Genomic DNA, 288,358 nt, shown 5'->3' with positions numbered 1-288,358 from the left:
TAGCATTATCAAATTATGTGTATGAAAATACAAATTGGTTAAAATTTATTTTTAGATTAATATCGAATTGCGTCAGTTTCTTCCACAAAACGTATCTTTAGAGCCTAAGTGTCAATGGAATAAATGTTCCGCATCGAATTTCACTATGAGTCATCGACCAAAAGAAATATACAGTTACGATATTTAATAAGAAAATTTTCATTATCAAATTTTATATATGAAAGTACGATTTGTTTAAAACTAATTTATAGGTTAATTTCGATTTCTACCACTTTCTTTCCCAAAACGTAGCTTTAGAGTATAGTTGTCAATGGAAAAAATATTCTACACTAAATTTCGTTATGGGTCATTGACCAACAGAAATCGGTAGTTACGCTATTTGTTACACAAATAGCATTATCAAATTATATGTCTCAAAATACAATTGGGTTAAAATTTATTTTTAGATTAATACCGAATTGCGTCAGTTTCTTCCACAAAACGTATCTATAGAGCCTAAGTGTCAATGGAAAAAATGTTCCGCGTCGAATTCCACTATGAGTCATTGACCAAAAGAAATTGATAGCTACGATATTTGTCACACAAATAGCATTATCAAATTATATGTATCAAAATACAATTTGGTTAAAATTTATTTTTAGATTAATACCGAATTGCGTCAGTTTCTTCCCCAAAACGTAACTTTAGAGCCTAAATGTCAATGGAAAAAATGTTCCGCATCGAATTCCACTATGGGTCATCGACCAAAAGATATCGATAGCTACGATATCTAACAGGAAAAATTTCACTTCCAAATTGTATATATGAAAGTACTATTTGTTGAAAACTAATTTTTAGGTTAATTTCGATTTCTACCGCTTTCTTCCCCAAAACGTATCTTTAGAGCCTAGTTATCAATGGAAGAAATATTCTACACTGAATTTTGTTATGGGTCATTGACCAACAGAAATCGGTAACTACGATATTTGTCACACAAATAGCATTATCAAATTATATGTCTCAAAATACAATTGGGTTAAAATTTATTTTTAGATTAATACCGAATTGCGTCAGTTTCTTCCACAAAACGTATCTATAGAGCCTAACTGTCAATGGAAAAAATGTTCCGCATCGAATTTCACTATGGGTCATCGACCAAAAGAAATCGATAGCTACGGTATTTAACAGGAAAAATTTCACTACCAAATTTCATATATGAAAGTACTATTTGTTTAAAACTAATTTATAGGTTAATTTCGATTACTACCATTTTCTTTCCCAAAACGGAACTTTAGAGTCTAGTTATCAATGGAAGAAATATTCTACACTGAATTTCGTTATGGGTCATTGACCAACAGAAATCGATAGCTACGATATTTGTTAGACAAAATAGCATTATCAAATAATATGTATAAAAAAAATTGGTTAAAATTTATTTTTAGATTAATACCGAATTGCGTCAGTTTCTTCCACAAAACGTATCTATAGAGCCTAAGTGTCAATGGAAAAAATGTTCCGCATCGAATTTCACTATGAGTCATCGACCAAAAGAAATCTACAACTTCGACATTTAACAGGAAAAAATTCACTACCAAATTTTATATATGAAAGTACTATTTGTTTAAAACTAATTTATAGGTTATTTTAGATTTCTACCACTTTCTTTCCCAAAACGTAACTTTAGAGCCTAGTTATCAATAGAAAAAATATTCTACACTGAATTTCGTTAAGGGTCATTGACCAACAGAAATCGGTAGCTACGATATTTGTTAGACAAAATAGCATTATCAAATAATATGTATAAAAAAATTGGTTAAAATTTATTTTTAGATTAATTTCGAATTCTGCCAGTTTCTTCCCCAAAATCTAACTTTAGAGCCTAAGAGCCATTAGAAACTATGTTCCTCATCGAATTTCACTATGGGTCATCAGCCAACTGAAATCTCTAGCTATGATATTTAACATAAAAAATCCCAATATCAAATTATATGTACAACATAAGCATTTTGTTGAAACTAAATTTTAGGTTAAATTCGATTTGTACCAGTTTCAACCCCAAAATGTAACTATAGAGCCCAAGTGCCAATGGAAAATATGTTCCGCATCGAATTTCACTATGGGTCACCAACCAACCGAAATCTCTAGCTACCATATTTAACATAAAATGTGTCATTGTCAAATTATATGTACAATATAAGCATTTTGTTCAAACTAAATTTTAGGTTAGGTTCAATTTATACCAGTTTCATCCCCAAAATGTTACTATAGGGCCTAGCTCTCAATAGAAGAAATATTCTACATAAAATTCCACTATGGGTCACCGACTAACCCAAGTACATAGCTATAATAATTATAATGGAAAAAAATGTTTTCCAATTGCCCCCATTTTGGCTTCCAGTTTTACCTCTGGTGTTGTTTCGGGATTTGGTGTCGAAGATTGCTCTTGTTGTGGCTGCTGTTGCGTTTGCGTTTGACTACTGGAAGCAGCTGTTAGCATGGCTGGTGGTGCATTAAGTCTACGTCTATAATACTGCATTTTACGTAACGTTGTACCGAAACGTTTCGACGGCTTGTAGCCGGGCAATTTCTTTTCTCGCCTGCAATCAAACATGAATTAGATGCAAGGACATCTTGCAAACGCTTGCGAAATACTTACTCGGCAATTTCTTTTTCCTTCTCCTGCAGCTGAGACATACATTCACTCAATTCCAAATACAAACGATTGGTTTTCTCCAATTTATCCTCATAGACCATGCGTATATCTTGAGCATGTCGCCATTCGGCGGTTCGACGCCTTATCAAGTCCTGCTCGAATTTGTGTATGCTTGTACCATTTTGAGTCATCTCCTTCATGTGGGAGCGTACCTCTTCCTTCCACGAACGTTGAGTTTCGAAGTATTGTTTTTCCGTTTTGCGCAGCAATTCGGGACCGGCAATTTCCAAATGGGAAAGAATTTGCCGAAATGATGGACGGTTTCGGGGTTTTGTTTTCCAGCACAATTTCACGAGGAGTTTGAAACCTTCCGGACAACTGGAGGGTATGGGCAGCTTAAGGGAATTATTACCCACACCCCATATTATGGCTGAGGAATCGACATCTTTGTAGGGTATTTCACAGGTCAACATTTCCCAGAGAACAACGCCATAGGACCAAATGTCTACCTTTTCAGAGCAGGGTTCGTTGCGTATGACCTCGGGAGCCATCCAGGCCACAGTGCCAGCGAAACTCATTTTCGTGCTAATCTCGTTCCATTCACGGCTTGTGCCAAAATCACTGATCTTGACCAATTGTTCGGCACTTATAAGGATACTGGAAAGAAGAAGAAGAATGAAATTAGCAGTGGTATCCCTAGAAGAAGGTGTTCTGCTACTCACTTTGGACTCTTTAGATCTCTGTGTATGATCTTGTGGGAATGTAAATACTGCATGCCCAAGGCAATTTGTTTCGACCAGGAAACTAGGCGGGACGGTAACATGAACTCTGTTTCTTTGAGTATATTTTGTAGAGGGCCATAGGGGCAGAATTCCATGATGATACAATAAACCGGTGATTGGGTACAGACACCTCTGCAAGAGAAAAAATTAACAAAAGATTAAAAATTTCGCCATAACCTCAAAAATCCGTATCTCAGACAACTCACTTGAATTTAATGATATTCTCATGATCCAATTTTCGTAAATGCTTTATGTCCGTCTCCTTGACATCTTTCACCTTCTTCACGGCGACAATTTCATTTTTCAGTTTGCCACTGAAAACCGCACCTTGGGCGCCACTACCCAACCACTGGAGATCGGTTATCGACTCAAAGGGTATTTCCCAATCTTCGGTCTTTTGGTTTTTAATTTCAATTACACCCGCCTTGCCAATGAATGAGAGGACGGGTTTCATACAACCCAACAGGCCATACATCCAGCCAATGGGTTTGTCGCCATGGCCAAATGTCCCCCCATTGGGTGGCCATCGATGTTGGCAGGTGTTTTCGGCACTGCTGTCGCTTAAATCGACGACAACATTTTTGTGTGGCTGGTGTTGATGTTGATGTGTAATTTCGGGTTTGTAAGGCAAATCGGTAGGACCGCCTAGACCCAGGTGACCAAGGTCTTCCTGTAGGCAGGCAATGCTGGAAGGAGAGTAAAAAAAGATGAAGATAAGTAACATGAAGTAAAAATAATTAAGTAATAATTTACAGAATATTTAATATAACAGTTTGGAATCAAAAAAATTGCGTTACATGTTTTTTTCATGTTGTATAACAGTTATCGGAGATTGTTTTAAACAGGATTTCTACTGTATCACAGTGTATATGTGTTTGGAAAAGTGGAGCTCTTAAATTTTTCGAAATATTTTTTTGTATAACAGTTTTTTGTCGCAGTATAACAGTTGAAGAAAACTGTTATATGACTAGAAAATGTCTTAGATTTCCACTGTATATCAGATTATATGTTTTTTAAATGAAAAACTTAAATTTTTCTGCATATATTTTCTGGTATAACAGTTTTTTGCCACTGTATAACAGTTATGGAAAACTGGTAAGTGTTAATTCGGTAAGTGGGGATATTGTTTCTGCAATTTTTTGACAATTCTGGGATGAATAAACATCTGTATAACAGTTTAAATTTTTCCTATTTAATGCAGTATAACACTTTCATTGGTAATGTTGACATCGTGTAATATTGTAAATGTTATATAAGTTGTTAGTAATTAATTCAGTGTCTGTATAATTGTTAAAATTTTGAAATTTTAATGCAGTATAACACTTACGAGAGATTCTTTTGTCATTGTATAACAGTTTAATATTGTAACCGATTACGTGTGTTAACTTCAAAGATAACTGCTAATATCTTTTATGTATTTACAATATTAAACTGCTAAAATATGGCAAAAATTCATGCATGCATAACTGTTATACTATGAACTTTTTTGTTTTATATAACAGTTTTGCTCATAAAAACATCGGATAATGTATCTAAGCTTCAAAAAATAATATAAACTAAAATTTTTTCATGTATAACAGTTTGATTTGTGACGCGAAACTTTGTATAACAGTTTCAATTTTACTAAAATCATAACATTAGGCCATAATAAGGCAAGGGCATGCTATGTCAGATGTTAACAATCCATTTCGTCGTCGTATAACAGCTTGAATGCTTTATTTTATGTAGTATAACAGTTTAATTTTTATCTTTTTTGTAGATTTTAGTTGGTATCAAATTTATATTGTCTGTTAGGCCTCTTTAAATCAGTTATTTATATGACTTAGCTCCAAAAACTATAACTAACTACCAAAATTTCATGTATAACAGTTTGATTTATGTAGCAAAATTTTTGTATAACAGTTTAAATTTTACTATTTTCATAACACTGAGTTATAATAAGACAAGAACATGTTGTATTAAATGTAAGCAGCCCATTTTAGGTTTGTATAACAGTTTGGATTTTTTATTATATACTTCAAAATTTTATTATATATAACAGTTTTCCTCATAAAATCAACGGATAATATGTCCGAAATCCAAAAACTAATATTTACCACCAATTTTTTCATGTATAACAGTTTGATTCATGAAACGAAATTTTGTATAACAGTTTAAATTTTATTATTTGCACAGCACTAAGCAATGTTAAGACAAGAACATGATATTGGGGTTTGTATTACAGTTTTATTTATTTGGTGTGTGTATAACAGTTTAATTTATGAATTGAAAATTTTGTATAACAGTTCAAATCTTACTATTTTCATAACACTGAGTTATAATAAGTCAAGAACATATTGAATTAGATGCAGCCACCCATTTTAGGTTTGTATAACAGTTTGATTTTTTTATTTTATACTTAAAAGATTTATAATATATAACAGTTTTCCTCATAAAATCAACGGATAATGTGTTCGCGATGTAAAAAATAATATTAACCACCAAATTTTTCATGTATAACAGTTTGATTCATGAAACGAAATTTTGTATAACAGTTTAAATGTTATTATTTTCCGTAAGTACTAAGCAGTGTTAAGACAAGAACATGTTATTGGGGTTTGTATAACAGTTTGATTTATTTGATGTGTGTATAACAGTTTGATTTATGAAGTGAAAACTATGTATAACAGTTTAAATTTTACTATTTTCATAACACTGAGCTTTAATAAGGCAAGAACTGGTTATATTAGATGTAGGGAACCCATTTGAGGTTTGTATAACAGTTTGATCTTTTTATTATATACTTAAAAATGTTATTATATATAACAGTTTTCCTCATAAAATCCATTGATAAGATGTCTGAGCTCCAAATATAATATTAACCACCAAATTTTTCATGTATAACAGTTTGATTCATGAAACGAAATTTTGTATAACAGTTCAAATGTTATTATTTGCACAGCATAAAACAGTGTTAAGCCAGGAAAATGTTTTTGGGGTTTGTATAACAGTTTGATTTATTTGGTGCGTGTGTATAACAGTTTGATTTATGAAACCAAATTTTTGTATAACAGTTTAAATTTTACTATTTTCATAAAACAAAACTATAACAAGGCAAGAACATGCTATATTAATTGTTAGCGAGCCATTTGAGGTTAGTATAACAGTTTGATTTATGAAGCAAAATTTTGTATAACAGTTAAAATGTTAACTTTTTCGCAACCATAAGCTACGCTAATGCAAGTACATGTTGTATTAGATGTATGCAACCCATTTGGTGCTTGTATAACAGTTTGGTTACTTAAATTTTAAGGCAGTATAACAGTTTAATTTTTTCTCATATCATAATTTTGTAGGTTTCATTCAGTATTCCACTTAAATTATAAGTTAGATAATAGAATTTCTTGTTTTATTCCCCTCTAATGTGGCGTATAACAGTTTCAACTCAAAAACAATGAGTCTGGAAAACAGACTTTCTGAAACTTTTTTTTTCTAAATAGAAAACCGTTACATGATTAGAATGTCAAAAACAACTGCCTATATTGTTCGTCGTCGGCTTTCGTTGTTGGCAGTCGAGCCACCTAGACAAACACCTGTATAACAGAATGGAGATACCGCTGCTGCTGGCTGGCTATTTCAGCATCCATTGTGGCCTTTCACTAATGAACGCTTTTGAATTCTATTAAAAGCAGGAAACCAGATTTCAAAGTCAATCAAAAGAAAACACAAAAAAAAAAAAACACAAAACTATAAAACAATTAAAAACAAAGTTTATAACAACAACACCAACAAGCATAGCAGAACCAATGCTAGCTAGCCGTTAACAATTATCTCGAATTACGATATTATAAAACGACAGCAACAACAACGGCTAAACTCAACATCAATGACGTCAAACCAAAGAGTTTTTCCATCACAAAAACCAAAAAAAAAATCTAAAAAAAATATTCATTTCGGACACGTTGAAGTTTGCTATCTCCGGGCAGTGTTGGCAAGACAAAAAGGTTTGACGGTTGACGCCTGTATAACAGCTATCAGGCGATTATAACGCAAATAAAAATCTCAAAGTCCAGAAAGTAGTTGGCCGGATATTGGCTAATGTGATCAATGGGATTTGCTCGTTGGGCTAGTTGTTATATGAAGTTGAAAGAGCTCTCAGCACGTGTCGGATCAAGTGACTGGAGATTGTCACGGCATATCATGTGAAAATCGAGAAAAAATATTGAATTTTTTTGTCTCGATATTCGCCACAAAAACACGATTATTTTTATGGTAGTGCAACCATAAAATCCAGCAAATTATTTTAGAGCTTTTTCCGAACTGTTATATATTTTAATTTTTATTGGTATAACAGTTATTATATCAATCTGTTATACCTATAACAATGTAATCTTATTATTTTCACATGTGTAACATTTTTTTAATTGTATGTACATTTTTGGTATTTTTTACTTGTATAACAGTTATCTCTTAAAACTGTTATACACATAAAGAAGTTAGTATACCAGTGTAATCATATAATCAGGCATATGTTAACTGTTTTTAGTTAAAATTTTTCATTTTTTGTGCTTTACATAAGCTTTTATTTGTATAACAGTTAACTTTCGAAACTGTTATACGTATAACAGTTTTCATAATAGTGTAAATATTCATTAATTGCAACTTTCATAAGTTTTAATGTGTATAACAGTCAATTTTTAGGGCCTGTATACGTATAACTGTTGATAACGGTAACTGTTATACATACAACAGCTTTTATAACAGTTAAAATATGCATTAGTTTTACTTTTCATGCGTTTTTATGTGTATAACAGTTAACTTTTGGAACTGTTATACGTATAACAGTTTTATAACAGTGAATATTTTGTCTTAATTGTACTTTTCAATTGTTTTGTTTTGTAAAACAGTTTATTTCTTAAACTGTTATACGTATAACAGTTGAGAAGGAAAACTGTTACATGTATAACAGCTTTATGACAGTGCATACATTCAATAATTGCACTTTTCATGAGTTTTTATGTGTATAACAGTTAACTTTCGAAACTGTTATACGTATAACAGTTGAGAAGGGTAACTTTTATACGTACAAAAGTTTTACAGCGGTGAAAATATTCATTAATTGTACTTTTGATGAAAATTTTTTTGTCTAACAGTTAATTTTTGAAACTGTTATATGTATAACAGTTGAATATGTTAGCTGTTATGCGTGCAAAAGCTTTTTTGCCATTGAAATTATTCATTGAGTGTGCTTCTCATAACTTTATTTTTGTATAACAGTTAATTTTTGTAACTGTTATACGTAGAGCAGTTGAATATGCTAGCTGTTATACGTATAAAAGCTTTTCAGTCATTGAAATTACACATTAAGTGTGATTCACATACGTTTTTATTTGTATAACGGTTAAGTTTCCAGCTGTTATACGTATAACTGTTAATTTGGGTAACTGTTATACGTATAACAAGTTTATATCGGAGCAAAAATCCATTATTTGTATTTTTCATGTGTTTTAATTTGTATAACAGTTAATTTTTGAAACTGTTATGCGTATAACAGTTGAATATGGTAACTGTTATACGTATAACAGTTGAATGTGGTAACTTTTATACTTATAAAAGCTTTTCTGTCATTGAAATTACACATTAAGTGTGCTTCGCATACGTTTTTATTTGTATAACAGTTAATTTTTAAGGCTGTCATGCGTATAACTGTTGAGTAGGGTAACTGTAATATGTATAAACGCTCAATAGCAGTGCAATTATTCAAAAAATGTACTTTTCATTAGTTTTTATTTGTATAACAGTTAACTTTCGAAACTGTTATATGTATAACAGTTTTCATAATAGTGAAAATATTCATTAATTGCAATTTTTATAAGGTTTTTAAGTGTATAGCAGTTAATTTTTGTGGCTGTTATACGTATAACAGTTGATAAGGGTAACTGTTATATGTATAAGAGATTTACAATAGTGAAAATATTCATTAATTGTACTTTTGATGAGATTTTATTTGTATAACAGTTATTTTTTAAAACTGTTATACGTATAATAGTTAAATATGGTAACTGTAACAATGCGAATTATTAAATATATAATGTACGTTCATTTTTATTTGCATTAAAGTCAATTTTAGAAACTGTTATACGTATAACAGTTAATATTTATGTGTATTAAAAAAAGGTTTTCATTAAATTTCTTGTCAATTTTCTTCTTTTTCAATTTTTTTTCTAAAGAGACTCTGAAAATTTTGTCTGCTAATTTTTTTCCTGGGTAGGATAATGTATAACAGTTTTACTGCCTTCATAGGCAAAAATCAGAGCTTAGCAACAAAAAAAAAAGCAAAAAAAAAAACTGAAACCTGGAAAATAATGCACTGTTCTAATTCTATCATGAAATTATTTTTCTCCTAAACATAATGAAGCGAGAGGCAAGCGATAGTAAATAATTTCCTCTTCTACCACACTAAGCATTTTGCCTGTTTCTTTATTACATAGTCATCTCAAAAACAACAACGAAAAATTCCAAAAGAAAAATTGCGCAAAAAAATATAATTACAAAATTTCATTAGTTCAAGAATCATTCAACTCTAAACAACAACAACAAATATCCCACAGAAAAAACAAACGCAAAAACAATAATAATGACAAAAAACCTCATTTTCAAAATAAGAAAAAAATATCCTCACTCAGGTGATTTCCAGTTTTCACTTGGAATATTCGTACCTACCGAAATTAAAAAACAAATAAATAAACACCACACAAGACGACACATACATGCGTACATATCTATCACAACAAAAAGCAATAACAACAATCAATTTTGTTTGTTTTTATCTTATCAAGACGAGCACCACAACAATAACCTGGCAAACAATCGTACCTTACAAATTGCAAAAAAAAAGCAACGACGACGACGAATAACAACAAAAATAGGAGTGTGTTAACCATACCCCATAATGTACACATACGCACATTCACCCTGGTATATTGTATAATGTGAGTGAGAGAGGGAGGTAGGGGGATGTGTGAATAGAGCACATGGAGCCTTCTGTGCCAAATAAAGATTTGCTATCTCCCAAATATCAGTTATGTTTGTGAGAGTTAATAACAAAGAGATTGTTGTATGTGGGAGAGAGAGCGAGAGCTAACCCCACAGAGCAATGTAATGGATCAAATGTAAATAACTGTTTGCGGGGGTCTCATTGATTTCGATAAGAGAGTGTTGATATGTGATTGGGAGACCACTAATAGAGGGGCAATGAGCATTGAGTTCACATAAATGAGAGATAAGGGGAAATAGATTAGAGTGGGTGTTTTAATGGAAATACTGTAGTTTTTTTTTTCATTTTCAAAGGTAAATGCATTAAATATAGACGAGAGATAGAGAGGGAGAGCTGGTGTAATGTAAACTGCAATTTTAATGGGAACACTGTATTTCCTCTCTCTCCTCCATGAATTGAATCGTAAATTTAAGGAGCAAACAGACCCCCTTTAAAATTTAAAGTGCAAAGATTGTCATTTTTTCTAACCGAAAATAGGCATGTTATCAATTGATAAGGCGTTACTATACCTCCCGTTCTCCATCCCTCCCTCCCTCTCTCCCTCCCTCTCCTTATCGCTTATCAAATCAAAAGGGGGATTCACCTACATTTTTGCCTACATTAGAAACCGAGCAAAAAACAACAACGAAATTTAAAACAATGTCATGAAATTCGTTCACTGTCGCCTTTTATGGACCGAAATCAAATAAATATTTTTTCTTGAAAGGGAACGAAAAGAAAAATAAAAAAATATTTTCCCAACACTTCATAATTGCGGATAGATGGGAAGGTTACAAGTTGTTCCTTGCATTCATAACTGTAATTTTGCTTAATTTATCTGAACTTTAGACAAGACCATACAGCTACGTGACGATTTAAATAAACACGTTTCACCTGAGTTATATCCCTTCATTACGCTCATATATAAATGCGAACATACATGTGTACACATGTACGCACGTTAAAGGCATAAGGTTTTAGAACATTCACACACACACGCGAACATTAAAAATACAACAGATACAAAAACCTCATAGTCTAGATATCGTACCAGTCGCCTGATGGCACACACGCGCCGTTAAACTTTTTGATCGGTAAAATCAATTAAAAAACAACAACAATGACAACAAACAGCACACCCCTGAAGCATGTTTTGCGTTAAACTGCCTGGTTTTTGTTTAGCATTAGACGATGTAGATATTAACTATTCGAAATTGCATAAGAAGTATGCTAGAAGAGACCTCATAAGAGGTCTTCTATGAAATAGGAGACCTTATAGGAGGTATTCTATAGAATAGGAGAGCTCATAAGAAGTATTCTATAGGATAGGACACCTCCTAAGAGCTGTTTTATAGGTGTTCTATAGGATTGGACACCGCCTAAAAGGTGTTCTATAGGATAGGACACCTCCTAAAAGGTGTTCTATAGGATAGGACACCTCCTAAGAGGTATTCTATAGGATAGGACACGTCCGAAGAGGTGTTCTATAGGATAGGACACGTCCGAAGAGGTGTTCTATAGGATAGGACACGTCCGAAGAGGTGTTCTATAGGATAGAACACCTCCTAAGAGGTGTTCCATAGGATAGAACACCTCCTAAGAGGTGTTCCATAGGATAGGACACCTCCTAAGAGGTGTTCTATAGGATAGGACACCTCCTAAGAGGTGTTCTATTGGATAGTACACCTCCTAAGAGGTGTTCTATTGGATAGTACACCTCCTAAGAGGTGTTCTATAGGATAGAACCCCTTTTATGAGATCTCCTATTCCATATAAGACCCCTTATATGATGTCTCCTATTCCATAGAAAATCTCTTATGAGATCCCCTATTCTCTTAAAGACATCTTCTATTCCATAAAATATCTCTTACGATCTCTTTTTCCATAGAAAATGAGGTCTCCTTTGCTACAGAATACCTCCTATGAAGTCTCCTATACCACGGATGACCTCCTACAAGGTCTTTTATTTCATAGAAGACCTCCTGTGAAGACTTCTATACCACAAAAGACCTCCTTCGAGGTTTCCCAACCTACAGAAGAGCTTATACGAGGTCTTCTATCCCACAGAATAGTTCCTACGAAGTCTCCTATTTTATAGGAGACCTCCTATGAGGTGTCCTATTCTATGGAAAATATCCTATGAGGTCTCCTGTGCTACAGAAGAGCTCATACGGGGGCTTCGATCCCACAAAAGAGCTCCTGTGAGGTCTCCCATGCTATAGAAGACCTTCTATGAGGTCTCGTATGTTATAGAAGAGCTCCTATGAGGTTTTTTATCCCACAGAAGACCTCCTATGAGGTCTCCTATCTCACGGAGAACCTCTTGTAAAGTCTTCTATCTCACAGAAGACCTCTTATGAGGTCTCGTATTTTATAAAAGATCTCCTACGAGGTCTCCTTTTTTATAGAAGGCCTCCTATGAGGTCTCTTTTTTATAGAGACCTTCTACGAGGTTTCCTATGAGGTCTCATTAGCTATAGAAGACCTCCTATTTTATAGAAGACCTCCCATGAGATCTGCTATGTTATATAAGACCACCTATTAAGTTTACTATTCTTAAAAAAAACCTTCTATGAGCTCTCCTGTACTTCGTTTTATTATTAGCTTCCTTTTTGTTATCCTCCATATTTACCTTTTTTCTGCATTCAAAATTTTATCCGGCGGTTCTATGTTCTTGCCAAAGAACGAAATATAAAAGACCATGATACGGCTGAGGATGACGAAATTCTCGAACTATTCTCGTCTGCTATGGTGGTGGGGCGATGAAGATCTATAGTTGTCGTCGGCTCGCTATCAAATATCTGTGAATTGGATATCTTTGTTGTGATGTGTTATTGAATTGTTATCGAGTGTGGAACCGGTAATGGGACGGACCCTCAGAGAAATTAGGTTGAATACCAATGGCATCAAATAACATAGAACTGTGGAGAGTCGCCGTCACAGACAAGCCAAGTTTGCTGATGGGGAGAGGAGGTGGTGGTTTCGTTACGGCTGACTTTTGTTGGTATTGGTAAATTGTGTTTTTTTTTTCTTCTCTTCTTTCTGTTTGTTTTTCTTATTATCTTTTTTTTTTTGCTAAGTTTAGCACAAATTGGAATTTTTGCTGATAAGCGTTTTTTGTTAGCAAGGCAGGTGTTGTCGTTTCGGGGTCTGGAACTTCGGCAGTTGACAAATGTCGATGATGGTGCTGATGTTCTCAGCGCTTTGCTGGGTAGCCGACAAGAGTTCACGTATCGTCTGTAGATTTCAAGTTAAGTTTTCAACACTTTGCAGAATTTTGTTGTTGTTGTACCACTTTGCCTCTATTTTTTCTTGTTTTTCTTTTGTTTTTATTGGTTATTTTTAACTAGTTACTCATAATTGTTGTCTGATTTGGCTGCGGAAAAAATCATTTTTTTTAGTTTTTGACTGATTGGAATCGTTTCTTGCCAAAGTATCTGCCACCTCGGCCGGTGTTGTCTTTCATTATTTTTGACTTTAATGTTTATAGGCATTAGGATGGGGAAAAAAGCGGAAATGGCGAAAATGGCGCCCAACGTGAAATCAAACAAGTCTTCGTGGGGGAGGTAACAGAAGCAGTTCGCCGATATATCCCATCTTCACAGCAGATCTTGTGTTAGTAGAAATAATGGGATGTGCGGAATATGAAGAGAATCGGAATTTATAATGGTTTTGGTTATTCAAAATGTTGACCTTTGTGGGGAAGGTACCAGAAGGAGTAGATCGATGTATCTCATCTTCACACCAGATCTTGTGTAGATAAAAATATTGGGATGTGCGAAGTTTCGAAAGAATCAGGTACATATTTCTGATTTTAAGAGAGATATTATTATTCAAATTTTTGACCCTTTGTGGGGGAGGTACCAGAAGGTGTGGTCCGATCTCTACCATATTTATAACAGATCTTGTGTTGATAAAAATATTTGGATATGCGGAGTTTCGAATGAATCAGATGATTATTTTACATTTTAAGAGGGATATAATTATTCAAAATTTTGACCATTTGTAAGGAGGGCACCAGAAGGAGTGGACCGATATATTCCATCTTCACAGCAGATCTTGTGTTGGTAGAAATAATTGGATGTGTGAAATATGAAGAGAATCGGATGCTTATTTGTTATTTTATTTAATTTTTGGTTATTCGGAATTTTAATCCTTTGTGGCGGAGGTACCAGAAGGAATGGGCCGACATTTTCCATCTTCACACCAGACCTTGTGTTGATAAAAATATTGGAATGTGCGAAGTTTCGAAAGAATCAGATGCTTATTTCAGATTTTAATGGAGATATAATTATTCAAAATTTTGACCCTTTGTGGGGGAGGTACCAGCAGGTGTGGTCCGATATATTCCATCTTCACAGCATATCTTGTATTGCTGGAAATATTGAGATTTGTGAAATATGAAGAGAACCAGATGCTTATGTCGGAATTTATAACCGTTTTGGTCATTCAAAGCTTTGAACCCTTTGTTGGGGAGGTATCAGAAGGAGTAGATCGATATTTCTCATCTTCACACCAGATCTTGTTTTGATAAAAATATTGGGATGTGTGAAGTTTAGAAAGAATCCGATGCTTATATTACATTTTAAGAGAGATATAATTATTCAAAAATTTGACTCTTTTGTGGGGGAGGTACAAGCAGGTGTGGTCCGATCTCTACCATCTTTATAACAGATCTTGTGTTGATGGAAATATTGAGATGTGTGAAATATGAAGAGAACCAGATGCTTATTTCGGATTTTATGCTCGTTTAGGTTATTCAAAATTTTGACCCTTTGTGGGCGAGGTACCAGAAGGTGTGGTCCGATCTCTACCATCTTTATAACTGACCTTGTGTTGATAAAAATATTGGGATGTGTGAAGTTTAGAAAGAATCAGGTACTTATTTTACATTTTAAGAGAGATATAATTATTCAAAATTTTGACCTTTTGTGGGGGAGGTACCAGAAGGTGTGGTCCGATCTCTACCATCTTTATAACAGATCTTGTGTAGATGGAAATATTGAGATGAGCCAATTCTGAATGGAATCGGAATTTAATTTCGCGTTTTATGGGCTTCATGGATATTCAAAATTTTGATGCCTTCGTGGGAGAGGTGCCAGAAGCAGTGCGCCAATGCATCCCATTTTCACAGCAAATCTTGTGTTAGTATCAATAATGGGATGTGTGAAATATGAAGAGAATCGGATGCTTATTTCGGATTTTATGCTCGTTTTGGTTATTCAAAACTTTGAACCCTTTGTGGGGGAGGTACCAGCAGGTGTGGTCCGATCTCTACCATCTTTACAACAGATATTGTGTTGATGGAAATATTGAGCTGTGCCAAGTCTGAATGGAATCGGATTTTAATTTCGCGTTTTATGGGCTTCATTGATATTCAAAATTTTGATGCCTTCGTGGGGGAGGTACCAGAAGCAGTGCGCCGAAGTATCACATCTTCACAACAGATCTTGTGTTAGTAGAAATAATGCGATGTGCGAAATTTGAAAAGAATCAGATGCTTATTTCTGATTTTATGTTCGTTTTGGTTATTCAAAACTTTGAACCCTTTGTGGGGGAGGTACCAGAAGGAGTGGACCGATATATTCCATCTTCACACCAGACCTTGATATACTAAAAATATTGCGCTGTGCGTAATTTGAAGGCAATCGGACTCTTACATCATATTTTATGAGAGTTATAATTATTTAAAATTTTGACCCTTTGTGGAAGAGGTACTTGATGGAGTGGGCCGATATTGTCCATTTTCGCACCTGACCTAGAACTAATGAAAATATTAGGATTTGCAAAGTTAGGCAAAAATAGGATTATCCTTTCTCTTTCTGTGCAATAAAATATTTTCTTTGAAAATTTCGGGCTTTTGTGGGAGAGGTACCAAAAGGAGTGGGCCGATATTGTCAATCTCCGAACTCGATCTAAGTTTGCCAATAATATTACGATGTACCAAGTTTGGACCAAATCGGATACTCCCTTCGAGAGTTATCGTGCGCTCCAGCCAGGCAGACGGACGGACAACGCTAGATCGACTCCAAATGGCCTGAGACGGATTTAGTCCAAAGAGACCTAGGCTCTAAAACCATTATTTCGAGGAGGCTCTTTTTGGCTATATCAAATGATATATACCCTCTCTAGCCATATTACTGAGGGTATAAAAATCCAAAGGGGGCCTCTTATTCAATAGAATACTTCATAGGATGTCCCCATTTTTTCGCCTAAAACCAGACACTTTATGTGATGCCTTTTATCTCAGCAATTTCGCCCACTGTGCCTAGTTTTTCATAAAATCTCGTCATATTTGAGAAAAGACGATAACACAACATGATCATCATAACAGAGTTTGAAATAAAACCTCGCCTCCCATCAAAACAAGAATACACACACACACACACAAATTCCAACGCACACACACGCACATTTTATTCGAATGGAAAATTTTCAAATTAGACTTTGAAATTTTCCATTGATTAGAAGTAATTATTTTATGTTGAGCGCTACTTCTAAAACGGGGATTCCGGGGATGTTAGCCACAGACTTTCCTTAAAGAATATGGTAGGAGAGAATTGTTTTCTAAAACCCCAAGACGTTTTCATTTTAAAAATAAAATTAATTTTGAAACAGAAAACATTGTCGTCGTAAGGTCAGAAACCAATAAAACCGCACAGCAGCACTTCAGAAGAATGCCACCGCAACAACAGCAGCAGTTAGCTAATGGCTAGAGCAGGCCGGTTTTAGCTGGCACAAAAACAAATATTTGTTATATGGTTTTTTTCTTGTTTTTATAAAAAAAAAAAAACAAAAAACCTACACAATCCATGCCTTTAATTCGAAATTGGAAGAGATCTGAGAGGAGTGGTGGTTTTGGTATTCATAGAAATTATTAAAGATATTGGCCCAAAAGTATGTCAATAGGTAAGAGATGTTAAGAAAAAAAACACAGATTTTAAGTGGAAGATATGGAAGACTGTCTTGAAAAAAGATATTTACAATTTTTTTTTATTACAAAAAAATAGGAAAATTTTGAAATTCTAGTTTAATTCTATGCAGTTTAAATACATTTATGCCCTAAAAACTAGTATATATACTTATATTTCATCGTTTAACACAATGTAAATAATTTCTGCAATTTTTTGGGGCAGTATAACAGTTTGTATAACAGTTATAATAACTGTTATACTAACATAAAACCTCTTCAAAAGCTGTGGAAAGGTTATTAGAACAACATAAAATGGATTATGTTGCATTTCTCTATGTATAACAGTTATAATTAACTGTTATACCAAGTAAAATGCACAAGAGCACTCACTAAAATGGCTTGGTAAACATCACAAACTAATTTACGTTTCATTTCGTAACGTATAACAGTAATCGAAACTGTTATACAAACTGTTATACTCACAAAAATTGTCAGAAATAAGCATTAATATCAAAAGCATTTGATAGTATTAACTTAATTTCCCCTTTTTATGTATTGCGCTGTGTATAACAGTTTTCATAAACTAAAAAAAACTAAGCAAACTACACAAAACCCTTACTAAAATGGCTTGGGAAGCAACAGAAATTAATTTACGCTTCATTTAGGTGGGTATAACAGTTATAGAAACCGTTATACGTGCTAAAATTGTCAGAAAAAATAAACTAATTTCCAAAACAGCTGATTACATTCAATAAATTTCCTTTTTTATGCATTCCGCTGTGTATAACAGTTTTAATAAACTGTTATATCAAGTAAAATGCCGAGAATCCTTACTAAAATGGCTTAGGAAACACCGGGAGCTAATTTGCGCTTCATTTCGTAACATATAACAGTTATCAAAACTGTTATACAAACTGTTATACTCACAAAAATTGTCAGAAATAAATATTAATATCAAAAGCATTTAATTGTATTAACTAAATTTCCCCTTTTTATGAATTTCGCTGTGTATAACAGTTTTCGTAAACTATTACACCAAGTAAAATACACACAGAAAACGTACTCCTTAAAAATCAAGAAGAAATTAGGCCAAATTTCCTATTAAATAATATATTCTATATTAAATAATATCATCAAAATTCCCAGACATTTATCCACGCTCCATTTCCTATAAATCAAACTGGCGCTGCAAACAAAAAATAACCAAAACGCATAACCTTCAATGACTTAACTTTTCTTTTCATTGCACCCCGCTTTAAGCCTCTTTGAATTTACATCACCCCCTCAAAGGCAAAAACCACGCACATAACTTTCCTTCCTCCCAGTGACAGAGGTATGTCATTTTGTTAATGCTTGGAAACCGATTGAGCACTTGCGTGCCTCTCTTCTTAGCCCGCGTGGTAACATACGTATACGAGTGTGTGTGTGTATGTGATCAGTCGATCATGAACAACAAATTGTAATTGAATACCAAATACATGGTGAATTATTTTGACCAATTTGTTGGCCATACGTGAGTGGGCAAAAAAAAAGACGGCGACAAAAAAAACAATAACCACTATTCAATGCAAGAGTCAAAACAGTGTGGGACAGTAATATAGCACAATTACAGTATGTTATGAAATAACTTATTTTATGGAGGTTTTCCATTCTACGAAACCAATTTCCAAAAGGCTTGTGATGGGGACTCCAATTCAGTAGTTGTATTTGGTCTCCTATTAAAACCAATGGAGAACGTTTCCTATTCTATATCCATAGAGCCCAATTGAGTTTTAATTCTATTGAATTGGCAGTACGTACTTTTTTTGGACATTTTTTGAGAGTATAACAGTTTGTATAACAGTTTTATATAACTGTTATACACATATAAATTAAGCTCAAAATTGCTTCTGATGCAACCTGGAGAAATTTAATGTTTATTTGTTGCCTTAGATATATTATGACAGTTTTAAAAACTGTTATACAAACAGTTTCCTGGTCAATAGATGACTATTTATGAGTTTTCCTATTCTTTAAAAGATGTTTAATTCTAATGAATTGAAAATACGTACATTTTCTTGAATTGTTTTGAATTTTTTTTTGAGAGTATAAGAGTTTGTATAACAGTTTTTAAAACTGTTATACACTTCGAAATTAAGAAAATACAATTTCTGACGTTCTCTACAACAACTTGGGAAGTTTTTCCATTGTATTGCACAGAGTATGACAGTTTTTATAACTGTTATACAAGTAAAACTTAACAAATAAACAGTCTCTGAACACATTTAGAGCACTTTCAAATGTTTTATGGCATTTTTTGAGAGTATAATAGTTTGTATAACAGTTTTTTTATAACTGTTATACACTTCGAAATGAAGAAAATATAATTTCTCTAGAACAATTTCGGGGGTTTTCCCATTGTATTACACAGAGTATAACAGTTTTTATAACTGTTATACAAGTAAAACTTAACAAATAAACAATCTTTGAAGTTTTAAATCACATTTTGAGCAATCTTAAATGAATTAGGACATTTTTTGAGAGTATAACAGTTTTTTCATAAGTGTTATACACTTCGAAAAGATGAAAATAAAATTTCTGACGTTCTCTAGAATAATTTCGGGGGGTTTACCATTGTATTACACAAAGTATAACAGTATTTATAACTGTTATACAAGTAAAACTTAACAAATAAACAATCTCTGATCACATTTAGAACACTTTCAAATGTTTTAAGACATTTTTTGAGATTGTAACAGTTTGTATAACAGTTTTTTATAACTGTTATACGCTCTGAAATGAAGAAAATATAATTTCTGACGGTCTCTAGAACAATTTAGGGGGATTTCCATTGTATTACACAGAGTATAACAGTTTTTATAACTGTTATACAAGTAAAACTATCAATCTCTGATCATATTTAGAGCACTTTCAAATGTTTTATGACATTTTTTGCGAGAAAAACAGTTTTTTATAACTGTTACACACTTCGAAATGAAAAAAATAGAATTTCTGACGTTCTCTAGAACAATTTTGGGGCGTTTTCTCATTCTATTCCACAGAGTATAACAGTTTTTATAACTGTTATACAAGTAAAACTTAAGAAATAAACAATTTCTGATATTTTAAATCACATTTAGAGAACTTTTAAAAAAATAGGACATTTTTTTAGAGTATAACAGTTTGTATAACAGTTTTTTTATAACTGTTATACACTTCGAAATAAAGAAAATACAATTTCCGACGTTCCCTAGAACAATTTCGGGGGTTTTCCCATTGTATCACACAGAGTATAACAGTTTTATAACTGTTATACATATTGAAATTGTAAAAAAAAACTTTTCAGAGAGATCCTATTCGAAATGAGACCTCTTCTATTTTATTAGATATATTTTCCATTTATCTTTTACCCCAACTGTGTTGCCTTTTTAAGCTATTTTTAGTTCAAGCCACTAAAAAAAACTACTTAACGACAAGTTAAACAAACTTAACAACGGAAAAGAATGATGGAAGGAGAGGAGATCTAAAGAAACAATAACAACCACCAATTTTGTTTGGTGGCTTATTTTTTTGTTTTTTTGGTTTTAAATGTTAACATGACGTCAAGGTGAGGAAAAAAACAAGAAAGAAAAAAAAGAACAACAATAATGTGTGCTGGGGAAGAGTGGGAGAATTATATGGTGAGATTAATGATTTGATTGTTGTTGCTGCTGTCGTTTTGTGATTCTCACGCAATATTGTAAACAAGGAGATTGACATTTTTTATCACACACACGCGCGCGCTCGCTCGTAGGGAAAGATTAATTTAGTCAATGACACTGGCAGTTTGTAGTAATGAAGGAATAAAGGGAGAGAGAGAGTGAGCATGAACATGTGAGAGAGAGAGAGGACATTAGTAGAGTATGTTGTGGCAAGAGCTAATGTGTGTTGTTTTTCTTTGGGGGGAAACACCGTTGTAATGCTGTTCATATGAGTGAGGGGGAGAGAGAGAGAGAGCGAGCTTAGGTGAGCGTAAGAGAGAAAGTGGGAATGTGTTCTGTGTGTGAATTAAGGAAAAACAATGATGGGACCCAGTTTTGTATTGTATTGTAAAATTGCATGTGAAAAAAAAAAAAACAATGAAAGAAATTATCACAAGGCGGCAGAGTTGGGCAGGTAAGGCTGCTCTCATTTTCTGTTAGGCAGCTTAGAATTTTCGTTGATTTTAAGAAGATTTTTTTTTTTGTTTTTGTTTTTTTTTTTTTTTTTTTTTTTTTTTGGATCACTTTCCAGCCATCCATGAATGGTAGAGAATTTTCAAAAAATCACTTTATTCGATTTTTTTTTAATTTCATTTTCATATTTCCTTTGTCAAAAAAAGCTTTTAACTTTTGTTGCACTTTTTGTTGGATTTTCTTATCACTGGCTGGTTGGCTGACTGGCTTTGTGTTTGCTTTGACGTTGTTGGCATTTATTTTTTTTTTGCCAAAGATTGCAGAGACTAGAAAAATCAATATTTGTACCTTTTTGCCATTCTTTATTTTTAATTTTTTATACTTTTGTTTTTGTATCTATTTTCAAAAAAAAAAAAAAAAAACGTTAAGATTTTTAACTATGTTGCTTGTTGTTGTTTCTTATTATTTTTGTTTTTTAATATTTTGTGCCATTTTAACACAACAACATTCGAACACACACACACTCACACTCACGCATATAACTCAAGAAGCCAAGAAAAAATTAATATTTTTTTTATTATTTTTTGTTGTTGCTGCTCTTTGTGGTTATTAACAAAAACACACTCAAAAAAATGATAATGAAATTCGTAGTTGTTGTTGTTTTATTTTTAATATTGCACGTTTGTATTAATATTTGTCGCCAATATTCAAGTGTTGTTGTTGCTGTTATTTCTGCGTTTTAGTTAGCCGCACTTCGTTTTTTTTTGTTTATTGTCGATTTGCTGATTTCAACCCGCCAAGCATTTAAGCTAAGCGTGCGCTCACCGTAACCGTTTTGCCGAGAATTTGCACGTCTACTATTATGCTCAGGCGGAGATTTTTCATTTGGAGGTCTTGCCGCTTGCCAGCCAGCCAGCAGTAACCGACGATCGATCGTAAAAAAACAACAACAATAACAACGACGATTGTCTAGCTGTCTGGCCAGCCAGTCTGTTGCTTTGTGGGTTTTTTGTGCTCTGCTCTTTTGTTTTGGGTGAGTTAGGAGGCTCCCCACTTCATCTCAATGGCATCAATGCCAGGGATGGAAATTCGGAGTATGGTGGGTACTAAAAATAGTACGTTATTTCAAGAGAGTACACGTTTTATATTAAACCGGAAAACATTAACAAGACCCCATACTACCATTTGTCCTCATATGAAGCCATCCAGGTCCTTAAGCAGGGACTAATTTTAAAGGCCATGTAGAGCCTAAAATATTGAATTTTTATATCCAATATAAAAATATATTTTGAGAGTATTTCTAAAAAAAACCAATCAGATGCTTAAATGTGAATTTTCAAAAACCATTTTTAAGGCAGAATGCAGGACCTTAAATATCGGATTATTATTATTATTTTTTTTTTTGGAAAAATTTAATTTGGGATATAGTATTTATAAAAAACAAACAGAGGATGTGAATCCAGAAGTGGATCCATCCAGAGCCTAAAATATTGAATTTTTATACCCACCCAGCTCCTTTAAATGGGGTTTTTTGAGAGTATTTCTAAAAAAACCAATCAGAGGCTTAAATGTGAATTTTCAAAGACAATTTTTAAAGAAGAATGCAGGACCTTAAATGTTTTTATTTATTTTTTTTTTTTTGGAAAATTTTAAAAGTACCATCCAGAGCCCCATATAAGAATTTTTAAGAGAATATTTTCAAGGACCATTCAAAACCTCAAACCTGGATTTTTTTAACACTACTTTAAAAGACCATTCCGAGCCTTTTATTGGGATTTAGTATTAACAAAAAAACAAGCAGAGGCTGTGACTCCAGAAGTGAATCCATCGAGAGCCTAAAATATTCAATTTTTATACCCACCCAGATCCTTCAATGGCGGTTTTTCTAAAAACAACAATCAGAGGCTTAAATGTGAATTTTTAAAAAACATTTTTAAAGCAGAATGCAGGACCATAAATGTCGGTTTTTTTTGGAAAATTCTAAAAGAACCCTCCAGAGCCCTAACTAAGAATTTTTAAGAGAATATTTTCAAGGACCATCCAGATCCTTAAACTTGGATTTTTTAACACCACGTTAAAGGACCATTCCGAGCCTTTTATTGGAGTTTAATATTTAAAAAAAAAACAAGCAGAGGCTGTGAATCCAGAAGTGAATCCATCCAGAGCCTGAAATATTCCATTTTTATATCCACCCAGATCCTTTAATGAGGGTTTTAGAGAGTATTTCTAAAAAAATCCAATTAGAGACTTAAATTTGAATTTTCAAAAACCATTTTAAAGCAGAATGCAGGACCTTAAATGTCGGTTTTTTTTTTGGAAAATTTTAAAAGAATCATCCAGAGCCCCAAATAAGAATTTTTAAGAGAATATTTTCAAGGACCATCCAAAACCTCAAACTTGGATTTTTTAACACCACGTTAAAGGACCATTCCGAGCCTTTTGGGAGTAATAAAAAAAAAAACAATGTGAATTTTAAATGAACACTTTTAAAACAGAATTCAGGGCCTCAAATGTGGCTTATTTAGGAAAATTTTAAAAGAACCATCCAGAGACCCTAACAAGAATTTTTTTCAAATTAATTTAGAGGACCATTCAGAGCCTATAACTTGGATTTTTCAAGACTTTTTTAAAGGTTTACACAGAGAGATTTTTTTTTGTAGAATTTTTAAAAAAACTTGTCAGAGGCTTAAAAGTGAATTTTAAAATACCATTTTTTAATAGCCAAACCCAGGGCCTCAAAGGTCGATTTTTTGGGAAAATTAAAAAAAAAACACCCAGAGTCCGGATTTTAAATTAAGTTATTTTAAAGGAAACGAATGAAAACAAAAAATGTCGGAAGTAACATCAAATTTTAGAATAAGTTTAGATTTGTTCCAATTGGTCACATTTGGCACGAATTATGGCCTTAAAATGGCGAATGAAATTGTCTCACGCTACCCGTATGTTGCTCTGCGGTATTTTATCCCATTTCCGGCGAAGCGCTTGCTTTAGGTGAACGACACTTTGGTTTTTTTAGTGCCAACCTTGCTTTCCCTGCAAAATACTCCAGACACAATAGTCCAACGGATTGGTATCCGAAGATTTTGGTGGCCATTGTGCGCCAGAAATGAAGCGAGGAACCTCATTTCTCATTTCTCATTTTGTAACCTTTCTCATTTTGTAACCTTTCGCGATAATATTCGGCATTTATTCAAATGCTACGGTCGATTAATACGAGCGGAGAGAGCGGCCATTGGCTGTTATGGCGGCCCCACACCATCACCATGGCCGTTCGGCTGGACAACGAATGTTTTCTCATCGGAGAAAACCAAATTCGGCAGTTCACCACTTTCAGCCAAGCGAAGCAACTCTTTAGCTCTTTTGACTCTATTTTCTTTCTGTTGCGGTGTAAGTTCTTGCACTTTTTGGAATTTCAATGCTTTTACCCCGAGCTAATTTTTCAACTTTTGCCGAATGGAATATTGCGATATGTTCAGTTCACGAGCCCTTTTTTTTTGGCCACTGCGACGCGGGTTGCGATCAAATCGCTTCTTTACTTTTCGAACCATTTCTGCAAATGTTACTGTTTTTTTCCGTCCACTTCCTTTATGTCGGGCTACCCTACCAGACGAGAGGCACGAGGTACGAGACACAAAAGATTTATTCACATTTAAATGCTGGAGTGCTCTAACGATAGCCACTTGAGGTTCTCCAGCCAAATGTAAAGAAATCACACTATCACCCTTGAATTCCATCGCGAATAACTTTTTTTCTGGAAAATTCTCACGAAAATGCTTTTGTACGCTTGTAAACAATATAATGAGCTGTCACTGGAATAAGTTTAACAGCTGTCGGACAAGTGGCTTAGAAATGACAGCAGTCTGAAATTGGTTGCAGTTTTTTATATCGAGCGTTGCATTTACGTTTGTGTTTAAAGATATTTGTCAAAGCCTTTTTTATGCTCTTGAATTATTCTGGAAGTCCGGCCTCTGCTTGTCCCCATGGAAACTTATTCTTTTCTCTCTCACAAGCAAAAATCCGGTTTTGTACATTTTCTACAGAAAACGTACCATTTCTATGGCCCTTCCATCTCTGATATTTGTAAACAATACTCCGATAACAACAACGACCTTATACGTTATTTTCTCTCTGAATGTGTGCCGCTCTTTCTCTCACTCTCCCTCACTGCTGTTCTCTGTAAAATATGAATTCAGATGACATTCTCAAGAGAGTTAAAACCAAACATTTGAAGATGGTTGAATTCCAATTTTCACAACTTCGTAACGAAAAATCGAAGCCAAAAGGTTCAAAGTAAGGGAGAATTATAAAAAAAATCATAGAAAAAATTAAATCTGTCACTCTCTACGGCATCCCCCCACACATGGGTAACTGTGTGGCACTTGACGAATTTCCTAAAGGCCGTACTGCTGGTAACTATTGAGGCAGCCAGCCAAGCATTAAGTCGCATTGCATTCGAAATTTATTGCTATTGCCATACAACCAACCAGCCATCCAACCAGCCATCTCTCCAACCATCCGGCCACCATCTCCACATACCACCTTTGGCCATGTGAATATTTTTTTTTGAGAGCAGCTTTGACGACATCGTCTAAAAAAACAAAATAAGACAACTACGCAACTACTTTTCTGATGGCTCCAACTTTCCGTAGGTGTTGTGGGAACCAACGAATTGTTGGTAGGTTGGCTGGTCGACCAACATCGCAGCAACACCAACACCAACACAGGCATACACACATGGCCATATAAGCGGTTCGAAAAGAAAAAAAATAATAACAACATTCATACGTAATTATACCACGATTTGCAATTATTTTATTGATTGATATTTTTAGATGGCTTTTGCGGCAACTTGGTTTAGTTGAGGAAGAGAGAAAGAAAGAGAATAACAGCAGAGAGTGTTTACAAAGAGAGTCAATCACAGGAATTGTGGGTACATTTTGTGTGTAATAACCGACATACAAAGTACACGTGTTCGATCGTTGCTTGAATGAAAGAAAAAAAACTTGAAGGAAGGGAATTGGCCAAGACGAAGTGGAGTACATTGGACGGGTTCGATTCCCTAAGCCGGGAGGAGCACAAGTGGAATTTAAAAATTTTCCATTGGTGATTGCAGTTTCTGGAACAAGGCACTTAGGGGATTCAAAAAAATTTAGATTTTTGAAATAAAATCGATAACACATTTATCGATAGCAAAAATTTTCAATAATTATCGATAACCTTTTTTATTACCAAAAATATGTATTCCAAAACAAATTCGGTTGTATAAAAACCTATATTTCGATAACACATTTATCGATAACAAAAATTTTCTAATAGTTATCGATAGCTTATTTTTTGTTATAAACAGTGCATATTATTGAAATAAATGTCGGATTTCTAAAAAAACTATTCTTTGATAACACGTTTATCGATAACAAAAATTTTAACCTCAGTTTTTCTTTCTTTTTCGAAAATTTCTTTTTTCTAAAAAAATTTTTTTCGATAACACGTCTATCCAGAATGTAAATTTTTTACGATTTTTTTCTTTATGATATCGAAAAAAATTGCAAAACTAGTAGATTGCAGTTCCTGGAACAGAGCACTTAGAGGATTCAAATAAATGTGGATTTTTGAAAAAAGTTCGATAACACATTTATCGATAGCAAAAATTTTCAATAATTATCGATAACCTTTTTTGTTACCAAAAATATGTATTCTAGAAAAAAATCTGTTTTTTAAAAAGTTATTCTTCGATAACTCGTTTATCGATAACAAAAAATTTCCAATAGTTATCGATAGCTTATTTTTTGTTATAAACAGTGCATATTATTGAAAAAAGTGTCGAATTTCCGAAAAACTTTTCTTCGATAACAGGTTTATCGATAACAAAAATTTGTCGAAAGCTATTGATAACAAACATTTTTCGATAGTTATCGATAACCTCAGTTTTTCTTGCTTTTTCTAAAATTTATTATTTTTTATTTTATTTTACTCTAAGAAATATATTATCCACAACATATTTTCCATATTTATCGATAACTAGTTTGCTAAATACCCATCTTTCAATAGCAAAATGTATCAATAATTAGCGATAACATGTTTCTAACATGCGTATCGATATTTTTCCATAACACAATTTATCGATACGTATCGACTTTTGTCGTTTCCATATTAAATAGTAAAAAAATAAAAAAATAGGAAATTTTTTGGTATTTATCGATAACATAAATATCGACTTTTATCGATACCATATTTATTTCTCTTTGTTGAATAGTAAAAATACATAGTTTCACTATATTTTTCGATAACATGTTTCTAACATGTTTATCGATATTTTTCCATAACACAATTTATCGTTACGTATCGATAATATTTAATATTTTGAAATATTTTGGTATTTTTTAATAACACAATTTATCGATAGTTATCGATAACACAAATATCGAATTTTATCGGTACCATTTCAGCTTATCTTTGTTGAATAGTAAAATCAAAAATAATTTCTCCATATTTTTCGATAACATCATTTATCGATAACATAAAATATCGTCTTCTATGCATACCTTATTTGTTTTATCGTAAAAAAAACTATATTTCTCAATAACACAATTTATTAATAACATAAAATGTCGTATTCTATCCTGCGATAACGTATTCTATCCAAAACTATATTTATCAATATTTTTCGATAACACATTTTATCGATATCTATCGATAACATAAATATCGTATTCTATCCTTACCATATTTGTTTCTGTTTCTCAGCAAAAAAAAAAAAACATAATTTGTCGATATTTTTCGATAACATAAGTTTCCGATAGTTATCGATAACATAAAATATCGTCTTCTATCCATACCATATATTTGTTTTTCTTTGTTGAATATCAACAATACATAGGTTCCCTATATTTTTCGATAACACAATTTATCGATAACATAAAATATCGTCTTCTATTCATACCATATTTGTTTCTCTTTGTTAAATGGTAAAAAAGCTATATTTATCAATATTTTTCGATAACGCAATTTTTCGATAGTTATCGATAACATTAAATATCGATTTTTATCGATACCTTATTTGGTTTACTTTGTTTAATCGTAAAAAACTATATTATCAATATTTTTCGATTACACAATTTATCGAAAGTTATCGATAACATAAAATATCGCCTTCTATCCATACAATATTTGTTTCTCTAGTAAAAAAAACACAATTTCTCGATATTATTCGATAACACAATTTATCGGTAGTTATCGATAACATAATTTCTCAACATAATAATTTATCGATAACATAAAATATCATCTTCTATCCATACCATGTTTGTTTCTCTTTGTTTAATCGCAAAAAAAAAAACATTCGATAACACAATTTATCGTTTGTCGTCATCAATTTTTTTAAGTGTCCTTTCTACTCACCTCTTTTGTATGTTATCCGTCTGATCGCGATACAAATTCGGACTGCTGCCATGTCGCTGATGTTTGTACGATGCTAAAGCTATTTGTGAGGCTAATTTTGAAGCTGTAACCAAATCTTCACGACTTTTGCTTAGACTCTGCATATTCGACGTGGGTCGACGTGGTCGTTTAGCGGAATGAAATTAACGACGGCGACGACGAAAATCATCAAACCTAAGTTGTGTTGCCAAGTGTTGGTGCCCTTAGGTTGGACTTCGTCGCATCATGGGCAAGTTATCGAAAGGTTGTTTGTTATCGAATGACTTTTCGAACTCGACGATGATAACCTGTAAGAGAAAAAACGGAATTTGGATAAAAAAGTGTGTTATAGTTATCGATAACATATTTTTAAATATATAAAAATATGTATTTTTAAAAAAAAAATCATTTTTCTAAAGGACAATTTTTCGATAATATTTTTATCGATAAGTTTTTTCCTATTTAAAAAAATATACATTATTGAAATAAATTTCTGTTTCCTCAAGAAATATCATTCGCCAATGTTTTAATCGATAGCAAAAAATAAAATTGAATTTTAACAAGTTATCGATAATTATCGAATTTTTTCCAAAACTGCAAATTATTTCCAATTTTTTTGTTTTGAAAATTCTATGACATTTTTCAAAACAAAAAATTATTTTTTTCTATTTCTTGTTTTCCAAACATGTCGTAAGTATCGCATTCGATTGGGGAGTGAAGCTGCTCATAGTTTCTCTCTCTCCCTCTCTTTCTCTCTTTGAAGGGATTTTGAATTACCCTCAAAAGCCGCTCTAGCGACCAGGTTCTGCCGTTATCATTGGAAGGGAGTATTGACCATTTGTATACCCCTGGCCTTTAGTCCATTGATATTTTGTTTTCCCGGGAGAGCGGTAAGAAGAGAAAAAAACTCTCTCTCTCCCTCTCTTGAACTCTCATTTATTGTTGTCTAATTCCAGGAATTCCGCTGCATGTATTTGATCTTGATTTGTTGTTTCTATTGGATAACGGAATGTATTCCCCTGTATGTTACCTCACTGATGCCGATTTTTGCCCTGCCGGCTATGCAGATTTTGGTGAGAGAATAGGACTTTTCTCTCAGATTAACTTTTTTGTATTTTTCCCCTTTGACCCCCATGTTTCAGAGCTCCGAAAGAACCTGTCAAAATTACTTCAAAGACACCCTGGCCATGTTCTTGGGCAGCCTGATTGTGGCCTCGGCCATTGAATACTGTAATCTGCACAAGCGTTTGGCACTGAAAACAATACTCCTGGTGGGCTGTAGTCCTCGGAGGTTAGTAGCAACACTTTCTGGATCCAAAATCAAAATTTGATTTCGAAATTTTTCAGATTACACATTGGCCTGATTTGTGTGACCAGTTTCATATCGATGTGGATCTCAAATTCGGCCACAACGGCCATGATGTGTCCCATTGTCAAGGCAGTGCTGCAGGAACTGGAAACGGTAGGAGTATCGCGAGACATTTCTCAAAATGTTGAGCGGTTTTTTTCTCAATTTCAGAACCATGTCTTGGAGATTTGGATGCCTGAGGATGAAGAACCTGCCAGCGAGGGTAAACGCCATTCCTCCCGGGTAGCCCTGGCCTTCTACTTTGGCATAGCCTATGCCTCGACCATAGGTGGGTGTGGCACCCTCATAGGAACGGGCACGAACTTAACATTCAAGGGTCTATTTGAGGGGTAGGTTTAAGTAAAGGCAAATTTCTGATTCAGATTGAGCTTTCTGTTCCCCTTACCTCCCCCCAGACGTTTTCCCGAGGCCACGGATAAAATCGATTTTCCCCGCTTCATGGGCTGGTCCATGCCCATGGTGATCGGCGACACAGTGTTGTTATTCCTCAGTCTACAAATATCACACATGGGGCTGGGACGCCGCTCTAGCCAGGTGGCCAAAGAATTGTCAAGTGGCGCCCAAGCTGCCGACACCGTTAGGTCGGTGGTATTGGAAAAATATGAGGAATTAGGTCCAATGTCCTGGCATGAATGGCAGGTTCTGTTTTGGTTTTTGGCCATGATTGGGCTGCTCTTTACTCGCTCGCCTGGATTTATGCCAGGATGGGCTGACTTTTTGAATGCCGTGTAGGAAAATCCCTTTCATTAGACTCCCTCCAAGACTCACCCTCTCTTCTTTGTTTTCAGCTCCATCAAAACATCTGCTGCGGTGATGTTAACGGTCCTGGCCTTGTTTCTGTTTCCCATGACTTGTTACTACTGCCACCATTTGAGGTCCAAGGGTAAGTCCAGGCACTCCCTTTTGAGAAAACTTTAAAACCCACCTTTTCCAGGTCCCCATCCATCGCAACGTGAGAGGTCATTGCTAACCTGGGATTTTGTGCACAATCATGTTCCCTGGGGCCTGGTTTTTCTGCTGGGTAAGTGAAACGAGGTTTTCTGGAGAACTTTACAATTCCTGCCCCTTTAATTTTCAGGTGGTGGCTTTGCCCTTGCCGATGCCAGCCAGGAGAGTGGCATGGCCAAGCTATTGGGAGAGACCATGTCTGCATTGCAATCCTGGCCTGATTTTGCCATACAATTTTCGGCCATTTCCGCGGGGATATTCTTGACCAACTTCAGTGCCAATGTGCCGATTTGTAACATTCTCATACCCATACTCCAGGAGCTGGTAAGGAAAATTCTCCCTCTCTTTAAAAATGCCCTTCAAATCCTGAAGTAATTTTCCTAACCTCTAACCCCTATGGAATGGTTGTGTTTACCCTCCCCCCAGGCCGTTGCCATTAAAATGAACCCCATCATGTTGGTATTCCCGGCTGGCATTGCCACCAGCATGGCCTTCCATTTGCCCGTGGGTACTCCGCCAAATGCCATTGTGGCGGGATATGCCGGCATCAAAAGTAAATACATGGTAAGTTTGGGATCCATCTTCCCCTACAATTGAGTGATACGAACAAACATTCTCTCCCCCTATCTTTCCTAAAAAAATTATATATCCAGGTCGAGGCAGGTATTTTGCCCACAATCTTTACCCTGCTAATGCTGCTGGTCAATGTCCAAATAATGCATTATCTCATTTACCCCTCCAGAGAATTTCCAATTTGGGCTCAAACACCCAGGAATAATGAATTTTAGAAATTTTCTCTTAAAAAAAAAAAAATGGTTACTTGAAAGTTTCCAAACCGGTTATCGGTTACTGTTTTGAAATATGATTTTTTCAAAGAAATAATTAATCCAATAAATTACTTTGGTCTTGGAAAAATTTGGTCACAATAAAAAACCGCTTACTTGAAAAATTTTCAAACCGGTTATCGGTTACTTTTAGGGAAATATGATTTTTTAAAGAAATAATTATTCCAATACATTTTCTTTAGTTTTGGAGATATCTGGTGACAATAAAAATCCGGTGACTCGAAAAATTTTTGAATGGTTATCGGTTACTTTTAGGGTAATATGAATTTTAGTAAAGAAATAATTAATCCAATAAATTTTCTTAGATTTTGGAAAAGTCTGGTAAAGATTATAAACCGGTTACCCGAGTTTTGGAACCGGTTATCGGTTACTTTTGCCGGTTTAATAAAGCCAAATTAAAACAAATGTAGACAACTTGATGATAAATTTGGTAATAAAAAAATTTGGTAATAAAAAAAAATTGCTTCGGTTTTGGAAAAATCTGGTGCCAATTAAAAACCGGTTACCCCAGCTTTGAGTTATCGATCGGTTATCGGTTATTTTTCGGCGGCTTTATAAAGCAAAATTAAAATTAATCTAGAGAATTTGCTGATAAGCCTTAAAATTTTGGATAAATGTGACTCTTAAAAGCCGGTTACTTAAATTTTTGAACCGGTTATCGGTTACTTTTTGGAATTATAAAGCCCAATGAACGAAATAACACGATATAATAATACAATTCAGTATAATACAAAAAATTTCCTCAGGTTTTGGAAAAATCTGGTGAGAATTAAAAACCGGTTATCCTAGTTTTGAAACCGGTTGTCGAGTACTTTTGCCGGTTTTATAAAGCCAAATTAAAATAAATCTTGATAATTTGCTCATAAGCCTTATAATCTTGGATAAATATGACACTTAAAAGCCGGTTACTTAAATTTTTGAAGCCGGTTATCCGTTACTTTTTTCAATTATAAAGCCTAATGAACGAAATAATACAATACAATAATGCAATTCAGTATAATATAAAATTTCCTTAGGTTTTGGAAAAATCTGGAAATAATTAAATACCGGATACCCGAGTTTTGAAACCGGTTATGGTTAACTTTTGTTTGGTTTTTATAGTCAAATTAAAACAAATCTAGAGAATTTGCTGATAAGCCTTAAAATTTTGGATATATGTGGCTCTAAAAGACGGTTACCTAAATTTTTGAACCGGTTATCGGTTACTTTTTGGAATTATAAAGCCTATTGAACGAAATAATGAGTACCATACAATTCCCATTGGCTTTGGAAAAATATCGTAGCAATTAAAATCCGGTTACTCGCATTTATGAAGCGGTTATCGGTTACAATTCACTAATAATCCTCATAATTTAGAAAAATTATGGAAACCATTCACATAATTTTTTGAACCAGTTATCGGTTACCTGAAATCCGGTTATTCGATTTTTTAAAGCGGTTATCGCTCACTTTTGCGTTTATAAATCGGTTACTTTTGCACAGTTATGAAACTTAATGAACGAAATAATAAATATAAAGAAATCCCATTATTTATTAATATCATTTAATATCTAATGTAATTGAAAACCGGTTACTCGAGTTTTTCAAGCAGTTATTGACTACTTGTGCGGGTTTAAAAGGACAAATAAAAGTATAGTGAGAAAAATGCACTAATAACCGTTATAATTTTGGAACAATATGGTTATTTAACATTGGTTACTTAAGTTTTTGGACCGGTTATCGGTTACTTTTGGGAAACTATAAAACTTTAAAAACGAAATAATAAAAATATTAACAGTCCCACTGCCATTGCAAAACTATAGACCAATTACAAACCGGTTAGTCGAGTTTTTGAAGCGGTTATCGATTACTTTTATGTAGCCATTGTCAATAAAAAACAGTTCTCAGCTTTTTGAGACAATTTTTTCGGACGAATTATCGGTTACTTGTGTGTTCGCTGTAGTTAAGTAACCGATAACCGATACAACAACACGAGTACCCGTTTTCACGTAGTCAGAGTATATGGCGAAATAAAAGAAACAGCAATTTTATGCAAATAATTCGACATTGAAACCGGTTACTCGAGTTTTTCGAAACGGTTACCGGTTAAGTTACCTATAACCACTATAACAACACGAGTACCCGTTTTTATATAGCTATAGTATATGAGGAAATAAAATAATCAGCAATTTTAGGTACATATTTTGACATAGAAACCGATTACTCGAATTTTTCAAATAGGTTATCGGTTATTTTTTCGGAATAAAGCCGAAATAAGTGAGCATTTTTGAAACGGTTATTTGTTCCTTGTGTTATATTATGAAGTTCGACTACATCAATGGTTCAAAAAACACAGTTCTCAGTTTTCTAGGACAATTTTTTGGAACTCAAAATCGGTTACTCACGTTTTGGAGCGGTTATCGATTACTTCTGTGTTGCAATGGCAAATAAAAAACAGTTCTCAGCTTTTGAGACAATTTTTTCGGAAAAAATATCAGTGACTTGTGTGTTTGCTGTATTTAAGTAACCGATAACCACTGCAACAACACGAGTACCCGTTTTTTATGCAGCCACAGTACGTGGCGAAATGAAAGAAACAGCAATTTTAAGCAAATAATTTGACATTGAAACCGGTTACTCGAGTTTTTCGAAACGGTTACCGGGTAAGTTACCAATAACCACTGTAACAACACGAGTACCCGTATTTTATGTAGCCAGATTTTTCGAGAAAATAAAAGAAGCATCAATTTTCGGTAAATATTTTGACATTGAAACCGGTTACTCGAGTTTTTCGAAACGGTTATCGGTTAAGTAACCGATAACCACTCCAACAACACGAGTATCCGTTTTTATGTAGCCACAGCATATGAGGAAATGAAAGAAATAGCAATTTTAGGTATATATTTTGACATAGTAACCGGTTACTCGAGTTTTTCAAATCGGTTTCACATCGGTAACCACTACAACAACGAGAATACCCGTTTTTTATGTAGCCAAATTTTATGAGGAAATAAAAGAAACAGCAATGTAAGGTAAATATTTTGACATAGAAACCGGTTACTGGTTACTTTTGCTGAATAAGTCCGATTTAGGGGATTTTTGACTCGATTTGAGATACTACACTTTCTCGGAATTTTATAGTATGTCGAAGGACTTCACTCTCGTAATGTGAGGAGCTCTAAGAGTAACTGGCCTAAGGATTATCCTAATACTAGGCGATTTTCAATATTTTTAAATGAGTTTGAATCAGAAATTTCAGTATTTTGTGATACTCCTCCCGATTTGTAGTAGCCCATAATTTTCTTTAAATTTTCTATATTTAATTTTTAGTTCAATTTTTTTAGTATAAAATGTCAGCAAATATTTTTATGCCTTGAGTCATTTCAGGACTTCAGAAAAAATATATACATACATACACATTTATGTACGTATATTCCTTAAATTATGTTTGACTCATTCCTCCACATAAACAAAAATAGAAGTCCCTAAAAAAAGGCAAAAAAAAAAAAAAAACAACCGGCTAACGTCCCTGGAAACAACTCCCACCTATTTCTTGTCCTTTCTGTTTCACATTCATTTTCTCTTTCGAAAATGCTTTTTTCAATGGTCATGGGTCATGTTCTGTCTTCAAATTCTAGGAAATATAAAAATATATCCTCCAAGTTTACAGTTGGCAAACACAACACTAAAAATGTCCTTAAGATAGGGATATAAAAATTCGAAGAAAAGCAATGCCTCCCTACCCAGCGTTATTTGTGATGGTGAGAATGAGAGAGAGAGAGTCAGAGAGCCAGAGGTGGAGTCATGAGAAACGAATCAATGAATTTATTTCTTGTAGGAAGAAATTCAACACAAACTAACGTTATAAACAACGAGAGAGTGAGAGAAGGACTCTTCTCTCTCCGCTAATTTTATTCAATGAAATCAATGAATTTTTGTTTTGTAACGAAAAAAGAAATTCACCACAACTCAACATTCATTCCGGTACATAGATAGACTCAATGGCAACGCCTGTGAGAATAAAAGAGAGATACGAAACACTGAGACTGAGACCATAAAAAATTGAGAGAAAATTTATAAGAGAGCTCCATGGTCTCTACATCAATGTTTGGGAGATACAATTACGGTAGAGAGTTGTTGCTGTGGTGAATAACGGCTGCCTATTATCACAGCTGAGCATTAGAGAGGAAGAGAGACTAAATATATGTTTTCCAGAGAAACACATATCAATTGAGAGAATAAATTTAAAAAAAAACCTTTCCCATCATTACACATTTGTTTTTCCTGGCATGAGGGAAAATAAATACATATTTTTTCTTCACGACTTTCCTTTTTTTGTCCTTTCTACACAAAACGTGTGACGCCACTAATCCTAATTGGTATATAAGAAATGAAACGGGAAAAAAAGTTGGTAAGAAAGAAATAAAAAAAAAACCTCCCACACAAGTCTAATTTAAAAGTCAAACCCGAAAAGGACACCGTAGTGAATGAATTTCTTGGGTAGTGGGAGTTAACGAAACAAGGAAGTCCATATCAAGGATATTAAATTTCAAATGACCATCACCTCACTAACCCCTAGATTAGAAGAAGGAGATTTCTTGTTCGGGGATGAAGTTTTGAAAACTTGTTTTTCGTTAAACCAAAAAAAAAAAAGATTTGAAAACTTTGAATATCTTAGGTTAGGTCAAAGGAATTACTTTTTAAGGTTCAAAGTTTAATGAATTTTGGAAAATAAATGTTGGGGATAAAAGTCTTTAGGTTCCGGGGAAATATGAGTTGAAAAACAGAGGCCGGCAACAGCAGAGTAGATGGACCTGGAGGTCCTCTGGACCTCTACTGAAGAGTCTACTGTGGAGTAGAGATGGTCCGTCTACTGTAGAGAGTAGATGGTCCGTCTGCTGTAGATGGTCCGTCTACTGTGGAGTAGATGGTTCGTCTACGGAAAAGAGTAGATGGTCCCTCGTCTACTGTAGAGTAGAGATGTTCCGTCTAGTGTAGAGAGTAGATGGTCCGTCTACTGTAGAGAGTAAATGGTCAGTCTATTGTAGAGAGTAGATGGTCCGCCTACTGTAGAGTAGAGATGGTCCGCCTACTGTAGAGTAGAGATGGTCCGTCTACTGTAGAGAGTAGATGGTGCGTCTACTGTAGAGAGTAAGTGGTCCGTCTACCGTAGAGAGTAGATGGTCCGTCTCCCGTAGAGAGTAGATGGTCCGTCTACCGTAGATAGTAGATGGTCCGTCTACCGAAGAGAGTAGATGGTCCGTCTACTGCAGAGTAGATGGTTCGTCGTCTACTGTAAAGTAGAGAGTGTCCGTCGTCTACTATAGAGTAGAGATGATCCGTCGTCTACTGCAGAGTAGATGGTCCGTCGTCTGCTGTAGAGTAGATGGGCCGGAAAGTCCGTCTACGGTAGAGTAGACGGTAAATGGGAGGAAACCCCCCTGGCCGCTAGGGGGAATCCCCCGGACCCCCCACTGGGTAGGGTCCGGCTACTGTAGAGTAGAGATGGTCCGTCTACTGTAGAGTAGAGATAGAGAGTAGAGACTGTAGTGTAGATGAGCCGGAAAGTCCGTCTATGGTAGAGCAGACGGCAAATTGGAGGAGACCTCCCTGGCCGCTAGGGAGAATCCCCCTGACCCCTAGTGAGAAACCTCCTGGTCCCTAGTGGAAATGCACCTGGCCCCTATTAGAAATCCCTATTTAAACTCCCTGAACCTCCAGTTCATCTCTTTAGACTCCCTGGACCGCCAGCTCTTCTCTTACCCGGTGGCTCGTCTATTTACACTCCCCTGCCTGGTGGCTCGTCTATTTAGACTCTCTGTGCCGCCAGCTCTTCTCTTCAGGCTATCTTGCCCCCCCAGTTCGTTCATTTAGACGTCCTGGCCCCCAACTCGCCCTTCGTCTATTTAGACTCCCTGTCGCTCCAGATATCCTATTTAGACTCCCTGGCCCGCCAGCTCGTCCACTTAGACTCCCTGACCCTCCACCTCACCTTTTTAGACTCCCTCCCGCCAGCTTTTCTATTTACACTCCCTGGCCCGCCAGCTCGTCTATTTAGACTCCCTGGCCCTCCAGCTCGTCTATTTAGACTCCCTGGCCCTCCAGCTCGTCTATTTAGACTCCCTGGCCCTCCAGCTCGTCTATTTAGACTCCCTGGCCCTCCAGCTCGTCTATTTAGACTCCCTGGTCCGCCAGCAAGTCTATTCAGACTCCCTGGCGCGCCAGCTCGTCTATTCAGACTCCCTGATCCGCCAGCTCGTCTACTTAGACTCCCTGATCCGCCAGCTCGTCTACTTAGACTCCCTGGCCCGCCAGCTCGTCTATTTAGACTCCCTGGCCCTCCAGCTCGTCTATTTAGACTCCCTGGCCCTCCAGCTCGTCTATTTAGACTCCCTGGCCCTCCAGCTCGTCTATTTAGACTCCCAGTCGCTCCAGCTCGTCTATTTAGACTCTCTGGCCCTCCAGCTCGTCTATTTAGACTCTCTGGCCCTCCAGCTCGTCTATTGTGACTCCCTGGCCCTACTGCTCGTCTATTTAGACTCCCTGGCAATCCAGCTGGTTTATATAGACTCTTTGGTTCTCCAGACTCCTTTAGGTCGTCTATTGTGACTCCCTGGCCCTACAGCTGATCTATATAGACTCCTTGGCCCGCCAGGTCGTCTATACGGATGAATGAAAATTGTCAAGTTTTCAGAGGAATTTTTTAAATCCATTGAAGGTTTTTATTCTAAGGAGAACATTTTTATACCCTCAGCCATATGGCTAGAGAGGCTATTTATACGGCCAAAAGGAGCATCATCGAAATAACGATTTTAGACCCTAGGCCTCCTTAGACCAAATCCGATTCAGGACATTTGGAGTGGATCTAGCCATGTCCGTCCGCCTGTCTGTCTGCCTGGCTGGTGCCAACGATAACTTTCGAAGGGAGTATCCTATGTCATCTAAACTTGGTACATCGTAATATTATTATAAAACAAAGATCGAATTCGGAAATGGGCAATATCGCTCCACTCCTTCTGGTATCTCCCACACAAAATGTCAGAATTTTCAAAGAAAATATCTTACTGCACAGACGGAGAAAGAATCATCCGATTTTGCTCTAACTTTGCAAATCCTAATATTTGCATCAATGCTAGATCAGGTGTGAAAATGAACAATATCGCTTGACTCCATCAAGTACCTCCCCCATTAAGGGTGAAAATTTTGAATAATTGTAACTCCAATAAACTGATGTAAGAGTCCGATTGTCTTCAAATTACACACAGCACAATATTTTTATTGACCTTACGTCTGGTGTGAAGATGGAAGATATCGGTCCAATCCTTCTGGTACCTCTCCCACTAAGGGTTCAAAGTTTTGAATATTAACGAAGCTCTTAAAACGCGAAATTAACATCCGATTCCATTCAGACTTGACAAATCTCAATATTTCCATCAACATAAGATCTGTTATAAAGATGTTAGAGATCGAACCATTTCTTCTGGTACCTGCCCCACATAGGGTTCAAGATTTTGAAAAACAACGATGTCCGTCCGTCTTTGGAAATCACTTTAGCTTCCGAACGAAATGAAGTAGGTTGATTAAATTTTGCTCAAATATATATTATGTCTTCAGGACTTTTGGTATTGAAAATGGGCCATGTAGCTCCACGTTTTCGTATAGCTCCCATTTAATGGTACCTCCCGATAATCGGTATTTTCATGATTTTAGCGACATTATCCACCGGAATTGCTTCAAATTTAGTATTTGAAGTTCGTAATGGATACTACAGCCTGTGACAGAAAATTGTCTGTGCAGGTCCACGTTTTGGTATAGCTCCCCATATAATAGTACTTCCCGAAATTCAGAATTTTGTGATTTTTGCAACATTATTCATCGGAATTGTTACAAATTTAGTATTTGAAGTTCGTAATAGATACTACAGCCTGTGACAAAAAATTGTCGGTGCAGGTCTACATCTTCGTATACCCCCCATATAATGGTACCTCCCGATATTCGGTGTTTTGATGATTTTAGCGACATTATTCACCAGAATTGTTTCAAATTTGGTATTTGAAGTTCGTAATGGAGGCCTACAGCCTATGACAGAAAATTGTCTGTGCAGGTCTAGTTCTTCGTATAGCCCCCATATAATGGTACCTCCCGATTTTCTGTATTTTTATGGTTTTAGCGACGTTATTTAACCGGAATTGTTTCAAATTTGGTATTTGAAGTTCGCCTAAGACAGAAAATCGTCTGTGCAGGTCCACGTCTTCGTATAGCCCCCATATAATGGTACCTCCCTTATGACAAAAGTTACCTTAATTTTATTCCTTTTTAGTTGGCTGTGGTTGAGATAAAGGACTCCTTTGTGGGTATTCCTTTTGCATAAACACACACTTGATGTTAAAATATTTTAATTTTTTATTTTTTTTAATTTTAATATTTTTATTAATATCAAATTTTTATTAAAATATTTTTTTGTATTTTCCATTAACTTAAATTCACTTAATAATTTTTTTTTATTTTTTTTTCTATTATTTTTTAAATTTTCTTTTCCAATTTTTTTTTTAATTCCACAAACGATTGGGTATTTTTTTAGGTAAAAGTATTTTTTTTTTTTTAATTTTTAATCAATTATTTTTCATAAAAAAACACAATTTTCTTCTCGAATTCTCCTAATAGGTATTTTTTCCTCCATTTATTCTTCTTCTTCTTTGTTATACACCAATTTTCTTGTTATTTCCCATCAATTTTTTTCATGGATTTTCCTTTAGATTTGGTATTTGTTTTTATTTTTTCAACTGAAATTATATTTTTATTAATTTTTTATTATTATTTTTGTATTTTTTTCCTTCGTTTTTAATTCAAATAAAATTCTCTGGCAAAGGCAGAATTCTTGCCGTAACTTGTTCTTGATACTTTGTATTTCTTTTCCAATCACTTTGTATTTGTATTTGCATGTACAAGTATTTGTTGTTGCTTTATTGCAGATTTTTCCTTTATGCTTATGCTTCGTGTGTTCGAAGCTGGCAAAAAAGAAAAAAACGCAGAGTTAGCCCAAATGAGTGCAGAGAGTAGGGTAAACAAAATAGCGTTGAAAAATTCACCACGGTTTTAATTCACCACCAATACCATCATACCTATATATTTTTTACTGTTGGCCACTTGAAGGCTTTGACTTGGCTTTTACGTTACACAAACATAACACACGCGTTCTCTCAGCAAATGAGGTTCTCTCTCTCCCTCTCCCTCTCTTTCAAAATTTCTTGTTTGACAATTTTTGTTGGTGGCTTGGACTTAATCTTCTTCTATGTCTCCTTTGCCTTTTTTCACCATTTAATGCGCAACATAAAATCAATAAAAAGGATTCTTGGTTTCTCTTTTCTGGCTGGTTCTTCCACTTTTTTTTTCTCAAAAAAAAAATTTTTTCAAACCTCTTTTTTCCCATGAAAATTTAAAAACTTTTTCTTGGTATCAAAAATACATGTTTCCAAAGATCTTTAGCTTCTTTTTTGTTGTTGTTATTATTTAAATAAAAATATTAATTTTCTTTTTTTTTTGTACAATTTCCAATAGTTACACAAAACGTTACAACGCCACACACACACGCGCGCACACACACTCCCAGAGATTCACACATTGAGGAGAAAATATGAATGAGAAGAAGAAAAAAAATCGGAGATTCTTTGATTTTTCCCGTTTTGTTGGGTTGACGAAACCGAGCTCACGAAATGTTGGTTAACTACTGACGGCAAAGGTTTTTTTTGGCCAGTACCCATACATCTCTGCTCTGCTTCTTCTTCTAGGCAACAATGGTGATGATGGTGGTGGACACCCATAAGAATCAGTAGAATAAAAGGAGCCCATCAACCTCCAACATGCGCATAAATAACCTGTACTCTATTACTCTATTTTTCTCTCTCTGTCTCTCTCTCACCACCTGGCATCTCTCTTTTGCTTTGGGCCAAATCTAACTGGGCATCCATACCAACCATGATTGCATTTGCCACACTCACAACACACACACACTCACACACTGTTTTATGTTTGGTAAGATTTTTGTTGTAGCCCAACAAACATTTATGGTCGGTCATGTTCTTTTGGCATGGCTTTGCTTTGTTGCTCTCTCTCCCTCTCTCTCTGTGTGTGTGTGTGTGCCCATGTGTGTTTGATTTGTATATCTATTTTGTGGCCGTTAAAGGTTCGCTCAAATCCAGTTTTGTGCATTGAGAGAAATCCCCCACCCCCACCCCACAAACGCAAATGAAAAGCAAAACAACCACCAACAAAACCAACATCTTCGGCCATGTTAACAACTGTTCGTTTGTGTGTGTGAATGTGTGTGTGCAGCAGCATAAACAAACACATGGATGGAAGCATGGACAGGCTGGCTGGCTGGCTGTTGAATGAAAAATAAACACACACGCACACATCTGTATATGGTGGAGAAGAATTCTACTCTCGTTCACAGAGGCAAATGTATCTTAACGGGGTGGAGAAGTAAGTGGCACGCCACAAAGCTTTGAATGTCCATAACTTTGCAACGGATAGAGATATTTTCATGATTTTTTCGTTATTGGATAGGTAAGAGCTTAAACTTCTCTTCAGTGCTAATCTATGACAATTTTGTTGCTATGGTATTTGAAGTCAAATGTAAATGGAGCTAGTAAAAAAAGTGTCAGTGTCGGTTTTGCCGACAAATGTATACCCTGAGACAATGTTCGATTATTTAAATATATTTTGACTTCTCTTATGATTATTCAAATTGTTGACCCTTCTATGGAGTAGATTGTCTACTGTCTACTTTTTGCTAAGTAATTTGAAGTCAAAAGTAAATGGAACAAGTTAAAAAGGGTCAGTGTCGGTTTTGCCGATAGATGTTTACCCTCAGGGCAATGGTCGATTATTTAAATATATTTTTTTACCTCTCTAATGAATATTCAAATTGTTGACCCTCTATGGAGTAGGTATCGAAGGAATGGAAGAATATTGTGCGGACCTAAATAAATATGATATAAATATTGTGGCGTGCCAGGTTTGGAATATAAAGACTACTTCCTTCACTTTACATATGGGATATGTGTTAATTTTTAGAGTTACCCGATATAAGGTATGTTCCAGAACTGCAAGTATGTAAAAGTTTTTACTACGATAAATGATTTTCCCTTTATGATATTGACGACAATTGCAAAAAAATCCGCTGCATACTTTTCATAAATCCGCTGCATACTTTTCATAAATCCGCTGCATACTTTTCATAAATTCTAACCCAATCAAAAACACATGTAACTTTTTTCATTTTTATTTAATATTCACTACCTTTGCCCATATGAAATTCATATCCTTCATGGTTCTACAATTTTCCAAAAATATCCTCCTCGGTGAGACCATGCTCGCTTAATTTCTCTGCTGACCACTTATCTATTTTGGCCTGCAATGCTGGGGTCATTTCATCACGATAGGAGCCCACTATTCCTCGCCGCATAAATCTGGAATTATTGTTTGGAAATTACTAAGATACAATTTTCTGAAGGAATCTTGAACTCACTGGAAATTTTCCCGAACATTGGAAATTTTGCTCCTTATATTGGCTGTGGCGTTAGTTTGAGGGTTTTCTGAAAAATTTCAAGATATGTATTTGATCAAATGACAATGGCTAATAAGAGACTTAGTTTTTTCTTCCGTGATTTGTAAAAGACCTGAAGGTCTTCTGTAGGTTATAGAAGACATGTAGATCTTCTTGGTGTATAGCAGATATCGAGGTCTCATATGTCTTATAGAAAACCTATATGTCTTGTATGGCTTATAGAAGACCTTCACCTCTTGCATGGCTTTTAAAAAATATGAAGGTTTTAAGTGGGTATTAGAAGACCTGGAGGTCTTCTTATATGGCTTGTAAATGACTCATATGGCTTGTATGTCTTATATGGCTTTTATGTCTCATATGGCTTGTATGTGTTATATGGCGTATGACTGACCTAAAGTCTTTCAATGGCTTAAAGAAGACCTGGAGAGGTACCATGACTTATAGAAGTCCTAAGGGCCTTCCATGGCTTTTAGAGATCATGGAGGTCTTCTGTGTTCTAAAGAAGAACTGAGGTTTTCCTTGACTTATGGAGGACCTGGAGGTTTTCCATGACTTATAGAAGACCTGAAAATCTTCTTTGGTCCTAGAGGCATTGTATGATATATGAATGACATAAAGGTCAGTAATGGCTCATAAAAGGCTTGGAGATCTATTACGACTTATTTTAGACATGGCGCGCCTCAATAGCTTATTGAAAGCCTGAGGATCTCGAGTGGCTTAGGATAGCCATAAGTCATAGGGCTTGTAAATGACTCATATGGCTTGTATGTCTTATATGGCTTATGACAGTTTATGATGACTTACAGAAAATCTAAAGGTTTTCAAAAGCTTATGGAAGACCTGGAAGGCAACCCTGACATAAATAAGTTTTGGAGGTCTTCATTGGCTTATAAATGTCAAGGAGGTCTTCTGTGTTTTAAAGGAGAACTGAAGGTTTTTCATGACTTATAGAAGACCTAAAGATCATCTAAGTCCTGCAGGCATTGTACGACATATAAAAGACATGAATGTTTGTAATGGCTCATAAAAGGCTTGGAGATCTTTTAGGTCTTTTCATAAGACATGGCTTGCCTCAATAGTTTATAGAAAGCCATAGGATCTCGTGTGGTTTATGAAAGCCATAAGTCATAGATGACATGGATGACTTGTATGGCTTGTAAATGACTCACATGTCTTATATGGTCAGGATGTCAGGGAGGTCTTCTGTGGTCTATAGAAAAACTGGAGATTTCCCATGACTTATAGAAAACCTCGAGGTTTTTCATGACTTATAGAAGAACGGGAGTCTTCTGTGACCTATAGAAGAACTGGAGATCTCCCATGACTTTAAAAAAACCTGGAGATTTTCCATGACTTATAGAAGAACTGAATGTCTTCCCTGATTTATTGATGTCATGGAGGTCTTCTGTGACCTATAGAAGTCCTGGATGTTTTCCATGACTTTTAGAATACCTGAAGACGATTTTTGTCCTGGAGGTATATAAAAGACATGAAGTTCTGTAATGACTTATAAAAAATTGGAGATCTTTTATGACTCATTAAAGACATGGATATCCTCAAAAGCTTACAGAATGCCTGAAAGACTTGTGTGGCTTATAACAGGCCCGAAAAGTCTTCTAAGTCTTATAGAAAACCTGTAGGTCTTGTATGGATTATAGAATATCCAATGGTCGCTAATGGCTAATAGAGTGATCTGGAGTTTCTTTCTGGTTTATAGAAGCCCTGGGTACATAGTAGACCCTAAAAAATCTTCAGTTGGCTTAGGCCACTTTGTATTTTTAGTGTTTTTTTTTTGATTTTGATATCCAAAAAGTCTGAACATTTCCCTTACCCTTCATTTTGTCGAATGATAAATGTTCCAATAGTTTCTGCATTTCCTCATCTTTCAGTCTAGGCTTGTCCAAAAATTCACTCAACCTTTCGATGACTCCCTGCAAATCTCGCATCATTTCTTCGTAGGTTACAAAGAAAACATTCGGTTCATTGCGGATTTTCCAGAAATTTAGGACATGATCCCAATAGCTTGTATAAATGATTTCATTCTTTATAAAATGATTGACATAGTCCTCCAAATTCGAATCACTTAGATAACCGACACCTTTGATAAAATGATATGAGGAGACAATGACATCCTTGCAATTGCGGCCCACATAAATTATCTGAAATTAGGGGAAAATAAAAGACTTCACATTCAGGTGGTATCTCTGGTATCTTTACCTTTGTTTTCTTCTCCCATATCTGCTGTGGCAATAGATACGCCGGCAAATGAGATTTTATTAGCCTAGGACTGGACAAAGTGTTACACCTTTCAATTTCATTGCCTGAATTAGGCCTGGTACCTTGGGCCCTTAAATAAAAAAAATCATTATTTCCATACTTCTTGGACCACAATAATCCTATCACACTCTAAAAAAGGACTTCTCTGTGTAAGATGCAAACATCCGCCTTGCTCATAGTCCAAATCATTTAGCAGCATCCAAGCCATTTCCTGCATCCATGTGGTACCGGATTTCATGAAGGTCACCAGGAAGACATCATCAGATCTTACCTCCAGTTGTAAAATTTTATCAAGCACTGCACCAAATGTGGGTATCAAGGAACACCAACTACCTCGCCACATTTGGGAAAGTGGTATATTTCGACTGTTACTGGCTGTAAACTCCAGCAACTTGCCATCCATACCTTTCTTGGGTCTTGAAATGAACATTTTCCGAACTGCACTCCGATATTGTTGTATTCTCTTTGAAATGCACTTCGTGAATATAGAAAATATCACAACAAATGAAGTCGATTTCAAAATACCGCCACCAATTCAAGAACAAAGCAATCAAATTGGAAGTCATTGCCGTAATCTAACCTCTTTATAGTCCCATAAGAACAAAAGAAAACCCCAACGTTTAGTGACCCATTCTATATCTTGTTTATGCATGCTACATTATTTTACCGGCAAATAGTGATAAAAATTAGCGGATTTTTCCACAATAAGAATGGTAAATGGTCGATCGAAATAGATTCGCACCGGCGGGGTCTTTTTTATCAGCGAGGTTGTGGTATCAATTACGAACTTCAAATAGGACATTTAAAAAAAAATCCGGTGAATAATCTCGTTAAAAATATCGAAATCTTAAATTTTGGGAGGTACAGTTATATGGGGGCTATACGAAGACGTGGGTCTGCAATTTTCTGTCATAGGATGTAGTATCCATTACGAATGTCAATTACGAACTTTAAAAAAAATCCGTTGAAAAATGTGGTTAAAATCATGAAAATACCCAATTTAGGGAGTTATCAATATATGATGCCCATACGAAAGGGTGAGCCTGCATGTGTAATTTTCTGTCATAGGCTGTATCACCCATTCCGAACGTCAAATACGAAATTTGCAACTTTTGCGGTTAAAAAAAATTCGCTAAAATCAGCAAAATACCAAATTTTGGGAGGTACAGTTATATGGGAGGTATACGAAGACATGATTCTGTATAGACAATTTTCTGTCATAGGCTGTAGTATCCGTTACGAGCTTTAAATACCGAATTTGAAACAATTCCGCTAAAAAACTGTCTCTAAAATTATAAAAATACCGAATATTGAGAGGTACCGTTGTATGGAGGCTATGCGAGAAAGTGTGTCTGCATAAATAATTTTTTGTCATAGGCTGTAGTACCCATTACGAACTTTACATACCAAATTTAAAACATTTCCGGTTAAAAATTTCGGAAAAATCATCAAAATACCGAAAATAGGGAGGTACAGTTATATGGGGGGCTATACGAAGACGTGGGCCTGCATAGATAATTTTCTGTCATAGGCTGTAGTATCCGTTACGAGCTTTAAATACCGAATTTGAAACAATTCTGCTAAAAAGCGTCTCTTAAATGATAAAAATACCGAATATTGAGAGGTACCGTTGTATGGGAGCTATACGAAGACGTGGGTCTGCATAGACAATTTTCTGTTAGAGGCTGTAATACCCATTACGAACTTTACATACCAAATTTGAAACAATTCTGCTAAAAAACTGTCTCTAAAATTATAAAAATACCGAATATTGAGAGGTACCGTTGTATGGAGGCTATGCGAGAAAGTGTGTCTGCATAAATAATTTTTTCTCATAGGCTGTAGTACCCATTACGAATTTTACATACCCAGTTTAAAACATTTCCGGCAAAAATTTCGCTAAAATCATCAAAATACCGAAAATAGGGAGGTACAGTTGTGTGAGGGCTATACGAAGGCGTGGGCCTGCATAGACAATTTTCTGCCATAGGCTGTAGTACCCATTACGAACTTTACATACCAAATTTGAAACAATTCTGCTAAAAAACTGTCTCTAAAATTATAAAAATACCGAATATTGAGAGGTACCGTTGTATGGGGGCTATACGAAAAAATGTGTCTGCATAAATAATTTTTTGTCATAGGCTGTAGTACCCATTACGAACTTTAAATACCGAATTTGAAACAATTTCGGTTAAAAATTACGCAAAAATCATTAAAATACCGAATATTGGGAAGTACAGTTATATGGGGGGCTATACGAAGACATGGGCCTGGATAAGTATTTTTTTTTTTCACAGGTTGTAGTACCCATTACGAACTTTAAATACCGAATTTGAAAAAAAATCGGTTAAAATTTTCGCAACAACCATCAAAATACCGAAAATAGGGAGGTACAGTTATATGGGGGGCTATACGAAGACGTGGGCCTGGATAAGTAATTTTTTTTCACAGGTTGTAGTACCCATTACGAACTTTAAATACCGAATTTGAAAAAAATTCGGTTCAAATTTTCGCAACAACCATCAAAATACCGAATATTAAGAGGTACCGTTGCATGGGAGCCGTACGAAGACGTGGGCCTTCATAGACAATTTTCTGTCATAGGCTGTAGTGCCCATTATGAACTTTAAATACAGAATTTGAAACATTTTCGGTTAAAAACTTCGCTAAAATCATCAAAATATGGGGGGCTATACGAAGACATGGGCCTGCATAAGAATTTTTTTTCACAGGTTGTAGTACCCATTACGAACTTTAAATACCGAATTTGAAACAATTTCGGTTAAAAATTACGCAACAAGCATCAAAATACCGAATATTGTGAGGTAGGTTATATGAGGGTTATGTGAAAACGTTTTACTCTGATCAAGAATATATATACTTTGTTGGGTCTGACATGATTATTTTGAGGAGTTACCAATGGAATGACAACCCTCCACAATAGGGTGGAAGGTATAAAAAGATATGAGAGAAACCTTGAATCGACTAACATGTAGGCATGTAGGATTGATTTACCCTATTTATTATTTATTTTTAATTTTGTTTTTATTTTTTTTATATATTTTTTTATTTCATATAACAAGGCCCCCATAAGATTCATGGTTTGCCCATCTCTTCCCCTTTGCTTCCTTTGCTGTTCACACAACACCACAGCAATCTTGCGTGCTATGCACCATTACGATATTGCCCGAATATACATATCTACGTCATAACGACGATATTAACGCACGAAACGTTTGACTGTTCTGTTTAGTTTCCTTGTTAGGCTCCCGTCACACACAAAACAACATCAAAATAAAGCCATTCTCATAGAATACCCACTCTCCCAATACAAAAATCACATAACAACCATCGACATTTTACAAACACGAAGTAATACACACACACTAAATTCTACAACAACAAAATTACCCCCCAAATAATTACAACAACAACTACGGCAACGATTCACAACAGAAAGTAACAAAACAAAGTCACCTTTATTTCGGCTCATCTCGGGTTACATGAAGAGTACATAACATACCTCAACTCTCTCCTTCTCTCTCTCTCCTCACTCCCTTTCTTACACTCCCTAGCAGTTCAACACTGGACACTTGAGGATGAACCTTTTGCTTTTTTGCTGGTGTTGTTTCATGGTGAAGAGGAATAATAACATCTCTGTGAAATAGTTGTGTGTGTGTGTGTGTGTTCGTGTGCGTGTTTGGGGCATGACCGTACACAGGTGTGCCTCTGTGTGTGACGATGCAAACAAATTCAATTATCCAAACATAATAGTAAGCATAACAACAACAACTCGTGTCACACGAAAAATAGTCAAAATGTTAGACAATTTAACGTTGATGAGATAACTGGAGGTAATCTCTCTTTTTCAGAGATTCACACGGCACAGCAGAGAATTAGAAATGTAAACAAACGAAGGAATTAGGTACCACAGCCACCACCACCACAGAGATGCATTTGAAAATGGGCGCAAAATAATGGTGTTAATTGTTGTCGTTCATAATTTGTGTGGAAGAGAGGGAGGGGGAGGAGGTAGGTGAATGGTTACCAAGAAAAAGATGAAATTGTAACGAATTGTTGTGTGATTTTTAGGACAATTGAAATACTTAAAAAGAAAACATTTGAATTTGATTGAGATGTGAAGAGACTTTGGAGAGGTTTTAAAAAGGGGGAAAGAGAAGACTTAAAATGCCATAGAATGATGAGAATTTTTTAATATTTATATATGGGACATCACATAATTTGCCTTATATTAATGGCTTGGAATTTCAGAAATAAATCCTCCAATCAAAAATAATTTATCGCGATCAATTCTTTCACATGGCTTCCTCTCAAAGTCATACTAAGTTTTCCCTATTTTTGGCTCTAAAATCTACAATTTACACTCAAATTGCTTGATTTTTGGCAATTGACATTATTTTTCAAAGACAAATTTTCTTACCAAAAATTATCAATTTGAGACTACGCCTTCATATGGCTCCCTTGTAAATATATAAACAATTTCCCTACTTTTGCCTCTAAAATCTATAAAGAATGATTGATTTGTCCACAATTTGGGGATTTTAAGTCGTATATGATCGCAAATACTCAAATCAAAAATTTACCTAGGTCCATCCATTTATATGGCTGCCTTGTAAAGCCATAATCAATTTTCCCTACTTTTGACTATAAAATCAATAAATTCAATCCAAATTACTTGATTTTTGACAATTAGTATTATTTTTCAAAGGAAAATTGTCTTACCAAAAATTATTAACTTGGGCCTAAGCTTTCATATGGCTCCCTTGTAAATATATAAACAATTGTCCCTACTTTTGCCTCTAAAATCTGTAAAGATTGATCGATTTGTCCACAATTTGGGGATTTGAAGTCGTATATGATAATAAACACTGAGAGCAAAAATCATTCACCTAGGTCCATGCATTCCCATTGGCCCCTTGTAAAGCCATCTTCAAATGTCCCTATTTTTGGTTCTAAATTCCACAAACTTCATGCAATTTTCTTTATATTTGTTAATCTCTACGTTCTTTCATAAACATATGGCTCCCTTGAAAATATATAAACAATTTTCCCTACTTTTGCCTCTAAAGTCTATAAAGATTAATCGATTTGTCCACAATTTGGTATTTTGAAGTCTTATATGACAGCAAAAACAAAGAGCAAAAATAATTGACCTAGATGCATCCATTCATATAGCTCCTTTTTAAGGCCATCTTCAAATTTCCCTATTTTTGGTTCTAAAAATCCACAAACAACAAGCAATTTACTAAATATTTGGTAAGAAATATTATATTTCCTAAACAAATCATCTCGCCAAAAATAACTTACTTAAGCCCACCCATTCATATAGCTGCCTTTTAAGGTCATACACAAATTTCCCTACTTTTGATCTTAAAATCAACAAATTTTTCCCAAACTGTTTAATATTTGGCACTTGGCATTACTTTTCACAAATAAATCGATCAATGAAAAATCATTTACCTAGTTCCACGCATTCATATGGCTCCCTTGTAAAGCCATCTTCAAATTTCCCTACTTTTGATCTTAAAATCAACAAATTTTTCCCAAACTGTTTAATATTTGGCAGTTGGAATTATTTTTCATAAATAAAACCTTCAACCAAAAATCATTTGCCTGGTTCAACGCATTTATATGGCTCTCTTGTAAAGTTGTACCAAAATTTCCTTATTTTTGATTCTAATAACAACAAATTTAATCCAAATAGTTTTATTTTTGGCAAATTGTATTATTTTCCAAAAACAAAGTGTCCTACCAAAAATTATTAACGTAGGCCCGCGCATTCATAGGGCTCCCTTGTAAGCTCATACTCAAATTTCCCTACTTTTGACTCTAAAATTGACAAATTTTTCCCAAACTGTTTAATATTTGGCAATTGGCATTACTTTTCACAAATATATCGATCAACCAAAAATTATTTACCTAGTTCCAAGCATTCATATAGCTCCCTTGTATAGCCATAACCAAATTTCCCTACTTTTGATACTAAAATCAACAAATTTTTCCCAAATTGTTTAATTTTTTGCATTTGGTATTATTTTCCATAAACAAAATGTCCTACCAAAAATCATTTGCGTGGTTCAACGCACACATATGGCTCTCTTGTAAAGCTATACCCAAATTTTCCTACTTTTGACTCTAAAATCAACAAATTCAATCTAAATAGCTTCATTTTTGGCAGGTTGTATTATTTTCCATAAACAAAGTGTGCTACTAAAAATTATTAACCTAGGCTCACGCATTCATAGGGCTCTCTTGTAAGCTCATACCCAAATTTCCCTACTTTTGACTCTAAAATCAACAAATTAATTCCAAATTGTTTAATTTTTGGCAGTTGGAATTATTTTTCACAAATATATCGATCAACCAAAAATCATTAACCTAGTTCCCCTCATTCATATAGCTCCCTTGTAAAGCCATATCCAAATTTCCCTACTTTTGATCGTAAAACCAACAAATTTTTCCCGAATTCTTTGAATTTTGGCTGTTGGTATTATTTTCCATAAACAAAATGTTCTTCCAAAAATTATTGACGTAGGCCTACGCATTCATGGGGCTTCCTTGTAAATGCCGTGCCAAATTTCCCTACTTTCTGCTCCAGAATCTATAAATAGTGATAGAATTATTCGTTGTTTAGTATTTCGAAATTTTATGCAAGGTTTTATGGTCGCATCAAAAATGGTTAACCTAGGTCCATTCCTTCGTGTAGCTCCCTTGTAAAGTCATCCCCAAATTTCCCTATTTTCTGTCCTTAAATCCACAAACTTGAACCAATTTGCCAAATATTTAATAGCCAAGATTATATTTCATAAACAAATTCTATTACCAAAAATTACTTACCTAGATCCACGCACTTTTATGGCTCCCTTGTAAAGCCATGCCCAAATTCCCCTATTTTTGATTCTATTAAGCACTTTTTCTAAAAGCAAAATAATTTTAAGTACCTTTCCCCATAGGAAATATGCTTTTTAGTACCGTTCTTCAAATGAAAGTAACCTTTCCTCTAAGAAAAGTGTGCTTAATCTCTCGCATCTTGCTTTGATTAAGAGGTGAGAATTAACGGCAGCTAAGAAAACGTCATACTTCACACAATTCCATCCCATTATTAAAGCCAACACACTCACACATAGGACCACTACAAAACAAGTCCCCCTTTGATAATCATGTTTAATTTTGTTTGCTATTATGTATTAGGAACATATCCCCCAGAACACACTGAAACACCACACCCTCTCTGTTCCCTTCGAAAAAAAACGTTTTTTTTTTCTATTGTGGAGTTGGTGCTGTGAATAAAACCCAAGGAAGAGAGTGCTATACCTTATACAACATCATCAAAACAAATCAACATTCTTTGAGAGCGTGCCAGGAGAGTGGGGGAAACAGAGTAATGGCTCCCCCATTTTTATGCTCACACACACACAACAGAGTAACGTAGTGGGGAGTTGAAAGAAAAATGAGAGAGAGAGAGAGAGTATTTAACCATACCACAGAAATTATTGTGGCTAACAAAAACCTTTTCTCAACACACAGCCATCAAAACCTTCACTCACACACATAAACACACATACATACATGCATAATATACAATTATACATTGTATATCAATGGGAATGCCCACACAGGTGGTGAGAATTATGCATTTATTCAACTTCCATTGAAGGAATGGTATTTTAGTGGTACATGGTGTAAAAACGAAATATTTTAACAAAATCTGGTGAGTGTTGAAAGGAGGTGAAACTGAAATAAATATTGGAAATTTGTTATTACCAAATTTCGAAACATAAAAAAAGAAAGAATCAATAAATCTGATACATATTCATTACAGCATTTTGATTTTATAACCAAATAATGGGAATTTTGGGAAGAGCTTTACAAGGGAGCCATATGAATGCGTGGACCTAGGTAAATCATTTTTGGTAGAAGAGTTTCTTAATGGAAAATAATAGCAATTATTAAATATGGGGTCAATTGCTTGCATTTTCTGAACTTCGGAGCAAAAAATAGGGAATTTTGGAGATGGCTTTTCAAGGGAGTCATGTGAATGCATGAGCCCAAGTAAATTATTTTCATTAGAGTGATTGGGTAATGTAATATAATAACAATTGGCAAATATAGGGCAGATTTGTAAAAATTTGTGGATTTTAGAGAAGAAAATAGGGAAATTTGGGAATGGCTTTACAAGGGAGCTATGGGAATGCATGGACCTAGGTGAATTATTTTTGGTAGGATGATTTGTTGACGTAATATAATACCTCTTGCCAAAAATAAGGTAAAATGGTTAACATTTGTGAAATCCGGAGCAGAAAATAGGGAAATTTGGCTATGCATTTCCATGGGAGCTATGGGAATGCATGGACCCAGGTTAATTATTTTTGGTACGATGATTTGTTGATTTAAATCAATAACTATTAACAAGTATAAGGTAAATTGGTTAAAATTTGTGGATTTTTAAACCAAAAATAGGGAAATTTGGGGGTAACTTTACAAGGGAGCTATATGAATGCGTAGACCTAGGTCAAAAAATTTTTGTAGGACAATTTGTTCTTGAAAAATAGTACAAATTGCCAAATATAGGAAAAATTGTCTCAAGTTTGTGGGTTTAGTGGTCAAAAATAGGGAAATTCGGCATTGCATTTACAAGGGAGCCATATGAAAGCAACGACCCAGGTAAATAATTTTTGGTAGAATAATTTGTTGTTAAAAAATGACACCGACTGCCAAAAATTTAACAATTTGGTTTAATTTTATTGATTTCAGAGTCAAAAGTAGGGAAATTTGGAGGAAACCTTACAAGGTGGCTATGGTAATGCATGTGTCTAGGTCACTGATTTTTGCTATGAATGTTTGCTATTGTATAAGACTTCAAATCCCCAAATAGTGGACAAATCGATCATTCTTTATAGATATTAGAGCCAAAAGTAGGGAAAATTGGGTATATATTTGCAAGGAAGCCATATGAATGCGAAGACCAAAGTCAATAATTTTTGGTAGGAAAATGTTTTGTTTAAAAATACTACCGATTACCAGTAATTAAACAGTTTGGCTTAAATATATAGATTTTAGAGTAAAATGTAGGGAAATTTGGAGGTGACCTTACAAGGTGGCTATGAGAATCCATGGGCCTAAGTCAATTATTTTCTCTACGATTGTTTGCTATTGTTTAAGACTTCAAATCCCCAAATAGTGGACAAATCGATCATTCTTTATAGATATTAGAGCCAAAAGTAGGGAATATTGGGTATATATTTTCAAGAAAGCCATATGAATGCGAAGACCAAAGTCAATAATTTTTGGTAGGAAAATTTTTTGTTTAAGAATACTACCGATTACCAGTAATTAAACAATTTGGCTTAAATTTATGGATTTTAGAGTAAAATGTAGGGAAATTTGGGAATGGCTTAACAAGGAAGCTATATGAATGCATGGACCTAGGTCAATTGTTTTTGCTACGATTGTTTGCTATCGTCTAAAACTTCAAATCCCCAAATAGTGGTCAAATCAATCAATCGTTATAGATTTTAGAGCCAAAAGTAGGGAAATTTGGGTATATATTTACAAGGTAGCCATATGAAAGCAACTACCCAGGTAAATAATTTTTGGTAGGAAAATTTGTTGTTAAAAAATAACACCGATTATAAAAAATAAAACAATTTGGAGAAAATTTGTTTATATTAAAGCCAAATGTAGGGAAATTTGGTGTTAACTTTACAAGGTGGCTATGGGAATGCATGGGTTTTTGCTACAAATATTTGCTATTGTATAAGACTTCTAAACACCAAATAGTGGCCAGCTCAATCGCGGTTTATAAATTTTAGAGGCAAAAGTAGGGAAAAGTGCTTACATATTTACAGGGGAGCCATATGAATGCGTAGCTCTATGTAAATGGTTTTTGGTAAAACAGCTTGTTTTTCAAAAATAACGCCAATTGTAAAAATGTAAACAATTTGGGTAAAATTGGATGAGTTTATAGTTAAAAGTAGGGAAATTTGGGTATGCACTTACAAGGGAGCCATATGAATCCGTGGATCAAAGCAAATTATTTTTGGTATGCAGATTTGTTAATAAAATATAATACATATTGCCAGATATGAGTCGAATTGAATGAAGTTTGTGGATTTTAGAGCCAAAAGTAGGGAAATTGAGATATCCATTTACAGGAAAGCCATATGAATGCGTGGACCTATGTAAAATATTTTTGGTAGGACAATTTGTTACTGAAAAAATAATACAAATTGCAAAAATGTAAACAATTTGTATTAAATTTCTGCATTTTAGAGCCAAAAGTAGGGAAATTTGGGTATTCACTTACAAGGGAGCCATATGAATGCATGGACCTAGGCAACTTATTTTTGGTATGAAGATTTGTTAATAAAATATAATACATTTTACCAAATATGTGGTAAATTGAATGAATTTTGTGGGTTTTAGAGCGAAAAATAGGGAAATTTCAATGTGCACTTACAGGGGAGTAGAATTTCTCTAAATTTTTAAATCTAAAAATTAAAAATTCCTTTTGGAGATAATTATAGCTCTCACAATTTATGCTCTTCTTTCAATTCCAAAACCCTTTTTTGGTTTCTTTTGTTTTTCATTCTATTTTTAACCGTTTATTGTTGGTCTACCTACCTGTCCAATGATTTGGGCATCCATGTCTGTTCCTCTGTCGTTTTTTTTTAAACGTTTGCATGATCAAGTCCAGCACATAATTTATTGATGGCCACATTGTTGATTGGATGACTCATCGCAGACGAACATTGCAAGAAAGCCTACCGGGAACACTGGGAGTAAAATTGGGCTAACATTTTTTGGGGAAATATTATTTTAAAAAATTTAAAATTTTTTTTTAATTAAATTTTAAATTCATTTTGGAATTTTTACTAAATTAATCAACAATTGATGGTTAATTATTATTTTTCTCAAACATTTTCTCTCCGTGTATCTCTTTGCCAGCCAGCCAGTTTGTCTTGTCTACGCCGAAGGAATGTCAATGTTTTGTTTTCTGGCCTAAGTAAATGTTATACAACATAAGAGAACACCAACAACAACAAGAAAACATACATGACAACATATTTCTTGTACCTGCAGGCACCACACATAGAGGAGGGGTGGGGAACACAATTTACCCCCACCACAGGCGATCATTGGTATTAGAATCTTATGGTGCGCACTTGCATGCTTGCCAGTTTTTTTCGAATCACTGGATGAGTCATCTTTTGTTTATGCAGTGGACCTACAAACCCGCCAACAACAAGAAACTGACACATATTTATTTTCTCCAGAATGTCTGCCTATCCGTCCGTCCATCGATGCAAGTGACTCCATTACCTGTTAGGCAGCCGGGAAACAAATCAAAAAAGGAGGGTGAGTATTTGAGAACAAGGGATAGGATCATCAAAACAATAGTGATGATCATGATAATGGTGGTGGAAAGAGAGGGAGGGAGTTAGATCTTATCGCAGCGATGTGATTTTTCTTTTCCCGCTGATAAGCGGAGAAAGGTTGATGCAATGAATTGTTATTTTTAAATGACAGTCATTTCATTTCCATTTTTTGAGACATTTCATTAACAAACAGTTATTGTTTTTCTGACAATCTTTTGTTATGACCGATTCAAATAGGGGGTATTTTGTTTTTGGCTTTCTGTAAGGCAAATGAAAAAATGTGGGAAAAATTATTTTTTTCTTAAGAAATCACAATTACATAGTGACAAAAAAGGAAAATTTTCCAACAGAAACTCAAATTTATGCAGGTTGACATACTTGGATTTCCCAGTATTTGTCTTCCAATCCTACAATCGTTCACCAAATTGTCTCAAATGTTGAGATTGGAATCATTTTTCACAACGAAATGTTTTCCCCAAAATGTATTAACTTAGGTATAATGAGTTATGTGGCTCCCGTTTAAGGTTATGTTGAAATTTCCCTATTTTTGGCTCTAAAACTTTTTTCAAATTGTTTCAAATTTGGCAGTTGTTATTATATTTCATACACAAATCGTCCTGCCAAAAATAATTTATCACCATCGTTGCTTTCATATGGCTCCCTTGTAACGTTATAACCAAATTTCCCTATTTTTTGCCCTAAAATCTATATCTGGTTATCGAATTACCCAATATTTGGTGATTAGATATCTTATATGCCAGCTATCAATTCGACCAAAAATTATTAAATTTGGACCATTTTTTCATATGGCTCCCTTGTAATGTTATAACCAAATTTCCCTATTTTTCTATTTAACATCCACAAATTTCATTGAATTTTTCTTATATTTGCCACGCGGTATTAAATGCCAAAAACAAACACTCACACCAAAAACTGTTGACATAGGTACATGCATTTGGGTGGCTGCCTTGTAAAGTCTCACCCAAATTTCCCTACATTTGATTATAAAAGCCACAAATTTCAACGGATTTGCTTTATATTTGTGAATTGAACTTCTATTTGATAACCGAAATTCCACACCAAAAATTATTGATGTAGGTACACGCATTCCTTGGGCTGTCTTGTAAAGGCATATCCCAAATTCCCTATTTTTGGATACAAATCCCACAAATTACATTCAATATGTCTTGTATTTGGCAATTAGTTGTATTTTTCACAAACAACCACTTCTGCCAAAAATTATAGTCATAGCTATAGGCGTTCATGTGGCTCCCTTGTAAATCCATCAGCAAATTTCCCTACTTTTTGCTCTGAAATCTAAAAATCGCTATTAAATTTGTCAGTATTTTGTAATTAGTAACCATATATGCCAGCAATTTATTCCACAAAAAATTATTAACCTTGGTTCATGCATTCATGTTGCTCCCTTTTAAATACATAGTCAAAATTCCCTACTTTTAGCTCGAAAATCTATAAATGGTGATAGAATTGTCCAATTTTTTCAAATTACAAATCTTATAAGCCAGCAATTCATTCCACAAAATAATATTATCCTACGGTCATGCATTAATGTGGCACCCTTGTAAAGGTACCCATAAATTTCCCTACTTTTTGCTCTAAAATCTTTAAATTGCCATCAAATTGTCCAATATTTAGCAATTAGTAATGTTATACTATATAAAGCCTTTTTACCAAAATTTATAAACATAGGTCCAGACATTCATGTTGCTCCCTTGTATGTACATAGCAAAATTTCCCTACTTTTTGCTCTAAAATCTAAAAATGGTTACTAAATTATCCAGTATTTGGCAATTAGTGGTCTTATATGCCAACAATTCATTCCATCAAAAATCATTAACACAGGTCCAGACTTTTGTGTGATTTCCTTGTAAAGGTACACACAAATTTCCCTACATTTGATCATAAAAGCCACAAATTTCAACGGAATTGCTTTAAATTTGTGGAGTGATCTCCTATAAGATAACCGAAATTACACACCGAAAATTATTGATGTAGGTACACGCATTCCTTGGGCTGTCTTGTAAAGGCATATCTCAATTTCCCTATTTTTGCATACAAGTTCCCCAAATTACATTTAATTTGTCTTGTATTAGGAATTTGGTTGTATTTTTCACAAACAAACACTTCTGCCAACAATTATGGCCATAGCTCCAGGCGTTCATGTGGCTCCCTTGTAAATGTATCAGCAAATTTCCCTATTTTTTGCTCTAAAATATAAAAGTTGCTTTTAAATTAGCCAGTATTTTGTAATTAGTAACCATATATGCCAGCAATTTATTCCACAAAAAAATATCCTAGGTTCATGCATTCATGTTGCTCCCTTTTAAGTACATAGTCAAAATTCCCTACTTTTAGCTCGAAAATCTATAAATGGTGATAGAATTGTCCAATTTTTTCAAATTACAAATCTTATAAGCCAGCAATTCATTCCACAAAATAATATTATCCTACGGTCATGCATTAATGTGGCTCCCTTGTAAAGGTACCCACGAACTTCCCTACTTTTTGCTCTTAAATCTTTAAATTACCATCAAATTGTCCAATACTTAGTAATTAGTAATGTTATACTATATAAAGCCTTTTTACCAAAATTTGTAAACATAGGTCCATGCATTCATGTTGCTCCCTTGTATGTACATAGCAAAATTTCCCTACTTTTTGCTCTAAAATCTAAAAATGGTTACTAAATTATCCAGTATTTGGTAATTTGTGGTCTTATATGCCAACAATTCATTCCATCAAAAATGATTAACACAGGTCGACGCTTTAATGTGGCTCCCTTGTAAATGTGCCTACAAATTTCCCTACTTTGTGCTCTCAAATCTTTAAATTGCGATCAAATTATTCCAAATTCGGTAATTGCAAATCTTTTAGGCCAATTATTCATCTCACCAAAAATTAAAAGCATTCGTATGGTTGCCTTGTAAAGTTAGGCCAAAATTTCCCTATTTTTTGGCCTAAAATCTGTAAAATTGTTCTAAATTCGATAATTGAAAATCGTATAGGCTAATTATTCATCTCACCAAAAATTATTGACCTAGGTCCAATCATTCGTATGATTGCCTTGTAAAGTCTGCTCAAAATTTCCCTATTTTTTGACCTAAAATCTGTAAAAAGCTATCGAATTGTTTGAAGTTCGGTAATTGAAAATCATATTGACCAATTATTCATCTCACCAAAAATTATTAACCTAGGTCCAAGCATTCGTATGGTTGCCTTGTAAAGTCAGTCCAATATTTCCCTATTTTTGCTCTAAAATCTATTAATACCAATCGAATTGTTCCAAATTCTGTGATTGAAAATCGTATAGGCCAATTATTTATCTCACCTAAAATTATTAGCCTATGTCCAAACATTCGTATGGTTGCCTTGTTAAGTTAGACCAAAATTTCCCTATTTTTTGCTCTAAAATCTGTAAAGTTCAATCGAATTGTTTCAAATTCCGCAATTGAAAATTTTATAAGCCAATTATTCATCTCGCCAAAAATTATTAATCTAGGTCCAAGCATTCGTATGGTTGCCTTGTAAAGTTAGCCCAAAATTTCCCTATTTTTTGACCTAAAATCTATAAATAGCTATAGAATTGTTGTAAAATCAGTAATTGAAAATGTTATAGGCCAATTAGTCATCTCACCAAAAATTATTAACCTAGGTCAAAGCTTTCGTAGGGTTGCCTTGTAAAGTCAGCCAAATATTTCCCTATTTTTCTGCCTTAAATCTATAAAATGCTATCGTATTGTTTCAAATTCGGTAATTGAAAGTCTCATAGGCAAATTAGTCATGTTACCAAAAGTTATTAACCTACGTCCAAGCATTCGTATGGTTGCCTTGTAAAGTTACCCCAAAATTTCCCTATTTTTCGGCCTAAAATCTGTAAAAAGCTATCGAATTGTTTCAAATTCGGTAATTGAAAATCTTATGTGCCTGTAATTCACCCTGGCAAAAATGATTTAATTATCTCCACGCATTCACGTGGCTCCCTTGTAAAGGCATAACCGAATTTCCCTATTTTTGGACCTGAAATCCACAAATATCAAGTAATTTGTTTCATATTTCAGGAATAAGACAGTAGTTTGAGGCGTAATCATTCTGCAAAAAATCATGAGCATAGGTCAACGCATTCATGTAGCCGCCTTGTGAGATATTCCCAAAATTCCCTACTTTTGGGTCCTAAACCGGCAAACATCAGGCTATGTGTTAAATATTCGATATTTAGCCATTTAATATGACAGTAATCATTCCTTACAGAAAATATTTAACATGATTGTGATTATTCCTGAGGTTTCTTTGTATAAGCATACCAAAATTTCCCCGAATTTGGCTCTGAAATCTTCAAAACTCGTTTTATTTGTTTCATATTCGACAAGGGGTATTATGTTTTTATAAAGAAATTATCTTAACACAATTTATTAAGCTGGATCCACGCATTCATGTTGCTTTCTTGTTGAGGAACACCCCAAAGTTAAATTGATATTTTCATTCCTATTAGGTGGGGGTCCAGCCTCCTTGAATTTCTAGGTCTTAACAAATAAAACACATTTTTTAAATTTTTTTTCGTATTTTTTTTAAATTTTTTTCTCTTTATTTTTGTGATTTTCTAGTTTATTTTCTTTTTTTAATATTTAAAATATAAATCCAAAACAAATTATGAAATTAAATTTTTCAAGAGCATTCCTTTTTTTTGATAAAAATATCACTGAATGCTACGCACTGTAGATCGATTTTCTTTAAATATATATATTTTCTTTAGAATTTAAAAGCATAATCCTTAAATAACTAACATTTTCTTACATTACAGACAAAGCCAAACTAAAAAAAAATCGAAAAAAAAAAATAAAAATTAAAAAATAAATAAATCATGTAATGCGAAGAGAAATTCTAATAATATACACTCTTAGAAGCTAAATGAGAATGACCAAAGAGAAGAGAATATGAGAGGAAGGAGAAGAGAAGCGGTGAACACCATATCACACCCATAACAGAAATGAGGAGAATAACCAGGAAATTTCAAAATCTATAAAATATGGAGAGTTGAGAGTCTTTCCCTATGGGTCAAGAGAGAAGAGAGAGTGATCATTTTATGGGGGGACATTTTGTTTACTGTTATATTTTCTTTGTCCGATGAGCAGCATTCAAATTTCTCTTTTTTTTATTTTGGTACTCTTTAGTAACAAAACTCTCTTTCTCTCTTATTTTATGATATTTTAATGATTTCAAGCAAAAATGAAGAGTAAATGGAATTAAATGAACGATTTTCGGATAAATAAATAAAAAAATAAATAGATATCACATTAATAAAAAAAATATACCAGAAATCTGGCTTCCAAGGGCCTCTCTAAATTTATAATATTTTCAAAAATGTCTAAATTTTTCCAAAAGGCCCTCTTTACACCATGCAAACAATGAAATTAGTAAGAAAAGCAAGAAAATTATTTAAAAAAGTGGGGGCGGGGGAGAAATTGTTAATAAAGAAAATTTTTGAAATATTTTTTTTAAGCACTTCACAGCAAAACCAAAGCCTTGGGAGAGGAGTAGGGGAGAAAGTTAAGGATTTGCAATTTAGAAAGATGTATAGCCAATAGCAAAAAAAAAAAAAATAGAAATTCACTTACGAATTTTTTTTGTAAATCAAATTTTTTTAATATGTGGAGGGTGGAGGATTTTCTTGTAGAAGAGTAGCAGTCGTTTCGTGAGCTTAAAATAATTGATTGATTGATTGTTTTTCTTAAATTCGTGGTGGAACTAAAGCTTTATAGAATTCGTACAGCTTAAAGAGATATTTAGTAAGCGAATATTTAGCCGATTCAATAATGTCGTATGAGTCAATGTAGTCGAGGAAGAAAACTGTGAAAGGAAAAGAAAAAGAGAAAATTGCGGGATATGAAAGATGCAGTTTGTTTTTTCTTAAAAAAAATAAAGCTTTGCAATAATTAAATGAAAATAATAATAATAATAATAATAATAATAATAATAATAATAATAATAATAATAATAATATAATACATAAAATAAAATTGCTTAAAAGGCATTATTAAAATGTTGGGGTTGTGGGGGTATGGTAAAATGAGAAAATAAATTAAAAATTTTAAAATATAAAAAAATTATCCTAATAAATAAATACATTTTTTAGAATAAATTAGTAAATTTAAAAAAGTATTAAAATTGCTATTTAATGGAAAAAGCAACATTTTTAAGTTATTTCAATTCGAATACCCTCCACCTACAAAAAACTCGGATGGAAAAAAAATTAAAAAAAATACTTTGAAATTTATTTGACCAATTTTGGTATTTTGAAAAATAGAAGACCCTAAATTTTGATATTTATACAGATGGTCCTTCAAAAAAATTTTTTTGGCATCCTAAGATGACTCTGAGATTTTTAAGAAGCATGCCAATTAAGCATTTTAGGGCTTTATACATGGGTTCCCAAAAATATATTTTTTTTTTCAGGATCTTTTACCAATTTTTATTTCGCATGTGAAAGGATGTAAAACGTGAGTTCCATCAAAGAATTTTGAGCTCCCTAAAGAGCTTTAAAAACGTGGTTCCATTAAGAGTACCATCCACCTTTGGGTAAAAAAAATATTTTTATATACAATTTGAAACAATTCGCGAGTGAATTGAATTATCAAATACCAAATATCGGTAGGTATCACTATATGTGCGCTATAGGAAAAAGTAGACCGAATTATTCAATGTTCTGCCACCGGAGCTGGGAACCCTTTATGAGCTACAAATACCAATTTCTAGACAAATCCGTGGAAAATTGTGGCGAAAATCATCAAAATATCGAATATTGGGAGCTACCCTTATATGGGACCTATACAAAAACATGGACCTTTACATACAATGTTTCGCCACCGAAGCTAGAACCCATTATGACCTACAAATTCCAATTTTTAGACAAATCCATGGAAAATTTGTGCCGAAAATCATCGAAATACCGAATATTGGGAGCTACCCTTATATGGGACCTATACAAAAACATGGACCTTTACATACAATGTTTCGCCACTGAAGCTAGAACCCATTATGACCTACAAATTCCAACTTTTAGATAAATCCATGGAAAATTTGTGGCAAAAATCATCGAAATACCGAATATTGGGAGGTATCGTTATATGGGAGCTATACAAAAACGTGGACCTATACATACAATGTTTCGCCACCGAAGCTAGAACCCATTATGACCTACAAATTCCAATTTTTAGACAAATCCATGGAAAATTTGTGGCAAAAATCATCAAAATACCGAATATCGGGAGGTACCATTATATAGCGACTATATCGAAACGTCGACCGATATATCTCATTTTCAGTACCAACCATCCTGGACACAATACAAATTGTTTTGCCAAATTTTGAAGCTCCTCGTCAAATAATGTGCGCTGTTGTATCGTGATATCCACATACAGACAGACATACGGACATCGTTAAATCCACTTAGAAATTTATGCTGATTATAAATATCTATACTTGATGAGGTCTACGACGAATATTTAGGGATGTTACAAACGGAATGTTAATGTACCCTTCTTTTCAAGGTGGAGGCAATAAAAATCCTACTGGAGGAACTGGCTTCCTTTAGGGAAGGACTTTTAAGTATTCTAGAGGGACCTTAAAAAGTGGCTTGATTAAGAGAATTATATAACTTTTGCAAAGTCTTCAAAGCGTGGGTTTCTTCACGAAGACTCTAAAAGGCCTTTAAAAAGCAGATTTTTATTTTAACTTTTCTTTGAAGTTGTGGTCTTTTGAAGTTGTTTTAAAACATAGAATTTTTTAAAACTTGTAGGTCTTCAAAACAAAGCCTCCCTTAATGATATTTAGACCATCCGAAGGGGTTGTAAAATCTGATTTTTTAGGGAATTTTGGGCTTTCTGAATGGGTTTTAACTTTCGGCCCTTTTGAAGCGGATCTTAAAGGTAGGCTACTTTAAGGACAATTTGGCCTTCTAAAGCTTGATTTTTTCAAAGATTTTTAGGCCTTCTTTAAGGAGATTTAGGCCATCCAAGGAGGATTTAAAGTCTGTATAGATTTATGGACTCTTTGGCCATCTGAAGGCGTTTTAAAACAAGGCTTCCTTTAAGGGCTTTTAGGGACCATAAAAAGTGAATTTTCCTAGTGACTTTAAGCCTTTCTGATGGAATTTTACAACCTATTTTTCTTTATAGAATGTTAGGGATTTAAATCGAGGTTTCGGTTATAAAGGGGTAGTTGTAGTTTGTAAAGAATTTTTTTTAATTTTTTGTAGACATTTTAAAATGTCGTTTTCTTCGCAAAAAGCATTCTTTTGAGAAAAGGATGTTTCATAAAGAGCCCATTCAAACGATATTTGTATAATGTTTGGGCTCCTGAATAGTAATTTCATATCTGGACTATTGAGCTACTTAAAAATTGTATTTGTAAGAATATTTTTTTTTTTTAACTTTGGGAACTTTTTAAGAACTAATATTTCCAACAATTTGTTGGGGCTATCTAAAGAGTCTCCCAACATATAGAAGTGTTCTTCAAATTTTCTTTTTTGCATGGAGGGTATTTCAAGCAGATAATAAATTAATTAATGAATAATTAATAATCAAATTAAGTACATATAAAATTAATTACAAATGAATACCATATTAAAGCAAAATACAGATAATAGGGTCTGGTTCTACATGACGATTCGCCATGGAATTCAAAAGAAAAACACCAATTCTATGGGCATTTTTTTTTTTAAATTAAAACTAGTAAAATAGAATCAGTCGGTTTTACCGATAGATAAATACCCCCAGCCTTGAATTGTGATTATTCCAACTGCTAACCCTTTATGGGGGAAGGTTTCGAAGCAGTTGGACAATATTGACCAATTCGTATTTGACCTAAAACTGACAAAAATATTACAACGTGCAGATTTGAACAATATCTACTACTTCCTATACTTCATATTAGATGTGTGCAACTGTTTGGAAAATGTGGAAATATGCGTGGGCTAACAGATATAGCGGACCGAAGTATTCCATTTTCAAAATTTATCTAATACCAATAAAAATATTGGCATGTGAAAAATTTGAAGGCAATCGAATATTAATTTCCAATTTTATGTGAAATCATAAATTTTGATAAAATACATATTCATATCCGATTTCTGGTTAAAAGAAGTATTTATATATAGCAAGTTGTAAAGATTTGCAGAATTGACAGTCTTGGAAATTGTGACCCTTTGTGGATGAAGCATCAAAAGGGGTTCGCAGTTATATATACCCTTCAGAACAGATCTTGTATTAGCAAAAATGTTTGCATGTAAAAAATTTGAAGAGAGTTGAATGCTTATTTCGTTTCGATCCTTTTTGAGCATTTTGTTTTTCAAAATCTTGAACCCTATGTGGGGAAGGTACCAGAAGAAATGGTCCCATCTCTTCCATCTTTATAACAGATCTTGTGTTGATAAAAATATTGAGATGTTCAAAGTTTGAATGGAATCGGATTTTTCGGATAATTTCGTGTTTTATGAGCTTCATGAATATTCAAAATTTTGATCCTTTGTGGGGGAGGTACAAGAAGAAGTGGACCGATATATTCCAACTTCACACCAGACCTTGGGTTAATAAAAATATCTTGATGCGTGTAATTTGCAAACAATCGTACACTTACATCACGCTTCATACGAGCTATAATATTCAAAATGTTTACCCTTTGTGGGGAAGGTACTTGATGGAGTAGGCCGGTCTTATCCATTTTCGCACCTGACATAGCACTGATGCAAATATTAGTATTCGCAAAGTTGGAGCATAATCGGATTATTCTTTATCTTTCTTTGCAATAAATTATTTTCTTTGAAAATTTGGCCATTTTGTGTGTGAGGTACCAGAAGGAGTGGACCGATATTGCCCATCTCCGAACTCGATCTAAGTTTGACAATAATATTACGATGTACCAAGTTTGAATCACATCGGATACTCCCTTAGAGAGTTATCGTGCGAACCAGCCAGACAGACAGCAAGGCGGACATCGCAAGATCAACTCCAAATGTCATGAAAGGGATTTGGTCCAAAGAGACCTATCAAATGATATATATATACCCCCTCTAGTCATATGGCTAAGGGTAATATCAGATATTTGAAAAAAAAACGTACAAATCGTCATCGTCACACAGAAACAGGCCAAATATTTACATAAATTGAGCATAAAATTAGCAATAAAAAATAGATTAATAATAAATACAATTGTTATGGTTTTTTACACATAATGAATAAATGTCAATTATTTGTTGTGGTTAATAATTAATTGGCTTAATTCTTCTTAGAATAAAAAAAAAGAAAATTGTTAATGTTTTAGAATTTAAGAAAACTTGGAGTTTAAAGAGCCGGCTAATGAATGAATGCTGTTGAGCGGGATATTAGAATTAGAAGTGGTGACATAGGCATATATGTTTTGTTTTTGTTTTCGGTTTTCGTATTTTTTTTGTTATTGTAATACTATAACATTTGATGCTGCGGATTTGATGATTTGATTTCTAATCGTTAGTTATCGTTTGTTGTTGTTTTTTTTTTTTTGTATATGTATATGGTAAGTCTGGTTAATTTATGTATATATATATGTATATAATGTAATAATAACTGATGTATATAGAGAATTTGTTTTTGTATTTTTGTATCCTGTTTTGTTATGGTATTTTGTTAGTAAGTTAAGGAACGTCTAGTCTTCATTTATGTTTATTTCTTTCTTTCTTTTTTTGTGTGTATGTATGTGTGTTTACTTGTCTATTACGATTTGTTATTATTTAAATAATATTGTTTGTTTTTTTGTTATTTAGTTGTTGTTGGTAAGGAATACTTGAAGTTTCTAGGTTAAGTTGTTGCTGTTGTTGTTGTGGTATCATAAGTTTCTATTTCTATTTTTTTGAGAGTTAGTTTTATGGCTGATTATCGTTATGATTGTTGGATTGTTGATGTTGCAGATTTGATGAATACGAGGTGGTGGTGGTGGAGGATGACGTCGACCCCGACGTGGACATGGACGTGGACGAGGGCATTGATCTTTGGCCATTGTTAGAAGAAATTGAAGAGGAGACATGATTTGCTGGCGGTGTTCTGGGTGGTGGTGTCAAGGGCGGACGTTGTGAGTGATAGCGCTGTGGCTGCGGCGGCTGCAGTTGCAAACCATCATCATCGTCACTCGAGTCCACAATGTTGCGCAAAGTCAATGCATGGAAATCGTTAAGGGTCTGTTCAAATAAATCTATTGTTGGCTGATCGGCTGTGGCAATAATCCTTTGTGTCGCCCCCAGCAGATCTTCGGCAGCGCCCAGCAATTCCCTGCTGCCACGCTCTCGAGGCAGTGCCGTTGGCGACGCAGTGCTGAGACTACCACCTCGTGATTGCGGATTGTTTACACTGCTGCTACTGCTAGTTGTCATTAAGGCTAAGTCATTTAAATTAAGCTCACCCGTAGTTGGATTAAAACTGTTGTTGGCTGTGGATTGATGTTGTTGCTGCTGCTGCTGCAAATAACTGGAAGATGGTGTCGAATTGGAACGTGTCAGCTCGTCGGCATGTGCCAGTGTCGAACCTATAATATCACTAGCTATCCGTAAGGCAGCATCGGTAGCAGCTGCCGTGGATACCAATTCACTGGGATTAATAACATAGCCACCGAGACCATAGGTTAGGCGTAGCGGTCCCTGTGTATTGTTGGGATCCATACTGTGGGCACCCATTAAAGCGTTTTCATGGAGATCCAGATCATCGTTGTGGTATCTGGAAAATAGAAGGGAAGGCAAAATTAGTTGAGGATAATAAAGCGAAAACCCTAGAGTCTTTGGATGGCCATTAAAGACTCAGATTTTGACTACAGCACAGAAGATGAGCCCAGGTGTCGTCTACGATGACGTCGGATGTCATCTATTGAGTAGTATATGACCAAAGATGGCATCTACTGGGCATTAGATGACCTCAAGCCATATCTACTGAGCAGTTGCGGCACCTACTGAGTAGTAGATGACCTTAAGCAGCACCTACTGAGCAGTAGATGACCTTAAGCAGCACCTACTGAGCAGTAGATGACTTCAAGCGGCATCTACTAAGCAGTAGAAGACCTCAAGCAGCATCTTCTAAGCCGTACATGACCTCAAGCAGCATCTACTGAGCAGTAGATGACCTCAAGCAGCACCTACTGAGCAGTAGATGACCTCAAGCAGCATCTACTTAGCAGTAGAAGACCTCAAGCGACACCAACTAAGCAGTAGATAACTCCAGGCGACATCTACTGAGCAGTAGATGTCCTGAAGCGGCACCTACTGAGAAGTAGATGACCTCAAGCGGTACCTACTGAGCAGTAGATGACCTCAAGGATCATCTTATAAGCTGTGAATGACCTCAAGCATCATCTTCTGAGCAGTAGATGACCTTAAGCAGTAGATCTATTAAGCAGTAGATAGCTTCAGGCAATATGTACTGAGTAGTAGATGACCACAAGCAGCATCTACTGAGCAGAAGATGACCTCAAGCGGAACCTACTGAGCAGTAGATGACCACAAGCAGCATCTACTGAGCAGTAGATGACCTCCAGCGGTACTTACTGAGCTGAAGATGACCTCAAGCGGTACCTACTGAGCAGTAGATGACCTCAAGCAGCATCTACTGAGCAGTAGATGACCTCAAGCAGCATCTACTGAGCAGTAGATGACCTCAGGCGATATCTACTGAGCAGTAGTTGACTTCAAATGTCATATACTGAGAAGTAGATGGCCTCAGGCGTTACATACTGAGCAGTAGATGACCTCAGGCGACATCTCCTGAGCAGTATCTGACCTTTGGTGTCATCTACGGAGAAGCAGATAGCTCCAGTTGTCATTTACGGAGAAGTATATGACCTCAGGTATACTGAGAAGTAGATGACGGTTTCGTAGACATGCTCTGGCTTGACTTTCGCTCCCTTCTTCATTTCAAATATTCCACTTCTGAGATTTATTTTTCAAACAAAATGTTCAAAATTTTCATTTTCTATATCTCAACTTACCGACTCTGGCGATAGACCTGCTGGGCAAAATTAGAATCTGTTGTTACCGTATTACCCTCAATGCGTAGACCAGCTACACCTTTTTTGGGTATTGTGGCCAAATCACGTTTGACACGACGGCAACGGGCCGGTTCATTTTGTCGCTGCTGGATCATGGCATCAAAGTCGACAATGTAAACATAGCCAGCCACCAGAATGGTACAGGAACGTTCTCCCTTTTTAAATGCCTCCTCGAGATCCTGGCTAGTGCGGTCATCATATTGCCACCAACCTAAGATAATCGCAAAAAAAGAAAAGAAACAATGCAAGAAAATGGAAAACGATAGTTGTGAGAATAGATAGATATACTTGGGAAATGTTAGGGGATGGTATTGAAACAAATTATTTTTGAAGAGTAATGTAATAATTTATTGAATAAAAAGTTTTGTATGGCAAGTACGCATAATGGCCAATGAGTATTTAAATACTGTTCGGAATTTTTTACAGATTTTCTTTTCTTTAGAAATACTTTAGAATTTGGAAAAGATTTTTTGTTAATGACTTTCAATGCTTAAAATGGTGTATTTAAACGATAATCATAAGGCCTACGCCTATAACGCTGTCTTCTTGGCAAGAGATTTGAAATTCCCGCCACTCCTTTGGCAGGCAAACCTTTGGCACGACATATTTTCCGCCGGCGCGAGGGCATATCTTGTGGATATTGTACCATATTGACAAAATCCAAAATATACATGTTGCCACATATCTGAATCTTGTATGTATAGTTATTGTAGTCAATTAATGTGGCGGGAGATTGACTTGCCAAAAGGCTATCTTCATAGTCTTCATCGTCATCATCATCATCATCGTCGTTGCCATAATTGTCGCAGTCATTTTCAAAATCTTCTTGTTCTTCGTCATTATTTAGCCCTCGCTGTTGTTGTTGTTGATTTGTTTCTTGTTTTGTCATGGCCTGTTTGTTTTCATCCTTTTCTTCTTCTTTTTTCACAGGCATTTCTTCGGGCCTGGGTTGTTGCAACAATTGAAAGACTTCTTCAATTTCTATTGCGCTACGTTTGTCGTATGCCCACCAGCCACCTGCAGAAGGAGTAGTAGGAGGAAGGTGGGCATTAGAACGAAAACAAAAAAGGAAAAAACAAAAGAAATGGAAACGAAAGAAAAGAAAAATGTGTTGCAGAAAACAACAACAACGACTACAAGCTAAGGAAAACAACAACAAGTAGAAACTAGCTTTCTCGGAGACTTTGAGAGAGTGTGTGTGTGTGAGGGTATTGGGAAATAATTGAGGCAAGACTTACCATTGCGTCCTTCATAGAACCACTGATAGCCATCATCGGTGGCTTTGGTACTGCATATATCTTCAATGCCATTGACAAGTTGTGGATGGTCCAGAAATTCTGGTGGTATCTCTCGCCGACACATGGCACAACGGCGATTTTTGTACGCAACACCCTGGAAAGGAGGAAAAAACGGATGATGTTATAACGAATTAACAGGGAAAAGCCCATAGAAACAAAGAATAGAGACTCAAAGAGGGAGAATGCTTGTTATCCAAGGTTAGCTGCTTTGGAACAGTTTCATCTGAGAAAAAATAAAAGCAACATTTCTGTGGTTTTCTGGGATAAAGTAGACGATTTCTGAGGTCATCTACAGCGTTGTAGATGATGTATAAAGCCATCTACTCTAGAGTAGATTATATCCAAGGCCAATTTTTGTAGAGTAGATGTCACATGAGGATACATACTGATATCTGAGGCCATTTACTACAATCTGAGGTCATCTACAATGTAGTAGATAACATCAGAGTTCATCTACAATGTAGTAGATTTTTTTTTTTTTTTTTAATTAAATTTTTACAAAAGAGTAGTTGATATATTTGAGTCATCTACTGTAAAGTTAATTGGATTCGGGGCCATCTGCTGAAAGCTAGATGACGTTTGAAATCATCCACTGTAAGGTAGATGGCGTTTGAAGTCATCTACTGTAAGGTAGATAGCATTTGAGGTCATCTACTGTAAGGCAGAGAGCATCTGAGGCCACCTACTGCAAAGTACATGGCATCTAAGGTCATTTACCATTAAGTTGATGACATTTGAGATCATCTACTGTAGAGTAGATGCCATCTGTGGCCATATACTGTACAGTAGATGTCATTCGCGGTCATCTACTGTAGAGTAGATGCCATCTGTGGCCATATACTGTAGAGTAGATGCCATCTGCGGTCATCAACTGCAGAGTAGATATCATCTGTGGTCATCTATTGTAGAGTAGATGCCATCTGTGGTAGAGTAGATGCCACCCGTGGCTATCCACTGTAGAGTAGATGCCATCTGTGGCCATATACTGTAGAGTAGATGCCATCTAAGACCATCTACTGTAGAGTAGGTGCCATCTGTGGCCATCTACTGTAGAGTAGATGCCATCTGTGGCCATCTACTGTAGGGTAGATGCCATCTGTGGCCGTCTGCTGTAGAGTAGATGCCATCTGTGGTCACCTACTGTAGAGTAGATGCCATCTGGGGTCATCTACTATAGAGCAGATGCCATTTGTGGTCATCTACGGTAGAGTAGATGCCATCTACTGTAGAGTAGATGTCATCTGTGGCCTATCTACCGTAGAGTAGATGCCAGCTGTGGCCATCTACTGTAAAGTAGATGTTATCCATGGCCATCTACTGTAGAATAGATTCCATCTGTGGCCATCTACTGTAGAGTAGATGCCGTCTGTGGCTATCTACTGTAGAGTAGATGCCATCTATGGCCATCTACGGTAGAGAAGATGCCACCTGTTGCCCTCTACTGTAGAGTAGATGCCTTCTGTGGCCATCTATTGTAGAGTAGATGTCATCCAAGGCCATCTACAGTTGAGTATATGCCAACTGTGGGCATCTACTGTAGAGTAGATGACATCTACGACCATCAACTCTGGAGTAGATAACATCTGTGGTCACTTACTCTAGAGTAAATGGAATTTGACATCATCAACTGTTAAATAGATGCGATCTGGGATCATTTTACATCATCTCTTGTAGAGTCAATGATATCTAAGGCTATCTCACAAAAAATCACGATCATGTCTAGGTTGATCCCTAGAAAATCCATGATTGTATCTCTCTTTGTCCTTAGAAAAAAATTCCTAAAAATTCGAAATTATAGCTCTCCTTGATCGTTGCAATTCGTTGCTATTTTAATGACCATCCATTAAACATTTCAATGTCTTCTGGTTATTCTTCTTCTTCTTGTTCACGTTTGTCTACTTCAAAATATCCATGTAAATCAGAATCAATTAAGTCATCATAAATATGCAAGTGATGAATGAAACGAACTAGTTGTCACTTAAAAAAATGCTATAAATACATTAAAGCTTGCAGAATTGGATGAATATTTCTTCTGATTATTGACAATTAAAATGCACAATGCATATTGGCCATTTACGATATGTACTTGAGGTTTACATTGTGCAGCTTGGCGCAGTATTTAATGACAAGCACATGAACTTCCTATAAAACCAAAAAGGGTGGGGTGGTGGGAAAATAAATTCAAGTAATTGAAAAAAAAAAAACATTTTTTTTTCAAACACATGTTGCCAAGGGCCTAGGAGTTATTAGGGAGATAGGCGGACACATGTTGGAATGATGTTCACGTGCCGGTTTTATGTTCATTTCCTCTTCAACTATTCTTGGAGTATGTGTGTTTGTGTTTTTATTTAGAAATCCATGTTTAGAATTCCCTGCTCAAACCGCCAGAAAACCATAAAAGATTTGTCTTCTGGTTGTTTTACAAAGACTCACAACAATTGAAGGTCACTGGGTAGATTCTTCAGTCGCCATAAACGCTTCAAACTAAATTGTATTTGAGAAAGGCACGTCAGCCCGAAAGAGTGTGCTGTCGTCTGTTTAGTTTTCCGCATACAATTTGAGCTATGATTTTATTTTTTTGGACATATTGGGAAGCCAATCACCCATCGAAATAAGCAACAACACATCAATAAAGCTAGGCAAACAAATAATCATCCCAAGTAAATAACAAAAAAAAAATTGATAATGCAAAACACGAACTGTGGCCGCCGAACGCCGCTCGCATTATGGCCATAAAAGAAAACAAAACAAAGAAACAAAATTAATAGCCAAGCAACAATAACAACAACAAAAATTAATATGAAATAATTAAACATAAGAAAAGAACAAACAAAAATGGGAAACACTCACTTTGACACACAAGAAACAGAATATATGACCACAAGGTAAACGAGCCGGATGTATGCAGGTCTGAAGGCAAATAGGACATTCCAATTGATTGGTGGTTGCTGTGTTGCTGTTGGCCCCCATGGCAATGCCAATTGCAGCTGACATTGCTGCCGCTGCATCCGCTGATGATGACGTTAAGCCTGAAGTTGAAGGATTTTCATTTGTCGAAGAGGTGGAGAGGTTGGTGGTGGCATCTGAAATAAAGCAATACGTCACAAAACAACAACAACTCTCTAATGAAAATGCAAACCTGTGGCTTGCTCTTTTAATTTTTCCACTTACCCTTGGAACATGAAGGATTTTCAATTTTAGGTTTTAATAGGGCTATAGCAGTACTACCCCCAGTGCCTGCACTGGTTGTGGGTGCCTCAGTTAAATCCACAACATCGATGTGTGGCTCAATCACAACAACCGATTCATCCAAATCGTCAGTTTGGATATCTTGTTGTTGCTGTTGCTGCTGCTGCTGTTGTTGCTGTTGCAAATGATAGATAATGGATTCCGTTGAAGTTATTGCTTGATTGTTTACAGAGGATTGTGGTGTTAGTGTGGTTGTTGTTGTTGCTGCTGCAACAACTGCTGGCGCTGCAGTTGTCAGTTCCTGAGCATCGTCTTCCAAATTTTCCATATTTATTGTTTGCTATTTCTTGTATTCAATTGCAATTACTATCTCGTTTTCTTTCCTTTCACAAACCGAAAAAAAATTTCACACGTAGTACACAAGCAGAGTCATCGACGAACAAGCAAAACCAATCAAGATTTGCACCAACACTACTCTCTCTCCCACAACTTTGTCGTCATAAACATTTCACAACAAACAACTTATTATGCCACTACTAAATGGTTGGTTTATTAAAATATATTTCACAATTTTTCTTTTGGTATTGTTGTGGTTGTTGTCGCCCGAGAGGGTCTTCAGTTTAAATGGCAATGATTTAATATGATTTGAAGCTGTTTGTTTTTTTCCTTCACAGGTTGAGAGTTCGCTTGTGGGCAACTCACTGTGAAATGAGAACCAAGTACTCACTTGGACATGATAGCCGTCGTAATGCGTTAGTACAGCACAGTAACGTAACGTAAGCGTATTGTGATTTTTGAAGCTGCCGTTTTTAATAAATTTGAATAGAAGTAAGGGATTTTGAGGGTTTTTTTGTGGAATTTCTTGGAAAATACAGTATTTCAGTTCAGTGACAAAACTGGTTAATACTTCCAATGCGCGACCAGCAATGTGCTATCATCGATTTCCAATTTTTTAACAATATATACATATACACACTTTCCATATTATTGCAAATTGTAAAGCAATTTTAACTGAGAGCATTTTGACGAATGCATGCTGCGATCAGATCGCATTAAAATCTCGAATTCTGGAGGAATGCCAAAAACGTAAGCAAAAGTAAATGATAATAGAACTCAAGTGCGGCCTTTAATTTCATAAAGTGATTCATTGAATTGATTAGTTCCTCCTCACTGGGGAAAAATACATCCTCTCAGATTCCGTCAATTCAAATTTTCACTTAAAATCTAAAAAAAAAAGAATGTTGATGACAGAAAAAACTAAACTCTTTAAAATGAAAACGGGAACTCTTCATCACTGCAGAATGGTACATCTTGAGATACCTATCCTTGGAAAGACGTTTTGAATGTTGCAGGGAAAGACTTGCATTTGATTTACTAATCGCTAGAATTGTCATGGAGCCGATAAACTAATATATTAGCTCTCTTAAAAGGTCGTTTTTAAGGAACTAGAGATGATAGTATTGTGGATGATTCTATAATAAGCTAAGCAGTGCGACAAAATTCAAAACATATATATTATGAGGATTTTGAGTCATTCGACCCGCCAGTTATTTTATATTATCTGATTTGTGATATTTACGGCATCCATTTTATTAAGGAAGCTTTGATAAGTGCCTCCTCACGTACGGGACTGAAGAGAAATTTGCGAGACATTAAAAAATGTGTGCTTTTACAAGGAACTTGTTTTTAAATGTCTGTACAATTATTGCTGGCTATTCATTCACTTTGCATGTTCGACGAAAATACAACTCTGTTTACAAAGAGCATCATATGGCTGACAATTATATTATGTTATTTTATCGAATTTTTGATAACTACTCCGCCCATTTTATTAATGAGGCTTAAAATGCCCGCCTCTTGTACGCCTGAAATGTTTTACAAAGAACTTGTTTTTTCCTACCAAGAAAATGTGTGAATGTATTTAAGCACGGGCTATTCATTTACTTTGCATGTTCAGTTTTCTAATAACGACGGCGGCATTTCTGCATTACGACGATATAGATGCGCGGTTCATTTAATCAATGTTTCCAGCTGATTGCGTTTTTCTCATGTCTCATTCGTAAACAACAGAGTTCTCGGGAATTTTGCTTTTTGTTTATTTATTATCGGACATTACTTTTTTGCCTTTATTACTTGTTTATTTGGGGACGTTTTTCATTTACGGTTTCTTTCGTTGGGGACGTCTTTCATTTGAGTTTGGTTTCCTTGGGGACGTCATTCATTTTGGCGCCTTTAAAGGATTTGTAGATTTCATGGGAATTGTGAAATCATTTTTAACGAATGAAGACGAAATATTACAAAAGGAAGGACCAATTACCTATTCTATATGGCAGATCGACGTAAGGATATGTGGCGGCTGTTATACAGCGTGGTAAATCGTGATGAAACCGGCCTGCTGGATATCTTGGTGTTTGTCGATGACATTTTGTGCAAGGAACCAAGTCTGATAAGACATTCCCTCAAGGCCAACACCAATAAGTTCCAGGATGCTTTTATTCTGTGGTTGGTCAATAAGCTATTGCGGTCTTTGAATTTGGAAGAGGCACCCGAGGGGGAGTAAGTAATATTTTATCATTTAGGGCAATATTTTTTAAATGTTTTTTTATCTTTTAGACTCTTTAGTAAAAATCTAAAGATACAACGTAAATTGTTAAACTCCTGCCTGGTAAATCGTGTGGTGCTATTCGAAAAGTTGCTGAAGGCCTATCTGAATGCCATTGATGAGCTATGTGAACAATATGGCAAACTGGATACATCACTGGAGGATGTAATGTTGAGAACAACTGCCTTTTCCACCGACGACCATGAGGCATTGAAGGATATTGATGGCAATTTCAGTTTCCCCATAATTGAAATTAACAGCGATGGGCTGGATGAATTTGTGCAAGCTCTAATGCAAATTGTCCATCATGGCCTGAGTGTGGGTTATGTTAATTTCCCAAAGATATTTCAAAATAATTTGCTGGTAATCTTCAAGGCTTTGAAAGTATGTGATTTCTCCACCAAGCTCATTTGCCTGCAATATGTGGGTAGAGTATTTGAGAGAACATGCTCACTAATGGAAATGCAGGGCATGTATGAATTGTCCTTAAGATCCCTGGCCACAATGTGGAATTATTGTCCCATGTGGTTGGCAAATAATTGCTTGACCCAGGATAATATAGAGGATTTTGTGGAGGAATCTTGTTCGCTACTAAGAATCCTGTATAAATTTATTGTTCAACTGGAGCACAGAGCCTTGATTCAACGCCATTGCTTCCAATTAATGGAGAATCTATATGAAGTCCATCAATGGCAAGGCTTGCAAAGGGCAATGGATTTATCACGCCTCAAGGAGGTGGCTGGAGCTTTGAGCGATTTCATATTTGCGCTGTTTGTGGAAAACCTCAAAACGCCCTCAAAATATGAAACAAAATATTCGAAATTGATTATAAAATATGCTGAAGTATTTCCATTTGTATTGCGTGCCGTCACACCACACTTGACCAGGGCCACAAATCGCGATGAGTTGAATATTTTGTTGAAACATGTGGAAAAGAGTCTGGTGGAGGCTTTTAAAATTAACAAAGAACAACAGAACTTCAAGAGAAACTATGATACGATAAAGGAGTATTTAAGTTTTGTGTACTTATTGGAACACCTTATCCTGTGGAGAGATCAAAAGACAGCAGAAGACTTTAAGGCGACTCAAAAGAAATCCGTTTTCTCAAATCTTTCCACTTTGAATGTGGACTCATTGAAAAATTCGTTGAAAATTTGGCTGACAAATGTAGCAACTACTTCTGCCAAGACCCCAAATCCTGATGAAATTTCCATAGCTGGCTTATTATTGCAATGCTGCAGTTTTCGGGAGCTTTTTTCTGTGAAGCAACAGGAAAAATTAATGGATCTGCTACTGAAACCCCTGCAAAACATAGATGTTTCACTGAAAGAATTACCTGAAGCACTATTACATGCCTGTGAATTGTCTTTGGATATTTTGGGACAACTTAGCCCTGGTCGTTCTTTGGCCAAATCCATAGGCCACACCCTACAACATTTGGGAAAACGTGTCTTTGGGGAGAGAAATGCCAAGCAACATCTCGTTTCAAAATATTCCAAAAACATACAAAACTACGTTCTCAATGAATGGTTGACGGCGGATGTGATAGCCAAAGATTTGGCCAAAAACATACGGGAGGAACAGCATTATCTCACCATGCTAAAGGCCTTTGCTTGCCTGAATGGCAGCAACAACTCTGTGATTGTTTTGAAATATTTAAAAGAATTTGATCAGATAAGTTCCCACAATTATCCTGGACTTTTGGCAACGCAAATTACCTGCCACCAATGTTATTTAAAATCCCAGGAAAATGGAAAACTAAAAGATTTCCACTCTCAAAGTATGGCCGTTCTAAAACACCTGACTCTAAATTCCCCGGGTCAACCAGTGGAAATGCCCCACAAAATGAAAGAATATCTCCTGCAGGAATTTTTCATAAATCCCCAAATGGAGTTTATAACCAATCATTTGGATTTCTGTCGCCAGGCCATTGGTGATAACTTTCTGGGCTCTCTATTTCCCTCGGCCAACAATAAGACCACTCTGCACATGCCCACAGTGACGCCCATACTCAGCAAATGCATTGCCGAAAATCCCGACTTTCTCAAGGAAATTTCAGCCAATATTCTCAGTCACATCATAGAATCACTCAAGCCCCAACAGTCGGCGGACACCCAACTGCATCATCAACAGACTATATTGCAAATCATTACAAGTTGTAGTCAAAGCCAACAATTGTCCGAATTGTGGTTGTATCATTTTTTTAAAATGCATTTTTTCTATCTCATACATCCCGAATCAAAGGTGGTGCCGGAGGCCATCCTTTGTGCCACGGAACTGTGTTCGGTCTATCAAAAACAACCCATACAACTGTGGAATTGGTATAAACGGGATGCCCTCAATTTAATGGTCAAACTAATGATATACGTTTACATTAGTCGTGGCGTGAGAATGACCCGATCCCTAAAATCGGTAGGTAGGCCAAATTATTTTGAAAACGCTTTGAAATAATGAATTCTTCTTTCTTTCACAGTTTACCAAAATGCTTGGTTTTGCCTGTGTCCAGGAGTTCATTTGTAAATATTATCGTCTTTTGGTCACCATGATCTTGCCATACTGTGTCAAGGAGCCCCGCTGCAAGGGTCTCTTGATTAGTATTTCGAAAATAACCCGCAAACCGGTGAATAATCTCTTCATTGTATCCTTTTTGCGAATTTACACTCATATCTATTTGACGGAGGAACCGGAAATTGGCAATCGCTGTATTGAATTGATTGGCAAGTGTACCGGAGCCAGCCTTAGCAAGCTGATGAATACGGATGTGAAGGTGTGTGGGAGAAAAATGCAAAGGATAGAAGTCATAGATAACTTCTCATAGGAGTCAAGGAAGACGTAGTCATAGATGACTTCTCACAGAAGTCATAGATGACTTCTTACAGAGAAGTCATAGATGACTTCTTACAGAGAAGTCATAGATGACTTCTTACAGAGAAGTCATAGATGACTTCTTACAGAGAAGTCATAGATGACTTCTTACAGAGAAGTCATAGATGACTTCTTACAGAGAAGTCATAGATGACTTCTTACAGAGAAGTCATAGATGACTTCTTACAGAGAAGTCATAGATGACTTCTTACAGAGAAGTCATAGATGACTTCTTACAGAGAAGTCATAGATGACTTCTTACAGAGAAGTCATAGATGACTTCTTACAGAGAAGTCATAGATGACTTCTTACAGAGAAGTCATAGATGACTTCTTACAGAGAAGTCATAGATGACTTCTTACAGAGAAGTCATAGATGACTTCTTACAGAGAAGTCATAGATGACTTCTTACAGAGAAGTCATAGATGACTTCCTACAGAGAAGTCATAGATGACTTCTTACAGAGAAGTCATAGATGACTTCTTACAGAGAAGTCATAGATGACTTCTTACAGAGAAGTCATAGATGACTTCTTACAGAGAAGTCATAGATGACTTCTCACAGAAGTCATTGATGACTTCTCACAGAAGTCATAGATGACTTCTCACAGAAGTCATTGATGACTTCTCACAGAAGTCATTGATGACTTCTCACAGAAGTCATTGATGACTTCTCACAGAAGTCATTGATGACTTCTCACAGAAGTCATAGATGACTTCTCAGGGAAGTCATAGATGACTTCTCACAGAAGTCATTGATGACTTCTCACAGAAGTCATTGATGACTTCTCACAGAAGTCATAGATGACTTCTCACAGAAGTCATTGATGACTTCTCAGGGAAGTCATAGATGACTTCTCACAGAAGTCATAGATGACTTCTCACAGAAGTCATAGATGACTTCTCAGGGAAGTCATAGATGACTTCTCAGGGAAGTCATAGATGACTTCTCAGGGAAGTCATAGATGACTTCTCAGGGAAGTCATAGATGACTTCTCAGGGAAGTCATAGATGACTTCTCACAGAAGTCATAGATGACTTCTCACAGAAGTCATAGATGACTTCTCACAGAAGTCATAGATGACTTCTCACAGAAGTCATAGATGACTTCTCACAGAAGTCATAGATGACTTGCCACAGAAGTCATAGATGACTTCTCACAGAAGTCATTGATGACTTCTCATAGAAGTCATTGATTCCGCATTCTTCTAAATTCCATTTAATTTCAGCAAACTGTTTCCGAATTCCTGGTCTATTTCAATCGAAGTCCCACCTTTGTAATGCAGGCTTTCAGCTGCTTGCTGCCAAATGAAGTGGGTGGCGCAACAGCATCATCAAGCAGTAGCAGCACCAGCTTACGATCCTTCAAAAGTGCCACTCATGAATTTTCCAACTTCATTGCCGATCGTTTTCTGGGTGTTATAACCTATTTTCAAACCTGCCTCTCGGAGCCATATTTTGAAAAACCCCTGAAGGAAGAGACACTCTATAGTTTGGGACAAATTATGCGATTGATTGGCCCCAACAATGTCACCCAATTCCGTTTCAAAATTATTGCCATGTTAAGTTTTGTTCTGACCCTAGACGACAAGAACCTGCAAAGTATTTGCCTGAAAATATGGAATATATTTTTGCACACGGTGAATATTGAGGAGCTGGGTCCATCGTTGAGCCGTATTGTGGCTTCATTGCAACCCCTGATCGGTAGCTATGCGGAGGAGATAAATGATATTTATGAATTTCTGATATTGAAAAGTGGTAGTCTGTTGGGCTCACATATTTCGGATTTGTATTTTTTGAAGGATACCAAGGAGGTGAGGGGTGTCATACGACAATCTATGGCAAGGCAAACGGAGTTGCTGAAACTTGAGGGTGGGGAAGATATTGCAGAGAAGCTGAGCTTCCTCTACAATCAAATCTGCAATGAAAATAGCCAGGTGAGAATCTATGGCCTGAATTATTTGGGTAGCTTTATCAACAGATATCGTGGTGAGATCAATCACATGATCTTGGATACCATACCCCTGAATCCTTTGATTGAACGCATTGTGGATGAGGTGATCAAGGGGTGCCGCCATGAAGATCGTAACATCCATTTGGCATCGGCCAAATGTCTGGGCGAATTGGGCGCCATTGATCCAAGTTATATGTCGGCGAATTTTTCGTTTATGGGGAGTACGGAAATCAGCCTGAGCATGCACACCGATGATTTTGCCATTATGGCTTTGACGGAACTCTGTAGGGCTTATCAGTTTCAAAAAGATTCCAAATATGTGGATAACTTCTCCCTGGCCATACAGGAGACATTGGCGGTTTTTGGTATTTCTCCGAGGGAGAGTAAGAAATTAAATGTCTGGGATGCCTTGCCGCTGAGAATGCAACAGATAATGGAACCGCTGTTGTCATCGTGTTATACCGGTTCGCGGAGGGACAAGAAAATATCAGAACATCCTTTGTTCAACAGCAGCCTGTGTCGGTCCTATGAGGAATGGTCCTTTGCCTGGGCCTGTCGTCTGATAGAATGGGTACAAACCGATGATACGAGACGTTTGCTGAATTCCTACAAACCCAGCATGAAGCGGGATAGTAAAATGTTGTCGATATTCTTCCCCTATATCTTGCTACATGTCCTGCAGGAATGTGAGGAGGGTAGAGAGGTGGAGATCTATGAGGAGTTTATGGCGGTGTTTAATTTTTGTAATCGTGATGCCACCCTGTCGGGTAGGGTGGATGTGGGTGGTTTTAAGGAATTTAAATCAAGTAAATATTCAGCGGATAAAGTTTCGGCTGGAGGAGGGGTTGGGACCTCTAATTCAGCTATGCTAAATGCTGGGGCCTCCGAACAATTCGAGGCCCTGGAAACGGTGACCCAAACCTGTACCAAATTGTGTTCCGAACAGCTGGATTTTCTAAAACGCTGGATCCGTGAATGGCTAAAGCAGAATATGATGGGTGGCAAGTTCCGCCAGGAGGATGACAAGTACAAAAACATCGATTCGTTTTTGAAGAAATTCAATAAGGCTGTGATTTCCAAGGCCAATTATAATTCAGGGGAATATGCCCGGGCTTTGCTGTATTTGGAGGAATACATTGAGGAAAAACCGGCGAAGAGGCTGCAAGAACAATTGTCGTATTTGATTGAAATCCATGGCAAGTTAATGGATTCCGATTCGGTGGAGGGGGCGGTCTTTGTCAAGGAAACCGATTTGTCTTTGGAAGAGGAAATTCTGGTAAATCGCCTGGTGGATCGTCCCCAGGAGACCATAAACTGTTATCAGCAGCTGCTGCTGAAGGGTGATGCCCAAATCAATCAGGATCATGTAAGCGGCATAATCCAATGCTATCTACGCACCGATACCCCTGAGACGGCCCTGCTTATCACCGATGGCCTGTGGGAGAAATTGGCCGATCAATACAACGATGACTATTTCAAGGAGTGTAAAACGGAAATCCTTTGGCGTCTGGGACGTTATGATGAGTTACAGGAATTGCTGGAGGACACGGCGGTTAAGAGTAAGACCAGCAACTGGAATATCCAGTGTGCCGAGGCCTTTTTGCTGTTTCGCCAACCCACCATGCCGGGAGAGGATGACCTCTTTGTCGAGCAATTGGATACGCTGCGCTCTCACATTGTGGCCAGCATGCGTTCCTGTTCGGGTGTGACGGGCAATTCCTATACCCATTCCTATGATGAAGCCACCCGGCTGCATTTGCTAAATGAGTTGGAGAAAAACAAGAGATTATTAAATCAATTGCAGAGCAATCTCAAAATGGCCAGCTCCACGGCCGACCTACAAAACCTCAAACAAAATTGCTTGGAAAATTTGCAGGAGTTCTTTGGCAACTGGGATGCCAGGCTGGTAATTTTAGAGCCATCGGCCCGCATTTTGGAGGTAATGTGTTTCCGAAGAAATCTTCTGCTCGAGACCCAAAGGATTCTGCAACAAAATTATCAAAGTTCCGAGGTAAGGGCCCAACAGGACCTGCTCACACCCATCAACGGGGCAATCAATGAACAAATTGTCAAGCTATGGTTGCGTAGCATCCAAATGAATCGGGAATCGGGTTGTTTGCAACAGGCCGAAATATCCATGATGAAGGCGGAACCCTATAAACCGGCCACCTTGTTTCTGGAGAAGGCAAAATTGCTGTGGCAAAAGGGTGATCAAACGAATTGTTTTAAACTTTTGCAGGATAATCTCAATGCCCTGGAGGCCACATGTAATGGTGACATGCGGCGTCTTGAGGCCTCCAAACGTATTATTTATGCCGAGGCGAAATTTTTGCAGGCCACCTTTAATGCCGAGTCCATGAATATCTGTTCCGAACTGAATTTGAAATATTTCAATGAAGCATTGGCCGCCAATCGCACCTCGGAAAAGTGTCTCCTCCACTATGCCCAGTATATTGAGAAAATCTACGATTCCTATAGTCGTGAACAAAAGGAATGCGAGCATGGCTGTAGTCTTCTGCTGGACACCATGTTGACCTATGCCAAGTCCCTGAAATATGGCCACTCCCATGTGTATCAGTCCCTGCCCAGGATTCTGAGTATTTGGCTGGATTTCACCTCTCATTTGGCTTCATTGACTGCCTCGGATCAGCAGACGGCGAGCAATATGAACGCCGCAAAAATGAATAATTTCCAAAGTTTGGCCAGGAAAATGAATGACATGATCCAGAACTGTATCAATGTGCTGCCCATCTCGTTGTTCTACACGGCCTTTTCACAGCTGCTCAGTCGCATTTGCCATCCCTCGCCGGATGTGTTTCGTAATCTCAGTAATATTGTCATCAAGCTCATTGAACATTTCCCTCATCAGTCGCTCTGGATGTTGTTGCCCATAATCAAGTCGTGCCACACAAATCGCATTAAACGCTCCCGGCTCATACTCACCGATGCCAGGTTGAGCAAGGCCAGTTTTCAAAAGCTACTCAACGATTTTAATATTCTCGCGGAACGTCTCATCGAGTTGACCAACAAGGATATTTCCTATGATCGTACCTATCAGTTAAGTGCTCTGGTGCGTCAGCTGCCCCAGCTCTTTGCCGATCCGAAATTCTCAAATATTATGCTGCCATTTGAGAAATATATGCAGGCCTCATTCCCCATAACCTCACAGACTGCAACGGAGAGTTTGAATGTCACATCGGTGACGGTGAATCCCACTCCTGATGCCTCCATGCAAGCGGCAGTGCCCAGTTATCCTTTTCCTGCGGGGGTTTTTATATGTGGTATATCCGAGGAGGTGGTGGTTTTACGATCAGCGGCCAAGCCGAAAAAGATCACCATTGAATGCAGCGATGGCAAGTCGTATAATGTCATGGTTAAGCCCAAGGATGATTTGCGCAAAGATTTCCGACTAATGGAATTTAATGGCCTGGTCAAGCGATATTTGCATCAGGATCCTCAGGTAAGTGTTTTTTCTTTTTTTTTTTTCTAAAAAAATAATTGGTTTATCTAAAAATCTCTCTCTCTTCTGTGGCAGGCTCGCCATCGTCACCTGCGCATACGTACCTATGCTGCGATACCCTTCAACGAGGAATGTGGTCTTGTCGAATGGCTACCCAATTTGAATTCCTTTCGAGGAATTTGCACCACCATATATCGCATGCGTGGCCTGGGTATACCCGATCGTAATATACGCCAGTATGCCGTACCCAAAACGGAATCCATCGAAAAGAAACGGGCCGTTTTCCAAGAACTTTTGGCCCGTAATCCACCAGTTTTCCACGAATGGTTTAGGCAGCAATTCCATTCTCCACACAGCTGGTATCAGGCAAGGAGTTCATATGTCAAGACCACTTCCGTTATGTCAATGGTGGGCTACATTCTAGGGCTGGGCGATCGTCATGGTGAAAATATCCTTTTCGATGAGACAAATGGTGATGCGGTACATGTCGATTTCAATTGTCTCTTCAATCAGGGTGAATCGTTTGCCTACCCTGAATTGGTACCATTTCGTTTGACACACAACATGACCTTTGCCATGGGCCCACTAGGGGTGGAGGGTCTCTTCCGGAAATGTTGTGAAATAACATTACGGCTGCTAAAGGGAGAATCGAAGACATTAATGTCGGTGCTGCGGCCATTTGTCTATGATATTGGTTTCATTGATCGCTTGAAAACGAAGAAAACCAATAGTAATTTGGAGGTAACCGATCCCAAGGCCATAACAGATGTCAAAAGGATTGAAGAACGTTTACAGGGTTATGTGAGTATTGTGATTGGAGTTTTCCTTAATTGGAAAATTTTAAATAATCTTCTCTCTTTTTTTTTAGGTCAAAAGAACCCAAGGTTTCAGTATTCCCTTGTCCACCGAGGGCCATGTTAATTTCCTTATCAATGAAGCCACCGACTTGGATAATTTGGCAGCTATGTACATAGGCTGGGGTTCCTATATTTGAAATGAATTTGTTATAGATTTTATTTTATTTATTGTTATTTTATTTTTGTAAAAGAAATATATTTTAGGTTAGGGTTGTATGGAGGAAGAATTTTTTTAAAACTCTACATCCAACAACAAAAATGATTTTTCTATGAAAATAATGTTAAGTTTTGATGGATTAATGAAATAAAATAACCAATGAATTTTTTAAAGCCACAAGAAAGAAGAGTTTCTGTTTTAGAAAAAAAAATTATCAATTCATTCAACCTAACCTCAATCTTGATATAATTAATTATACCCAGTGGAATAAAATCCTATGGGAAATTTTACTTTTTGAGAGGCAAAGGCTTACCCTCCCCTTCAATTTTTTCCCCTTTGATAGAAAATATCTCCTGTAATTTGTTGTTTTTGTAATAGGTTTTGCTCCAGATTCAAAAAGAATCAGCTACTTTTGCGGGCTGTAGCCAAAGATCTTTATTTTTTATTTTGTCGCAGATAGATGTTGTTGTAGCAGCTCATACTGCTGTGTTCGTTCTGACTCCCCTCGATCGGGTTCAGGCTCTCCTCCCTCCTCCAGTCTCAAAAAGGATGCAACCTGTACCGGGTTGGGTCCACAAGGACACTGGAGTTAGGTGAGTGGGTTTGGCTGGGCAGTGAAATATGTGCAGCGTGTCATGTGGACCTGTGCCCCATAAGCTGGGCAGATGTTCTGCCCATCGCTGTCAAACCGGGTCCAATAGGAATGAAGGCGGCTGCACCATCCGGATCGTAACTGAGCCAAAACTACTTGAGTTTGTGGGGGCAGCTCTCACTCTTCAGCTGTGATGGGAGGGGGGTGGTCTCCTAGTACAGTTTTCACTTCATATCCTTCCATGATTTCTGAGACTGCGTTAGAGGCCCGTTGATCTAGAGGGTCTCTCTCTCTCTCTCTTATACCTCTGTACATCTCTCCCTCTCTCTCTCCAGACAATGAAGGCCTCTCCTGGGCGGAGGTTGCCCATCCACCAGATTGTGATTCAGATGGTTCTGTCTGTCAATAGATGTCCATGACTTCTGAGACTGCGTTAGAGGCCTGTCCATCTAGAGGCTCTCTCTCTAATACTTCTGTACATCTCTCTCTCTAGATCTTAAAGGTCTTTCCTTACGTGCCTGAAGGGAGGTTGCCCATCCACCAGATGGTGATTCGGATGGCCCTGTCGGTAACACCCAAGCAGGTATTGCATTGACAGAATTTTATTATGCTGTCGCTCCACTGAGACTTTTGCCTCCTCATGTAGGTGGTCAATAGGTGTCCATGACTTCTGAGACCGCTTTAGAGGCTCTATCTTATACCTTTGTACATCTCTCTATCTCTATCTCTCTTTAGATCATAAAGGTCTTTCCCTACGTGCCTGGGCGGAGGTTGCCCATCCACCAGATGGTTATTCGGATGGCTCTGCCTGTAACACCCAAGCAGGTACTGCATTGACAGTATTTTGTCAACAGGTAAAACCTTTGCCTCCTCATGTATGTGGTCAACAGGTGTTATGCGGCGGCACCCTGTTGTGATTCTAATGGTGCCATTCTGGCAGGACTGAATATGTTTCCACTGCGTAGCTCTAACGTTGGCGGACCACACCGGAGCCGCATAGTTTGCCACAGACCGGCTTATGGCGTTGTGAGAGGTCGACAAAGTATCCTTATCAGCTTCCCAAGAGCTGCCGGCCAGAGACTTGAGAACCTTGTTTCTACTTCTAAGCCTATCGCAGATAGCTGTGGCTTGAGCGGACGACTTGAAAATGGTATCGAATGTGACCCCTAAAAGCAGATAGCTGTGGCTTGAGCGAACGACTTGAAGACCCCCAGAAGAACTTACACCGCAACAGAAAGAAAATAGACGCAAAATATCTAAAGCCGAAAGTGGTGATTTGCCGAATTTGGTTTGGCTGTCTCCGATAAGGAATCATTCGTTGTTCAGCAGTTTATAAAGAAACAAAATGATCGGGCGTTTTCTTGTCGAAGAGGTCAGCTGAAAATGTGCAACTTCGGTTGGCCACCAGAACTCAAGCGCCGGCCATAACAGCCGATGGTCACTCTCCGCTCGTGCTCGTATTAATCGACCGTGGCATCAGAATAAATGCCGAATATTTATCTCGAAAATATTCTGGAGGGTGTATTAAAGCCTTGGGCAGGCAAACGAAATCCGGCCGGATATCAATCCCTTGGACGTATCCGTGTCTGGAGTACTTTGCAAGGAAAGCAAGGTTGGCATTAAAAAATACCAAAGTGTTGATCACCTCAAGCAAGCGCTTCGCCTCAAATGGGCCAAAATACCGCAGAGCAACATTCGGGCAGCGTGTGACGGTTTCATTGGCCGTTCGAAGGTCATAATTCGCGACAAAGGTGACCAATTCGAACAAATCGAAACTTTTTCTAAAATTTGATGCTATTTCCGACAGTTTTTGCTTTGATTCAATAAAATTTAAAAAAAATGAAAAAATTATTGCGTTCGACTTTGTTGCAGTTTTTATATCTCACCCTGTATATAAGTAATATTTTAATTTTTAGATTTTTTATATTTATTTATATTTTTTGTAATATTTTATTTTTACGATTTTTTGGATATTTTTAAATTTATTTTATGTTTTTTATTGATTTATTTTTTAAAATAGTCTATGTAATTGATATTTTAATTTTTAGATATTTTTTTTTTTTTAGTATTTTTATTTTTTTATTATTTTTTATGAATTAATTTTGAAAAATTTAGATTTTTTATATATATTTTTTTAACATTTTTTTTATGATTTTTTTGGATTTTTTTTTAAATTTATTTTATGTTTTCAATGATTTTATTTTTTAAAATAGTCTATGTAATTGATATGTTAATTTTTAGATATTTTTAATATTTTTATTTTTTTTATTATTATTTTTTATGAAATAATTCTGAAAAACCGTCGTGAGAGGCCAATTTTTAGATTTTTTTGTATATATAATATATTTTATATTATAATATGTTATTTTTACGATTTTTTGGATTTTTTAAAATTTATTTTATGTTTTTAATAATTTTATTTTTTAAAATAGTCTATGTAATTGATATTTTAGTTTTTATTTTTTTTAATATTTTTATTTTTTTAGTATTTTTATGAATTAATTTTGAAAAATCGTCGTGAGAGGCCAATTTTTAGATTTTTTTATATATATAAAATATATTATATTATAATATTTTAATTTTACGATTTATTTATTTATTTATTTATTTATTTCAAAAAATCAATACATAGAAAGCTTCCTAGCCAATAATACATGTATTGGAGATTACTATAAAAATAAATGCTAATACTGTGGTAGTAATTATCATAATAATACAAAAACAGTTTGTTTACTTTTAATAGCTAAAAAATTCAATGAACAAGAATAAACGGCTCCCCAGCCATATGAATATTGAAGGTTAAATAAATGTTACAAGATTTAGGTCCTATAGCAAAGACATATGTAAATGAAAACAAAAAGACTTATAAATTATGTCCACTATTTACAAAACTTTTCAACTTTTTTTTGAAGGTGAAGTAGGAAAACGAGAACCTTCTCAAAGGAGTTGGTAAAGGGTTCCATACTCTGTAGACCCGCACAAAGAATGAGTGTTCGAAAAAGGCATTATTTACTAAGGGAACATCAATTTGTGTGTTACGCGCTGAATTAATAAAAGAAAACTGAGTTACTAGTATTTCAGGTTGCTGATATTTAACAAGTTTGTAGAAATGCAAAACAATCCTTTGCTTTACAAAATTTGGAAAAGTACATCCAAGGAAATCTTCCGTTGCCTCCAGCGTACGTACGTGATCGTAAACACGAATTTGGTAAACATATCTAACAATTCTTCGAACAAACCGTTCAATTATATTCAAATTATATCCCCAAGTTCCAGAGTAAACTTCAATTCCGTAGTTAACCAAGGACATCAATAACGAATGTGCTAATTGTTTTCTCACAGCAATTGGTGTATACTCTTTTAGGCTATAAAGTCTTCTCAAGATAAGACACACTTTTCTTGATATATCATCAATATGGTCACTGAAATCTAACTTAGAATCAACATTAATGCCAAGACATTTCATAGACTCCACCGTTTGAATAAGTGTGGAACCAATTTTAATATTAGGACAAGAAGAACCATGTCTACGTGTATGCAACAGCATTGCCTTTGTTTTAAGAGGATTTATATCCAACTTATTTAGTGACAGCAAGTTAGAAACATGATGGAGATGGGAATTTATTTCAAGATCCGAGTCATACGACTTAAATAAAAGGAAGATGTCATCCGCAAAAACATAAGGTTCACAGATCCGACTTTCTAAGGCAGCAATTATATCATTAACGTAAGAAAGAAAGAGAATAGGGCCTAGAATAGATCCCTGAGGCACACCAGACGTCACAAAGCCAATAGAAGATTTGATATTATTAGAAGAAACATACTGTCTTCGATCAGAAAGATATGAATAAATTAACCGACACGCTGTTTTAGAAAACTTACAGTGGTCACGAAGTTTTTCAAGTAAGATGCGGTGATTAACTCGATCAAATGCCTTAGTTACATCCAACGAAACAAGCAAACAGCTAGGATGAACGTTTAAATGTCTTCTAATAAAATCAGTAATTGAAAGCAAAGCTGATGTTGTATTATGGTTTTTTCGAAAAGCAAACTGAAATGGGCTAAAAAATTAGATTTGACGATAATGCTCCAGAATTTGCTCCTTCATCACATTTTCAAGGATTTTGGAAACAGAAGGTAATATGGAAATCGGCCTAAAACTCCCAATTGAGTTATGACAATCCTTGGGTATGGGGATTATTTTTCCAAGTTTCCAAGCATCTGGAAAACTAGAGACGGTTAGAACAGTATTTAAAATATGCATTAAGGAACTCGATATTGCTGGAAAAATCTGTTTAATGAATTTGATTGGTATTGAATCATATCCTAGCGAGTTTGATTTAATGGAATTAAGAGAAGATAAGAGTTCATACTCCGTAATTGGATGAAAAGAAAACGAATCGGCGTCATCAACAAAACTATCAAAATCAAAAGACAAATTATCAGATGGACACATATTACTCAGGAAGTTATTCGCTAAAGTCTCAACTTCATTCACATCAATTTCAATGTTCTCACGACCAATACAACCTAGTCGACGGACTTTTTTCCACATTTGAGAACCATTTACATTTGCAAAATAACTTTTTCCAAATTGAAACCGCACTTTTCTTATAATTCCTTTTGTTCTATTTCTTAAACGCTTATATGTCTTCCAATTCTCATCTATTGGATTTCTAAGGAAAACAGAATATGCTCTATCTCTTTCAATCCTCGCCTGTATTATATCTTGGGAATTCATCCAAGACTGACGATTTGAATTTGCTTTAATTCGTGCAGTTGGAACATAAGAGTGGAGTAAATTAATAAGGTTATTTAAAATTGATAACTTGCAATCAATATCATGAACATCATAAATCAAACGCAAATCAAATTCATTTACTACCTCTAAGTAATCATCAATTTTAAACTTGTTGTAATCTTTAAATTCAATCCATTCCTCCCCCGGTTGACATTTAAAATGAAGAGAGAGTAATATAAGACTGTGGTTTGAGGAAAAAAATGGGTATTGAATTTGACTTTTGTGGGCAACATAAGAAGGCTGACTTGTAAGAAACAAATCTAACAACGAAGTTGTTTTCGTGGGATGATTTATATGCGTTGGTAACGAATTATGAATGTAATGAAGACCACATCTATTCACCAGCGAGCGGAAATTATTGGATTTATTAGCATCGAATAAGTTATAATTAAAGTCTCCCATTACAACAATATTTGAGAACTTGTCAAAGATATCCGAATGCATATCCTCAAAAACATCGATAGCTCCAGTTGGCAAATAAACAATTCCTAAAATAAATGAAGATTCAACCCCAAAAATTTCCACAAACAAGGACTCACAAACACCATACTGCATACCCCTAAAAATCACCCTATGACGTAAATTCCTTAATATATATAAGCATACACCGCCACCTCTAAGAGAACAACGATCATTTCTAATTAGGTTATAATTCACGAGATCCAACAAACTTGAGTAAATATTAGGTTTAAACCAAGTCTCAGATATTCCCAAAATATCCAATCCACAATCATCAAAAATATTTTTAAACTCTTCCCACTTAGAATTGGAGGTTGAAGGGCACAAACTTTGTGCATTTACATGACCAATATTAAGATTCCGACAAAAAGAAGAAGTAAAGTTTTTCAGTATAGTATTATCAGTTGCTACAGGGCCCAGATTAATATTATAACTCATCAAAAAGGCAGCAATATTCATATATTTGGGGGAACCAAGTTATAAAAACTATATAAAAAATATTTAGGATTTTATAAAATATTTTCAATGTGAAAAAATTTAATTCATTAACTGTGGTATAACCACTTAATAAAAGACAGTTAATTGTATTAACCATGATAACAATTAATTCAAAAAAGTTTGAGATAAAAAAATAAAAAGCAAGGTTATAGATTACATTGATTACTTTTGAAGAATTCAACACATTCACGAAAATTCAAAATTTTTGAAACATTATTTGGCATTATAAATTTTACTGTAAGTATTTCTCGATTTATAAGGCTAAAACCAGTAATTTTATTTTCTCTTTTTAGTTTTATACAAATTTTCCAAATTTTATTGGCCAAAGTAGAATAATTATCATTAAGATAAACACGGGAGCCATTAGATCCACCAATCACATCGGATACTTTAATTGACTTTGACTTGTAGTAAACACGCATCACCTCATCTCGCTGTACAATGTTCTTAAATTTAACTAAGATTGAACGACGCTTCCTGATATACAAAGCACTATCAATAAGGTTCGGAGCAATATCCACCTTGAGCAAACTACAAATGTTAACAGCAATATCATTTAATTTTTCAAGATCACCAGGAAGTCCAGAAACAATAATGTCAGCTCGGTTTAATCTGTGTTGAAGGCAATGATTTTGGAGCTCAAGTTCCATGAATTTATTTTTATAAACTGCATCATGAGAGTCAACAAGATCTTTGCACTTCTGGACCTCACCCCTCATCTCTTCGAGACCATTTGTTAAATCGGATTGTATTTCAGTCGCAAGGCTCTCAAACTTGCTTTTTATTTCACTCTGATCTTGTCTAACAACACTCATGTCACTGGCAAGTGAATTTATAGATGCTCTTAAACTAGCAAACTGTGCTCTCATTTCATTCTTGAATGCATCATCAGAGTTATCAGCAGGATTTTCCACACAGTTTACACATTTATATTCCAGGCTTTTATTTTTGGACAGCATACTAAAAACAGTCTTCGAAATGTTTTCACAGTCTGCATGAAACCATATGTTACATTTGCAACAGAGTACGCAATTTGTGTCTGTTGTTTCAGCACTGCATATTCCACAAGGGTGGCCCATTTGGGAAAACAAATTTGCAAATATTTAGTTTGGCAGAAGAATGTGCAAATAATAAAGCGATACCAAAAATTATTTGTGGATTTGTAAACGCAGAAAATAGCTCCAAGTAAAAAAATTATTATCCTCAGCTCGCAGGTATTGATGTTATTTTTAAACGTTTTGCCGGTAAGTATGATTTTTTGGATTTTTTTTAATTTATTTTATGTTTTTAATAATTTTATTTTTTTAATTAGTCTATGTAATTGAAATTTTAATTTTTAGATATTTGTAATTTTTTTTTTAATATTTTTATTTTTTTATTATAATTTTTTATGAAATAATTTTGAAAAATCTTCTTGAGAGGCCAATTTTTAGATTTTTTTATATATATAAAATATATTATATTTTATTTTTACAATTTTTTGGATTTTTTTAAATTAATTTTATGTTTTTAATAATTTTATTTTTTAAAATAGTCAATGTAATTGATATTTTATTTTTTAGATATTTTTAATTTTTTTAATATTTTTATTTTTTTATTATTTTTTATGAATTAATTTTGAAAAATCGTCGAGGCCAATTTTTAGAATTTTTTATATTTATATTATATTGTAATATTTTATTTTTACGATTTTTTGGATTTATTTAATTTATTTTATCTTTTTAATAATTTTATTTTTTTAAAATAGCCCATGTAATTTATATTTTAATTTTAAGACATTTTTATTTTTTTTAATATTTTTATTTTTTTATTATTTTTTATGAATTAATTTTGAAAAATTTTTTGAGAGGCCAATTATTAGATTTTTTAATATTTATATTAAATTGTAATATTTAATTTTTACGATTTTTTGATAGTCTATGTAATTGATATGTTAATTTTTAGATATTTTTATTTTTTTTTTAATATTTTTACTTTTAAATATTTTTTGGGAAATAAGTTTAAAAAATCTGAAAGGCCATTTTGAGAGGCCAATTTTTATATTTTTTTATATTTCTTTTATTTTGTAATATTTTATTTTTATGATTTTTTGGATTTTTGAATTTATTTTATGTTTTTAATAATTTTATTTTTTAAAATAGTCGATGTAATTGATATTTTAATTTTTAGATATTTTTTAATTTTCTTTTATTTTTATTATTTTTTATGAAATAATTTTGAAAAATCGGCGTATAAGCCTCTAGAATTTCTTCTAGATATCTGAGAGGCTATTTTGAGAGGTCAATTTTTAGATTTTTTTATATTTATTTATATTTTTTGTAATATTTTATTTTTACGATTTTTTTAATTTATTTTATGTTTTAAATAATTTTATTTTTTAAAATAGTGATATTTTAATTTTTAGATTTTTTTTTAAATTTTTATTTTTAGAATTTTTTTTATATATTTTTATTTTTTTATGAAATAATTTTAAAAAATCGTCGTAATCGCCTCTAGAAGGTCTTCTAGATATCTGGGAGGCCATCTAGATCTCCAAGAGTTCATTTTGACCACAAAAACAGGTCCAAGCAAATACAGGCACGAGTGCTCTCAGTGAGCGTAGTCCTCACCACAAAAACAATTAAATCCATTGGTAATGTCATTCCCAAGTAATTTTTTAATGAAGAAAAAACGCCACACATCATGTCATCATAAATCAAATTACTTTACACAGACACACACTATTGCACATAATTTCTATTTCTCCTATCATTTCCTTTTCCTGTTCTTTTCCACACTGTTGCACATATTTTCTATTTCTCCTCTCATTTCCTTTTCCTCTTTGTTTTTTTTTTTTGTTGTTCTTTGGAAGGAATCTTGATCGGCCATTTTGCATTTTTTTTTTTGAAATTCTCACTTAATGCCATCTAGCGCACCGTTAAAAGCTCCCACTTGAACTTGAAATTCATTGAAAACGAAAGTTTTTTTACGAAAGCTTTTTCTTCGTCTCCATTTATGATTTTCTTTGTTTGTTTTGATTCAAGTAATTCTTGCGGAAAACGAACGAATGGCAGGCAGTCAGGCAATTCGCTGAAACTACAAGATTATGTAGCCACTCTCTGTCCTTGTTCTTCAAATTGTTTTATTAAAGGCCAAGAACGGCAGTACACACACACACATAAAACATTTACACAGTATTGGTGTATTTGTATTACGCGAATATCGACACAAAGCAAAGACAAAACCAAAAACAAAAATTGCAAAGCTTTATTTGTGTTCCGTTCTATATTCATTTTGTTAATATTTAGGTTAAGTTTACTAGGGAAGCAAACCATCGAGAGTGTGTGTGTGCGAGAGAGAGCCAGACTGTCAGACACACAGATGACGAGAGGGGGAGAATGCATTTGCCTTGTTTAGATTATTTGGCGAGTGTTCGTGTGTGCATTGCAAAAATAAAACGGAACAACAGAACTTACTGAGACAATAATTGAGTGTTGGAGAGGAGAATTCATTTGGGAGCAGCCTCTTTCCTTTGAATCATAGGTGTTGTTGTTCTTGTTGTTAATAGAGTCATGCTTGTGTTTGGTTGTTTGTGGCGTTGTGTGTTTTTGGCTTAGGGGTAAGGCAAAGTGTTTTTGCTTGTTTGGGGTTTAGTTCTATTCGGTGAGGCCTTCGCCTTAGCCTTCTAAAAAATATTACGATTTTTTTTTTGGATTTTAATTAAAGAAGAAATAAAGAAAAAAATGCAAAGAAATTGCATGTAAAAAGAGATAGAGAGAAAAAAACTAGGAAAAATTGTGTGATAATTATTTAGGGAAAAAATAAATAATTGAAGAACTAGATTAGCCTGCCGTGCGTTTGTCGGTTGGTCGCTCGTCTCGTGTGATTAAAGTAATGCGTGTCGTGATTTGTTTAGTAATGCCGCCGCTATCTCCCCGTTCGTTCGTACGCTCGCCCGCTCGCTTTTTGTGTCATTTGAATTGAGAGCGCCAAGTTTGCCCTACCGACCTAATTTCCTCGTTTTTTTTTTTTTGCTTTTCATTCTAACGTGTGGCCATACGTCTGGAAATAGTGCTAGACGCGGGGGCTATAAAAAGGGAATTTTGTAATAATTAAAAAAGGAAAAAAAGACAAAACGGAGCCTTCTGTTTCTTTTCGTGAGGATTTGTAGATACATTTTGTGTGTCATGCAACATGTCGTCGTCGTTCGTTGTTCAGTAGTTACGTTGTCTGTCGCCGCTGACTCGCCGTGTTTCCGTGGCAAATGAAAGTGGAAGTGTTTGTAAAACCTTGATGAAAAGCAAAAGTGAATTTTGAAAAAAACAAGAAATAAAAATTAAACATTTTCAAAAGGAAATTGCAAAAAAAAATCTAGTTTTTGTGTCAGTTGGTCGGCAAAGCGAAAAAATAAACGGTAATGAAAAAAAAAATAGCACAAGCAAAAGAGGAAGAGTGCATAAAGCAAGCAGACAAAAGAGAGTTGTTGTCTCGCCAATTTTTTTCTGTGTTCTTTTTGTTATTTTTGCTTAGTTTAAATGTCAAAATACACACAAGAACAGATGACAGAGGGGCAGACAAACAGACAGACAGCCAGCCAGCCAAAGCCCCTCTTTAATAATGGAGTAGAGTAGACAACAAAAAAAAAAAAAAAGGAACTAGAACAAGCATCAGAAGAAGAACAAGAACCAGAGGAGTAACAAACAGCAGAGAATAAGAGCAAAAAAGCAACGGTATTTTTATTGATGCCAGAGAAAAAAAAAGAAATTAATTAATTAATTCAGCAAAACAATGTATAAAAATAAAAAACAATAAAAAAATGCATACAACATAAAAACAAAAAATATAACAAATTAATTCAAAAATAAACAAAATATAAAAAAGCACATAAAAATACATTCAACAAAAGTCGGCACAATAACAAAAACAATAAATACCGAAATGAAGGAGAGATAAAAATATAAAAAAAAAATTATTAAAAATTAATATTAAAAGAAAAAATCTTTAAATTAAAAAAATAAAAACATAAAAAATTATAAAAGAAATAAAAATATAAAAAAATAAAAATATTATAATAATATTAAAAATTAATAATTATTAAAAAATAAAATATAAAAATAAAAAGCAATAAAAAATGCATACCACATAAAAGACAATAAAAACAAAAATAAAAAAATAATAATTGAAAAATAAACAAAATATAAAAAAGCACGTAAACATTCAACAAAAGTTGGCACAACAACAAAAACAATAAACACCGAAATGAAAGAGAGATAAAAATATAAAAAATATTAAAAAAATATCCCAAAATTAAAATATAAACTATTTAAAAAAATAAAACATAAAAAAATAAAAATTAAAAAAAATAAAAATTTTAAAAAAATAATATAAAAAAATAAAAACATAACAAATTATAAAAGAAATAAAAATAATAAAAAAATATAAATATTAAAAAATAATAATATAAAGAAATAAAATATAAAAATATTAAAAATTAATAATTATTAAAAAATAAAATATAAAAATAAAAAGCAATAAAAAATGCATACCACATAAAAGACAATAAAAACAAAAATAAAAAACTAATAATTGAAAAATAAACAAAATATAAAAAAACATGTAAAATTACATTCAACAAAAGTAGGTACAACAACAAAAATAATATATAGCGAAATGAAGAAGAGATTTTATATTAAAAAAATATCTGAAAATTTAAATATAGACTATTTAAAAAAAAAATAAAAATATTAAAAATAAAAAAAAAAATAATAATAAAAAATAATAAAAATATTAAAAAATAATAATATTAAAAAAATAAAATATAAAAATAAAAAGCAATAACAAATGCATACAACATAAAAGACAAAAAAAAAACAGAAAAAAAAAATAAAAAACCATTCAAAAATAAACACAATATATAAAAAGCACGCAAAAATACATTCACAAAGCTTGCTGGAACAACAAAAAAACGATAAATACCAAAATGAAAGAGAGATACAAGTAGAAATAAAATTATTCAAAAATTAATTTTAAAAAAATATCTGAAAATTAATATAGACTTATATAGATTATTTAAAAAAAAAATATAAAAATGTAAAAAAATAAAAATAATATAAAAATAAAATAAAATAATAATAAAAAAATAAAAAAACATTAAAAAAATAAAATTTTTTAAAAATTAAAAATAATAAAAATTAAAAAAATGTTAAAAAACAAAGATATTAAAAAAATAGTGTACAATTAAAATAAAAATAGCACTTACATAAACTTTTTTAGAAAATAAAACTATTAAAAACATAAAAATATAATGAAAAAATAATATATGAAATAGTAATAAAAAATAATAAACAAAAAAATAATTAATAAAGGAATATATTTAAATATATTAGAACGCTAAAATTTAAACAATACTGATATATATATAATTTTAAAAAATAAACTAGTAAGGGCACAAAAAATTTATATTATAAAAAATATATAGTATTATAAAATAAAAATATTAAAAACAAAAATATTTCGAAAGTTAAAAAAAAATAACAAAAAAATTATTGAAAAAAGAATAGTTTGAAAAATTAAAAAAGAATGAAACAACAATTAAACAAATTATATTAAAAAATAAAAACATTAAAAAATAAAAATATTAAAAAATTATTGCTAAATAAAAATATTCTTAAAAGTAGTACTTTTATAAACTATATTAAAAAAAAACAATAGTTAAAACAAAATAAGGAATAATATTTAAAATTGAAAATATTAAAAAAAATAATAAAAAAAATAAAGAATATAACCCTAATATTTAATAAATAACAATATCTTAAAGGTAAAATAGCATATCAGTACTAAAAAAATTTATAAAATTATACTTTTAAAAACAAAAAAAAAATATTAAAAAATTAAAAAATTAATAAAATAAAAAAAAAATATTTCAAAAGTTAGAAATTAAAAAAAAAATAACATTAGAAGAAATAAAAATATCTATAAAGTAAAATTACACATACATAGACTATTTCAAAAAATAAAGTTGTTGAAAACATGTAAATATTGAAAAATAAAAATATAGAAAAAATATAAACATTAAACAAAATAAAAAAAAAACTAAAAATAAACTAAAAATTGTTAAAGGAGTAAAAATATTAAAATTTAATATTAAAAAATATCTAAAAATTAAATTAGTGCTAAATAGAGCAATTTAAAAAATAAAAATATTAAAAACTATAATCATATTAAAAATAAAGAAAATAAATGCGTTAAAACATAAATAGTAAAATATAGACTATTAAAAAAACATATTAAAAACATTAAAAAGTAATATTTTTTAAAAAATATTTATATAATATAAATAAATATATAATATAAATAAATATTGCAAAAATAATACAAATATTAAAAAATATAAAAATATTTAAAAAAAAATAAAAATTTTAAATAATATTAACAAATAAAATTATTTAATAAATTAAAAAATTAAAATAAAAAAAAGTTAAAAAAAAGAATTAAAAAATATTAAAAAATAAAAAATTAAAACAGTTCTTACATTAACTATTTAAAAAATTTATTAAAAACAAAAATTCTAAAAAAAATAATTTTGAAAAATAATAAAAAAGTATCGAAAATTAAAATATTAAAATAAAAAAATATAAAAAAAAAAACAATTAATATTAAAAAAAAATAAAAATAGCTAAAAAAAATAATAGTTATTGTTACTTAAGAGCTATTAAATATACTATTTTAAAAAATAAGAACAAAAAATATTGAAATCAAAAAAATAATAAAAAAATATTATTAAAAAATAAAAATATTGAAAAACTAACATTAAAAAATAAAAATATATTATATATAGACTATTTTAAAAAATAAAAATATTTAAAACCTTTAACCATTAAAACCAAAACATATTACAACAACAATAATAAAAACGATTAAAAAATTAAATTAAATAATGAAAATATTGCAAAAAAAATAATGGGATCGTAGCAAGATAAAATTTTGTACAAAATGATTTGTCATGAAATTCTACTATAGGTTCTAGAGGACATCACAAATCTAAATCATACCTAAACGCCAGGAATTCATATCCCAGAGACATTTTAGGGTTAAACCCGTGCATGTTGTGAGTTTATGCAAAAATCTCCAACAAAACATCGTTTTTGAAGGATATCGTTAAAGACAAAAATGTTCTTCATTAAATTTTACTATTAATTAAAAGAAAAAAACTCCATCTCCACAGCATATCGAAAAAAAAATCTTTACATAAATGTTGAAAAGAAAAATTACCGAAAATATTTTCTAATTTTTTGAGCAAATTTTCCTTGGGCTTTTTTCGAGTAGTTGCCTAAAAGTAAAATAAATGTCGCTAAAAAAACAAAGTTTATAATTAGTTAAATAAATAAACAACATTGACAAACATCAGAAAATACAAAATAGAGTATTCCCTCAAAATTACCTCCGGTCTTGATAGGCTTCAGTCCCTTACCTCCTCAAAAAAAAAAAAAAAAAATTAAAACCCGGAATTCTCAACACTTACAACCAGTTGTATATTACCCCAGCCCTCTGTTTATATTTCCCCTCCCCCCATCCCTTCTCTTGACCTTTCCATTCGCATGATGACAGCAAAAGAAAATGCTCGTTTTCGTTGAGGAAAACAAAAAACCATGTGAAACACACCTCAACATGTTGGTTATTGTCTACGGACAGGCCAGGCCGATTGGGGCTTCTTGAGATTTCTTTAGATACTCATCTTTAACACCCTCACCCCCACCCCCTCCATCCATCACTCTACCTTTACACAAAAAGCAGAGCGAAAAGAAATATGCCACAAAACAAAGCCTACAAATTATACAAAAATAAAATGTGTGTGTATATAAAAATTCTCAATTAAAAAAAAAAAACAAAAACGCAAATGGAATTGTGTGTATTAAAAAAAAGAAACAAAATCTTAAAAAAACGCAATCATATTCTTTATACTTCTCCGGCGAGTGCCTCTGTGTGAGTTTGTAGTATGCAAATATCTTGCCATAATCGACAACGACAAACAACAACAGCAACAACAAGAAATACCCATATTCCTACATATGCATGCAAATGAATAAATAAATAGTGCGTTTTTTATTCGCCATTGTGTCTTTGGTCTTATTCTATATTTTTGCAATGTTCTCATTCCACCAACAAAACAGCAAAACAAAAAAAACGGCAAAAATCCAACAATAAATGTGTTTTTATTTCATTAAACGAAGAGTGTATGAAAAATAAATCTCAACCTCTCTCTTGCTCTCCAACCAAACAACTCACTGAATGCCTCTTCCTCTTTGCAAAAAATAAACACAAGGCAAAAACACCAACAACAACCACACAACACAAGAGTCGCCGTCGTCGTCGTCTGTCTGCCTATCTTACTACTAGTGTATTATTTAATTACCGTACAATACCGACGAGTGCCGTGTTCCTTCGTCTCTCTCTCTCTCTGTGTCGTTGTGTGTTGGTTGCTGTGTGTGGCGAGTGTAAATAGCAAAAAGTTTCTTATTTATTTCTACTCTCAGAGAAAGAGACTAAAAACCCCCCATTGCAAAGAACTTTTTTTTTTGCATAGAAGAGCAGTAATCAAAATCAAAAGTTTGCAACTGCGAGTGTTCCTGTGTTTGTTTGTCTGTGTGTGTGTGTGAAAATAAATCTACTCCTCGTTGTCGCCGCCGCCGCCGCCGTTTTGTGTTATTCCTTCGTTTTGTTGTCTCGTCGCCGCCGCATTATTTTTTGCATTTTGCCAATTATCATCATCGTTGTTGCTGTTTTGCACCAAATAACCCGCAATGTACAACCTGTGGCTCGTCGCTCTCATAACGATGCCGTTAATAAGGAAATAAAAGAGGCTGCCGTATTTGCTAGAATGGATACCGCCAAGAAAGAAAGGTGAGTTTTTTCGCAGTAAATTATGAATTTTGACACAATGTTGAGAATTATTTGGAGAAAAATAATATCATGGGCTCTGTGTACCTATAAGAAATGCCGCCACGTAAGGGTGGGGTATTTTTCCATCATAAAATTTATTTTAATATCATTGGGTATCAGAGGGGGATTATTTAAAATGGCTCGGGATTTATTATAAATTCTTTTTTGGACCCGGATTTTTTTTTATAAAACTGCTCAAAAATCGTAAAAAATATGGGACTCCACAAAATGCATGTGAAATAATATATCCTTTCCAAAATGCTAAAATATGTATTATTATCTCTTCTGGATCCAGAGGTATGGGTCTTTGGCCCCTGACAACCCTATTATGTTCAAATCATTGAAATAATGTTTTTTAGCATAAAAAATTAGTTCGCTTTGCCGGTTTTGGTCACACCCAGAGGAGAAAATCTTAAGACCTGGACAAAGTCTGGCTACTTAAAAAACGTATCAAATTTAGAAATTTAGAAGGCGGTGTTGGCCATACTTATTGGAAAAAATCCCAAGTATTAAATTTTGCGAAACTTTGGTTAGTGAATTTAATTGCTAGGCTAACATCTCTGGATCGGGGAAAGATAATCATTTTCTGTATCCCCAGTTTTGGTCATATCCAGAGGAGAAAATCTCAAGAACTGGACAAAGGCCGGCTACTTAGAAAATGCAGCAAATTTAGAAAAAAAAAATATTGGTTCGCGTAGACGGTGTTGGACATACCCAGAAGAAAAAATCCCAAAAAATCCCAAGTATTAAATTTGCGAATCTTTGATTCATAAATTTAATTGTTAGGCTATTATCTCTGGATCGGAGAAAGATAATCACTTTCTGTATCCCCATGAAGGAGACTTTTTCTACGTTTTGGGGTTTTTATAAAAAATCCGACCAAAATCCGGGTCTAAAATATCGATCATCTTTTGACTTATTGGATAGGTATTTTAATAAGCCTCCAAATGATACACATAGTTCTACATCGGCTTGGGACCTGACTTTCGGGTGAAATACTAGGGTATTCCAAGAAAAAATACTATTCCGAAATCGGGGTAAAAATAAACACCTCTGGAAAAGAATTTAAAAAAAGAGCGGCTCATCAGTTGTATTAGATCCAAGTTCGAGTCATCTATATTTTGTTGCCGACTGTTGAAAGCCGCTCTGTCATTCGATTGCTTTATAGGGAGGTTTTCAGATTTCCCACAACAATTTGACAAATAATGGGTCGGTGACTTTGGCACAACGAGAATTTCGTTGCAGATTTCCTGAACGTCCAACGCCTATTGGTGAAACACTGCGGCATTTAGTCGCTCACCTCAAAGAGACTGGCACAACAAAATATGAAGGATGCATTTCCCGGGCACCTAATCTCCCGTTTTGGCACTTGGCACTGGTCAGCAAGATCGCCTGATTTAATCGGTATAGACTGTTTTTTTGGGACTTCTTGAAGTCGCTGGTTTATTTCAACAAGCCTTTAGACTCTTTTAGCTCTTTTAGACAATATCCGTCACGAATGTGAGGACCTATCGCCGCAAATTTTGACCAAAGTGATGCAAAATGCCATAAAAAGGGCTCAAATGACAAAAAACTTTGGCGGCGTCGGAATTTTAGTATTTTTTGTGCTGTTATTATTCGAATTTATTCTGAACCGATCTCGATAAAATGTGGCCAAGGTATTGCTGAGCTGTATTTGATATGTTTCCACAAATATCGTTGTTACAGAGGGCATATTACGGCTTCGGAGGATAAAAATAACAAATCGGATAAACAATATATGTGGGAGCTGTAGCTATATCTGAACCGATTTCGATCAAATTTGGCATACTTATTTTCAGGCCTAATTTGGTTGTATGTGCCAAATTCCATCCTATTTGGGCAAATATTAGACATTTGGTGCACAATAAAAGGCAAATCGGAAGAAGTTATATATGGAAGCCATATCTAAATTTTGACCGATTATCTCCAATTTCAATAGAGCTCGTCCTTGGGCCAAACCAATGATTTGTGGAAAATTTCATCTTAATCGGATAATAAATGCGACCTGCATTTTGTTCGCAAAAATACAGACGAACGGGCGGACGCACGGACTGACATGCATAAATCGACTCAGAAAGTGATTCTATGAAGATCCTCTAAAGTAGCTTTGGGGTCTAACTAGCTTCCTTCTCCATTTGGTGTGGGGTACAAACCCGTTCAGGGACCCTTATTCCAAATTTCAGAGTTTTTACCTATTCAATTCCATTTTTAATACCTTTTAGTACACCTCGAAGTTCGAATTTCTGAATAGCCCTCATACTGATCTAGTCAAGGGGACCATAGCAAAGTGAATACAATTTTTGGAGGGTAGTCCTCCAAAATTGTAAATCCAAAAAATTGTAGATCCAAAAAATCTGTAGTTGAAGCTCGCCTCCCTTCCCATACCAAACATCAGTGTGTTTATCTTGTGGCCCCCCTGTAGACAATGGATTGGCACGCCTGGTTTCACAACCCTACATGCATTAGCTTTTTTTTAGGAAAAAAATCAACATTTGTTTCTCGTCCAGCACATAGCACGACGATAGCTAAGCTAGTTGGCTGGCTGGCTGGCTGGATGCTATGGAAAAATAAACAGAAAAGCAAAAAATTCTTGAAAAAAGAAAAGACAGAACAAATTAACAACACAAGCGAACAGACGTCATTACGCCACCAGATAGTCATGCAACGAAGTGACTGACTCTGGGTTTGGTGGCTGGCTGCCCACAAAGGAAACAAAAATTATGGGTAGCTCTCTTGCGGAATCCAAAATACAACTTGCATACCTATGTATCTACCGGTTGCTGTGGAATCTATGAGTGGGGTACGGTGTGTGTGTGTGTGTGTGGGAACAGAACATAGAGACGGCCGATGAACGGCGGTATTGGCGGCGGCCTGCCTGTCTTCAATGCTACTCCCCAACTCTCGGCCGTCCCCCTTATGCCTTAGGCGGATTTTTGTTGTTTTATTTTGCTTTTTTTTTTTCTAAAGCTCTTTGAGTACGGTTACTACTGTTGCAACGAATGTCAGAATGAAATAACCAGTCGAGAAATGCCATAACAAAAACACAAGTCTTCTCACAAAGTTCTGTCATCATTCCCTCCTCCATTTGCGTTCATTCAATTCTATGAATTCGTAGAAGGCAAACAAACACACTCACACACATCTGCACACACCGACAATAAAAAATTCGCAAATTGCAGTACATGGAGTGCAAATAATGTGAGCAACAACGAAAGAGCGATAAAGAGGTCCCCCTCACAACGGGACCCCCCAGAGAGGAGAAGAGCAACCACAAAATTTGAGAGGGGGAATGGGAGAAGGTTTTTTTTTTCCGGAATCTAAACAAAAATGAACGGCATCTGTAACAGAGGATCGAGAAATGGATGATTTTTTTTTTTTGAATTTCGTGAGAGGGTAAATAATGAGAGGGAGAGAGTGAGAATGATTGCCATTTTAGAGAGAAGAGAATCTCATGGATGGGGTTTTCTAAAATCAAACAGTGTTGTGAAATAATGAATGAAGTGAAATAAATGGCTTTAAATTTTGGGCTATGAAAAAAAATTGCCGCCAGGGATGGGAGTTTTTAGGCAGATAAATATATTTTAAAAAAAATGGGAGTTTGATCAACAAAAAATTGTTCCAAATACGGCCGGCTTGACTGCACTCCTTTTCTGTTGTCATTTTGGATGTGAAAAAATTGCGCCCAGGGATGGGAGTTTCAATGCAGAAAATTTATATTTCGCAAAAAAAAAATTGTTGTACCAACTGAGTCGGCTGGGCTTAACTGTTGACTTTTTGGATGTGAAAAAAAATTGCACCCAGGGCTGGGAGTTTGAATGCAGAAAAAAATCAATTTGATGGGAGTTTAATAGCAAACATTGATATTCCGGAAAACCTCTAATGGACTGCTCTTTTTTGGTTGGTTGAAAAATTGTGCCCAGGGATGGAAGTTTTAATACAGAAAAAATATTTCACATAAATGGGGAGTTTGGCAACAAAATTTCTTCCACAAACCGAATCGGCTTGATTTTATTTTTTCTGTTAATTTTTTGAATGTGTGAAAATTGCTGCCAGGGATGGGAGTTTCTCCGCGAATTATTATATATAAAATACATGGGAGTTTGGTCACAAACTTTTTTCTACCAGCCATGTCGGTTTGGCTGCTCTTTCTTCTGTTGATTTGGATGTGAAAAATTTTTACCCAGGGATGGGAGTTTTTCAACAGATAAATATATTTCAAATACATGGGAGTTTAACAACACGATTCTTTATACCAGTCATGTTGGCTTGACTACCCTTTATCCGTAAATTTTTTGGATGTGAAAAAATTGGACCCGGAGATGGGAGTTTTAAATCAGATAAGTATATTTCAATCTGATGGGAGTTTCATAGCAAAAATTTATATACTGAAGAACCCCTAATGGGCTGCATTTGTTTCGGTAGAAAAAATGTCCGACAGGGATGGGAGTTTCAATGCAGGAAAATATATTTGAAAAAAAATGGGGAGTTTGGCAACAAAAATGTTTCTACCAGCCTTGTCGGCTTGATTGCCATTTTTTCTGTTGATTTTTGGATGTGAAAAAATTGCACCCAGGGATGGGAGTTTCTCTGCAAATAAATATATTTCAAAAAGATGGGAGTTCCATAGCATAAATTGATATACCGAACAACCTCTAATGGACTGCACTTTTTTTTCGGTTGAAAAAACTGCATCCAGGGATGGGAGTTTTAATGCAGATAAGTATATTTCACATAAATGGGGAGTTTGACAACAACAATGTTTCTATTAGCCATGTCGGCTTGACTGCCCTTTTTTCTGTTGATGTTTTGGATGTGAAAAAACTGTTGTCAGGGATGGGAGTTTGAATGCAGAAAAATATATTTAAAATTTATGGAAATTTCATAGCAATAATTGATGTACCGAACAACCTCTAGTCGACTGCACTTTTTTCGGTCCAAAAAAATCAGCCCAGGGATGGGAGTTTTTAGGCAGATAAATATATTTCACATAAATGGGGAGTTTGGTAACAAAAATTGTTCCACCTATAGTCGGATTGGCTGCTCTATTTATCTGTTGCCGTTTTGGATATGAAAAAATTGCACCCAGGGATGGGAGTTACTCTACAGATAAGTATATTTCAAATTGATGTTTGTTTGACAAAAAAAAATCTTCCACCTTTAACCGGCTGAACTGCAGTCTTTTTCTGTTAACGGTTTCGATGTGAAAAAAATGCACGCAGGGATGGGAGTTTTTATACAGAAAATATATATTCTATAAATGGATGGGAGTTTGGCAACAAAAATTGTTCTACCATACGAGTCGGATTGACTGCTATTTCTGTTGTTGATTTTTCGGATGTGAAAAATTTTCGCCCAGGGATGGGAGTTTGCAATGCAGAAAATATATATTTCCCGAAGATGGGCGTTTCATGGCAAACTTGTCTCACCATCCTAGTCGGCTTGTCTTTACCCTTTTTCTCTTGGCTTTTTGAATGTGAAAAATTTGCGTCCAGGGTTGGGAGTTTCTATGCCGAAGATATATTTCATAAAGATGGACGTTTTGCAACAAAAATTGTTCTACAATCCAAATTGGCTTGCCTGCCATTCCCTCTGTTGATTTTTTTGAAGTGAAAAAAATCCACACAGGGATGGCAGATTCTAGCTGAAAATATATCTTCCACAAATGGAGTTTGGCAACAAAAATCTTTCCACTGATTAGCAGGCTTAACTGATCTCTTATAATTGTTGTTCTTCTCTATGAGATACCTACAAAATCTCTCTTTTAGGCGCAGATCTGATCAGACACACAAACCTATATACACACATGTATGAAGTTATGTTTTCGTTCTGTTCCACCAAACCCACAGCCAGCAAAAGCTAGATTTCGCTTTCATTTGCCATGTTTTCCCCCCATTCTTTTTGTTTTCGGTTTCGTATCTTTTAATCATTTTTTTTTGTTTCCTCCTCTTTGCCACACATATTCGCATTGAAGTTTTTGTGTTATTATTGCTATTGTTGTTATTTTTGTTGCTGGTTGCTTTTGTTCTTGAACCGCACACAACTTCCTTGTGCGATCGATCGACGACCCATTCATGTTGGCTTGTTTGTAGAGTTGAGCTTTTTTTCCACCTCCCTCATATCGTGGCTTTTGCTTTTAGGCGAATAGCTTTGCTTAGATAAAACATTTTTTGGGAGGGGTTGGTTGGGGTGTCGACTACGTCATCACAACGCATGTGCAACCGTTAAATAATAGCGGAAATGGTGTTGCCATATTGATGTGGATTTTTTCGCTAGTAATCAACAAATAAAAGAGCTTTTCGGCGAGTAGTAAAAAGCTCAATAAATGTGATATGAATTAAAAAAAATATCAAAAAAAAAAAAAATAAATAAAAAAGGAAATATTTTCGAGATTTTTTCGCAACATTGATGGAAATATTTTTTGGCATGGCATGGAAATAGAGATTTTCTTTCTTTGGGGACTCATAGTAAAATTTGATGTAGAATATTTTTATCTTTGTCGTAATCCCTCTAAAACAATGTTCTGTTGGAGATTTTGGCACAAATTCACACAAAGTGCGGCCTTAACCCTAAAATGTGTTTTTAATATTTTATGAATTCCTGGCGTTTGGTTAAGATTTAGCCTTTAGACGTCTTCTGGGACCCATAGTAAAATTTTATGGCGAATAATTTCGTAGAATATTTTGACTTGCTACGAATCCATTTTGACCTGCTACGACCCCATTCAAAGGGAATTTTGAGCAATATTTTCAAAAATGTACCAAAAAGACCCCTTTCTTGGCTCGCTTGAGGGTTAAAAATGTCTAGCCAAATAATCCTTGTATTGTTATCTACAATATTGCCAAAGACCCTATAGACCTGAAATGCACGGATTTCAAGGAATCCAAGTTCGAAAATTTCCAAAATGTCTGAGGAAAAATCTTAGAAATTGGAAATATTTTTCGGTTTTTTGGTATCCAGTGGAAATAGAGATTTCCTTTCTTTGGTGACTTGTAGTGAAATTTGATGAGGAATATTTTTGTCTTTGTCGTAATCCCTCTAAAACAATGCTTTGTTGGAGATTTTGGCACAAACTCACACAAAGTGCGGCCCTAACCCTGAAATGTGTTTTTCATATTTTATGAATTCCTGGCGTTTGGGTAAGATTTAGACTCTTGACGTATTCGGGGACCCATAGTTGAATTTTATGACGAATAATTTCGTAGAATATTTTGACTTGCTACGAACCCATTTTGACCTGCTACGACCTCATTCAAAGGGAGTTTTGAACAATATTTCCAAAAAAGTACCAAAAAGACCCCTTTGTTGGCTCGCTTGAGGGTTAAAAATGTCTAGCCAAATAATCCTTGTATTGTTATCTACAATATTGCCAAAGACCCTGTAGACCTAAAATGCAAGGATTCCTAGGAATCTTTATTTAAACATTTCAAAAAGTGTGAGGAAAATTGGAAATATTTTTCGGTTTTTTTGGTAACATTGATGGACATATTTTTTTTGATATCCAATGGAAATAGAGATTTCCTTTCTTTGGGGACTCATAATAAAATTTGATGGAGAATATTTTTGTCTTTGTCGTAATCCCTCTAAAACAATGCTTTGTTGGAGATTTTGGCTCAGACTCACATAAAGTGCGGTTTTAACCCTAAAATGTGTTTTTCATATTTTATGATTTCCTGGCGTTTGAGTAAGATTTAGCCTCTTGACGTCTTCTGGGACCCATAGTAGAATTTTATGACGAATAATTTCGTAGAATATTTTAACTTGCTATGAACCCATTTTGACCTGCTACGACCCCATTCAATTGGAGTTTTGAACAATATTTTCAAAAAAGTACCAAAAAGACCCCATTGTTGGCTCGCTTGAGGGTTAAAAATCGCTACCTAAATAATCCTTGTATTGTTATCTACAATTTTGCCAAAGACGCTATATACCTAAAATGCAAGGATTCCTAGGAATCTTTATTCGAAAATTTCGAAAAGTGAGAATGAGGAGGAGGAATTTGCCCCCACCTTCCCTATTTTCGGTTACTTTGACATGTAAATATTTGAAAAGTAATATCCCATGCCAGAATTTTTTTTCGTTTCATTTTCTGAAAAAAAATATTTTTTTTTTAATTTTTTTTTTTTTTAATTTAAACTATTTTTTTCTCTCCGAATATAACAACATATTTCTCTCTCTCTCCCTCTCATTTTCTTGCAGCTTCGTTACAAAATAATATGGAACATTTTTCCGTGGCCCTCTTGGCGGACAGTGCTTATGGTAATTTAAACAATAACAACAGCAACAGCAACAACAACAACAATATCAACAATAAAAACAACAACATCAACACCATGCATCATCACAAAGATCACATGTTGGGTGCCGGTAGCACTCCCAGCACCACGGGCTTTATGTATGACTCATCGTCGGCCCATCATCATGCCAAGCCGGAAATGACCATGGCCAAGAGTGACTATAGCTCCTTTGCCTCCTGCATTCAACAGTCGACCATGTTGGATCATCGCAATGTTGCCATAGATGCTAATCTGGATGCGGGCGTTTCGCTGGGTGCTCTGTGCGATTTGAAGTTTGGACCGCCGTCCAATGGTGGGGTAGGAGGTGGTGGTGGCGGTGTGGGTGGTAGTCCACCCCTCATGGGTGGTGGCAATGCCACCACAGATGTGGAGAGCAACTTTAAAAGTCTACCACCGCTCATAACCAACATTGAGGCTACCAATCTAATGGGTGTCCTGCCCAAAGTTGTGGGCTCTTCTGGCATGGCCGTTAATGTGCCACAATTTGCTCAAATGCTATTCAGCCGAGAACAGCCACCGCCAGCTCCACCGGCGCAACCCATACAGGGTTCATATGGGGGTCATCCCCATCATCCGCACATACCAATGAAGGCTCAAGAAGTACAAAACACTGCCACAGAGACGACAACGCGTCACTATTTGCCAGGACCCGGAGGGGGAGCCATGACCTCAACGGGAGGTCTCCTGATCAATTCCAATGCCAGTTCGGAAGCCAATAATGAGGCCAGTGGGGAGACGAATTATGTCGACTTTGCCATGGTGGGTCATAATCATCATCGGGGCATTAATACGGCCAATATGGATGCTATTTCTACCACAACAACAACAACCACAGCCAGTAGCAATAACAACAACAACAACAACAACCATTTAACAAATGATAGCCATATAACAACAACAACAGCAACCACCACCACCACTCTTAGGAATGATAACAACAACAATACCATACACACTGCCAGTAACAATCACAACAACAATAATCATAGTACACCAACAACAACACCAACCCAGCCGCCAACTCAGCCACCGTCACAGCCGACCAGCCGCTCCCAGATGCACAGTATTGAAGAATTAGCCGCCAGTTCCTGTACGCCCACCTCATCAACCGTCGCCGCCCCAAACACCATTAGCAGCAGCCCCACCAGCATTGGAGGAGCCCTTAAGGGCTCCAACAACAGTTCAGTCACAGCTACAGCAGTACCTTCAGCCAATGATCAGCAGCAACAACAACAACCACAGTCTCAAAACTCGCTTGGCAATAGTCCATCCGGGGCAGCAACATCACAGCCAACAACTTCTCAACAACATCAGCAGCATCAGCAACAACAACAACATCATCTGCTGAATTCATCGAATATTAGCACCGACAGCAATGATGACGACTCCATGTCCTCATCCGATGAATATATCGACATGGACTTCAATGATCGAACGGGTAAGTTGGATTCGAAAAAAAATTTGAATTTGATTTGAAATTTCAGTTTTGGGATCAAATGTTGGCAATATTTTGTTGAGCTGCTGTTCCAAGAAAAAAAAAAAATATGGAGGAGGACGACGAAAATAATTGAAAAAAATTTGAAACAAATTACTTTTTCAGATGATTTAAGGTTATTAAAATTGGTTGTATAACAGTTTGGAGTGCTTGAACATGAAAATATTTGTTTAAAAATATGTCTGGCTTTAAAGATATTATTGATTTATAACAGTTGCAAAATGTGTATAACAGTTATACAGGAGTATAACAGTATGTATAACAGTTTACATGCGTTCATTAGTTATAATTTTTATAACTTTTACAAATTTTTATAACTGTTATACAGGGGTATAACAGTTATACAGGAGTATAACAGTTTGTATAACCGTTTATATGCGTTTAACATTTATAATTTTTATAATATTAACAACTTTTTATAACTGTTATACAAGGTTATAGCAGTTGTACAAGGGTATAACAGTTATACAGGAGTATAACAGTTTATATAACAGTTTATATAAGAGTTTACATGCGTTCAACAGTTAAAATTTTTATAATATTAACATATTTTTATAACTGTTATACAAGGGTATAACCATTCTACAAGTGTATAACAGTTCTACAAGTGTATAACAGTTTTTTTCTTTATAACAATTGTAAAACTGTATAGCAGTTATGAAAATTTATAACATCTGGGATTTTTGTAGCACTTATAATTGTGTATAACAGTTTATAACAGTTATGAGGGACTTGTTTTTAACACTACAAAAGTTATTGTCCCATGCTTTAAGTTGTTTTGATCAGTTTATTACTTGTTTTTGACATGTTATACAAGAGTATAACAGTTTGCAACTGTTATACCTATGTTGAAATAGTTTACGCATGCATAACAATTATAGATTTTTTCCATTTTTTATAAATTCTTGCAAACGTTATAAAGGTTTATAGAAATTATTAATGTGTATAACAGTTATATTTATAACAGTTATACACTTGTATAACAGTTTTACGCTAGTAAAATTGTAATGCACCAGCTGATATGCACTAGTATAAGTGTTATACACTTTTTTTATACTCTTTGTGAAACTGTTATACTCTTCGAAAAATTATTATACACTTGTATAACAGTTTTGTAAAGTGTATAACAGTACCTTATAACACGTATACTATTGTAAAACAGCTGTACACCACAGTTTTACTAGTGTACAATTGTTATACATGTGTATAAAAGTTATAATAATAATGTACGACACTGTATAACAGTTATAAAATCAGTGACAATCAATGGTAATTGTATAACATTATAAAATTTTTCAATACTTATGCAAGTGTATAACAGTTATTAGACGTATAACAGTTAAACATGTTTATAACAGTTATAGAATTGTAAGAGAGCCCATGTAAGCTGCTAAAACACACATTTTATCGATATTTTGTAACCCAATTTATTACTATCGATTAATTTTCTATTTCGATAAATTTTCGATAATTCGATAAATTTTCGATATTTCGATAAATTTTCGATATTTCGATAAATTTTCGATATTTCGATAAATTTTCGACATTTCGATACATTTTTGATATTTCGATAAATTTTTGATATTTCGATAATTTTTCGATATTTCGATAAATTTTTGAAATTTCGATAAATTTTCGATATTTTGATAAATTTTCGATATTTCGATAACTTTTTTAAATAATTGCTATCGAAAAATGTTCTATTTTGAAATAAATCGATAAATGTATTATTGGCAATTTATTGAAAAACTTCTAAATTTGGAAATTAATTTAAATCGATTATGAATTATTTTTTTTACCAAAATTGTCGTTATCGATAATATTTCTCTCAGGCATATTTATCGATCGACAGTATAACAGTATCGATAATATTTTCTAACTTTCTCATCATTGCCGGCGATAAATTTTCTATTGAAAAATTTAAATATAATTTGATCGATAAATTTGCTGTGAGGATAATTATCGATAACGATAAATTTTGCGATATTTCGATAATTTTTCCAAAAAGTTGTTATCGAAAAATATTCTATTTCGAAATAAATCGAAAAATTTATTTTTGAGAATTTATTGAAAGACTTTTCTAAAATTGGGAAATTAATTTAAATCGATTGTGAATTATTTTTTTTATCAAAATTGTCGATTTCGATAACATTTCTCTCAGGCATATTTATCGATTGGCAGCATAACAGTATCGATAATATTTTTTAATTTTCTCATCAATGCCGGCGATAAATTTTCTATTGAAAAATTTGAATATAATTTGATCGATAAATTTGCTGAGAGCAAAATTATTGATAACGATAAACTTTGCGATGTTTCGATATTTTTTCCAAAAATTGCTATCAAAAAATATTCTATTTCGAAATAAATAAAAAATATATTTTTCGGAATTTATTGTAAATTCTTGCAACTGGAAATTGATTTAAATCGATTATGAATTTTTTTTGCCAAAATTGTCGTTATCGATTATATTTGACTCTGGCAAATTTATCGATCGACTGCATAATTGTATCACGACAGCATAAAAGTATCGGTAATATTTTCTAATTTTCTCATCAATGCCGGCGATAAGTTTTCTATTGGAAAATTTGAATAAAATATGATCGATAAATTTGCTGAGAGGATAATTATCGATAACGATAAATTTTGCTTTCCACCATTTTTATTGCAATTGATGATCATTTTCTTTTTATCTAAAACTTAAATTATCGTTATCGGAAAAATTTATCTTTCATTGACATCGATAACATCACCGTTGTAAAACATAATTTTATTCGATAAATAACCAAATTTATCGATAAATATTTTTGGCATATTTGGTATGTATCAGAACTGCCAGAATATAAAAATTTTGACTACGATAACCGATTTTTCCTTTATGATATGGAAAAAAAAATGCTAGTCTAGTAGATACTTGCAGGTTCTGGCACAGACCTAATATCGTTCAACTATTAGTGGCCATCTATTATTTTTTCCCATTGAGATCCTTGAATTTTTTATATGAAAACATAAACCCTCATTTTTTTCTTCCAATCCAGAAACATCTATATCCTCTCCCATTAACCTTGAAACTCTCTGCCACCCAGCAGGGACTAATTAATTTGATATTTGTTTTTCCTCTTTTTTTTGTCTCAAATAACCTTCAATGCAATTTTTGAATTACAAGGAAATTGCAAACCCAATACTCCATGTTACCCACACGTGGGGAGAGTGGGAGAGGGAGAGCAAGACATTGGGTCTCCAACAAAACATTACACACAGAGCCATGGACACACACACACGTCGTACGTACTTCACCGGTACTCATTTCTTCTCATTCCTTTGACTCTATTGATGTTGGGGAGGAGATGCACATTCCTTCTCATGTACACACACACAGAGTAGGCAATAGAAAAGGAGTGAGTGAGTGTGTGAGAAAGAGAGGGAGAGAGCGCGACAGTTAAGGCATGGGGAGCCATTGTGAGAAAAATTGTTGTTGCAACTGTTATTGTTGTTGCTTATGTCGTTGTTATGTGCATCGTATGACAGCATAACCGTAATCTAATGCAATTGTGTGCCAAATGTGGGAGAGGGGGTGGTGGGGGAAGTGGTTTATAGAGAAAAAATAAGTGAGAGTAGGCAGGCAGGCTGGCTGCCAGACATTAATGTTTGGTTTGTTGTAACCTCCTTTTTTGCGTATTGTTTTTCTTGTTGTTGTTGCTTTGACATTGAGCTGGTTTTCATTTGAGAGAAGAAAAAGTGGGTTAAGGTTAAGCAGTCTATAAATATACTTGTTGCACACACATAACATTATGTTGTTGTTGTTGCTGCTGCTGCTGTTGTTGCATTATGGTTGTTAGGAGTGCATTGGGGAGTAGGAGGATTATTTTGTGTTGTTTGGTTTGCTGCCGTTGCTTGCTTGCATTAGGCGATTGCATGAATGCGGTTTTCTTTTGGGGAAGAGAGTTGGAGGATTCGAATTGTGTGTGTGGCGGCGCACTGTGTGTTTCACCTTGAGTTTTTAGTTGTTTTTGTTGTGCTTCATCTTCTTCGTCGTCTTCTGTGTGTTGTCTAATGGCTGAATTTATGAATGAAATGTCAGGAAATTTTTGCATTGACATTTAAAGTAGGGGAAATTCAAGTTTTTAGGGGAAAATGGGATTTTTTAAATAAAAACAAGGTATCACTCCGTTTTGCTGAGGGTACTCAGTCAATATTCGATTATTTAAATTTATTTTGACTTCTGTTATGATTATTCAAATTATTGACCCTCTATGAAGTAGGTTCCGAAAGAATGGACCAATATTGCCCATTTCTATAACGTTAACCCTTTGTGGGGAGGTTACCAGAATGAGTGGACCGTTATATCCCATCTCCACAGCAGATATTGTATTGGTAGAAACAATGGGATGTGCGAAATATGAAGAGAATCGGATGCTTATTTCGGATTTTATGATAGTTTTGGTTATTTAAAACTTTGATCCTTTGTGGGGGAGGTACCAGAAGGAATGGTCCGATCTGTACCATATTTATAACACATCTTGCGTTGATGGAAATATTGAGATGTGCCAAGTCTGAATTTAATCGGATGTTAATTTCGCGCTTAATGAGCTTCATGAAAAAATCAAAATTTTGACCGCTTTGTGGGGGAGGTACCAGAAGGAGTGGGCCGATATCTACCATCTTCACACCAAATCTTGTATGAGTAAAAATATTGGAATATAGGAAATTTGAAGATAATCGGATGCTTATTTCGCATTCTATGAGACCTATAATTTTTAAAAAAATTTTACCCGCTGTGGGGGAGGTACAAGAAGGAGTGGACCCATACCTACCATTTTCAGAACCGATGTTGTGTTGGTAGAAATATTGGGATGTGAGAAATTTGAAGAGAATTGAATGATTATTTCGCATTTTATAAGACTCATAATTATTCAAAAAATTTTACCAGTTGTGGGGGAGGTACCAGCAGGGGTGGTCTGATATCTACCATCTTCGCACCAAATCTTGTGTAAGTAAAAATATTGGAATATAGGAAATTTGAATAGAATCGAATGCTTATTTCGCTTTCTATGAGACCTATAATTTTTCAAAAAATTTTACCCGCTGTGGGGGAGGTACAAGAAGGAGTGGACCCATATCTACCATTTTCAGAACCGATGTTGTGTTGGTAGAAATATTGGGATGTGAGAGATTTGAAGAGAATCGAATGATTATTTCGCATTTTATAAGACTTATAATTATTCAACAATTTTTACCGGTTGTGGGGGAGGTACCAGCAGGGGTGGTCTGATATCTACCATAATCACACCACATCTTCTGTTGGTAGAAATATTGCGATGTGTTCAATTTGAAGATAATTGGAATCGTACATCACATTTTATAACAGTTATATTTATTCAAAATTTTGACCCTTTGTGGGGGAGGTACTTGATGGAGTGAACCTATATTGTCCATTTTCGCTCCTGACCTAGCACTGACGCAAATATAAGGATTTGCAAAGTTTAAGCAAAATAGGATTATCCTTTCTCTTGCTGTGCAATAAAATATTTTCTTTGAAAAGATCGCCCTCTTGTGGGACAGGTACCAGAAGGAGTGGACCGATATTGCCCATCTCCGAACACGTTCCAAGTTTGACAATAATATTACGATGTACCAAGTCTGGACCAAATTGGACACCTCCTTCATGAGTTATCGTGCGCACAAGCCAGGCGGACAGAGGGATAGACATCGCTAGATTGACTCCCAATGTCCTGAAACGGATTTGGTCCAAAGAGATCTAGGCTCTGAAGCCGTTATTTCGATGAGGCACGTTTTGGCCGTATCAAATGATATATACCCTCTCTAACCAAATGGCTGAGGGTATTGAAATCCAATCTGAAACCTGAACCTGAGTTGAAAGATTACTCCAAAGCTCTTTTAATGGAAAGAAGAAGCCACTGCATTTCAAAAATCTCCAATAACCAAAATTTGGGAATTTTGTAAACATGTTTGTGCATGAAATTTGGTCCTTCGATTTGAAGAAAAGTTTAAAATCCGTAGAATAAAAGGAGTTCTTAGCGAATTTTGTAAATAAGTTGTCTTTACCGCCAAATGTCCAATTATAAAATTTTGAGAACCCTGTCAAACATGTTTGGGCATGAAATTTGGTCCTTCGACTTGATGGAAAATTTAAAATTCCTGGAATTAAAGGAATTCTTACCTGGATCGCTACTCCAGAGCCCTGAGAGTGTAGAGAAGTAGTCTTTACCGCTAAATCTCCAATTATTACATTTTGAGAACCCTTCAAACATGTCTGTGCATTACATTTGGTCCTTTGACTTGATGGAAAATTGAAAAATCCTATTTTTTAAGTAATTTTTTGTTTGGAATGTAACTCCAGGACACCATTATTGTGCTTCTTTATATCCAAATCTCCAATAGTTAAATTTTGTCAGCACAAAACATGTTTTTGCATGAAATTTGGTCCTTCGATTCAAGGAAAGTTAAGAAATTCCTATATTTAAATGCAATTTTTGGTTTAGCACGTTTCCAAAGACCCATTATTGTGAAGTAGAGTGGTCCTAACTCCACAGAATACTCGATTGGCGAAATTTGAGAAAATTTGGTCCTTCGACTTGGTGAAAAATTAAAATTTCCTACTTTAAAGGCATTTTTTCGGTTGGAAGTAACTCAAAGTCATTATTCTTGTAAATATTAAATTTCGGCTTACCAAGAATCTCCATCTTCTAAATTTTTGTAATAACTTGTATCATGATTATGCATGAATTTTGGTCCTTTGACCTGACCAAAAAGTCAAAATTTGAACTTTTTGGTAAATTTTCTGGATGGAAGGTAATTGCAAGGGATAATTATTGTAAAGCAGTACGACTTTCTTTCACAGATTCTCCAATTGCCATTATTTGGGAACCTCTCAAACATGCTTATGCAAAAAATTTGGTCCTTCGACTTAAAGAAAATTCTAAAATGCCAAAATTTAAACGACATTTTTGGTTGGATCCTTTCCAAAGCCCCATTATTGTAAAGGAGTGATCTCTGCCGCCACAGAATATTCGATTGCCGAATTTTGGGAAAATTTGGTCCTTCGACTTCATGGAAAAATTAAAATTTCCTAACTTTTAAAGCATTTTTTCGGTTGGAAGGTAAATCAAAACCAGAATGAAATAATCATGGCTTTCCAAGAATCTCCATCTTCTAAATTTTTGTGATTGCTTGAAACATGCTTATGCATGAAATTTGGTCCTTCGACTTGACGAAAAAAATCAAAAATCTTATTTTTGAAGACATTTTTGATAGGATGATGACTCCAACGCCCCATTATTGCAAAGAAGTATCCCCTTCTTTCGCAGATTCTTCTTTTACTAAACTTTGACAACCCTTCAAACACGACATTTGGTCCTTCGACTTAACGAAAATAAAATTTTAACGTTTTAAGGAACTTTTTGGTTGCTTCGTTTCCAAAGTCCCATTATTTTAAAGGAGTGATCTCTGCATCCATAGAATATTCGATTGCCGAATTTTGGGAAAATTTGGTCTTCGACTTCATGGAAAAATTAAAATTTCCTAACTTTTAAAGAAATTTATCAGCTTTAGAGTAACGCAAGGCATCATTCGTGTAGTGTAGTAATCTCTACTTTCCAAAAATCTCCAAATGCCAAATTTTGAGAACCCTTCAAACACGGTTATGCTTGAAAATTGGTCTTTCGACTTGAGAAAAAACCCAAATTCTTACTTTTAAAGACTGTTTTTGGCTGTAAGGGAACTGCAAAGACCCTTATTGTAAAGCAGTACCCCCCTTTAATTTCAAGATTATCCAATTGCCAATCTTTGAGAAACCTTCAAACACGATTATGCAAAAAATTTGGTCCTTCGACATAAAGAAAATTATAAAATGCCAAAATGTAAACGACATTTTTGGTTGGATCCTTTCCAAAGCCCCCATTATTGAAAAGGAGTTGTCTCTGCCACCACAGAATATTCGATTGCTAAATTTTGGGGAAAAAATGGTCCTTCGACTTCCAGGAAAATTAAAATTTCCTAACATTTAAAGGCATTTTTTCGGTTGGAAGTTAAATCAAAGCCAGAATGAAATAAACATGGCTTTCCAAGAATCTCCATCTTCTAAATTTTTGTGATTGCTTGAAACATGCTTATGCATGAAATTTGGTCCTTCGACTTGAGAAAAAAACTCAAATTTTTACTTTTAAAGCTTGTGTTTGCTTGGAAGATAACTCCAAACCGCCATTATTGTAAAGCAGTATCCCCTACTTTCCCAGATTCTCCAATTGGCCAACATTTGGGAACCCCTCAACCATGTCTGTGCATGAAATTTGGTCCTTCGATGCGATGAAAAATCATGAAATACTCACTTTTAAATCACATTGGCCCACTTGGAGCTCAAGCTTAATTTAGGATTTTCTTTAAGGCCTTCCATTGCTTGAATTTCTACGGCTTATTTCCAGTGAAACTCAGAATGCATTTGTTGTTCAACCCTGTCGCCTTCACATTCCCTCCCCTCTCTCCTCCCTGCAAGCCTTCAGCACCAGCAACTTTTTGCGGCGTAGTTAACTAAAAATATCCAACATGTTGTTGCAGTTGGGTGTTGTGTCGGTCGGCTGTTTAGCCGGATTGAGTGCGGTGGCAGTGCCCTCCCCTTTGCTTGTTCGCCCTCCATATGCACACAACTGTTTTGCAATTAGAACATGACGCTCTGGCCGTTTTCACCAATAACAAAAAAATATGTGTGTTCTACAACTACTTGTTGTTGTCGTTGTTGCTGTTGTTTATTCAATTGCATTGAGAATTTAGGTCAAGCTCAAGCGGTGTTTCTAATACACACGAGATTGGATACAAGGATGTTTCTATGACAACGAGACAGCAGCGACGACAGTGGCGCGGCGACGTTCATGACGACGACACCAGACCGACGTTGAGACAGTGAGCCAAATGCATTTACAACTGCATTGCAGCTCTGCCAACGCTGGCAAAGCAGAGCCAGTGTGGCTAAACGTAAAACATTTGATTGTTTTTTATTTTCTAGAGGTGGGGAGAGGTTTCTAGAGGAGCTGGCGTTGAATCACTCTCACTCCTGCACTCATTTTTGCTTGGAAATTTATGTTATGCTTCAGTAAATGTTACGTTCTGCCACTTTTTTCGCATAGAAGGTCAGACAGTGTCTACATCAAATGAGTAGTTATTTGTCAACGCGTGAGAAACCCTGCTGCAAACATGCATGTTGGGCATGAAATATGGTCCTTCGACTTGGTGAAAAATACGTCTTCCCACAGTAAATCTAGTCGGACTCAAAAAATAAATAAATACAAAATGGCCAAAAATAAAATATTTCTTTTCTGAATTTAGTTACCACACTGGTATTTCATAAATGTCTTGTTTTCCGTACCCTGGAAAATGGTCCTTCTAGGGAGAGAGAATTTCAAAACTCAAAAGATTTACAGAAATGGTCCTTCGATGTTGTTTTGAATTCAATGGAGACTAAAAATACAAAAAAAAATTTAGTTACCACACTGATCTTCCATAAATATCGTGTTTTCCGTACCCTGGAAAATGGTTCTTCGAGAGAGAGACTTTCGAAAATCAAGGGAGATTAAAAATAGAAAAGTAAAAGGGAATCTATTATGGAAATTATACTTCGTTGTATTGTTATGTTAAGTTTTTCATCAAGTTCCAAAACTTCTGACCCTTGAAAATGGTCCTTCGAGGGAATTTGTGTGAGGAAAAACTGTGATTCACACTTAAAAACACGGATTTTAGTCGGCCTTTTGAATTTTTCGACACCTTGCAAATGACCCTTCAAGACTCTGGCAAATTGGTATTGGTAAATTGGTATTTTCTTGTTTAAAAAGTATTTAGTTCTGAATGAAATTGGTCCTTCGACTAAGGGTACAGTTTGTAACCACCTCTTTATCAAATCTCTCCAGTGTTCCGACCCTCTTAATTTTTTTTTCTTCTAACGCCTTTTTTTTTAAATCCACTTGAAAGAATGTTTCTTTTAAATTCACATAGAGAAAAAAACTTAAGAAAATATTTATTTTAAAAAACATCATATTTTATAAAATTAAAATTTTTTCTTTTAAAAAATACATATTAAGAAGAAATATTTCTAAAACTCCACCTTAGGAATATACGCTTTCGTCGATATATAGCATTTCCGACCCTGGCAAATGGTCCTTCGAGGAAAATTTAAATGAATTCCCTAATGACGATGGTCCTTCACGAGAATTTGAAGTTTAATTTCACATTAAAAATGGGAAAAAATAGTTATTAAAAAAATGAGAAAAAAGTAAAAAAAAAATATTTTTTTCAAAAATCCATTATTTGTTGAGAAAAATTTTGAATTTAAAAAAATAATTTTTATTAAACTAGAAATAATAACTTTTATATAATACACCTTAAGTAAAACCCTTAAAAAAATATATATTTTTTAAATACCCTTTGAGAAAGAAGTTAAAAAACATTTATTACGAAAAACAGGTTGAAAAAAAAAACTTAAAAAAAATATTTTTTAAAATATCCAATTTTTTTATGAAACTAGAAAAAATATTTTTTAAAAAGGAAAAAAATAAGAAAAATTGAAAGGTATTCTTTAAAAAATAAATGGTGAAAAAAAAAAAATAAAAAAAATATATATTTTTAAAAATCCATTTTTTTTTACAACTAGAAAAATATTTTTTTCAAGAAATACACGTAGAGAAAAATTTTGAATTTTAAAAAAAATAATTCTTATAAAATTAGAAAAAATATTTTTTTTTTAAAAACACCGTTTAAAAAAAAACTAAAAAAACATTTTTTAAAAAAACACTTTGAAAAAAAAAAACGTAAAAAAAAATTTTTTTTAATCCAATTTTTTATAAAACTAGAAAAAATATCTTTAAAAAAATAGACGTTAATTGGAAATTTGAGAAAAAAACAAAAAAAAATATTTTTTTAAAAAATCCCCAATTTCTGTAAAACTTGAAAAAAAATCTTTTAAGAAATAAACGTTGAGAAAAACTTGAAAAAATATTTTCTAAAAAATCCCCATTTAGAATTTACGCTTTCAAACACGGTTTCACGTCGATGTATGGCATTTCCGTCCCTGGGAAATGGTCCTTCGAGGAAAATTAAAATTATTAACCTGAAGGAAATGGTCCTTCGAGGGAATTTAAAATTCTATTTTTCTAAGAAAATACTTCTTCATTAAAAAATTATTAAGTTATGAATAAAAATGGTCCTTCGAGCCTCCTCCTCTCTCTTTTAGCCACTTCTCTCGGGCTCCAACCTTCTTTTAAAATTCTAATGCCTTACATATTTGGCTAGGCTTTGTTTTGTTTTTTTTTGGTCTTTCGAGGAAATTTAAAATTAAATTTTAAATAAAAATTGCCTCTTCTTGTTTAAATGGAATTTAGTTATGAATGAAAATGATCCTTCGAGCCTCCTCCTCTCTCTCAACCACATCTCTCGGGCTCCAACATTTTTTTTTAAATCTAATGCCTTACATATTTGGCTAGGCTTTGTTTTTTGTTTTTTTTTGGTCCTTCGATTAACTTCTTCCTCTCTCTCTCTCTCTCTCTGACACAACTCTCGGGCTCCAACCGTCTTTAAAAATTCTATTGCCTTACATATTTGGCTAGGCTTTGTTTTTTGTTGTTTTTGTTTACAAATAATTTAATTTAGTTAGTAGTTGTTGTTGTTGTTATTATTTCATTGTTGTAACAAGTATTCTACACCTGACATTGATCTACTTTTGCGCTATGAAAAACAGAAGAAGAAAAAAACCAAACAACAACAAAACGAAAACATAAACAAACAACAAACATGCGACGACGACGAGTATATCCAACACGACGCCGCCTCACACACATACAACAGCTCGGCTGCACTTGGTTGGCCATCAAACATGCATCGAGTACAGTCGGTGTGTCAGTCAGTCAAGCTGTCTGCCAGTCAGTCATTTATTCAGTTGTTTGATTGCCTCTCTCTGAGTATGTGTGTGTGTGTGTGTGTGCTTCCCCACCGCTACCGCTACCGGTGTGGCAGTGCAACAAGCGCTCATCAGCGTCGTCTTTGGGACAACAAAAATGGGTCAAAGTCAACCAAAACAAACCAAAGCAACGGCTGCGTTGGGGTAATGGTGGCGACGGCATAATGTCGTCAGCGGCTAATAATGTTTGCCAAAGTCATCTGGTTTCTGAGGTGGCTCTCTCCCTCCCTCTCTATGGTTTTCTCTCTCCTTCCCTCTCTCTCTCGCTCTCTGTTTTGTTCTGTGTGGCGAAAGTTTGAAATTAATTAGTGGTGGTCGAGACGCCGTCGTCGTCGCCGCCATTGTTGTTGTGGTTCGTAATGCACTTCAATGTTGTTGTTGTTTGTTGTTGTTCGTCAATGCATTACAAGGTTGCCAGACCGACTTTGTGTGTGTGTCTGTGCTCCAACATTAGATAGATGCAATTACCTATTCCTCGCCCTCTCTCTCTCTCTCTCTCTCTCGCCACATCTTCTCTTCTCTCCTCATCATACAAGGCAATGCAACTTGTTGTGTGTGGTGTTCTGTGTGCGGTGGGTAGTGCAAGCCTCAAAAAAAAAAAAAAAAAAAAAAATGGCGCACTTGTTTTGGCCAAAATCAGGCCAGGGTTAACCTGACATTGACACACATCCCATAATTCTATGCTATTGCTTTCTCTTTCATGCACGGGCTCTCTCCCTCTCTATCGCTCATGTGAGGTTCTCTGAGTTGTGTTTGGGTGACTGGTGATATTTCGATTTTTATTGGCTTCCATAACAACAACAACCTGATGTGATGTTGTTTTGTTGTCGGTCTTGGGTTCTTCTTCTTTTTCCTACGCTGCATTGCATTTTTCTACGGCAAGGTCATTGTTAGGGGGGCAGGTTGTCTGCTAAGTTTTGTTGTTTTGAATGAAAATGTCACGACACTCAAGGTGTTCGCAAACGAACATCTCTCAAATGACGTTGCATTGTTTTGCATGGGCCAGCCAAACCACCCACTCCATCTATACCTCCTCCTCCCTCTCTTTCCCTCCCCCTCTCTTCCCCTATCTCTCCCACTGATTTATGTTATTGTATTTTGCTGCTGCTCTGCCCCGGTTATGCTTCACTGGGCTTTTTTGTGTTGTTGTTGTTGTCTATGCCTCTTTATGCATTTGTCCTCGAATGAGAGGTGCATACATTTTGGTTTGAAGGACTCGTACAGGTGTTTGTTACAAGGTTACCATATTTATTATCATCGTCCGTCAGTCAGCCAGTGTTTCAAGGATATGGCAAATATCAAACACACACATGCACTCACACACACAGAGAGTTAACATTGAACTACATTCGCAGTAACTTTGTTCGGTGCGCTTCTGTTTGCCAAGGTCATTTGAAAGATGAAACTTTAAAGGACAAAGGTCTCACAACAATACTCTCTTGGCAATTGTAAATAAATTATGATTTAAATAATTAAAAATGAATAAAATTTAATTCCAGATTTGGCATTTCGGAATGTGGCATTGAAAGCCAGTTAAAATTGAAAAACCTAGAAACCCCATAATTGAAAGGCGGAAAATGGTCCTTCGAGCCACGAAAAGAAAAATTATCTTAAAAAAATGGAAAATTGAGCAGATTAGGAAATTAAGCTTAAAAATGTCTCCACGAAAAAAGACCTTCGAGGCATTCAAAAAAAAAAAAAAAAATAAATAAATAAATAAATAAAAATTCCAAATTTAAACCTTTTTTCAATTTATGGTCCTTCGAGGGAGTTTGGAAGCGGTTTTCTTGTAAAAGTGCATACTTAGAAGGACTCAAAAATTTTATATTGAATTTCTGAGCCTAGAAATTGGTTCTTCGAGGGAATTTGGATGTCAACTTGGGTTGTAAGTGGTTAATTCGCATTTTCTGAGCATTTTAGTAATTTAAAATGTTGACCCCTTTGTGGGGGAGGTACCAGAAGGAGTGGTCCAATATACTCCATCTTTACACCAGATCTTATGCTAGTAGAAATATTAAGATGTGCGAAATTTTAAAACGGTTGGATGCTTATTTCGCATTTTATGAATATTTTTGATTTTTCAACATTTTGACCACTTTGTGGGGCAGGTACCAGAAGGAGTGGGCCGATGTCTATCATTTTCACATCAGATGTTGAGTTAGTAGAAATATTACGATGTGTAAAATTTAAAGAGGATCGGGTATTTATAAAGCATTTTATGAGCATTTTTGGTTTTTCAGAATTTTGACCACTTTATGGGGGAGGCACCAGAAGGAGTGGACCTATATTTACCATCTTCTTATCAGATCTTGTGTTAGTAGAAATATTCAGATGTCTGAAATTTGAAATAAATCGGATGTTTATTTCGTATTGTAAGAACATTTTCTCTTTTTCAAAGTTTCGACCGCTTTGTGAGGGAGGTACCAGAAGGAGCGGGCCGATGTCTATCATCTTCACATCAGATCTTATGCTAGTAGAAATATTGAGATGTGCGAAATTTTAAACGAATCGGATGCTTATATCGCATTTTGTGAGCATTTTTGATTTTTCAAAATTTTGACTCCTTTTTGGGGGAGGTACCAGAAGGAGTGATCCGTTCCCTTCGCTCTTCATACCAGATCTTATGCTAGTAAAAATATTAAGATGTGTGAAATTTGAAAAGATTCTGATGCTTATTTTGCATTTTATGAGCATTTTTGATTTTTCAAAATTTTGACCCCTTTGTGTGGGAGGTACTAGAAGGAGTGGTCCGATATCTATCATCTTCACAGCAGATCACAGCAGATTTGTGTTAATAAAAATATGGGAATGTGTGAAGTTTAGAAAGAATCTGATGCTTATTTTCCATTTTATGAGCATTTTTGATTTTTCAAAATTTTGACCCCTTTGTGGGGGAGGTACCAGAAGGAGTGGGCCGATGTATATCATCTTCACACCAGATCTTGTGTTAGTAGAAATATTACAATGTGTGAAGTTTGGAAACAATCAGATGCTTATTTCGGATTTTATGAGCATTTTAATTATTCGAATTTTTCAACCCCTTGTGGGGAGGGTACCAAAAGGAGTTGTCCAATATTGTCCATTTTCGCACCTCACCTAGCATTGATGAAAATATTGGCACGTAAGAAGTTTGCACAAAATTGGATGATCCTTTCTTGTTCTATGATGTAAATCATTTTCTGTGAAAATGTTGACCTATTGTGGGGAAGGTACGGGAAAGTGTGAACTCGATCTAATTTTGATAAAAATCTGAGAAATTCTAAGTTTGGGCCTTTTTGAAAATATCTTTGTTTTATAAAAAATTTGAAAAAAATATTTTCAGAAAATTTCAGATTTTATTAAAATTTGAAAAATTATTTTTTTTTAAATATTTCAGATTTTATAAAAAAATTTGAAAAATTATTTTTCAAAAATTTCAGATTTTATGAAAATTTTAAAAATTATTTAATTATTTATTTAAATCCATGTTAGTTAAGAACTTGAAGAAATATTTTTAAAAATCCACGTTTTATAAAAAATTAAAAAATCCACGTTAGTTAATAACTTGAAAAATATTTTTTAAAAAATCCACGTTTGTTAAAAACTTGAAAAATTAATTTTTAAAAAATCCACGTTTGTTAAAAACTTGAAAAATTAATTTTTAAAAAATCCACGTTTGTTAAAAACTTGAAAAAATATTTTTTAAAAAATCCACGTTTTATAAAAAATTGGAAAATATTTTTTTGAAAAATCCACGTTGGTTAAACACTTGAAAAAATATTTTTTAACAAATCCACGTTTGTTAAAAATTCGAAAAAATATTTTCCAAAAAATCCACGTTTTATAAAAAATTGAAAAAATATTTTTTAAAATAATCGAAGTTTTGTAAAAATTTGAAAAAATATTTTTAAAAAAAATCCACGTTTATTAATAACTAAAAAAAATATTTTTTTTAATCTACGTTTGTTAAAGATTTAAAAAAAAAATATTTTTTTTTAAATCCACGTTTGTTAAAAACTTAAAAAATTATTATTTTTTTAAATCCACATTAGTTAAAAACTTGAAAAAATATTTGTTTTAAAATCCACATTAGTTAAAAACTTGAAAAAATATTTTTTAAAAAATCCACGTTTGCTAAAAACTTGAAAAAATATTTTTTAAAAAATTCACGTTTGTTAAAAACTTGAAAAAATATTTTTTTTAAAAATCCACGTTTGTTTAAAAATTGAAAAAATATTTTTTAAAAAATCCACGTTTGTTAAAAACTTGAAAAAAATATATTTTTAAAAAATCCACGTTTGTTAAAAATCTCGATAAAAAAATATTTGAGAAATCTACATTATGTTTTAATGCCCCCACGAGGTTTCGAAATTGCCTTTACTCCCCGAATTGCATTCTCCTTTCATTAAGCCTACGATTTGTTTGCTATGAGTAATCTCTTCCCCTTAACTCTCCCTCTCTCTCTCCGCCAACTTCTCTCAATTGCATTAGTTTGATTATTTCTATCAATCTTAATCAATCAACCTGTCAATATGGCCAAAGTGATTTCACAACAACTAAAAACTGACCGTCAAAAATGTAATTTTTTCTAATTGCGATTGTTGTTGTTGTTGGTACTGCCATTTCGGTTTTGTTTTGCAGCCATTCAGTGATGCGTGAGCCAACAGCGTCTCAACAAAAAACAACAACTGCATTTAACCTAGAACAGAATTATAGAATAATTTAATTAAATAGAAATAAATTCTAATTAAGTTATAACAAGACAGCTAGTTACAACAACAAAAACAACAACACGGCATAGATATGCAACAATGCAGCAGCACAGACAAATGGGCAACATCGTCTGCCTAACTCTAATGAATGGGGTTTGAGAGACGCTTACAATAGAGCGTAAGTGCGAAAGAGAGAGTGGGAGTGGGAGGTGGGGAGAGTAGTTGACTACTAACTGGCAGAGCAGAGCTGAGTAACATCAGACTCGAGGCAAGGAAAACAACATTAGAGAAATGCATTTATCGGTGTCTGTTGTTATTGTCATTGTTGTTGCACATTTAACCTTAACACTCAATGCAACGAACAACAACAACAAAAAACAAACAAGATAATATAAATAAAAATAAAAAAATAAATAAATAATAAAATACGAAACGACAACACAAAAATATTCCACCAACAACACGAATAACAACAAACACAAATTTTTACTAAATCTATGCCAGTGGGTCGTGTCAAACTGACCTTGTGCCACATTCTGGCTTCTACAACTGAAGCACAGAAACACTCACACACACACAAACCCAAAGACACACATTCTCCTCTCCTCCTTTACCACACCACCACATCACTGACTTGAATCGTTGTTTTGTTGTGGCTGATGATGGGTGAACTTGGGTGGGTGGTTGGTTGATTGGTAAAGAGCCGCAAAGAGAAAGAGAGACACATTGCGAGAGTAGAAGGCAGTCGGCTTTGGGCCAAAGCTTTACTTTGTCGGCTGAGGCCATGTTTGTTGTGTTGAGATTCACGAGCAGTGCAATGTGAGTGCCGTGTGTGGGTGGTTTGGGTGGCTGCATGAAATTACAGTGTTTTGTGGGAGAGGTTGTAAGGAGAAAGAGAGTGAGAGCTCACATTGCATGCATTATTAGTTGGTTTTCGTTACAGTTTTTTTTTTTTTCATAATTCACAATTGTAAGGCAAGGTAACATCAATGGCTATTGTGAATGCATGTTTTTTTTTTCCTGAGACAGAAAGGGAAAGGGAGATGCCACATGCAAATAATGGGACATTTTTAATGGGAAAAAAGGAGGATTTTTTGGGGGATTATTTTTTTTAATTAAAAATAGTTCTTTAAAATAATTTTTAATAATTAAAAGGAAACAAATAAATGTAAATAATGATCAATCTAATAGTAGGTTTTGCCGGCCGATGTGTACGCTCAGCCAATACCGGTTATTTTACATTTTAAGAGCGTTTTGCTTAATCAAAAATGTTGACCCCTTGTGGGGCTGGTACCAGAAGGAATCGACCGATATCTATCATCTTCACAGTAGATCTTGTTTTAATAAAAATATTGCGATGTGGGAAATTTGAAGACAATCGGAGTAGTATTTCGGATTTTTTGAGACTTTGAATTATCCAAAAATTGTAACCCGTTGTGGGGGAGGTACGTGAGGGAGTGGTCCAATGTATTCCATCTTCACACCTGATCTTGTGTGAATAGAAGTATTGTGATGTGCCGAGTTTGAAAGGAATCTGATGCTTATTTTGGATTTTATGAGAGTTTTAATTATTAAAAAAATTTAACCCGTTGTGGAGGAGGTACAAGAAGGACTTGTCCAATATCTACCATCTTCGCACCAGTTATTGTCTAAATAAAATCATTGAGATGTTTGAAATTTGAAAGGAATCTGATGCTTATTACGCATTTTATAAGAGTTTTAATTATTCAAAATTTTGACCACTTTGTGGGGAAGATACCAGAAGGAGTGAGCCGATATCTACCATCTTCTCGCCAGATATTGTGTAAGTAGAAATATAAGGATGTGTGAAGTTTGAAGAGAGTCGGATGCTTATTTTGCATTTTATGACGGTTATAATTATTCAAAAATTTTAACCCGTTGTGGGAGAGGTACCAGAAGGACTTGTCCAATAGCTATCATCTTCACACCAGTTGTTGTCTGAATAAAATCATTGAGATGTGTGAAATTTTAAATGGATCGGATGCTTCTTTCGTATTTTATGAGCGGTTTTAGTTATTCAAAATATTGACCACTTTGTGGGAGAGGTACCGGAAGGAGTGGACCGATATTTACCATCTTCTCACCAGATATTGTGTTAGTAGAAATATTGGGATGTGTGAAGTTTAAAGAGAGTCGGATGCTTATTTTTCATTTTATGACGGTTATAATTATTCGAAAATGTTAACCCGTTGTGGGGGAGGTACCAGTAGGAGTGGACCAATATCTACCATCTTCCCACCTGACCTTGTGAGAGTAAAAGTATTGTGAAATGCCGAGTTTGAAAGGAATCTGATGCTTATTTTCTATTTTATGACGGTTTTAATTATTCAAAAATTTTAACCCGTTGTGGGGGAGATACTAGTAGGAGTGGTCCAATATATACCATCTGCACACCTGTTCTTGTGAGAGTAAAACTATTAGGAAATACCGAGTTCGAAAAAAAAATCTATTGCTTATTTTGCATTTTATGAAGGTTATAATTATTCAAAAATTTTAACCCCTTGTGGGGGAGATACCAGAAGGAGTGGACCGATATCTGCCATCTTCACACCAGTTGTTGTCTGAATAAAAACATTGAGATGTATGAAATTTGAAAGGAATCTGATGCTTATTTCGCATTTTATGGGCATTTTAATTATTCAAAATTTCGATCCCTTTGTGGGGGAGGTACCAGAAGGAGTGGACCAATGTCTACCATCTTCACACCTGATCTTGTGTTGATGAAAAAAGTTGAGTTGTGCGAAGTTAGAAAAGAATCGGTTCTTTATTTTGCATCTTACGATAGTTATAATTGTTCAAAATTTTTGACCCTTTGTGGGGGAGGTACTAGAAGGAGTGGTCCAATGTATTCCATCCTCACACCAGATCTTGTATTAATAGAAATATTAAGATGTGTGAAGTTAAAAAAAACATCGATTACTTATTTCGCATTTTATGAGCCTTCAACATTTTGTCCCCGTTGTGAGGGAGGTACCTGAAGGAGTAGACCAATGTCTATCATCAACCTGATCTTGTGTTGCTGGAAATATTGAGATGTGCCGAGTTTCAAAAGAATCGAATGGCTATTTCACATTTTATGGGCATTTTTTGTTTTTCACAATCTTGTCCCCTTTGTGGGGCAGGTACCAGAGGGGGTGGTCCGATACCTATCATCTCCACACCAGATTTTGTGTTAATTAAAATATTGGGATGTGTGAAATTTGAAAAGAATCGGAAGTTTATTTTGCATTTTATGAGCTTTTTTAGTTATTCAAAATTTTGATCCGTTGTGGGGGAGGTACCAGAAGAAGTAATCCGATATACCCCAAATTAACACTAGATCTTGAATCCGAAGAAATATTGGGATATACGAAATTTGAAGATAATCGAATGATTATTTCGTATTTTATAACGGTTTTTAATTCTTCAAAATTTTGACCCCTTGTGGGGGAGGTGCCAGAAGGAGTGGCCTGATATACTCCATCATCACAGCAGATCTTGTGTTGCTGAAAATATTAAGATGTGTGAAATTTGAAGAAGTCTTTTCTTTATAAATTATTGTTTATTTTGTTAATTTTTCTCTTCGGTAGCTTCTGTCCGATTTTTTTGCATTGTTTTTATTTTGCATTTCCATTTCGGTTGTTGTTGTTGCTGTTGCTGCAGCGGCGTTTTTTGCATTTTTTATTGGGGGATGTACCCTGACCTAGTTACATTTTTTATTTTATATGTTTTGTTGTTGCTGCTAGTATTGCAATTTGTTGTTGTTGGCGTTTTTCAATTTATTAATATTTTTATGGCACACGACGGCGGCGACGTCGTCGTCGTTGTCGTCATCTCTGTTTGTTTGTCTGTGTGTGTGCCAAAACGGCGGTGTAAAAATGCATTTGGCGCACTTTTTATTATGGCCATCTCTGCCGCTGTTATATTTCATATTAATTAGTAATAATTTTTGAATTCATTATAGTATTTATTGCTTTGGGGCTATTCGATTATATTATAGCTATTAAAATTTATAATTTTTTTTTTTTTTTTTTCAAATTAATTTTGAATTTTTCAATCTGGGTTATGAATTTTAGCTGCAATTTATGTGGATATTTCTAAGGTTTTTCGGGGGATTTCTTTCTCCTTGATTGTTGGGTGAGAGGGGAAAGAAGAGAGAGAGAGAGAGAAAATTTTTCATTTTTAGTTAATTTTAACAAAGTTATGGGCATTTTCCGTTTATGTGACTTAGGTCACTTTGCAATTTCATCCACTAACGGAGTAGTCTGTTATTGGGGCGTTCTAACACCACAATGCCATTAGAGAGAAAGGAGAGAAACTCTCTAACGGCATTGTGGTGTGAGAAAGCCCTTTTTCACAGAGTAATCCGTTACTGGGTGTAATTGCCAAGTGACCTAAGTCGCATAAAGGGAAAATGGCCATAACTTTGTTAAAATTAACTAAAAATGGAAAATTTAAACTGAGGATGGAAGGGAAATTACCTCTCCAATGCTTCTGTGAGCCTCTCTCTTTACATTTCCTTTTAAGTTAAAGACTTGTCGATCCCCTTTTTTTATTCAATTAAAATTGTCAGCATAAATTTTGTAATTCTGGATGAAATTGCCAAGTGACCTAAGTCACATTAACGGAAAATGACCATAACTTTGTTAAAATTAACTAAAAATGGAAAATTTAAACTGAGAATGGAAGGAAAATTACCTCTCCAATGCCTCTGTGAGTCTCTCTCTTTACATTTCCTTTAAATTTAGCAACTTCACATTCCGCTTTTTTCAATTTTATTCAATTAAAATTAATTGTCAGCTTAATTTTTGTTTCTTTCTGTAATTCTCGGTCTTCCTCTTCCAAGAAACAAAGAAATTGCAAAGCTATAAAAATTGTATTCGACTTCCTACAGCCCTCCGAACACACACACACAGACAGATGTCAATAAAAAAATAATTCTGAAAAGTAAACAAAAATTGTATTTTAACAGCTGTGTAAAATGGAGAAGAAGCTGACAAAGAAAACTGCCAACGAGGGCAAGAATGCAAAGCTAACAAAAAAATAAAAAAAAAACCGAATAAACAACAACAACAACGACAAAGATGATAGTCCACGATGGATGTGAGTCAGTCAATAAAGACACAAGACCTGCCCTAATATGAAAACGAGACGGGGCAGGTCAGGAACAAAATGCTGACCAATCGAGGATTTTTTAAAAAATATTTTTTCAAGTTTTTAGCGAATGTGGATTTTTTTAAAAATATTAGTTAGGACCTAACGTGGATTTTTTAAAAAATATTTTTTTCAAGTTAGGATTTAACGTGGATTTTTTAAAAAATATTTTTTCATGTTTTTAACAAACCTGGATTTTTAAAAAAAATATTTTTTAAAGTTAGGATCTAACGAGGATTTTTTAAAAAATATTTTTTCAAGTTAGGATCGAACGTGGATTTTTTAAAAAATATTTTTTTAAGTTAGGTCCTAACGTGGATTTTTAAAAAAATATTTTTTAAAGTTAGGATCTAACGAGGATTTTTTAAAAAATATTTTTTCAAGTTAGGATCTAACGTGGATTTTTTAAAAAATATTTTTTCAAATTTTAACCAAACGTGGATTTTTTAAAAAATATTTTTTTTCAAATTTTAACCAAACGTGAATTTTTTAAAAAATATTTTTTCAAATGTTAACCAAACGTGGATTTTTTAAAAATTATTTTTTCAAGTTTTTAAAAACGTGGATTTTTTAATAAATATTTTTTCAAGTTTTTAAAAACGTGGATTTTTTAAAAAAATATTTTTTCAAATTTTAACTAAACGTGGATTTTTTAAAAAAAATATTAAATTTTTTTTTGAGGTTATGACGAATCGAGGACCTTTTAAAAAATATTTTTTCAAGTTAGGACCTAACGTGGATTTTTTAAAAAATATTTTTTTAAATTAGGACCTAATATGGATTTTTAAAAAAATATTTTTTCATGTTAGGACCTCACGTGGATTTTTTAAAAAATATTTTTGTCATGTTTTTAACAAACGTGGATTTTTTATAAAATATTTTTTCATGTTTTTAACAAACGTGGATTTTTTAAAAAATATTTTTCATGTTTTTAACAAACGTGGATTTTTAAAAAATATTTTTTTCATGTTTTTAACAAACGTGGATTTTTAAAAAATATTTTTTTCAAATTTTTACGAATCGGGGATTTTTTAAAAAAATATTTTTTCAAGTTCGTACCTAACGTGGATTTTTTAAAAAAATATTTTTTCAAGTTCGTACCTAACGTGGATTTTTTTAAAAAATATTTTTTCAAGTTGGGACCTAACGTGGATTTTTTAAAAAAATATTTTTTTTAGTTAGGACCTAACGTGGATTTTTTAAAAATTATTTTTTCAAGTTTTTAACCAACGTGGATTTTTAAAAAATATTTTTTGAAGTTATGGCCAAACGTGGATTTGTTAAAAAAATATTTTTTCAAGTTTTTAACCAACGTGGATTTTTAAAAAATATTTTTTGAAGTTATGGCCAAACGTGGATTTGTTAAAAAAATATTTTTCCATGTTAGGACCTAACGTGGATTTTATAAAAAATATTTTTTGAAGTTATGGCCAAACGTGGATTTGTTAAAAAAATATTTTTTGAAGTTATGGCCAAACGTGGATTTGATAAAAAAATATTTTTCCATGTTAGGACCTAACGTGGATTTTATAAAAAATATTTTTTGAAGTTATGGCCAAACGTGGATTTGTTAAAAAATATTTTTCCATGTTAGGACCTAACGTGGATTTTATAAAAAATATTTTTTCAAGTTAGGACCTAACGTGGATTTTTTAAAAAATATTTTTTCAAGTTGGGTCCTAACGTGGATTTTTTAAAAAATATTTTTCCAAGTTAGGACCTTACGTGGATTTTTTAAAAAATATTTTTCCAAGTTAGGACCTTACGTGGATTTTTTAAAAAATATTTTTTCAAGTTAGGACCTAACGTGGATTTTTTAAAAAATATTTTTTCAAGTTAGGACCTAACGTGGATTTTTTAAAAAATATTTTTCCAAGTTAGGACCTTACGTGGATTTTTTAAAAAATATTTTTTCAAGTTAGGACCTAACGTGGATTTTTTAAATAATATTTTTTCAAGTTAGGACCTACGTGGAATTTTTAAAAAAAATATTTTTTCAAGTTAGGACCTACGTGGAATTTTTAAAAAAAATATTTTTTAAAGAATTTAAAAAACTTGAATTTTTTAAATTTTTTTTAAGATTTTAAAAAAGTGGATTTTTTAAAAAATATTTCTTTAAGATTTTAAAAAACGTGGATTTTTTAAAAAAATATATTTTTTCAAGTTAGAACCTAACGTGGATTTTTTAAAAAATATTTTTTCAAATTGGGACCTAACGTGGATTTTTTAAAAAATATTTTTTTTTTTACTATCCCGGTTTCTTTAAAAATATATATATATATTTTTTAAGTTCCTAGTTTCTTTCAGAAATCCTCAATTCAGCCCACCTGAATTGTTTCGATTCAAGTGATATCAGCCATCAATTTAAATGCATTTCTGTATTACATTTCGAAATCTCTCTCTTTTTCCGTTTATTTTCAAAAATTACAAAACCCAAAAAAGCCACCAGCTGTGGAAACTTTTTCGTCACCTCCCACTTTTTTGTTGTTGCTGTTGAAATTACACATTTAAATAATTTCCCAAAACCAAAAAATGTAAATGATGATGATTTCAATGGTAATAAAATTGAAATTGAAATGTAAACCAGCCTGTCTGTCTGTCCGACTGTCAGCACGCCTGCTTGCCTGGCAAACAGCCCACCAGACAGCCAGCCAGTCAGTCATTGTGCCATATGATGTAATATTACAAAATAAAACGTGATTAAAAAAATAAAAATTAAAAATAAAACAATTGTTCCGAAACCCGGTTAGCCAGGGCGGCAGGCAGTCAGGCAGGGCACAAACACTCACACCAACACCAAAGCCATCGCACACGGCCTGTCATACCAAACTTGCTGGCTCATCATTTTTTTTTGCTGTTCGATCGTTGCTGGTGGGGTAGGCCTGCTGTTGCTGCTGCTGTCGTCCATTTATTTTTGAAATTTAAGCTATTTTGCAATCAATTCATGAATGCATTTGTTTTTGTTTTTTTTTTTTTAATCGAGGAGGCCTCATAATTTCTGATTAATCAAAACAAATAAATAATCCATTGCGATTAACACTATTTTGAAGCCATGGGCAAGAGAAGAGAAAGGGAGCGAGTAAGAGAGAGACAGTGTCAAAGGGAGAGTAAATTGTAAACTCATACCATACGACTTTAGAATACCCTTCCTCTTTAAAATAATATTTCTATGTAAAAAAAAAAATCTTGAAAAATTAATTTTAAAAAATTTCCTTTTTTAAAAAAAAGTATTTAAAAAAATATTTTTTTTAAATCCTTGATTTATTAAAAGTTTAGAATTTTTTTAAATGTCTTTTCTTAACAAAAATATTTTTTAAAAATATGCACTTCTGTTAAAGACTTAAAAAAAATATTTTTTTAAAAAAATACACACATGGCTAGAAGAGCTTCACAACAGCTCTTCTACGACTAGAAGAGCTTCAAAACAGCTCTTCTACGGCTAGAAGAGCTTTAGTAGCTCTTCTAATCCTAGAAGAGCTTCAACAGCTCTTCTATGGCTAGAAGAGCTTCACAACAGCTCTTCTACGGCTAGATGAGCTTCAAAACAGCTCTTCTACGGCTAGAAGAGCTTCAAAACAGCTCTTCTACGGCTAGAAGAGCTTCAAAACAGCTCTTCTACGGGCCAGATAAAAAAACCACCTGTGGTTCTCCAGCCAAATATAATTCTTGAATTCCGAATAACTTCTTTTTCTGGAAAATTCTCACCAAAATGCTTTTGTACGGCTTGTAAACAATATAATGAGCTGTCACTGGAATAATTTTAACAGCTGTCGGACGGGTGGCTTAGAAATGACAGCAGTCTAAAGTTGGTTGCAGTTTTTTTTATCCCACCCTGTAGGGACGAAGAGCTACTGGTCTTCTTTAGTCCATAGACAAGCTTTAGGCCTATTATCGTCCCTAGAAGATCTGCTGGTTCTCTGTCGTCCATACACGTCCTGTTGGTCCTCCTGGAGGTCTTCCCATCGGAAATTCCAATTCATCCGGGGCTAAATTGAAAATTTCCAGTCCGAAATTATTTTTCAGAAAATTTCCTATCAGAATTCCAAATTCCGCCGGGCCTGAATTAAATATTACCTGTCCGAAATTCCTTTTCAGAAGATTTTCTCTCGGAATCTCTTTAGCTTTAGGCCTATTATCGTCCATAGAAGATCTGCTGGTTTTGTATCGCCCATAGACGACCTGGAAATCTTCTATCTGGAGGTCCTGCATCCTCCATAGACGACCTGGAGGTCTTGGCATTGGAAATTCCAATTCATCCGGGGCTAAATTGAAGATTTCCAGTGTGAAATTACTTTTCAGAAGATTTCCTATTTCCTATGGAGGTCCGGCATCGTAGGTCCTCTATCGTCCATAGACGACCTGGAGATCTTCCCATCGGAAATTCCAATTCATCCGGGGCTAAATTGAAGATTTCCAGTCCGAAATTCCTTTTTGAGAAGATTTCCTATCGGAATCCCAAATTCCGCCGGGCCTGAATTGAATTTTACCTGTCCGATTTTTTTTTTTGCAGAAGATTTTCTTTCGGAATCTCCAATTCAGAGGAATTCCTATCGGAATTCCCAATTCAGCCGGACTGTCGGTAAACCTGATTTTTTTTATAAATTTTTGTTGATTTTTTCAAAAAGTCCCTCTTTTGTAAAAAATTTAAAAAATTATAAAAAAAAATTAAATTTAAAAAAAAATTAAAAAAAAAATATTTTCCTAAAAATTTTTTTTTAACTTCACCTTTGCTTGGATGAACTGAAGGTAAATTGTCTTTTGATGTAGCGCCCATGAAGTGAGAGAGCAAGACTTTTTTCCCCTCTCTCTCTCCTCTTGACGATCATTTCGGTATTCTCTCTCTCCCTCTCTCTTTTTTCTGATTTATCTCTTGACTGGTTTTCTCTAGAGAAGCTCACAACACGCCGTGGGTGGGGGTGTTGTGTGTGTGTGTGTGAGGGGGAGACGGCGGTATTGCCAGCCAGCCAGTCAGTTTCGCTTTCAGTTTCTTTGGCTGTGGCGTTTTTTTCTTGGCTGATGATAGACGACCCAGTATCGGCACCGCTGACCCAGTTTTCTATTTGCATGGCCTACTGCACTTGGCCAATTTTACGTTTGTTGTTGTTCGTTCGTTGGTTCGTTTGGCGTTGAGTGTGCGGTAGCGCTGTGCTCTCTTTATGGCTGCTCAAACAATAACAACAACTCGAAGAGTGTTGTTGTTGTTTGGCTTGCTGGCGGTATGGGTTTTTGCTGTGTACTTTAACTTGTTAGTGTTGCTGTGTTTGGTTGGTGAAATGTTTGCTGGGCTGTGTGACGTTGGGTTTTGTGCCTGGGAAGGGGGAGAGGCGTCTGTTATTATTTCACATTCTCTGCGTTTTTTTTGGTATTTTTGGATTTTTTTTTTGTTTTTGGCTATTTTTATTTGTTATCGCATAATAGCTGTATGACGCTTTTGGCTGTTGCTGTATGCCAGGCCTTATGACGAGCGTCTATGGATAATTTGTTGTTGACTTGCCTGCTAGGCCTTTTAATTTATGTAGGGAAGAGGGGGAGGGGTGAGGAGAGGGGGTTTAACAGCTGGCCTGTTGCTTTATTGTCTATGGAAATTTAACGCATGATTTGCCAATAATTGCCCTTCGTTTTATGGGGAGGCCTACTTTTTTGAGTTGTCTAGGCCTAACAATTATGAAATTCTGCCTAGGCTGAATTGAGATTCTGAATTGAATTTTTCCTGTCCGATTTTTTTTGAAGAAGATTTTCTCTCGGTATCTCTTTAGCTTTAGGCCTATTATCGTCCATAGAAGATCTGCTGGCCCCATAGACGACCTGGAGGTCCTGCATCGTAGGTCCTCTATCGTCCACAGACGACCTGGAGGTCTTCCCATCGGAATTTCCAATTCATCCGGGCCGAAATTGAAGACTTCCATCCGAAATTCCTTTTCAGAAGATTTCCTATCAGAATCCCAAATTCCGCCGGGCCTGAATTGAATATTTCCTGTGCGAAATTCCTTTTCAGAAGATTTTCTCTCGGAAATTTAATGGAAATTTATCGCATGATTTATGGGGAGGCCTACTTTTTTGAGTTGACTAGGCGTAAAAATTATGAAATTCAGCCTAGGCTGAATTGAGATTCTGCTGGGAATTTATCAATACAGGCCCCGGGCTGAATTGGGGATTTCTGGAGGAAATCTTGGGGATTCTTGGGAATTTCTATAGGAATTCAATAGGAAATCTTCAGCCCGGCTCAATTGGAAATTCTATGGGAAATCTTCAGTTAAGCTAAAGAAAATCTCCATTACGTTCAATATTCAGGTTACATAAGCTCCTCGGTGTTATTACAACCTCGATGTTGCCATAGACATTACTTCAGTTGTTGTTGCTTTATTTAGATTTTTTAATGAAGTTGTTGCAGCCGTCTCGCTGGCTCGTTCGCTTCACACCATGTGGCACAGTAAACGTGGTGTAACCGAGGAGTAAATTGCGTAAAATTATGCGTATGTGGAAATTTTCCAAAAACAAAAACAAAAAACAACAAATTTGGAAATTTCCATATATGTTGTTGTTGTCGGTGTTGCTGTTGTTACTTCACTCAGGTTTCATTGTTTTCCATAGCACTTGGAGCCCCCCCCAGCCTTCATTATTCAGCTGTTGCTGCTACAGCTGGAGTTTCATGTGCGATGTCAAAGTTCAAGAGGTACCAGGTTACCGGCCATCATCGAGTCGGCTGATCTCTGTTGGCAACAACACCTCACCTTAGCTTAGCTCAAGCAACGAACAATTGCACTTGCCATGCTCGGCTGGCACTTTGGCCACAGAGATGTTTGGTGTTGTTGTTACTGTTGTAATTACTATATAATTACAGCATCATAAAATTGTATTACTCAATCCGCTCGTTCGCTCGCTCGCACCCGGTGTGGAGGAAAACTGGGTCATGAAATAGGTTTGCTGGCGCGGTAACTGCAATTCTTTTAAAAAAAGGCGAACAATGTTAGCTAATGGTGGCAGTGGGTTAAAATCTGTCTCGAAACTATAATTCGGCTGGGCGGAATTTGGATTTCCATGGGAGATCCTGAAATTAGGTCAGCTGATTTGGGTTTTCTACGAAAAAATCTGCAATTCAGCCTCATCGAATTGGATTTTTTTTTTTTTTTTTTTATTTTTTTTTATTTTTTTTTAATTTTTTTTTAAATTTTTTTAATTTTTTATTTTTTTTTTAATTTTATTAGTTTTTTCAAGAAAATCTCCGATTTAGCCCAATTGAATTATAGTCTGGAAAATTTGTGGAAAATTCAAACTTGGCTTGGGCTGAATTGGGATTTTCTGAGGGAATCTATAATTCAGTCCAGCTGAATTAAAAGTTGTCAAAGGAAACTCTAATTCGCCTAAGGCAAATTAAACTTTTCTAAAGGAGGCTATAATTCATGTTGGCTGAATCGAGGATTTTCTTGAAAAACTAAAAAAAAAATTAAAAAAAAAATTAAAAAAATTAAAAAAAAAAAAATCTAAAACAAAAATTAAAAAAAAAATTTAAAAAAAAAAATTAAAAAAAATAATTTTTTAAATAAATCATGTTTTTTAAAAACTTGAAAATCCTAATTTTGTAAAAACTGCAAAAAATATTGGAAAAAATTCTCATTTGACAAAAATTTTATTGAAAAAAATTACATTTGAATTTTGGAAAACATTTAAAAAAAAAGGATTAAAAAAATAATTTTGTTAAATAAATCATGTTTTTTAAAAACTTGAAAATTCAATTTTGTAAATACTTAAAAAAATATATTGAAAAAAATTCAAATTTTACAAAAATTTTTAATTATTAAAAAAAAAAATTAAAAAAAATAAAAAAAATTTTAAATAAATCATGTTTTTTAGAAACTTGAAAGTCCAAATTTTTAAAAAAAAAAAAAACTGAAAAAAATATTGAAAGAAATTCAAATTTTACAAAAATTTTGGATAATTAAAAAAAAAAATAAAAAAATTTTTAAATAAATCATGTTTTTTAAAAACTTGAAAGTCCAAATTTTGTAAAAAAAAACTGAAAAAATATTGAAAAAATTCACATTTGAAAAAAATTTTGGAAAAAATTTAAAAAAAATTAAAAAAAGTTAAAAAAAACTTTTTTTAAATAAATTATGTTTTTTAAAAACTTGAAAATCCATGTTTTGTAAAAACTGAAAAAAAATTGAAAAAGATTCACATTTGACAAAAATTGTGAAAAAAAATATAAAAATAAAATTAAAACAATTAAAATAAATCATGTTTTTTAATATTGAAAAAAATTCACATTTGACAAAAAATTTTGGAAAAAAATTCACATTTGACAAAAAATTTTGGAAAAAGCTAAAAAAATATACTTTTTTTAAATAAATATTTTTTTTTAAACTGGAAAATCCAAATTTTGTAAAAAGTGGAAAAAATATTTAAGAAAAATCCACATTTGACAAAAATTTTGGAAAAGATGTCTTAAAAACAAGTAAAAAAGTATCGGTCGGTTTTGCCGACAGATGTACACCCTCAGCCGATGTTGGATTATTTAAAAATATTTTGAATTCTGTTATGAATTTACAAACTCTTGACCGTCTATGGAGTGAGTTTTGAAAGAATGGGTCAATATTGTCCATTTCGTATCGGACCTAAATAAAAATATGATTTTCAGGGTGAGATAAAAAACTGCAACCAACTTCAGACTGCTGTCATTTCTAAGCCACTCGTTCGACAGCTGTTAAAATTATTCCCGTGACAGCTCATTATATTGTTTACCAGCCGTACAAAAGCATTATTTTGGTGAGAATTTTCCAGAAAAAAAGTTATTCGTGATGGAATTCAAGGGTGATAGTTTGATTTCTTTATATTTGACTGGAGAACCACAAGTGGTCATGGTTAGAGCACTCCAGCATTTAAATGTGAAGCGTGTTACGGTTTCATTGGCCGTTTGAAGGCCATAATTCGTGCCAAAGGTGACCAATTCGAACAAATCTAAACTTATTCTCAATTTTGATGCTATTTCCGATATTTTTTGCTTTCATTCAAGAAAATTAAAAAAATGTAAAAATTATGGCGTTTGACTTTGTTGCGGTTTTTTTATCTCACCCTGTAATTAAAACTTATTTAACTAACCTAAAACTTATCTACCTAATATTTTTAAAAAATTCCACATTTGCTAGAAACTTGAAAAAATATTAAAAAATGCACGTTTATTAAAAACTTGAAAATATTTTTTTTTGAAAAATCCGCATGTGTCAGCAACTTGAAAAATAAATTTAAAATTCTGTACTTGAAAAGAAATATTTTTTTTTTTGAAAAAAATTAAATTAAAAATTTTTAAATTTAATTTTTTTAATTTTTCAAGAGTTTGTACAAAATAAATTTTTTTAAAAAAAAAAATATTTTTTTTCAAGTACAGAATTTTCAATTTATTTTTCAAGTTACTGACACATGCAGATTTTTCAAAAAAAAAAAAAAAAAAATATTTTCAAGTTTTTAATAAACGTGCATTTTTTAATATTTTTTCAAGTTTCTAGCAAATGTGGAACTTTTTAGCCACAAAATTTTGTAAAAACTGGAAAAAAGATATTTAATAAAGTGAACGTTTGTTCTGAACTGAAAAAACAGTTTTTTATCCAAATTTTGTTAAAAAATTTAAAATATATATATTTTTTTAAATCCACATTTGTTAGAGACTTGAACAAATAATTAAAAAAAATGTTCACGTTTATTCTGAACTTGAAAAAAATATTTTTATAAAAGTCACCGTTTTGTAATAAATATTTTTTTTAATTATGTTTTTACAAAAAAAAAATTAATAAAAATAAAAGTAAAAAAATAATTAAAAAAACTTAAAATAAATAAAAAAATAAAATTTAAAAATTATAAAAAAATCTGCCACAAACTCAAAAAAATATTTAATAATAATTTTTTTAAAAACTTGAAAATATATATTTTTTTAAATCCACAAAAAAATATTCACGTTTATTCTGAACTTGAAAAAATATTTTTAAATAAGTCACCGCTTTGTAAAAAATATTTTTTTTAAATTATGTTTTGTAAAAACTCTTGAAAAATTAATTATTAAAAATTGAAAAATAATTCAAAAAACTTAAAATAAATAAAAAAATTTAAATTTAAAAATTATAAAAAAAAACTGCCACAAACTCGAAAAAATATTTATTCTGAACTTGAAAAAAAAATATTTTTTTTTTAATCTAATTTTTTTTTAAAAACTTGAAAATATATATTTTTTTAAATCCACATGTGTTAGAGACTTGGAAAATAATTAAAAAAACAATATTCACGTTTATTCTGAACTTGAAAAAATATTTTTATAAAAGTCACAGTTTTGTAAAAATTAAACAAAAATAGTTTTTTTTAAATATCATGTTAAGTAAAAACTCCTGAAAAATTAAAAAAATTAAAAAAATAAAGAAAAAATAATTTAAAAAGACTTAAAATAATTAAAAAAATAAAATTTAAAAATTATAAAAAAATTCTGCCACAAACTCGAAAATAATATTTTTTAAAATTTCACTTTTATTTGGAACTTGAAAAAACATTTTTTTTAATCTAATTTTTTTTAAAAACTTGAAAATAAATAAATATATTTTTTAAAACCACATGTGTTAGAAACTTGAAAAATAAAAAATAAAAATAGAATAAAAAAAATAAATAATAAATTTAAAAATTATTATAATATAATAATATATTTTCAAATCATGTTTTGTAAAAACGTTGTAAAATCTCTTGAAAATTTAAAAAAAAAAAATTAACAAAAAATCAATAATCTAAAAAAAAAATTTTAAAAAAAAATTAAAAAAAAATAAAAAAATAATTTAAAAATTATTAAAAAAAATCCTACTACAAAATTTTCCTACTCAGCTTGTTGCTGCTGATGACTCAAGCAAGGACACATTTGTATATTTTCGTGATAACTCTTAAGCAAAAACAACAACAAAAATTGCAGGCAAATAAGAAAAACACAAAAGACAGCATTCACATGCACTTCCAAAGAAAAACAATAACAGAACAAAACATAATATCAAAAAGAAGGCGAGAGGAGAAAGACGAAGCAGAAGCAGCAAAAAAATTGCATATAAATACAACAGCAGCAACAACAACAACTGGTGAGGAAAAACTAGGTCAAGTATACTACCAATGCGAATTTGGGTCACCCACAAAACTGTTGCAACTGACGGCAAAAAGACTGAAGGCGACGACAACAGCAGCAGCAGAAGAAGAAGAAAAATTCTAAAGAAACTGCAACAATTGCAAAATTGGGCAAAATATTTAAATTCTTAAAGAATTGAAAATTTGAATTGAAGAAGTGGACATTCGTCACAGAGACTGGGTCAAGTTTTTGGCCAGCCGGAGAAGAAAACCTTTTGAATGGCAAAGAAATGGGACAAAGGATATCCTTTGGAGACAAAGGAATGAAATGGGGAAGATAAAATAAATCTGAAAAGAAGATTTCCTAGAATTTCTTATCGGAAAATTTCCCAGAGGAAATTCCAATTCAGAGTTCCTATCGGAAAATCTTAATTCAGCTTAGCTGAGTTATTATACCCTCGGCCATATGGCTACAGAGGGTAGGTAAATATCATTTGATGCGGCAAAAACGTGCCTCACCGAAATAACGGCTTTAGGTCCTAGGTATCTTTGGACAAAATCCGTTTCAGGACATTTGGAGTCGATCTAGGCATGTCATCCGTCCTTCCGTACGTTTGTCTGGCTGGTGCGCACGATAACTCTGGAAGGGTGTATTCGATATGATCCAAACTTGGTACAACGTAATATTATTGTCAAACTTAGATCGAGTTCGGAGATGGGCAATATCGGTCTATTCCTCCCCCACAAAAAGTCGGAATTTTCAAGCAAAACAATTTACTGCACAGAAGAGAAAGGATAATCCGATTTTGCTCCAACTTTGCAAATCCTAATATTTGCATCAGTGCTAGGTCAGGTGCGAAAATGGACAATATCGATCCACTCCTCCTCGCACCTCCCTCACAAATGGTAAAAATTTGGAATAATTATAACTCTTGTAAAATGTGATGTAACTATCCGATTACCTTCAAATTACACACATCCCAATATTTTTATTAACCCAAGGCCTGGTGTGAAGATGGGATATATCGGCCCACTCCTTCTGGTACCTCCCACACAAAATTTCAAAATTTTTAAGGAAAACTACATTCTGCACAGAAAGAGAAAGCATAATCCGATTTTGCTCCAACTTTGCATATCTTAATATTTGCATTAGTGCTAGGTCAGGTGCGAAAATGGACAATATTGGTCCACTCCTTCTCGCACCTCCCTCACAAATGGTCCAAATTTTGAATAATTATAACTCTTATAAAATGCGAAATAAGTGTCCGATTACCTTCAAATTACACACACCACAATATTTTTATTAACCCAAGGTCTGGTGTGGAAAAGAGATACATCGGTCCACTCCTTCTGGTACCTCCCCCACAAAAGGGCCAAAATTTTGAATATTCATGAAGCTCATAAAACACGAATTTATCATCCGACTCCATTCAGACTTGGCACATTTCAATATTTCTATCAACACAAGATTTGTTATAAAGATGGTAGAGATCGGATCATTTCATCGGGTACCTTCCCCACAAAGAATTAACATTTTGAATAACCAAAACGTGCATAAAATCCAATTTAAGCATCCGGTTCTCTTCAAATTACACATATAACAATATTTTTATTAACCCAAGGTCTGGTATTAATATGGGATATATCGGTACACTCCTTCTGGTACCTCCCCCACAAAGGGTCAAAATTTTCAATATTCAGTAGGTCCTCTATCGTCCATAGACGAACATGGAGGTCTTCCCATCGGAAATTCCAATTCATCCGGGCCTGATTTGAAGATTTCCAGTCCGAAATTCCTTTTCAAAAGATTTCCTATCAGAATCCCAAATTCAGTCGGGCCTGAATTGAATATTTCCTGCCCGAAATTCCTTTTCGGATAATTTTCTCTCGGAATCTCTTTCGCTTTAGGCCTATTATCGTCCATAGAAGTTCTGCTGGTCTTGTAGCGCCCATAGACGAACATGGAGATCTTCCCATCGGAAATTCCAATTCATCCGGGCCTGAATTGAACATTTCCTGTCCGAAATTTCTTTTCAGATGATTTTCCCTCGGAATCTCCAAACCAGAGGAATTCCTATCGGAATTCTCAATTCAGCTGGACTGTCGGTAAACCTGTTTTTTTAATTTTTTTTTGAGTTTCTTAGAAAATTTCGGAAATTCCTATTCATCCGGGGCTAAATTCAAGATTTCCAGCCCGAAATTCCTTTTTGAGAAGATTTTCTATCGGAATCCCAAATTCAGCCGGGCCTGTATTGAATATTTCCTGTCCGAAATTTTTTCAGAAGATTTTCTCCTGGAATCTCCAATTCAAAGGAATTCCTATCGGAATTCCCTTTCAGCCGGACCTGAATTGAATATTTCCTGTCCGAATTTTTTTTTCAGAAGATTTTTTCTCGGAATCTCCAATTTAGAGGAATTTCTATCAGAATTCCCAATTCAGGCGGACTGTCGGTAAACCTGATTTTTTTTTTCCTTTTTTTGAGTTTCTTTTCAAAATTTCTCAAATTCCAATTTTTTTTTCTAATTTTTGATTGATTAGGCCCAACTCTGTTTAATTTAAAATTCAAATTTTAACCTGTTTCGAATAAAAATCGTTTCCAAAAAAAATATGTCAAATAAAAACCAAATCAAAGCGGATTGCCTAATTTTTTTCTGTGGAGAAATACGGCCAGTAGCAGCGGCAGCAGCATATGGTCGGTCGGGACGGACGCACGTTCGTGCTGTACTCATAAATTATTACAACATTTTTTTTCTATGGCCGATCAAAGCATTAAAGCCTAGTACACGTCGTCATAGGCATCATTAATAAAATAAAAATCGGCCAGCCAGCCAACCAGAGTAGAGCAGCAGCTAGTATTTCGCCATTCAAATCAAAATCGAACAAAATCGTCGAACGTTGCGGCTAGTCTCATTCGCGTTCGCTCGCACAACAATGAAATCGAAAGTGCGTGATTTATTTTTGAATTTCAGTTTTTTCGTTTTGTTTTCAACACTCACGCATAATTTTTTATTGCGTAAATTTGAAAGATAAACACAAGCACACAAACATGCATGGACATGCTCGAAACATACCCCACATGCAAGCGAACATGTTGTTGCCAAAGATATTTGGTGGTGGTGATCGTGAAACGCACTTTTCACCAACATTGCTATGTTTTCTCCTCCCCTCTCCCCACACCCACTCTCTCTCCCTATCCCTCTCTCTCTCTCTCTCTTTTTTTAACAATATCCCTCAACACCAAAATTTCAAGTGTGCCTTAAAAAACAATGTTGGCCACTCACTGTCAGTCGCCATCACACACTCACTCACTCACGCACCGCAACGCACCGCTAGTAGGGCAAACACGCACACTTGCGTTGTGCGTGAATCGCTCGGAGTCAACGCAAATAGAGCTCTTCGAAACAGTCAATCGCTCTGACATAGACCCAACAAATTAGGTCTAACGACGAAATATGATTTTCAAAAAAAAAAAATCAAACATACCTTTCGTTTTCATTTACGATCAGGGATGAAAGGTAGTACGGAAGTGGGGGGTAAGAGGGGAGCCTAGGCATACCTTACTAATTGCACGCACCATAGATAACATAGTTACCTACCTTCAGTAAATAGTTACGTTACACACTCTCTCTACCATTTTCCACCACTCTCTCTCCCTCACTCTCTTTGCTCTACCATCTTTGAACAGCTGTAACCATACGGCCCCCTTTCTTGTTTGTGGCCCACAACTGCCAGTGGTTGTGTGTGCGTGTGTGTGTGTGCTCTTCATTGAATTGACTCACATCACACGATTGATTGACACGCACAATTGCCAGCCTCAATCATATTCGAATATGTTGTTGTTGGTTGCTGTGTATTTCTCTTCCTCTCTGCTGGGTGTAAATAACTTTGTGGAGAGTATGAAAGTAGTGTTGTCATTTTAGCGTTTTTCAAGCACTTCAACGTAAAGTGTAAGTTTATACGTTTTCCTTTATAAATCATGGAAATAATTACCGTGGACCCCATAAAGATATATATTCATGATCAGCACAAAAATCTTATTCTATTTTCACATTGAATTTTTTTTCTCAAAAAAAAAAAAAAAAAAAATAATAATAATAAATAAATAAATAAAATAAAATTAAAATTATTTTATAAAGATTAGTAAAGAATTTTTTTTTTATGAATATATCTTTTTCCCAAAATTTATGGTTTTCCCGAAAAAGGTATGAGTATAAAAACAGTGTTGTCAATTTAGCGTCTTTCAAGCACTTCAACGTAGAGTGTAAGGTTATACTTTTTCCTTTATAAATCATGGAAATAATCACATTAGATCCTATAAAGTATATATTTTCATGATCAGCACAAAAATCTTATTCTATTTTCTCATTGGCCCGAGAATATTTTTTTTTTCGAAAAAAAAAAATATATATAAATAAATAATCAAAAATTATTTTATGGAGATTATTCAAGAATTTTTTTAAGAATAGACATTTTCCCCAAAATTCATGGGTTTCCCGAAATACATATGAGTATGAAAGTAGTGTTGTCATTTTAGCGTTTTTTTAACACTTTAACGTAAAATGTAAAGTTATACGTTTTCCTTTATAAATCATGGAAATAATCAAGTTAGACCCCATAAACAATATATATTTAAATGATCAGATTAAAAATCTTATTTTATTTTCACCTTGGCCCGAGATTTTTTTTTTCTAGAAAATTTTTAATTTAATTTTAATTTTTTTTAAGAATATATATTTTCCCCAAAATTTATGTTTTTCCCGAAATACATATTGCTTATTTACTGAAATTGCCACATCTCTGTAAAAATCAGATTGGGAAAATGCGCATTTGAAGAGTATCGATTGAAAATTGGCTTGCAAAATGATACAAATTATTACATAAAAATTTATGTAACTACATAGACAATAATCAAAATTTGTTCACGTTTTATAGGTATAGCCATTATCGTGATATTTGGTATTTTTACCAAAAATTCAAATGGGTTCAAAGCGTAGACCGGTTTCCATTTTTTATACGTCATTGGCGTGATCAAATACCAAAATAATGTTCTTTTCTTTTTTTTTTTTTTTTTGAAAACTATGAGCAGTACCTAAAATATATAACGGCTTTATTTTTTCCGATTCACCGATTTTTCCAAATGTTTGTATACATGTTCTCGACCTATTTAAGAACCCAAAAATTAAATGTTTCTCAAAATGTGTATCAAATTTGATCCAAATTTGGTTCATTGTAATATTTGAAGATGGACATATGAATCCACCCCTTCTGGTACCTCAACCCATAAAGGTTCAACAATTTTGAAAAAAAAAAAAAATAACAACAAAACTCTTATTTTGAACGATGGGATCATCCGATTTGTTTCAATGCCTGTTAATTTTAAATATATATTCTGACTTGCTTGACTTGGAAAAGTTCTCAAAGAGTGGGTCAATATTGTCCATTTTATATCAGACCTAATGCATTTTGTATTCGATCTAAGTCTGATATAAATATTACAACGTGCCAGATTTGCAGTATATCGACTACTTGGACTACTTGAACTATATCCACTCCTTCTGGTACCTCCCCCACAAATTGTCAAAATTTTGAATAATTATAAATTTTATAAAAATGGATGTAAGAGTCCGATTTTCTTAAAATTACACAGATCACAATTTTTCTTAATCCAAGGTCTGGTGTGAAGATGGAATTTATTTATGAATATCCAAGTAGCTCATGAAACGCGAAATTAACATCCGATTGCATTCCGACTTGGCACATCTTAATTTCACAACACAAGATCTGTTATAAAGATGGTAGAGATTGGACTATTTCTTGTGGTACAATTTGAATAATTATAACAGAAGTCAAAATATATTTAAATAATCAAACATCGACTGAGGGTATACATCTGACTGATACTTTTTAACTTTTGTTTTCTTCAATACTGTCAAATTTTTCCAAACTACTTCTCCACTCAACTTTTCGAAATTTTTAATTTATTTGTTCTTTCAATAAAAATAATTAATAATTTTACGATTTTTTTTTTGGCGATTTTTTCTTTTAGGCGTGTCTGATAGTGAATGTATTTTTCTTCAATAAATTTAAATTTTTTCTATGAAGGTCCATTTTGTTATACTTCTTCCGCATTTGGATTATTTATAGAAATTGGATTATTTTTAGAATTATTTATCTGCCTTGTCTATGCAAAAAATTACTTCTGCAAAAAATCAATTTGGCAATTTTTTCTAATAGACATATCTAATAGTGGATGTACTTTTCTCCTTTTCTTTTATTCAAAATTATGATTTTTTTATTTTTCATTAAAAAAATCAATTTGGTCATTTTTTATCTGATATGAATGGGGGTTCCACAAAATGGTTAAACATTTTCTATTAAGGACAATTATATAAAATTCTGATTGTTTATAGATATTGTCAATTTGCCTAATTTTTCAATTAAGAAATATATTTTTTTTTAATTTTCGTTAAAAAAATCAATGTGGCGTTTTTTCTGTATCTGATGCTGAATGTGTTTTTTGGGATTATTTTTTAGATTATTTATAGAATTATTAATCTGCCTCTTCTATGAAAAAATAATTTCTGCAAATTGTTCCCATTTTTTTCAATTTTCCATTATAAAAATCAATTTGACGTTTTTTTTTTCATCTGATACTGAATGTGTTTTTCCACAAAAGATTGAAATTTTCTATTAAGGACAATGCCTAAAAAATATCTTTTCCAATCGATTGTCAATAGAAATAGTCTAATTACCTAATTTTTAAATTACAAAAAAAATATATTTTTTTTTCAATTTTTTTCAATTTTGCGATTTTTTCTTTATCTAATACTGAATGTGCTTTTCCGCAAAACATTAAAATTTTCTATTAAGGACAATTAAATAAAATTCTCGATTGTTAATAAAAATTGTCAATTTATTTAATTTTTTAATTGAGAAATTATTATTTTTTTTTTCAATTTTCCATTAAAAAAAATCAATTTGGCGATTTTTTCCATTTTGGCGTGTTTTCCTCTTAAAAATGTCATAAATTGATTGTGTTGTCATCACTGTTTAGTTGTTTTAGGCCTTCTCTCTCTCTCTCTCTCTCGCTGCCTCATTCCATTTCATGCAACGGTCTATTGTTGTTGCTGTATTTCAAATTTGACCCGCATTATTATGAAATCATAACAGAGAATTAGAAATTTAGCTGAGAGAAGTGAATTGGATTACTCCGTTAAAATTAGTTTGTCTCTCTGTTCAATGGGACAATATGGGGAGAAAATAGAGATGAGGGAAGTATGTATGTGATTGCCTCAATGGGAATTATGTTGGGGATGTATTTATTTATTTATTTATTTTTTCTTTATATTTTTTTATTTTTGGGGGATATGATGACGTTGAAAAGAACTATTTTTTTGGGGATTGTCTTGTGGCAGACAGGTGGGTGGTTGGGGTGTTGAGTTAATAAATTTTGATGAATGACTTGGGGTGACACTTTTGCTTGTCTTTTCTACATTTTTTCTCTTTGGTCTCTACCTTCAGACCCTTTTTTTCTATAGATTTTTTTTATTTTATTTATTTTTTTATTTTTTTTTAATATTATTTTGTTTTATTTTTTTTTTGTCTTTTCTCCCTTTTCTCTGGTATCTCCCTTCAGACCCCCTTTTTTTCTTCAATTTTTTTTTTTTGATTTTTTATTTTTTTTTTAATTTTTTTTTTTTTTTATTTTTTTTTTGTAATGCTGCCCATCAAAGGAGGAGCTCCATTTGTTCCTCACATTTTTTTCCTATTGTTGCCATTGTCATAACATTTATTTTATAGTGCATTCCAAGAGTGTTGTCATTGTTGTTGTTGCTGTCTTTGTATTCTCTGCTGCTGCTGATGATGATATGAATTATTGTTGCTGTTGTTATTGTTATTGTCTTATGCGTTGTGATTATTATAACCATTTCTGCTGTTGTTGTTGTTGTTTTTGTTATTGTTGTTACATTTAACAACAAAGAGTAAAACTCATGATTTTTTTTGCTCATTTATATTTTGTTGTTGCTGTTTTTTGTGTTTATATAATTTTTTTTTATTTTATTGTTGCTGTCGCTGCCACCAGCGGCGGCCGTTAATAATAAAAAAATAATAATAAACGCAAAATATAGCAACAACAACACCACTAGATTTATTAAAGGCCCGCACACACACACAGACATATCACTGCTGCTGTATGGCTCTGGCTCTGGCTGTGGCAGCAAAGCGAACAGCGAACAGCGAGAGCGTCAAAAAAAAAGCTTCACGTTTCGTTGCCGAAACTAGGTTAGTGGGTCACCATATCTAATGAACAAAAAAAAGCAAACAAATACACACACACACACATGGAGAGGAATATAAAATATTATCGTGTGCGTGTGTGTGTGTGTACATGTACAAATAATTCAGAAAACATATCAGAAAAATGACGACAACAACAACACCACCACCAACAATTAAAATATTCAATTGACTATTCAACGTGCCGTTGTTGTTGTTGTCGTCTGTAAATGATAGCGCGCCAAGCCAGACATCCAACCAACCAACCAATCCGCCAGTTCAAAGGAGAAGTAGGAAGAAGGGGTTAGAGGGGGTTGTCATACCGCTATGTCACGTCGTTGGTTTTGGCTAAATTTTTTAGGCAAACGTTAAAAAATAATGTTTATTTTTAAACATTTTTTTTTTAATTATTTATTTATTGTAAATTTTTGGATTTGTTGTTGTTTAAATTAGGTAATATTTTTTTTTTTGATATTAACACACACAATAATTGATAAGAAAACAAATAAAAAAACTGTGGATTATTTTATAAAATATTTTTTTAAGTTTTTAACAAATCGGGGATTTTTTAAAAAATATTTTTTTAAGTTTTTAACAAATCGGGGATTTTTTAAAAAATATATTTTTCAAGTTTTTAACCAACGTGGATTCTTTAAAAAATATTTTTTCAAGATTTTAACAAATCGGGGATTTTTTAAAAAAATATTTTTTCAATTTGTTCATTTGTTCAATTTGTTCAATTGTTGTTATTATTGGCTGAACGTGGATTTTTAAAAAAAAATATTTGTTGAAATTAGGACCTAACGTGGATTTTTTAAAAAATATTTTTTTTAGGTTAGGGCTGAACGTGGATTTTTTAATAAATATTTTTTCAAGTTTTTAACCAAAGTGGATTTTTTTTAAAAATATTTTTTCAAAATTTTAACCAACGTGGATTTTTTAATAAATATTTTTTCAAGTTTTTAACCAAAGTGGATTTTTTAAAAAAATATTTTTTCAAGTTTTAAACCAGCGTGGATTTTTTAAAAAAATATTTTTTTTAAGGTTTTATCAAACGTGGATTTTTTAAAAATATTTTTTCAAGATTTTAACCAACGTGGATTTTTTAAAAAATATTTTTTCAGGTTAGAGCTAATCGTGGATTTTTTAAAAAATATTTTTTCAAGTTAGGGTTAAACGTGGTTTTTTTAAAAGATATTTTTGCAAGTTAGGACCTAACGTGGATTTTTTAAAAAATATTTTTTCAGGCTTTTAACAAATCGGGGATTTTTTTAAAAAATATTTTTTCAAGTTTTTAACAAAAGTGGATTTTTTAAAAAATATTTTTTCAAGTTAGGGCCTAACGTGGATTTTTTAAAAAATATATTTTCAAGTTTTTAACCAAAGTGGTTTTTTAAAAAAAATATTTTTTCAAGTTAGGACCTAAAAAATATTTTTTTAGTTTTTAACAAAACGGGGATTTTTTTTAAAATATTTTTTCAAGTTTTTAACCAACGTGGATTTTTTAAAAAATATTTTTTCAAGTTTTTAACCAACGTGGATTTTTTAAAAAATATTTTTTCAAGTTTTTAACCAACGTAGATTTTTTAAAAAATATTTTTTCAAGTTTTTAACAAATCGGGGATCTTTTTAAAAAATAATTTTTCACGTTTTTAACAAATCGGGGATTTTTTAAAAAATATTTTTTCAAGTTAGGATCTAACGTGGATTTTTAAAAAAAAATATTTTTTCAAGTTTTTAACCAACGTGGATTTTTAAAAAAATATTTTTTTCCAGTTAGAACCTAACGTGGATTTTTTAAAAAGTAATTTTTCAAGTTAGGACCTTACGTGCATTTTTTTAAAAAATATTTTTTCAAGTTTCTAACCTACGTTGGTTTTTTAAAAAAATATTTTATTAAGTTTTTAACAAATCGGGGATTTTTTTTAAAAATATTTTTTTAAGTTTTTAACAAATTGGGGATTTTTAAAAAATATTTTTTCAAGCTTTTAACAAATCGGGGATTTTTTAAAAAATATTTTTTCAAGTTTGGTCTAAACGTGGATTTTTTAAAAAAATATTTTTTCAAGTTAGGACCTAACGTGGATTTTCAAAAATATTTTTTCAAGGTTTTAACCAACGTGGATTTTTTAAAATATATATTTTTTCAAGTTTTTAACCAACGTAGATTTTTTAAAAAATATTTTTTCAAGTTTTTAACAAATCGGGGATTTTTTTTTAAAAATATTTTTTCAAGTTTTAAATAAAAATGGATTTTTTTTTAAAAATATTTTTTAAGCTTTTAACAAATCGGGGATTTTTTAAAAAAATATTTTTTCAAGTTAGGACCTAACGTGGATTTTTTAAAAAATATTTTTTCAAGTTAGGACTTAAAGTGGATTTTTTAAAAAATATATTTTTTAAGTTTTTAATCAACGTGGATTTTTTAAAAAATATTTTTTTAAGTTAGGACCTAACGTGGATTTTTTAAAAAATAATTTTTTCAAGTTAGGGCTAAACGTGGATTTTTTAAAAAGATATTTTTTCACGTTTTTAACAAACGTGGATTTTTTAAAAAATATTTTTTTAAGTTTTTAACAAATTGGGGATTTTTAAAAAATATTTTTTCAAGCTTTTAACAAATCGGGGATTTTTTAAAAAATATTTTTTCAAGTTAGGGCTAAACGTGGATTTTTTAAAAAAATATTTTTTTCAAGTTTTTACCCAACGTGGATTTTTTTAAAAAAATAATTTTTTGGTTTTTAACAAATCGGGGATTTTTTAAAAAATGTTTTTTCCAGTTAGGACCTAACGTGGATTTTTTAAAAAAATATTTTTTCCAGTTTTTCACAAATTGGGATTTTTTAAAAAAATATTTTTTCCAGTTTTTCACAAATGGGGATTTTTTAAAAAAATATTTTTTCCAGTTTTTCACAAATGGGGATTTTTTAAAAAAATATTTTTTCCAGTTTTTCACAAATGGGGATTTTTTAAAAAAATATTTTTTTCAAGTTAGGACCTAACGTGGAATTTAACAAGAAAAAAAATTCTAAGTTCGGCCGGCCAGAACTTTAAATACCCTCCACAATTTGGAACGAATTTTGGCAATTTTCAAAAAAATAAAATCCGTTAAAAATTCTGTGAAAATCTTAAAAATACCAAATGTAGCTATCTTTTTGGGGTGTAAACGACGACGTGGACCTGCATAGGCAACTTCAAAACTTGAAATTCGAAACTTGAATAAAAAAATCGGTGTTTAATGTCGCTAAAATCATCAAAATACCGAATATCGGGAGGTACTGTTATATGGGGGCTATATGAAGACGTGGACCTGCACAGACAATTTTCCGTCATAGGCTGTGGTACCCATTACGAACGTCAAATTCCAAATTTGAAACAATTCCGATGAATAATGTCGCTTAAATCATCAAAATACCGAATATCGGGAGGTGGCGTTATATGGGGGCTATACGAAGACGAGGATCTGCACAGACAATTTTTTGTCACAGGCTGTCGCATCCGTTACGGACTTCAAATACCAAATTCGAAATAATTCCGGTAAATAATGTCGCTTAAATTGCCAAAATACCGAAAAAGGGAGGTCTATTATATGGGGGCAATATGAAGACGAGACCTGCACAGACATTTTTCTGCCTTAGGCTGCAGTATCCATTACGGACTTCAAATACAAAATTTGAAACATTTCCGATGAATAATTTCGCTTAAATCATCAAAATACCGAATATCGGGAGGTACTGTTATATGGGGGCTATAGGAAGACGAGGATCTGCACAGACAATTTTTGGTCATAGGCTGTAGCACCCATTAAGAACATCAAATACCAAATTTGAAACAATTCCGGTGAATAATGTCGCTTAAATCGCCAAAATACCGAATATCGGGAGGTACTGTCATAGGCTGCATCCACATCAGGCGGATAATGTTAAAATCCGCATCCACTCAGTCTTTTTGCATTACTCAACAACTCGCTTTACTTCCGTTATTGAAATTCGCCAAACACCCAAAGACACCAAAAAAAAATGCCTTTGGTCATCATCAACGGAATTCCAAGAAAGAAATTAAACGAAACAAAAAAAAATCCCAACCCAACAAAAAACTGGCCAAATTTGCATTAATTTTGCTTCTTATAATTGTTTTAAAGAGAGAACAACAACAAAAAAACGTTGCTGTTGTTGTAATTTTTCGCTGGTGATGATGGCGTTGATGATGATGGTCTTTAGCGTTGTTCGATGTTGGTCATATCTTTTCTTAATGGCCGGTCGTCTTGGTGATGGTGGTGATTGGAGAAGAAGAAGAAGAAGACGAGGAAAAAACGAAACGAAACTAGGTTAGCAGGTCACGAAACAACAGTAGCCGCAGCAGCAGCAACAACGGCAGTAGCTCTCAACGTCATAACCAACTCAGCTGTGGCAGCAGCAACAGCAATTAAAACAATTCGGCCGTTCGTAATCAACAACAGCTAACTCCCCGTCATCAGCAGCAACGCAACCACCAACATCAGCAGCAGCAGCAACCCCTACCTACCTCAAGCCACCCCCACTTTGAGATGGGTCAGCATCAAGAGGAAATAAACGATTTGTTAGCCACAACTCCTCTTCGCCCCTTCTCGTCGTTTTTCATCATCTCTTAATTATTTCAGGACAAAGAAAGCGGAAATTATTTATTTTGTGATTTTGTAAATTTATTTTCTTTGTCTGCTAACGACATTTACTTAACCGTAGATGTCTCTTAACGACATCTACTCTACCGTAGATGTCTATTAACGACATCTACTCCACCGTAGATGTCTACTAACGACATCTACTCTACCGTAGATGTCTACTAACGACATCTACTCTACCGTAGATGTCTACTAACGACATCTACTCCACCGTAGATGCCTGCTATCGGCATCTACTCTATCGTAGATGTCTACTGGCGACATCTACTCTACCGTAGATGTCTACTAACGATATCTACTCTACCGTAGGTGTCTATTAACGACATCTACTCTATCGTAGATGTCTACTAACGACATCTACTCTGCCGTAGATGTCTACTTACGACATCTACTCTATTGTAGATGTCTACTGGCGACATCTACTCTATCGTAGATGTTTATTTACGACATCTACCCCTCCGTAGATGTCTATTAACGACATCTACTCCTCCGTAGATGTCTATTAACGACATCTACTCCTCCGTAGATGTCTATTAACGACATCTACTCCTCCGTAGATGTCTATTAACGACATCTACTCTACCGTAGATGTCTGTTAACGACATCTACTCTACCGTAGATGTCTGCTAACGACATCTACTCTACCGTAGATGTCTGCTGACGACATCTACTCCACAATTGGCGACTCCTTATGCCATCTACTCCTCTGTAGTTAACTCCTGATGTCATCTGCTTCATTGTGAATACCCGATTCAACTACATTCCATATTTTCAAACATTATTTGTGTAATTTTTTTGCTTAGCCAACTAATGCCACCTTCATCACCTATTGGCCACAAATCTATGGCAAATTCTCGATTCATAGACACCCGTTAATGGCTAGTCATTCATTTTATGAGGTAAGCCATGTCTGGCGGCAGTGGCGGCTGATTCGCATTAACACCGATCGTTTAGACAATTGACCAACAAAAATATTGTTTCTTTGTTGTTGTTTTTCTTATTTGGAGGGAGGTTTCTTTTTGCACAGATGCAGCTGTCTCGAAAATTGGCCAATAAAATATTTGAATTTTTATTTTTTAAATTTTATAAATTTTTCAATTGAGTTGTCTGACTGGCAAATTGTGTTCTTGATTCGTGAGGAGCGTGGCTATGGTAATTTTAATATTTTTTTCTTTTTCAGTCAAATAAGTTTTGGGCAATTTATTGGAATTCAAAAGTGGGGCTCCATTCGGGTTGTAATTCAATTTAAGAATATTTTTTAAAAATTTGTAATTTTTTTAGAGTAGAGACAAGTCTAGAGGCTCTTTGAAAATTTTGTAAATTTGGTCCTTCGACCCCATATAAATTTCGAAAAAATTTCCCAACCTCCCTTTCTCTGGTTATGAATTTTTGTAAAATTTATTTCCCCATAACTCTAATTTTTATTTTGACCATATCCAGAGTAGCTGCAATTGCCACTTTCCTTTTTGGCCTGCAATCCACTGCTACTTCCTCTCCATTCCAAACCCTTGCCCATCTTTGATAACCCCCTTTTTTGTTGGGGGTATCATAAATTCTCATTGATTTATCTTTACAGACCGACCAAAGTGGCCAACAGCCTAGCTGACAGACTGATCGCTCAGCCAACCACAACAACAACAACAGCAACAACAACACTTGCAATTGTTTGTTTGCTCGCTTGTAATAAATTATGTAAGTTTACGATTTGTAACGCTTAAATGTTACGGCGTGAAAACACATTTACGAACAACAAATATCGGCGGCAACAACAACAACAACTACAACAAATTTTCGAAAATTTCCAAACCCATTGAACGCCCACCTATCATCATCGCCATGCTGCCGTTTACATGGCAGCCAGAGAACGTGGCCAACAGCCAAGGGCTAGGTTGCGAGGCAAACATTTGACGATGAGAAGATGGTGGGGGGTTCGAAAGGGGGGTTTCACAAAAGAAAACGTGAAATTACATGTGAATTGTAATGGAAACTTTTTTTTTTCAGCTCCACAGAAAAATAAAACGAAGGTAGATTTCAAAATTCAGTCACTCACTCCGCACACACACACACTCTCACATAAGTTGTAAATTTTCATACGGTATCGCTGTGACATAAAATGTTTTATGATATGAGAGCAGTAGGCAGATGGAGGAGGAGGGGGAAGAGAGCTGTGGAGAGAGCCAAATAAAACCGCCAAAAAACATAAAATCAACTAAAAACGGAATATGTTTTGCAACAATTGCCTTTAGCACGTATTCTTGGGAAATTGAATTCAATACGAAATCTTGCAAAAGACGACAGCGAATAAAATTTCAGAAATTATTCCCAGAGTTTTCCAAAACAAATAAAAAAAAAAAACAATTTTGGAAAGTAGATGACATCAGGAAACATCTACTGCAGAGTAGATGACGTCAGGAGTCGTCTACCATAGAGTAGATCTCCACAGCAGACATCTACTGTGGAGTAGATGTCGATAGCAGACATATACGGTAGAGTAGATGTCGCCAGCAGACATCTACGGTAGCGTAGATGTCGATAGGAGACATCTACAGTAGCGTAGATGTTGATAGGAGACATCTACTGTAGAGTAGATGACGTCAGGAGTCATCTACTCTACAGTAGATGACGTCAGCAGACATCTACTGTAGAGTAGATGTCGTCCGCAGACATCTACTGTAGAGTAGATGTCGTCAGCAGACATCTACTGTAGAGTAGATGTCGACAGCAGACATCTACGATGGAGTAGATGTCGACAGCAGACATCTACGATAGAGTAGATGTGACCAGCAGATATCTACAGTAGAGTATATGTCGCCAGCAGACATCTACGGAAGAGTAGATGTCGCCTGCAGACATCTACGAAAGAGTAGATGTCGCCAGCGGACATCTACTGTAGAGTAGATGTCATCGGGAGTCATCTACTGTAGAGTAGATGTCATCGGGAGTCATCTACGGAAGAGTAGATGTCATCTGGAGTCATCTACTCGGGAGTAGATGTCATCTGGAGTCATCTACTCGGGAGTAGATGTCATCTGGAGTCATCTACTCGGGAGTAGATGTCATCTGGAGTCATCTACTCGGGAGTAGATATCTTCGGGGATCATCTACGGTAGAGTAGATGACGTCAAGAGTCATCTACTGTAGAGTAGATGTCGTCGGGAGTCATCTACGGTAGAGTAGATGTCATCGGGAGTCATCTACTGCAGAGTAGATGACATTGGGAGTCATCTACGGTAGAGTAGATGTCATCGGGAGTCATCTACGGTAGAGTAGATGTCGTCGGGAATCATCTACGGTAGAGTAGATGTCGTCGGGAGTCATCTACGGTAGAGTAGATGTCGTCGGGAGTCATCTACGGTAGAGTAGATGTCGTCGGGAGTCATCTACGGTAAAGTAGATGTCGTCGGGAGTCATCTACTGTAATCTTTCGTACTATTGCCCATCGAATGGCAAACTCTGAATACCCTGGAAGTAATACTAAATCATAGGTGTTTTTTATATCCCGAAATAAAATCTTATTTCTTCAATTCAATTCAATTCAATTCAATTCAAAAAAAAAAAAAAAAAAAAAAAAAAAAAAAAAAAAAACAATAGCTATTTATAATTATGCGTTCAAATACCAAAAAACAAAAAAAATTATTATTACGTTATGTTTGATGATTAGTTGGGGGGTTGTTGTCGTTGTTGTTGTTTCCAACCTTGAATTTTTTTGCAAAAAAAAACAAAAAAAACGCACACACATCAAACCCCATAACATGCTATTCAATTCATTGTAGTCATGTTGGCTATAATGCAAAAAACAAGCCAAGTTCCTCTCATACCATATACCCTCTCTTCACCACACCACCAAACACACACACATACCGTGTGGTACAACAAAACCCCATTAGGAGGAAGAGGAGGAGTAGTAGTCGCCGCCAATAAAAATTGCCAACTGTATTGGCCATAGTCAGGCTAATGTCAGACATGGCAAATAACAACAGCAACAACAGCTGAGACAAACAGACACACACACAACAACAAACAACAACATCTAATCGATGATGTTAGAAGACCTAGATTTTGCTGTTGTTGTTTTGGGTTTTGTTGTTTTACTGGTTGGTTTTATTGTTTGTGGTATTTAATTTTTTTGCCTTTGTTTTGATTTGTTTTCTTGAAAAAAAAAAAAAAAAAATAGAAAACTAATTAAAAAACAATATTTAAATGTTGTTAATGTTGTTGCGTTTAACAACAATTAAAAAAAAAAAACAAAACAAAACAAAAATCAAACATACATGTCAAGTTCAACATGTATCCTGTTTGCCAAGGTTTTATATGGTGTTTGAGGTATTCGTAGAGAGAGAGTAGGGGGAGAGAAAACTAGGCAGAAAAGAAAATTTTAAGTGATTCTGAAAGAAACTTCTGCTTCTACTCAAAGTTGGGGGACAATGGATGAGATAATAATTTTACCACTAACACGGTTTGAGGTGAAGAGATGAGAAAACCAAGATCCCCAAAGGTCCCCCATATATCCCTTTAGAACATGTCCCATAAACTATGCCATCTTTTATTCAATGTTTTTTTTTTTTTTTGCAAAATTTGTTAAATGTGACTTAGGTTACTTTGTCTTGTAACCCACTGTCCCCACTGAATGTATCCCTCAATGAATGTCTAACAATAATAACAACAACAAACCAAAAATAATAATAATAAATAAGAAGAAGCAAACAGCAAGGAATAGAGAATTACCGACATGCATAGTTTGTTGTTATTGTTGCATTTGTTGCTCATCATCATCACCACAACGCCATCATCATGCGTTGCATTTTTAACTGACCTCCTCCTCGCAAAATCAAATTGTGGTTGTATGTGGCCATGGATGGTCGGGCGTTATTGTTGTTTTTGTTCTTTGCTATTGCTTCGTATTGTTTTGTTATTGCTCTTGTACTCTTTGCAATGGCTCTACCTTGCATGCAGTCGTAGTAGTCGTGCCATAAACACGACACTCACCATACGATGACGACGACGACAACACACACACTGTACTCAGAGTGTAATGCAAGCAATAGGTGATGGTGGTGGGTGAGTAGCCAGCCAGCCAGCCAGCCAGCCACCCATCTATGCAATGGCAATTGCATTGGTAGGCACGAATGGTAACACATCAAATTTATGTGTGAGTAAGGAAGAGAGAGAGCGAGAGTTATCAAATAGGTGGGTATGCAATACATTAATGAAAGCCCAACAATAAAGGCAGGGGATTGTGAGTGCATCGAAAGAGTACATGAATGGAGAAGAGTAATGCATATCAAAGGTGTGGAGTAGAGTGTAGTGTGGTGGGGTGGCATTGGGTGGTGTGTATGTTTTCGTTTTCTTGATGGGGAGTTGTAATAACTGAATGAGACTGAATGTGACTGAATTATGGTTATCAATTGATGTGTGTTGATATTGAAGAGAAAAGGAGAGTTATGGGAGTGGGTGGGTGGGGATATTGGGTGGTTGGTTGGTTTGGCTTAGTTAATGTAATGATTATTTTGTCTGTGGTGTTTTTGGGGTATGACTGTAGTACTTTTTTTAATATATTGCAGTTGTTGTTGTTATTATAATTTCAAATACACATTTATGCATGTGAGTAGCACCTTGTGTGTGTGTGTGTGTCAGCCTGCGTTTGACTATCAAAACATGTAAGTATTGTTTTGTTTGGCGGTTGTAAACTAAAATGTGTATGACTTGGTCGATCGGTGCGTCGTATGAGTGTTGTGTGTTTGGGTAGTGTATATAAATATGTATGACTGCCTGACTTGTTCGAGAAGCAGAAAAAGTTGAAAAAAAAAACTATAAAAACAACAACACACCGCAACACACATTGTAAGGCGCGCGCTCGCGCAAAAAGTATGTCAAGGTTTTTTTGGCGTTGCTTTAAGTTTTTTAATTCATTTTTTTCGCTTTGCTTTGCTTAACGTTGTTGACTGCATACAAGCAAATCAGCAGGCTGGCGGGCTGGCAGGCAGGCAAATGATGATGATGATGTTGTTGTTGATGAGGTACATACAAAATGCGTATATAAAGAAATAATCCATACATACACCCATTCTTAGGGGTATATGTATGTATGTTTGTATGTATAATACTACACTTCGTGTACCTGACTGGGTATAAAATAATTTCTTTGGTTGTTACCCATTAAAACCCCGCTATAATTGTGTTCAAGCTTTTGTTTATGACTGCATTCGCATAGTAGATATGATTTAAGATATGGGTACAAAATTTGAATACATCCAAAAAAACAAAACGCACTAAACCAGATATTAAGGGGGGTTCCTTAAAAATAAAAACTAAATAAAAAAATATTTAAAAATAGGGCAAATAAAAATTATTAAAAGGTAAAAAAATCAACAATTCCAAAATAAAATAAAAATTTAAAAACAAAAAATCTATATAAAACCACTAAAATTTTGATTTTTGAAGAATTAATAAAAATGTGTATATCTAATTTTTTATTAATTTTTTTTCTCCCTTTTAAAATTTTTATTTTTAATTTTTGCTTCAATTTCAATTATCCTAAAACAAAAATAATTTCTAAATGCGACATCCCAATATAATAATTTTTTTCTGACCTACTCTATTATTATTTTGTTTTGTTTTTTATTTATTTTATTTTTTTTTTTTTGGTTTCTTCCAAAAGCCGCTGCTCATACAAAAAAAAAAAAAAAAAAAAAAAAAAAAAAAACAGCATAGTGGCTAAATTATTTGTTCATGGCATACTAACTAATTTTTATTGTCAGATGCCAAGCCAACTAGGTATTTATTTCTCGAAAATATTTTTATTAGGCCAAGCTAAAAAAAAAAAAAAATTACCGGCAATCCCCAAATCGTTTGCTGACTCATTTTCATGGGAAGGAGGTATTTTTGGGAAATAAACTTCACACATGCTAATATTTCCCCTAACACAAGATCTGTTGTGAAGATGATAGCTATCAGCCCCCTCCTTCTAGTACCTCCCCCACAACACGTCAATATTTTTGAATAACCAAAATCTTCATAAAAGGCGAAATAGGCAACCGATTGCCTGCAAATTTCACACATCCTAATATTTCCTCTAACACAATATCTGTTGCAAAGATGATTGATATTGGTCTACTCCTTCTGATACTTCCCCCACAAAGGGGTCAAAATTTGGAATAACCAAAATGCTCATAAAATGCGAAATGGTCATCCGATTGTCTTCAAATTTCACACATCCCAATATTTCCTCTAACACAAGATCTGTTGTAAAGATGGTAGACATCGTCCCACTCCTTCTGGTACCTCCCCCACAATGGGCTCAAAATTTGGAATAACCAAAATGCTCATAAAATGCGAAATGGTCATCCGATTGTCTTCAAATTTCACACATCCCAATATTTCCTCTAACACAAGATCTGTTGTAAAAATGGCAGACATCGTCCGACTCCTTCTGGTACCTCCCCCACAAAGGGTTCAAAATTTTGAATAATTATAACTCTTATGAAATGTTAAATAAGAGTACGCTTGTCTTCAAATTTCGCACATCTCAATATTTCTATCAACACATGATCTGGTGTGATGATTGAATATATCGGTCCATCCCTTCTGGTACCTCCCCCACAACGCGTCGATATTTTTGAATAACCAAAATCCTCATAAAATGCGAGATATGCATCCGATTGTCTTCAAATTTTACACATCCCAATATTTCTGCTAACACCTGATTTGGGGTAAAGATGGTAGACATCGTTCCACTCCTTCTGGTACCTCCCCCACAAAGGGGTCAAAATTTTGAATAATTAAAATTCTTAAAAATGTGAGAAAAAATCATTCGATTACTTTCATACTTGACACATCGCAATATTTTTACTAACTTAAGATCTGTTGTAAAGATGATAGATATCAGCCCCCTCCTTCTGGTACCTCCCCCACAACGGGTCAAAATTTTTTAATAACCAAAATCCTCATAAATCGCGTCATTAGCATCCGATAGTCTTCAAATTTTACACAAGCCAATATTTCTACTAACAAAAGATCTGTTGTAAAGATGGTAGACATCGTCCCACTCCTTCTGGTACCTCGCCCATAAAGGGGTCAAAATTTTGAATAAGCAAAATGCTCATAAAATGCAAAATAGGCATCTGATTCCCTTCAAATTTCACACATCCCAATATTTCAACTAACACAATATCTGTTGCAAAGATGATAGATATCAGCCCCCTCCTTCTGGTACCTCCCCCACAAAGGGGTCAAAATTTTGAATAATTGTAATTCTCAAAAATGTGAGAAATATTCATTCGATTACTTTCATACTTGGCACATCCCAATATTGCCACTAGCATAGGATCTGGTATGAAGATAGAGTATATCAGCCCCCTCCTTCTAGTACCTCCCCCACAAATGGGTCAAAATTTTTGAATAGCCAAAATCCTCATAAAATGCGAAATATGCATCCGATTATCTTCAAATTACACACATCCCAATATTTCTACTAACACCTGATTTGGTGTAAAGATCGTAAACATCTTCCAACTCCTTCTGGTACCTCCCCCACAAAGGGTTAAAAATTTTGAAAAATTACATCTCTCATAAAATACGAATATTACACATCTCAATATATCTGCCAACATAAGATCGGCTGTAAAGATGTAATATATCGACCCACTCTTTTTGGTACCTCTCACCCATAACTTATATCTCTCATAACTTTTGATGGGTTTGCGTATGAGTATTATTAACACAAAATGTAAATATAATAATCATACGCCACCTCCCACATGCAGTTAAATACACTCATACGCCCTAAACTACTGTCTGTTTTTTAACCCCATAAACTGAAATTATGGAGCGATTTGAATGTGTAGTTTTGGGGCAGATTCATAGAAAATTTTGACAATTTGAAAACATAAAAAAATGAAATTTATAACAAAATTCATTTTTTTTAATAATTTCCATTCTTTTATTCAATAAAGAAATAAAAAATGGAAAATAAATAAAAATTTAGAAAATCCCTTTTGATTTTCTTATTTTCTCCCAGGATTTCCATCAAAAAATTGTGTTTCCATTTATTCTAGAAAAAAAAAAAAAAAAAAAAAAAACAAAAAATCACTGTCACAGTCATCATCATCACCATCGACAACCAGCCAGCCAACCAGTGTCAACAATACATCAAAGTCACAGTGACATTATTATTATTTTTTTTTATTTAGTTTTGTGATAGTTTTTCCTATTCCTTTTTCTTTTTTCCTTTGCCTCACTTTTTGTTGAGCTTTCAGTTTCAGAACACAGAAAAAACTATCATCTCCCATTTATGTTAGTAGGTCATGTTCCAGTTAATGGGATCTCTATGGGTATTTTGTCCCTCTCTCTCTCTCTCTCTCTCTCTCTCTCCCTTCATCTCTTCCCATAAATCTCCTCCCCTACGCAACCACACACACGAGACACAAAACCGTCAAACCAGACCTAACCCACAACAAATGAGCTTAGCCAAGACCAACAACCCATACGAACAACTCCAGTTGGGGGGCAGTGCGTAAGGGTGGCATAGCGACTCTGGGAGAGAAATAGAGTGTGAGAAGAGAGAGGCCTGCCAAGTAATCACCACCATAAACACCCACTGACCCAATAAAAAAGGATGGTTGTTATAGAAAGCTTTTCTTTTTGTTTGTAATCCAAAACCAAATGCGTGCCACAGCAAAGGTAGAAGGATAAAAGGACACTACGGGGTAAAGGGGGAAACACACACAAAATGCTCACACACACCCATATTCGGCCACCCCAAATACGTGAACATTTCGAACCTTAGACAATAGTATTCCTGGTGTGACATTCATCGAATGACACCGAAGGAAAAACTGTGCGTTCGTTATCTTCGTCATTCTCATCAACATCATCATCATCAGCGTTGTCCTCGTCGTCAGCAACAAAATTTGTTGTTCCATTTCTTGAGGGGGTGGTGATGATGGTGCCGGGGGTGTTCCAGAGTATTAAGAAAGACATTTATTTTCCTTGGTTTGTTGGGTGGGCGGAAGAAGGTGTGTTCGCGTTAAGTCCCCATCTCAGTTAGGAGATGGGGAGAAAGTGGTGGAAAAAAAGGATAATATGAAACCGGTAGAATAATGGCTATTGCCAAGGACATTTTTGGGGCAATGGAAATAAATATGTACACATAAGTATATGTGTGTATATAACAATTGGAGTAATTCCGCGGAGTAATATCTCCTTACATTAGGGAGGAAAGGGAAAATAATTTAAAAATCTAAATTTTTAAATTTATTGCTTTGAAATTATTTGGGGGTGAGGGTGCGTATGAGTATTGGAAATAAATAAAAATTGTTAATATTCATCATACGCCACTCATTTACCAGATATAATGGACCGAAGTATTCGACTTCATCGCACACTGATAAAAAATATAATTGTCAATCGAAATTTTTCCTTTGGGGGTTATAAGTATTCAAAATGTTGACTCCTTTGTGGGGGAAGTACTCGAAGGAGTAGACCGATGTCTTCCATCTTTACACCAGATCTTGTGTTGGTAGAAAACTTAGGATGGGAGAAGTTTTAAAAAAATCAGATGCTTGTTGCGCATTTTATGAGCGTTTTGGTTATTCAAAATTTTGATACTTTTGTGGGAGAGGTACCAGAAGGAGTGGACCGATATCTACCATTTTCACACCAGATCTTGTGTTAGTTGAGATATTGCGATGTGTGAAATGTGAAGAGAATCGAATGTTTATTATACATTTTATAAGCATTTGAGTTATTCAAAATTTTGACCGCTTTGTAGGGGAGGTACCAGAAGGAGTTGACCGATATGTTCCATCTTCCCAGCAGTTCTTTTGTTAGTTGAGATATTGCGATGTGTGAAATATTAAGAGAATCGGAGACTTATTTTGTATTATTATAAGCGTTTTGGTTATTCAAAATCTTGATCCCTTTGTGGGGGAGGTACTCGAAGGAGTGGACCGATGTCTTCCACCTTTACACCAGATCTTGTTTTAGTAGATATATTAGGATATGCGAAGTTTGGAAAGAATCAGATGCTTACTGCGGATTTTATAAGCATTTGAGTTATTCAAAATTTTGACCGTTATGTGGGAGAGGTACCAGTAGGAGTGGTCCGATATATTCCATCTTCACATCAGATATTGTGTTCGTAGAGATATTGTGATGTGTAAAATTTGAAGAGAATGGGATGCTTATTTTGCATTTTATCAGAATTAAAATTATTCGAAAATTTTGACCCGTTGTGCGAGAGGTACCAGAAGGAATGGGCCGATATTTACCATCTTCACACCAGATCTTGTGTGGGTAGCACTATTGAGATGTGCCGAGTATAAAAGTAGTCGGATGTCAATATCGGGTTTTATGAGCATTTTGAGTTATTTAAAATTTTGACCTCTTTGTGGGGGAGGTACCAGTAGGAGTTGGCCGATATCTACCATCTTTACACCAGATCTTGTGTGGGTAGAAATATTGGCATTTGTGAAATATGACGAGAATCGGAAGCTTATTTTGCATTTTATGAGCGTCACAGTTATTAAAAATGTTGATCCCTTTGTGGGGGAGGTACCAGTAGGCGTGGACCGATATATTCCATTTTCACACTAGATCTTGTGTCAACAGAAATATTGGGATGTGCGAAGTTTAGAGTAGATCGAAATCTTATTTCGTATTTTTATGGGCATTTTGGTTATTAAATATGTTGACCCCCTTTGTGGGGGAGCTACCAGAAGGAGTACTCCAATATACTTCATCTTCACACCTAAGCTTATGTTGATAGAAATATTGGGATGTGCCGAATATGAAAGTAATTAGATGCTTTTTTGGGTATTTTATGAGAATTACAAATATTCACAAATTTTTACCTGTTGTGTGGGAGGTACTTGATGGAGTGGTCCATCTTATCCTTTCTTCATACCAGTTCTTGAGTGCATTGAAATATTGAGATGTGTGACATTTGAAAAGATTTGGATGATTATTTCGTATTTTAATGAGCATTAAGGTTACTCAAAGTTTTTGCCCCTCTGTGGGGGAGGTACCAGAAGGAGTGGTCCCATATATTCCATCTTCACCCCAGATCTTGTGTGGGTAAAAATATTGAGATGTGCGAAATTTGAACCGAATCGAATGCATATTTCGCATTTAGTTAGCATTTTGGTTTTTCAAAATTTTTTTGGAGGAGAAAGATACCAGAAGTATTGTTCCGATATGTTTCTATTTGCAATTTGGTCTATTTTGGCATTGGTTTTCCCTTTGCGTATCCTGAATTTTAATTTTCGAACACTCATACGCACCCTTAATAACCCAAAATTACTCCAAAAATTAATCATACGCGGTTATGCCCTGGTTACAGGAAAACCAAAAATATTCTCAATTATTTTAAAAATAATTTTATTACTTTAACCAAATTGGTATAATGGCTATAAATATTTAGCCCTTCCACATCCCTTGAGAAATAAAAAAAAAAAACTGAAACCTAACCTATCACAACTGCCTGACCTACATATCCTACCCTAACATACCCTACCCATCCTATTTCTCCATTCAACCAAATTACTTTTATTTCCACGCTCATTTATTTATTTGGGAAAATAAAAATCGTTTCGTCGAACATTGCTGTTCCTAATTGTTACCAAACAAATAGGCCCCTTAGGTTAACATTCCAACACAGAACCCCAACCCTCCTAATCGAACCTAAAATACTTCTCCAAAATTAAAGAGCAAAAAAAAGGAATCAATTCATTCAAAATAAAGTTCCCTACTATATTACAGTGATGGCTCTCAGGGTATTCTCACCCACGTCTCTCTCCCCTTCTCTCTCTCAAAAAAAAAAAAAAAAAAAAAAAATTACACCAAAAAAATTTGTAAGAAAATTTATGGTACAAATTAATCTCAGGACAGCTGAGACCATTACTCCTTCATAAGGCCTATCTACGCTCTTTTTCTCTCTTCGTCCGTTTACCATTATCTCTTGAGTCGTGTGACCTGCATTTCCAAAAAAAAAACAAAAAAAAAAAAATGTTTTCCCTTTTTCTCTCTTCCCTTTGTTTCATCCATTAATTTATGGGCCTACCGACCTACGAGAAAAATCGAAACACATTCAAATCAAACAAATTTGAACAAACCACCATTCCCTGCCCTCCTTCTCCCCCTAATATTTGTGTGGAAGAAAATATAAAAAACTATGTTTGACGAAAAAAAAAAACACAAAATTACAAACATTTATATTTGTTGTTGTTGTTGCTGCTTTTTTTCTATAATGAAAATGAAATTAATCTCTCTAACATAGACCTGAATCTGTTCGGTTTCAAGTATCTGCGAGTATGTTTGATTGTATATCATCGGGTGTGTGTGTGTGTGTCGGTGTGTGTTTGTTGAAAAAGTAGGTCAAGCAGAGCTGGTCTACTAAATGTGCTGTCAACGCATCGCCAATGACGCTGGCCGGCCAGCGTCGGCGTTAGCCCCAAAAACAGAGGCAACGAGCGCCGGCGGCGGCGGCGGCGTCAACACAGCCAGCAACAGTGCCAACACTTTCACTTATTACATTATTCAATGTGCGATACAATAACAAAAGCTTATAACAAACAGAGAGCGAGCCACACTCTCAATGAAATAATCACTCTTTTTCTCTTTGGCACTCTCTGAAACAATTTCCCATTAAAACGTAGTTTGTTTTAATTGGGGGGTTTTCTATGGTTTACTAGTTAATTTTGTGCTCTACTCTCTGTCTGAAATACTTCTCTTTACACTCTTAACAGTAACTGCAAGCCATCATATCACCACCCAAACAGCCACCCACCCACCGCAAAACTCACCATCATCATCATCACATGGAGAGTCATTCATTGAGCGAGTCAGTCGTCGGCCAAGCAGAGAAGCATTCATTCGTGTCGTCGTATTTTTATGCCATGTTTGTCATATTTACTTCGGGCGTACTCGTTTTAACGGCCTCGTTACACAAAAACCCAATCGACCAAGCAACAACAGTAACAACACTAGCCCCACCAACAAAACATAACATAACGTAATGTGTGCATGACACACAAATGAAGCAGCGCAGTTACGGCTGCTGCTGCGCTGCCACATCGTCGTCGTCATCATCGTTGCTTTGCCACTGCATTCAAAGTATTATTTCATATTGAAAGCAAAAGTTAAGGCAACAACAACAACGGCACAAACAAAAGTAAAACTTTTTAGAGCATGTGATCATTGTTGTTGGTGTGTGTGAGTCTGTGTGTATGTGCCTCTCTGTGTTTCTGATTGGAGTGGGGCCCACATATAATTGGGGGTTGCTGTGTGAAATAAACAAATGTATTTTCTCTCTCTTGAATTGCTTGGATTTCTCTTTACAATTGGATTCTCTTCACATACCATAAGAAATGGAAAATATGTGATGCCATTGCTGGTGTTGAATGCCATACAATGTTTATTGTTAATGTAGGTTGTGTTTAAATATTTTTCCTTCCTTCGTCTGCTTGCTGGGGTATGATGGATGGGTGAATTTTGGGAATGAGAGGGAAATTGGATTGACCGGTAGTAGAAAAGAAATTCCTTTGAAAAAGAGAAGATCTCTTTTAAGGGATTTCTGAACAGAAAACCCTTAAAGGAAGGGGTACTGTTTTTTGAGAAATTGAAAAACGGAGTTCTGGAGTTAGAAATTAAAATAAAAAATAGAGAAACATTTTTTTTCGTTTTAAAGAGAATTTTAGAAGAAAAAATAAATATAAAATAAAATAAAAAAAGGTATGTAAAATCAAAGAGTGGGCCAATATTGTTAATTTCGCATTTGACCAATGTCTGATATAAATGTTATAGAATGACAGATTTCGACTTATCGACTACTTCCTTCAATTGATATATGAGAAGATATGGAAAATGTTGAAATGTGAGTGAGGTAGCAGATATAGCAGGCCGGAGAATTCCACCTCATCTAATACTGATAAAAAAAAATTGAAATGCATACAAAATTTAAAAAAAATCGAACAATTATTTCCAATTTTATGCATTTTTCATAAAAATTGTAAACTTTTATGGGGGAGCTACCAGAAGCAGTGGAACGATTAATTCCATATTCACAACAGATCTCTGGCTGAGGGAAATATTTAGATATACAACGTTTTAAAAGAATAGCTAAATTGTGTCGCAAGCTATGAGAGATATAATTATTGAAAATTATGAACTCTTTGTGGGGGAGGTACCAGAAGGAATGGACCGATGTTTTCCATCTTTACACCGGATCTTGTGTTGGCAGAAATATTGAGATGTGCCGAGTTTAAAAGGAATCGAATGCTTATTTCGCATTTTATGAACATTTTCGTTAATCAAAATTTTGATCTTTTTGTGGGCGAGGTACCATAAGGGGCAGACCGATATCAATCATCTTCACACCATATCTTAGATTAGTAAAAATATTGACATTTGTATAATTTGAAGAGAATCCAATGCTTACTTTGCATTTTATGAGCATTTTGGTTACTCAAAAATTTAACCTCATTGTGAGGGAGGTACCAGAAGCTTTGGGTCTATATCTATCATATTCACACCTGATCTTGAATTGATAGAAAGATTGTGATGTGTGAAATTTGAAGTGAATCTGTTGCATATTTCTCATTTTATAAAACTTATAATTTTTAGAAATTTTGGACCCGTTGTGGGGGAGGTACAAGAAGGAGTGGACCCATATCCGCCATTTTCACATCAGATGTTGTGTTGGTAGAAACAATGCGATGTGAGCAATTTGAAGAGAATCGTATGATTATTTCACATTTTATGTGATTTGAAATTATTCAAAAATTTTTACCCTAGGTGGGGGAGGTACCGGAAGGAGTGAACCGATATAATCCATTTTCACACAAGATTTTGTCTTAGTCGAAATATTGGGATGTACGAAATTTGAAGTGAATCTGTTGCATATTTCTCATTTTATAAAACTTATAATAATTCCAAAATGTTGGCCCGTTGTGGGGGAGGTACCAGTAGGAGTGGACCCATGTCTACCATTTTCAGAAGAGATGTTGTGTTGGTAGATATATTGGGATGTGAGAAATTTGAAGAGAATCCGATGTTTACTTTGCATTTTATGGGCTATTTGGTTATTCAAAGATTTGACCTCTTTGTGGGGGAGGTACCAGAGGGAGTGGGCCGATATCTACCATTTTCACACCAGATCTTGTGTTAGTAAAAATATTGGAATGTATAAAATTTGATAATAATCGGATGCTTATTTCGCCTTCTATAAGGCTTATAGTTATTCAAAAAATGTTATCCCTTGTGGGGGAGGTACCGGAAGGGCTGGTCTGATATCTTTTATCTTAACACCAGACCTTGTCTGGGTAGAAATATAAGGATATGTGAAGCTTAGAAAGAATCCGATGTTGATTTCGCATTTTATGAGGGTTATAGTAATTCAAAAATTTTGAGGCGTCGTGGGGGAGGTACCCTAAGAAGTGGTCCGATCTATCCCAACTTTGTTCACGATCTAGAGTTGGTATAAATACTTGGATGTGCTAAGTTTCAAAAGAATCGGATGCTTATTATGTACTTTTATAAGGGCTACGGTTATTCAGAATTTTGACCCCTTTATGCGGGAGGTACTTCAAGGAGTGGTCCGAAATACTTCATTGTCACACAAAATGTTGGGTTGATAGAAATATTGCAATGTGCGAAATTTGAAGACAATTGGCGGCTTATTTATATCATTTTATAAGGGTTGTAATTTAAAAAAACGGACATTCCTAGATCGGAACCAAATCTTGCGAAAACGGATTTTGCCCAAATTTTAGAAATTTAGAAAATTTATTTCTTAAATTAAAAGAGGAAAATATCTCCAAAGTTGATGGCTATTGACCAAAATTTGTTTCCTGCACACCGGAATTCAAAGTCTCAAGGTTGTAATTTTTTGTAAAAAACAATAGATAAGGAAACCTAATCATGAGTCGAAAATCGATTTTGAGTAAATTTTATTGTCTATTTTTTATTTTTATTTTTTTAAGTATTCCATTTTTTAATTTAATTTAATTTTTCCATTTTAAACACTTTTGCTAACCTATTTCCCACGATTTGATTATCGATTAGGTCTATTATCTCTCCCTCTCTTAACAAAGCGCAAATATTTTGGCCTTTTAATTTTTACCGCCATTTAACAGCGACTAACTAAGCCCAGAGTTGTTGGACAGTCGGCAAATTTCCAAAATATGAAAAAAAAAACTAATTTCAAAATCATGTGAAATTTCACATGGCATCATGTGGAGAAAAAGCAAGAGAGAGAGAGAGAGGGAGAGAGAGAGGGAACGAGCATCATCATTAACAACAGTTAATATTTTTTTGGAAGGAGGGTCATAAGGGAAGCTTTCTTTCAAGCAAACAAAAGCTGCAACCAATTTATGGTCTTTGATGAAAGTCATAACTCACATGGCACCGAAGAGAAAAGAGAGATGGAGAGAGAGAGACAGACAGACAGAGAAAACTCCATCATCCACAACATTACGATCATTTAATAGTTAGCGGGCCATAAACTTGGATTTTACAAATCCAAAAAAAAAAATATAGAAAAGTGACGTCACTTTGAAACCCAAACCCACACACACACAGACACCATCCATACACAGCATGAGCCCCCATCCAAACTACGTAGACGTCTAAAAATAACTGTAACACAATTTTAAAACTTCCTAACTCCACATTGAATGGCAATAACAAAACCTCAACAACAACAACAAAAGAAATAGAGATTTAGAAAATAAACAAAAGCCAAAGAAATAGTTTTTTAATCCAACACCTTTCGGTTTGATTGGCAACAGCAACATTTCGTTGGGGGGGGGGGATTCATTCATCAATGGTTGGTTGTGGACCAACATCCACAGCAGAGAGTGGGTAAAATAAAATAAGAGAGTTACTACGGAAAGAGATTTTAATCAAATATTTCAAATATGAAAATGCAGTTTAATTTTGAAAACATTTTTTTAAATTCATCTAAGAAACCAGAGAGCATTGTTTTAAAAACAAAAAAAAAAAATTTTGTAAGAAGCACAGAGCATGGACAACTTTTTTCAAAGCACTATAGGTTTCAAAGCTGCTCCATATTAATCTGAACCTGGATTTCTTTGGATCCAATCCGTTTCAGGACATTTGGGGTCATTCTAGGGTTGTCCGGTCGTCTGTCTGTCTTGTTGGGGCGCACGATAACTCTCAAAGGGTGTATTCAATTTCATCCAAACTTGGTACATCGTAATGATGTTATCAAACTTAGGTCGAGTTCGGAGATAGGCATTATCGGTCCACTCCTTCTGGTACCTCACCCACAACGAGTTAAAAATTTTGAATAACTAAAATGCCCATAAAACGCGAAATGAGCATCCGATTCCTTTCACACTCGGCACATCCCAATATTTTTATCAGCACAATATCTGGTGTGAAGATGGGATACATCGACCCACCCCTTATGGTACCTCCCCCACAACGGGTCAAATTTTGTGAATAATTATAAGTCTTATAAAATGGGAAATAAATCTCAGATTCTCTTAACATTTCACACATTCCAATCTTTTTACCAACACAAGATCTGATGTCAAGACGTTAGATATAGGTCCACTCCTTCTGGTACCTCCTCCACAAAGGGGTCAAATTTTTGAATAATCAAAACGCTCATAAAACAGCAAATTAAAATCCGATTCTTATCAAATTTCACATATCGCAACATATCTACTAACAGAAGGTCTGATGTGAAGATGGAATATATCGGTGCAGTCCTTCTGGTACCTCTCCCACAACGAGTCAAAAATTTTGAATAATTAGATGGACCATAAAACGTTATATAAGCATCCGATTCTTTCCAAACCTCACACATTCCAATATTTTTGCTAACACAAGATCTGGTATGAAGAACGGATAAAATGGACCACTCCTTCTGGTACCTCCCCTGCGAAGGGGTTAAATTTTTAATAACTATATCTGTCATAGAACGCGAAATAAGCATCCGATTTTTTCTAAAATCGGCTCAACCCAATATTTCTATCAGCACAATATCTGGTGTGAAGATGGAGTATATCGAACCACTCCTTCTGGTACCTCCCCCACGAGGGAGTCAAATTTTTGAATAATTTTAGCTGTCATAAAACGCGAAATAAACATCAGATTCCTTTCAAACTCGGCATATCCCAAAATTTTTGCTAACACAAGATCTGCTGGGGAGATGGGATATATTGGACCACCCCTTCTGGTACCTCCCCCACAAAGGGGTCGAATTTTTGAATAACCAAAATGCTCATTAAATGGGAAATGAGCATCCGATTATTTCTAAATTCGGCACAACCCAATATCTCTACTAACATAATATCTGTTGGGAAGATGGAGGGTATCGGACCACTCCTTCGGGTACCTCCCCCACAATCGGGTCAAAATTTTTAATGATTGTAATTTTCATAAAATGCGAAAAAAGCATCCGATTCTCTTCAAATTTCACACATCTCAATATTTCTATCTACACAAGATCTGATATGAAGAAAGGATAGAACCGACCACCACTCCTTCTGGTACCTCCCCCACAAATGGGGTCAAAATTGGAAAATATGCCAAAGACCCCTTGCAATAACCAAAATCAGGGGATAACATTGTATAACTGCTGTATCCTAAGTTGAATCTATATTGAAAGAGAACTCCCCCTGGTTGACTCGTCTGAGGGTTAATATTTTCAAACTAAAAAAAAATATTCTTCTCATTTTTATCTGCATTATTGCCAAAGACATTAGATATCTAAAATTCATGGATTCCGAGAAATCTTAATCCGAAAAATCCAAAAAAAAAAAAATTATCAAAAAAAAATAGAAACTATTTTCGTTTTTTTTTTAATTAAAATAAATATTTTCTTGATTTCCAATGGAAATAGAGATTTCTCTTCTTTGCATGGATTCCGAAAAATCTTAATCCGAAAAAACCCGAAGAAAAATTTTCAAAAAAAAAAAAAAAAATTAGAAAATATTTTCGTTTTTTTTTTAATTAAAACAAATATTTTCTTGATTTCCAATGGATATAGAGATTTCCCTTCTTTGGTGACTTATAGTGAAATTTGATGAAGAATATCTTTGTCTTTGACATCATCCTGCTAAAATGATGATTTGTTGGAGATTTCGGCACAAACTCACACTAAGTACGGTTTTCAACCCTAAAATGTTCTTTTTTTATATTTTTTGAATTCCAGGTGCTTGGGTAAGGTTTAGGGTTTTAGGGTATTCTGGGGCCTATAGCAGAATTTTATGGTTAATAATTTTGTAGAATATTACAACTTGCAACCACCCCGTTTAAAGGGAGTTTTTAGCCATATTTTAAAAAAGAGACGAAAAAGACCCATTGGTTGACTCGTTTGAGGGTTAAGATTGTCCACCAAAATATTCCATATATTGTTAGCTGCATTATTGCCGAAGTATAATGCATAGATTTTCGAGAAATCTTAATCCGAAAAAATCCGAAAAAAAAATTATCAAAAAAAATTAGAAAATATTTTCGGTTTTTTTTTTAATTAAAATAAATATTTTCTTGATATCCAATAGAAATAGAGATTTCCTCTCTTTAGTAACTTATAGTGAAATTTGATGAGGAATAATTTTGTCTTTGATGTCATCCTTCTAAAATCGTGCTTTGTGGGAGATTTCGGCACAAACTCACACAAAGTACGGCTTTAACCCTAAAATGTCATCTTTTATATTTTTAAATTCCTGGTGTTTGGGTAAGATTTAGGGTTTTGACGTATTCTAGGGCCTATAGCAGAATTTTATGGTTAATAATTTTGTAGAATTTTACAACTTGCAATCACCCCGTTTAAAGGGAGTTTTTAACCATATTTTAAAAAAGGGACCAAAAAGACACCTTTCTTGGCTCTTCTCTTTTCATTTTAGAAAAAAAATTATGTCTCTTAGGAAAATTCGTAAAAATCTGCTTTATTCGGAAAAAAAAAATTTTTCTACCTGTATATCTGCCCAATTTTTTTTTTCAGCCAAGTTTCCAAATTATGCCACCTATTGTTGCTTGCATTGATTGCCGTTATTTATTTCTGTTTTTTTTTTTTTTTGTTATTTTTTTTTTCAACTATTTAATGTCTCGGTTTTTTGTTTAATTTTATTATTATCGCCTTTGGTGATGGCGGGTTGTTTAAAAGTTAATTTGAAAATTGCATTTCCTACACCGATCTCCTCCCCTGCAGGCTGCTGCTGTTAACCTCCACTCTCGAATTAGTTAACAAAACAAATAGTTTTTTTTTCGTCACAATTTTTTTTTGTTGATGTTGGGGTTTCTAAACTTCAGTTACGGCTTAGAAGACAATGAAGAGCGGTTCAAGACGTTTGTTTTAATTTCGGTTTTATTTTTTTTTGTTTTTTTTTTTGTTTAGACTTAACACTGACTTTTATTGTTGGTCGAATGAACGATCGAACATGAGCATCAAACAAAACAATTGTCTTGTCGGTGTTGTTGGTTGTATTGCAGCATTTGGGTCGGAAAACGTGGCCAGCATAAAACTTATTTTTTTTCGTTTTTTTTTTTGGTGGATCTGTCAATGATGGCTAACTTCGTGTTGTGTGTGTGTCTGTTTGACTTCGAATGACGTTATGTTTGTCATGTCTTCTTTTTTTTGGCCCCCTTTGTGATGATGATTTCTTTTAAAGTTGTTGTTGTCGTTTTTTTATTTTTTGTTTCTGTTAATGGTTACAAACTCATTGTTTGCTTCAGTTTCAGTTTTTTCCGTTTTTGATTTTTTTTTTGTCGTGGATGAACGCCGCCGACTGGTGGGTTTATTTTTGGCTCAGTTTTAAACCAGAAAAAAAAATCGAATTATCAGAAGACTAAACAAAGTATTACCAACAACAACAGCAACAACAAAAAGCATTTATTTTTACGCAATCTGCCGTTAATGTTTGTTTTGTTATTTCACTTTTTATTTGAATTCAGACAGTCACAACAACAACAATTGCAACATAATTTCAAAATTCGTAATGGTGATTTTGAGAACTTTGAAAAAAAAAATTGGAAAAAAATTAAAAGGTTTCAATCGGTTTGCCGACAGTTTGAAATTCGGTTAAAAATTCTAAAAATTCTATTCTACAAAATTATGAACCATAAAAATTCTACTATAGGTCCTAGAAGACATTAAAAATCGAAATCTTGCTTATTTTGCATTTTATGAGCGTTTGGGTTATTCAAAATTATGACTCCTTCTCGGGGGGAGGTACCAGAGGGAGTTGTCCGAACTGTTCCGTCTTCACGACAGATCTTGTGTTAGTAGAAATATTGGGATGTGTGAAATTTGAGGAGAATCGAATGCTTATTTCGCATTTTATGAGAGTTAAAATTATTGAAAATGTTGACCTCTTTGTGGGGGAGGTACCAGAAGGTGTGGCCTGATCTATGTCAACTTTAGACCAGATCGTGTGTCCATTAAAATATTGGGCAGAGTCGAGTTTGATATGAATTGGATGCTTATTTCACATTCTACGAGCATTTTAGTTATTCAAAACTTTGACCCCTTTGTGGGGGAGGTACCAGAAGGAGTGGACCTATATACTCCATCTTCAATACAGGTCTTGTGTTAATAGAAATATTGGCCTGCGTCGAGTTTTAAATGAATCGTACGCTTATTTCCTATTTTATAAGACCTATAATTATTCAAAAATTTTGACCCGTTGTGTGGGAGGTACCAGAAGGAGTGGGTCGATATCTTCCATCTTCATACCTGATCTTGAGTTGATAGAGATATTAAGATGTGCCAAGTTTGAAAGCAATCGATTGCTTATTTCGGGTTTTTACGAGGATTTTGGATATTCAAAATTTTGACCCCTATATGGGGGAGGTACCAGAAGGAGTGGTCCGATATATTCCATATTCACAGAGGATCTTGTCTTAGTAGAAATATTGGCATGTGTGAAATTTGAGGATAATCGAATACTTATTTCCTCTTTTATAAGACTTGTAAAAATTAAAAAATGTTGACACGTTGTGTGGGAGGTACCAGAAGGTGTGGCCTGATCTATGTCAACTTTAGACCAGATCGTGTGTCCATTAAAATATTGGGCAGTGTCGAGTTTGATATGAATCGGATGCTTATTTAGCATTTTACGAGCGTTTTGGTTATTCAAAATTTGGACCCCTTTGTGGGGGAGGTACCAGAAGGAGTGGTCCGATATATTCCATCTTCACACCAAATCTTGTCTTGGTGGAAATATTGGAATGTGTGAAATTTGAAAAGAGTCGGATGCTTAATTCCCATTTTATAAGACTTATAATTATTTAATAATGTTGACCCGTTGTGGGGGAGGTACCAGAAGGACTTGGTCGATATCTTCCATCTTCATACCTGGTCTTGAGTTGATAGAGATATTAAGATGTGTCGAGTTTGAAAGCAATCGATTGCATATTTCGGTTTTTATAAGCATTTTGGTTATTCAAAATTTTGACCCCTTTGTGGGGTAGGTACCAGAAGGAGTGGACCTATATACTCCATCCTCACTACAGGTCTTGTGTTGATAGAAATGTTGAGATATGTCAAGTTTTAAAGCAATCGGTTGCATATTTCGAATTTTTATAAGCGGTTTGGTTATTGGAAATTTTGACCCCGTTGTGGGGGAGGTACCAGAGGGAGTGGCCTGATCTATCTCATTTTCATACAAAATCTAGAGTCGATAAAAATATTTGGATATGCCGGGTATGAAAGCAATCGGTTGCTTTTTTCGACTTTTTATAAGCGTTTTGGTTATTCAAAATTTTGACCCCTTTGTGGGGGAGGTACCAGCGGGAGTGGCCTGATCTCTTCCATTTTCACGCCAGATCTTTTGTTAGTAGAAATATTGGAATGTGTGAAATTTGAATAGAATTGAATGCTTATATCCGATTTTATAAGACTTATAATTATCCAACAATTTTGACCCGTTGTGTGGGAGGTACCAGAAGGATTGAACCTATATACTCTATCTTCACTCCAGGTCTTGTGTTTATAGAAGTATTGGAATGTATCGAGTTTTAAAGCAATCGGTTGCTTATTTCAAGTGTTTAATGAGCGTTTTGGTTATTCAAAATTTTGACCCCTTTGCGGGGGCGGTACCAGAAGGAGTGGTCCGTTATATTCCATCTTCACACCAGATCTTGTCTTGGTGGAAATATTGGGATGTCTAAAGTTTGGAAAAAAAATCGATTGCTTATTTCGGCTTTTTATAAGCGTTTTACTTATTCAAAATTTTGACCCCTTTGTGGGGGAGGTACCAGAAGGACTGGGCCAATGAACTCCAACTTTACTCCAGATCTTGTGTTAGTTGTAATATTGAAATATGTGAAATTTGAAGAGTATTGGATGGTTACTTCCCATTTTATAAAACTAATAATTATTCAAAAATGTTTACCCGTTGTGAGAGAGCTACGAGAAGGAGTAGGTCGATATCTTCCATCTTCATACCTGATCTTGAGTTGATAGAGATATTAAGATGTGCCGAGTTTGAAAGCAATCGGTTGCTCATTTCGTATTTTATGAGCATTTTGATTATTCAAAATTTTGACCCCTTTGTGGGGGAGGTACCACAAGGAGTGCTCCGATATATTCCATCTTCACACCAGATCTTGTGTTAGTAGAAATATTGGCATGTCTGAAGTTTGGAAAAAATCGATTGCTTATTTCGGCTTTTTATAAGCGTTTTGCTTATTCAAAATTTTGACCACTTTGTGGGGGAGGTACCGGAATGAGAGGTCCGCAATACTTCATCTTTACATAAGATCTTGGTTTAATAAAAATATTGAGATGTGCGAAATTTGAAGTCAATCGAACTCTTATATCGCATTTTATAAGAGTTATACATTTTCAAAATTTCGACTCTTTTTCAGGGGGGTAATAGAAGGAGTGGCCCGATCTTGCTCATATCTGAACTCGATCTAAGTTTGATAGTAATAATATGATATACCAAGTTTGGATCAAATCGAATACTGCCTTAGAGAGTTATCGTTCACACCCCTAGTCGACTTCAAATGTCCTGAAATGGATTTTAGCCAAAGAGACCTAGGGCCAAAAATCGTTTTTTCAATGAGGCAGGTTTTGGACGTATCAAATGATAGATACCCTATGTAGCCATGTGGCTGAGGGTATAAAAATATAAATTCCGCATGTTTTTCTATAGAAAAATATCAATTCCGCATTTTTTTTTTTTTTGTGTTTGAAAAGAAAAAATTAAATTCATCCAACCTTACCTTAACCTCAAAACCTGCTCCGCAAGCTAACCCCAAACCCCACTGTACTTTGTTGTAAATCTCCAAGTATTTGGAGTAGAAGAGGCGCGCAAAACTTGAAAGAAAAATACCAAAAAAAAAAACAAAAGAAACAAAAGCGCAAGCCAAAGTGCAGACAACAACAGAAGAAAAACAAAAACACGACCAACCAGAAAAAAAAATCTTCAAAAAGTAGGTCTTTTCCAAAAACAAACCGGTTTTCACAAATGAACGACAACAGCAAAACGTTAACACACATTCATCCGCAAAGTCTGGCTCAGATACTTCCACAACAAAAAGCAAAAAAAAAAAAAAAAAAAAAAAACAAAGCAAAACGTTCACAAACGGCCGAACAGCAGCTAGCCAAACAGCTAAGCCAATTGCTTCCTCTTCTGGGATGAAACGCGCAGTGAACAAGACAAGAAAATCCAAAGCAACAACAGCAACACTTTTTACAGCAACAACAACAACAACACGAAATGAAAACGAAACCACCGAAAAGTTTTAAAACACTGCCGCTTCAAACCAGTTGCTTGTCAAACGAGAGTGAGAGTGAAGTGCGTGAAGTGTTGGTTGGTTGTTGTTGTTGTTGTGGGTATTGTTGCCGTTTCTGTTGCTGTTGCTTGGCCGACTTTTTTTTTGTCTTTTGGACTTCTTTGTTATTGTGGTCAAGTCGAGAAAAAAAATGCGGGTTTTTAGATTTGAAATGAAGTCTTCGGTGTTGTTTCTTTTTTTTTTTTTTTTTTTTGGTCAGTCAGAGTGGTCATCGCTGGTCAGAGTGTATGACCAAAAAATACAACAGCAACAAAAGCGATTGCTTAACTTTTGAGTTTTTGATTTTTTTGTGGATTTTGAGGGAAATGGGGGAGGAATGATAAGGGGAAGAAAAAATCAAATTAAGGAAGAAAAAAATAAAATAAAAACTAAGAATATATGGAAATGCCTTAAATTTGTTAAAAAATTCGATATTTCGGGATGCTATAAAAATTATAGCAAGTTTCTCAAGTTGGAAATTTTAAGAAAATTTCTTCGGATATCTATTTTATGTGATTTAAACATTAAAAACATGACATTTTCAGTATATTTGACTTGCTATAAAAATTATAGCAAGTATGAAAATCTGTATTTTGTTATTAAACAAAAATTAAAAGTGGATTTCGTCATTATCGTTAGCTAAATAATCATAAAATGTTTAATTTTTTTACAAAAATCCCATATTTTGAGATGCTATAAAAATTATAGCAAGTGTTTCAAGTTGGGAATTTTAAGAAAATTACTTCGGATATCTATTTTATGCAATTTATGCATTCCAGGTGTGGAATTTTTAGTTCATTTGACTTGCTATAAAAATTATAGCAACTATGAAAATCCGAATTTTGTTATAAAATAAAAATTAAAAATGCTTTTTGCCATTATTCTTAGCTAGAAAATCATAAAATGTTAAAATTTGGTTCAAAAATCCCATATTTCAAGATGCTATAAAAATTATAGCAAGTATCTCAAGTTGGGAATTTTAAGAAAATTTCTTCGGATATCTATTTTATGTGATTTATGCATTCCAGGTGTGCAATTTTCAGTATATTTGACTTGCTATAAAAATTATAGCTAGTATAAATTTTTTATTTTGTTAAAAAATATAAATTAAAAATGTTTTTTTGCATTATCATTAGCTCAAAAATCATAAAATATTAAAATTTTGTACAAAAATCCCATATTCCGAGATGCTATAAAAAATTATAGCAAGTATCTCAAGTTGGGAATTTTAAAAAAATTTCTTCGGATATCTATTTTATGCGATTTATGCATTCTAGGTGTGGAATTTTAGAGAATTTGACTTGCTATAAAAATTATAGCAAGTAAGAAAATTTTTACTTTGTTATAATATAACATTTAAAAATGATTTTCATCATTATCATGAGCTCAAAAATTATAAAATGTTTAAATTTTGTTCAAAAATCCCATATTTCGAGATGCTATAAAAATTATAGCAAGTGTCTCAAGTTGGGAATTTTAAGAAAATTTCTTCGGATATCTATTTTATGTGATTTATGCATTCCAGGTGTGAAATTTTTAGTGTATTTGACTTGCTATAAAAATTATAGCAAGTATGAAAATTTTGTATTTTCTTATAAAATAAAAATTAAAAATGCTTTTCGTTATTATAATTAGCTCTTAAATCATTAAATTTTAAATTTTTGTCCAAAAATCCCACATTTTGAGATGCTATAAAAATTATAGCAAGTTTCTTAAGTTGGGAATTTTAAGAATATTTCTCAGCATAACGATATCATAAGGCTTAATGATTCTAGGTGTGGAATTTTTAGTTCATTTGACTTTCTATAAAAAAATTATAGCAAGTATGAAAATCAGTATTTTATTATAAAATAATAATTAAAAATGGTTTTCGTTATTATAATTAGCTCTAAAATCATAAAATGTTTAAATTTTTTACAAAAATCCCATATTTCGAGATGCTATAAAAATTATAGCAAGTGTCTCAAGTTGGGAATTATAAGAAAATTTCTCGACATATGGATGTTATATGGTTTAGACCTTCAAAATATGACATTTACAGTATTTTTGAGTTGCCATAAAAATTATAGCAAGTATGAAAGTCTGTTTTTTTATAAAATAATAAATAAAAATGAGTTTCGTAATTATCCTTAGTTAAAATATCATAAAATCTGTAAATTTTGTTAAAAAATCCCATATTTCGGGATGCTATAAAAATTATAGCAAGTGTCTCAAGTTGGCAATTTTAAGAAAATTTCTTTGGGTATCTATATTATATGATTTAAACATTGAGAATGTGACATTTTCAGTATATTTAACTTGCTATAAAAATTATAGCAAGAATGAAAATTTGTATATTACTATAAAATAAAAATTAAAAAGGCCTTTCGCCATTATCTATAGCTATAAAATCATAAAATATTTAAATTTTGTTCAAAACTCCCATATTTCGAGATGCTATAAAAATTATAGCAAGTGTCTTAAGTTGGGAATTTCAAGAAAATTTCTCGGAATATCGATTATATAGGGTTTAAACATTCAAAATATACAATTTTGAGTTATTTTGACTTGCTATAAAAAATTATAGCAAGTCAGAAAATTTGTATTTTTTAATAAAATAAAATTCAAAAATGCTTTTTGCCATTATCCTTAGCCAGAAAACCATAAAATGTGTTAATTTTGTTAAAAAATCCCATATTTCGAAATGCTATAAAAATTATAGCAAGTGTCTCAAGTGCGAAAATCTCAAAAAACAATTACGGAAACCTGTTATTTGAACTATGAGCACTCAATATGTGTCATTTTTGCCATTTTTAATTTGCTATAAAAATTATGGCAAGTCAAAAAATCAATAGTTTTTGAAAAATGAAATAAAAATTCTCTAGAAAATATTGACAAAATTCTCTGTTTCTATAAAAATCCTGTCTAAATTGTAATTTTCATTGAAAAAATGTGTAAATTTTAATTTTTCCTAAATTTTTACCACCATTACCATACTACCCCCCATACTCTTCCCTACATTACCTTATGACTTCATGTTTCTCTACAAAATCTTGACTGAATTCTCTTTTTCTATAAAAACCCAGTCTAAATTGTTATTTTCTTTGAAAAATATCTTTAAATTTCATATTTTCTTAAATTTTGACCACCATTACCATACTACCCCCCCATACTCTTCCTTATGTTACCTTATGACTTCATGCCCATTGCATGTAATTTCCTTTTGCCATTCAAAAATCGTTTCCTTCGCCAAATACTCTCTTTTTTTCGGTGTGAAATTGTCTCTCTCTCTCCTCTCTCACACTCTTCCCTTCTCTTCATTTTGCCACAAAACCATCTCTTCAGACTCAAACTCAAGAGCCAGATTTTTTTTTGAAAATCAAAACGCCGGATGATAATGCCAAGTTTGGAGGCTGCTACCAAAAAGAGATGATCGCTTCAAAGGCGTTGCAGCAGACCCCAACCTTTCTGTTTTTATCATTTTCTTTCTTTTATTTTATGATTGGTGTTTGGTTTTTGTTGCTTTTTATTTCTTAGCCGTAATGAGTGAAATCTCGATTTTTGGGCTTTTAGCCGCTACCGCCGCCGCGTCATCAGCATCTTCAGCATCAACATCATGATCTCAAGTTTTCGATTTTGTTGTTGGAATTTTGTTTTAATTTTGGAAACGATTTCGTAATAATTTTTTTTTTGTTATTGTTACTGTTTATGGTATGCTCGTGGTGTTGTTGTTGTTGCTACGACGCATACCATCATCATCATCAGCATCATTTTCGTGGTGGAAGCTCGTCATCATCATTCGTGAGGAGGAAGATGGCTCCGTGCATTTTGCGTGCCAGCATTTTTTTAACTTCTTCCCCCCAAAGAAACAAGAAGATGCTAAGGTGGAGCAGCAGCATCACCGCAATGAAATGATTGTATGAATGACAGCGCTGTCTCTTTGTTAGGTGTTGAGACTTGGCTTGCATTTCTCCCTTTCAACGGCGGCTAGGTAGCTTTGGTGTTGTTGCTGTCTTTTGGATGAAATTGAAAATAACTGCATCTTTGGATCTCTGACTTCTACCTTTCGTGGGCTGAAATCTCATTTTTTGTGGACATATTAGGTATCAGCTTAATGACGAAGCGGCCAGCCTGATGGACGTTAATGGTTGTCCTTTTTGGGTGCCGTTTTCTTTTTAGCTTCAGCTAATGGAAGAGCAGGGGGGTAATATACGACCTGACTTCATTGAAAATTGTGAAGATTTGTGGGGGAGGTATAAGAAGGAATGGACCGATATCTACCATTTTCACAAAAGATCTTGCGTTTGTAAAAATATTGAGATGTGTGAAATTTGAAGAGAATCGAATGCTTATTTCTCATGTTATGAGCGTTTTGGATATTCAAAATTTTGACCCCTTTGTGGGGGAGGTACCAGAAGGAGTGGACCGATATATTTCATCTTCACATTAGATCTTGTGTCGGTAAAAATATTGAGATGTGTGAATTTTGAAGAGAATCGGATGCTTATTTCTCATTTTATGGGCGTTTTGGATATTCAAAATTTCGACCCCATTGTGGGGGAGGTACCAGAAGGTGTTAACCGATTTATTCCATCTTCACATCAGGTCTTGTATTACTATAAATATTGGCATGTGTGAAATTTGAAGAGAATCGGATGCTTATTTCGCATTTTACGAGAGTAATAAATATTCAAAATTTCGACCCCTTTGTGGGGGAGGTACCAGAAGGAATGGACCGATATCTACCATTTTCACAAAAGATCTTGCGCTTGTAAAAATATTGAGATGTGTGAAATTTGAAGAGAATCGGATGCTTACTTCTCATGTTATGAGCGTTTTGGATATTCAAAATTTTGACCCCTTTGTGGGGGAGGTACCAGAAGGAGTGGACCGATATAGTTCATCTTCACATTAGATCTTGTGTCGGTAAAAATATTGAGATGTGTGAATTTTGAAGAGAATCGGATGCTTATTTCTCATTTTATGGGCGTTTTGGATATTCAAAATTTCGACCCCTTTGTGGGGGAGGTACCAGAAGGTGTTAACCGATTTATTCCATCTTCACATCAGGTCTTGTATTACTATAAATATTGGCATGTGTGAAATTTGAAGAGAATCGGATGCTTATTTCGCATTTTACGAGAGTAATAAATATTCAAAATTTCGACCCCTTTGTGGGGGAGGTACCAGAAGGGATGGACCGATATCTACCATTTTCACAAAAGATCTTGCGCTTGTAAAAATATTGAGATGTGTGAAATTTGAAGAGAATCGGATGCTTATTTCTCATGTTATGAGCGTTTTGGATATTCAAAATTTTGACCCCTTTGTGGGGGAGGTACCAGAAGGAGTGGACCGATATAGTTCATCTTCACATTAGATCTTGTGTCGGTAAAAATATTGAGATGTGTGAATTTTGAAGAGAATCGGATGCTTATTTCTCATTTTATGGGCGTTTTGGATATTCAAAATTTCGACCCCTTTGTGGGGGAGGTACCAGAAGGTGTTAACCGATTTATTCCATCTTCACATCAGGTCTTGTATTACTATAAATATTGGCATGTGTGAAATTTGAAGAGAATCGGATGCTTATTTCGCATTTTACGAGAGTAATAAATATTCAAAATTTCGACCCCTTTGTGGGGGAGGTACCAGAAGGGATGGACCGATATCTACCATTTTCACAAAAGATCTTGCGCTTGTAAAAATATTGAGATGTGTGAAATTTGAAGAGAATCGGATGCTTATTTCTCATGTTATGAGCGTTTTGGATATTCAAAATTTTGACCCCTTTGTGGGGGAGGTACCAGAAGGAGTGGACCGATATATTTCATCTTTACACCAGATTTTGTATTAGTGGAAATATTGGTATGTGTGAAATTTGAAGAGAATCGGATGCTTATTTCCCATTTTATGAGAGTTGTAAATATTCAAAAATTTTGACCCATTGTGGGGGAGGTACCAAAAGCAGTGGACCGATGTTATTCACATTTACACCAGATCTTGTGAGGGTAAAAATATTGAGATTTGTGAAATTTGAAAAGAATCGGATGATTTTTTCTCATTTTATGAGCATTTTGGACATTCCGAACTTTGAGCCCTTTGTGGGGGAGGTACTAGAAGGAGTTAACCGATTTATTCCATCTTCACATCAGATCTAGTATTAGTGGAAATATTGGCATGTGTGAAATTTGAAGAGATTTGGGTGCTTATTTTGCATTTTATGAGAGTTATAAATATTCAAAAATTTGGACCTATTGTGGTGGAGGTACCAGAAGGAGTGGATCGATGTTATCCATATTTACGCCAGATCTTGTGTCGGTAAAGTAATTGGGATTTGTGAAATTTGAAGATAATCGGATTATTATTTCACACTTTATGAGCATTTTGGGTATTCAAAATTTCGACCCCTTTGTGGGGGAGGTACCAGAAGGAGTGGACCGATATATTTCTTCTTTACATCAGATTTTGTATTAGTGGAAATATTGGCGTGTGTGAAATTTGAAGAGAATCAGAAGGTTATTTCGTATTGTAAGGGAGTTATAATTATTCAAAAATGTTGACCCGTTGTGGGGGAGGTACCAGAAGGAATGGGCCGATGTATTTCATCTTCACATCAGATCTTGTATTAGTGGAAATATTGGCATGTGTGAAATTTGAAGAGAATCGGATGCTTTTTTTTGCATTTTATGAGAATTATAATTATTCAAAAATTTTGACCCGTTGTGGGGGAGGTACTGGAAGGAGTGGACCGATGTTATCCATATTTACACCAGATCTTGCATTAATAGAGATATGGAAATGCGCCGAGTTAGAATGGAATCTCTAAAATATTGGGATGTGCCAAATTCAGAAAGGATCGAATGCTCATTTCGAATTTTATCAGAGGTTATAATTATTCAAAAAATTTGACCCGTTGTGGGGGAGGTACCAAAAGCAGTGGACCTATATATTTCATCTTTACACCAGATCTGGTATTAATAGAAATTTTAGGATGTGCGAAGTTCAGAAAGGATCGAATGCTTATTTTACGCTGTAGAGGCATTTTGGTTATTCCAATTTGTAACCCCTTTGTGGCGGAGGTACCAGAAGGGGTGGACCGACATCTGCCATCTTCACGCCAGATCTTGCATTAATAGAGGTATGAAGATGTGCCGAGTTAGAAGGGAATCGGATGATTTTTTCATATTTTATGAGCATTTTGGATATTCCAAATTTGGAGCCCTTTGTGAGGGAGGTACCAGAAGGAGTGGACCTATATACTCCATCTTTACACCAGATCTTGTGTTAATAAAAATATTGCGATGTGCCGAGATTGAACGGAATCAGATGATTATTTCGTGTTCCATGAGCTGAGTGTTTTATTCCAAATTTTGTCCCGTTGTGCGGGAGGTACCAGAAGGAGTGATCCGATATCTCTCATCTTTACACCAGACGTTGTGTTAGTTGAAATATTGTAACACGTGAAGTTTAGAAAGGATCGAATGATTACTTTGAATTTTGTAAGCGTTTTGGTTATTCAAAATTTTACCCCTTTGTGGGGAAGGTACCAGAAGGAGTGGTTCGATCTATCCATTCTTCATGTCAGATCTTTTGTTGATGGAGATATTGAGATGTGCAAAGTTTGAAGACAATCGGACTCTTATTTATATGAGTTATGAGTTTTATATGAGTAATAATTATTCAAAATTTCGACCCCTTTGTGGGGGAGGTACTTGATCGAGTGGTCCGATATTGTCCATTTTCTTCTCTGACCTAGCACTCATACAAATATTTGGATTTACAAAGTTTCCACAAAATTGGGTGGTTTTTTCTTTGTTCTAGAAGGTAAATTGCTTTCTATGAAATTTTTGACCCTTTGTGGGGGAAGTACCAGAGGGAGTGGTCGGATATTGTCCTTCTCTGAACTAGATATAAGTTAGATAATAATATTGCGATGCACCAAGTTTGAACCAAATCGAATGGTCCCTTCGAGAGTTATCGTGCTCATTACTCAGGCAGCCAGCCAGCCAGGCAGACGAACGAACGTAGGATCGATCCTATATCAATTCCAAATCTAATAAAAAGTATTTGGTCCTAGGGTGACCTAGGGTCTAAACCCATTATTTCGATGAGACACGTTTTGGCCGTATCAAATGATAGCCATATGGCTAGAGGCTATAAAAATGACGTCACTTTCTTAACTGGTCTGGTGTAAACGCCCAATTTTTGTTATTTATTTCCAAAAAAAAAAGTAGTCCATCTCCCAACCATAAATGGCGAAACAGTGAAATTGTCTTCACTTGAAAATTTATTTCACAATATTGACTCTATTTTTTTGGTATTTTTTTTGGATTTTTTTTTTATAATTTTTTTTTTTCACCAAAAAAAAAAAAAAAAACAATCGAAGGAATTAATGCAAGGTATGGCCTTTTTTGTTCAGGGAAATCCCCATAAATTTCACATCTTATGGCAAATACGCCAAATAAGAAGAAGAGGTGGGGAAGAAGAAGAAAAGGCAGCAGAAAAGCAAAGAGAAATCCGAAATTTATCCAAAACCCCTCCAAAAAAAATGCATTACAAAACTGCAAGAAGCCAAACCTACACTTGGACGGGCAGCCATTCCAGCATTAGTCTGTTGTTCACTCAGCCAGCCAGCCATTCCCCCAGCCAGCCATTCCTCCAGCCAGGCCAGCCATCATTATCAAGAGTGAATGTGAATGTCTGCCGATGGTAATGATGTGATCGGCAACCAAACAACAGACAGCCAGCCATGCTGAAGAGGGCCAACGTCATTGTCATTACAACAAAATTGTAACAACGAACAAAAAGAAGAAGAAGAAGAATGCCATGTTCAGGCTGGTAGGCAGTCAGTCAGTCAGTCGTATAGACAGACAACAGCCTAAATGATGTGCCTGTCATTTGTAAATAACGAAAAAGAAAAAAATTGAAAACTGGTTTGAGTTTCCAATAAAATATTGAAAGTAATGTGAATGCGATTTTGTGGGTAGTAAATGTTGAAATTGAAGAGATTTTAGAAAAAAAGGGAGAGTGGCTAGAGAGGGGGAAGGGGAAACTTTTCGAGGGTTTTTTAAGAAAAAAAGATTAAAAAAAAATTCTGACAACATTATCTGCATAAAAAGTCAGTTTAGCAAAGTTGGAGTAAAAAATCGAAAATCAGTGCCAGAATTTAATATTTTTTCTATATTTTTTTAATAAAAACCTCAACTTTTTTTATACCCTCCACCATAGTACGGAGTACGGAGGGTATATTAAGTTTGTCATTTCGTTTGTAACACCTCGAAATATACATTTTGGACCCCACAAAGTAGATATATTCTTGATCAGCATAAAATTCTATGTCGATTTAGCGATGTCCGTCCGTCTATCCGTCAGTGGAAATCACTCTAGCTTCCGAACGAAAGTAGGTAGGTTGATAAAATATTACTCAAATGTGTATTATGTCTGGAGGATTTTTGGTATTGAAAATGGGCCATATAGGTCCACGTCTTCGTATGGCCCCCATATAACGGTACCTCCCGATATTCGGTATTTTGACGATTTTAGAGACATTATTTACCGCAACTATTTCAAATTTAGTATTTAAAGTTCGTAATGGATACTACATCCTAAGACAGAAAATGAGCCATGTAGGTCCTCGTCTTCGTATAGCTCCCATATAACGGTACCTCCCGATATTGGGTATTTTGATGATTTTAGCGACATTATTTACCGGAACTATTTCGAATTTGGTATTTGAAGTTCGTAATGGATGCTACAACCTGTGACAGAAAATTGTCTATACAGGTCCAGGTCTTCGTATAGTCCCCATATAACTGTACCTCCCGATATTAGGTATTTTGATGATTTTAGCGACAAAATTCATCGAAAATTTTTCAAATTTGGTATTTGAAGTCCATAACGAATGCTACAGCCTATGACGGAAAATTGTCTGTGCAGGTCCACGTCTTCGTATAGCCCCCATATAACGGTACCTCCCGATATTCGGTATTTTGATGATTTTTGCGATATTATTTACCGGAATTATTTCAAATTTGGTATTTGAAGTTCGTAATGGATGCTACAGCCTATGACAGAAAATGAGCCATGTAGGTCCACGTCTTCATATGGCCCCCATATAATGGTACCTTCCGATATTGGGTATTTTGATGATTTTAGAGACATTATTTACCGGAATTGTTTCAAATTTGGTATTTGAAGTTCGTAATGGATACTACAGCCTATGACAGAAAATTGTCTGTGCAGATCCACGTCTTCGTATAGCCCCCATATAACGGTACCCCCCGATATTCGGTATTTTGACGATTTTAGCGACATTATTCACCGGAATTATTTCAAATTTAGTATTTGAAGTTCGTAATAGATACTACGGCTTAAGACAGAAAATGAGCCATGTAGGTCCACGTCTTCGTATAGCTCCCATATAACGGTACCTCCCGATATTCGATATTTTGATGATTTTAGCGAAATTATTCATCGGAACTATTTCAAATTTGGTATTTGAAGTTCGTAATGGATACTACGGCTTAATACAGAAAATGGGTCATGTAGGTTCACGCCTTCGTATAGCCCTCATATAACGGTACCACCCGATATTGGCTATTTTGATGATTTTAGAGACATTATTCACCGGAATTGTTTCAAATTTAGTATTTGAAGTTCGTAATGGATACTACAGCCTATGACAGAAAATTGTCTATGCAGGTCCAGGTCTTCATATAGCCCCCATATATCAGTACCTCCCTATATTCGGTATTTTGACGATTTCAGGTCAATACTCACCGAAATTGTTTGAGATGCCGTATTTGAAGTTCGTAATGGATGCTACAATCTGTGACAGAAAATTGGATATGCAGGTCCAGGTCTTCGTATAGCTCCGATATACCTCTCTATACATAATATTGTGATGATTTTTGCTACATTTTTCACCGTTTATTTCAAGTTTCGAATTTGAATATGGTAATGGCTTATGAAAAACAATGCCTATGTGGGTCCACGTCACATTGACCCCAATATTTCGCCTACATTCGGTAGTTTTAAAATTTTAAAAGAATTTTTAACGGATTTTATTTTTTTGAAATTGCCAAATTCCGTCCAAATGGCTGAGGGTATTCAAAGTTCGGCCCGGCCGAACTTACAGCATTTTTACTTGTTTGCATTTAATTTTTTAAAATTTTAAAATTTACTTTTTTTAATAATATATAATAATAGTTTTAATTGATTTTAAACAAAATTTTTTTAATTGTTTTTTTAATTTTATTAAATTTATTTTTCTATCAGTATTTTATTGTTGTAATTTTTATTTTATTTGTTTTCATATTTTTTACTTTTATTTTTTTAATCTATTCTTTTAGTTCCAATTTCTTCATTTAGTTTTTATTGTTATTTTTAATTTTATGTTTTTTATGATATTAATTTTTTTATGTATATTTTTTTAAATAATTGTTTAAAATCTCAATTTTATTTCAATTTATGTTATCTCAAATTTTAAAACTAGGTTGCAAAATATTTTGTTTGTTTGTTAAAATTTGAGATCTATACAAAAATAAAAATTGAATAATTGCGTTTAACATATTTTCAGTAATTATTTTATTAATATTTTTTTACTATTTTATTTACTTTTTACTGTTTTTCATATTTTTTTTAATTTTTTTTTAGTCTCTAAATTATTTTTTTTTTAATTTTTGAAATTTATTTTTTAATAATTTAAAAATATTTTTCATTTTTCTAACATGCAATTTTTAATTTTTTTTTATTTATATTTAATTATTATTATTTTTTATTTAATTTTTTTATATATATGTACATTTTTAACTTTTTTAATTCTTGTTATTTTATTATACCCTACACCACTAGGTGGTCAGGGTATTATGTCTTTGTGCATTTGTTTGTAACAGGCAAAAGGAAACGAGATAGACCCACAGTTCCTTTTGATGATCTGCATAGAATCACATTCTGAGTCGATTTATGCATGTCCGTCCGTCCGTCCGTCTGTCCGTCCGTCCGTCCGTCTGTCCGTCTGTCCATGTATTTTTGTAAACAAAGTACAGTTCGCATTTATTGCCCTATCCAGATGAAATTTTGCACAAATCATTTGTTTGGCCCAAGGACGAACCCTATTGAAATTGGAGATAGTCGGTAAAAATTTAGATATAGCTCCCATATATATCTTCGTCCGATTTGCCTTTTATTGTGCACCAAACGTGTATTATCAGCCCGAATAGTATGGAATTTTGCACATACAACCAAATTAGGCCTGAAAATAAGTATGCCAAATTTTATCGAAATCGGTTCAGATATAGCTATAGCTCCCATATATATTGTTCATCCGATTTGTTATTTTTGTCCTCCGCAGCCGTAATATGCACTCTGTAACAACAATATTTGGGGAAATATATCAAATGCAGCTCAGAAATACCTTTGCTAAATTTTATCGAGATCGGTTCAGATTTGGATATAGTTCCCATATATAACTTCGTCCGATTTACCATTTATTGTGCACCAAACGTCTAATATTTGTCCAAATGGGATGGAATTTGTCACATACGACCGAATTTAGTCTAGAAGGTAGTGTGCCAAATTTGGTGAAGATCGGTTCAGATATAGTTATAGCTCCCATATATATTGTTCATCCGATTTGTTGTATTTGTTACCCACAGCCGTAATACGCACTCCGTAACAACGATATTCAGGGAAATATATCAAATACAGCTCAGAAATATCTTTGCCAAATTTTATCAAGATCGGTTCAGATTTGGATATAGTTTCCATATATATTTTTATCCGATTTCAAATTAATTTCGCACCAAATGGGCAATACAAGTCCGAATTTAAAAGATACAAATGCTTCGGCATATTTAGTCCTTTGAATTTTAAATTATAATTATAATCATAGCGTGTATGATTGAATTCTCCCATAAAAACTTTTAATTATTAAGTGGAGCTCAACTAAATTAGCAAAGTGGTGTAGGGTATCATAAAATCGGCCCCGCCCGACTTTAGGACTTTCTTTACTGGTTTTTCTTTAATTTTATTTTGAAAATATTATTTTTTAATTTCATATTTTAAAATTTCAATTTTAATTTAAACTTTAATTTTTTCAAAATCTTTTTTAAAAACCCTAATAATTTCCATATTTTTTTGCTGTTTGTGGCTCTGGTGATGATGATGAAGTGCTTATGTTGTGGTGGTCTTCTAATAGCTACTGTTATTATTCCCATTGATTTTTTTTACTTCTCAAATGGCCAGCAGAAAAAAAATGAAGAAGAGGAGGAAGACAGAAAAATGACAACAACAAAGAAAAATCCGTAAAAGAAGAAAAAAAAAATCGTCAGCATAAAAATTGGTGTCATGAACATGAATGCAACAAAACGAGCAAAACACAAAACAAAAATTATAACAACAATAACAAACAAACAAAAATAATCACAAAAGAAACGAAAAAAAATGCAAAATAAAACAAAAAAAAACAGAAGAAATGAATGTCATTTGGATATGGGGTAAATTACGAGTCTCAAAAAAAAAAAACTTTTCTATCAAACGTTTTTTTATGTAATCCCACTGTACCGCCCTTTTAGTCTATTGTCCCACTATCCCTTCCAACCGGTCTCTGTGCCCCACTGTCATAAACAGCTCATCTACATGCGCCCACTGTCTAATAGGGTCGTCATTTGCTCCTCACTGTCCCATTCCCTTGTTTTATGTTGCCCCACTGTGGCCTCACACTTGTCTCTGTAGTCCCACTGTGCCGTTCAACTTGTTTCTGTAACCCCACCGTGCCATCCTGATGTTATATTTGCTCTTCTAAATGACCCCATTTTCCCGTCCATCTTCTCTATAATTCCCTCACTGATCCGTCGCCCCTGCCTATATATCAAACCTGATCCCTTCAGTTTTCCTGCAGCAGTTTCTCCTTGTTCCCCTAGGCCATAGATCACTGGTTATTTGAAATAAAAGTGAAAATCACTCGTTTCGTTTCGTTTACACTTGTTCTCTTTTTCGCTCTCCCTTCTCTCTCTCCCCTCCCTTTCTGCATCTCTTACTTTTCACTTAAACTCGTAAATTTCAGTTTTCAAATTTCCAAAAAAAATATTTTTTTTTTTTCATTTTTGGAAAGTTGTTGTCTCTGTAGCCCCACTGTGCCGTTCAACTTGTTTCTGAAACCCCACCGTTCTATTCAGAATGTATATTTGGCGCCACTTGCCCTTTAAGCTCTTCTAAATGACCCCATTAGCCCGCCCATCTTTTCTATATATCTCCCATTGATCCATCGCGACTGTCTATATATCCCACCTGGTCCCTTCAGCTTCGTAACACCAATTTTTCTTTGTTTCTCTGGGCCATAGGTTATTCCAAATAAAAGTGAAAATCACTTATTTTCCTTTACACTTGCTCTCTTTTTCGCTCTCCCTCCACCTTCACTTCCCTCTCTTTCCACCCTTTCTGTGTCTCTCACTTTTTACTTAAACTCTTAAATTTCAGTTTTCAAATTTCCAAAAAAAAAATTATTTTTGGAAAGTTGTTGTAATTTTTTGTGAACATGTGACAGATCTCCCTTCTCCCTTCTCCCCCTCTGAATATTTACATTTGTAACCACATTATCCGAAAAAAACGTGATTTACATTGCCCACAATGAAGAAGAAGAAGAAGCAGCAGCAGCTGGAAAAAAAATCAAACCAAAAATAGTTTCGGCATTAGCAACCAATTCCAAAAAAAAAACGTCATCATTTGTTACAGCAACAACAACAATGGCTGCAACTCAAATTTCCATTTTGTTTTTGTTGCTGCTGCTGCTTCCATTTTCAAATAACTCCAAAAATTAATACCTCTCCATTTAACAACATTGTTGTCGGTGGTTTGTAATAGCGAATAACAAAAATACAGTCATACCCAACAACAACAACAACAACAATACTAACATCAAGCTCTCCAACAACGATTACAACATATAACCACTTTTGTCTGATGATGACAAAGTCTGTTTGAAGTTGGCAACAAAAGCAGCAACAATTTTTGTTAGCTACAATAACAACAAAAAATCTCGATGTCATGGCTTGCTGGCTGGCTGGATGACTGTCTGGCTGACTCTAACGCTCTAATGTTGTTAATGACAATAATGGCAAAGCAAAACATAAACACCAGCTCTCCACCCCTCCCCTCCAAATCCCCCCCAACTCCCTTGAATTTGGGCTTTGCATTGTCTATTCCAACAACATAACCAAAAAACAACAACAACATTTCCACCAAATGCCGATTATTACTGCAATTCCATGATCACCATTCCCGTTTTTTGCTTTTATTTTTATTTTTATTTTTTTTTTTTTTTGGTTGAAAAAGTGCCCTTTTTATTTCATTTCATTTAAAGAGAATTGTATTGCCGTTTTTATGTAGGCTCTTTATCTCTGCCTCTCCCTCTCTTTCTCTCTCTGTGCCTTAATAATTTTCCTTTTGATATTTCATAATATTTGCCCACCAAGTTTCACTTTCGCTTTCAAAAATTATGTGAACTTCCCTTTTGCTTGTATTTCCATGGTAAAGAGATGGCCATTTACTCTTGCACATACACATACCTTCTCTTGCTCTCTCACTCACTCAGCCACCTTTATTCCTCAATGGTGGGGGAAACATAAACAGAGACTAACAAAGTGAGGCGTATGACTCCGTTGTGTGGGGCTTTGCTCTGTGTGTGTGGATGATGTTGTTAATGGAAGAGAGTGGGAGAGCGCTTTATTACTCTTTGAAATAATGCTCTTTGATGGCTGTGTGTGTGGTGTGGTGTGTGTGCTTTGGCTATGTTATTATGATGGTGGGCTTCTCCCCACAATGACTCAATGGCTGTTGTGGCCGTGTGAGAGGCCCGGCCAATGAAAGTGAAACTTTTTTGTTGTTGTTCCTGTTGTTGTTGTTGTTGTTGTTGTAATGAAAATGAAATTCGTTGGTTTTTAAGAGCTTAACTGTGTTGCTTGCTATTGTGTGTGGCCATACTGAGAAGGGGTGATGGGGTGGTAGGGTAGCAGTTGTATATGTTATATTACAGAATATACTACGTAATCGTGAGCCCATTATTTTTGTTGTTGCTAGTGTTGCTCACATTTGTTGGCATAGTCTCTGTTCAGTTTCGTTTTCATTTTCATTTTCATTTTGGGGCCAAAGAAGAGCAGCCAACGGCTCTGCCGGCCGCGGCGTCGGCGTCTTTCTAGCAGCATAGTTTTGGGTTTTTCGAACAATATTTTTTGAGATTTTTTTCCGTTCCCGGCGAGGGGCGGATGCGGGGGGAGGGCAGCTGGTCCGTTGCAGACGTTGAAGTTTACGTCTCCGCAGACAGAGCTTACGCCGTCGTGGCCATAGAGTATTGCGGGTATCCTCGCCATTACTTGGGTTTAGTCAATCGAGATACGTGGTTGATGTTGGTCGTGTTTTCGGCGAAAATAAAACAAAATAGCAAAAGAAGCAAGAAACAAACAAAAAAAAATCATTAAATTAAATAGCAACAACAAAAAAAATCACTTAATGGATATAACAGCAACAACAACAACAAGAAATCACACACAACAATAACTAAAAATAAAACAATTATTTCAAAAATAAAACAAACAAAAAATCTCAAAACGGAAAATTGCGGAAACCCCAAAAACAAAAATTCCAAAACAAACAAACAACAACAAAAAGTGTCTAAGTTCTGACTTTACAATGACAGCCCCAGGATTATGTTTATTGTAAAAATGGCTTAGCACTTTTCCCCCCAACAACAACAGCAACAACAACAACAAATAAAACAAAGTTCATTTTAAGTGCAATATCAAGAAAATAGTGATTTTCAAAGAAAAAGGTTTGAAAAAAAAATTCTAAAAAAATATTCCCACAAAAACAACAACAACAATTTTTGTTTAAAAAAAATACTACAACAACAACCACAACATTTTTGATTTGAAAGAGAAAAAAATATAAATAAATAAAATTTTTTTCAAAAGTAAGGCCTAAAAATATGACCACCAAAAATTTTAATTTAAAAAAATTACAACAACAACAATCACGACATTTTTGATTTAAATAAATAAAAATAAATAAATAAAAATATTTCCAAAAAAATATTTTTTTTAAAAGGAAGGAAGGTCTAAGAAATATTCCCACAAAAACAACAACAACAATTTTGGTTACAAAAAATTATGAAAAAAATATTTCATAAAAATTAAAAAAAAAAATAATTAAAAAAAGTTTTGAAAAAAATTCTGAAAAATCACACAACAAACAAAAAACAACAACAACAACATTTTAAAAATAAAGGCCAAAATAATATCAAAAAAAAAAATAAATAAATAAAAATAAATAAATAAATAAAAATTACAACAACAACATTTTTTTTTAAAATTAAGTTTGAAAAAAATAATCCAAAAATATCCCAAAATAATAAATTTTTTGTTTAAAAAAAATATATTTTGAAAACTTGGCTTTAAAAATATTCTAAAAACTATCCCCAAAAACAACAACAATTTTTGGTTTAAAAAAATTGAAAACACAGATGGAAAAAAATTTCGAATGAAAACAACAACAATAGAATTTTTTGTTTAAATAAAAAATTTCGAATAAAAACAAAAACAACAACAATAGATTTTTTTGTTTAAATAAAAAAAATATTCACAAAAACAACAACTTAAAAAAAAACAATAGTTTTGAAAATAAACCCAACAACAGCAACAAATTTTGTTTAAAAATCGGAAAAAATATATTCACAAAAACAACAACAACAATTTGAAAACAACAATAGCTTTGAAAAAAACAAACCCAACAACAACTTTTATTAAAAAAAAAAAAAAAAACTTAAAAAACCTTCAAAATTTCTAAAAAAAAAATAAAAATTCAATATATTTTTAAAAAAGTTTTGAAAAAAGTGCAAAACTTGGGATTACAAAACAATTGTTTAAAACTTTAAAAAAATCAATAAAAACCCAATTTTATTTAAAAAAAAATTAAAAAGAAACTAATAATTTCTAATATTTTTTTTAACAGAAACAACAACAATCTTTGTTAAAAAATAATTTTAAAAAGTTTACAAAAGCAATATTAAGTTAAAAAAATATGTAATAACTGAAAAAAAATAAAAATAAAAACTAAAATTAAAAAAAATAAAAATATTTTAAAAAATTAAATTAAAATTTAAAAAAAAACTTCCAACAATAACAACAAAAAATTTGTGTTAAAACACTAATTATTTTTTTTTTATTTAAAAAAAAATATATTTTTTTTTTTTTTTAAATCTTGGAAAAAATCCAATTTTTTGTTTTCCAAAAACAACGTTTAAAAATATTACAAAAACAACAATAACAACAATTTCATGTGTCTAAACAGACCACTCTCCCCCTGCATCATCTTCCACAAAATGGTTAAAAAATTGTAAAAAAAGTTAAAGAAAAAAATAAATATTTAAAAACAAAAACCTTTTTTCAAAGCAAACCAAGTACCTGTTAAACAAAATACAAATTTTTCTCAACGCAAACAATAAAAAAAATATAAAATAAAATATTTAAAATCATAAAAAATATATATTTTTTCATTACACGAAAAAAAAAAACAAAAGTTGTGATTTCTATTTAAAAATTAAAAAAATTGTTAAAACAAGAAAAAAATATTTAACCCCAAGCCTTGTTGCAACCAGTAAAATCCCGTGTTGTTCTCTGTTCTTGACAAAAAGTTTGGCCAAAATGTGGACAATCTCTTGGCTGCCGAGGAAAACAGTGCAAGAGATTTGCTTGAAATTTCCAGAAATCAACAAAAGAAAATCTTAAAGGATATATACACATATAAATATATTTCAACTACCGTCCCCCCTTTGAAAAAAAAAAAACGGAAATTAAAACAAAAAAATTAAACCCACCAAAACCTCATGAAATTTATTTTTTTGTTAAAACAAAAACACATCCTAAGCCTTAAAAATAAATAAAAACAAAAAAATATATAAGCCTTAACACTAAAAATAAAGAAAAGAAAAAGAAAAGCCAAAACAAAACAAAAGTGACCACCAAAATATCATTGAAAAATAAAAAATAAATATAACAAAAAAACACAAAAAAATTAATTTAAAAAATAAAATAAAAAATCTTGATGTAAAAAATTATTGAAATAATAATTTAAAAAAAAATTAATTATATTAAAATAATAATAAAAAAAAATTATTTTGAAAATTTCTTTGAAAAAAAAAAATAATTTCAAAGGAAAATAGTTCAGCAACCCAAATATTCTTGGAAAAGCCTTGCAATATCCGTTAAAATACAATAAAAGTGTAAAAATCGCAAAATTGTAAAAATAAAAATTTCCTCACAAAGTCATTGAGAATTATATGCCTTGAAATTGGGCTAAGTGCACTCGCGTAAAGCATACTGGCCTTGCAATAACAACAACAACAACACACACACACACAAAAATAACAACGTAAAATCAAAACAAACCAGGCAAGCAACTCTCACACTCTCAGTCGCTCTCTCTCTCTTTTTCTACGGCCACCGTTAATTGTTCTCTGTGCAACATCAAACCACATTTGTGTTCCAACTACCCCAACAAAAAAGGAAAAAAATCGTGAATTTCAAAAATAATTTCCAACCGCCCAGACCCTTAACTCCATTTATGTTTTGAAAAAATGTTATTGAAAATGGAACAACAACAAGCGACGGCGTCGTTTATATCGTCGCTCAATATGTCACCGTTTTCGTTGCAATTGGAACAGGAGCAACCCTCCAGTCCAGCGCTGGGAGCTGGCAATTCCAATTCAAATCAGCAGCTGCTCAATGCTGCGGCGGCCGCAGCGGCTGCAGCAGAGACGGAGCTAAATGCCGAGGACTACAACAGCTATACGTTGCATCTGACCGGCAACAACAACAACAACAGCCATCAGCAGCAGCAGCAGCAGCAACATAATCAAAATCAACAACACCACCAGCAGCAGCAACAACATCACTATCATCACCAACAGCAGCAGCAGCAACAACAACAGCACTACCAACAACAACCACCTCAACAACAGCAGCAACAGCAACAGCAACAACAAAATATTGCCAACAATCCCAACTTTCAATATTCCTATATCTACAACATCGACTCTCAATATATATTCCCCACAGGTTATCAGGACACCACCTCCTCGCATTCACAACAGAGCGCCAACGGTGGCGCTGGTGGCAATTCCCAAAATAATGCCGCCGCTGCGGGGGGCATGGCCCTCATCAACGGTGTCGTCACCCTAAATACCGCCCAAAATTCAGCCGTCAACAGCGGTGGCGGCAATGGTGGCTCCTCGGCCTCTTCAGCCTCAGGCACTTATATGTCCCTGCTGCCACCAGCCACCTCGTCCTCGGCTCCACATTTGGGTGTATCGCATATGGGTGGTGGTGGTGGCGGCGGTACCAGTGCCACCGCCAGCGGTTCCACGCCGGATGTCATAGATTTCAAACATCTGTTCGAGGAGTTGTGTCCTGTGTGCGGGGACAAGGTGAGCGGCTATCATTATGGCCTGCTCACCTGTGAGTCGTGCAAGGGTTTCTTTAAGCGCACCGTACAAAACAAAAAGGTCTATACGTGTGTGGCCGAACGCTCCTGTCACATCGACAAGACGCAGCGCAAACGGTGTCCGTACTGTCGTTTCCAGAAGTGTCTGGAGGTGGGAATGAAGCTGGAAGGTGAGTAAAAGAAACAGTTTTTTTTAAATTATTTTTTAATTTAAATGAAAAAATGGATAAAATGGATAAAGCGGATAATTTTATAATTTTTTGAAGACACGGATAATGGGGATAATTTTTTTTTTAAATTTTTGGAATTCATGGATAAAACGGATAATCAATTTTTATTCATTGTGGATAAAACGGATAATGGTGGATAACGCGGATAATGAAATTTTTTACTCATTTATTGCATTTCTGAAAACTTGGATGATGAGGATAATAAAATTTTTAAAATTTCGGATAAAGCGGATAAAACGGATAATGGTGGATAACGCGGATAATGAAATTGTTTACTCATTTATTACATTTCTAAGAAATTAGATGATGAGGATAATACAATTTTTATTTTTTTTTTGAAATTTTGGATAAAACGGATAAAGTGGATAACGCGGATAATGACATTTTTGCCTCATTTATTGCATCTCAGGAAACTTGGATGATGAGGATAATACAATTTTTACATTTTTTTTTTAAATTTCGGATAAAACGGATAAAGAGGATAACGCGGATAAAGCAATTTTAGCAATTTTTTTTTTCATTCTTGAACCTGAAATGAAAAGGCTTTTTTGTAGTCTTGGATAAAACGGATAAAGCATTTTTCTATAATTTTTTTTCATTTCTGGATAAAACGGATAAAATGGATAAAGCATTTTTTCTATATCCATGAAGAAAATATTGTTTATATGTTAATCGAGAAACATTTATTTTCTTCGGATAATGTAATTTTTGCATTTTTTTTTTTCATTTTTGGATAAAACGGATAATGCGGATAATCATTTTTTATTATTTTTCCGAACTAGGATAATGAGATAAATTCGATTTTTATAATAATATCTATAATTTGGATAACATTCAAGGTTCGGATAGTAATTTTTTCATAATTTTTTGCATTTATGGATAAAACGGATAATGGTGGATAACGCGGATAATGTCATTTTAACTCATTTATTGCATTTCTGGGAACTTAGATGATGAGGATAATACAATTTTTCAATTTTTTTGAAATTTTGGATAAAACGGATAATGGTGGATAACGCGGATAATGACATTTTTTGCTCAATTATTGCATTTCTGGAAACTTGGATGATGAGGATAATACAATTTTTACATTTTTTTGGAAATTTCGGATAAAACGGATAATGCGGATAATGTGGATAATGCGGATTATGCATTTTTTTTAACTCAATTATTGCATTTCTACAAATTTGGATGATGAGGATAATACAATTTTTACATTTTTTTTTTAATTTCGGATAAAGCGGATAAAACGGATAATGTGGATAACGCGGATAATGACATTTAATGAGTAAAAATATCATTATCCGCGTAATTACATTTCTGCAAACTTTGATGATGAGGATAATACAATTTTTTAATTTTTTTTTTTTTTGAAATTTTGGATAAGACGGATAATGCGGATAATATTTTTTATTATTTTTCCGAACTAGAATAATAAGTTAAATTCGATTTTTATAAAAAATTCTGCATTTTTGGATATCATTTAAGATTCGGATAAAGCAATTTTTATAATTTTTTACATTTATGGATAAAACGGATAAAGTGGATAACGCGGATAAAGACATTTTTTGCTCAATTATTGCATTTCTACAAATTTGGATGATGAGGATAATGCAATTTTTACATTTTTTTTTTAAATTTCGGATAAAACGGATGATGCGGATAATGTGGATAATGACATTTAATGAGTAAAAATATTATTATCCGCGTTATTGCATTTCAGGAAACTTGAATGATGAGGATAATACAATTTTTTAAATTTTTTCAAATTTTGGATAAAACGGATAATGCGGATAATAATTTTTTTAAAATTTCCGAACAAGGATAATGAGCTAAATTCGATTTTTATAAAAAATTCTGCAATTTTGGAAAACATTCAAGGTTCGGATAGTGATTTTTTCATAATTTTTTGCATTTATGGATAAAACGGATAAAGTGGATAATGAGGATAGAGCAATTTTAGCAATTTTTTTGCATTTATGGAATAGGAAAAGGCAATTTCTGTAGTCTTGGATAAAACGGATAAAGCATTTTTTATAAATTTTTTTTTTCATTTCTGGATAAAACGGATAAAATGGATAAAGCATTTTTGCCACTTCCATGAAGAAAATGTTGTTTATATGTTATCCGAGAAGCATTTATTTTCTTCGGATAACACGGATAATATAATTTTTCGCATTTTTTTCATTTTTGGATAAAACGGATAGGGCGGATAATATTTTTTATTATTTTTCCGTACTAGGATAATGAGCTAAATTCGATTATTTTAATAATTTCTGCAATTTTGGATAACATTCAAGATTCGGATAATGTATTTGTCATTGTTATTTGCATTTATGGATAAAACGGATAAAGTGGATAATGCGGATAAAACAATTTTAGCAATTTCTTGTATTTATGGAATAGGGAAAGGGAATTTCTGTAATCGCGGATAAAATGGATAAAGTTTTTTTTATCCTTTTTCACATTTTCTACATTTCTGGATAAAACGGATAATGCGGATAAAGCATTTTTGCCATTTCCATGAAGAAAATGTGGTTTATTTGTTAACCGAGAAGCATTTATTTTCTTCGGATAATACGGATAATGTAATTTTTCATATTTTTTTGCATTTCTGGATAAAACGGATAATGCGGATAATCATTTTTTTCCGAACTAGGATAATGAGCTAAATTCGATTTTTACGGATAAATAATTTCTGCAATTTTGGATATCATTTAAGATTCGGATAAAGCAATTTTTATAATTTTTTTACATTTATGGATAAAACGGATAAAGTGGATAACGCGGATAATATAATTTTCACATTTTTTTGAAATTTCGGATAAAACGGATAATGCGGATAATCATTTTTTTTTATTAATTTTTCAATTGAATTCGATTTTTATAAAAATTTCTGCAATTTTGGATAAACTGCATAAATCGGGTAATGATTTTTTTTTAATAATTTTTGCCTATATGGATAAAACGGATAAAGTGGATAACGCGGATAAAGCAATTTTTTGCATTTATGGAATAGGAAAAGGGAAATTCTTCAATCGTGGATAAAATGGATAAAGTTTTTTTTATCCTTTTTCACATTTTTTTCCATTTCTGGATAAAACGGATAATGCGGATAAAACATTTTTGCCATTTCCATGAAAAAATAGTGTCTACATGTTATCAGAATAGCATCTATATTGTTCGGATAAAACGGATAATGGAATTTTTCGCATTTTTTTTGCATTTCCGGATAAAATGGATAACGTGGATAATCCAAAATTATCAACATTTTCATCTACGCAACTTAGATAGTGAGGATAATGCAATTTCTGCAATTTTGGATAAAACGGATAATATGGTTTATACAATTTTTGCATTTCTGGATAAAGCGGATAAGTCATTTTTGCTATCCGTGTAACATAAACAGTGTTTATACGTTATCGGAATAACATTTTGAGCATTTGGATAACATGGATAAAGCGGATAATGCCTTTTTTGTTAATTTTTTGCATTTCTGGATAAAACGGATAATTCGGATAAAGCATTTTTGTTATCCGTATAACATAAATAGTGATTATACGTTTTCGGAATAAAATTTTAAGCCTAATTTTAACCTATTTATGTCACACGGATAACGCGGATAATGGGATTAGGCTTCTAGACTATTCAGATAACGTGGATAATGCCTCTACAATGTTCGGATAATGTGGATAGGTCTTCTACAGTCTTCGGATAATGTGGATAAATTATTTATAATGTTCGTATAAAGTGGATAACGATTCCAGAGTATCCGGATAATGTGAATAAAGCTTCTACAGTGTTCGGAAAATGTGGATAAACTATCCAGAGAATTCGGAGAATGTGAATAAAGCCTCTACATTGTTCGGATAAAGTGGATAAATATTCCAGAGTATTCGGATAATGTGGATGAAGCATCCAGAGAATTTCGATATTGTGGATAAAGCTTTTACAGTGTTCGGATAAGGTGGATAAAGATTCCAGAATATTCGGATAACATGGTCAATGGCTCTATACAGTGTTCGAATAATTTGAATAATGCTTTTGATGTATTCGGATAATGTAGATAATGCTTCTAGACTATTCGGATAATGCCTCTAGACTATTCGGATATCGATGATAATTCTTCCCCAGTATTCGGGTAAGGTTGATTGTTCTTTCAATGGGTTCGGATAATTAGGTTTTCTTAAAATTATTTGAATAACTCTTTCAGATAATGTCCTTTTTGGGAAAATTTTATGTATTGCCCAGTGTTATTTTCAGTTGGAGTTTCTTTTTCTTCAAAAATCCCCCTTCTCCAAGGCGAAATTCTCTTCCAAGGGAAATTTTTATTTCCAATTTTTTTTTTTTTTTTTTTGAAAACGGTTCCAAAAGTCATCGAGGATCTTCAGAAATCAATTTCAGAGATTTTTTGGAAAATTTCTCTTTTGGGAAATTTTTAGGGATTTTTTTTTTTTTTGACACTCAAAATTGATATTTTAAGGGAGGTCTGCTCACTTCTAGACCCCACAAAATTGAAGATGTCTCAATTTCAGAGATTTTTGGAAAATGTCCTTTGTCCAATGTTATTTTCAGTTGGAGTTTTTTTTTCTCAAAAATCCTCCGCTTCCAAGGGAAATTTTAAAAAATAAAAAAAATAATAATAAAAAAAATAAAAAAAAAAAAAATTTTAATTTCCCAAGAAAAAAAATTGAAGGCTGCACAAAATGGTTGTAAGGATCCTCAGAAATAAATTTCAAATTTACTTTTTGGGACATTTTTGTTAATCCCTAAAATTTGACATTTTTAAGAGAGGCTTGCTCACTTCTAGTCCCTCAAAATTGAAGATGTCTCAATTTCAGAGGTTTTTGGAAGGTTGCCCTTTTTGGGGAATTTTTGGGAAATTTTTGTTAACTTTTTAAATTGACATTTTAAGAGAGGCTTGCTCTTCTCTAGCCCCTGCCTCTCAAAATCGAAGTTGTCTTGTAAAAGTCTCAATCCCGACAGTTTTAAAAATAAATTTGATTTCCTACAGAAAACCCCATTTTAGCCTTGGCTGAATAAAAGATTTCCTCTGGAAAACCCTCATTTACCTCTGCTGAGTATAAATCTCCCGGTTTTTTAAGAAATTGAAAAAAAATCTATGACAAATAAAAAAAAAAGTTTTTTATTGATTTTTTCTGCGTACATCATTTGCGGGCTTCTAAGTCATGGTTCGCTTCAAGTTTTTTTTTTTATATTCTCATCATTATTTTGTTTTCCATATTGGGGCAGGGTCTTTTTGTTTTGCTTTTCATTTCTATGATGTTTTCTAGTTTTCGTTCATGCCTTCTCATTATCAAGTATCTGCTGGAATAGAACTGAGAAAATAAAAAATCAAAACAAAACAAAAAAACTTTGAAATCAACAAAAAAAAGGGGCCCAACAACAACAACAAATGCTAGCGCAAAGCTGTGCGGAAAAAAAATGTTGTTGAGGCTTCTGTTGTTACTGGCAACAACAACAACAACATCATCATTGAATTGAATGCCTGCCTACAAATATTTTTGCCTTTTGCGGACCCACCACAGCTGGTTCTGGTGGTCGTGTGTGTCGTAGTTTAGTAATATTACGTAGTTATGATGATGATAACGTAATGGGTATACGGTGGGGTGGGGACGATTGGGTGGCTGTTGTTGGAAAAAAGAGGAAATCAAAGGATTTTATGGGTTATCATGTTCCGATATGCCTCCAAACTACAGGGGAGAGATGCTGAAAGGCTTAAATGGGAAAAATCTGCAGAAAAAGGAAAATATTTAATTTTTCATGGAAACAAGAGAAGAAAATTGCCGCCAGAATAGGGAAAAGTGAGGTTAGAATTTTTTTTTTTTTGGAAAATTAAATTTCCTTTTTTGAAAATCGAATCCGCATTGAGAGCATTTTACATGTTTCCCCACAACAAAATAGGAACTTTATCCAACTTTCCAAAAACCTCTGAAATTGAGACATCTTCAATTTTGAGGAGCAAGTCTCTCTTAAAATGTCCATTTTGAGGGTTAACAAAAATTTCCAAAAAAGGAAATTTTCCAAAATTTTCCTGAAATTTATTTCTGAGGATTCTTACAACCATTTTGTGCCGTCTTTAAATTTTTTTTCTTGGGAAATTAAAATTTTTCTTCAAAGAAAAATTTTCCTTGGAAGAGTCCAACTGAAAATAACATTGGACAAAGGACATTTTCCAAAAATCTCTGAAATTGAGACATCTTCAATTTTGTGGGGGCAAGAAGTGAGCAGACCTCCCTTAAAATAACCATTTTGAGTGTCAAAAAAAAAAAAAAAATCCCTAACAATCTCAGAAATTGGTTTCCGAAAATCATCAAAGACATTTGGCACCGTTTTCAAAAAAAAAAAAAAAAAAAAAAAGGAAATAAAAATTTCCCTTGGAAGAGAATTTTGCCTTGGAGAAGGGGGATTTTTGAAAAAAAAAAGAAACTCCAACTGAAAATAAAACTGCGGAACAAAAAATAAAAATAATAATTTTTTTTTAGGAAATAAAAACTTTCCTTCGCAGAAAAAATTTCCTTAGAAGAGGGTGATTTTTGGAAAAAAAAAACTCCAACTGAAAATAACATTGGGCAACACATAAACATTTCCCAAAAGGAAATTTTCCAAAACCCCTCTGAAATTGAGACATCTTCAATTTGTGGGGGCTAGAAGTGAGCAGGCCTCGCTTAAAATGTCCATTTCAGTGTCAAAAAAAAATTCCCTAAAAATTTCCTAAAAAGGGAAAATTTTCAAAAATCTCTGAAAATAATTTCTGAAGATCCTCGCAGACCTTTGCAACCGTTTTCAAAAAAAAAAAAAAAAAAAAAAAAATAAAAAATTTGGAAATAAAAATTTTCCTTGGAAGAGAATTTTGCCTTGGAGAAGGGGGATTTTTGAAAAAAAAGAAACTCCAACTGAAAATAACATTGGGCAACACATAAAAATTTCCTAAAAATGACATTTTCCAAAAATCTCTGAAATTGAGACATCTTCAATTTTGTGAGCAGACCTTCCTTAAAATATCCATTTTGAGTGTCAACAAATAACATTGGGCAACACATAAAAATATCCCAAAAAGGAAATTTTCCAAAACCCTCTGAAATTGAGACATCTTCAATTCGTGGGGGCTAGAAGTGTGCAGGCCTCGCTTAAAATGTCCATTTCTAATGTCAAAAAAAATAAATCCCTAAAAATTTCCCAAAAGGGAAATTTCCCAAAAAATCTCTGAAAATAATATGTGGCGTCCTTTTCAAAAAAAAAAAAATTTTGGAAATAAAAATTTTCCTTCGAATAAAAATTTCCCTTGGAAGAGGGGAATTTTTGAGAAAAATAAACTCCAACTGAAAATAACACTGCGGAACACTAAAAAATAATTACTCGAAATATCCAGCAGATTTAGGCTGAGAGAAGAGCTAAAAACTAGAATTGTACCAATCTAGTTCGATCTACCATCGAATAAGTTGCTTACCCTGTCCCATGGACTCCGGTAGTTTTTGTATGAAAACTCGGCGTATGAGTGATATGTAATTTTTGAAATCACTTATACGTTGAGGAGCTGGTGTACTAGATTGACACAACTCTACTGCGAACAGAAGACACGTGTATTGGCGTTTTTAAAGTGTAAATGGCTATGTAACCAAAAATAGAGGGGGCAAGTTCCCCCCCTCTTCCATAACTTTGGAAATTCTTTAGTTTCAAGATTCCTTGGAATCCATGCATTTTAGGTATATAGTGTCTTCGGCAATATTGCAGATAACAATACAAGGATTATTTGTGTTGGGAATTTTAACCCTCAAGTCACCCACGAAAGGGGTCTTTTTGGTCCTTTTTTGAAAATATAACTAAAAACTACCTTTAAACGGGGTCATAGCCTAACAAAATATTCTACAAAATTATTTGTCATAGGATTCTACTATGGGTCCCAGAAGACGTGCAAAGTCTAAATCTTAGCCAAACATCAGCAATTCAATATGAAAAACTCATTTTAGGGTTAAAACCCATACTTTGCGTGAGTTTATGCTAAAATCTCCAATAAAGCGTGAAGCGTAGAAAGATGTGGTAAAAGACGGAAATATTCCTCATCAAATTTCACTATAAGTCACCGAAGAAAGGAAATCTCTATTTCCATTGGAAATAAAGAAAATATTTATTTAAATTAAAAAAAGAAAATATTTTCTATTTTTTTTTTATACATTTTTCTTCGGGACTTTTTCGGATTAAAATTTCTGGGAATCCATGCATCTTAGGTATATGGGGTCTTTGGCAATATTGCAGATAACAATACAAGAAATATTTGTGTTAGGAATTTTAACCTTCAAGCCAGTCAACAAAGGGGTCATTTTGGTCCATTTTTCAAAATATGACTAAAAACTCCCTTTAAACGGGGTCATAGCCTGACAAAATATTCTACAAAATTATTTGCAATTAAATTCTACTATGGGCCCTAGGAGACATCAAAAGTCTCAAAGACCAGGATTTCAAAAATATGAAAAACTCATTTTAGGGTTAAAACCCATACTTTGTGTAAATTTGTGCAAAAATCTCGAATAAAGCATGATTTTGGAGAGATGATGTCAAAGACAAAATTATTCTTCATCAGATTTCACTATGAGTCGCCAAAGAAAGGAAAACTGTATTTCCATTACATATTTAAAAAATAAAAGCCTCAATGTTCCAAAAAAAAATATTCTCTAATTTTTTGGATTAATTTTTCCCCGGACTTTTTTCAAGTTGATACCTGAAAGACACCTAAAATTGCATTTTAAGCGGAGGCTGTCAAAAAAGGAATAATTGTACACAAAATTTCATTACAAAAATGCCAATATTCGACTCTTCATTTTTTAACTCTATTTTCATAATTTGTAGGAAGTTCCCTGTAATTAATTGATTTTTCCCCTAATTTTTTTTTTTTTTTTTTTTTTTTGAAAATTTTCTGTCCCAATTTCAATTTCACTATTTTGTTTTAATATTCAGTTCAATTAAAAAAAATTAATTATTATTTTTTTTTAATTTGTTAATTTTTTTTCTGTTAATTTTGGCTACTTGGCGCTGAAAACGTCCAAAACACCGCTACACACCACCTCTTTTCTTAGCACTACTTCTATAATCTGCAGTATATTCCCTCTATTTATCGTTTTTTCTTCGTACTATATATATTTATTTGAAATTTTTCTGATTTGTTTTAATTTTCGATTTAATTATAAAAAAAAATAATTTTTAATTTTTTTTTAATTTTAAATTATTTTGTTTTAATTTATAATATTTTTTTTTAATTTTTATTTATTTTTGATTATTTTTTAATTTGTGTTATTTTGTATTTCCTCCTTCTTCTTTATTTATCGGATTTGCCCCGTCATATTTTTATTTGAAATTTTTCTGATTTGTTTTAACTTTCGATTCAATTATGAAATATATAATTTTTAATATTTTTTTTTTATTTATTATAATTTTTAATAACTTTTTTAATTTTTAATTATTTTTTTAATTTTTTTTATTTTTTGTAATTTTTAATTTATTAATTTTTATTTTTTTTTTTTTTTTTGAATTTTAATTATTTTTTAATTTGTCTTATTTTGTATTTTCTCCTTCTTCTTTATTTATCGGATTTGCCCATTCATATTTTTATTTAAAAATTTTCTGATTTGTTTTAATTTTCGATTCAATTATAAAAAGATAATTTTTAATTATTCTTTTTTTTATAATTTTTAATTATTTTTTTAATTTTTAATTGTTTATTTTTCATTTTTATAATTTTTTATTTTTTATATTTTTTATTATTTTGTTAATTATTAATTATTATTTTTTTTTTAATTTGTTTGTTTTGCCCCGTCATAGTTTTATTTGATTTTTCTCTGATTTGTTTTAATTTTCGATTCAATTATAAAAAAAATAATTTTTAATTATTATTTTAATAATTTTTTTATTTTTTAAATTTTTTAATTATTTTTTTTTAAATTGTAATATTTTTTTAATTTTTTTTTTTGGTAATTCTGATTTATTTTTTTTAATTTTAATTTTTATTATTAATTTTTTTATTTATTTTTTAATTTTTAATTATTTTTTTTAATTTTTATATTTTTTAAATTTTGATTTATATCTTTAAATTTTTATTATCATTATTATTTTAATTATTAATTAATATTTTTTAATTTGTTTTATTTTGTATTTCCTTCTTCTTCTTCTTACATAAATCCACATTTCGATACGGATGGTGGTGAAAGCTTTTAATTTGAAATTTGTTTTGCGTTAGCTTTGTTTTTTTTTTTTTTTTTTTTGTTTTCATAAAAAATTTTAATTATAAATATTTTATCACAGCTTGGTTTTGGTCCATGACCACAGAAAAAAAAAACATAAGTTTTAAATAAAAATCCATTTTTTATCCATCCCTCCATTTATCCATCCATCCAACTCCACAGTACAAAGCCTTAAAATTTCTAGCTAACGCCAAGCGAAACAATATTGTAAATGCGATAAAAAAGGTGTTTATTTGAAAATATTTTAATGCGAAACTTTTATCAATTTTCGTTTGGCCAGAAATAGCTACGTGAATGACGACGACGACGTTGAAAAGAAAAAAAAAATCAAAATCAAAAAAAGAAAAAATGAAACCATGAAAAAGCACAAAATAAAACGACAACGACGGCGGCGACCTATCCCAAGACCCAAAATAATTTTACTTTTATTTACATTTTTGTTGGTGCTGTTGAGGTTTGCTTTAATTTTTTTCTTCGACTCGATTCGATTATATTTTATTCACATTTTGTTGTCTCCCTTCTTTCACCCTCCCTGCCTCCCATCCTGCCATGACGACGAAAAAATTATTTTTTTTTTTCTTTCGGTGAATGTATGTCAATGTGTTTTGGGGTTTCCAATACACGCATTCACACACACAGTACATATAACCTCTCCAAATAAAAAAAAACCAACTCTCCTCTCTCTTGGCCCCTCTCCATCTCTCTCTCTCTCTGACTACCACTCAACCTATTCAAATCTTTTATTTTGTTTTGCCTTTTGTGCTCTACTTAATCATGCAACAACAACAGTCACACACAGCAACAACTCGGTTATTCAGTATCTGTGTGACACACAAACACACATTGGACTGTGGGGCACACAGACACGGACGCACACACACACACACACACTTAAGGCGAACCTCATTATACATTCTTTTCGCATTTTTAGTTTTAATTTTTTTTTTCGTTCGTTGTTTTATTTTTATTAGCGGCATTTCGTCATGTCAATATCATTGGGGTATTATGAAAATAATAATAGCAACAACAACAACAACATCACCATAGTTATGATGGCCTCTGAACCATTCAAACACACAGCCGCTCTCCTACAAATTTGATTTTGGGGGGTTTGCTCGCACTTCCCTTTTTCGTAGATAGTCAGTTAGAGTCAGTCATTCAATTACTCACTACACTCTCGTTTTCATTATTTCCCAATAGCTAACAAAAATAACAACAACAACATTAACAACAAACAACACCGGCCGCCTACCAAAATATCAACGACAACAGACGAGTACCTTGTCGTCGTCGTCGTCGATGTCGTTGTTGTGTCCCCCTTACATTGAATTTCAAAGACCTGTTTCTTGTGGTAGTGGTGTTGTTGTTGCTGGCACGTCTCTCCTCATGAGTGTGTGTGTCGCTGTTTGCTCAGCCAAAAACCAAAAGTGTTGTGTTGTAATGTCACCAGAGCTGGCATTGTGCAATAATTACATTGTGTTGCAACCTTTACACACATTTTTATTTATTTTTTTTGATAATTTTGTATTTTTTTAATGATTTTTTTTTTTGTTGATTGTCTGATTTAGGCCTATGGCAAAGGAGATGGGGTGGGGGGATTTCGTGATGAAATCGTTTGAAATGTTTGGTTTATTTTTGGGGTGAAATTTAAATTTAAAAAAAAAAAATATATCAAAAAAAAAAAAAATAAATAAATAAATAAAATAGATAAAATAAAATACGATAGGGAATTTCCTAAATATGTTTTTTATTGTTATTGTTTGAAATTTGAAGAGAATCGAGTGCTTATTTAGAATTTTATGAGAGTTAAAATTGGTAAAAAAATTTGACTCATTTGTGGGGGAGGTACCAGAAGGAGTGGACCGATATGACCCATCTTCACACCAGAGCTTGTATTAGTAGAAATATTGGAAAGGGTGGAATTTGGAAAGAATAGGATACTTAGTTCGCATTTTATGCACGTTTTGGTAATTCAAAAATTTTGCCCCCTTTGTGGGGGATGTACCAGAAGGAGTGGTCCGATCTAGCCCATCTTTATACTCCATTTTGTTTGGATAAAAATATAAGGATGTGTGAAATATGAAAAGAATCTAATCCGTTTTTTGCATTTTATTAACATTTTGGTTATTCAAAATTTTGACCCCTTTGTGGGGGAAGTATACGAAGGGGTGGGCCGATATCTACCATCTTCACAAAAGATCTTGAGTTAAAAAAAATATTGCGATGTACCGACTTTGAACGGAATCGGATACTTATTTCGCATTTTATGAGCATTTTAGTTATTCAAAATTTCGAACCATTTGTGGGGGAGGTACCAGAAGGTGTGGACCGATATGTATCATCTTCAGACCAGATTTTGTCTTGGAAGAAATATGTTGATGTGCGAAATTAAAAGAGAATCAAATGCTCATTTCGGATTTTATGAGCATTTTGATTATTTCAAATTTTGACCCCATTTGTGGGGGAGGTACCAGAAGGAGTGGTCCGATATATTCCATCTTCACACCAGATCTTGTTTGGATAGAAATATTGGGATGTGTGAAATTTAAAGAGAGTCGGAGGCTTATTTCGTATTTTATGACAAATATAATTATTCAAAATGTTGGCCCCTTTGTGGGAGAGGTACCAGAAGAAGTGAACCTATATATTCCATCTTCACACCATATGATGTGTTAATAAAAATATAGAAATGTGCCTAGTATTAACGTATTCGGCTGCTTTTTTAAGATCTTATTCAAATTACAATTATTCAAAAATTTTAACCCGTTGTGGGGGAGGTACCAGAAGGAGTGGACCGATATCTACCATTTTCACACCAGTTCTTGTGTTGGTAATAATATTGGGATGTGTGAAATTTGAAGAGAATCGGAAGCTTATTTCGCATTTTGTTGGAGTCATAATTATTCAAAAATGTTGACTTCTTTGTTTGATAAAAGAGGAGGGGGGGGCATTATTTAAAAAGAATGGTCCGATCTGCCATGCCATCTTCAGACCAGATCTTCTCGAAGTTTACCAGACCTTTTGGAGTTTATTTAAGGAGGATTTTGTCTCTTTTGATTTGCTTCTTTTGATCTCCCATGAGAAAATCTATGTGTCTGCCATTTACATTTTTTCTCCATAAAATAAAATTTCCCTCCAAGGGAAATTTTGGGCTAGAAGGCATATTTTGTAAAACTTAGTTAAAATGATTAAAATGACCCATTAAATGGTTAATTTCCGATGTCAACAAAAATTTCCCTAAAAATATCCCAAAAGGGAAATTTTTCAAACACCGTAAAATTAGGTTTGTTTTGCCTCCTAGACATATTTGCATCCAATATTTAATTTTTTCCTTCATAAACAAAAATTTCCCTTTGAGGGAAATTTGGTTTCGAAGGCATATTTGGAAAAATTAATCTCAAAAATGAATGCTAGCCCATTAAATAGTCAATTTCCAATGTTAACAGAAATTTCCCTAAAAATATCCCAAAAGGGAAATTTTTCAAAAACCCCCAAAATTGTTTTCTTTTTAGCCCCAAAATATTTCCCATGAATTTCTCAATTTTATTTTAATAAATAAAAATTTCCCTCAACGGGAAATTTGGGTTAGAAACCTATTTTTGAAAAATTTATCTCAAAAATGGAGTACTTAAATAACCATTAAATAACCAATTTCCGGTGTTAACAAAAATTTACCTAAAAATTGCCCAAAAGAGAAATTTACCAAAAAACCCCAAAATTGTCTTCTTTCGGACCCCAAAATATTCCAATGAATTTTTCAATTTTATCTTAATAAATAAAAATTTCCCTCAACAGGAAATTTGGTAAACAAAAAATTCCCTAAAAATATCCCAAAAGGGAAATTTTCTAAAAACCTTAAAATTTGTTTTCTTTTGCCTCCTGGACACATTTGCATTCAATATTTAATTTTTTTCTCCATAAATAAAAATTTCCCTCAAAGGGAAATCTGGGTTCGAAGGCATATTTTTGGAAAATTAACCTCAAAAATGAAGTACTGACCAATTAAATAACCAATTTCCGGTGTCAACAAAAATTTACCTAAAAATATCCCAAAAGGGAAATTTTCCAAGAACCTTTAAATTTGATTTATTTTACCTTCTAGACACATTTGGATCCAATATTTTTATTATTTCTTGATGAATAAAATTCACCCCTCACCAAATGAAAATTTCCCTCGAAGGGAAATTTAGGTTAGTGATCTATTTTTGGAAAATTAACCACCGAAAACAATAAATATCCAATTCCTGGCAATAAATATCCTAATCCTGGTATTTACAACCATTCTCACCAATTAAATTCCAAAGCAAACAAAAATTTCCCCAAAAAAAAATTCAAAATGGGATATTTTTTAAAATTTCCCAAATGGGATATTTTCTAAAATTTTCAAAATTTTCCTATCTCTAATTATCCTTGAAATTATAAATCTTTTCCTAATTAGTTTTTTTTTTTTTTTCATTAGAACTCATTTAAATGGATTTTCTTTAAAAAAAAATAGCAGTAATTACTCTTTTCCATCTCTGCTCCAACCAAATGGTTGTGCAAGAGAGGTGAGAGAGCAGCAGAGTTGTTTTCAAACAAACCAACAAAAAAAAAGACAACTCTCAAGTCATGAAATCGAAAACAAAACCATAACCCCTCACAATGTGTAAACATGTGTGTAATGACAAAAATATATATATGTATGAAGGTATGTGTAGATATGTTTGAACGAACAGAATCGAGTCAACACGAAATGAAATGAACAACTTCACACCGTCAAACATGCTACGGGTAGCAGGCCACCAACCAAACAACCAACCAACCACTTACGTTGCCTGCCTCTTTATTGCATGCATTACAACCCACACAAATACTCTCTCACACACACGTATAGAGTAGGCCAATATTATTCACGACGAAGGCTTTCATCATCTCACCATCGCACAGGGACAGATCGACCGAACACATTTTTTTTTCGTTGTCACAATCATTGGCCTGGCATTGCCTTGTGTTCAAGATTTTTTTATGGATGAATTTGTTTTCGGTCGGATGGTCGGTCGGGCCGTCATTTCGTCAAGTTTTTTGTATCGGTTTTTTGGGGGATTTGCTTTGAATTGTTTTTTTTTTTCTTTCTTTTTATTTCCTTGGATTCTTTGGATGTTGATTTTCAATATTTTTTCTTTCTTTTTTTGTGGGGGTCTCCTAGCGATGTTACTTTGTTTGCTTTGTAAAAGAGTATCTATGTGTGTGTGTGCGTGTGTGTAGGTGTGTATGTCTTCGCCTCAATGTTTACATTTCGATTAAACAATCATTAAAGTTGTAACATTCTTGTTGTTGTTGGGGTTTCTTGAGGAGCTTTTTTTCTGTTGGCCTTTGATAAACACTCGGAAAAATGTTGTGTAAGGCCTCAGCATATTTTTGTTGGCATTTTTTTTTTCGGTTTATTTTTGTAAATTTCTATTTTGGAGAGTGAATTTTTGTTTTTGTTATTGTTTCGGGTTACAAAATCCCACAACGAAACTTTTATATTTTTTTTTTTTTTTTTTCAAAATTACCAAATTTCCGGTTTGAGTTAAAAAAAATTCCCTCTCTCTTCGAAGTTTAATTTTGAGTAGGATTCAAATGAAAGGCGAATATATTTTCTCTTGGAGGACCAAATACTCTTTCCAAATGCTTCCTAGAAAAGTTAGCCTCAAGGTAGAGCCGAATATCCCCTCCTGGATGATCTTTGTGCTAGACTTTGTGCCAGACTTCTCTGGAAAAACTTCGAAAAGCAGAATAAAGAAGATCAAATGGTCTGCTCTTGAAATTTATTTTCAAGGAATAGAAGATAGTGGAGACCTTCTTCTATTCCTTGAAAATTAAATTCAAGAGCAGACCATTTGGTCTCCTCTAGGCTGAGAGTTAACCTCAAGGTAGAACCTTTGTGGCGCCAGCCCAGACTTCTTTGGGAAAACTTCGAAAATCGGGATAAAGAAGACCAAATGGTCTGCTCTTGAAATTCATTTTCCAGGAATAGAAGAAGGTCTCCACTAAGATGACCCAGATGTCCTCTTAGAACACTCAAACTTATCTTCTGCCTAGAGCTGAACATCCCCAGCCATAAATACCAAATTGTCATTTTGTAGAAAAGCCACAAATCTTCTCAGTTAAGACAAAATGATCTCTCCAAATGAGAACTAGCAAAAAATAATGGGTATTGGGGCGTATACGTGGTACCAGCACTCATACGCCCACAGTGATCTTTTTTTAAAGTCGATTTTCGTTTTTTTTTTTTTTTTTTTTTGTAATTTCCTCCAGTCTGGAAGAATTTCTAGATTAAAAAAAATAAAATTTGATACAAGTCTTCAAAAATATGGGTAAAGAATATTCGAAGACATAAATTTTTGACTTTTTGGCAGCCAATTAGAGTCTCCATCCTCCATATTTAAAAACTGGAACAAGAAAACAGATTCAAAAGTGATAAATTTTAGAGTTGTGAAAGCCTTTTGCAGTTTTTAAAATATATTTCACATCGTCTTTAAATCAAAAAATAAAATGGGACCGAGTTGTAGCGTATGATTTGTGACAGAACTCATACGCGCACAGAGATAATATTTTCAATTGATTGATTGATTGAACCTCAGCCATATGGTTAGAGAGGGTATATATCATTTGATATCATTTGCCTCATCGACATAACGGTTTTAGACCCTAGGTCTCTTTGGACCAAATCCGTTTCAGGACATTTGGAGTCCATATAGCGATGCCCGTCCCTCCATCTGTCTGGCTGGTGCGCACGGTAACTCTCGAAGGGAGTATCCAATTTGGACCAAACTTGGTACATCGTAATATTATTGTCAAATTTAGATCGAGTTCGGAGATGGGCAATATCAGTCCACAACTTCTGGTACCTCCCCCACAAAAGGTCGAACTTTTCCAAGAGCATATTTTACTGCACAGAAAGAAAACGGATAATCCGATTTTCCTCAAACTTTGCAAATCGTAATATTTGCATCGGTGCTGGGTCAGGTGCAAAAATGGACAATATCGGGCCACTCCATCAAATACCTCCCCCACAAAGGGTGAAAATTTTGAATAATTATAACTCTTATAAAATGTGATCGAAGAGTCCGATTATCTTCAAATTACACACATTACAATATTTTTATTAACCCAAGGTTTGGTGGGAAAATGAAATATATCGGTCCACTTTTTCTGGTACCTCCTCCACAAGGGGTCAAAATTTTGAATATCGCATGAAGCTTATAAAACGCGAAATCATCATCTGATTCCATTCAAACTTGGCACAGCTCAATATTTCCATTTACACAAAATATGCTATAAAGATGGAAGAGATCGGACCATTCCTTCTGGTACCTCCCCCACAAACGGGTCAAAATTTTGAATACCCAAAACAATCATAAAATCCGAAATAAGCATTCGATTCCATTCAAACTTGGTACAACTCAATATTTCCATGTACACAAAATCTTTTATGAAGATAGAAGAGATTGGGCCACTCCTTCTGGTACCTCCCCCACAAACGGGTCAAAATTTTGAATGCCCAAAACGATCATAAAATTCGAAATAAGCATCCAATTCCATCCAGACTTGGTACAACTCAATATTTCCATCTACACAAAATATACTATGAAGATGGAAGACATCGGACCATTTCTTCTGGTACCTCCCCCATTTTCTCCAATGATTTTTTCCATAGCATTTTTTTCAGTTTTTTTCTTTCCATAAATTTTTTTATATTTCCCCTCAATTTTCTCGAAATTAAATAAAAGTTCCATCAGCCTTTAGTGCGTATAATTGTTGTGAATTTTTATGTTAAATAAATAAATCATACGTGTAATTCTTTAATTAATATTACTCATACGTCCCGATATTGGATTTGACATTCAATTTCTTTAAATATTTCAAAAAAAAAACACAAAAAACAAATATTTTTTTAAAAAATAATTTTTCAATAAAACATCGATATCTACAGAAAATTTCAAATTTTCTTATTTTTTTTTTTCGAAAATATATAAAAGTTTTATCACTCTCTAGATTGTTGCGAATTCTGAACATAAATCAATAAATCATACGCCCTTTGTACTTCTTTAATGGATATTACTTATACGTCCCGAAATGGATTGTTGGTTTTTAAATTCAATTTCCTTGCATATATCCCACAAAAAAAAAAAAAAAAAAAAACAAAAAATAATGTTTCAATAAAATGTTGATATCTACAGAATATTGATATCAATATTTCTGTTTTTTTTCTCGAAAAATTTCATTTTTCTCTTGGGCGTATAATTGTTGCGAATTCTTCAGTTAAATTTATAAATCATACGCCCCTAGTACATATTTAGTTAATATTACTTATACGTTCCGATAATGGATTGTTGAATTTTGTATTAAATTTCATGAGAAATTTCCTAAAAAACAAAAAAAAATATTTTTTTAAAAAAATAACCTTTCAATAAAATGTCGATATTTACAGAAAAATTCAAATTTTCTTATTTTTTTCTCGAAATCGTAAAAAAATCATTTCCCTATAAAGCGTATAATTGTTGCGAATTCTTAGGTTAAATCAATAAATCATACGACCTTAATTACTTATATTATTACTTATACGTTCCGATAATGGATTTTACATTAAATTTCCTTACATATTTCCCAGATAAAAACAAAAAACATTTTTTAAGAATAATGTTTCAATAAAATATCGATATCTACAGAAAATTTCAAATTTTCTATTTTTTTCTCGATCATACGCCCCTAGTACATGTTTAGTTAATATTACTTATACGTTCCGATAATGGATTGTTGGATTTTACATTAAATTTCATGAGAAATTTCCTAAAAACCCAAAAAAAAATATTTTTAAAAATAACCTTTCAATAAAATGTCGATATCTACAGAAAATTTCACATTTTTTATTTTTTTCTCAAAAATTTCATTTTTCTCTTAGGTGTATAATTGTTGCGAATTCTTAAGTTAAATCAATAAATCATACGCCCCTAGTACATATTTAGTTAATATTACTTATACGTTCCTAAAAACCAAAAAAATATATATATTTAAAAATAACTTTTCAATAAAAAAATGTCGATATCTATCTAAAATCAAATTTTCTTATTTTTTCTGAAAATCGTTAAACAAATCATTTTTATCTTGGGGGTATAATTGTTGCGAATTCTTAAATTAAATCAATAAATCATACGCCCTTTGTACTTCTTTAATTCATATTACTTATACGTCCCGATAATGGATTTGATGGATTTTACATTCCTTTTCGTTAGAAGTTTCCCAACAAAAAACAAAAAAAAATAAATAAATAAATAAATTAAATATCAATATCTATAGAAAATTTTAAATTTTCTAATTTTTTTCCTCTTCAAAAATTTAATTTCTCTATTTCTATATATACGTGAAATTGTTGCGAATTCTTAAGATAAATCAATAATTCATACGCCCTTAGTACCTCTTTAATTAATATTACTTATAGGTCCAGGGCCATATGAGAAAATTCTATAGAAAATTGATTTTTTTTTTAAATTCTAATTAAAAATTCAGAAATTCTAAATTATTAAATCTAAATAAAAATTGAGAAATTCTAAATTAAAATTTATTTTTCCATAGAAATTCAAAAATTTACCCCCACCTCCAAATTTTTGTTTTCAAATATTCATTTCTTTGCAATTAACACTTTATTATTTTTTTTCACAAGTGACAGGAAACCATGGCTAATTTTTGTGCACCCATCCTCCTTCTATTCTCTACCCGTCTTCCCTTGGGCCACCCACAAAAAATTTGCATTGCTTGCAATTTTTTTCTCACAATTTTCCCCCGTTAGTTCAGTGATTTTTTTATTAATAAATGATTAGTGGAAAAATATGGGATAAACACAGAGAAACCCCCTCCCCCTCTGGGGCCCGCTCCCCCTCACAGAACCTCCTCCAACGCAAAGCTACAACAAAGTATGCCACTAACAAGACGGCGAAGAAGAAGAGGCAGAAGTAAAACAAAACAACCACAATGTTATGGGGCTTGTTGGTGTTGTTGTTGTTGGCAAATCAGCAGCGAGCAAAAATTAGGCCAACAGCTGTAGCGCGCAAAAAAAACACAGAAAATATTTATACATATATTTTGAAATTGATTTTCATTTCACAAATACCAGCAAAAAAAAAAAAACAAAAATCTGAACAACAAACGATTGGCGGTTTTGGTTTTATTACAGCTCAGCATAGGCAAAACCAAAGCAAAAAAAAAAAAACAAAAATGAAAAAACAAATCATGTTCTCGTTTGGATTTGTTTGTTTCAAACTCAATGTTGCTCGGTTGCCTGGCAAGGCAACACAGCAATGCAGCGAGAAACGAGATCATAGGGGGTGGGTGGGTGTGTATGTGTTGTTGTTCGGTTGCATTGCATTTGCACACCTCCGTGAATGCCAGCGTATCCTCAAAACCCCCAAAAACACACACACACCCCTTCTCCACCCTATCCCCATACCCCCTCCCCCTCTCTCCTCCTCTAGAAATGGCAACAAATTGTAATTGTTCATTTAATGGTGGTGTAGTTTTTTTTTTGAAATGTTTATTTGCTAAATACACTCAAACATACATGCTCACATGCACTTAAAACTGCATACCCACACACAGAGACGTTCAATTTTTTTTTCTTTGCCTTCAACACTTAAACCTGCTCTAGTTTGTTGTGTGGCTGCAACTCATTGGCGTTACATTGTTTGGGTGGTGTATTTGGGGCTGATCACATGTGTGTATGGGTGTGAGTGTGTGTGGTTTGTATGTGTGTGTGTGTATAAAGAATTTGTCCTCGTACTCACCTCGTCCTCAAGTTGATGGCAAAAATGCATTGCAATGCACGGTTGCTGCTGCAACCGCAATGCAATAACACACTATTGCCTACCTCCCTCTCTTTCGCTCGCCTGCAAATCACATGGGGTGAGAATGCAACACAATGTTGGTTGCAGGAGAAGATAGAGGAGAGAGGCAGAAAAAAACTTCGAGGCAAAATAAAACAGGCCATGGCAATTTGCAATGAATTTATGGTACACTAGATTTGTGTTTTTTTTTTTTTCTAGGGGATGTTAGGGTGGATAAAAATTGAAAAAGAAAAAGAAAATAAAATTACAAAATATTATAAAAAACTGAATAAAAATTTAAGTATCCGCTTCAAAAGCTGCTATAAATATGAAAAATATATATAATATAATTTAGAAAACATTATGAATGACAATTCTAAAAAAAAAATTCCAAAAAATTAACAAAAAATACGTAACCGGTTCAAACCCGGTTCCGACAATCTTCAGAATTATGCAATTATGTTTAAAATTTTTTAAACGACATTTGTGACTGAAGTTCTAAATAAATTTCAACGAAAATTCACCATTTTTAGGAGACTTTATTTAAATAAATTTACATAAAAACCACCGAAGAACTGTCAAAACAATTGAGTAACCGGTTCAAAACCGGTTCCAAAAATCTTCAAAAGTATGATATAATGTTTGAAATTAAATGAAATTAATGTTTGAAAATAAGTTTCAATAAAAAAATCGAAAAAAATTAACAAAAAATCTAAGTAACCGGTTTAAACCCGCTCTCAAAAATCTTTGGAAAAAATAAATAATATTGGAAAATTTTTTAAACGTCAATATGTACGTCAACAACAAAGCCCAAAAATTCCATCAAAAATTTTAAGTAACCGGTTCAAAACCGGTTCCAAAAATTTTCAAAAAAATGAAATAACATTTGACAATATTTATAAATAAATATTTAGAAAAAATTTCAATAAACAATTCCAAAAATTTAACAAAAAAATTTTAAGTAACCGGTTCAAACCCGCTTTGGAAAATCTTTAAAAAAATTAAATAATATTAGAAAAGTATATAAAAGTCATGATGATTGAAATTCAAAATAAGTTTCAACAAAAAATCCCCAAAAAATCACTAAAAAAATTAGTAACCGGTTTAAAACCCGGTTTCCATCACTTACAAGATAAAGAAATAATACTTAATATAATTTAGACGTCTTTATAACCGGAATTCAAAATAAATTTCAATAAGACTTCCGAAGAACTCAGCACAAGATGTGAGTAACCGGCTCAAACCCGCTTTCAAAAATCTTTTGAAAAATTAAATAATATTGGAAAAATATGTAAAACTCATTACGACTGAACTTCGAAATAAATTTCACAAAAAAACATCTGAATTTCACCAACAAAATATTGAATAACCGGTTCAAACTCGGTTTCAAAAACATAAAAAATATAGAAATAATACTTAATACAATTTAGACGATTTTATTTAAATCAATTTCGATAAAAAACTCCCGAAGAACTCGGCAAAACAATTGAGTAACCGGTTCAAAACCGGCTCCAAAAATCTTCAAAAGAATGAAATAATGTTTGAAAATATTTATAAATAAATATTTATATATAAATTTCAATAAAAATCCCAAAAATTTAATAAAAAAAAATCTAAGTAACCGGTTTAAACCCGCTCTCAAAAATCTTTGGAAAAAAATAAATAATATTGGAAAAATTTTTAAACGTCAATATGACTGAAATTCAAAATAAATTTCAACAACAAAGCCCAAAAATTCCATCAAAAATTTTAAGTAACCGGTTCATAACCGGTTCCAAAAATCTTCAAAAATATTAAATATTTATATTTATAAATAAATAATTTATAAATAAATTTCAATAAAAAACTCCAAAAAATTAACAAAAAAAATCTGAGTAACCGGTTCAAAACCGCTTTCAAAATCTTTTGAAAAATTAAATAATATTGGAAAAATTTTTAAACGTCGATATGACTGAAATTCAAAATGAAATTTAACAACATAGCACAAAAATGCCATCAAAAATTTTAAGTAACCGGTTCAAAACCGGTTCCAAAAATCTTCAAAAATATGAAATAATGCTTAAAAATATTTAAACGTCATTATGATTGAAATTAAAAATAAGTTTCAAGAAAAAACCAAAAAAAAAAAAAAAAAAACTCACCAAAAATCTGAGTAAACGGTTTAAACCTGCTTTGAAAATTCTTTAAAAAAATAAATAAAATTTGAAAAATATTTAAGCGACATAATGATTGAAATTCACAATAAATTTCAAAAAAAAAAAAAATCAACAAAACAAAATGCGTAGCCGGTTCAAACCCGCTTCAAAAAATCTTAAGAAAAATTAATGAATATTTGAAAAATATTTAAATGACATAACGGAAATTCAAGATAAATTTCAATTAAAAATCCCAAAAATTCACCAAAAGAAGTGGATAACCGGTTCAAAACCGGTTCCAAAAATATGAAATAAAGTTTACAAATATTTAAAAGACATTATGACAGAAATTCAAAATAAATTTCAGTGAAAAACCAAAAAAAAAAATAACAAAAAATGAGTAACCGGTTCGAACCCGCTTCCAAATCTTAAAAAAAAAGTAATATTTGAAAAATATTTAAATGTCATTATGACCGATGTTTAAAAAAAATTCAAGGAAAAACGTAAAAAACTCACCAAAAATCTGAGTAACCGGTTCAAACCCGCTTCCAAAAATCTCTAAAAATCATAAATCAAATTTGAAAAATATTTAAACGACATTATAACTGCAATTCTAAATAAATTTCATTAAAAAATTCCAAAAATGTTACAAAAAAATGAGTAACCGGTTCAAACCCGCTTCCAAAAATCGTTACAAAAATCAATGAACATTTGAAAAGAATTTAAACGGCATTATGAATTGCAATTTTAAATAAATTTCAGTAAAACAAATTCCAAAAATGTAACAAAAAAATGAGTAACCGGTTCAAACCCGCTTCCAAAAATCGTTACAAAAATCAATGAATGTTTCAAAAATATTCAAACGAAATTATGACGGAAATTCAATAAAAAATTTAAGAAAAAACCTAAAAAACTTACCAAAATCTGAGTAACCGATTTAAAACCGGTTCCAAAAATCTTAAAAAGAATCAATAAATATTTGAAAAATATATAAACGACATTATGACGGAAATTCAAGATAAATATCAATAAAAGAAATCCCAAAATTGAAACCATCCTATAAGTAACCGGTTCAAATCCGGTTCCAAAAATCTTTAGAAATATGTAATAGTATTTACAACTATTTAAAAGACATTATGACTAAGATTCGAAACAAAATTTGAACAAAAAAAGCCAAAAAACTTAAGTAACCGGTTTAAAATCGGTTCTAAAATTGTTCAAAAAAAATTGAAAAATATTTCAGAAAATATAGACGACTTTAATTCAAAAAAATTCCAAATTAAAAAATAACAACAATCTCCAAAAAAAATGAGTAACCGGTTTAAACCCGGTACCAAAAATCTTCGGAAATATGAAATATTGTTTGAGAAAATTTAAACGACGGTATGAGTGAAATCTAAAATAAATTTCAATAAAAACTCCCAAAAATGCACTTAAAAATGTCAAGTAACCGGTTCAAACCCGGCTCCATAAATCTTTAAAAATATGAAATAGTAATTGAAAATAAATTATACATTTGTGCTTAAAATTTCTCAATTTTAAAGCAAATAACCAACGTCAGACTTCGGTTTTCATAAAAGTAACCGGTTCAAAAGTGGTAACTTTTTATGATTTTTAACAACAAATTGTATCTACATTAAAGATACTGTTCAAATTAGTCAAATTGAATCCTATTAATTATCCCAAATCTCCACCTTAAGCAAAAGTAACCGGTTCGGGTATGGTTACTTGTTGATATTTTGTTATAAAATAGTATTTTTTAAATTCACAAGACATTTGTAGTTGAAATTTGTCAACTTTTACGAAAATTTTCGAACCCTGTCCTACACTTGCATAAAAGTAACCGGTTCGAAAATGGCCATTTTATTGGTTTTTAGCAAAAATTTGTCTTCATATGAATGTTACTATTCCCACTGGTCACATTGAAAGGCCTAAGCTGGTTCAAATACCCGCCTAAAGCAAAAGTAACCGATTCAAATATGGTTACTCGGTGGTGTTTTGCGAGATAAGTAGGCTTTCAATTTTCGCAAATTATTCATACGGACAATATCTCGAGTATTTGGTGAAAAATCAGCCTCCAAGTCCGGATAACAATGAAAGTAACCGGTACCAAAATGGTTACTTTTTTCGAATTTCCGGCAAAATCCATTTTTTTAAATATTCCCTTTTATATCTATTGAATAAAGAAATTTGTCAACTTTTACGAAAATTTTCGAACCCTGTCCTACACTTGCATAAAAGTAACCGGTTCGAAAATGGCCATTTTATTGGTTTTTAGCAAAAATTTGTCTCCATATGAATGTTACTATTCCCATTGGTCACATTGAAAGGCCTAAACTGGTTCAAATATCCGCCTAAAGCAAAAGTAACCGATTCAAATATGGTTACTCGTTGGCGTTTTGTTAGAAAATTAGGTTTTCAATTTTCGCAAATTATTCATACCGACAATATATCGACTATTAGATGAAAATCAGCCACCAAGTCCAGATTACAATAAAAGTAACCGGTATCAAAATGGTTACTTTTTCGAATTTTCGGGAAAAACCATTTTTTTAATATTCCCTTAGATTTCTGCCTCTCTTATGGCAGTACCAAATTTCCATGAAAAGGAAAAGAGAAGCCCCTCCTTTCCCCTGTCTCCCCCTTTTCAAAACAATTTGTGAGTTCTGCCTCCATTTGCATGCAATCCTTTGCAATGTTAAGTACAGTAAATTTTCATGCAGTTGCTTTGTGCAGTGATGTGGGCCCTTTTCCTCTTTCTCCCCTCTCCTTGCCTTTTGGTATAAAAGAAGATTTTTATTCACTGGGGGTAGCTTTGTTTTGTTTTCTGCTGCTGCTCCTCTTCTCCATCATTCTTTGGTGCCTGGTATTCATTAAGGCTTCCAGCGCAATATTTCTTTTGTTGCGCGATGTCGCGCTGTTGTTACGATGAAATCATGAAAAACAACAACAACAAAAACTATTATTTTGTTTCATTCTTCTTGGCGATGAGTCTTCGTCCGACTTCTTTTGCCATATTTCGCTGGTGTTTTTCATTACAACCCCCCGCTTGAAATTTACAAAAATCTGACACACACACACATCGCATCACTGTTTTTCAGAATCTTTAGGCTTAGTTTGTAATATGTGTTAGTGTGTGTGTGTGTAATTACATTTTTTTTTTTTTTTTTTTTGAAAAAAAAAAAAATACAATTTTTTTTTGTTTTGCTTTCAACTTGGTTTTATTTTTGTTCATGCTATCTCATTTCCGCCTTTGCGCTCTTGGCCTATACATCCATCTCTTGCGCTCATGACCTAGATTTTTCGTTGTTGATATTCACACACACACATTGAGAGCAATGGAAACACACACACACTCACTCACTCACCATCATTCACTATTGTATCTGAGACTTTGGCAACGAAACATGGCACGACGACAACGACGACGATTACAAACTACTTCGTCATGTGCTTTTGGCTGGATGCCGCCGCTCCCCAAAGACCACCAACCGTTTTGGCTGCTCAAAATGAATGCATTTTAATGTTGGTTCGAAGGGGGCATGATGAGTGCCTTTGTACCCAACAATAACAACAAAAAGTAGGGGTTTGTGGGTCTAAAAGGGGGGAGAAGTGATATTTCCTCAAACCCCTGTAAATATTTCACACAAAACACACACTCGCACACACCGAGGCACCGCAAATATGGAAAGTATGTCTTTTTGACTTTATGACGAGGGGGGTGGCTTTATGTGCACCAGTGTCTCTCATGTGTGTGTGTGTGTGTGGCTCTCTATGTGTCTCCGTGTGCATTTTGTTTGGATCAATCAATGCAACATGTGAGTGAGTGTTTGTGTGAGTGTTGTGCTATGCTGTGTGTTATATGGAAGCACTCGTTTTTGGCGTTCGTATTTTGTCTTTTTTTGTTTTTGGCATAATCGTGTTCGTCGACATGTAGCCTCTGGTTTTAAGTTCAGTATGCCATACTCCGATTGTTGGTGTTGTTGCTGTTGTCCATGGCTTGAACCAAATTATTGCATATTTTCGGCTTTATCTTGTTTTGAGTCTTGTTTTTTTTTTTTTTTTTTTTTGTCTTTGGTTGGTATTGTCAAAATGGTATTTTTTCGATATGGTTTCTTATTTAATTTCTGGTTTTAAGTGGATGTTTGAATTTTTTTTGGTAGATTTCATATGTGGTTGTTGTAATTTGTTTGTTTTTAGCAAAAATAAAAATAAACAGAAAATTGAGAAAAAGCCCGTAAGCCCGGCTTAAACACGGCATATAATGGACTAAATATTTTTAAATATTGAGAAAACTTAAAAAAATGCATTTTTATTTAATAAAAAAATCTGCATATTTTCTAATAAAAGAATTATAATTTTTTAATAAATATATATATATATTTTATTAAAACAATATTTTTTAATAAAAATATATATTTCTAATAAAAAAAGATATTTTTTAATAAAAAATTAAACATCTTTTTACTAAAAAATATTGTTTTTATTAAATATTTTTTTTATTAAAAAAAAAAAATTTTTAATAAAAAAATAAAATTAATAAAAAAATATTTTTTTTAGTAAAAAATATTTTTTTTGATAAAAAAATATATTTTAATAATAAAAAAATATATTTTTAATAAAAAAAAAGATTTTTTTAATAAAAAATTAAACATTTTTTTTTTTACTAAAAAATATTGTTTTTATTAAATATTTTTTTATTATTATTTTTTATTAAACAATATTTTTTTATTAATTTTATTTTTTTATTAAAAAGCTATTTTATTTTTATTACAAAACTATTTTTTTATTAAAAAAGTATTTTTTATTAAAAAAAAACTATTTTTTTATTAAAAAAATATTTTTTAAAAAAAATAGTTTTGTAATAAAAAAAAAATATTTTTTTAATAAAAAAAAAATAGTTTTTTAATAAAAAAATAAAATTAATAAAAAAAAATATTTTTTTTAATAAAAAATAATAATAAAAAAATATTTAATAAAAACAATATTTCTAGTAAAAAAAATGTTTAATTTTTTATTAAAAAAATCTTTTTTTTTATTAGAAATATATTTTTTATTAAAAAAAAACTATTTTTTTATTACAAAAATATTTAAAAAAAAAATAGTTTTGTAATAAAAAAAAATAGTTTTTTAATACAAAAAAAATAGTTTTTTAATAAAAAAATAAAATTAATAAAAAAATATTTTTTTAATAAAAAATAATAATAAAAAAATATTTAATAAAAACAATATTTTTTAGTAAAAAAAATGTTTAATTTTTTATTAAAAAAATCCTTTTTTAATTAGAAATATATTTTTTATTAAAAAAATATTTTAATATAAAAATAGGTATTTTTTAATAAGAAAAATATTTTGTTAATAAAAAATATATTTTTAATAAAAGAAATATTTTTTTTAATAAAAAATTAATAATTTTCTCCTAATAAAAAAATTAAAAAACCGGTTTTAAAAATGGGATAATAGCAACACAAAATTTCGAGGAAGTATAGGAAATACAATCAAAAAACTTTAATCATAATTATAATGTAAAAAACCAGTTGTAACAACTCTAAAAAACAAAAAAAAAACACTCAAAATGTTCCACAATATTTAGAAAATAAAGAAAAAAATGCTAACCCGGTTTCAAAAAATGGATAATATCAACTCAACAAATTGAGGGAATATATAAAAATACCATCTAAAAGCAGAAATCATAAATAAATTTAAAAAACCCACTGGTAAAAATTAAGAACCGGTTGTAACAATTAAAACTCGATTGAAAATCCGCCAAAAATCACTCGAAATATTTTTGAAAGACAAAGAAATTATAGAAATTACTATTTGCAATAGTTTTTTTAGTATTTCCAGGAATGAAACCGGCTATAAAAAATGAAACCCGGTTCTAAAATCACGCAACATTTTTCCAAAATATTAAGAAAATAAAGAGGATAATATTGATAATATTTTTTTAGGATTTCCAAGAATGAAACCGGTTATGAAAATTTGAAACCCGCCTCTAAAACTTTTGGGAAAGTAACCGGATTTGAAAAATTTATAACAGGTTTAAAACCTGCAGAAAAATCACTCAAAATGTTTCTGAAATATTAAGAAAATAACGAAAATACTATTTCCATACATTGTTTATCATTTCCTGAAAAGTAACCGGTTCTAAAAATTTGAAACTCGTCCGAAAACCGCAAAAACTGTTCCAAAATATTTTTAAAAAAAATTAAGAAATTATAGAAACAATTTCGTATAATAATTTATTCGTATTACAAGGCAGGTAACCGGTTACAAAGAGTATAAACCGGTTGAAAACGCGCGAAAAATCACTCCAAATATTTTTAAAAAAAAAAAAAAAAATAACAAAGAATAGAAAATATTTATCTTTATCTTTTATTAGTATTTCAAGACAGGCAACCGGTTACAAAAATTGAAAACCGGTTGAAAACCGAAAAAATCACTCCAAGTAACTCCAAAATATTAAGAAAATATCGAAAATATTTATAGATAATACACTTTATTAATATTTCAGGCCAGGTGACCGGTTATAAAATTTTAAAATCCGTTTCGAAACTCGGAAAAATTCAATGAAAATTCTTAAGAAGTACCAAGGGTTTCTTTAAAAATAAATAACTACAAAATTCATTAATTATATACATATATTAGTATTATTAGTAGTAGCATGATCCGATCCGGTTATGAAATGAGTTCAAAGTGTCAAATATAAATCAAAATCTTAATACAGCATATTTTTTTGTCAAAATCTGGTAATAACATGTAAAACCCGATTTAAAATCGGTTATGTTTATGAAAAAAAACCGGTTTAAACTATTTTTTTATAATTTTTTCCCCGTCTTACTACTTCTAGGCTTCCAAAAACCCCGGTTCCATATTCCAAAATCTTGAATCCGTATCTCCATTTCAAATCAAGCTGTGAGGCCATTTTCTAAAATCCTCTATCCTTTTAATATTTTTTCAAATTTGGTCTTTCGTCTGGCAGTTTTCAAAACCCCCCATTTTTCTCTTATCTTCCATACCCCTTCTAAGTGCGTGGGTGGCTGCAATCAAGTTAGCATAGCTTAGCAAAGTCATGTCTAAAACGCTGGCATATACCGTGAGGCGCTGGCTAACATCGAAAGTCATTCCAAAAAAAAAAAAGAAACAAAAGTGAAGATTAAACAATAATAAAGGCGAGAAAGTGAAATAACAACAAAGCAAACACAAAAACAAACACACACTCATACGCACACTTAAAGGCATGTGAGATTATGTAAGATGCCGAAAAAGATAAATGTAAAATTTTAAATGGTTATAATGTTTATTAGGGTGGAGGGAGTGTGTGAATGTGGATATTTTGGAAAAAATTAAGGTGTGTGGGTTCACATACGAACAATATCCGACGAAGTATTGTGCTTTAAAAGGCGATTCATTGTGGGGCTAATTTATCTGAAGAATTGTTTATAGTTTATGATTTAAAAGGGATATTTTGACAAGAAGGAGTTGAAATAGAAGAAAACGTTCTGAGAGGGAAATGTTGGCGAGAGCGTTCTCTTCAATTGTTTCTCCTACTGGGAAACTGAGAAGTGATGTTTTGGCCCTGAAAAGGGCCTCTAAAAATGAGCAATAATTTGACATAAGAATTTATAATATACAGTGTATTATTTTCGTCTTTAATGGAAGTTTTCAGCTACAAAGAGTGGAGATAGGGCCTTGCAATATTCGAAGAATATGTTTATAAAGGTATTGTCTTTATTTGATTCTTTGGAAAGAAATGTCTTAAACGGAGTTTAGTGCTTCAAAATTGACTTTATATTTAGCCAATTATAATTCAAAGAAAAACTTTTCTTTTTCAAAAAGGGTATTTTTTAATGGATGATTTTCGACCACAAGGAGAAGTGGTAGGGCTTTACGATCTGAAGAGAAAATGTTCGTAAGTGACTTCTCTTTATTCATTTCTCACAGATGAAATTTGTACAGAGACGTTTTATGCTTTAAACTGTACCCGGAATACTTTTATTTTTTCATAAAAGAAGAATTATTCCTAGTAATATATTGTATGTCTTAATGACCGATTTTCGGCAAAAAGGAGTGGATATAGAGATTTACGATCTTTGGAGAAAATGTTTATAGATATATTCTCTTCAATTCATGCTCTTGGACGAAATGTGTACGATGACTTTTTATGTGTCAAAATGGCCATTACATTTGTTTACATTTTTTGTCAAATAAGAAAAATTCCTTATCACATGTGGTATGTATTAATTTACGATTTTCGACAACAAGGAGAGGAAATAGGATTTCACCATACGAAGAGAAAATGTTCGTAAGTGACTTCTCATTTTTTAATCCTCAGAGATGAAATGTGTATCTTGACGTTCTATGCTTCAAAATGGACCTGGATTTCGTTTAAATTTTCATAAAAGGAGAATTAATATATGGTATGTCTTAATGGTCGATTTTCCGCAAAAAGAAGTAGACTTAGGGGCTTAGGATCTATGGCGAAAATATTTGTAAATATATAATCTTCAATTCATGCTCTTGGACAAAAAGTGTACAATGACGTTTTATGTGTCAAAATTGACATTACATTTGTTTACATTTTTCGTCAAATGAGAAAAATTTCTTATCACATGTGGTATGTATTAATTGACGATTTTCGGCAACAAGGAGTACAGATTGGGGGTTACGATCGTTGAAGAAAAGGTTCCTAAATTGATAATCTTCATTTGTTTCTCGCAAGTGATTAGCTTACAATGACGTTTTATGCTTCAAAATGGGCCTTCATTTTTTTTTAATTTTTTGTCAATAAAGAAATATTTCTTGTAAAATGAGATATGTCTAAATGGCCGATTTTCGGCAGCAAGGAGTAGACTTGGCGCCGTACAATCTTTAGAGAAACTATTCACTGATTTATATTCTCCATTTGATTCTCAGAGACAAAATGCGTATTATGACGTTTTCTGCTTTAAAATGGACCATACTTTTGTTGAATTTTTCGCCAAATGACATCTGTTCCCCATGATATATGTGTTTGTCTTAATGAGTGATTTTCGGGGACAAGGAGTGGAAGTAGTGTTTTCTGATGCATGAAGAAAATGTTCGTAAGGGAAATCTCTTTCATTAACTCTCCCAGGTGGTAGATGTACAATGACGTTTAATGTGTCAAAATGGGCATTACATTTGTTTACATTTTTCGTCAAATGAGAGAAATTCCTTATCATATAAGGGGTGTATTTATTGACGATTTTCGGCAACAAGAAGTACAGCTACGATGTTATGACCCTTGAAGAAAATGTTCATAAGGGAGTGCTCTTTATTTAACTCTCCCGGGCAACAGTCGTACAATGACATTTTATACCTCAAAATGAACCATAATTTGTTGAATTTTTCGTAACATGGAGTATTTTTAAGGCATGTCTTAATGGGCGATTTTCGGCAACAAGAAGTAGATATATAGGGTTATGACCTTTGAAGGAAATGTTTGTAGGTGCATTATCCTAATTTGCTTCTCGAAAGTGAAAAGTGTACAATGACAGTAAGTCCTTCAAAATTAACCATTTATTTTCTTATTTATCAGTTAATAGGTTATTTTTTTCTTTACGACATGTTGTATGTTTGAGAGTGGTTTTTTGTCAAGAAGTTGCAGAGATGGGAAGTTACAATCTTTAGAGAAAACGTTCGTAGGCATGTCATCTTCATTTGATTCTCAGAGACAAATATTGCCAAGTGGATTTTTATACATAAAAATGTGCTTCCGAAAAGTAGTATTTTATTAAAATAACATGTCCTATTGTTTTATGTCTTCCTACAAAGTTTCAACACCAAGGAGTGAAGATGGAAGCAAGTCTTCGTTGGAGAAAATGTACGTAAGAGGTCCCTCTTCACTTTCTGCTTTTAAAGGAAAGATATCCAGAGACGTTTTGGACCTCAAAAGGGCGCTGCAATTTGTGTAGATATTAATTTGCTGCGAATTTTCTTCCTAATTTCCTAAATGTTTTTGGAGCTAAATTTTCCATGGTAAGGAGTTGAGATAGAACTAAACAGTCTTTGGGAAATATTATCGTTAGGATGTCTTCTTCTCTTGATTCTCACAGATGGAAATGATATTGTGACGTTCTCTACGTCAAAAATGCGTAACAATAAACAAAACTTTTTTGTGTATTTTATCTTATTGATATTTTATTAAAACTAAAATTACTCTAACAAGGAGAGAAGATGGAAGAAATTGTTCCTTGAGAAAAAAGTTTCGAAAAGGATCCTCTTCATTTTGTTCTCTCAAGCGAAAAGTGCAAAACAATGTTTTACCCCTCAAAACTGTGCTTCAAGTTGTGTATCAATTGACAAAAGAGGGACATCTTTGTTGTTCATCCTTTTTTGCATTTAAGTGACATTTTCGGAAACAAGGAGCCGAGCTAGAAACATGTAACCATTGAAGAATATGCTCGGGAGAGGGTTGTCTTTATTTTACCCCTTTGGAAGAATGGCTTACAGCTAAGTCTTATACGACAAAACCGACATTTATTGTCATGCATTTTTTTCCAAAATGTTCTTTTTTATTTGCGATGTTCGTGAATCCCGTTTTCGCCAAGAAAGAGACGAGATTGGAGAAAAAAATTTTGTGGTAAATATTCTGAAGAGTTGCAGCCACAAATCATTCACGGTTAAGGAGATTGGAAAATCAAGTTTTGGTTGTGAAAATGGCTTCGAAATTCAAGGAGACTTTCAAGTTTTGCCATTTTTGCTCCAAAAATTATTTGTATTTTTTTTCGGCCACGTTTCACCCTATTATATCTTCTTCCGACAAGCCTTCCATCATCTTAGCCCATGTAATATTTGCTGTTTCTTAAACAAAACTGAAACATTGGTATCTCTAAATCTCATAACATGTACAGCCCATAGCACATCCAACTATTTGTTTTTTTTTTTTTTCATTTTTGAAACATGGAAGCAATTTTTCCTTTCTCCTCTCCATCTCTAGCCCCAAATACCTCTATGTTGGCGTGTTGTTACCGCACACGAAGTTTACTATTTTAACAGTTCATCAAAATTATCACAAAACTGTGAACACTTTCCACTTCAAAACAAACAACCAGCAACAACAACTCCAAGAGAAAGACCAAACTCAAGCTGCTGGGTGTAAATATCGGCAAACTTCAAATGGAATTTGTGAAGACGCAAAAAAAGAAATAACAAAAATAATAATAATATTTATTTTTAATTTTTTTTGGCCAAGAGGGGAGAGGTTGGGGCCAAAGGGGAGATGGAAGGAGGTAAAGTAAAACATAGCTTAAGGGAATCTGTGAAAAATTTGATTTAAAATTTGATGGAGGAGGGGTTAAGGCATTAATTTTTGCTCCAGGAGTTAGTAGAGAGAACGTAAGGAGAGAGAGGGAGAGGTAGAGAGTGGCATCAATTAGAGAAGATAACTCCAAAGAGACCGATAATTGTTATGTTTCTCCAAAACACATTCTACTCAGAACCTGTGACGTATACTTTATATTGAAATAACCATGTTATATATACGCCTAGAAGTACTTCTATTAATATTACTTATACGACACCCCCAATTTTTATAATTGAGATAAAACACGAATATTCCATTATTTATCAGAATTAAATAGGAAATATCAAATGAGGCCCAAATAAATCTTGATTGATGCCTACCAACTTATCCGACATATTATGTCAATGAGGACAAATTTCAGAAAATCTTTGTCAAAGGATTTTTTTTTTACTTCACCCTAATTTTTTTGAAAAATAAAATCACGTCATCTTTATCTGAATTTTTATGGAATACCAACATTTTTTAAAAGTTGATTTTTTAAAAATTATATTATTTCCTTATCTGATGATTTTTTGCCACAAGCAATCTATTTGGAAGATATTGTCCTTTAGATAAAATATTGAGGAGACATTTCTCTTTATTTTTCTCTTTCACGCAATAAGTTTTTGGTGACGTCTTCCAACACTAATTTTGAAGAAAAAATTAAAAAAAAAAACGTTGATACTTTAGATTATACTATTAATTTTATAGTAAACTTTTTGACAAAAAGCAGTTGAGATACGAGGAAATGTCTCGTGACAAATTTGCTCCTAATGCGTCTCTCTATAATTCTCTCTCACAAGAGATAAATGTGTCATCACGATAAATGAGGTAAAATCTGGCTTCCATGAGACAGATCTTGGAAGCAAGAACATTTAATTCTAAAATTTAACTTTTCGGTAATAAGGAGTTGGGTTATTAGGAAACTTCTAATGGGAGATTTACTCCTGAAATATTGCTCTTCAATTCACTCTCACAGACCAATAATGTATTGTCAACGCAAACGTGTCAAAAACACCCTTAAATCAGATCATATTTTTTATACGGGATTTTTCCTCCAATAATACCTTGGTAGTAAATTTTCGACAACAAGGATTCGAGATAAAAAGAAGTGTCCTTTGCAGAGGATACTCAGAAGTGTCTTCTCTTCATTTCATCCTCACAAATAATTTGTCTAAAGTGACGTTTAATGGCTCAAAATCGTAGATATGGAAAATACCTCTTTTACTACTGCAAATATTTCTTGGCAATGCCAAAAAATTCAACTTTAACCCATAACTAGTATCTCTAGAGGGATACTTCCTTTGGAGAAGATACTCATGACAGGATTCTCTTTAAGTACTTCTCTTACAGGAAATGCATAAAGTGACATCTTTAAACTCAAATACTTGCTTAAATGGGAGTAGTAATTTTGAAGTCATTTTATTTGTGTAATTTTTATATTCGAGGGTTGTGACCCGCAAGGAGTTGAGATGGAAGAAAGAATTCTTTGGAAAGAGTACTCATAAGGATCTGCTCTTCATTTCATGCTGAGAAATATTTTTGCTAAATGTATATTATATGTATATTTTATTGGGAAAAACTTGGGTTGGTAGCACAAAAAAGTCATTTTTGCCAAAAAGGAGTATAGATGGGAGAATAGTTCCTTTGGACAATGTACTCATGAGAGAATTCTCTTTCGGTGCTCCTTTCATAGAAAACGCCTAAAGTTGAATCTTTTGCCTCAAAAGGGTGCTTCAATGGAAGGAATAATTTTTAGGTCATTTTTAAGATAATTTTTAAATTTAAGGATTTGGAAAGCAAGAAATTAAGATGGAAGAAAATGTTATTTGGATAAAATACTTATGAGGATCTGCTCTACATTTCGTACCCACCTATAATTTGTCGAAAATAATGTTTTATGTCTGAAAACTATCATTTAATAATGTACCTATTTTTTATAGAAAAAAAAAAAACGTGGGTTGATACTACAAAAAATGTCATTTTGGGCAATAAGAAGTTACAACGGAAGGATACTTCCTTTGGGGAAAATACCTCTCATAGAACATGCCTAAAGTGGCATAATTTGTCTCAAGATGGCGTAAACATTTGGGAGGTAAACATTTGCAGCCAATTTTTAGGTAATTTTTAAATTTGAAAATTTGGGCCACATGGAGTTGAGATAGATGAAAATGTTGTTTGAAGAAGACACTCATAAGGATCTACTCTTCATTTCCTGCCCACAAATAATTTGTCGAAAATAATGTTTTATGTCTCAAAAGTTCATTTAATAATATATTTTTATTTTGTTGAAAAAACTTGGGTTGATAGTACAAAAAGTGTCATTTGGGCAATAAGAAGTTGCGATGGAAGGATACTTCCTTTGAAGAAGATACTCCTGAGAGAATTCTCTTTAACTTCTTCTCTCACAGGAAAAGCCTAATGTGACATCTTCTGTCGTAAAATGGCTCTTCAATGGGAGGAACAATTTTTAAGCCATTTTTTGGGTAATTTTTAAATTTGAGCAAGGATTTGAGATAGACGAAAATATTGTTTGAAGAAGATGCTCGTTAGGATTTGTTCTTCATTTCATACTCACAAATCAATTTGATAAAAGGACGTTTAATGGACCAAAACAATCATTTGATATAATATAACCATATTTATAAGGGAAATTTAGGTTGGTAGCATCAAAAAAGGTCATTTCGACAATTGGGACTTGAGATGGAAGGATAACTCCTTTGGAGAAGATACTCCTGAGAGAATTCTCTTTAACTTCTTCTCTCACAGAAGATGCCTAAAGTGGTATCATTTGCCTTAAGAGGGCGCTTCAATAGGAGAAATAATTTGGAAACCAATTTTTATGCAATTTTTAAATTTGAGTATTTAGGCCGCAAGGATTTGAGATAGACGAAAATGTTGTTTGAAGAAGATACTCTTAAGGATCTGCTCTTCATTTCCTGTCCACAAATAATTTGTCTAAAGTAATGTTTTATGTCTACAGACTGTCATTTAATAATATATTTATATTTTATTGAATAAAACTTGGGTTGATAGTACAAAAAATGTCATTTTGGGCAGTATGAAGTTACGATGGAAGGATACTTCCTTTGAAGAAGATACTCCTGAGAGTATTCTCTTGTACTTCTTCTCTCACAGGAACTGTCTATAGTGGCATATTTTGCCTTAAATGGGTGCTTCAATAGAAGAAATAGTTTTGGAGCAATTTTTTAGGTTATTTTATAAATTTGAAGATGTGGGTCACATGGAGTTGAGATAGATGAAAATTTTGTTTGAAGAAGATACTCAGAAGGATCTGTTCTACATTTCATACTCATAGATTATTTGTCTAAAGTAATGTTTTATGCCTTAAAACTGTTATTTTATAATGAATATATATTTTATTGAAAAAACATATGTTGATAGTACCAAATAAGGTCATTTCGGGCTATAAGGAGTTGAGGTGGAAGAATGCTTCTTTTGGAAAAGATAATCTAGATAGGATTCTCTTTAACTTCTTCTCTCACAGGAAATACCTAAAGTATCAAATTTTGCTTTAAGAGGGTGCTCCAATGGGAAGAATAATTTTGAAGCCCTTCTTTTAGAGTAAATTCTAAATTTGAGAATTTGGGCCGTAAGGAGTTGAGATGGAAGGATACATTGTTTGCAAAAGATGCTCATTAGGATCTGCTCTTCATCTCCTGCTCACAAATAATTTCTATAAAACTACGTTTTATTTGTCAAAACACCAGTTTTTCATTTTGATACGAATTCTTTAAATGTTTTTTTCTTCAATTAGCAATATTTTTTTTTTTTTTGAATAATGATTTTTTCCCTCAAATTAATAAAAATCAAGAAATAAATTATAATTATAATCATCACATTTGCCATGATTACGTTTACGTTTATGCTGTAATAAAACAAATCAAAACAAAAAAAAATCCTCCCCGCCCACCAACTGAGAAATAAAAAAAAACACATTTTAGCCGACCGACAAAAGCCATTAAAAAGGAAAACATGTTAATGGGAAAAATAAAATTGAAAATGATTGCAAAATCATCTATGAAAAAAAAAATTGTTGGACGCTCTCGCACTCCCGCACCTCGGCGGTGGCCTAGTTTCGGTGATCTATCAAACAACCACCAAACCAATCCAACAGCCATCGAAGAGGAAAAATAATACTTGTTGTTGTTTGTAGCGTGAATTAAAAACATCCAACTACATCATTATAAAATACATGTTACAACAACAGCAACAGTAATAACAATTACAATTTTCCCCCCAAACAAGTTTTCCACCCTCCTACCCCTCCTACCTCCTCCCGTGTGAAATGTAATATTTTTCCTTTCACATTTCTCTGGTTTTCATTAGAGAGTATTTTCACTGTGTGTAGATGTGTGTGTGTGCGAGTGTGTGTGTGTGTGTTGGTGTGTGTTTGCGCCTCTGTATGTGTGCTATTGTGCAAGTTTATAACCATGTTAAGTGATGGCTTTGCTGTCCCACTTTTTCATACTGTCCTTGACCTACTCCACACTCAATATCGACAATAATATAACCCAACAACTACAACAACAGCTTCGGCAGCAGCAACAAAAAAAAAAAAACAGCTAAACAAACAAGCCAAAGCAAGTCAGCAACCAGTCAACCCAACCACCAAACCATCCATCCAACCAACCAGCTGCCATGCTGCCTAACTCTTGTCAACTTTTTTTTTGCAAAGCTTTGAAGCTCTCTCGTTTGTGGCCAAAAATAAAAAAATGCCAATGAAGAGTTGGAATTATCCACATAGAAGTCATAGAGGAAAGTCTTTGCCAAAACAGAGGAAAGAGCTAGAGAGAGAGAGTCATAATGAAAATGAAAGTAAAATATCCCGCAACATTTAATGTTAACTCATTTACTTGGAGACAGAGAAGAAAAAGTAATTTTTTTCTAATGGCAAAAATAAGCTTTTTTTCAAATAGCTTTTTTCGCATTTAAAGTTAATGAAAAAACTCTACATAAGAGTAAAAAGTTAGAAGAGAACATAGACATCAAATGAGAGAATTTACATAACCGTTGGAATACTCTTTCTATGATACTCTAATTGCCTTCCATCCTCCCTCTCTTATCCTCACACATAGAAATATATGAATATTCCCACATTTCCCTATCAAAACAGAGAATACGCTAAACCATTAGAAATGCTCTTATTTAAGAATCTCATCATTCTCTTCCTTTCGCCCTATCTGGCAAATATCTTATTGTGGGCAAACATACCCTAACACATTAGCATTAGCAAAACAGAGAATCTTCTTAACCGTTAGAATACTCTTACCCATCATGTACTGTAATTGTCTCTCTTTCTTGCCTCCCTTACACACACGTACACACATTGAGTGGTATGAGTAATCATCTATGTTGCAATACTCATACGTCATGTAACCAACCGACCAACCACGTGTTATGCCATGACGATGGCGTCACATCAATTTACTCTGAGACACATGGAGAGTATTTTGTAATCCAAACAACCAACAACAAAAAATAAATTAATGTGTGTGTGTGTGTGAATTTCGATTGTGTGCCGCGGAGTGTTGCTAATGCTGCGACTAATGATGATGAGCTGTTGGGCAATACTCTTAGATTGTAATTACTCTTTAAGTGTAAAACCAATTATGGTATGTTCTCTGCAATGCTAGCCATTTGATTTGGGATATTGGGTAATACAACAAATCCCAAATGGGGGTAAATAGGGATTTCTAAGGATATTTCAAGGATATAGGGGAAATAGGGAACCTATGCATGTATATAAGAGGGCAGACTCTTAAGAAGGTAACAAAATTTTTAAAAAATAATTTTTCATCAATAAGGACTTGTTTTAGAAGAAAATACTCTTTAGATAAAATTTTCCTAAGAATGTCCTCTTCAAATTGTTCTTCAGGAAGAAATCGGTGGAATGACGTTTTACACCTGAAAACAGCAGAGCAATTCAATGAATACTAATTATAAAAATGAAGCTAAAAATATAAAATTTTTAAAAATAATATTTTTCGTCCTTAAGGACTTGTTTTAGAAGAAAATCATCTTTAGATAAAATTTTCCCAAGAATGCCCTCTTTAAATCGTTGCTCAGTAAGAATTCAATAAAATGACGTTTTACACCTAAAAACGGCACAGCAATTCAATGACTAAAAAATATAAGAATGAAACAAACGAAAATACTAAGATTTTTGAAAATCAATTTTTCGGCAACAAGGACTTGTTTTAGAAGTAAATGTTCTTTAGAGAAAATATTACTGAGACTTCCTTCTTTAAATTGTTCTTCAGTAAGAAATCAATAAAATCACGTTTAACAACTGAAAACGACACAGCAATTAAGGAATATAAGAATAAAACGGAAAAAATACCAAAATTTTTGAAAATCAATTTTTCCCCAACAAAGACTTGTTTTAGAAGAAAATATTCTTCGGCAAAAATATTCCCCAGATTTCCCTCTTTAAATCGTTCATTAGTAAGAAATCAATGGAATGACGTTTTACACCTGAAAACGGCACCGCAATTCAATGACTAAAGAATATAAGAATGAAACGGAAAAAATACTAAAATTTTTCAAAACCAAATTTTCGCCAACAAGGACTTGTTTTAGAAGAAAATGTTCTTGGGCAAAAATATTCCGCTGAATTCCCTCCTTGAATCATTCTCCAGTAAGAAGTCAGTGGAATGACTTTTTACACCTGAAAACGGCATAGCAATTAAATGACTACAAAATATAAGAATGAAGCTGAAAAATACTAGAATCTTTTCTAAATCAATTTTTTTCGGCAGTAAGGACTTGGATTAGATGAAAATGTGCTTTAGAGGAAATGTTGCTTGGACTTCCCTCTTCAAATTATTCTCCAGCAAGAAATCAGTGGAATGACGTTTTACACCTGAAAACAGCACAGCATTTCAATGAATACTGATTATAAAAAATATAAACTTTTTTAAAAATAATTTTTCGGCCTTAAGGACATCTTTTAGAGGAAAATGATCATCGCCAAAAATGTTCCTTAGACTTTCGTCTTCAAATCACCCTTTACTCGGAAACAGGTATATAGAAGTTTTATGCATAAAAACAGAACCACAACTCTATGGTTATGGTGAATTCTGGGTTGGAAATATGCAATTGATTTTTTAGGTAAGAAGAAGTTGTTGTTGATGGAAATGTTTGAAGGGAAAGTTGCTCGGCGAAAACCCTCCCTTATATTCTTCTCCAATACCTTGTGTCGAATGTGACATTTAAGGTCTCAAATTGACATTTCTGTTATGGTAATGTTTTAAAGAAAATCATTTTTTCATGGTATTTAAATATAATCTTTTTTGGGATATAAGGAGTTTAGTTACAGGAACGGGGTCTTTGGGGAAAATATTCCAAAGACCTTCCTCTTCAAATCGCCGTTTAGTCAAAACCCTGTAGAGAGATGTTTTAAGCCTTGAAACAGCGCAGCAATTCAATGACTAAGGTGAATCATCATTTTTTTTTTTTTTTTTTTTTTTTGTCAAAAGAAGTTGTGCTGGATGAAAACCTTATTTGAATAAGTTATTCGTAAGGCCATGTTCTCCCTTTCATTCCCATACACACATGCTCTAAAGTGACGTTTTAGGCCTGATATTGGCCCATAAATTATATTGTAAATTTTTAAATATGATAAGATGATTATTTTTTTATTAAATTTTAAAATTTTATTTTCTAATATAAGGAGTGAAAATAGACGAAAATGTTATTTTGGAAAAATATTCATACGACTCCCCTCTTTTAAGTATTCTCCAGCAAGAAAAAGCTAGCATGAAGTCTTAAACCTAAAAACAGTGCCACAATTTAATATTATAAAGAAACGCCACTTTTATTAAAGATATTTTAAAATATGTTTTTTCTGATATAAGGAGTTAAATTACGGAAAAGACGTATTTAGCGAAATTATTCTTGAGACTTCGCTCTTTAAATCATTCTTTAGTCGAAAAACTGTAGAGAGAAGTTTTAGGTCTAAAAACAACACTGTAATTCAATGACTGAAGTAACTTCTGTATTGATTTGTTTTTCTCTTCAGTTCGCATCAGGGTTTGCCTTGCTGTGTATGAATACTTTTAATTGGTAATTGGAGGGTGCGTATGAGTGTTAGGAATTCTTATTCCTATTCCAAGTATACGCAACCTCAAACAGTTTTTGTAGAAAAAAAGGGGGATAATGAATTTCAAAATTCAAAAAAATCCAACAAATTTTTGTTTATAGCTTTAAAATATTTCAAAAAATCGAATATATATTTTTTTTTGGCTCATACCTTAAAAATTCAAAAAATTTATAAAAAAAATACTAAGCAGTCAACTTCTAGATCGAAGGTAGCTTCTGGATCAAAGGTAACTTCTGGATCGATTTATTTCTTCTCTTTAGTTCACAACAGGTTTCACCTAGTTGCGTATAAGTACTTTTAATTGATAATTGGAGGGTGCGTATGAGTGTTATGAATTCCAATTTGAATTAATAAGTATACGCAACGTCAAACAATTTTTTGTATAGAAAAAAAAATAGTGACAATGAATAGGGTTTCAAAATCCTTAAAAATCCACTATTATTTTTATCAGATCCTAAAATCTCGGGAAATTCTAAAATCTTTGTTTATGGCTCTAAAATATTGCAAAATAAAATCGAAAATATTTTTTATTTTGGGCCATGCCTTAACTGTACAATAAAGTGTGCTTCGAGCCTACAATAGTATCACTTAGGTGAATTTTGAATCGATCTGTTCTAATGGCTTTTTGGGCAATAAGAAGATGTTGTTGATGGAAATGTTTGTAGAAAAATTTGTTCGTTATTGACTCTCCTTCATTTTCTTCTCAGATACGAAGAGCCTAAAGTGCAGTTCAAGGCCTCAAAATGTCACTGAATTGAAGTAACTATATTTGAACGAAAAAAAAACTTGATGATATTTTAAAATATTATTTTTGCCTATAAGCAGCTGATTTACAAGAATTTGATCTTCCGCGAAAATATTCCTGAGACCTTCTTCTTTAAGCCACTCGTCAGTAAGAAAACTGTAGAAAGAAGTCTTAAGCCTAAAAACTGTACAACAAAGTGTACTGTTAGTCTACAATAGTATCACTAAGTTTACATTTAAATCGACCTGTTCTAATGGCTTTTTGGGCAATAAAAAGTTGTTTTTGGTGGAAATGTTTGTTGGAAAAGTTGCTCGTTATGGTCTCTGCTTCATTTTCTCCTCACATACGAAGAGCCTAAAGTTCAGTTCAAGGCCTCAAAATTTCACTTTAGTTAAGAAAAAAAAATTAATCAGTTCCCTTGGTTTCCGTCTTGGTTTTTGTAAAAATAACTCATATTTTTCTACCCAAGTGAGGAGATCATAAGAAGAGAAGAGGATTCGAAGAATTAAATTGAAATAATTTTTTTTTCGTCATTTCTTCTTCTAAATCTCACAACCCCACATTTTCATCTCTCTCCATTATTTTATTATTTAACTAATTATTATTAATTATTATTTAATATTTAAAAAAATATTTACTTAAAAATTGTTCATATTAAATGCTATCCTGACACCTTTCCCTCATTTTTAGGTAAACTCCAATTGAATTTCTCTTTTTCCAATAGAAATTAATGAAGAGCATTCCATGATTGTGAATTACAAATCTCACATGCATCTTCTCTTTAATAAAAAGTATGCCATTATTTCCAGTTCTCTGAAATACAGTTGGCTTGACTATCCAACTCTCTTTATCTCTCCCTCTCTCTCCTTGATGCTGTTGTTATGGACAGCAGTTATTTTATAGGACTTTTATTGCCAAGACTTCATTCATTCTTAAATAACTGCAATAGTGGGGTTATTTATGCACTCTCTCTCTCCCTCTCTCTCTCTTTTAGTATTTATTATGAACTCTCTTCATTGTAGTCTCAGTGATTCAATGGGGTATTGTGGTGTTTTTGTATTGCCTGCATCTCAATGAAAATGCAAGTGTTTTATGTTGTGGACTCTCAAGGAGAGTTAATGGTGGGGTAACGGGCTGGACTTTTGTTATTATTTTTTTTTAGGTACATTTATTTCTCTTTCTCTCTATCGCTCTCAAATATGTGTTGCATTGCTTCTTAGTGTGTATTGCATGCATTTTACCAATTAAGAGTTGCTGGGTTGGCAAAAAGGAGACTTTCTCTCTCTCTCTCTCGCTCTCTTCAATGTGCATTGTTTTGATAGTGTGTGTGTCCGTTTGTGTTTGTGATGGCCTGCTGCATATATTGCACTCTGTATAATAAATCTATACAACTTGGCTGCTTGCTCTTGGCTCCTCTGCTCGTATAGTGTTCGTTGTTGTTGTCATTGTTGTTTTTATTCGGTTTTTACATCTCTCGCTGTGTGTGAGTGTGCATGTGTGTGTTTGTGCAACTACTATTATTGCAAATAGTTTTGTAAACAATACGCTTGACCTAAATTTTCATATAGCCATGGCGTTGTTTTGTTGTTAGCATTCATGGGTATGAAAGGTTGTGTGCATGTCTTACATACAAACATACATAGGTATGTATATACATATATATTTACGAGGCTATATATACGTAACTAGATGTCCGTTGTTGTTGTTTTTTTTTTTATTTTATTGTTATTGCACATTATTCTATATAGTTTTTTTTTTGTTTTGTTTTGCATTGTTTTTGTTTGTTATTGCTATAAATGTATTTTTGTTTTTTTATAAAAATGATGACTCCTCTCCACTCTCCACCTCACCTCCTCCTTATCCTTCCCAAAGCATTTCAATGCAATTTGTGTGTTTTTCTTTTCCAATAACAAATAGTGTTCAGTTGTGAGAGTGTATGTGTGCTCATTTGCTTGCCTTGTGTTGCCTGCCTGCCTGCCTGCCCCCTTCTGTGTTGTATTTGTGCAACAACTGTGAATTGCATACTAAACTCACACACAGACACAGTGATAAATTCATATGCACATTTACATACATGTGTGTTTGTGTGTGCTTATTTGTAGTTTTTCTGTATAAAATTCATTCTGGACTAGAAAAAAAAAAAAAAAAACAAAACCAAACAAAACAAAATTGCAATGAATCTGAAAATAGACATTTTGCCTGAATGATTCCAGATAGCCTCAAATAATGATTTTTTTCTATCAATTCATTGATGTGTTATTTCGGAATATTAATTTGAATACGATTGAGATAGAGTCCTAATAATTTCCAAAAAATTAAAAAAAAAATTTAAGGAAGTAAAATTTCAAAAAAAATGTCTGAAATAAAGTTTTTTTTTTTTTTTAAATAAATTTAAATTCAACAAACGTGGATTTTTCAAAGAATATTTTTTCAAGCACCTCAAACATGAATTTTTTAAAGAATATTTATCAAGGACAACAAACGTGGAATTTTTTTTAAAGAATTCTTGCCAAGGACCTCAAACGTGGATTTTTTCAAGAATTCTTGTCCAGGACCTCTAAAAGGGATTTTTTCAAGAATTTTTATCAAGGACCTCAAACGTGGATTTTATAAAGAATTTTTATCAAGCACCTCGAACGTGGATTTTTTAAAGAATTTTTGTCAAGGACTTCAAACATGAATTTTTTAAAAAATTCTTGTCCAGGACCTCAAACGTGGATTTTTTTTAAAGAATTGTTCTCAAAGACCAACAGCCCAAGAATCATGGATTTTTAGAGAATTTTTCCCAAAGACGAACAGCCCAAAAATGAAGATTTTCAAAGAATTTTTCTCAAAGACCAACAGCCCAAGAAACATGGATTTTTTAAAGGATTTTTCTCAAGGGTCGACAGCCTAAGAAACGGTGATTTTTTAAAGAATTTTTCTCAAGAGCCAATAGCCCAAGAAACGTGGATTTTCTAAAGAATTTTTCTCAAGGGTCAATTGCCCAAGAAACGTGGATTTTTTTTTAAAGAATTTTTCTCAAGGGCCAATAGCCCAAGAAACGCGGATTTGTTAAAGAATTTAGCCCAAGAAACGCGAGTTTTTTCAAGAATTTTTCTCAAGGGTCGATAGCCCAAGAAATGCTGATTTTTTAAAGAATTTTTCTCAAGGGCCAATAGCCCAAGAAACGCGGATTTTTTAAAGAATTTTTCTCAAGGGCCATTAGCCCAAGAAACGCGAATTTTCTATAGAATTTTTCTCAAAGGCCAGCAGCCCAAGAAACGTGGATTTTTTAAAGAATTTTGCTCAAGGGTCGATAGCCCAAGAAACGCTGATTTTTTAAATAATTTTTCTCAAGGGCCAATAGCCCAAGAAACGCGGATTTTTTAAAGAATTTTTCTCAAGGACCAACAGCCCAAGAAACGCTGATTTTTTAAAGAATTTTTCTCAAGGGCCAATAACACAAGAAACTCGGATTTTTTAAAGAATTTTTCTCAAGGACCAACAGGATTTTTTAAAGAATTTTTTCAAGAGCCAATGGCCCAAAAAACTTGAATTTTCTAAAGAATTTTTCTCAAGGGCCGATAGCCCAAGAAACGCGGATTTTTTAAAGAATTTTTCTCAAGGGTCAATTGCCCAAGAAACGCGAATTTTTAAAAGAACTTTTCTCAAGGGTCAATTGCCCAAGAAACGCAGATTTTTAAAAGAATTTTCTTCAAGGGTCGATAACCCAAGAAAAGCTGATTTTTTAAAGAATTTTTCTCAAGGGTCGACAGCCCAAGAAACGCGGATTTTTTAAAGAATTTTTCTCAAGGGTGGGCTATCGACTGATTTTTTAAAGAATTTTTCACAAATTCATTAAGTTTCATATTTGAATATCAATTTGGAAACCAATGAGATGGGGTTCTAATAACTTGTAAAAAAAAAATATTGAAGACTTACATTTTCCAAAATAAAAATGTGATTTTTGTTTTTGGACTTTTTTTCAGTTGGAGCCTGAAAGTAATATAAAATGTCATTTTAGACGAAAATTTTCAAAAGAAGAAATATTCCAGACAAAATTTCATTATAAATCTCAGAATAAACTATATATCTAGGTTTAATGGTTTTGAAGAAAATTACACTCGAAATTTATGTACTAAAAGTAAAAATTATATCCTTACGTTTTTTAGTGCTAATCTAATACGTTTCCATTCTAAGTCGAAATCTCCCTTTCTACTTCATTATTTTTAGTAAGTATCAAAGGACGAAATATTCTATACAAAATTCCACTATGAATCTCAGAATAAACCATGCATCTAGGTTTAATAGATTTTAAGAAAATTACATTCGAAATGTATGTATTATAAGTGAAAATTATGGATTTACTTTTTTAGTGCTAAATTTAACACATTTCCATTCTGAGTCAAAATCTCCCTTAATACTTAATTTTTTGGGGAAAGTATCAAAGGTGGAAATGTTCAACACAGAATTTTATCATAAATCTCAGAATAAACTATATATCTAGGTTTAATAGATTTTAAGAAAATTACATTTGAATATTGATATTGTAAAGTAACAATTATGAATTACGTATTTTTAATGCTAATCTAACACGTATCCATTCTAAGCAAAAATCTCCCTTAATACTTAATTTTTTGGGAAAAGTATTAAAGGAGGAAATATTCTACACAGAATTTTTTCATAAATTTCAAAATAAACCATATATCTAGGTTTAATAGATTTAAAGAAAATTACATTCGAAAATTATGTTTTAAAAGTGAGAATTTTGTGTTTGCTTTTTACTGCAAATTTAACACATTTCCATTCTAGGTCCAAATCTCCCTTAGGCCACAACTTTTCTGCGGATTTGAATAAATTCAAAATTTCTAGTTTCTGGGCTAAAATTGGCCTACAGAAAATTCTTGTCTAGCCTCTAAGCCACAACTTTTCTGCAGATTTGAATCAATTCAAAATGTCCAGCTTCTGGGGGAAAAATTCCTATAGACAACCCTTGTCTAGCCTCTAGGCCACAACTTTTCTACGGAAATCCAAATTTGAACCAATTCGAGATGACCAGTTTCTGGATGAAATTTTCCGATAAAAATCCTTTTCTAGCCTCTGGACCACAATATTTTTAACGAAAATCCGAATTTAACTCAATTCGAGATTTATATTCCAAGCAAATATAGTCCACCTGTTATGGGGCGTATACGTCTTATCACAAATCATACGTCCATTGGTCCCCAAAACATTTAATCTTCTGTGAAGTTCCTCCCAAAATCCAATTTTTCTAAATTATTTCCCAATCATCGTCCACCTTACCCTTTCACTGGCCACTTGAAGTCCCTTAAAGAGCTGAGAAACTGTGTATTGAATTTGAATTTTACGTTTTATATGGTAATTATTCAGACGGTTCTAGGCGAAAATTTCCTACCGAAAATTCTTGTCTGGCCTCTAGGCCACAACTTTTCTATGGAAATCCGAAATTAACTAAATTCAAGATTTATATTCTGAGCAAATATAGTCCATCTGTTATGGGGCGTATACGTGTTGCTACAAATCATACGCCCATTTGGACCCCAAAACAATTAATCTTCATACGTTATTCGCTGTGAAGTACCAGCCCAAAACCCCTCTTTTCTAAATGGTTTCTCAACCATTTTCCCCTGCATCCTTTCAGCGGCTATTGGAAGTGCCTCAAAGAGCTGAAAAACTGTGTTATGAATTTGAATTTTACATTTTGTAATTATTCCGACGTACAGTATATTTATATTCATGCAGTTTTTTATTAGCTCGCCCCCTCTTTCCCTCTCTTTCTTTCCCTCTCTCATTTGTGTATGCATGTCAAAAAAATCGGTCATTGTAAATGTATGGTATGGAATCGTGAGTGTGTGCGTGTGTGTGTGTATTTGTGAAACTTTATGGGGAGGAAATATGTGGGCCATAAATATTGTGTTGCATACTATTGTGAGCTGCTGGTCTTTTTTTTCACTCTGATGTTCATTTTGTCGTTTTTTGTTCTCGTTGCAAAAAAAGGAGGTCAACTTGTTTTCAATTTTTTTCTTTTTTTTTTTTGCGGTGTGGCAAATTTTCATTGTCATCACATGAACATGAATGCCAACCAGCCAGCCAGCAAGTAGAGAAATGAAAGTGAAAATAAGAGAATAATACGAAAAAAATCGTCCTCAAAAGTTCTTTTGTGTGTGCGTTTCTTTTGAGGAATTTTTTGGGGGGTATGGTGGCGTATGATTTCTTTTTTGTATTCAGAAAAATAAAAAATACGTATACGCAACATGGTTCCAAAAATTAATATTACTTACACGTTACTAGATCAGAATCTGATCTATGTTCCTACAGATATTCGTAGAAATCGGAGCTATGTATCCATGGAAAAATTCTCGGATTTTGAGTTATTTTTATGGGGTGGCGTATGATTTTTTTTTTTTTGAAAAATAAAAATAAGTATACGCAACATGGTCCCAAAAAATTAATATTACTTATAAGTTACCAAATCAGAATCTCAGCTATATTTCTATAAATATTCTTCGAGATCAGAGCTAAGTTTCCATGGACAAATTCGGGGATTTTGAGTTATTTTTTTCTTAAAAAATGGTTTAAATACGCAGCTATTTTTTAAAGAAAATATTTCTCAGATTCTAAACAATTTTTCCATTGACAAATATCTCGGATTCTGAGCTACTTTCACATAATAAAATTGCTTCGGATTCTGTACTAATTTTCCATAAAAAATTGTCAAAATTCTGACCTACTTTTCTATGGAAAAAGCGTTTGGTAAGAATTTTTGAGGGTATGATGGCGTATGATTTATTTATTATTTTAGAAAAATAAAAAATAAGTATACGCAACATGGTCCTACAAATTAATATTACTTATTCGTTACTAGATCAGAATCTGAGGTATTTTTCTATAAATATTCTTTGGAATCGGAGATATTTATCCATGGGCGAAGTCTCGGATTTTGAGCTATTTTTTCCATTGAAAAGTGCTTAAATTTGCAGCTATTTTTTAAAGAACAATTTCTCGGATTCTAAACCCTTTTTCCATAATTAATTTTCTCAAATTATGAGCTAGTTCCACATAAAAAATTGCTTCGGATACTGAACTAATTTTCCATAAAAAAAATTGTCAAAATTCTGACCTACTTTTCTATGGAAAAAGCGTTTGGTAGGCATTTTTGGGGGATATGATGGCGTATGATTTATTTATTAAAAAAAAAATAAAAAATAAGTATACGCAACATGGTGCCACAAATTAATATTTCTTATACGTTACTAGATCAGAATCTGAGGTATTTTTCTATAAATATCTTTCGGGATCAGAGCTTAGTTTTAATGGAAAAATTCTCGGAGTGTGAGTTATTTTTATGGGGTGGCGTATGATTTTTTTTTAATAAAAATTAATATTACTTATACGTTACTAAATCAGGATCTGAGCTATTTTTCTATAAATATTCTTCGAGATCAGAGCTAAGTTTCCATGAAATTTTCTATAAAAAATTGACAAAATTCTGACCTAGTTTTCTATGGAAAAAGCGTTTGGTGTGCATTTTTGGGGGGTATGATGGCGTATGATTTATTTTCTTTTTTGAAAAATTCAAAATTAATTATACGCAAAGGGCTCCCAAAAAATTAATATTACTTATACGTTACTAGATCAGAATATGAGCTATATTTCTATAAATATTCTTCGGGATCATAGCTAAGTTTCCATGGACAAATTCTCGAATTTTGAGCTATTTGTTCCCTTAAAAAATGGTTTAAATACGCAGCTATTTATTAAAGAAAATATTTCTCGGACTCTAAACCACTTTTCCATAGATAAATTTCTTGGATTCGGAGCCACTTCCACATAAAAAATAGCTTGGGATACTGAACTAATTTTCCACCAAAAAAAATGTCAAAATTCTGACCTACTTTTCTATAGAAAAGTGTTTGTATTCTGGACTATTCTCTATAGAATCTTTGACAGATTCAGAGCTATTTTCCCATTGAATATTTTTTTCGAATTCCAAAACTATAAGTACCGCTGAGATTCAGAGCTAATTTTCCATAGAAAATCTCTATCGATTCTGATGTATTTTTTTCGCAGAAAAATTTGCTTTGATTCTGATTTCTTTTTCCCAGGAAAGAGGTGGTTGGATTCTAGCCTATTTTCCATAAAAATGTCGGAATTCAAGCTATATTTCCATGGAAAAGTTTCGTATTCAGGGCTATATTTTCCTACAAAAATTTTCCATGAAAAATCTCTTCCGATTCTGATGTATTTTTTCGCTGAAAAATTTGCTTAGATTCTGAGCTCTTTTTTTCCAGCGAAAAGTTGATTGGATTCTTTGGCCTATTTTCCATAGAAAATTTTTTCGGAATTCAAGCTGTTCCATGGAAAAAGTTTCGTATTCAGGGCTATATTTTCCTACAAAAATTTTTCATGGAAAATCTCTTCCGATTCTGATGAATTTTTTCGCAGAAAAATTTGATTAGATTCAGAGCTCTTTTTTCCAGGAAAAAGTAAATCGGATTCTAGCCTATTTTCCATAAAAAATTGTCGGAATTCATTCATATTTTCCCACAAAAATTACTCGGAATTGAAGCCATTGTTTTCATCGAAAAATTGCTCTGATTCACAGCTATTTTTTCCACAGAAAAATTGTCCCGATTCACAACTATTTTTCCATAGAAAAATTGTTCGGTTTCAAGGCTATTTTTCCATTGAAAAATTGCTCGGACTCAGGGCTATTTTCCATAGAAAAAATTGCTCGGATTCAGAGAAAAATTGCTCGAATTCAGAGCTATTTTTTCATGGAAAGACTGCTCGGATTCAGAGCTATTTTTCCATAGAAAAATTGCTCGGATTTATAGCTTTTTTCCATAGAAAAATTGCTCGAATTCCGTAATATTTTTCCATAGAAAAATTGCTCGGATTCACAACTATTTTTCCATTGAAACGTGCTCGGATTCAGGGCCATTTTCCATAGCAAAATTGCTCGGATTCAATTTTTTTTTTTTTCAATAGAAAAGTTGCTCAGATTCAGAGCTATTTTTCCACAGAAAATTGCTCCGATTCAGAGCTATTTTCCATAGAAAAATTATTAGCATTCAGAGCTATTTTCCATAGAAAAATTGTCTGGATCCACAACTATTTTCTCATAGAAAAGTGCTCGGATTCAGACCTTTTTTCACAGAAAAATTGCTCCGATTATGAGCTATTTTTTCAGAGAAAAATTGCTCGGATTCAAAGCTATTTTCCCATAGAAAAATTGCTCGGATTTTTTTTTCCATAGAAAAATTACTTGGATTCAAAGCTATTTTTTTTTCTAGAAAAATTGCTCGGATCCAGAGCTATTTTTCCATAGAAAGAAAGATTCGGATTCAAAGGTATTTTACATTGAAAAATTGCTCAGATTCTGGGCTATTTTTTTTTATAGAAAAAATTGGAAAAATCGGATTCTGGACCATTCGGATTTTGAACTTTTTCCATGAAAAAATTGCTCGGATTCTAGGTACTTTTCATAAAAATATCTAAAATCTAAATGGCGCCCAACGTGGGTAATAGGTATATCCCAAATTTCTGTCGCATGTGATTAAAAAAGATATAACAGAGTGGAACCTATTCTTTAAAAAAATCGGAAAAAAAAATAAAAAATTAATAAATGGCGCCCAACGTGAAGTAAAGAATTATTTTCTTAAACCTTCTTAACTTAATTCTGATAACAATGAAGATCGGAAAACAGAAACATTTCTTAAAAAATACCTTTAAAAAAATCGAAAATTATATTTTTTAGAAAAGTGGCGCCCAACGTAAATTTTAAACCAATTTCCCAATAAAAAAAATCCTCCATATCGAGAGAAAACCATTTAATAACACTTATATGTCACCTAAATGTTAATAAATATCAATTATACGCCTTTGAAATTATTTTGTATTCTTTTTATTCTTTAATGACTACAAAAAAACTAATTTCTCTCCTCTTTTCCCTTTCTCTCTTTCCAGCTGTGAGAGCCGATCGCATGCGAGGCGGCCGCAATAAATTCGGACCCATGTACAAACGGGATCGGGCGCGAAAACTGCAGGTAATGCGACAACGACAAATTGCATTGCAGGCCCTACGAACGTCCATGGGTACGGGAGATATGAAACCGACGCCCCTGTCCCCCGGCTATCAAACCTATTCGAATATGAATATCAAACAAGAAATACAAATACCTCAGGTAAGCATGACCCCTGCCCCTGCTCTGCCAGCTAGCCATCCAGCCAGCCGGCCAGCTCCTTTTCCTCCGTTCCTCAATTGGCTTGGTATTTCAAAAGAGTCAATGATGTTGTCTCACCAAATTCACACAATTGACCTTGACATTGACCCATTTCCCCAGTTTTCTTCTTCGACTAAAGCCAAAGACATAACAAACACCAGCAACAAGGCCGGCCAAAAAAAAAAAAAAACAAAACTCAACATCATCCACATCAACATCATTGCACTTCTCTATAAAAAAAAAACTACGAAAAAGTAGGACAATCATTTAATCATCATTTAGCTTTTAGTTTCGTTTCGTTTTTTTTTTTGCGTTTTTTTATTTGGATTCATTTGATGGTTAATAGAAGAGAGTGAGAAGAAAGGCACACAAACAGACACACACATATATTCACGTAACTACAGTGAAACTGGCATGGATGTTTGAATGAGGAATGAAGGAATGCGACATTTTTAGCCAAGAAACTGGAAGAAAATACAAAAAAGAATAAAATATTAAATTGGCGGCCAACGTGTATTTTTTAAATTTTTGGCTCAATTCTGATCATAATGAAACAATATTGGAAGATTTTTTTAAGTTTGAAAAAGGAAAAAATTGGAAAAAATTTCAATAATTGAATGGCGCCCAACGTGTGAAAATGTTTTTTTTTATTTTTGAGCTAAATTTAGTTATCAATGAACCGAAAATAACCAAATTGTAAATATTTGGAGTTTTTAATATTTTTTTTTAGTTCTGAGAAAAAAATCGAAATTTTTTTCAAAAATTCAGTGGCGTCCAATTTTTAGGCTAAATTTAGATTTCAATGAAGCGAAAATAACAACATTTGAACTATTAGAAGATTTTTTTAGTTTTGAAAAAGAAAAAAATGGAAATTTTATAAAAAATAAATGGCGCCCAACGTGTAAAAATAATTTTTGTCAATTTTTAGACTACATTTAGATATCAATGAAGCGAAAATAACAATATTTGAAATATAAGGAGTTCTTAGTAATTTACTAGAATTTTCTAGTTAAAAAAAAACGAAAATTTAAAAGAAAATAAATAAATGGCGCCCAACGTGTAAAAATAATTGTTGTCAATTTTTAGACTAAATTGAGATATCAATGAAGCGAAAATAACGAAATTATAAATATTATGAGTTCTTAGTAAATTACGAGATTTTTTTATTTTTGAAAAAGAAAAAACTCGGAAATTTTTATAAAAAATAAATGGCGCCCAACGTGTGAAAATAATTCTTGTTCAATTTTTAGACTAAATTTAGATATCAATGAAGCGAAAATAAAAACATTTAAATATAAGGAGTTCTTAGTAAATTACGAGAATTTTCTAGTTTTGAAAAAGAAAAAAATCGAAAATTTTAAAAAATTGATAAATGGCGCCCAACGTTTTAAAATATTTTTTTTTTTTTTTTCAATTTTTAGACTTAATTTATATATCAATGAAGCGAAAATAAGATCATTTTTAATATTTCGAGATTTACCTAGATTTGAAAATGAAAAAAATATAAAAAAAAAATCTAAGATGAAATGGCGCCCAACGTTTGAAAATAATTCTTTTAAATTTTTAGACTAAATTTAGATATCAATGAAGCGAATATAAGGAGTTAAATATAAGGAGTTCTTAGCAAATTACGTGAATTTTCTAGTTTTGAAATAGAAAATAATCGAAAAATTAAAAAAAAAAAAATAAATGGCGCCCAACGTGTGAAAATAATTTTTGTCAATTTTTAGACTACATTTAGATATCAATGAAGCGAAAATAACAACATTTAAAATATAAGGAGTTCTTAGTCATTTACGATAATTTTTTAGTTTTGGAAAGAAAAAAAAAAAGTCGAATAATTTAAAAAAAATAAATAAATGACGCCCAACGTGTAAAAATAATTTTTGTCAATTTTTAGACTAAATTGAGATATCAATGAAGCGAAAATATCGAAATTATAAATATTAGGAGTTCTTAGTAAATTACGAGATTTTTTTAGTTTTGAAAAAGAAAAAACTCGGAAATTTAAAAAAAAAAATGGCGCCCAACGTGTGAAAATAATTCTTGTCAATTTTTAGATTAAATTTAGATATCAATGAAGCGAAAGTAAAAACATTTAAATATAAGGAGTTCTTAGTAAATTACGAGATTTTTCTATTTAAAAAAAAAGAAAAAAATAAATAAATGGCGCCCAACGTGTAAAAATTATTTTTGTCAATTTTTAGACTAAATTTCGATAAAAATGAAGCGAAAATAAGAACATTTTTAACATTACGAGATTTTTTAGTTTTGAAAATGAGAAAAATCTTAAAAATAAATTTCAAAGATTAAATGGCGCCCAACGTGTTAAAATAATTTTTGTCTTCTTGTTTTAGGCAAAATTTAGATATCAATCGAAGCGAAAATAACAAAATTTTGAATGTTAGGAGTTTTTAGTATTTTAGTTAAAATTTTTCAGTTGTGAAAAAAGAAAAAAAATGATTTTTTTTGTGATTTTTTTTTTTTTTTTTTTTTTTTTTTTTTTTGATTAATACTCTTATCTACGAAACGAAAATAACAAATGCTTAAATATTACAAAATATTTGAAAATGTAAAAGTACAAAATTTCCCGAACTATCTCGAAACAAAGCGGCGCCCAACGTGCAAACCCATTTTTTCTTTTTATTATTTATTTCTTTATTTATTATTTTTTTTTTTCTTACAAAATCTTTGTAAGATAGTATAATCAATGCAATAAAAATGTTTTATTGCCTTAATTTTGAACTGCTTTTGGAAATTGTGCTCAATTTATAACAATAAAATGGCGCCCAACGTGGAAAAAATTGTCAATTTTCAGGCTCAATTTTAATATCTGTTGAGGGAAAATAATACATTTTTAAATATTACAATGTTTTTGAAGATTTTAAAATAAACATTTTTGCAAAATTAACATTATTATAAAGTGGCGGCCAACGTGGAATCCCCTTTTTTGCCACAAGTTCTTGAAGGATAGAAGAATCAATGCCTTTAAAATATTGCATAGCGTTAATTTTAAACAGGTTTGGGAATAGTGAAAATAGAAAATAGCGCCCAACGTGAGAAAATATTTAATTTAATTTAATTTATTTTTTTAATTTTTAGGTTATATTTTGATATTAGTGAAGCTAAAATAATAAAAGTTTAAATATTAAAATAGTTTAAATATTAAGATTTTTACAAAAATTTAAATGCAAAATTTCAAAAATGTTCTTTACTGTACATCGGCGCCCAACATGGAAACATCCTTTTCTTTCACAAATTCTTTAAGCATAGAAGAATCAATGCATTTATAATATTACATAGCTTTAATTTGAAACAGGTTTGGGACTAGTGATCAATTGTTTGGAAAATGGCGCCCAACGGGAGATTTTTTTTTTTTTTTTTGCAATTTTAGGTTATATTTTAATATTAGTGAAGCTAAAATAATAAAAGTTGGAAATGTTGGAAATTTAAAAAAAAAATTGGCGCCCAAAGTGATTTTAATTAATTGTTCGGCTTAATTCTGCTATCAATGAAGCCAAAATAGATAAAATCAAATATCAGAAGCTATTAATAAGGTTTAAAAAAGAATATATTCGAAAAGGATCTTAATAATAAAGTGGCGCCCAACGTGGAAAACCTTCTTATGTCAAAAATTATCAATAGGAGGGAGGCTTCTATTCATTTTTATTTACAATTGGCGCCCAAGGTGAAAAAACTAATTTTTAAATTTGTTTGTCTAAATTTAAGTTTTCGAAAATTGTTTTAAAAATAAAGTGGCGCCCAACGTGAAAAACATTTTAATGTCAAAAATTCTCAATAGGATGGCGGCATCTATTTATTTTTAATGTTGTGAAAGGTTTATTTTGGGTAGATTTAAAAAAAATTAATTTTCAAAAAAAATAATAAATCAATCGGCGCCCAACGTGAACAAATGTAATATTACAAAATTTTGTTAGGATAGTGGTACTTACGCTGTCTATAATATTTTATTCGCCTAGAAGCTAGGCAAGGATTTTTATAGATTTTTTTTTCGCCAAAAAAACTAGGTCTATATTTTCTATAGAAAATATTTCGCCAAGAATTTAGGCAAAGATTTTCTGTAGAAAAATGTTCGCCGAGAAGCTAGGCAAGGATTTTCAAGAGAAAATTTTCACAGAGAAGCTAGGCAAGGGTTTTCTATGGTTCTATAGAATATCTTAAAGAAAAACTTTACTCGAAAGCTAGGCAAGGATTTTCTTTAAAAAAAATGATCGGAGATGATCTGGGAGAGGCCTGTCCCCTGAACCTTAAATAATTATAACAAAAAAATCTATAAATTTCCTTATTTTTAATACTTCTGCCCCCCAAACTATACCCCCCAAAACTAATAAATGTTTTCTCTCTCTCATTGCAGGTATCCTCTCTCACACAATCGCCCGACTCATCACCCAGCCCCATTGCTATTGCCTTAGGTCAGGTCAATGCCAGCACCGGTGTGATAGCCACGCCCCTCAACGGCAGTGGTGGCAGTGCAGGTGGCGGAGGCGGCGGCGGTGGTGGCGGTAATAATGGCAGCAGCAACAACAACAACAGTACGAGTGATGGCATCAACCGCGTTGGCAGTGGTGGTGGCAGTGGAAATTGCCACGACACCGGTACCGGGTCTCTACAAAACGCCAGCGATTCAAAATTGTGGTATAGTTGGACCAACAATCTACATCTGTTTAACAAATTTCGAATACTTTCCTCTGGCCATATTTCGTTTTTGTATTATTTTTTGTGTTTTTTTAAATTAAAGGCGAAAGGGAATTGTGATAAAGATGAAGAAGAAAAAGAAGAAGGAGTATGGGTAAAGGGAAGACAAGTTTCTACAAAGAATGGAATATCATTTCGGAATTGGAATAATTATTAAATTGCAAAGGGGTTTGTTTGTGGAGGGGGTTGGATGGAGTTTGCAATATTTTTGAAGATTGGAAAAAATTAAAAAAAATATATATTTAAAACTTGAAAATGGCGCCCAATGTGAAAATGATCTCTTCTGAAAACTCTTGAAAGGATTAATGTCATATGTGAAACAAAAATTAGAGAAAATTGGAATTTCGTCCCTAAAATATAACGAAACGATTAAATATGTCTGAAACTCAATTGGCGCCCAACGTGGAAAATAAAATTCTTATAAATTATGGTTGCTAAGTGACATCAATGCTGTGAAAAATTAAAAGATTGAATGGCAGGAGATTTTTTTTCCAAAATTCAGGCAAATGAACGTGTAAAATTTAATTGGCGCCCAACGTGGAAAAATGTAATAATGATAATTAATAACGACATGATTGCAACAATAATGAATAGAAAATGGAAATCTTGAAGGCTTTTTAAATTTAATGACAAATTCAAAGAAAAAAAATTCCCAATGGAAAAATGGCTCCCAATGTGGAAACAATAAAAGTCCTCAAATAACCAGCTGAATATTGACATTAATGAAACCGAAAGAATGGAAGCTGAAAAAACAACAACATTTTTCGAAGTTTACCAAAAAATAAAAAGAAGACAGTAGAATTCCTACTGAAAACATAATTGGCGTCCAACGTTGAAAACATAATAATGATAATTAATAACGACATAATTGCAGCAACAATGAATAGAGGATGGAAATCTTGAAAACTTTTTAAAAAATAATGACAAATTGAAGGAATGAAAAATAACTAAAGGAAAAATGGCGCCCAATGTGGAAATTTAAAAATTCTTCAAATTATTAACTGAATATTGACATAAATGAAGCCGAAGGAATAGAAGCTGAAATATCTATACAATTTTTCGTAGTTTACCAAAAAAATAAAAAAGACAGTAGAATTGGTACTGAAAACATAATTGGCGCCCAACGTGTGAAAATATAATTTTTATAATTAATAACGACATAATTGCATCAAATTGGCGCCCAATGTGGAAATTTTAAATTCTTAAAATTTTTAGCTGAATATTGACACTAATGTAGCCGAAGGAATAGAAGTTGAAAAAACTACAACATTTTTCGAAGTTTACCAAAAAATGAAAAAATGGAGCCCAACATGGAAATTTTAAAATTCTTCAAATTTTTAGGCGAATACTAATATTAATGAAGCCGAAGGAATAGGAGCTGAAATATCTATAACATTTTTCGCAGTTTACCAAAGTATAAATGAAAATAAAAAAATCAATAAATTTGCAATTGGCGCCCAATGTGGAAAAAGGTAATTCTGGTAATTTTTGCATGCCTGATGAAATTGAAAAAGCGAACATGAAATAAAGTTTAAAAAAAATATTTTATCACATATTAATGGAAAGAAATTGCCTAATGGATAAATGGCGCCCAATGTGGAAACAATAAAATCCCTCAAATAACCAGCTGAATATTGACATTAGTGAAGCCGAAGGAATAGAAGCTGAAAAAACTACAAAAATTTTTGCAGTTTACCAAAAAATTAAAAAGACAGTAGAATTGCTACTAAAAACATAATTGGCGTCCAACGTGTGAAAATATAATTTTTATAATTAATAATGTAATGATTGCAGCAATAATGAATAGAATAGGGAAATCCTGAAGAATTTGTAAATTTAATGACAATTTAAAGAAAAGAAATTTACTAATGGAAAAATGGCGCCCAAAGTGGAAATTTTAAATTCTTCAAATTTTTAGCCGAATATTGATATTAATGAAGCCGAAAGAATAGAAGCTGAAACATCAACAATATTGTTTGCAGTTTACCAAAAAAATTAATGAAGGTGAAAAAATACAATGAAATTGCAATTGACGCCCAATGTGGAAAAATGTAATTCTGGTAATTTTTGCATGCCTGATGACGTTAACACAAAACCAACATGAAATAAAGTTAAAAAAATATTTAATCACATAGTAATGGAAAGAAATTGATTAATGGATAAATGGCGCCCAACGTGGAAATTTTTAAATTCTTCAAATTACTAGCTGAATATTTACATTAATAAAGCCGAAGGAATGAAAGCATGAAATAGCTACAAAATGTTTCGCAATCTACCAAAAAATAAATGAGAATTAAAAAAATCAATAAAATTGCAATTGGCGCCCAATGTGGAAAAAATTATTTGTTATAATTTTTGCATGCCTGATGACGATAAATAAAGCGAACATGAAATAAAGTTAAAAAAATATTTAATCAAATATTAATACAAAGAAATTGAAAAATGGATAAATGGCGCCCAAGGTGAAAATTTAAAAATTATTCAAATTATTAACCGAATATTGACATAAACAAAGCCGAAAGAATAGAAGCTGAAATATCTACAAAATTTTTCGCATTCTACCAAAAAATAAATTAAAATAAAAAAAATCAATAAAAGTGCAATTGGCGCCCAATGTGGAAAAAATGTAATTCTGGTAATTTTTGCATGCCTGATGACGTTAAAAAACGCAAACATGAAATAAAGTTAAAAAAATATTATTTCATCACATATTAATGGAAAAAAATACCTAATGGATAAATGGCGCCCAACGTGGAAATTTTAAAATTCTTCAAATTATTAGCTGAATATTGACATAAATGAAGCCGAAGGAATGAAAGCATGTAATAGCTACAAAATGTTTCGCAATCTACCAAAAAATAAATGAGAATTAAAAAAAAAATCAATAAAATTCCAATTGGCGCCCAATGTGGAAAAGTGTAATTATTATAATTTTCGCATACCTGATGATGTTAGAAAAGCGAATATCAAATACAGATAAAAAAATTATTTAACCAAATATTAATGGAAAAAAAATTGCCTAATAAATAAATGGCGCCCAATGTGAAAATCATAGAGCCTTCAAATTATTAGCCGAATATTGGCAATAATTGAAGAAAAAAGAATACAAGCTGAAATAGCTACAAAATGTTTCGCAGTTTAGCAAAAAATAAATGAAAATGTGCTTAAATTAGGTTACAAAGGCATTCCGCAACCAAAAAAATTATCTCCATAGGAATTACTCCAGATCTTCGACACAATGGCGCCCAACGAGGATTTAAAAGTAACATCAAACACACTCAAACAAACCCCCTCTGCAATTTACAACTTTTCTTTGTAACAAATAGTTCTCTCCCCTCTCCCCCCTTTTAACTAACATTTCAATTGGCCTTAAAAATAAACTTTTGAAAATTTTGCCCCTCCCCTACCCTGACCAGACTCTAGTTTAAAAATATTAATTTTTTCTTTTCTTCTTTTCTCCAACTATTTTCAGCTTCGACTCGGGCACACATCCTTCAAGTACCGCCGATTCCATAATAGAACCTTTAAGGCAAGTCAGATTTTTGATATATTTTTTGGATACAATTTTTAAATATTTGATTTTTTTGCTTTTTTCCAGGGTATCACCGATGATCAGGGAATTTGTACAGTCAATAGACGACAGGGAATGGCAGACGCAACTATTTGCCCTGCTGCAGAAACAAACGTACAATCAAGTTGAAGTGGATCTCTTTGAGTTAATGTGTAAAGTTTTGGATCAGAATCTATTCTCACAGGTCGATTGGGCCCGAAATACGGTGTTCTTTAAGGATTTGAAGGTAAGGACGGAGAAAAAATAACACCAGTATTATTTTTTATGAAAAAATTCAAGCTGCCAAGCTAATTTTCCTAGGAAAATAGGCTCAGTTGCCTAACAAATTGTCTATGGAAAATAGGCTCAGTTACCGAGCAAATTTTCTATGAAAAATAAGCTCGATTGCCGAGCAAATTTTCTATGGAAATTAGGCTCGGTAGCCGAGCAAATTTTCTATAGAAAATAGGCTCGATTGCCGAGCCAATTTTCTATGGAAAATAGACTCGGTTGACGAACAACTTTTTCAAGAAAAATAGGCTCGGTTGCCAAGCCAATTTTCTTTGGAAAATAGACTCGGTTGCCGAACAAATTTTCTTTGGAAAATGGGCTCGATTGCCGAGCAAATTTCCTATGGAAAATAGGCTCGATTGCCGAGCAAATTTCCTATGGAAAATAGGCTCGATTGTCGAGCAAATTTTCTGTGAAAAATAGGCTCGGATGCCGATAAAATTTTCTATGGAAAATAGGCTAGGTAGCCGAACAAATTTTCTATGGAAAATAGGCTCGGTAGCCGAGCAAATTTTCTATGGAAAATAGGCTCGGATGCCGATCAAATTTTCTATGGAAAATAGGCTCGGTAGCCGAGCAAATTTTCTATGGAAAATAGGCTCGGATGCCGATCAAATTTTCTATGGAAAATAGGCTCGGTAGCCGAGCAAATTTTCTATGGAAAATAGGCTCGGTAGCCGAGCAAATTTTCTATGGAAAATAGGCTCGGTAGCCGAGCAAATTTTCTATGGAAAATAGGCTCGGTAGCCGAGCAAATTTTCTATGGAAAATAGGCTCGGTAGCCGAGCAAATTTTCTATGGAAAATAGGCTCGGTAGCCGAGCAAATTTTCTATGGAAAATAGGGTCGGTAGCCGAGCAAATTTTCTATGGAAAATAGGGTCGGTAGCCGAGCAAATTTTCTATGGAAAATAGGCTCGGTTGCCGAGCAAATTTTCTATGGAAAATAGGCTCGGTTGCCCAGCAATTTTTCTATGGAAAATAGGCTCGGTTGCCGAGCAAATTTTCTAAGGAAAATAGGCTCGGTTGCCCAGCAAATTTTCTATGGAAAATAGGCTCGGTTGCCCAGCAATTTTTCTATGGAAAATAGGCTCGATTGTCGAGCAAATTTTCTATGGAAAATAGGCTCGATTGCCGAGCAAATTTTCTATGGAAAATAGGCTCGATTGCCGAGCAAATTTTCTATAGAAAATAGGCTCGATTGCCGAGCAAATTTTCTATGAAAACTAGGCTCGGTAGCCGATTAAATTTTCTATGGAAAATAGGCTCGGTAGCCGAGCAAATTTTCTATGGAAAATAGGCTCGGTAGCCGAGCAAATTTTACGGAGGAAAATAGCAAATTTTCTTTGGAAAATAGGCTCGTCTCAGCCATAATCAATTATTTTCCTTAATCCCAATTACAAATCTGCATACATGTATTATTGCGAACATTAAAATTGAGATAAGCCAACAACATCCAAGCAACCAACCGACCGTCCGACCGAGCTTCAATGTAATCTCTTTGGCATTGTTTTCATTTTACTGGTTGTTGTTAATGTTTTTTCTGACTTGTTTCAATATTGTTTTGAATTGCTAAGCTTGCGATGTAGGTATGTGTGTCTGTGGTCTCTGTAGTACAAGGAGATATCTATGGAAATATCTCTGTGTGTAACTCTGACAGAGGTGCTTTGTTTGGTGACCTACTTAACCATCAAAGCTGAACCATATGTCAGTTTGTTGTAAGACAGCGCCAGACTCACACAGAGATACCGAGAGAGAGAGAGAGAGCAAGCGAGAGGCACCAAACCACAAAAATATTTAAAGACCCGATTCAATGTAAAACTACTTTACCCAAGTCAAGTCTCCTCCCGTCCCGGGGTACATTGTCATCTATTTTTGTAAGCAAAACAAAAATCCATTTAAACTTGAGTTACTCAATTGTTGCTCATTCGTTCGCTCGCCCGCTCATTAAGGCATTATGGCCTGTTGGAGAAGTTCTCGTGTAATATTTTATTGCCATGGCGGTTATCGTGAAGTCACGCTTTGTTTGCCGTTGCAAAAGTGACGCAACATCAGTGGCGGCAGCCGCAGCAGCAACATCCACTCATTCATTCAGCCATCCATCCTCTGGCAGACAGAGTCAATTACCGGCTCTGTATCGAAGACATCGTCTATGGTGGTGGTGTTGGACCTGAGACGTTTATTAAAAATTCATTTTCATTTGGCAAATACTTGAGCAAAGCTATTTTTAGCTTTGATTTTATTTTCTTGAAGCACCAGATGTGTGAGGCCCCTGTGCCTATGTTGTGAACCCCCCCTTCCTTTGTGGATACCATAAAAAAAAGAGAAATCAAGTTTTTTTTTGATGGAAGATCGACAAGAAGAGAGTTGGGTAATGGCAGAGACCATGCACAGAGAAGGTGACATGAAGTTGGGTACTCTCTTAAATTCTCTCTTAAAAAAACAAACAAGAAAATATAAGATTAATTTGATGCACAAGGATTTCATCTCCTGGAGGCATTTTTCATAACCAAATTCCAAATTTCATTCCAAATTCCAAAGAAGACCAGCAAAGTGTCCTTCAAGAATTTTCAAAGACCAAAATGTTTGCTTTTTTCCTGAGACCCCCTTTTTTCAAAGAAGAGCTGTAAATATTCTTTTCATGGAAGACCATCAGGTTTAATATTCACAGAAGTTTAGAAATATTTTTATTTTCTCTAAAAGACCCGTAGAATACTTTATTTTTTCTAACAGCAGGAGACCTTATATAACATGGGGTCTGGAGGTCAGTTTTATATGTCAGAAGTCCAACTTAGAACAGAATACAAGATAATCTTTCCCACTGCAATCCAGAAAGCCTTTAAAGAAAAAGGCGGAAAGTTATATTTTCATAGAAGAATAGCAGGCATTTTTCCACACTCCTTGTCAGAGAAAATCTTGAGGTCTTCTCCGTAGGAAAATAGAAGGTCGGAATATAAGAATATTCTTGTAGAGTCCCATAGGTCTACCTTTCATAAAATTCCACATAGAACATGTTTCTATATCAGAATACGAATCTGTTGTCCTTTCGCATTTCCTTCAGTATCGTCATGCAGAGACAAGACAGATAGTCCGATAGATGTTTTGAAGGTTTCGAATACATCCCTAATATTTTGAGATATTTTTCAAAACATTTTTATTAATCTCCCACTCCTTAAAACAACATTCCAAACCTTTAACAACGTTTTTATCCAGTCCTTTGCCGGTGAATATTATTAATTCAATTTTAAAGCATGCTTCCAGGCGCTAATTATCTCACGACTGGAATTTATGTAAAACCAGTAAAGAAAACTAAATGTCGGGCGGACTTTGTGATACCCTACTACCCTCGACTTTATGATACCCTACCACCCCCCGACTTTATGATACCCTACACCCCTTTGCATAAAGAAGTAGAGCTTCATATAACAAATAAAAATGGAAATATATAACAAATCGGATAAACAATATATATGGGAGCTATAGCTATATCTGAAGCAATTTCGATCAAATTCGGCATACTTATTTCTAGACTCAATTTGGTCGTAAATGCAAAATTCCATCCCAGTTGAGCTTATATTACACGTTTGGTTGCCGATAAAAGGCAAATCGGACGAAGATATATATAGGAGCTTTATCCAAATCTGAACCGATCTCGATAAAATTTGGCAAAGGTATTTCTGAGCTGTATTTGATACATTTTCCCAAAAATCGTTGTTACAGAGTGCATATTACGGCTGCAGAGGACAAATATAACAAATCGGAAAAACAATATATATGGGAGCTATAATTATATCTGAACCGATTTTCATAAAATTTGGCATACTTGTTTCTAGCCTCAAGTTGGTCGTAAGTGCCAAATTTCACATAATTTGGGCTTATATTACACATTTTGTGCCCAATAAATGGCAAATCAGACGAAGATATATGTGGGAGCTATATCCAAATCTCAACCGATCTCGATAAATTTTGGTAAAAGGTATTTCTGAGCTGTATTTGATATGTCTCCCCAAATATCGTTGTTACAGTGTGCATATTACGGCTGTGGAGGACAAAAATAACAAATCGGATAAACAATATATACGGGACTATAGCTATATCTGAACCGAATTTCATGAAATTCGGCATACTGGTTTCCAGGTTCAATTTGGTATTAAGTGTCAAATTCCATCCCATTTGGGCTAATATTAAACATTTTGTGCCCAATAAATGGCAAATCGGACGAAGACATATGTGGGAGCTATAACTAAATTTTGACCGATTGTCTCCCATTTCATTAATGTTCGTTCTTGCATCAAACAAATGACTTGTGCAAAATTTCCTCAAGATCGGATAATAAATGCGACCTGTACTTTGTTTACAAAAATACATGGTCAGACAGACGGACGCACGGACCTGCATTAATCGACTCAGAAGGGGCAAGGGGGTGCCTAGTTTCCCTGAAAAAACAGGAAGGCCTTCTTTGAGAATATCTGCAACTCGAATTTTTCACAAATTTCAAATTCCTAGAAGTGACTAGCTCTGGCTGTTTTTTCTTAAAAATGGAATTTTTGAATGTTCTGAACATTTGCCTTAAATCTGAAGACAATTATCGAATTTTTTCTTGCCTACGTCTATTTAAGTGTTACTCTTTGCTTCAAATTAAAATTCAAAGAAGGCTATGAAAAAATGTTTCCTATGTGTCCAAATCCAAAAATACCTTCAAACCTCAAAAATGTCACGTTTATATTTTACTTGATCCAGAAGTCGGGGTTACATAGAAGGGGCAAGAGCGGTGGCTAGTTTCCATGAAAAAACCAGGAAGGAATTCTTTAAGAATATCTGCAAGTCGAATTTTTCAAAAATTTAAAATTTTATAAATGTCTATGGTTCTGGCCCTCTTTTTTCTTAACAATGGAAGTTCCGAATGTTCGGAACACTTCTCCTATATTCGGAGACAATTGTCTAATGATTTTCACTTGCTTACGTCTATTAAAAGGTTACTCTATGCCTCAAATTGAATTGTTCTTCAACTCTTTATAATCAACATTAGGCTAATCTGGGTTCTTTCTGCTTGATCAAACATGTTTCAAATATTCAGAATCCTTCCAAAACATCTGTAGAAATTTAATTAATGATTTTCAATCACTTGCTTCCATTAAAATCGCATTCTACAGCTTTTAATTGATTTTTCCCTAGCCTTTTAGTTTTGTTATTTGATCAACAAAATGTAAAGCATACTCTTAGGCGTTAATAATTGTTTGAATAGCATTTATGAAAACAATGAAGAAAAAGTATTTTAAAAGTAAAAAGGACATCGAATATTGGCGAAATATATATGTGGACATTTTCCAGAGATTGCTGGGGATCTTTCCAAGGGGAAAATACTCCTATTAATATACAATTTTCCATAAAAAGTGTAAAATAACTACCAAGAAAATTTCACATATAAATATCACGACTTTTGAGCGATTTAACTTTGGGAAATAAACTGTATTTTAAAACAAATATAATTGTGGAAAAATAGATTATATGCTGGAGGTTTTGCCCATAAAACATGACTCCAGTGGTGATCAATTTTCCTACGTAAAAACCCTTAAACCCGTTCTACTAAAACAATGCAGGCGGCATTGTTAGATTCCTACTTAAAAACCCCTTCTACTAAAATGAACCCATTTACTGGTCGGATTTTTCTACAGTGGGAAATTTTTCAGTAATGGGAAAAGAAATTGAAATAGAATTTGTAATTTGCCAAGTTTTTTTTTCCAATGTAATAATCAACTTTCCAAAATAGCTACTTAAACAAAAAAAATCAAAATATTTCCTATTTTATTTGAAATCCCTCATTCCAAAACCGTGGTCATTTCATTATTTTTCTATGATCCTTTTTATTAATCCTTATTTTCCCCCTCTCTCTCTTCCAGGTTGATGATCAAATGAAACTACTACAACATTCATGGTCCGATATGCTGGTATTGGATCATTTACATCAACGCATACACAATGGCCTGCCCGACGAGACACAGCTGAACAATGGCCAAGTCTTTAATCTGTTAAGTCTTGGACTGCTCGGTGTGCCGCAACTAAGTGATTATTTCAATGAATTGCAAAATAAATTGCAAGATTTGAAATTCGATATGGGCGATTATGTGTGTATGAAATTCTTGATATTATTAAATCCAGGTAAGTATTTCAAAATATTTTAAAATTTGTGAAAAGTGTTACTAACCATTTGTAAATTTCACTTTCAGATGTACGGGGTATTATCAATAAGAAGACAGTGTTGCAGGGTCATGAGAATGTGCAGGCGGCATTGTTAGATTATACGCTAACATGTTATCCATCTGTGACGGTAAGTGGGGAAGTATATCGTATAATGGGAAAGAGGGCTTTTCCAAAATAGAATATTTTTCTAATCTAAAAATGGGGAACGAAAAATAGACATAAAATTCCTTATGGTCGTTTTATATATTTAGAGTATTAGACATATATAAACTTCTAATATTGACGTAGAAATACTTTTGTCCCTTTTTCGTTGACGAGAGGTTTGAGGAAATATTAAGAATGGTTCCTATAGTGTCGATACCGACTAATTTCTGTATTAGTTCATTTTTCTTATAAAATATTTCATAAAAAACATTTGAAAAATTATTTAAGATACTTCATTCAAAATTCTATACCAATTACGATTTAAAAACAAAAAAAGAATCCCATTAAAACATTTTAAGATTAATTTCCAATTTCCGTCGCATTTTTTCTTTAGTTCTCCATTTTAGCTAGTTGATGTCAATTGAAGAACTGTCCTACATTGAATTTCACTTCAAGTCGTCACAGAGATTAGATCTCTAAACAATATCTGCCTCTTTTAATAAGCCCATAGATAATGCAGATGATGGACAGTTTTAGGTTAATTCGGTTTTGATAGAATAATGTCACAATTCTTCTTTAAAACAGCATGGTGTTAAAGCAAACAATATTCTACATCAAATTTCAACCTAAGTCACCCCATAGAAGAAATCAATAAATATTATAAATCTCATTAAAATGTCAAATCAAACAAACAAATATCACATTTCAAGGTTATTTTTTGAGGTTAGTTTAAAAATTTTAAATTTTTTGGCCAAATAACTTAATTTATGTTGATGGTGTCATGGCAAGTATATTCTATATCAAATTTAGGTACTGATCAGTAAAATATTTTTGTTGCTATTTATAACCTTGGTTGCTTAAATGCACGCAACAAAATTGTAGTATACCAAGAAATATGCAAATTAATTTTTTTGAGGTTAATTTCGATTGAGCCACCTTATGACGTAATAACTCATTTTATAGAGTTGGTCTCAATGGAATAAATATTCTATATCAAATTTCACCAAGTGTTACTGAACAACATAAATCTGTAGATATGACCTATACAAAGAAATCGGGGGAAGATTTGCAACCAATTATGAAAACTATGGACTTAATCTCAAAATGCATTTTTGTTTTTAGTTATTTTTGGTATTTAGATTAGATTTAGAGCTTTGGTGTGCTCAGTGACCTGTTGTGAAATTTGATGTAGAATATTACTTTCATTGGCAACATTCTTCTAAAATGAAAGCTTGTGTCTAAATTTGATACAAAACCTCACAAAACAAAAAAAAAAACATCACAAAAAAACTACATAAAGTAAATTCTTCTTTATGTATTCATATGGTTCTCGTTATTTTCTTCATGTTTACATTATCCTGCCAGATTTCTTTTGTTTGGTGACCCATAGTGAAATTCGATAAGGAATCGTTTTTCCTTTGGGCTCATCAAGCTTAAATAAAGTTTTCTACAAAATTTCGGCCCAAAGCCGAAAGACCAGAGAAATTAACCTTAGCCTTAAAATTCATTTTTTGTTTTCGATTATTTTTGGAATTTCGGTTAGAATTTGAGGTTTGGTGTTCTCAGTGACCCTTAATGAAATTTGACGTAGAATACTTTTGCCATTGATGACATCTTTCTAAATTGAATACTTGTTGTGAAATTTTCTACAATATGAACATAACCTTAAAACCACTTACCAATTATTTTCTTATTTAAATATTCAAATTTGATCTGTTATTTTTTTCGTTTAAATATTTGTCCCAGAGATTTCTTTTGTCTGGTGACCCATAGTAAAATTCGCTAAGGAATTGATTTTCCTTTGGTCTCATCCAGCTAAAATGAAGTTTTCAACGAAATTTCGACCCAAAGCGGAACAACAAGAAAAATTAACCTTAACCTTAAAATTCATTTTTTGTCTGCGATTATTTTTGACATTTCTGTTTGAATTTGAGGCTTAGTGTTCTCGGCGACCCATTATGAAATTTGACGTAGAATATTTTTGCCATTGACGACTTTGACCTAAAGTTAATAAGTATATTAAATCCTGACACAATTTGTACCTAAGCTTAAAATCACATTGCAATTGTTTTCTTTTTTAAATATTCAAATTTGATCTGTTATTTTTTTCGTTTATGTATTTATCCAAGAGAATTCTTTTGTCTGGTGACCCATAGTGAAATTGGATAAGGAATCCGTTTTACTTTGGGCTCATCCAGCTAAAATGAAGCTTTCTACGAAATTTCAGCCCAAAGCCGGAAGACAAGAAAAATTAACCATATCCTTAAAATTCATTTTTGGTTTTCCATTATGTTTGGCATTTTGGTAAGAATTTGAGGTTTGGTGTTTTGACGACCCATTGTGAAATTTGACGTAGAATATTTTTGCCATTAATGACATCTTTCTAAATTGAATATTTGTTGTTAAATTTGCTACATTTTGAACTTAACCTTAAAACCACATACCAATTGTTTCCTTTTTTAAATATTCAAATTTGATCTGTTATTTTTTTCGTTTAAATATTTGTCCTAGAGATTTCTTGTGTCTGGTGACCCTTAGTGAAATTCGGTAAGGAATCGATTTTCCATTGGGGTCATCCAGCTAAAATGAAGTTTTCTACGAAATTTCAGTACAAACCGAAAGTGTCGGAAATTAAAGTCAATTTTTTGGTATAATGCGACTTATTTGCATTTACATCATATCTACAGATTTCGTTTCTTTGCAGGCCCATATTAAAATTCTATATTGAATAAATTTTCCATTGACATCACCTCCCTAAAATCAGGGATTGAGTAGGATTTTACACCAATTTGAAAGAATTAAGAACTTCGCCATGATTTTTTTATTTTGATTGGGTTGTGGGTCTTTTTGTATTTATTTATCTTTTAAAAATTGTTTGATGAATATATTGTAGATTGTAGACCACGAAATAAAGGAATTTTAAAGGATATTTTTTCGGAAAAAGGACCCTTATACTGTATATATTCAGTTTAATTAAAAATACTTTTATTGTGTTTTTATTCTAATAATTTTTTATGTTTATTTTCTCCCTACCTTTACAGGATAAATTCAGGAGGCTGTTAAGTATATTGCCGGACATTCATGCCATGGCAACACGCGGTGAAGAGCACTTATATTCAAAACATTGTGCCGGTAGTGCACCCACACAAACGTTACTCATGGAAATGTTGCATGCAAAACGGAAAGTGTAAAGGCAACACACCAACCAACCACCATCAAAATCCACACACACACACACATCTATATATGTAAACGTATAAGGGGCGGGTATTAAATAAACACACACAACAAAAAAGGAAATCAACCATACCACTTAAAAATCATTTTGGAAACAAAAAAAAAAGAGCAAAGCAAGTTACCAACCAACAAAAAAGCAAATCTTCAAAAACCAACAAGGATGTTGTTAAGAGAGAAATTACAGAAAAAATAAATAATACAACAAAGCTAAGCTTAACCACAAAAAAACAAAACAAACAAATAAGGAAAAAAAGAAATATATTTTTGTGACAAATTGTAAAACAAAAACCCAGATGATTTTTCAAAAAAACAAAAGATGTCAAGTGGCACTCTTTGCATCTCTAAAAAAAACTCTGCATACTTTTAGGCGTCTCAAGTTTAACTTTCTTCATGTTTCAAACAAAGTTTACAACAATTTCAATGGTTTTTAAGCGGTCTATTTTCAAAAACTACACACACCCACACATTTTCATTTATTTCGTATGTAATTTTTAAGTTAATTCCTGTACTTTTTTTCTGTTAATTTCTAGGGGAATTTAATGTCTATATTTTAAGTCCTAAAACTAACCATTTAAAAAATGATTGTATAAGTATCAAACTTTGTTGTTTAATTTTAGTACATTAATTCATAAGGTCAAAAAAACAAAAACAAAACATATTTTGTGAAACTTCATTTATTTTTCTTGAAAGAAAAAAAAAACAAAAAAAAAAGTAATTGTTATTAAATGTAAATAGTTTTTTTCTTTTCACTAAATGTAAGTAAAACGAAATCATAATCTATTTTTCTTCATATCCTTTGTGTTTCAAAAAAAAAAAAACTCTTATTTAAAAACAAAAAAAATTAACAAAAAAAAGTAATGTAAAACATCACTAATTATAAACAAAACCCCCAACAACAAAAACAATAGATACCTTAAAAAACACACACGAAAAGAGAAAGAAAATCGTTATATATGTATTTAGATTTAAAGTAAAACAAATCATTTAAACAAAAACTTGTTGCTTGATGTTTAAAACAACTCTGTTCTATACATATAAATATATTATATAAATGTTAAAAACTAAAACAAAAAAACAAAGCGATATATCTATATATATTATTATTACTATTATTTAAGTTAAAAAAAATAAATATAAAACGGATACCACTAAAAACAGCAACAACAACAAGAAAATGTCAACCCCCATTTCAGAAAAAAAAACATGAAAATGTAAAAAAAAAAGAATATTCAAACAGCAATGTTCGTTCTTGTTGTAACACATGGCCTGGAAAATTCAGGGCATAACAGACACCCATTTTTCAAGCAAATTTAATCATTTTTTGATTATAACATATATTTTTTATAATAAAATATATTTCCATTTGAATACCATTCATTCAGAGATCAAGAAAATTGCAAAGCTGAGAATCTTAGATGTTTATCTACGGAAACTTAGATCAAATGCCAAAATATATGTTTTAAAAATTGGCTCAGATCAAAATGAAATTGTCTTTGAAAATCCAATAAAAAAATATAGGCAAAATTTTTACTAAAAACTAAATCAGATTCAAATATTTTCTATCCTTTAGAAAGTATCTGGAATTCTTAAGACATTTTCCATGGAAAATGATCTCAGAGTCACTGAAAATTTAATAAATATTCACCATTGTAATTGCGTCTTAAAGTGTTTTCAAAAAATAGCTATTTTCTTGGGATCCTTGCATTTTATGCAAGAGGTATGCCCAACAATTTTACCAACGACACTATGAGGAATATTTTTGTAGAATATATCGAGCCGCTAACTCTTCATTGGAAGGGTCTTTTTGATACATTTTAAAATCAATTCTCCTAAAAAAAAAGGTATTTTTTCATATGTTTTTAGAAATTTTATTCTAGCGCCTCTTAAATGAAATTTTATCACAACCGAATACTCTAGTAATATGTTCGTCATCCAGTTCTAGAATGGGTCTCAAGATACACCAAAACCCTAAAGTGATCCCAAATGTCAGGAACACAAAAAATGTATAATACATTTTGGGTAATCTTATATGTTTTTGAGTTCCGGCTAAAATCACCAACAACTATTCGATTTATAAAATTGGTGTCAATGGAAAAAATATTCTCCATGAAATTTCACTAGGGGTCACCAAAGGACACAAAGCCGTAGATATAATAAATATGGTCGAAATTTCACAAAACAAATTACTTTGTTTTTTATGGTATTTTAGCCAGTCAATACAAAATGGAATGCATTAAATTCTTTGTGATCTTTACACTTTAGTTGTGAAAAATATATTCAGCAATGATATTGAGGATATTATGAAGCTCATTTTTTTCGAACATTTGAAGATAGGAGCATTTTATTATGTAGGCTTTTTTGGACCCTTATCCAAATGCAATGCATTTTTTCCTAATTCAGTGTGAAGTTTTAACCATTTCTAAACCAGAATATAGAAATTTAATAAGACAAACAAAATATGCCTTAGAACACTCTACCATGGGTCTCTGAATATACCCAAAGCTTAAAAACCAAATCTTATTGTGAAAAATATAAATAGACAAAAATTCATTGTTAAGGTTAAAATCGGACCTTCTTCGAAAACCATCCAAAATCTTGCAAAATAATTCATTTTAGAGACTTGGTTACAATGAAGCATGTGTTCAGAACTAAATTTCACAAGGGGTTGTCGAATGCAAGAAATCATTATATATTATATTTATACTAAAAAATTGCAAATCCAATTGTAAACCAAACCAATATAATTTTTTTTTTTTTTTAGTATTTTTTAATTTTCCCAAATTGACCCATAATAACCCGTTTATAGTGAATTATGTCAATGAAGAAAATATTCCACATCAAATTTGGTCATGGGCCTGCAAAGAGAATAAATGCATAAATATGATATTTAACGAAAAAATTATGTAAATTAAATTATATATTGCATTTTTGAGGTTAATTTTGGTTTTTTGCCAAATTGACCCCTAAGGTTCCATTGCAACAAATTGGTGTCAAAGAAAAAAATATTCTGCAACGAATTTCACAATAGATTGCGAAACAAAAGAAAATTATGAATACGATTTAAATCGAAAAAAATTTCAAAAAAATATATTTTTAATCCAAATTTTTTTGAGGTTAGGTTCGGTTTGCTCCTAAATTTCCCATAAGACTCCATTTAGAGTGGTTGGTATTAAAGGAAAATATGTTCTATATCATATTTTGCTAGGGGTCACAAAACAAAAGAAAACTATAACTATGACATATATCAAAAAAATGTCGCTCCCAAATTGGTTATTCACAAAAATAAATATTTTTTCAGGTTATGTTTAGTTCATGCCAATTTGACCTTTAAAACTTAATTTTAGGGAGTTACTGCCAATGAAAATTGTGTTCTACATCAAATTTCACAATGGGTCGCGGAACAACAAAAATGTGTAGATATGATATAGATGTGGAAAAAATATCAATTCATTTTGGATAGGAAAATATTCAATTGATGTTCATATTTTTGTGTTTTTTTCTTAAGGTTAATTTGGATTTGTGCCAATTTGGTCCCTTAAATTTCATTATAGTGGATTGGTGTCAATGGCAGATATGTTCTACATCAAATTTCATTTGGGGTCACCGACCATAAGAATTGTCTAGATATAATATATATCTAAAAAAATAGCATAAATAAATAAAATATTATATTATATTTTTTGAGGTTCCTTTTGTTTTATGACAAATTGTTCCCTAAGACTCAATTTTAAGTGGTTGGTATCAATGAAAATGGTGTTCCCCATCAAATTTCAATATGAGCCACAAAGCGAGAGGGAACTTTAGTTAGGATATATGTCAAAAATTAAAAGTTTCAAATGAGATATACCCAAAATAAACTATATTTTTAAGGTTAATTTGTGTTTCATCCCAATTTGACCACGAAAACTAGGGTTTCAAGGAATGATGTCAATGAATAAAATATTCCTCATCGAATTTTATTGTAGCTCATTGCCGTAAAGAAATATGTGTAGCTGCCCCTTTATATCTTAAAGGTATAAGGTTTAATTTGGGTATGTGCCAGAACACATATTTTTTTGCTATTTTGAGGTTATTTTTTCTTTTTCCCAAATTGATCCAAAAAACTGCTTCCTGCAGAATCGATGTCAATGGAAAAATGTTCTACATCAAATTTCACTATGGTTCCCAGAATATAGGAAAACTGTAAATATGATGTGTCGTAAAAAAAATAAATTCAAATTGTTGGGGTACACAAAGTGTACAATATTTGTGACTTTTTAAAGTTATTTTCAAATTGTCCCTAATTAAAAAATGTTTATTAAAACTTATCTATTTTTAAATTTCACATAAAAACCATACACATTTTGTATTTTAAATTTTCAATTTATATTTTTTTATGAAAAAAAATCCCCTCTTAAATTCAATGTTATACCCCGAACTTTCCAGTCCATGTGTTATAAATATTATTATTAATTATAAATTTACCTTTACAAAAACTAATGTAAAATAAAAAAAAAATAATTATAAATAATAAAAAAATACAAAAAAAAACAACAAAAACAAGATTTTAGGGATTAAACTACAAACATAAACAAGGAAAAAATATTAAAAAAAAAGAAATAAAATTCAAAAAAATGTACCTTAAAGCAAAACAACTATACATATATTTTAAATATATTAAAAATCAACCAATCAACAACATAAAAGAAAATACAAAATCATATAGTTTATTTTTTAATAATAATTCTCCTCCATATTTTATTTTTTTTTAATTCCTTTACCGTTTTGTTTTATTTATAAGAAAGGTTTATAATAATAATTATATATATTTTTTAAAGGTTTATTTTTTCGATTTTTATTTTTTTTCTCTGTAATGTTAATTAATTATTGATAATGCTTAATTTTATTATTGTTAGTTTGTAAAAGATATTTTTATTTTTTCCTGTAATTTTTACTTTATACGATTTTTTGTTTGTTAAAAATATATATATATACATACACAAATAATTTGGAAAATACACAAATCATCATGTAAACTATTTAAAAAAAAACAACAAATGGAAATTAATAACAAAAAGTGAAACTACTCCCAAGCCACCATTGCAGCAATAAGCTAAAAATCACACAGATACACACACACGAAACTACCTTCATAGTTTATATAGTTCTCAGTTATAAGTTAATAATTTTTTTTTTCTTTACAACAAAAACAACAAGAAATATATACATAATAATTTGTTTTTGTTTTTAATTTACAATACAAGCAATCGAATCAGGGCAATAGTAATTTAAAACGAAAAACAAAAATAAAACAAATCAAATTATATTCCAAAAGCTAGGTTAGTTTTGATGAATGAAAGAATGAATGGCAAGGAGATGGACAGAAGTTCACAGAATCTGTAAAAGAAATATTTTTCTCTCATTTTAGTTTTCCAACTTCATTTTCGTTAACTGCTCAAGATCTCCTATTTTTTAGTAACATGAAATATCAGATTTGAAGAATTTCACCCCTGGAGAAAATGAAAGATTTCTTCCTTTTTCGGCTATCCCATTGGAAAATTGGTTACATGTAAGGATATAATTTTATGTAGTAGAAGTTCGACTTTTAGGGGATGGTATCAAAGAATAATAAAAACAATAACGAATATTCAACAGAGAAAAAATCCCCCTCTGAAAAGTAGCAACTTTATTTGAATGTCTCATTGGACATTACAGATTTAGGGACAAAGCATTGTTTTACTAGAAAGGTGTCAATGGATAAAATATTCTGTATCAAATTTCTTTATGGGTCACAGACCAAAGGAACAGTGTAACTCCCTTTGTTTATCAAGAAATATTGATTCCAAATAGGATACATAAAAAATAGTTGTTTTTTTTTTTTTTTTTTGTAGTCTTTTAGTTTAGTTTTGCTTTTGGCCATATAGACCCATAAAACGTCATATCAGGGTTTTGGTGTAAATGGAAAAAATATTCCACATCAAATTTCACTAGGTGTCACTGAACAAAAGAAATTTGTATGTATGATATACAAAGAGAAAAAACCAATTGCAAAAAGTATGTATACGAAATGAAGTTAGTTGTGGCATTTTTTTAGGTTAGTATCGTTTTATGTCAAAATGACCCACAAATCGCAAATATAGAGGAATGATGTCAAGGGACAAAATATTCTACATCAAATTTCACTAGGGGTCACTGAAGGAAAGAACTTTGTGTGTATGATATATAAAGAGAAAAGAACGATTGTAACAAGTATTTATATGAAATGAAGTTAGTTGTGGCATTTTTGAGGTTAATTTCGTTTTGGGCCAAAATGACCAACAAATCTTAAATTTAGAGGAATGATGCCAATGGAGAAAATATTCTACATTAAATTTCATGAGGGGTCACTGAACGAATGAAGTTTGTGTGCATAATCCATTAAGAGAAAAATGTCAATTGCAAAAATTATGGAAATAATTGTGACATTTTTTGAGGTTAGTTATGTTTTGGTTGAAATTGACCTACAAAACTCCATTTTTTAAGATTACTTTTAATGAAAGAAATATTCTTCATTAAATTTCAAGAGGGGATACTGAACAAAAGTACACTGTAGGTATGATATTTATCGCCAAAAATATCAAAAACAAAAACTAAATTCCATTTTTGAGGTTAGTTTCGGTTTGAGCCAAATAGTTTCTTAAGACTCCATTTTTCGTGGTTGGTGTTAAAGGAAGAAATATTCTACATTCAAAATCACTATGGGTCACTGAACAAGAGAAATAGATATTTCGGATACAAAACGAGCGAATGTCAGTTCCAATTTCCATGTATAACCAAAATATCGTTTTTTTTTTAATATTCATTTTAGTTTGCTTCAAATTAACCCACAAAACTTCATTTTAAGACCAAGTGTAAATGGAAGAAATATTTTGCATCGAATTTCACTGGGGGTCACCAAACAAGAGAAGTCTCTATGTCTCATATATATCGGCAATAACCAAAAATAAACAAAATAATTCCATTTTTGAGGTTAATTTCGGTTTATACCAAATTGTCCCACAAGGCACCATTTTAGGCGGTTAAGATCAATAGAAGAAATATTATTCATGAAATTTCAGTATAGGTCACTGAACAAAAGAAATCTATAAACCCTGATAGTTACCGAAATAAAATATCAAAAATAAATTGTATCTTGAATTTTGCAAGGATAGTTTCAGTTATTGCCATGCCACCCTGACCTAAAAAGATTCTATATTATTGTTATGAAATTATGCTAAAAACCATTAAACACCGGAAAAATAAGAGTCGAACTTCTGCTTAACAAAAAAATCTTATTTTTTCAACTTACCTTTTATCCGTAACCAAGTAGATCCCCCACTCCGCAAACAATTATCTATTCTCTCTCCTCTGAACTCTGTAAATATTCTTTTATGGAATTTGTTATTTACCCAAGTTTTACTTCTTGCTTGTATTGTTCCCCCCACAACCTTTAACCCCCAATATTTTATCGTTTAAGTGGCTTCTGTTTTTTTATTAATTAATTATTATATATTATTATTATCGTTTAATTATGTGTTCATATATGATTTTTTTTACAAATTAAGGCATCAATAACAAAAACAACAACAATCACACACCAACAACAATAAATTGTCAAACAATGAAAGAAAGTAAGAAAGAAAAAAAAATGAGAAATAAAAACAAAAAATATACTAAACAAAAAAATATATAATTTTTTCACTCATTATTTTTGAAATTGGATTTAAAGGAAAAGAAAACATAAAAGGGAAAAACTTTGAATTTTTCCAAAAAACAATATTTTATTTGAATCTATTTAAAATTGGGCTTTTGGGGCACATAAGAGAAGTCTAAGAGGATTTAAATTCATTTTTAAAAAAATTAGCTTTTTGTGAAGTTTAAAATTTAGAATCCTATAGACATCTATAGCGATTTATAAAATACGGGTATTAAAGGGTCTTTGATAATATTTCCCAAAAGTTATTAAAAACTCTGGTTGAAAACTTAAAAACAAATTCATAAAATAAAATCTTTCTATTATTTTCATATTTATTGAAAAAGTTGTTAATCAATTTTTAATTTTAGACAAATTTTGGACAAAATAATTTTTAGTTTTGGGCATTTGTGTGTCGAATCGGCCCTCCGGTTCCTAAGGTCATTCATTCACATATACATTCATTGTACTTCCAAGTAATTGTAATTAATTTCTAATTTAATGGCTAACACATTTCCCTAGAACAAATCTGTAGCATACTTTTAGGATGATAAATACAATTTGAATGATTCTTTTAATCAACATTTTATTGAGCATATTTCAACCCTTTTGAAGATTTAAGCTATACCTTTTCAAAAAAAGAATTCGTATTCAAGCTGAAACATTATTTTTTTTATTTTTCAATAAACTATTCTTAAAAAGTGGGGTCAATATTCCTTTTCTTCTGGAAAATGTTTCAATCCCGTAAAAGATTCTTTGTGATTCTTTTTTAAACTAAATCGTGTCTTTGGCGATTATACTCAATACACTAAGTGCTATCACTATGTGAAATTTTTTAACCCTCTGGCACCTCTTCGTCGGCCCTTTTTGGTCTCTTTTATTATTTATAAAAATTATTCATAATGTTTAATATATTTTGGTAAAATGCAATTTTGAAGCATAATTCTCCATCTTGGGCTATTGGTTTCAGTGGAAGAAATGACCTATATCGAATTTCATTATGGGTTGTCGAACAAAAGAAATTCGAATTTTGAAAATATACCTTAGAAAACTCACCTTTATTTCAGGCATTTATTTGTTATTTTTGGGAAAAATATATTTTGAACTTTTTCAAAAATCTGGCAAATTTGCCAATAAGACTTCATTATAGAAGATTGATGTAAAGGAGAAAAATATTCCCCATTAAATTTCGTTAGAATTCGCTGAACAAACGTAATTGATATTTTTAAAATATATCTTAGAAACGTCGCCTATATTGCAGGCAATTATTTGTTATTTTTTTGAAAATAAATATATTTTGACCTTTTCCTGAAATCTGGCAAATTTACCAATAAGACTTCATTATGGAAGGTTGGTGTTAAAGAGAAAAATATTTCTCATCAAATTTTACTAGGGGTCTCTGAACAAAAGTAATCAGTATTTTGAAAATATATGTCAGAAATTTCACTTTCATTGGGAGCAATTATTTGTTATTTTTTTTTTTTTTTTTTTGAAAAAAAATATATATTTTGACTTTTTCAGAAATCTAGCAAACTTGCCAATAAAACTTTATTATAAAAGGTTAGTGTAAAGAAGAAAAATATTCCCCATTAAATTTCACTAGGGGCTGCCGAACAAAAGTAATCGGTATTTTGAAAATATATGTTAGAAATGTCACCTTCAATGTAGCCAATTATTTGTTATTTTTTGGAAAAATTATATTTTGACCTTTTTCACAAATTTGGCAAATTTTCTAACAAGACTTCACTATAGAAGGTTGATGTAAAATATTCCTCATTAAATTTCACTAGGGGTCGCCGAACAAAAGAAATTGATATTTTCAAAATATATCTTAGAAACGGCGCCTATATTGTAGGCAATTATTGGTTATTTTTTGAAAAATTATATTTTGACCTTTATCACAAATCCTGTAAATTTTCCAATATCGATTCATTTTAGTAGGTTGATACGAAAGAAAAAAATATTCCTCATTAAATTTTACCAGGGGTAGCCGAACAAAAGAAATTCGTATATATAATTTATATTAAATAAATTGCCCAATCAATGTTGATAAATATTTTTGTTTACTTTTTTAAGGATATTGTTGATGCTTTTCTAAATAACTGTCGTTTTTTGTCCTCTAGACTTAATTTTTGCAGGTTAGGGTTAATGGAAGAAATATTCTACGTCGAATTTCACTATGGGCCACCGAACACAAGAAATTGCCAGGACTAATGTTTTCCATTAATTTTGAACTGTTAATATAGTGCTGTTTTTAACTTTTTTAATTCATTTGGAACCTCTTCCCAAAATCCATCAAATGGCCCTCTATATCTGAGTTTAGGCTGGTGGTGTTTTTGGGGAAAATATTCTACACCAAATTTCACTAAGGGTCATTGAACACAAGAAATTGCTAGAATAAATATTTATTAGAAATCTTTCACTTTAAAAAAAATAATGACATAAAAATTAAATTTCTCTTGATTAATTTCGAACCTCTTCCAAAAATGTATCAAATAACCCCCTATATGTGATTTAAGGTGGCTGATGTCTTTGGGAAAAATATTCTACACAAAATTTCACTATGGGGTTCCAAACAAAAAATTACATAGTTTTAACATTTACCATTAATGAATAGCGTTCACATTGAGCTTTAACTTGGTTTAGTAGTTTTTAAGTGTTTTGTTGATACTTTTTAACAACATTTTCTAAATTATTTCTTTGTTTAGAAAAAAATTCTCCAATTACAGAAATATTCTGCATAAGATTTCACTACAAGTCACTGACGTAAAGTAATTGCCAGGACAAATATATAACCGAAAATTTGAACTGAAATTTTATAACCTCAAAAATGCTGTCGTGTGTTTATTTTACCAGTATATCTTACAATTGGGCCTCTATATCTCATTTTAAGTTTTAGGTGGCATTGGGAAAAATATTCCCCATCAAATTTTACTATAGGTTGCAAAAGGAAAAAGAATATCAGAATTATAATATTTACCATAAAAATAGCGTTTACATTGAACATAAATTTGGTTTATTATTTATCTAGTGTTAATTCGAACGCTTATTTTGAATAATTTCCAAATAACTACATAATACTTGATTTTAGCTATATAATTTCAAAGACAGAAATGTTTTACACTAATTTTCACTATGGGTCACGGAAAAAACGAAAACTCCAGAATGAATATTTTTCTCAACATTTTAACTCTATTTTGATGTCATTTAAATTACGTTTTATTTTAACTTTTTGTTATAAAAATTACCAGAACGCCCTCTATATCTCATTTTAGATGGTTGAAGTCGTTGGGAAAAATATTCTGCATGTAATTCCACTAAGGGTCGTCGAGCATATGAAATCCCTAATAAAACATTTATCATTGAAATTGGCGTTTACATTACATCAAAGTTTTATATTTTTGTTTATTCTTTTTTCTCAATTTGTGTTTTCTATTTTTTTAATATTTGTATATATTTTTGTATGCCCACAACAAATCACGAATAATGAAAATTGAGTACCTTATAATGACAAAACAAAAACCAAAATGTTAAAAATTGAAATATATATTAAAAATGTATTCATATTTTGCCAGTATTTTTAGATATCATAACCTCATAGGACGTCATTAAGGACATAGTGTGTTTTTTGCCAAAAATAAAAATTAAAAAAAAAATATTTTCAAATAAAAATTGTGATTAAGCCTGGGATTTTTCTTATTTTTTTTTAATAAATTTTTTTGAAGAAAAATAAAATTTTTGATAAAATATGTTAGAAAAAAAATTTCTAATTTTTATTTTTTAAAAATAAAAAATTTAAATAAA

General features: G+C 33.2%; 6 protein-coding genes across 19 annotated transcripts in view; 3 read left to right on the top strand and 3 right to left on the bottom strand.

Moving 5' to 3' along the window:
* The window catches only part of LOC101899738 (mitogen-activated protein kinase kinase kinase 13), a 51,513-nt gene extending 9,736 nt beyond the window's left edge, over positions 1-41,777 (bottom strand). For 2 of the 9 annotated variants that reach the window (XM_011292999.3, XM_011293000.3), the window contains exons 1-6: positions 40,332-41,777; positions 28,874-29,199; positions 3,621-4,100; positions 3,355-3,546; positions 2,636-3,289; positions 2,384-2,576 (exon numbers count right to left, since the gene is read on the bottom strand). In XM_011292999.3, coding sequence (XP_011291301.1) covers positions 2,384-2,576; positions 2,636-3,289; positions 3,355-3,546; positions 3,621-4,100; positions 28,874-29,016 — 1,662 coding nt within the window. In that variant the 5' untranslated portion in view covers positions 29,017-29,199; positions 40,332-41,777. Of the gene's footprint in view, positions 1-2,383; positions 2,577-2,635; positions 3,290-3,354; positions 3,547-3,620; positions 4,101-13,061; positions 13,806-21,823; positions 21,872-22,003; positions 22,466-28,873; positions 29,200-40,331 lie in introns of those variants that run through there. The other 7 variants (XM_059124024.1, XM_059124025.1, XM_059124026.1 and 4 more) reach the window with 7 other exon arrangements.
* On the top strand, positions 29,521-32,136 carry LOC101892483 (protein I'm not dead yet-like). Of its 2 annotated transcripts, none has more exons than XM_020035740.2 (12): positions 29,521-29,581; positions 29,655-29,781; positions 29,848-29,964; positions 30,034-30,182; positions 30,239-30,353; positions 30,411-30,589; positions 30,656-30,841; positions 31,049-31,143; positions 31,195-31,281; positions 31,339-31,532; positions 31,635-31,772; positions 31,862-32,136. In XM_020035740.2, exons 1-12 carry the CDS (start codon positions 29,577-29,579, stop codon positions 31,994-31,996), a joined length of 1,527 nt encoding a protein of 508 aa, XP_019891299.1. In that variant the 5' UTR covers positions 29,521-29,576; the 3' UTR covers positions 31,997-32,136. The 2 variants fall into 2 exon arrangements, with proteins under 2 accessions (XP_019891299.1, XP_019891298.1); XM_020035739.2 differs by having other exon boundaries at positions 30,656-30,988.
* Positions 41,778-43,300: 1,523 nt separating the features above from the next.
* LOC101892316 (sulfotransferase 1E1) lies at positions 43,301-46,373 on the bottom strand. Its single transcript, XM_020035730.2, has 5 exons — positions 46,007-46,373; positions 45,819-45,948; positions 45,433-45,760; positions 43,563-43,629; positions 43,301-43,503 (listed from the first exon to the last, which is right to left on the bottom strand). The coding sequence occupies exons 1-5, from the start codon at positions 46,306-46,308 to the stop codon at positions 43,368-43,370; spliced, it is 963 nt and encodes a 320-aa protein (XP_019891289.1). The 5' UTR covers positions 46,309-46,373; the 3' UTR covers positions 43,301-43,367.
* Positions 46,374-62,022: 15,649 nt separating this feature from the next.
* Positions 62,023-75,559, bottom strand: LOC101899350 (E3 ubiquitin-protein ligase rnf146). Of its 3 annotated transcripts, XR_002194301.2 has the most exons (7): positions 74,827-75,558; positions 74,506-74,738; positions 71,596-71,749; positions 70,298-70,568; positions 68,726-69,036; positions 62,914-63,145; positions 62,023-62,110 (listed from the first exon to the last, which is right to left on the bottom strand). XR_002194301.2 is itself a non-coding variant. In XM_005180592.4 (6 exons), the coding sequence occupies exons 1-6, from the start codon at positions 75,170-75,172 to the stop codon at positions 63,027-63,029; spliced, it is 1,434 nt and encodes a 477-aa protein (XP_005180649.1). In that variant the 5' UTR covers positions 75,173-75,558; the 3' UTR covers positions 62,023-63,026. The 3 variants fall into 3 exon arrangements, 2 of the variants coding, with proteins under 2 accessions (XP_005180649.1, XP_005180648.1); XM_005180592.4 differs by having other exon boundaries at positions 62,023-63,145; XM_005180591.4 differs by lacking the exons at positions 62,023-62,110; positions 62,914-63,145 and having other exon boundaries at positions 66,444-69,036; positions 74,827-75,559.
* A 1,413-nt stretch (positions 75,560-76,972) lies between these two features.
* LOC101892149 (serine/threonine-protein kinase ATR) lies at positions 76,973-86,912 on the top strand. The gene is made up of 6 exons (XM_011292998.3): positions 76,973-77,400; positions 77,458-79,858; positions 79,920-80,213; positions 81,540-85,724; positions 85,800-86,525; positions 86,593-86,912. The coding sequence occupies exons 1-6, from the start codon at positions 77,171-77,173 to the stop codon at positions 86,716-86,718; spliced, it is 7,962 nt and encodes a 2,653-aa protein (XP_011291300.1). The 5' UTR covers positions 76,973-77,170; the 3' UTR covers positions 86,719-86,912.
* A 9,594-nt stretch (positions 86,913-96,506) lies between these two features.
* LOC101899172 (nuclear hormone receptor FTZ-F1) lies at positions 96,507-277,179 on the top strand. Of its 3 annotated transcripts, none has more exons than XM_059124017.1 (11): positions 96,507-97,481; positions 102,601-102,967; positions 111,224-112,759; positions 204,477-205,031; positions 258,471-258,550; positions 263,103-263,383; positions 266,916-266,972; positions 267,042-267,240; positions 273,183-273,441; positions 273,510-273,610; positions 276,669-277,179. In XM_059124017.1, the coding sequence occupies exons 3-11, from the start codon at positions 111,241-111,243 to the stop codon at positions 276,816-276,818; spliced, it is 3,201 nt and encodes a 1,066-aa protein (XP_058980000.1). In that variant the 5' UTR covers positions 96,507-97,481; positions 102,601-102,967; positions 111,224-111,240; the 3' UTR covers positions 276,819-277,179. The 3 variants fall into 3 exon arrangements, with proteins under 3 accessions (XP_058980000.1, XP_005180647.3, XP_058980001.1); XM_005180590.4 differs by having other exon boundaries at positions 96,513-97,481; positions 258,471-258,688; XM_059124018.1 differs by lacking the exons at positions 96,507-97,481; positions 102,601-102,967; positions 111,224-112,759 and having other exon boundaries at positions 203,544-205,031; positions 258,471-258,688.
* Positions 277,180-288,358: the final 11,179 nt, after the last annotated feature.

This window comes from Musca domestica, unplaced genomic scaffold, assembly GCF_030504385.1.
Source record: "Musca domestica strain aabys unplaced genomic scaffold, Musca_domestica.polishedcontigs.V.1.1 27, whole genome shotgun sequence".
Classification (NCBI taxonomy): domain Eukaryota; kingdom Metazoa; phylum Arthropoda; class Insecta; order Diptera; family Muscidae; genus Musca; species Musca domestica.
The sequence above is the reverse complement of the archived record's forward strand: the minus strand, read 5'-3'. Positions and strand labels throughout refer to the sequence as shown.

Bases quoted from the DNA above. Each gene is read 5' to 3' on its own strand.
- LOC101899350 (XM_005180591.4), bottom strand. From the start codon at position 75,172: ATGGAAAATTTGGAAGACGATGCTCAGGAACTGACAACTGCAGCGCCA. The intron at 70,569-71,595 runs GTAAGTCTTGCC...CGATTATCTTAG, and splicing joins GTTCTATGAAGGACGCAATG to GTTGGTGGCAATATGATGAC. The intron at 69,037-70,297 runs GTAAGTTGAGAT...TCTATTTTCCAG, and splicing joins CAGGTCTATCGCCAGAGTCG to ATACCACAACGATGATCTGG.
- LOC101892149 (XM_011292998.3), top strand. From the start codon at position 77,171: ATGGCAGATCGACGTAAGGATATGTGGCGGCTGTTATACAGCGTGGTA. The intron at 77,401-77,457 runs GTAAGTAATATT...TTTATCTTTTAG, and splicing joins GAAGAGGCACCCGAGGGGGA to ACTCTTTAGTAAAAATCTAA. The intron at 80,214-81,539 runs GTGTGTGGGAGA...ATTTAATTTCAG, and splicing joins TGATGAATACGGATGTGAAG to CAAACTGTTTCCGAATTCCT.
- LOC101892483 (XM_020035739.2), top strand. The intron at 29,965-30,033 runs GTGAGAGAATAG...CCCATGTTTCAG, and splicing joins TGCCGGCTATGCAGATTTTG to AGCTCCGAAAGAACCTGTCA. The intron at 30,354-30,410 runs GTAGGAGTATCG...TCTCAATTTCAG, and splicing joins TGCTGCAGGAACTGGAAACG to AACCATGTCTTGGAGATTTG.
- LOC101899172 (XM_005180590.4), top strand. From the start codon at position 111,241: ATGGAACATTTTTCCGTGGCCCTCTTGGCGGACAGTGCTTATGGTAAT. The intron at 267,241-273,182 runs GTAAGGACGGAG...TCTCTCTTCCAG, and splicing joins TGTTCTTTAAGGATTTGAAG to GTTGATGATCAAATGAAACT. The intron at 273,611-276,668 runs GTAAGTGGGGAA...CTACCTTTACAG, and splicing joins CATGTTATCCATCTGTGACG to GATAAATTCAGGAGGCTGTT.
- LOC101892316 (XM_020035730.2), bottom strand. From the start codon at position 46,308: ATGTTCATTTCAAGACCCAAGAAAGGTATGGATGGCAAGTTGCTGGAG. The intron at 43,630-45,432 runs GTAAGGGAAATG...GAAATTTTTCAG, and splicing joins ATCATTCGACAAAATGAAGG to AAAACCCTCAAACTAACGCC. The intron at 43,504-43,562 runs GTGAGTTCAAGA...CAATAATTCCAG, and splicing joins AATGTTCGGGAAAATTTCCA to ATTTATGCGGCGAGGAATAG.